This window comes from Natator depressus, chromosome 28 (assembly GCF_965152275.1).
Source record: "Natator depressus isolate rNatDep1 chromosome 28, rNatDep2.hap1, whole genome shotgun sequence".
NCBI classification, from domain to species: Eukaryota; Metazoa; Chordata; order Testudines; family Cheloniidae; genus Natator; species Natator depressus.
The window spans coordinates 12,983,814-13,252,443 of NC_134261.1; the positions used below are offsets into that span (position 1 = coordinate 12,983,814).

The 268,630-nt window shown below is 49.9% G+C and overlaps 5 protein-coding genes, 2 long non-coding RNA genes, 7 other non-coding genes and 1 pseudogene across 28 annotated transcripts; 7 read left to right on the forward strand and 8 right to left on the reverse strand.

Annotated features, from left to right (window-relative positions):
* Window positions 1-2,714: 2,714 nt before the first annotated feature.
* LOC141978937 (dynein light chain 1, cytoplasmic-like) lies at window positions 2,715-4,396 on the reverse strand (annotated as a pseudogene).
* Window positions 4,397-6,302: 1,906 nt separating this feature from the next.
* Window positions 6,303-50,122, reverse strand: LOC141978909 (uncharacterized). 4 transcript variants are annotated; one of them, XM_074941283.1, is made up of 5 exons: window positions 49,764-50,114; window positions 44,057-44,180; window positions 40,904-41,017; window positions 39,358-40,532; window positions 6,303-7,947 (listed from the first exon to the last, which is right to left on the reverse strand). In XM_074941283.1, the coding sequence occupies exons 2-5, from the start codon at window positions 44,085-44,087 to the stop codon at window positions 6,403-6,405; spliced, it is 2,865 nt and encodes a 954-aa protein (XP_074797384.1). In that variant the 5' UTR covers window positions 44,088-44,180; window positions 49,764-50,114; the 3' UTR covers window positions 6,303-6,402. The 4 variants fall into 4 exon arrangements, 3 of the variants coding, with proteins under 3 accessions (XP_074797384.1, XP_074797382.1, XP_074797383.1); XR_012636443.1 differs by lacking the exon at window positions 6,303-7,947 and adding an exon at window positions 33,321-34,237 and having other exon boundaries at window positions 34,866-40,532; window positions 49,764-50,122; XM_074941281.1 differs by lacking the exons at window positions 39,358-40,532; window positions 40,904-41,017; window positions 44,057-44,180; window positions 49,764-50,114 and adding exons at window positions 12,612-12,855; window positions 25,263-25,308 and having other exon boundaries at window positions 6,303-8,159.
* A 12,657-nt stretch (window positions 50,123-62,779) lies between these two features.
* On the forward strand, window positions 62,780-82,445 carry LOC141978942 (uncharacterized). Its single transcript, XR_012636445.1, has 3 exons — window positions 62,780-63,412; window positions 78,954-79,086; window positions 80,498-82,445. It is a non-coding gene; the product is annotated as an uncharacterized LOC141978942 (long non-coding RNA).
* TRNAG-UCC (transfer RNA glycine (anticodon UCC)) lies at window positions 63,850-63,921 on the forward strand. The gene has a single exon. It is a non-coding gene; the product is annotated as a tRNA-Gly (tRNA).
* On the forward strand, window positions 64,101-64,182 carry TRNAS-GCU (transfer RNA serine (anticodon GCU)). The gene has a single exon. It is a non-coding gene; the product is annotated as a tRNA-Ser (tRNA).
* LOC141978902 (uncharacterized) lies at window positions 69,211-161,670 on the reverse strand. Of its 8 annotated transcripts, XM_074941263.1 has the most exons (10): window positions 126,549-128,504; window positions 125,091-125,590; window positions 118,565-118,647; window positions 115,534-115,660; window positions 110,502-110,615; window positions 108,472-109,937; window positions 90,306-90,345; window positions 83,509-83,540; window positions 73,072-78,249; window positions 69,212-72,392 (listed from the first exon to the last, which is right to left on the reverse strand). In XM_074941263.1, the coding sequence occupies exons 3-9, from the start codon at window positions 118,634-118,636 to the stop codon at window positions 77,032-77,034; spliced, it is 3,069 nt and encodes a 1,022-aa protein (XP_074797364.1). In that variant the 5' UTR covers window positions 118,637-118,647; window positions 125,091-125,590; window positions 126,549-128,504; the 3' UTR covers window positions 69,212-72,392; window positions 73,072-77,031. The 8 variants fall into 8 exon arrangements, with proteins under 8 accessions (XP_074797361.1, XP_074797360.1, XP_074797364.1 ...); XM_074941260.1 differs by lacking the exons at window positions 83,509-83,540; window positions 90,306-90,345; window positions 108,472-109,937; ... (3 more) ...; window positions 125,091-125,590; window positions 126,549-128,504 and adding exons at window positions 78,946-79,059; window positions 84,300-84,426; window positions 85,457-85,539; window positions 99,763-99,825 and having other exon boundaries at window positions 69,211-72,392; window positions 73,072-78,452; XM_074941259.1 differs by lacking the exons at window positions 83,509-83,540; window positions 90,306-90,345; window positions 108,472-109,937; ... (3 more) ...; window positions 125,091-125,590; window positions 126,549-128,504 and adding exons at window positions 78,946-79,059; window positions 84,300-84,426; window positions 85,457-85,539; window positions 99,763-99,825 and having other exon boundaries at window positions 69,211-72,392; window positions 73,072-78,491.
* On the forward strand, window positions 100,496-116,792 carry LOC141978944 (uncharacterized). Its single transcript, XR_012636447.1, has 3 exons — window positions 100,496-100,700; window positions 112,539-112,638; window positions 115,493-116,792. It is a non-coding gene; the product is annotated as an uncharacterized LOC141978944 (long non-coding RNA).
* Window positions 148,648-189,996, reverse strand: LOC141978894 (uncharacterized). Of its 3 annotated transcripts, none has more exons than XM_074941240.1 (5): window positions 189,866-189,996; window positions 179,403-179,529; window positions 175,565-175,681; window positions 173,100-175,198; window positions 148,648-150,184 (listed from the first exon to the last, which is right to left on the reverse strand). In XM_074941240.1, exons 2-5 carry the CDS (start codon window positions 179,434-179,436, stop codon window positions 149,228-149,230), a joined length of 3,207 nt encoding a protein of 1,068 aa, XP_074797341.1. In that variant the 5' UTR covers window positions 179,437-179,529; window positions 189,866-189,996; the 3' UTR covers window positions 148,648-149,227. The 3 variants fall into 3 exon arrangements, 2 of the variants coding, with proteins under 2 accessions (XP_074797341.1, XP_074797340.1); XR_012636440.1 differs by lacking the exon at window positions 148,648-150,184 and adding an exon at window positions 167,458-169,682 and having other exon boundaries at window positions 170,375-175,198; XM_074941239.1 differs by lacking the exon at window positions 148,648-150,184 and having other exon boundaries at window positions 167,458-175,198; window positions 175,565-175,678.
* LOC141978924 (zinc finger protein 641-like) lies at window positions 188,577-201,122 on the forward strand. Of its 3 annotated transcripts, none has more exons than XM_074941315.1 (5): window positions 188,577-188,918; window positions 190,838-190,964; window positions 197,011-197,124; window positions 197,475-197,843; window positions 198,516-201,122. In XM_074941315.1, the coding sequence occupies exons 1-5, from the start codon at window positions 188,664-188,666 to the stop codon at window positions 198,563-198,565; spliced, it is 915 nt and encodes a 304-aa protein (XP_074797416.1). In that variant the 5' UTR covers window positions 188,577-188,663; the 3' UTR covers window positions 198,566-201,122. The 3 variants fall into 3 exon arrangements, 2 of the variants coding, with proteins under 2 accessions (XP_074797416.1, XP_074797417.1); XM_074941316.1 differs by having other exon boundaries at window positions 197,478-197,843; XR_012636444.1 differs by lacking the exons at window positions 188,577-188,918; window positions 190,838-190,964 and adding an exon at window positions 194,853-194,979 and having other exon boundaries at window positions 197,475-200,959.
* A 4,761-nt stretch (window positions 201,123-205,883) lies between these two features.
* On the reverse strand, window positions 205,884-205,965 carry TRNAS-GCU (transfer RNA serine (anticodon GCU)). The gene has a single exon. It is a non-coding gene; the product is annotated as a tRNA-Ser (tRNA).
* Window positions 205,966-212,702: 6,737 nt separating this feature from the next.
* On the reverse strand, window positions 212,703-212,774 carry TRNAG-UCC (transfer RNA glycine (anticodon UCC)). The gene has a single exon. It is a non-coding gene; the product is annotated as a tRNA-Gly (tRNA).
* Window positions 212,775-218,465: 5,691 nt separating this feature from the next.
* Window positions 218,466-241,183, reverse strand: LOC141978891 (uncharacterized). The gene is made up of 9 exons (XM_074941237.1): window positions 241,072-241,183; window positions 240,339-240,560; window positions 239,691-239,713; window positions 238,838-238,950; window positions 238,505-238,537; window positions 235,548-235,639; window positions 234,725-234,851; window positions 221,541-221,654; window positions 218,466-221,184 (listed from the first exon to the last, which is right to left on the reverse strand). The coding sequence occupies exons 2-9, from the start codon at window positions 240,531-240,533 to the stop codon at window positions 219,545-219,547; spliced, it is 2,337 nt and encodes a 778-aa protein (XP_074797338.1). The 5' UTR covers window positions 240,534-240,560; window positions 241,072-241,183; the 3' UTR covers window positions 218,466-219,544.
* An 8,895-nt stretch (window positions 241,184-250,078) lies between these two features.
* Window positions 250,079-250,150, forward strand: TRNAG-UCC (transfer RNA glycine (anticodon UCC)). Its single transcript has one exon. It is a non-coding gene; the product is annotated as a tRNA-Gly (tRNA).
* A 3,261-nt stretch (window positions 250,151-253,411) lies between these two features.
* TRNAS-AGA (transfer RNA serine (anticodon AGA)) lies at window positions 253,412-253,493 on the forward strand. The gene has a single exon. It is a non-coding gene; the product is annotated as a tRNA-Ser (tRNA).
* Window positions 253,494-258,137: 4,644 nt separating this feature from the next.
* TRNAC-GCA (transfer RNA cysteine (anticodon GCA)) lies at window positions 258,138-258,209 on the reverse strand. Its single transcript has one exon. It is a non-coding gene; the product is annotated as a tRNA-Cys (tRNA).
* Between the last annotated feature and the right edge of the window lie 10,421 nt (window positions 258,210-268,630).

The following is a 268,630-nucleotide window of genomic DNA, read 5'->3' on the forward strand; positions in this document are numbered from 1 at the left end:
CTCGCTGTTCAGCCACTCCTTCAACTCTTGTTTTTTGGCTGCGGAGTGCATCATGACATCATGCAGAAAGTTCTCTTTAGTTCTTCAGGGCTGCTTTCTAAATCGGTGTAGCCGTTCAGCTGGTGATAAGAAGGAGGCTGGGCTCCCAGGATCTTAACTGTGAAGCCAAAATGCAACATTTTGCAGAAGCAGTATTGTTTGCAACACACAGATGACTGATTCAGTGATTTAAAAACACAGCCACTATTCACATACTTATCAGTAACTGGCTGACCCCAAGCAAGCACACATGAGCCACAAGAACCCCAAAATGGTAACAGCAGGGGCAGGGGAAATCACTGTTCCAGGACCATACCGTACACTGGGTATGTGGCTCTTAGGGAGAGACAGCAATGGCGGGGGGAGGGGGGGTTCATAGTCATTCCTGTGCCCACATTTTCCATAGGCTGTGTTCATTATAGAAGATATCTCATTGAAGACGGCAAGCAGGAAATCAAGGGAGGGTCTTCTCCAAGACTGCGGCTTCCGCCCTGGCTTGTATGTCATATGCCTGTGTGCAGCAATGGTCTCCCATGACCCCCCCTGTGACAGCAGAGTGGCACAGGAAAGTTACCCTTAATGGGGCAAGAAACAAAGCAGAAGTGAGGGAGTCAATCAACACCCTGTTCTGCTGCTCAGACTGGGCATGTGGTGGTACACACATCATACAGACACAGGCCTGCTATCTGCAACCCTCCTGCCCCCAACAACTCGCTTCAGTGATTCCCAAAATCAAAGCCATTTACCAGGGCCTCCTCTCCTGTTTGCGCGTTGCCAAGCTCCGACAGCTGTGACTGGCTTGTCTCCTCTGGGGCAGAGAAGAACTCCTGGCTGCATGCATCTCTGGCCTCTGAGTCCTACTCTGCCTCTGGATCCTGCTCGGCCTCCATATCCTCATCCAAGATTTCCTCCTTTTGGCTCGGTCCACTCTCAACTGGCACACAAGTCACAGAAGTATTCACAGTAGCCTTCATAGTGGAGATGAGGTCACAACTGAGTATCGCATCCAACTCTTTGTAATACCAGCAGCTCATGAGTGCATCCCTGGAGTGGTGGTTTGCCTCCTGCTCCTTGTGGTAGGCATTTCACAGCTCCTTCACTTTGACCCTGCACTGCAGTGTGTCCCAGTCATGGCCCCTTTCTCTGATGAATTGTGAAATCTGTCCATAGGTATCATAATTCCTATGGCTGGAGCGCAGCTGGGACTGGACAGCCTCCTCTTCCCAAATGCCGATGAGGTTCAGCAGCTCATCATTGCTCCAAGTGGGGGACAGCCTGGGGCGTGGAGCAGGCGTGGTCACCTGGAAAGATGGGCTGAGGCCACTGCATGCATCACCAAGCAAACGGAAGGGGACTTTCAAATTTCCCAAGGAATTTCAGGGGTGGGGTTCACAGTTGGTCATCTGATGGCGGTGCAGTAGAGTTCAAACCAATGACCAGAGAGGCGAGAACAGGAATTGTGGGACCCCTCCCAGAGGCCAATAGCAGCGCTGTAGCCCCAGTGCAGAAAGCTCTACACCTCTCGTCGGGGTGGCTTTTTTACAGTGCTGCAACTGTGCAGTTTCTGTGCACTAAGTGGCTTGGTGGTGCGTACACCTCAGAAGTTACACCACAGAAAGCTCCTTTCCTGTGCAGAAACTTGCCAGCGTATACAAGGCCATAGATGGCTCACATAAGAATGCAAGACTGGTCATACCGGGTCAGACCAATGGTCTATCTAGACGAGTGTGCAGCCTAAGAGTGAATAGTGCCAGATGTGTCAGAGGGAATGAACAGAACAGGCTTGCTGACCTACAAGGTGAAGGTCTGTCACCCTTACCTTTAACATTATTGTGGTCAATTCCTACTTATCCTATCTTACCAGTCCTTCCCCCAAGGTCTCTGGACAAATCAGGTGTGAACCACTCCTTCGATACAGATGTGTCCCAATCCAGCTGAATTGAGGCAGACTTTGGGCCAATGTCAGTTTGTAAAAGGCCTGCTTCACCCAGCAGGTTTCTCAAAGTATTTGTTGCTGTGAACCGTATGTACTGTGGATGTGAACCCCAAAGATATCAACAATGAAAGAAAGACAAGGCTAGTTCTGAGGAGGTTTCCAAAGCCAGACCTGAGAGTTAAAACAGCTGTGCTCAAAAGGAACAGCGCCTCAACACCTATAAAAAGAACTGGTTGGAAAAACAAAACAAAACTTAAATGAAAAAAATGAAACCAAACCAAAAAGCAATCCAGAAAAGCTACCATCACATATCCATCACTGTCAAGGTTCCTTCCCCACTCTGAACTCTAGGGTACAGATGTGGGGACCTGCATGAAAGACCCCCTAAACTTATTCTTACCAGCTTAGGTTAAAAACTTCCCCAAGGTACAAACTTTGCCTTGTCCTTGAACCCTATGCTGCCACCACCAAGCGCGTTAAACAAAGAATAGGGAAAGAGCCCACTTGGAGACGTCTTCCCCCACAATATCCCCCCAAGCCCTACACCCCCTTTCCTGGGGAAGGCTTGATAAAAATCCTCACCAATTTGTACAGGTGAACACAGACCCAAATGCTTGGATCTTAAGAACAATGAAAAATCAATCAGGTTCTTAAAAGAAGAATTTTAATTAAAGAAAAGGTATAAGAATCACCTCTGTAAAATCAGGATGTTAAATACCTTACAGGGTAATCTGATTCAAAACATAGTGCGACAGGGTCGGGCCAGATGGCTATAGGAGAGTAATTTTTTGCTATTTTTTATAGCCACAATGAAAACAAACTGGTACAGAGGAGTCCCTGTCCATTACCACCACAACAAAAGGCTTGAAGAGCAAGGTGTGTTCCCTGGGGAAGGCTTAAGATTTCAGTCTCTATTTAGAGTTATTGTGCAGTCCTGGAACCCGATGAAGTTTGGATAGCACAGACTGTGCTCTAACCAGATTTGAAGAGGAGAATAGCAACTTGGAAATAGATGAAGTGCTTAGTCTCATGAGTCACATAGCTGCCAAAGTTCCTTCCCACAATGCAGTGCCAAGTGGGGTTGTACTTCTTGTCAAACTCCTTCTTTATATGAGCTGCAATATCCTTCTCAATGTTATATTTCTCCAGGGCCTAAGTGGCACACTCCACTGAATCTTGCTGCATCTCTTCAGACATATCCGCATTCTTGATCACAGCCTTTTGATCACACATGGTTACCGTGTGCTGGGCGGCTCCGAGCGCGGAGGGAAGGGATGGGGCGGGTGGGCAGGCAGCTTCTCAACCAGCGCTTGCTTGGCCAGCTCTAATAGAAGGCAGATATATTAGCCCCAGGCTAAGTAGGTCCCTTTTCCCTGGATAAGGTAACAGGGAAGGTTCCAGAACAATCAGGAACCTTCTGGAGATAATTAAGACAGGCTGATTAGAACACCTGCCGCCAATCAAGAAGCTGCTAGAATCAATTAAGGCAAGCTAATCAGGGCACCTGGGTTTTAAAAAGGAGCTCACTTCAGTTTGTGGTGTGCGTGTGAGGCGCTGGGAGCAAGAGGCAATAGGAACTGAGAGTGAGAACATGGACTGTTGGAGGACTGAGGTGTACAAGCATCATCAGACACGAGGAGGAAGGTCCTATGGTGAAGATAAAGAAGGTGTAGGGAGGAGGCCATGAGGAAGTAGCCCAGGGAGTTGTAGCTGTCACACAGCTGTTCCAGGAGGCACTCCAGACAGCTGCATTCCACAGGGCCCTGGGCTGGAACACGGAGTAGAGGGCGGGCCCGGGTTCCCCCCAAGCCTCCCAACTCCTGGTCAGACACAGGAGTCGTCGACCTGGACTGTGAATTCAGAAAAACGGCCAAGCTGAGGCCTGCCATGAAGCTCCAAGGCGAGCAAATCCGCCAATAAGCACAAGACCCACCAAGGTAGAGCAGGAACTTTGTCACAATAGAAAATCACTCTAGGTAAAAACTTAAGTTACAAAAAGATACAAAAACAGGAATATACATTCCATCCACCACAGCTTATTTTACCAGCCATTAAACAAAAGGAAATCTAACACATTTCTATCTAGATTACTTACTAATTTAAGGAGTTATGAGGCTGCATTCCTGATCTGTTCCCAGCAAAAGCATCACACAGACAGACAAACCCTTTGTTCCCCCCCTCCAGATTTGAAAGTATCTTGTCTCCTCATTGGTCATTGTGGTCAGGTGCCAGCAAGGTTATCTTAGCTTCTTAACCCTTTACAAGTGAAAGGGTTTTGCCTCTGGCCAGGAGGGATTTTATAGCACTGTATAGAGTCAGCAGTGTGCCCTTGTTTCCAAGAAGACTAATGGCATATTGGGCTGCATTAGTAGGAGCACTGCCGCAGACCGAGGGAATTGATTGTTCCCCTCTATTCGGCACTGATGAAGCCACATCGAGAGTATTGCATCCAGTTTTGGGTCCCCCACTACAGAAAGGATGTGGACAAATTGGAGAGAGTCCAGCAGAGGGCAACAAAAATGATCAGGGGGCTGGGGCACCTGACTTACGAGGAGTGGCTGAGGGAACTGGGCTTATTTAGTCTGCAGAAGAGTGAGGGGAGATTTGATAGCAGCCTTCAACTACCTGAAAGGGTGTTCCAGAGAGGATGGTGCTTGGATGTTCTTGTTCTGTCATATGCTATCACTGAGGACCAATGGTCTCAAGTTGCAGTGGGGGAGGTCTGGGTTGGATATTAGACTCTATTTCACTAGGAGGGTGGTGAAGCACTGGAATGGGTTCCCTAGGGAGGTGGTGAAATCTCCATCCTGAGAGGTTTTTAAGGCCCAGCTTGACAAAGCCCTGGCTGAGATGATTTAGGTGGTGTTGGGCCTGCTTTAAGCAGGGGGTTGGACTAGATGACCTCTTGAGGTCTCTTCCAACCCTAATCTTCTAGGATTCTAAGAGTCTCTCTAAGCTTCATGAAACTTTGGATCCAAATGGTAAAAGACAGTTGTGCCCAGTTTAATCATGGCATCCTTTAGGAGTGTGATCAGTGCCACTTAACGAGGTAGCAGCGTTCTAAAAATAGTTTACCTGGGCCACAGGTCACCATAGCTTCCATCTCTGGGGTGAAAATCAATCACTAGTACGTGCAATTTCTACCTGAGTTCTTGTCATATCTTTGACCTTCCTTGGAGTAATTTTACACTTCTCTGGAGTAGAATTCTTCACCTAGCATACAACATATCAGTAGCGATAGTGAGGTACAACTCCCCCAAATATGCCCTTTTATTTCTTTAATCTGGTGGCACAGATTTAAATTAGGGACTAAATTCAGGTGCTGCTTAGAATCCTTGTAAGACACCAAATGTCAGGTACCTATTAACAATAGGTACCTTTCTGCAGGTATATCCCATTCAACATGGATTTCATTTTCTACACATTTGCAGCATCTCCCAGGGGTGAGCTGAACAGAAATGTCACTTCCATTTTTCCCATCTCTACCTAGATAGGGATTGCATTTTCCAAATAATAGGCAACATGCACCTGATTAGGAAGGAGATATCTTCAGGAGCGAGGTCTTTCAGAGCCTGGACAGAACTGCTTTGGGAGCCAAATGCATGGGTATTTTGCTTAGTTACAAGTCATTTACTAAGGAATCCTCTTCCCAGCCCTTTAGACAAAATATTGACCTAACCAATTCAACAGCAGGAGGATTGGGATGGTGATGGGGAATAAGGGAATACCTCCACCTTAACCTATGTTCTTCTGTTGTTACAGAGCGTGAAATGACATTTTTCCTTTTCCCTGCTCTTTGTTATAGTCCAATATATTTTAAGTGAGGAAAATGGTAGTAAAATTACCTGCTCTCCAGCACAACCTGAAGTAACATCAGAGCAACTGGGAATGAAACCATTTGTTCCCCAAGGGGGAACTTGATGTCTAACAATTGCTTTGAAATGGGAGAACAGTATAACCGTGATGCTCAGGGTTTGTTTAGACTAGGAAAAGTGATGGAGTTTAGGTCAGGTCAAGGGGAAAGCCACTGACAACCACGGCACCTGAGCTGCATCTGCTCTACCACTATAATTGTCTTTTCACACCAAGATCACTCACTTGAGCAGCCAACGCCAAGTACAGCCCTAGTGGATGTAAGGCACGGGTACTTTGTTGCCTCAGTGTAGCTTGTTGGGATCAAACCTCTCTCCCCCACCTGGAGATGATGAACATTCCTGGCTGGAGGAACACACACTCCTATAATTCAAAAGCAAAGGAGTTGACAGAAAAGATCACAGGACTGACCCCAAAGAAGGGTGAGCTGAAAAGGCAGAAGCAGGCAACTCATCTGGTGAAACTGAGAAACCATGGTGAAGATGGTGCAAAGATCACTATGTGGGAATTAGCAAATGTGATTAAAAAAAAACAAAACACATCTTTAGCCAGCCCTAGTCAAGGCATTTATTACAATTCTCTCTCATATGGATTTTCTGATGTTTAATAAGGTTTGAGCTCTGACTGCAGCTTTTCCCACACTCAGAGCAGGTGTAGGGCATCTCTCCTGTGTGGATTCTCCTATGTGTCCTCAGGGTAGAGCTGTGATTGAAGCTTTTCCCACACTCAGAGCATCCATAAGGTTTCGCACCCATATGGACTCTCTGATGTGTGCTAAGGGTTGAGCTAAGATTGAAGCATTTCCCGCACTCAGAGCAGGTGTAGGGTTTCTCTCCTGTGTGGATTCTGCGATGCATGATAAGGTGGGAGCTCTGATTGAAGCTTTTCCCACACTCAGAGCATGTGTACGGCAAATCTCCTGTGTGGATTCTCTGATGTGTGATCAGGGAAGATCTGTGATTGAAGCTTTTCCCGCACTCAGAGCACGTGTACGGCAAATCTCCTGTGTGGATTCTCTGATGTGTGATCAGGGAAGATCTGTGATTGAAGCTTTTCCCACACTCAGAGCATGTGTAGGGCATCTCCCCTGTGTGGATTCGCTGATGTGTGATGAGGCTGGAGCTCCGATTGAAGCATTTCCCACACTCAGAGCATCCGTAAGGTTTCTCCCTTGTGTGGATTCTCCGATGTCTGATTACATGTGAGCTCGCATTGAAGCGTTTCCCACACTCAGCGCATCCATAAGGTTTCTCACCCGTGTGGATTCTCCAGTGAGTGATAAGGGAAGAGCTCCTATTGAAGCTCTTCCCGCACTTAGAGCACATGAATGGTCTCTGTCCACTGTGGAGTTTCTGATGTGTGAGAAGGTCAGAGGTCCCATTGAAGCTTTTTCCACACTCAGAGCAGGTGTAGGGCGTCCCTCCTGTGTGGATTCTCTGATGTGTGATGAGGGCAGACCTCTGATTGAAGCTTTTCCCACACTCAGAGCATGCATAAGGTTTCTCACCCGTGTGGATTCTCTGATGTGTGCTAAGGGATGAGCTATCACTGAAGCGTTTCCCGCACTCAGAGCATGTGTAGGGTTTCTCTCCTGTGTGGATTCTACGATGTATAATAAGGTGTGAGCTCTGATTGAAGCTTTTCCCGCACTCAGAGCATGCATAAGGTTTCTCACCCGTGTGGATTCTCTGATGTGTGCTAAGGGATGAGCTATCATTGAAGCGTTTCCCACACTCAGAGCATGTGTAGGGTCTCTCTCCTGTGTGGATTCGCTGATGTCGGATAAGGGTTGAGCTCCGATAGAAGCGTTTCCCGCACTCAGAGCAGGTGTAGGGCATATCTCCTGTGTGGATTCTCTGATGTGTGATGAGGGAAGAGCTGTGATTGAAGCTTTTCCCACACTCAGAGCATGTGTAGGGCATCTCTCCTGTGTGGATTTGCTGATGGCTGATGAGGCTGGAGCTCCGATTGAAGCTTTTCCCGCACTCAGAGCACATGAATGGTCTCTCTCCACTGTGGAGTTTCTGATGTTTGAGTAGGTCAGAGGTCCCATTGAAGCTTTTCCCACACTCATGGCATGTGTAGCGAGTCTCTTCCAAGTTGATTCTCTCACGTTTAATAAGGTCTGAGTGGCTACTCAAGTTTTCCTCTGGCCTCTGCTGAGTCTCACAGGCTTTTGCTTTTTCTGGGAGTGCACAACTCCTGGAACCATTCCCTTTGGATCCTCCTGATGACATCCGATGTGGTTCTACTTGATCAGCATATTCCTGCTGGGGTGTCTCCTCCTCATTCTCACTCACCATCTTGTCACCTGATGGGAGACAGAGAGAATTCTGAGATAGGTCACTCGCTGCACCGGAAAGAAAGGAAATCTCAGAGAGAGGAATGGAAAAAGGGATGAACAAGCCAAAATGCATGCGGAAGAGATCAAACCTATCAGGAGCTGATTTTCCCCAAACCCTTCCTCAGAGGAGAGAAAAGATGGGATCAGTTCTGGGTCCACATCTCCCCAGAATTCTAAGGGGAAAGCAAGACTGGGGAGGGACCTACTGCCAGTCGGCAGTCAGGATAGGTGAGAAGCCATGAGTGACATCTGCCTAATGATTCCACATCTGCAGGGAAACAATCCTGAACTTGGAAAGCTCACAAGGTCTTTGTAGGGCACATGTTAATGGAGTTCCACCCCCACCTTGCTTAGAGCAGCCAGGAGGCATCAGAGAGTAGAAAGAGAGAACCTTTGTGCCTCCCAACTGACAGACGGAGGCAGGGTCTTCACATCTATCACATATCTATTAGCCAGAGCTTGATATAGGAGATGGGGCTATCTCTGGGGCCTGCTGGTGGCTCCCTGGTAGGAATCCCAACACTCTCCAAATAAAATATATGGAAGAAAGGGGAAGTCAAGAGTAAAAGAATATAAGTTAGAAGATCAGAATTGTAGAAAATTGGTAAGGAAAGCTATCCAAAATCAATGACCAAGCAATGAAAATAAGAAGGAAGTTTTACATATATATTAAGTACAAAATTAATCCTAACAGTGGTAGTGGTAAATTACTAGAGGGAAATGGCAGAATTATCAAAAATAATGCAGAAGAGGTAAAAGTGTTCAGTAAATATTTCTCTCCTGGATTTGGAGAAAAGCAGATGATGTACTCATATCATAAGATCTTGATGACGACACTCTTTCCATTCCATCAGTAACTCACAAGGCCGTTAAACAACAGCTATTAAAGTTAGACATGTTTAAATCAGCCAGTCCAGATAACTTGTATCCAAGAGTCTGACATCGATACTGGGCAAGAGAATGGAGCAGCCGATACTGGATTTCATTAATAAAGAATTAAAGGAGGGTAATATAATTAGTACCCGTTAACAAAGGTTTAGACACAATAGATCCTATCAAACTAACTGGATTTCCTTATTGGATGAGATCAAAAGTTTGGTTGCAGCTAATAGTATTGCTGTAATGTACTCTTTTGTGTAAGGCATATGACTTGGTTCAGCACAATCTGTTGACTAGAAAACTAGAAAGATACAAAATACACACGGCATCCATTAAAAACTGTGATTGTAAATGGGGAACCATGGTCGAGTGGATTTCTTTCTAGGGGGTTCCCACAAGGATTGGTTCTTGGCTCTGTGCTATTTAACATTCTTATTCATGACCTGGAAGAGAAGACAAAATCGTCACTGATAAAGTTTGCAGCTGCCACAAAGATTGGGGGTGGCGGTAACTAATGAAGTCTCAGTAGATTCAGGCTCCAGCACTGGGAGTCTGGGAAGTTTTCCCAGCCCTGGCTGGGGGATTATTTCCTGTTCCATAAAGAAGGGATGTTCCATTCCCAACTCCTCTGCCTTGAAATTAGGCCCTGCCTGACACTACACCCACATTCAGCACAGTGGTGCGATTATAAAATGATTAGGACATCATGATGATGCATTTTGTGGAAGATGGGTCACGTGCGGTGTCTTTGGAAAAGTTATAATTTGCTGAATGTGATTATCCTATTTGTGTGCATAGATCATGTTTGTATCTGACTTTACGGACCACATGACATGGAACTGCATTTTGGTCCCAGTAGTTTTCCCACACACTGGACTAGGAACAAAGTTTGAGAAAAAAGGGTTTCCATCTTATGGAAAAGCTACATAAGGTGGGGTGTGACATCATCTCTTGGACTCATTCCCCACACAAGAGAACTCTGGGAAACACCTGAGGAACAAAGACTGAACTGGGAGAAGTGCTGGTCCCAGGGTCAAGGGATTTCTAGCTTGTGTATGGAAACTTGATGGACTGCTTGTATCATCAGTCAGGGTGAGAAATTGCTCATTCAAATTCTATCCATCATCTATCTTAGACTACGTTTGAGTTTTTGGTTATTTGCTAAGTAATCTGCTTTGATCTGTTTGCTATCACATATAATCACTTAAAACCTATCTATCTATCTTTCTGTAGTTAATACACTTCTTTTATGCTTTATCTTAACCAGCGTATTTTGAGTGAAGTGTCTGGGGAAAATCTCAGCTTGGTTAGCACAAGCTTGTTGTGCATACCTTTCCCATATCGAGGCCAAGGTGAACTATATTAATGAGCTTACATTATACAGATCCCTCTGCATTGGGGATTTTTAAGAGCAGTCTGGGCAAACACCCATCAGGGATCGTCTAGAGAATACTCAGTCCTGCCTTGAGTGCAGGGCACTGGACTAGATGACCTCTCAAGCTCCCTTCCAGTTGTATGGAAGGCCAAAGGCCAGAGAACAGCAGAATCAAAGGAGTCACTTTGGGAGATTCTCCCGGTCATTGTCCCCAAGGCAGCTCTCTCGGGTTTAAAAAGTTATTTGATGCTCCAGCCTTTATACAGTCTCTCCTGGGAGTTCCCCCTTTCATGGGATGGGCCTAGTTTTAGCTTTTGGCAAAAGTGACGTCAGGGACTCTGAGACTCGGCCTCCTTGCCTCAGCACACCTTGTTTTTTTCTGTGGCTCCCCAGTGAGTCTAAAGGAGTAGATCCTCATGACTGTGAACACAAGAACAGCCCACTGAGTCAGACCAATGGTCCATCTAGCTCAGTGCCCAATGCCAGGTGCTTCAGAGGGAATGAACAGAACAGGGAATCATCAAGTGATCCATCCCCTGTCACCCATTCCCAGCTTCTGGCAAACAGAGGCTAGAGACACCATCCCTGCCCATCCTGCCTGTGACACCAGCAAATGAGGTGTTGGGGGCTTTTGAAAGATTTAAGTCTTAACTGAACATGGAGAAACGCAGAGCAGGAATCAGTCTGGCTCACCTGTGTTACTATTGTTAAAACAGGTATGAGAATTATAAGAATGTGTTTAGTGTTTAGACTTTATTGAAGGCTTGTGAGTTGCTGCCTGGGTTAATATCTGACTTGCTGCATTGTGAGCCTCTGTGGCTCTGTAAATCACCAGACAGGAGAGAGACTTTACCTATGTGAAGTGCTGATTGGCAACAGGATGCATTACACCCCGCCTGGCAAGAAAGGTCCAGCAACACCAGACTATTATGGGATATTAAAGATGTGCTCTTGACTTCCCATTAGCTGAGTTCCCAGAAGCTCAGCGCACATGGCAGGAAGGGGATAAAAAAACCCCTACAGAAGGAACTGATGTGTATGCTGCTTGGACTCTGAGGGGCAAAGTTTCTAGGCATAAGCAAGAGATCCCCAGCTCCTTAGCCTGGGTTAGTCCTAAAGAATATGTAGAGCTTGCTTATTAGAGAAGCTTCTATTACCTTTTGAAATTTAAGACTGTAACACGTCTGCATCTGCTTTAACTTTGTAAACAACTCTCATTTCCTTTTAAACAAATCTTAATACACGTTATTACAGGACTGGCTACAAGCGTTGTCTTTGTTGTGAGATCTAAGATTCAGTTGACCTAAGGAAGTGACTGGTCCTTTGGGACCGGCAGTAACCTGAACATTGCTGTGATTCATGGCGTAAGGCAGTGGTTCTCAACCATGGGTCTGGGGCCCGCTGTGGGGCCGTGAGCAAGTTTCAGGGGGGCTGCCAAGCAAGGCCAGCATTAGACTCACCGATGCCCAGGGCAGAAAGCTGAAATCCCAGCGCATGGGGCTGAAGTCCAGTGCCCTGAGCCCCACCACAAGGGGCTGAAGCCAAAGCCTAAGCAATGTAGCTTTGTGGGGGCCCCTGTGGCATGGGACCCCAGGCAGTTGTCCTGCTTGCTACCCCCTAACGCCAGCCCTTGCTTTTGTATGCGGAAAACCAGTTACTGTGGCCCACATCGGCTGGGGAGTTTTTATACCATGTTGGGGGGGCCTCAGAAAGAAGAAGGTTGAGAACCCCTGGTGTAAGGGTGTGATGATGCTGCCCATGGGAGCCAGCTGAGGTCACTCAATTAGAGTGAACAGCAAACAGACTGGGGCAGACAAACCTCAAAAGCTGGTGGATATTCCAATACTTAGATAGACCCAGCCAGCACATGACAGCTTCCATAGTACCTCTCTGGTTACTCAGAAGTTCAAACATAGTTCCCTTAAAGTATCCAGCCTCAGGCCTCCATCCAGACACACGTGTCAAACATATGATGATGATTACTGAAAATCTTATTTCATCATATCAAAGAAAAGGTTCTTCCAACCCCAAAGGATCAGCCCCAGGTCCAATGATAACTTAGATCTTACCCAAAATACATGCTTATAGTCAATTCTTGTTAACTAAAACTAAAATGTATTAAAAAAGAAAAGAGAGAGTGTTGGTTAAAAGATCAATATACGTACAGACTTGAGCTCAACTTCTTGAGGTCCAGATACATAGCAGAGATGAGCTTGTATTTGCCAAACGTCCTTTTAGAAACAGTCCATCGGTTCTAGTCCGATGTCCATATTCAGGGTGATTCCAGTCAATGACTGGGGATCTCAATCCTTATGGCTTAAGGTTTCTCCCTCTTGAAAGCCAAAGCAGATCTGAGATGAAGAAGGATCGTGTCCCAAGGTTTTTATACATTTCCTGCAGCCTTTTGGCCTGAGAAAACAGTAGGATTAATTTGCCCTCTCCCAAACATCATGGCAAATAGCAAAGGGTCATTTATCCATTAAACAGTTCAGATACAGGTTACCACAACCTTCAAAGCGATATATAGACCATCACTCAAGTATTTTCCTAAATGTTAATACTTCTTTTTTGATCTTTGAATCAAAGCTATAGCAATAGACAAGACTTGTTTGCTGACATCACAAGACCTGAACAAACATCTACCCTTCTATCTCTAACAATGCAGGCTGCATTTCAAAGCTGTATTCATTTACAGATCTTCCTAACCAGTCTCTAAAGTTCGGCCATAGGTCATGTCAGTCTGTGAGCTAATTAACTCTTTCTGGCCCTGTCACCTTTCAATGAGACACTATATTACACTCATAACGTCAAAGGGACCATCCGTCACAAAGGTGAGTTCACCTGCGTGGTAAGATCTACGGGATGACCCAAGGGGACTGTCTGTGATTCCATGTTAATGCTGTTACAGTGCCTGAAGCCTTCACACTGGATACTTGGCGGGTGAAATCTACAAATCGACCTCACAATCAACTTGGGGTTTGTGCCCTGCTTCTTACCACTCTGCCTGAGGCTGGTGCTCATGCTCTCGGGTCACTGAAGACAGCGTTACAGGGACTTACGGGCACAACGCCTCCAGCAGCAATTGGCAGCCATGCAGAGCAGGCTTTACAGTGACACCGTGTGGGCCAAATGGTCCATGGACTCAGTCAAGCCCCAGTTCTCCTCCAGTGCACATCAGCATCCCGGCAACCTTCAAAGAGGGTCAGTGATGATGGCTCTCCAGAAGAGCATCACCCGCACCCAATGACCTGCCTTATCTCCTGAAACAAGGTGAGTGACAGAGGATGCACAACGGACCTTGGGGGAGGGGGAGAGAAAGGGATAACAAAAACACATTCTGGGGGTCACCGCTCAGGAAGTGAAGGTGACAGGCATTGTGGTGGCAGTAAAGGGGGAGGGGAGGGAGTGGGAGCACCTTCAAAGGCAATGCTGCCAGTGGGTCTCCCCACCACATCAGGGATGGGGCTGAGAGGGAGCCATTCCCTGGGCCTGGCCACAGAAGGTTTATTAGATGACAGGAACACAGTTCCAAGCAGGGCTTGTAAGTACAACCAGGACCCCTCAGCCAGGTCCCTTGGGGGGAGGGGGGGCCGGCAAAGGAGCTTTGACCCCAGACTTGGGGTTCCCTGCGTCTTACCAGCCAGCCCCAAAACTGAAAGCCCCCTCCCGCAGTCTCACTCCTCCAACCTTTGTCTAGTTTCCCGGGCAAAGGTGTCACCTGCGTCCAACCCTCTTCCAGCTCAGGTTACAGGCTCAGATAGCCTCACTCAAGTGGAGTCATCCCCTGCTCTCCCATCCCCCATGCACACAGTCCCAGCAGAACTAGACAACATTCCCCAGTCAATCCACCCAACTCCCTGCTGCATCCCATCTCTCCCCACTTTGAGATGGAACTGAGTGGGGTCACTCTGACCAGTGACCTGGGGAAGTTCAGGGTCCCCTCTCCAGGACAATGCACCCACTATCATGTTAGCGCTTCCCTTCACATGGGCCACGTCCATATCATAATCCTGCAGGAGCAGGCTCCACCTCAGGAGCTTGGCGTTGGCTCCTTTCACCTGGTGTAGCCAGGTCAGGTGAGGGTGGTCGGTGTACATGGTGAAGTGTTGCCCAAATAGATATGGCTCTAGTTTCTTGAGGGCCCGCACCATGGCCAGGCACTCCTTCTTGATGGCCGCGTAGTTTTGCTCCTGGCATAGCAACTTCTTGCTCAAGTACACGATGGGGAGTCTCTCCCTCCTTTCATCCTCCCGCATTAACACCGCACCCAGCCCCGTGTCTGAGGCATCGGTGAACACCATAAAGGGCTTGTCAAAGTCTGGGTTTGCCAGAACTGGGCCACTGACCAGAGCCTCTTTTAGTGCACAGAGAGCCCTCTGGCACTGCTCGGTCCAGACCACCTTGTCTGGCTTCCCCTTCCTGCATAGCCCAGTGATGGGGGCGGCTATGGTGCTAAAGTGGGACACAAATCTTCAATAGCACCCCGCCATCCCAATAAAGGCTTGGACCTGCTTTTTGGTTTGGGGAGTGGGCCAGTCTCTGATCATCTCCACTTTGGCTGGTTCCGGCTTTAGGCAGCCACCCCCCACCCAGTGGCCCAGGTAAGATACTTCTGCCATCCCCATCTTGCACTTCTCAGCTTTTACTGTTAGCCCCGCCTTCTGGAGTCAGTCCAGTACTTGTCTAACCTGGGACACATGGTCCTCTCAGGTCTGACTAAAGACACAGATATTGTCAATATACGCCCTGGCAAAACTCTCCATCCCCCTCAGTAGCTGATCCACCAGGCGCTGGAAGGTGGCCGGCGCTCCCTTGAGGCCAAGAGGCAGGGTCAGGAACTCACGGAGCCCCAGAGGGGCGATAAAGGCCGATTTCAGCCTGGCATCTGCATCCAGTGGCACTTGCCAGTAGACCTTTGTAAGGTCCATGGTGGTAAGGTACCGAGCTCCTCCCAGCTTGTCTAGGAGCTCATCAGGCCTGGGCATGGGGTAGGCATCAGATACAGTGATGGCATTGAGCCTCTGATAGTCCACACAGAATCAGATCGACCCGTCCTTTTTGGGGACCAGCACCACCGGTGGGGCCCAAGGGCTGGATCACCCCCAAAGCCAGCATGTCCCTGACCTCTCTTTCCAAGCCCTGAGCAGTTTTCCCTGTGACGCGGAAGGGGGAGCATCTTATAGGGGAATGCAATCCTGTCTGCACCTGGTGGACAGTCAGATTAGTGTGTCCAGGCTGGTTGGAAAACAGCTGTCGGTACAGATGCAGGACCCCTCTGATCTCAGCTTGCTGGGCAGGGGTTAGCCAATCAGAGAGGGGAATTGTTTCCAGGGGGAAACCAGCTTTTGTCCCAAGGAATAGATCTACTAAAGGGTCATCTCCCTGCTCCTCCCAATGTCCACACACGGCCAACACCCCATTCCCCTTGTCATAATATGGCTTCATCATATTTACATGGTACACCCGGCGGTGGTGCGCCCGGTTCGACAGCTCCACCACATAGTTTACCTCATTGAGCTGCTTGACAACCTTGAAGGGACCTTCCCAGGCAGCCTGTAGTTTGTTTTTCCTCACAGGGATGAGAACCATCACCTGATCCCCGGTGGCGTAGGCGCGGGCCCAGGCTGTGCGATCATACCAGGCCTTCTGCTTCTTCTGGGCTCTGGCCAGATTCTGGCCAGGCCCATGAACTCAGCAAGTCTCTCTCAGAAGGTCAGGACATACTCCACCACTGACTCTCCATTGGGAGCGGCCTTCCCAATGGTACGCGGAGGCCCAGTTGTGCCAGACTCCACATTTCTCCCACAAGCACCGGAGCAGGGCCGACATGAAGTTGGACCCTTGGTCTGTCAAGACTTCCTTGGGGAACCCCACTCGGCTGAAAATGGTCAGCAGCGCATCTGCCACAGTCTCTGCTTCAATGGAAGCTAAGGGCGCTGCCTCGGGGTAGCGGGTGGCGAAATCTACCACCATCAGAATGTATTTCTTCCCTGACCGGGTCGTCTTGCTGAAAGGTCCCACTATGTCCATGGCCACCTTCTGGAAAGGCTCCTCTCTGATTGGCAAGGGTCTCCAAGCCGCTTTCCCCTTGTCCCGGGCCTTCCCCACCCTCTGGCAGGGGTCACAGATCGGCAATATTGCTGGACAGTAGTAAAGACCCCGGGCCAGTAACAGTTCTGTAGCAGCCTCTGCCGGGTGCGCCGGATTCCCTGGTGCCCTGAGAGAGGGATGTCATGGGCCAGGGACAGTAACTTGTGGCGCAACTTCTGAGGGACCCCCAGCTGTCAGGATCAACCTGGTGCAGCTCGCAGGCCATCTCAAAGGCATCCAGGAAATCATCCATGTCCTCCCCCTCCTTATGCTGGGCCAGGAGGCACTTATCAAAGCTCCGTGGCACCCTGGGTCCCCCATCACTCACCGCAGATAGGGGCTCGCTGCTCCTCAACCTGGCCAACTCCAGCTCATGCTGTCGCCTCTTCTCCTTCTCCTCCAGCTCATGCTGACGCTGCCTTTCCTGCTCTTCCCGCTGCTCCTGCAGTTCCCGCTGCCTGAGCTCCAACTCTCAGTTTTAGCTCCTTCTCCCATTGCAGCCGCCTCAGGTCCAGCGATGGGGAGCTCTGCCAGGAGGATCCCTGCTGGCTGCAGGGGTCACAGTGCCCTCAGAATTCGCTGGGCTGCTCCTGGCCCTTCCCCTAGGCATAGGTAGGAGGGGTCTCGGGAAGCCCTCAGTAGCCTCCTGTTCACTCTCCGCTGGGACAGACACTGGTGCCTGCGCTGCATCTGCCAGGCTGCTTCCCTCCGAGACAGGGATCAGTTCATTCGAGTGATCTCCTGCCTCCAGCTGGGCAATCAGCTGTTCTTTGGTGAGCCCCCCAATGCGCAGCCTCCTCTGCTTGCACAGCTCCACCAGGTCGCTCTTAAGGCACCTGCTATACATCTCCTTGCTGGCCACTCACAGGCTTGTGTGCTCGCCACTCCCCACAGTTTCCAGGGAGAACCCCTAGGGTGCCAGCCCTTCTCGAGGTCACCTCCTCTTTGCTGGGGTCGAGCTGCAGACTCCTCCGCCCTGGGGACTGCTTGCTGCAATCCCCAGGGGGACCCTGTTACTGCAAAAGTCCTTCTAGCTGGTCACACACTCCCAAGGGTTAACCGCCCCGCCGAAACCGCTCCTCTCTGAGCCTTCAGCACACCTGGTCCTTGTCCATCCCCCTTCATTTTACTGCTCCTCAGTCACTTACTTCAGGAAGCGCTGTCCACGGGGTGCAGTAGATCCCACCACTGCCAGCAGTTGTCATGAAGTGTGTGGGAGTCAGGGCCCTGCATCCTCACTTCCTGTGATTCACCGTGACTCTCAGCCGGCCAGTAACACAGAAGGTTTATTAGATGACAGGAACACAGTTCCAAGCAGGGCTTGTAAGTACAACCAGGACCCCTCAGCCAGGTCCCTCGGGGTGGGGGGCAAGGAGCTTAGACCCCAGACCTGGGGTTCCCTGCATCTTACCAGCCAGCCCCAAAACTGAAAGCCCCCTTCTGCAGTCTCACTCCTCCTTCCCCCAGCTCCTCCTCCAGCCTTTGTCCAGTTTCCCGGGCAAAGGTGTCACCTGGGTCCAACCCCCTCCCAGCTCAGGTTAGAGGCTCAGGTATCCTCACTCAAGTGCAGTCATCCCCTGCTCTCCCATCCCCCATGCACACAGTCCCAGCAGAACTAGATGACATTCCCCAGTCAATCCTCCCTGCTCCCTGCTGCATCACACCTGGGAAGTTGGAAGCGAGGCAGCGTCCCAGACAGCACACCGGGAAGGGAAATGGAGAAGGGACGACGGGCACTGCAGTGAACTCAGCACCCGTCCCGAAGGCCATTGGCAGAAAGTTGTCCTCTCCTGGCCTACGGGAGTCAGACAGTGAGACAGAGATCCCTTGGCAAAGGGTCACTTCGTCTTTGCCAGCAGCTCTCACCTGAGACATGACAAACCCATCACACCAAACACATCTCTTAGAGGATGGTCATATGAGGTGTCTACAGAAAGTCTTAACTGGTCAAGACTCATAATGACTGAGAGATCAATGTATGAGTCATATGTACAGAACAAAGCATTTATGCTGAAAATCTATTTTATGGACTTGGAATGGAAAATCAATCACTGAGAGGTAACGGGTCCCGGGATTGGCCCATCCACCCAAGAGGGAGTTGTCACTTCTCACTAGTCAGCTGGCCAGGTAACAGTGCTCAAGTAACCAGCCTTGCTCCATCCCAAACTATCAATGGAAAACCATCGGGGCACCACCAAACAACTGAAACTGGGGTGGGGGGGGGAAGAGCTGAAGGTAACACAAATTTAATCATCCCAAATCCAAAATAGGAATAGTTTAAAGGTAGATGTTACACGTGTATGGTGTGGAGGGGCAGGCCAGAGTGCATATGGGATGGGGCCTGTTTGGAGGAGGGCTAGGGCATGACTGGAGCAGGAGCAGAAGGCCCAGCTGGAAGTAGCAGTGAGAGGCCCAGCTCAGTGTGCAGATCAGGTTACCTCAGGTCCAAGGTGACATGCACCAGACCATATGCAGCTGTTGCCTGTAATACGTGTGTGCAGCGCCTAGGACAGGAAACAGCTGCTGGCTTCTACAGTGCTAAGAGAGGGCTGGAGGGGATGAACAAGAAGGGGAGGTGGAGCTGGAAATGGTGGCAGAAGAAGAAGGTGGAGAAGGAGAGAGACATTTGAAAGCATGACCATCATTCCCATTCCACCATAAGAAAAAGTACAGGAGAGGGAAGCAGCACTTCAGAATCACCCAGCAACTACGTGGAGAGAGCACTGGACAGGGACTATTCCTGGCTCTGCCACGGGCCTGCTGGGTGACCTTGGGTAAGTCATTGCACTTCTCTGCTCCTCTGATTGCAAACTTCTGTGAGACCCGCAACTGCCTATAGGGCTGCTAACTCCTCCAGCCAACATGGCTCTGTGCAAAAAGCTAGGAAATTCACTTACAAAAAATGATAATTCAGGATTTAAGGTTGCCCGGAGCCCCCCCAGAAGAAAGATCAGCAGAACTCAAACTTGTAATAATCAGGAAATGCAGAGATAAGGTACACACCAGCATAATCCTAATTCTCACCCACGTGAGCAGTGACCCTTTCTTTACTCCTACAACACACCTATCTGCCTGTCACCAAAGTACTAGAGAAAATGACAACCATGGCACGCAATAAAGCACTTTATCTTTGCTAAGACGGAATTTGGTTTTAGGTGAGCTGCACTATACAGGAGCTACTGACACCTGTTCTACACTCAGACACTGAGCCTGCTCCCCAGAAACAGCCGCACGCTTGGTCAATTGAACACCTCTTCACCCCTTTTTACAACTCTTTCATCCTTACTCACACAAGTTCTAGCTAACAGTCTACATTCACTTACCCATCGTTAAGCACACAGACTGCTCTCAGGTCCCACCTCACAGCTGGCCATTCTCATGGCAAACACTCCCATTTCCTCCTGACAACATGCACAGCTCAGTGCAAAAAGAATACAGACTGGAAGCTCAAGGTACACATGCACCTCATTCCTTTCATCGCACACATGGGGGGGGGACTCAGACCCAGATCTTCTCATATCACAATCACACCTCCACCAAGTTGCTCTAACTAACACCTCTACCATTCAGTGCAGCCACACCTAACAGAGTGAGTGCAGCTGGAGTGCAGGCAGAGAACGCCCAGTGGCTGTTGCCAGCTCCAGGGAGCAGAGTTAAGGTTGCATTGACATGCACATTAGCTCTGTACTCCAAAACCTAGGAAGGTTTGACTTTTGCTGAACTTGACATTCTGGCAGGGCCCAACATACTGCGGGGCAACCTTACCTCTGCATTAATGAAGGCATCAGTGACTAGATGAATGTTCAGTAAATACCCAGAAAGTGATGGCTCCCCAACCCTACCTTCCATTCACACAGGCAGCAAAGCCCTGGGCAACGCAACTTTCAGAGGCCAAGAGAAGGGGATAGAGCTTAGAGTTTCTCTGCCAGTCAGGAAGGGGTAGCAGTGAGGGAAGACTGGCAGCAGATAGTTGGAGGGGTGAAGGGGTTTGGGGGTATGCTGGGAGACAGAAGCAGCTGGGACTGGACAGAATTAAGGTCCCTACAGGGTACAGGCAATAGGGCTATGAATAAGGCATTGCACTGTATAAATTTCCAGATTAGATTATACCGATTTGTAAAGACACATGAGATCTTTCCCTCATGGCATCACCTTCACTAGGTTCTTCCTTTCACTGGTAATTCACACAAGTCAATAGTTAAATAAGATTCTATCAGTTATGAAGTGGCCATTTCAGATTTCTGGGGAGTGTCTATTATTTTGCACTAGGGGCCAGGTCCTTGGAGCGACGGGACCTTGGTTTCATTTTAACTTGTGCATACTCAGCAGCTTCAGGAATTTGGTTCAAAGTATTTACATGTTTCCCTGGCCTGTTCTTAAAAGTACTGCTATAGAATGTGGGGAAGGGCAGAAACTCACTGCAGGATCAGTAGCTGAGTCCCTGTAAACTCCTGTGGCCAGTGTGGAACCTAAGGCGCAAGGATCTTTCAGCGTCTATCTCGAAGTCACCCACTTCACTGGATAAATCCCTAGTTGCTGGGCTCTGCAGAGGGGTGGGAAGGTTAATTCTGAAATACTGTGAGCCATGATGGTCTCCCGTGTTTAAGAAGGATGAATTCAAAGTGGAGCAGGTGCAGAGAAGGGCTAATAGGATGATCCGAGGAATGGAAAATCTGCCTTATGAGAGGAGACTCAAAGAGCTTGGATTGTTTAGCTGAACCAAAAGAAGGCTGAGGGGAGACAGGATTGCTCTCTATAAATACATCAGAAGGATTAATACCAGGGAAGGAGAGAAGTTATTTAGGTTAAGCACCAATGCTGGCACTAGAACAAATGGATATAGGCCGTCAATAAGTTTTGGCTTGAAATTAGGCGAAGGTTTCTAACCATCAGAATGAAGTTTTGGAACAGCCACCCATGGGGAGCAGTGGGGACAAAAAACCTAACTGGCTTCAAGACTGAGCTTGATACCTTTATGGAGGGATTGGTATAATGGGACTGCCTACAATGGCATGTAGTCAATCTGAAACTCCTAGCAGCAAATATCTCCAAAGGCCCGTGATGGGACATTAGATGGGGAGGGCTCTGAGTTACTACAGAGAATTCTTTCTCAGGTATCTGGCTGCTGGGTCTTTTCCACATGCTCAGGGTCTAACTGATTGCCATATTTGGGGATGGGAAGGAATTTTGCCCAGACTCAGATTTGCAGAGACCTTGGGGTTGGGTTGCATTCTTCTGCAGCATGGGGCATGGCACGGGTCATTTGGAGGTTTAAACTTGTGTAAATGGTGGATTTTTTTTGTAAGTTGAAGTCTGTAAATCATGATTTGAGGACTTCATTAACTCAGTCAGAGGTTAGGGGTCTACTACAGGGAGATTCTGTGGCCTGCGATGTGCAGGAGCTCAGACTAGATGATCAGGATGGTCCCTTCTGGCCTTAAAGTCCATGAGTCTATAAACTGTGCCTTGCGTTGCACAGACACTGATGGCGATCAGGGCCCCATTGTGCTGCACATGGCAGAGAACCTGACTGAGATCAGCACCCCCATTGTGCTGGGCACTGCACAGACAGAAAGGGACAGTCCTTGTCCCAAAGAGATCACAATCCAAGTAGACAATGGATAGGAGGAAAACAGAGAGGGCCTGGGACTTCCCCAAGGTCACCAAGCAGATCAGTGACAGAGACAGAAACGCACCCTGCAAACTCCAGAGCCCCAACACTCTCAGCTTGGAAAGGTCCCTGGATCACACTGTATTAGGCTGCGGGAAGAGGTGGTTTGTCCATGGATGCACAGGCATTTTGGCAGGGCAGCTCATCTGTAGTCTCTGCACACAGCTTGGGGTGGGTGTCCTGGGTCAGGAGAAGTCAGTGTCCAATCCTGTGGGGCTGTGCTCCTGTCTCGTACCTCCAGCAATCACTGCTGCCCCTCCGTTACCAGCTGCACTGTTCAGCCAGCCCCACACCTCAATGAGGTCACTTTCCCCCCCGCATCCCAAACCTTCAAATTGGGACACGGTGCACCAGTGCCGGACTGCACTAGTGTAAATTGTGTCTATACTAAGGATTTGCATCAGTGCCTAAAACACCAGTGTGGCAGAGACCTTCAATACCCAAAACAGCAGTCTCGTGGCACTAGAACTGGGATCTCTTTCTAGCTCTGTCACGAACAGCCTGGGTGACCTTGGACACGTCAATGTTTCTCCTCCCAACTTTAGTCTATTTACCCAGCTGCCCACTCACTGGGGTCTCCTCTCTCTCCAGAGCTGCTCACCACTAAAATCTGTGTGGGTGTCCCCAGGGCCAAGGTAGCTCAGCTCTGGAAGAGTCTTACAAGGATGGCTGTGGAGTCTCTGTCTCTGGAAGTTTTTAAGAAGAGGTAGGACAAAACTCTGCAACAGATAATCTACATATACTTGGTCCTGCCTCGGCAGAGAGTGCTGGACTTGATGACATCTTGAGGTCCTCTCCAGCCCTACATTTTTATGATGCTATGCAATATATATGTATAAAAACAGAACATAGAGAATAGAACCCACCACAACATAATGTCAGGTTATTCAGATGGAAAAGAAACAAACAAAAAAACACTACCCTTCACAGCATGAAATGACAATACAAAGGAAAAGAAAGCAACACAGTGCAAACTAACACACCCTAGGACAAAAGTACACAATGGAAAAGAGCTGAATTCAAACCAACACAACACAGGCACCACACAAGCTGAGGCAAAACAATGCACCATAAAACTCTGCAACACAACATGGGGCATCACAGGTCCGAATGGCCCCGTGCAGGACAGCCCAGCGTAGAACACGACACAGGACATAAGAGAATTATTACAATGTAGGCCTGGAAGGGATCTTGAGGGGTCGCCTACTCAAGCCTCCTGTAGTGAGGCAGGACCAAGTATCCCTAGACATTCCCAGACTGGTCTACCTCTAACCTGGTCTTCAAAACCTCCAGTGAAGGAAATGTCACAGCCTCCCTTGGAAGCCAATGCGATGCAAACACTCAGACCAAAACAAAGCTGTGCACGCGCGCACACACACACACACACACACAGAGGGCTTGTGTTTAAGGGGAGAGGCAAGAATTCAAAGAATCTGGATTCAGTTCCTAGTTTTGCCCCAAATTCTCCATGCAAACTTGAGCAAATTACTTCAGCTCTTTGAGCTTCAGTTTCCCCATCTGTAAAATGGAGAGTAGCCTCCCACCATTTCCCGATTTGGCCTTTGGGGTTTTTGTGGCAAGGACTCTCTGTCACTGTGGGCACGTCTACACTGCAGGTAGACATCGGCGGCTGCCCCTTGCCCACTGACATGGGCTCACAGGGCTCAGGCTGCGGGGCTGCTGAATGGGGGTGTCGATGGTCCGGCTTGGGCTGCAGCCCAAGGTCTGGCCCCCTCCCACCTCGCAGGGTCCTTCAGCCTGAGCCCAGACATCTACCCTGCCATTAAACAGCCCCTTTGCCTGAGCCCTGGGAGCCCGAGACAGCTGGCATGGGCCAGCGGCGGGTGCATAATGGCAGGGTGGAGATACCCTGGGTGTCTGTGCAGCACCTGTCCCAATGGGGCCCCTGATCTTGGTCAGTGTCTGTGCAGAGCCCGGCACGACAGGGGCCTGACCTCAGTCGGGGGCTCTGCCACTCCCGGCGTTACCGGATCTCGGATTTTGTTTGGGGTCCCTGCAGCACCTGGCAAAAAGTGGGGCCAGGATCTCTGTGAGGGTGTGTGCATTGCCCAGTACAGTGGTGGGGCGTGATGTTGGCTGAGATCAGTGCAGGGCCAGGCCCAGCGGGGACACAGATCTCAGTCGAAGTCTCTGAACTTCCCAGGACACTGGAGGCCGCAGTCTGGGCCGAGGTCGTGCGTTGCTTTGCACGAGGGGGGCTGTGATCTCAGTCCAGGTCTCAGTTTTCCTGGCACAATGGGGGGCCTGATGTCAGCTGGGGTCTCTTCAGGGGCCTGCACAATAGGGGCACAGATCTCCGTTGGGGTCTCCACAGCACCTGTCACAACAGTGGGGTCTGACCCGTGCTGGGGTCTCTGCAGGGCCTGGCAGAACAGGGGCCCGGAGCTCAGCCAGGGTCCCTGTAGCCCCCGGCCCGACAAGGTCCCCGCTCTCTCGGGGTGCGGGCAGTCCCTGGCGCAGCGAGGGCCCCAAACTCGGTCAGGGTCTGGGCAGGGCCCGGCACGCGGGGGGGACCTGATCTCAGTCCGACACCTGGGGGGAAAGCGGGAAGACTGCCAAGGATTCGCTGTCGGTATTTCAGGAGGGAGGAGAAAACGGGGCACGAAGGACACGTCCCTGCAGGGAAAATGGGGGGCAGGGGACACCCCAGACCGGAGACCTGAACCGGCCACGGGCAAAGGGGGGAGGAAACGGGGTACGGGGGGGGCAGAGCCCGTCTCAGGGAGGTGGGGGAAGGGGGGGGGTCACCCGGGCTGCCGCTCGCTGCTGCGGGGACAGAAAGGGGGCAGGGCGGGAGCGGGGGGGGGCCCGGGGAGGGGGCAGCGGTAAATCCGTGAGGATCTCAGCCCCCCCCATCGCTCCCCGGGGGGCCCCGGCTCCTCCCCCCCCGCCACGTCCAGACTGCGCCGAGATTTTCCCCCCCGCCCCCGCTCTCTCCCGGCCCGGCCCCCCCGGGGGCAGATCCCGGCGCTGCGGGAGGCCGGACACGGGGCAGAGTCACCGCCCGGCCCCGCCCCGGGGCTCGCTCCGGTACCTGGAGGCTGCAGCGCCGCAGCGGGGCGGGCGGAGCCCGGGGCGGCCCCAGGGCGGCTCCGGCGGGAGCGGGGCCCGGGCCGGGCACGGGGGGGTTAATGAAGGTCTCGCGCCCACCCCCGCGATCTGCGCATGCCCAGAGCTCCAACGGCTCCAACCGCTCCCCGGCCCCGTGCGAGCCCAGCCCGGCTCCGCCTCTCCGTCTGACGCCACTTCCGCTCCCGGGAGAGTCAGGCACTACATCTCCCAGCCTGCCCCGGGGGCCGCTTCCGCCTCCTCGTGCCCAGGGCAGGGCAGGGCGGGCCCCGGGGTCAGCCGGACCCCGCGCCTCAGGCGAACTCTCGTTTCCGCGCGTCCCGCCGGCTGGGGATCGAACCAACCGCCCCCCGGCCCCGCCCCCGCGTCCAACCGTCCCCCCGGCCCCGCCCCCTCCGCGTCCTGCCCCCCCCTGGGTCCAACCGTCCCCCCGGCCCCGCCCCCACTCTGCGCCCCCCCCCCCCAGGGTCCGACCGGCCCCCCACCCCGCAATTAGCACTGCAAAATTTTCAGTGTCTTCCCTGCAAGGAGCGAGGAGGCCTTGTGGCACCCCAGAGACTGACAGATTTACTGGCGCCTAAAAGCTTTCGGGAGCTCAAACCCACTTCCTCAGATGCTCTGGGCGGGGTGGCGGAGCGCAGCCGGCCGAGCCCCGCCCCCCAAGAGGACGCCATCCCCCTGGGCCTGGGAGTGCGATGGCAGGGCCCAGGACAGATGCTGCGTTGACACCGTCCCTTGTGAAACAAGCGGCGAACTTCCGGCACGCGGGGGCTGCCGAGGGGCGACTGTGGGGATGGGGCGGACTACGCTGCCCTTTGCTAGACACAGGGCGAGTGGGCCTTAGGAAGGAGACGCTTCGTTCATCTTCGCTACCTGCTCCTTGGCCCTCTCGCTCCAGTATTTGCTCTAGGCCTCCTGGAACATGTTTTTGCAGCAGATTTTGGCCTTCGGTGTGGAGCGTATGAGGCAAGAGCCCCCCATCTTCCGGTGGAGAGCGTAGGTCTCTTCTGGCGGAGGGACAAGCCGATGCTTCAGTCAAATGGCTCCTCAGACGCAAAAGCCTCTCCCAGGATGAGAACAGCTTCTAAGTGGGCATTCTCCATCTCCTTGACATCATAACCAGTAAGCAATTTCATTTCTATCGACTGTAGCTCACGAAAGCTTATGCTCAAATAAATTGGTTAGTCTCTAAGGTGCCACAAGTACTCCTTTTCTTTTTGCGGATACAGACTGACACGGCTGCTACTCTGAAAAGTATCTTACATGTATGTGTTCCTTTGAGGCACAAAACAAAACTTATTCATTTTCTTGACCTAGGAAACAAAATATTTTATCATTAGTATTGATGCATGAAAAGAAATAATTGTTACACTTTCTTTATGCTTGAAATTAAAAGATTATATCTCTTGGCTTGACACATGAAAAAAGTTTTTTTATCTAGTGTCTTTATGCAAAAATGTATATATATTCCCCTTTGTTGTGAGTTGTGACCCACAAAATTAAACATTATTTTGTTTTGACACATGAAAGAAATTACTTCATTTATTTTCTTGATTTAGGAAACCATTAATCATTGTCACTGGAAGGAGACCCCGAGCCAGTAGTTGGCAGGCTATAGGATGGGGCAGATACTTGCTGCTGATCATGTCTCTTTTGTCTCTCTATTTTTCTCTTTTGTCTTTACCACTCTTCCAGTGTTTATATATAGTGTCACGGTTGACTTCTCCACCACTTGAAGTGTGACATTGATCCTCATTAGCATATCCAGGTGATTTTCTTTCAATCTGTTTTGTGACTTAATTTTGATACTATTCATAAGGCTAAAGCCACGCTCACAATCAGCCCTGGAAGCCTGAAAGGTTGCACATATATCCACCAGTTGTGAAAGCACACTGTATCGTTCTGCATGTTGTTGACTGAAAGTCACCATTTCCTGGAAATTTGTCATCTTTGCTTCATGTTTCTCTGCAATTATGTATTTGTAATCATTGTAGGAGTTCACAATGAGGAGTTCACAATGAACTCCTTCTCCTCCATGGTGTTTTGGGGAGATTACTTCACTTGACTAAGGTCCAAATTTCTTCTGTATTTGTCAACTAGCTTACTAATGTTTTCTGTGCGAAATTCATAACTGATTTGTTGTGATGAAAGTGAGGCAAAGTCAAAAGCTGACCATTCATTTAGTTCCTTTTCTGGAAACCTTTTATGCAGATGATCACACAGTAGAGATATGAAACTTGGAATAGATGCACCGCTGAATTGTACATCTCTTGTGCTTCATGCAATTAGATTTTTCACACTGTTGCTCTAAAAGATTGTTTTTCCGAGATACTGCCCTCCACAACTGATTAATAATTTCTTTCAGTATCTTTCCAGGTCTGGAAGTAAGAGTTGACTGGCTTTTAATTTACAAAGTCCTTTTCATTCCTGCTTTTAAAGATAGATACTAAGTTTGTTCTTCACCAATCTTCTGGGACCTCATCCCTCCTCCACGAGTATTTAGAGAAAATTGCTAATGGTTCTGAGATTGCTTCAGCTAGTTTCTTAAGTATCCTGAGATGAATTTTATCAGGCTCTACTAACTTAAATATACTCAATTTATCTAAATATTCTTTAAGCTGTTCTTTCCCTGTTTTGGCTTGTCTTCCTTCTCCTTCATTATTAATATTAACTGTGTTAAGTATCTGGTCACCATTTACCTTTTTATTAAAGAATGAAGCAAAAAACCAGAGCTTTTCTTGAACTCTACAGAGTTAGATATAACCCACCAGCGCAAGTCTGGGAGGATCTGTTCCAGAGGCTGTGTAGACATACCCATAACGTGCTACTTCCTAGGCTTTGCTTTCTGCATAGTGATCCCCCCACAGCTCCATTACTCTGAGATAGGCCTTGCTGGAGGCAGAACCCCTTTGTGTCATGATGGCACTTCAGTGAGTCCAAATAATTTCAGGCTCCGTGTAGACACCATCTCTTCTGCGGTGCCGCAGCCAGGAGGTATTTGCAGCAATACAAGACAGCCTTTTCAGAACAAGACTGCATTGCTTAGGCAACTGGAAAACAGGATTTCCAGATCCCTTGTAAATCTGGAAAAACAAAACTGAACTCTACATTCATTTTGGCAGAGTCATCTCCCAGCTTTTCCAAAGCGTCGATTTCATCTCTCTCACTCTGTGTGTGTCTGTGTCTATGTTTTTCCTAGTCTCTTTCTGCTGTGGATAGCAGCAAACCTAAAACCCAGTCGGTTTGTACCCTGTGTCCCAAAGTGCCGTGCAATTATATTCTGCTTCCCTTGGATCCCAGTCATTACATGTTAATGTGCAGCCTTTGAGATTTCCATTGTGCTTCATGCATATGTGGAGAGTTCTGGATAATGTATCCATCAAAATGGAGACAGGCCTATGTTACTTCAAGAGCAATTACATCCCTATCCCAGAAGAGGACTTAATGCCTTCACAGTCAGTGGTTAACAAAGCAAATTAAGAGGGAAGCTGACCACATGCATATTTTTCATTAAAATACCTACTAAATAAGTTCCCCATTCTTTAGAGGGAGACAAGGTCAAAGCAAAGGGCGAAGATACTGAATCATCAAATCAAAGAAACTAATCAGTAAAAGGTTTCAGAGTAGCAGCCGTGTTAGTCTGTATCCGCAAAAAGAACAGGAGGACTTGTCCCTGGACCAGCCCCACTGGGGCCGCAGGAACAGCCTGGAGCTCAGCCCGGGCTCCCAGCTCACACCGGAGGCAGCAGCACCATAGAATCATAGAATATCAGAGTTGGAAGGACCCTCAGGAGGTATCTAGTCCAACCCCCTGCTCAAAGCAGGACCAATCCACAACTAAATCATCCCAGCCAGGGCTTTGTCAAACGGGGCCTTAAAAACTTCTAAGGAAGGAGATTCCACCACCTCCCTAGGTAACGCATTCCAGTGCTTCATCACCCTCCTAGTGAAAAAGTTTTTCCTGATATCCAACCTAAATCTCCCCCACTGCAACTTGAGACCATTACTCCTTGTTCTGTCATCGGCTACCACTCAGAACAGCCTAGATCCATCCTCTTTGGAACCCCCTTTCAGGTAGTTGAAAGCAGCTATCAAATCCCCCCTCATTCTTCTCTTCCGTAGACTAAACGTCCCCAGTTCCCTCAGCCTCTCCTCATAAGTCATGTGTTCCAGTCCCCTCATCATTTTTCTTGCCCTCCGCTGGACTCTTTCCAATTTTTCCACATCCTTCTTGTAGTGTGGGGCCCAAAACTGGACACAGTACTCCAGATGAGGCCTCACCAGTGTCGAATAGAGGGGAACGATCACGTCCCTCGATCTGCTGGCAATGCCCCTACTTATACAGCCCAAAATGCCATTGGCCTTCTTGGCTACAAGGGCACACTGTTGACTCATATCCAGCTTCTCGTCCACTGTAACCCCTAGGTCCTTCTCTGCAGAACTGCTGCCTAGCCATTCGGTCCCTAGTCTGTAGCGGTGCATGGGATTCTTCCGTCCTAAGTGCAGGACTCCGCACTTGTCCTTGTTGAACCTCATCAGATTTCTTTTGGCCCAATCCTCCAATCTGTCTAGGTCCCTCTGTATCCTATCCCTACCCTCCACCGTATCTATCTCTCCTCCCAGTTTAGTGTCATCTGCAAACTTGCTGAGAGTGCAATCCACACCATCCTCCAGATCATTTATGAAGATATTGAACAAAACTGGCCCCAGGACCGACCCTTGGGGCACTCCACTTGATACCGGCTGCCAACTAGACATGGAGCCATTGATCGCTGCCCGTTGAGCCCGACAGTCTAGCCAGCTTTGTCTCGTACCGTACAGAGCCCCACTTCTGGGATCTGCCCCACGGCTCTTTTCCTGCCTTCCTTCCTACCAGCCCCCCGCTCCCCGGGCCCCTTCCTGGCTCCTTCAAGCCCAACCCGGGCTGCAGCTGCCGCACTCACCAGGCCAGGGACTTTCTGAGGTGGGAACTAGCCCCATCTCTGCTCCTCCTCCTGCCTCTGTGTTTTCCAGAGCTACTGCAGGGACTGACCCACAACCTGGCTCTCACTCCTATTAGCACTTGCAGGGGCCGATCCAGCTACGGGAGAATGAGCGCCCCTGGGAGCCGGGAAGTGACCAAGTCTCCGTGCCAGAGGGCGGGGGGAGGGGGAAGAAAGGGAAAGAGGAGAGAGAGACCAAAAGGGGATAAGGAGAAATAAGTAGGGAAAGCAGTACCCAGCTCTTTTCTGCTGCATCACCCCTGAGTAGATTGTTCCTGAGCTTGTTCCTGAGCTCTGGCATTCCAGCCCCGGTTGCTTATTAAAGAAATGACTCGATATCCCAGTTACATGGTTTATTAACATGAACAAATAAATCCAAGAGCTCCCATCACTAAGGCTAAATGACTATTCACCTCTCAGCTAAGGGTTAAAAAATGCAGTGATAAAATTCAGGTCAGATCGGTAAATTAATGAGTTAACAAGGATATTATGTTGGAATCAAGTTATCAATTTAATCAAACCATCAGATTAATACAGCAGAAAATCAATGCTTATAAATCCTAAAAGAGCAACCCAAGAAGACAGGTGCATACTTAGTGATGCCAAAACCCCAATCAGAGATTTTTACCCAGGCAGTGCAACCCAGATTTAGCTGAATATTTCAGTATCAAAACCAAATTATTGCTTATATTTAGCCTACAACCTCAAAGCTAATTACAGTTTCCTACTTAGATTTCACTATTGTGTAGCTAATACTTCAACTCACCCTCTCATCCCAAAACACATACAGACCTTAGAGAGACATTAGTAAAAGAAGTTCAAACAGCTCTCGCTGAACTATACATATCTGACAGCTCAATTCCTTGCAATGCTTCCGCAGGTGAGGAGCATGCATTCAGTCATTTCATCGCGCAGAGTTTGAAGCCTGTTAAGATTTGGGGAACTACTCTTCCTAGCATCTTCCCTTTGTAGATTTCAGAGGTGTTCACACGCTCACACTCTGTTACACCCCAATCTAATAGAAGGGCTGGGAGGTCTCCACATTCATAAAAAGAAACAGATACAAAATAGAAAAAGAAACAAAATGTTTCTAAGATTGTAATGGGTTGGATCTCTGCACCTCTCGGTCTTTGGAGTCACCTGGAGCAGGAACTGTAGCTGCAGTTTAGGAACCAGGTAATGCAATAGATGGTCCAGCACGTTGGGCTAGCAGGCTTGTCAGGTACAGGGAGACTAGTGAAGGCTGCATAGCCTGTCGACGTTGTGATTCATTCCCCAGAGGGGATCAGTGCTGGGATCCTGGCACTCAGTCTCTCTGAGGCTACGTCTACACAGGCAGAGTTACAGCGCTGGCAGTTACAAGTGCCGCTCAGAGAGCGCTGAAGGGTAACTGCTATTGTGTGTTCACACTGTCAGCTGCCTGCGCAATAGCGTGTTCACACTTGTGGCACTTGCAGAGGTGTTCAGAGCGGTGCACTCTGGGCAGCTATCCCACTGAGCATCGCTTCCTTTTCTGCCGCTAAGAGCTGTGGGAAGGCAGAGGGGGTTGCGGGGCATCCTGGGTCCTGTCCCAATGCCCCATGATGCATTGCTTCGCATCACAGTAATCCCTGTGCTTCCATCTGCATTTGGTACCATCTTTCAACGGTTTGTGTACTGCATGCCCTGCCTCTTTCAGGCTGCAGGAATGGATCCCGCACTGTTGACCAAGATGATGCTCACTCTCACTAACACGTCACGAGTGGCAGTGGTGTTATTCCTTAAGCTACAAAGGCAAGAGGAGTTCGACATTGATCTCTCCACTCAAATAGCTACACATGAGATTGCTTGCGGCATTCACAGAGGTGCTGACCACAGTGGAGTGCCGCTTTTGGGCTTGGTAAACAAGCAGTGAGTGGTGGGATCACGTCGTCATGCACATGTGGGATGACGAGCAGTGGCTGCAGAGCTTTTGGATGAGGAAAGCCATATTCATGGGACTGTGTGATGAGCTCACCCCAACTCTGGAGCACAAGGACAAGAGAACGAGAGCTGCCCTGTCATTGGAGAAGAGCATGGCAATTGCACTGTGGAAGCTGGCTACTCCAGACTGCGAGCAGTCGCTAACCAGTTTGGAGTGGGAAAGTCGACCATTGGACATGCGTTGATGGAAGTGTGCAGGGCCATTAATTGCATCATGCTCCGAAAGACACTGACCCTGGGCAACGTGCGTGACATTGCAGATGGCTTTGCACAAATGGGCTTCCCTAACTGCAGAGGAGTGACATATTCCAATTCTGGCACCAGACCACCTAGCCACCGAGTACATTGTTAGGAACGGGTATTTCTCTATGGTTCTCCAGGTGCTTGTGGATCACCGTGGGCATTTCAGAGAGCTGAAGCCATTCTGTACAGTTTCAGGTTTTTTTTCTACTTAAGTAGATCCTTCTTAAGTAAGGCTGGTCCAGAAAGGTGCATGCATCTTTTGGAACACTGGCCCGTTCAGGAAGCTGCAAGAAGGGACTTTCTTCTGGTATCAGAAGATCACTGTAGGGGAATTCGAAATGGCCATTGTGATCCTGGGAAACCCCACCTACCCCTTAATGCTGTGGCTTATGAAGCCATACACGGGGCACCTTGACAAATGGGGGGAGGGACAGCTTAGTGGTTTAAGCATTGGCCTGCTAAACCCAGGGTTGTGAGTTCAATCCTCGAGGGGACCATTTAGGGATTTGGGGCAAAAATTGGGGCTTGGCCCTGCTTTGAGCAGAGGGTTGGACTAAATGACCCCCTGAGGTCCCTTCCAACCCTGATATTCTGTGATTCTATGAACAGCAAGGAATTGTTCAACAGGCTGAGCAAGTGCAGAATGACTGTTGAGTGTGCTTTCAGCTGTTTAAAGGCCCTCTAGTGCTGCCTATACGGGAGGCGGGACCTGGCCGATGACAACATTCCTATGCTTATAGCCACATGCTGTACGCACCATAATATTTGTGAAGGGAAGGGTGAAAGCTTCACTCAGGGCTGGACCGCTGAGGCTCAGTGCCTGGAGGCTGAATTTGAACAGCCAGAGACCAGGGCTATTAGAGGGGCACAGCGTGGTTCCAAAAGGATCAGGGATGGCTTGAGGCAGGAATTTGAAGCTGAAAGCCACTAACATTTGTTGCTATGCACGGGTGTGCAATGCTAGGAGGTGACTGTGATTGGTGCAGACGATGCACCATGAAGGCTTAAGAAAATTGCCCGTTGCTTTGCAGGGCTCTGTTTGCTTTTAATTAATGGAATAAAGGTTGCTTTCAAAGCAAAACTATTCTTTTATTAAAAAACAACAACCGGAGGAGAGACACAAACAAACAAACAAACAACAGAAATAAGGACTGTGGGGAGTGGGAGAAGGGAGGGTCCCATGAGGAAGAGGGGTCCTGGGACAGTTAAAAATTTGTGTATGTCCAGGTATCATATGCAACCTTACCCTTTGGAGTAAAGTGCAGTGGGCACTGTACTTCAGCAGGAATAAACTGCAGAAGGACGGGTGTTGAGTGCACTGGGTACGGGGCGCCTGCAGGGCTGGACTGTGATGGGGAAGGAGTGGAATGCAGTGGGTACAGACTGGAGCCAGGATGTTGATAAGAGTGTGTTGGCATTATCGGGGGGAGGGGGGGTGCATGGGAAAGTGGCTGCAGGGGAGGGCGGGCGGGCGCAGAGCTGCTCAGTTTTCAGTGCTCGTAGCACTTGGAGAATGTCCGCTTGGCACTCCATAAAGACTAAGAGCTGCTCCATGGCTTCATTCTGGTGCACCCCGTTCTCCTTTCGGTCCCTTTTCTTGCTGTTCGGCCACGCCTTCAACTCTTGTTTTTTGGCTGCGGAGTGCATCATGACATCATGCAGAAAGTTCTCTTTAGTTCTTCAGGGCTGCTTTCTAAATCTCTGTAGCCGTTCAGCTGGTGATAAGAAGGAGGCTGGGCTCCCAAGGTCTTATCTGTGAAGCCAAAATGCAACATTTTGCAGAAACAGTATTGTTTGCAACACACAGATGACTGATTCAGTGATTTAAAAACACAGCCACTATTCACATACTTATCAGTAACTGGCTGACCCCAAGCAAGCACACATGAGCCACAAGAACCCCAAAATGGTAACAGCAGGGGCAGGGCAAATCACTGTTCCAGGACCATACCGTACACTGGGTATGTGGCTCTTAGGGAGAGACAGCAATGGTGGGGGGCGGGGGGGCTCATAGTCATTCCTGTGCCCACATTTTCCATAGGCTGTGTTCATTATAGAAGATATCTCATTGAAGACGGCAAGCAGGAAATCAAGGGAGGGTCTTCTCCAAGACTGCGGCTTCCGCCCTGGCTTGTATGTCATATGCCTGTGTGCAGCAATGGTCTCCCATGACCCCCCCTGTGACAGCAGAGTGGCACAGGAAAGTTACCCTTAATGGGGCAAGAAACAAAGCAGAAGTGAGGGAGTCAATCAACACCCTGTTCTGCTGCTCAGACTGGGCATGTGGTGGTACACACATCATACAGACACAGGCCTGCTATCTGCAACCCTCCTGCCCCCAACAACTCACTTCAGCAATTCCCAAAATCAAAGCCATTTACCAGGGGCCTCCTCTCCTGTTTGCGCGTTGCCAAGCTCCGACAGCTGAGACTGGCTAGCCTCCTCTGGGGCAGAGAAGAACTCCTTGCTTCATGCATCTCTGGCCTCTGAGTCCTACTCTGCCTCTGGATCCTGCTCGGCCTCCATATCCTCATCCAAGATTTCCTCCTTTTGGCTCGGTCCACTCTCAACTGGCACACAAGTCACAGAAGTATTCACAGTAGCCTTCATAGTGGAGATGAGGTCACAACTGAGTATCGCATCCAATTCTTTGTAATACCAGCAGCTCATGGGTGCATCATTGGAGTGGTGGTTTGCCTCCTGCTCCTTGTGGTAGGCATTTCACAGCTCCTTCACTTTGACCCTGCACTGCAGTGTGTCCCAGTCATGGTCCCTTTCTCTGATGAATTGTGAAATCTATCCATAGGTATCATAATTCCTATGGCTGGAGCGCAGCTGGGACTGGACAGCCTCCTCTCCCCAAATGCCGATGAGGTTCAGCAGCTCATCATTGCTCCAAGCGGGGGACAGCCTGGGGCGTGGAACAGGCCTGGTGACCTGGAAAGATGGGCTGAGGCCACTGCATGTGTCACCAAGCAAACGGAAGGGGACTTTCAAATTTCCCAAGGAATTTCAGGGGTGGAGTTCACAGTTGGTCACTGATGGCAGTGCAGTAGAGTTCAAACAGATGACCAGAGAGGCAAGAACAGGGATTGTGGGACCCCTCCCAAAGGCCAATAGCAGCGCTGTAATCAACCAGGGTGTCTGCACCGGCACCATGGCGCTGTAGCCCCAGCCCAGAAAGCTCTACGCCTCTCATCGGGGTGGCTTTTTTACAGTGCTGCAACTGTGCAGTTTCTGTGCACTAAGTGGCTTGGCGGTGCGTACACCTCAGAAGTTACACCACAGAAAGCTCCTTTCCTGTGCAGAAACTTGCCAGTGTATACAAGGCCATAGATGGCTTACATAAGAACGCAAGACTGGTCACACTAGGTCAGACCAATGGTCCATCTAGACCAGTGTGCTGTCTGAGAATGACTAGTGCCAGGTGTGTCAGAGGGAATGAACAGAACAGGCTTGTTGACCTACAAGATGAAGGTCTGTCACCCTTACCTTTAATATTATTGTGGTCAATTCCTACTTATCCTATCTTACCAGCCCTTCCCCCGAGGTTACTGGGCAAATCAGGTGTGAACCACTGCTCTGATACAGACCTGTCTCAATCCAGCTGAATTGAGGCAGTCTTTGGGCCAATGTCAGTTTGTAAAAGGCCTGCTTCACCCAGCAGGTTTCTCAAAGTATCTGTTGCTGTGAATCGCATGTACTGTGGAAGTGAACCCCAAAGATATCAACAATGAAAGAAACACAAGGCCAGTTCTGAGTAGGTTTCCAAAGCCAGGCCTGAGGGTTAAATAGCTGTACTCAAAAGGAAAAGAGCCTCAACACCTATAAAAAGAATTGGTTGGTTCCACATCTTCGCTCAAGTAATTTTCCTCTTAACAGAAGATTTATTTTAAAATTTATCAAGGTTTTAATCAGGAAAAGTCAACATGGATTCACCAATGGCAAGTCATGCCTGACCAACCTATTGCCTTCTAAGAGGTGATAACTGGCTCTGTAGATATGGAGAAAGAAGTGGATGTGATATATCTTGACTTTAGCAAAGGTTTTGGTACCGTCTCTCACAGTATTCTTGCCAGCAAGTTAAAGAAGTTTGGATTGGATGAATGGACTATAAAGTGGATAATAAGCTAGCTATATTGTCGGGCTCAATGGGTAAGGATGAATGGCTCAAGTCTAGCTGGCAGACAGGAATGCCCCAGGAGTCGGTCCTGAGGCTGGTTTTGTTCAACATCTTTATTAATGATCTGGATGATGGGATAGATTAGACCCTCAGCAAGTTCGCAGATGACACTAAGCTGGGGGAATAGGGAGATATGCTGGAGGGTAAGGACAGGGTCCAGAATGACCTAGACAAATTGGAAGATTGAGCCAAAAGAAATCCGATTAAATTCTACGAGGACAAGTGTGGGGAGGGGGAGGTATAGCACAGTGGTTTGAGCATTGGCCTGCTAAACCCAGGGTTTTGAGTTCAATCCTTGAGGGGGCCGTTCAGCAATCTTGGGCAAAAATTGGGGATTGGTCCTGCTTTGAGGAGGGGGTTGGACTAGATGACCTCCTGAAGTCCCTTCCAATCCTGCTATTCTATGATTGTAAGTGCAGAGTGCTGCACTTCGGACGGAAGAATCCTATGAACAGCTACAGGCTGGGAACTGACTGGCTAAGTAGCAGTTCTGCAGAAAATGACCTTAGGGAATATAGTGGATCAGAAGCTGGATATGAGTCAGCAGTGTGCCCTTGTTTCCAAGAAGACTAATGGCGTATTGGGCTGCATTAGTAGGACCACTGCCAGCAGACCGAGGGAATTGATTATTCCCCTCTATTTGGCACTGGTGAAGCCACATCAAGAGTATTGCGTCCAGTTTTGGGTCCCCCACTACAGAAAGGATGTGGACAAATTGGAGAGAGTCCAGCAGAGGGCAACAAAAATGATCAGGGGCTGGGGCACCTGACTTATGAGGAGTGGCTGAGGGAACTGGGCTTATTTAGTCTGCAGAAGAATGAGGGGGGATTTGATAGCAACTACTTGAAGGGGTGTTCCAGAGAGGATGGTGCTTGGATATTCTTGTTCTGTCATATGCTACCACTGAGGACCAGTGGTCTCAAGTTGCAGAGGGGGAGGTCTGGGTTGGATATTAGCAAACACTATTTCACTAGGAGGGTGGTGAAGCACTGGAATGGGTTCCCTAGGGAGGTGGTGGAATCTCCATTCTGAGAGGTTTTTAAGGCCCAGCTTGACAAAGCCCTGGCTCGGATGATTAAGTTGGTGTTGGGCCTGCTTTAAGCAGGGGGTTGGACTAGATGACCTCTTGAGGTCTCTTCCAACCCTAATCTTCTATGATTCTAAGAGTCTCTCTATGCTTCATGAAACTTTGGATCCAAATGGTAAAAGACAGTTGTGCCCAGTTTAATCATGGCATCCTTTAGGAGTGTGATCAATGCCACTTAACTAGGGAGCAGGGTTCTCAACATAGTTTACCTGGGCCACAGGTCACCATAGCGTCCATCTCTGGGGTGAAAATCAACCACTAGTACGTGCAATTTCTACCTGAGTTCTTGTCATATCTTTGACCTTCCTTGGAGTAATTTACACTTCTCTGGCGCAGAATTCTTCACCTAGCGTACAACATATCAGTAGCGATAGTGAGGTATAACTCCCCCAAATATGCCCTTTTTTTTCTTTAATCTGGTGGCACAGATTTAAATTAGGGACTAAATACAGGTGCTGCTTAGAATCCCTGTAAGACACCAAATGTCAGGTATCTATTAAAAATAGGTACCTTTCTGCAGGTTATCACATTCAACATGGATTTCATTTTCTACACGTTTGCAGGATCTCCCAGGGGTGAGGTGAACAGAAATGTCACTTCCATTTTTCCCACCTCTACCTAGATAGGGATTGCATTTCCCAAATAATAGGCAACATGCACCTGATTAGGAAGGAGATATCTTCAGGAGCGAGGTCCTTCAGAGCCTGGACAGAACTGCTTTGGGAGCCAAATGCATGGGTATTTTGCTTAGTTACAAGTCATTTACTAAGGAATCCTCTTCCCAGCCCTTTAGACGAAATACTGACCTAACCAATTCAACAGCAGGAGGACTGGGATGGTGATGGGGAATAAGGGGATCCCTCCACCTTAACCTATGTTCTTCTGTTGTTACAGAGAATGAAATGACATTTTTCCTTATCCCTGCCCTTTGTTATAGTTCAATATATTTTAAGTGAGGAAAATGGTAGTAAAGATATCTGCTCTCCAGCACAACCTGAAGTAACATCAGAGCAACTGGGAATGAAACCATTTGTTCCCCAAGGGGGAACTTGATGTCTAACATTTGCTTTGAAATGGGGCAACAGTATAACCATGATGCTCAGGGTTTGTTTAGACTAGGAAAAGTGATGGAGTTTAGGTCAGGTCAAGGGGAAAGCCAATGACAACCAGGGCACCTGAGCTGCATCTGCACTACATCTAATATTGCCTTTTCACACCAAGATCCCTAACTTGAGCAGCCAACGCCATGTACAGTCCTAGTGGATGTAAGGCACGGGTACTTTGTTGCCTCAGTGTAGCTTGTTGGGATCAAACCTCTCTCTCCCACCTGGAGATGATGAACATTCCTGGTGGGAGGGACACACACTCCTATGATTCAAAAGGAAAGGAGCTGACAGAAAAGATCACAGGACTGACCCCAAAGAAGGGTGAGCTGCAAAGGCAGAAGCAGGCAACTGATCTGGTGGAGCTGAGAAACCACAGTGAAGATGGTGCAAAAAATCACTATGTGGGAACTAGCAAATGTGATTGAAGAAAAAAAATAAAATAAAAAAAAAATCTATGGCCAGCCCTAGTCAAGGCATTTATTACAGTTCTCTCTCATGTGGATTTTCTGATGTTTAATAAGGGTTGAGCTCTGATTGAAGTTTTTCCCACACTCAGAGCATCCATAAGGTTTCTCACCCGTGTGGATTCTCTGATGTGTGGTAAGGGCTGAGCTATCACTGAAGCGTTTCCCGCACTCAGAGCATGTGTAGGGTTTCTCTCCTGTGTGAATTCTGCGATGTATGATAAGGTGTGAGTGCTGACTAAAGCTTTTCCCACAGTCAGAGCATGTGTAGGGCGTCTCTCCGGTGTGGATTTGCTGATGTCTGATAAGGGTTGAGCTAAGATTGAAGCGTTTCCCACACTCAGAGCACGCATAGGGTTTCTCACCCGTGTGGATTCTTTGATGTGTGGTAAGGGCTGAGCTATCATTGAAGCTTTTCCCGCACTCAGAGCATGCGTAGGGTGTCTCTCCTGTGTGGATTCGCTGATGTCGGATAAGGTTTGAGCTCTGATTGAAGCTTTTCCCGCACTCCGAGCAGGTGTAGGGCATCTCTCCTGTGTGGATTCTCTGATGTGTGATCAGGGATGAGCTCTGATTGAAGCTTTTCCCGCACTCCGAGCATGTGTAGAGCGTCTCCCCTGTGTGGATTTGCCGATGTCTGATGAGGTTTGAGCTCCGATTGAAGCGTTTCCCACACTCAGAGCATCCATAAGGTTTCTCCCCTGTGTGGATTCTCCGATGTCTGATTACATGTGAGCTCCAATTGAAGCATTTCCCACACTCAGAGCATCCATAAGGTTTCTCACCCGTGTGGATTCTCCAGTGAGTGATAAGGGAAGAGCTCCTATTGAAGCTTTTCCCGCACTCAGAGCACATGAACGGTCTCTCTCCACTGTGGAGTTTCTGATGTTTGAGTAGGTCAGAGGTCCCACTGAAGCTTTTCCCACACTCATGGCATGTGTAGCGTGTCTCTTCCAAGTTGATTCTCTCACGTGTAATAAGGTCTGAGTGGCTACTGAAGTTTTCCTCTGGCCTCTGCTCAGTCTCACAGGCTTTTGCTTTTTCTGGGAGTGCACAACTCCTGGAATCATTCCCTTTGGATCCTCCTGATAACGTTCCATGTGGTTCTACTTGCTCGGCATATTCCTGCTGGGGTGCCTCCTCCTCATTCTCACTCACCATCTTGTCACCTGATGGAAGACAGAGAGAATCCAGACACAGGTCATTCCCTGTGCCAGAAAGAAAGGAAATGTCAGAGAGAGGAATGGAAAAAGGGATGAATAAGCCAAAATGTGTGCGGGAGAGATCAAACCTCTCAGGAGCTGATTTTCCCCAAACCCTTTCTCAGAGGAGAGAAAAGATGGGATCAGTTCTGGGTCCACATCTCCCGAGAACACTCAGGGGAAAGCGAGATTGGGGAGGGACCTGCTGCCAGTTGTCAGTCAGGATAGGTGAGAAGCCATGAGTGACATCTGCCTAATGATTCCACATCTGCAGGGAACAATCCTGAACTTGGAAAGCTCACAAGGTCTTTGTAGGGCATCCCAAATATTTCCTGCATTCCCAAACAGTTTTTGAGTTGGTTTAACCAATTCCTCACCTGTGCAGAAAGCTCTCGGGAGCACTTCTTTCTCAGAGCCCTGGAGGTCTGGGACCCACAGCTCTTCCCCTCCTTCCAGCTGCGAGATCACATCAGGTTTGGAAACTGGAAACCCTACCGAAGGCAAAGAAAACAAAGGAGGTCAATGGAATTTGTGTGATACTTGTTACAAAGAATATACCATGGTTTTAACCCAAGCTAGTTTTTAAGCAGTAAAATCCCAAGTCCAGCTTTCTTGGCTCAAAGTGGCAGGAGAGTTATTATTCTAAATCATTACCTTAGTGCCTAAGGAGCAACTAACAGTGGGTCCCCATTGTGCTAGGCAAAGTACAAACAGAGAATAGTAGATGGCCCATGCCCTGAAGAATTTACAATCTAAACAGACAAGACAGACACAGGAGGAGGAAGGGGTAGAATCCACTGTTAGAAGACAGATATTCAGGCCTCCCTGTAAAGCCTACACTTTAAGAATTTAGGTGTATTTTTATCACTTAGCTACTTACAGGGGTATAAAAACAAAGAATCAAAATCACAGTCACCCTGTTTATGGGCCTTCTCTCACTAGGATAGTCCGAGGCCTTGTTCTTAGGCTAGGGCCTTTGGCTTAGCAGTAGGGGCAGCCATAAGTCTGGAAGTGTATGGTCACATTGTCACATCCCAAACCAGTCACATTGAAATAAGATGGTATTGGGCTGTTACGAAGATGATCCTGTCCGGATAGTGCCCATCACCACCAGATAAAGAAATGGATCTTAAGATGGTTAAAGAAAACTTAGCTTGATAGCATCCTGTCTGGCAAGAAATCACTTCATTATCAATGGTTGTGAAACCTTCATTTCTTTATGTTTTATTTTTATGGCCCCCACTTTTCTATTGTTAATCTGCCTGGTTCACTAATTGTTTCTGTCTGCTGTATAATTAATTTTGCGAGGTGGAAGTTAATTAGGGTAGTCGCAAAAAGAAAAGGAAGGAGGGCATTCCTTGAGCAGATCATGGAGGCAGGTCAAAGGCTTAGCTACCCCAGAACTGTGACATCGCAAAAGCACATTTTGAGGAATTAGGAAATCTACTGACTCAGGTGTAATGGGAGGGAGAGTATGTGGAGTAGGCTGGGGAATTAAACACAAAATTTTGGGAGCAACAGCCTCTAATTCTTCCAGAAAAGGAGAACATAAGAAACAAGAACTGGGCCACGCAACCTCAGGAGGGCCAGGCTCAAAGATCCAAGGAGCCTGGAGGGAAGACAGCTTGTGGCTGCTGCAGATGGGGAGAGGGGGGACAAGACTCTCCACACTCTCACTCCTATTGACCCCTACTCCACCCCTTCCCCAGAGCCCCCGCCCTTGCTTTTCACCTTCTCCATCCCCACTCCACCCCTTCCCCTGAGGGCTGCAGTAGGGGTTGGGTGCTCTGCACTCACCAAGCGGTGCTAAGTGGAGCAACCCAACCCTAGCCCACTCCATGCCGCCGGTGAGTGCTTGGGGGTGGTTCCCCCTACCCTTTGGCTGGGAGCCAGGGGAGCAGAGCGGTGCGGGCTGGGGCCAGGTCACTCCACTTCCCACCGCCCCATGACTGCGGGCTTGGACCTACCCTGTACTCACCGGGTGGCAGGAAGTGGAGTGACACAGCCCCAACCCACTCCGCACTGCTGGCTCCTGCTGCAGGGCATTTCCCCCCTGTCCCCCAAGGCTCCTTCTGCCCTCCTAGGGAGTCCTGGTCCAGCACCACCACCCCCTGCCCTGTGCGGGGGCTGCGTAGGGCACCAAAATGGCCAGGGACAGCCCTGATGCTTGATGCTTAATTATGGACTCCCAAAGGCCGCATATCAGTTTGGGCAGCTATTGACATTATTGCAATCAGAGTAAAGGAGCAGATACGGTATATAGTCATTCCATTACCTTAAGGAAGTGGATAAATTCCCTCTCCCAGTTACCATTTTTTCCATTTTGTCAGGTCCCTGAGACAGTGAAAACTGAAGCAGGGCCTCCCTTCTGATGGTCTCCCTTGCCCCTTGATCTTTGTTTCCAATGGTGTCCATAACTTGTAAGTATGCACAGTGCAGGACCCTCTTTACTACACTTATCTTAGTTTAATTGCTATGTGCATTGATCCTTGCCTATGATATCAATTCAAAGTCAAGTTTCTGTGTGTTTCACCAAATTTCAGTTTCTCAAGTAGCCATGGACAAGGGCAAGTTGTACCCAAATACGTAATCTTATAGGTGTAAAAATTTCCCAGCCTAAACTATCACCGTGACATCATCAACAAAGTGCCCATTTGTGCCTGGGTCCCTGTGCATAGAGATGGGGAGGTAAAATGGGGAGGGAGTAATGATGGGGAGAGGGAGGTCAAGAGATAAAATAATATTTGGGGAGAAAATGTATAATGAAGTGAAACTGAACAGAAATAAAACTGGAGTGGAGGCTCTAAAGCAACAAGACTTGGGTGGGGATTCGGGGTTAAAGGTCTGGATCCCCCACAGCTCCAGATCCCGAAACCTCTCCTCCCTTCCACTGACCCACCCAGCCTGCTTCCTAGGTGCCCTTCATCCACACTCCAATCCCCTTATTCCCAGCCATCCCCACCTCCCAGCACCTTGCGAGCTTCTTGTGTTCTCTCCTCATCTCTCACTACCTCATCCCTCCCTGCTGCTTCTTAGCTCTAACCATGCACACACCCTGTTCTGGTACTCCAGAATTATCTACTCTCCCCCCACATCTCCTTCTCTACCATGGCTCTGTACTCCTTCACACATGCGGTCCTGAATGACAACATTATACGCTGTCCTATCAAAAGAGGAGCTCATCTGATGGTCACACAAGCCACGCATGAGTCATACACCTATTTACTTAATTTAGAATTCTACAGGGGGCATATTTTCCTCTTAAAATGAGGAAAAGTCATGAAAGCTAGTTATGAATGTAGATATTAATGTATCCAATAAGGATACTTAAATGCAATTTTAAAATGACTGATGGCACCAAAAAAGCACATATCCAAAAATTATACTAGTGTGTGGGAGACAAGGCAAAAAAAGGGGGGTCAAAGAAACTTGTCAAAACTTGTGTGATGAATAAACATATAAGGTTATTACTACTCAGGTTCTTTAGAGACCCCACAGCTTCTACTAACCGAGGGGACAGGACTCCTTACCCAGCAAGACCACCGTCTCATAGTTCTGCATGACATCCCTGTCGAGGGATCTCTCAGTTGGGTCCAGTAGAGCCCCCTATTCCCTGGTGAAATATAGAGCCACCTCCTTGAAGGTCACCTGCCCCTGAAAGAGTAAGAGCCCAACACTCAGGACCTGCTGCCCCAGTCACAACCCCACTATTCACAGAACAGCAGCACCAGGTAAATGGAAGGTCCAGGAGGCACATGTTAACAGAGTCCCACCCCGACCTTGCTTAGAGCAGCCAGGAGGCATCAGAGAGTAGAAAGAGAGAACCTTTGTGCCTCCCAACTGACAGACGGAGGCAGGGTCTTCACATCTATCACATATCTATTAGCCAGAGCTTGATATAGGAGATGGGGCTATCTCTGGGGCCTGCTGGTGGCTCCCTGGTAGGAATCCCAACACTCTCCAAATAAAATATATGGAAGAAAGGGGAAGTCAAGAGTAAAATAATATAGGTTAGAAGATCAGAATTGTAGAAAATTAGTAAGGAAAACTATCCAAAATCAATGACCAAGCAATGAAAATAAGAAGGAAGTTTTACATGTATATTAAGTACAAAATTAATCCTAACAATGGTAGTGGTAAATTACTAGAGGGAAATGGCGGAATTATCAAAAATAATGCAGAAGAGGTAAAAGTGTTCAGTAAATATTTCTCTCCTGGATTTGGAGAAAAGCAGATGATGTACTCATATCATAAGATCTTGATGACGACACTCTTTCCATTCCATCAGTAACTCACAAGCCTGTTAAACAGCAGCTATTAAAGTTAGACATGTTTAAATCAGCCAGTCCAGATAACTTGTATCCAAGAGTCTGACATCGATACTGGGCAAGAGAATGGAGCAGCCGATACTGGATTTCATTAATAAAGAATTAAAGGAGCGTAATATAATTAGTACCCATGAACAAAGGTTTAGACACAATAGATCCTATCAAACTAACTGGATTTCCTTATTGGATGAGATCAAAAGTTTGGTTGCAGCTAACAGTATTGCTGTAATGTACTCCCTTGTGTAAGGCATATGACTTGGTTCAGCACAATCTGTTGACTAGAAAACTAGAAAGATACAAAATACACACGGCATCCATTAAAAACTGTGATTGTAAATGGGGAACCATGGTCGAGTGGATTTCTTTCTAGGGGGTTCCCACAAGGATTGGTTCTTGGCTCTGTGCTATTTAACATTCTTATTCATGACCTGGAAGAGAAGATAAAATAGTCACTGATAAAGTTTGCAGTTGCCACAAAGATTGGGGGGGGGGGGGGGGGTAACTAATGAAGTCTCAGTAGATTCAGGCTCCAGCACTGGGAGTCTGGGAAGTTTTCCCAGCCCTGGCTGGGGGATTATTTCCTGTTCCATAAAGAAGGGATGTTCCATTCCCAACTCCTCTGCCTTGAAATTAGGCCCTGCCTGACACTACACCCACATTCAGCATAGCGGTAAGATTATAAAATGATTAGGATATCATGATGATGCATTTTGTGCAAGATGGGTCACGTGCGGTGCCTTTGGAAAAGTTATAATTTGCTGAATGTGATTATCCTATTTGTGTGCATGGATCATGTTTGTATCTGACGTTATGGACCACATGACACGGAACTGCATTTTGGTCCCAGTAGTTTTCCACACACTGGACTAGGAACAGAGTTTGGGAAAAAAGAATTCCCATCTGATGGAAAATCTACATAAGGTGGGGTGTGACATCATCTCTTGGCCTCATTCCCCTGGGACTCTGGGAAACACCTGAGGAACAAAGACTGAACTGGGAGAAGTGCTGGTCCCAGGGTCAAGGGATTTCTAGTTTCTGTATGGAAACTTGATGGACTGCTTGTATCATCAGTCAGGGTGAGAAACTGCTAATTCAAATTCTATCCATCTACTATCTTAGGCTGGGTTAGCACAAGCTTGTTGTGCATACCTTTCCCATATCGAGGCCAAGGCAAACTATATTAATGAGCTTACATTATACAGATCCCTTTGCACGATAAGATGGTATAATTCTGGATTTATACTACAGCAGGTGTGCAAGGCTGGGGAGCTGGGAAATTGGCTGATGTCTTCTATCGGTTCTTGAGTGGGTTAGGTAAAGCACTCAGGTAGCTTAATTGGGTGTATGCTGCCCCCTGCTGTCGTGTTGGGTGATAACAGGCCCTGGAGAGGCTGGCTGAATCTGCAGCAAAGCAGTATGAGAAGGGCCAGCCCGGCTTGAGGGTTAGAGGGCACAGCAGTTCCCAGAAGCCCCCCAGACTGCACCCCAGGGATGACAACTCATCACACCCTAGATTACACAAGTCTTAGCAAGTTTGTCACATCCTGTCCCCTCCCTTTCTCCACCCTAGATATTTCCTGCCTCCCACTACCTCTAGCAGCTCCCACCCTCCTATGCCTGTACTGCTCCTTTCCCTCCAAGCAGAACCCACCACCAGCTCCCTGATAATCCCTTATCTGAGCCAGCTCCACTAGAGCTATTTCCTTCCCCCTGGGAGGATGGGATGATCTGCAGTGAAACCTGGATGTTATTCTGTAGCCTGCCAGGGTGAGAAGGATAATGTGACAGAATTCAGACAGGGGTTTTGTCCATTCCACAAGACAATTCCCCCCAGGATTTGTCCCTGCTAATGGACATTTCTAGGTTCTGCCACACTGTGAAGCACAGAGTGACCTTATTCCAGTAGAAGCGTAGCCACCTACCACAAGGGTGTAACCCTCTGAGACATGGTGAAATCCTCCCAGTTACAGAGTCTCTGTTACACTTATCAAGTTTGTGGGCATTACCAAGGTGGGAGGGGTTGAAAGTGTTTTGGAGGATAGGATTAAAATTCAAATTGATCTGGACAAACTGGAGATATGGTCTGAAGTCAACTGGATGAAAATCAATAAGGACAAATGCACAGTATTCCACTTAGGAAGGAACAATCAGTTGCACATATTCAAAATGAGAAATGACTGCCTAGGAAGGAGTACTGAGGAAAGGAATCTGGGGATCATAGTGGAGCTAAATATGAGTCAACAGTGTAACACTGGTTCAAAAAAAAGCAAACAACATTCTGGAAAGTATTAGCAGGAGTATTGTAAGCAAGACACGTGAAGTAATCCTTCCTCTCTACTCTGCACTGATTATGCCTCAGCTGGAGTACTCTGTCCTGTTCTGGGTGCCACATTTCAGGAAAGATGCGGAAAAATTGGAGAAAGTGCAGAGAAGAGCAACAAAAATGATTAAAGGTCTAGAAAACATGACCCATGAGGGCAGATTGAAAAAATTGGGGGTTTTTTGGTCTGTAGAAGACAAGACTGAGAAGGGACATGATCACAGTTTTGAAGTACATAAAAGCTTGTTAAAAGGAGGAGGGAGAAGAATTGTTCCTCCTAACTTCTGTGGAGAGGACAAGAAGCAATGGGCTTAAATTGCAAAAAGGGCGGTTTAGGTTGGACATTGGAAAAACTTCCTAACTGTCAGAGTGGTTAAGCACCAAAATAAATGGCCTAGGAAGGTTGTGAAATCTCCATCACTGGGGATTTTTAAGAGCAGTCTGGACAAACACCCATGAGGGATCGTCTAGATAATACTTAGTCCTGCCTTGAGTGCAGGGCACTGGACTAGATGACCTCTCAAGCTCCCTTCCAGTTCTATGATTCTATGAACCAAAGGCCAGAGAACAGCAGAATCAAAGGAGTCACTTTGGGAGATTCTCCCTGTCATTGTCCCCAAGGCAGCTCTCTCGGGTTTACAAAGTTATTTGATGCTCCAGCCTTTATACAGTCTGTCCTGGGAGTGCCCCCTTTCATGGGATGGGCCTAGTTTTAGCTCTTGGCAAGAGTGACACCGGGGACTTTGAGACTTGGCCTTCTTGCCTCAGCACACCTTGTTTCTTTCTGTGGCTCCCCAGTGAGTCCAAAGGAGTAGATCCTCCTGACTGTGAACATAAGAACAGCCCACTGAGTCAGACCAATGGTCCATCTAGCTCAGTGCCCAATGCCAGGTGCTTCAGAGGGAATGAACAGAGCAGGGAATCATCAAGTGATCCATCGCCTGTCACCCATTCCCAGTTTCTGGCAAACAGAGGCTAGAGACACCAACCCTGCCCCATTCTGCCTGTGACACCAGCAAATGAGGTGTTGGGGGCTTTTGAAAGATCTAAGTCTTAATTTAACATGGACAAACGCAGAGCTGGAATCAGTCTGGCTCACCTGTGTAGTTATTGGGGATGAGAATTATAACAGGGATGAGAATTATAACAATGTGTTTAGTGTTTAGACTTTATTGAATGCTTGTGAGTTGCTGCCTGGGTTAATATCTGACTTGCTGCATTGTGAGCCTCTGTGGCTCTGTAAATCACCAGACAGGAGAGAGACTTTACCTATGTGAAGTGCTGATTGCCAACAGAGTGCATTACACTCCGCCTGGCAGGAAAGGTCCAGCAACACCAGACTATTATGGGATATTAAAGATGTGCTCTTGACTTCCCATTAGCTGAGTTCCCAGAAGCTCAGCGCACATGGCAGGAAGGGGATAAAAAAACCCCTACAGAAGGAACTGATGTGTATGCTGCTTGGACTCTGAGGGGCAAAGTTTCTAGGCATAAGCAAGAGATCCCCAGCTCCTTAGCCTGGGTTAGTCCTAAAGAATATGTAGAGCTTGCTTATTAGAGAAGCTTCTATTACCTTTTGAAATTTAAGACTGTAACACGTCTGCATCTGCTTTAACTTTGTAAACAACTCTCATTTCCTTTTAAATAAATCTTAATACAGGTTATTACAGGACTGGCTACAAGCATTGTCTTTGTTGTGAGATCTAAGATTCTGTTCACCAAAGGAAGTGACTGGTCCTTTGGGACCGGCAGTAACCTGAACATTTCTGTGATTCATGGCGTAAGGCAGTAGTTCTCAACCATGGGTCTGGGGCCCGCTGTGGGGCCGTGAGCAAGTTTCAGGGGGGCTGCCAAGCAAGGCCAGCATTAGACTCGCCGATGCCCAGGGCAGAAAGCTGAAGTCCCAACGCATGGGGCTGAAGTCCAGTGCCCTGAGCCCCACCACAAGGGGCTGAAGCCAAAGGCTAAGCAATGTAGCTTTGTGGGGCTCCCTGTGGCATGGGGCCCCAGGCAGTTGTCCTGCTTGCTATCCCCTAACGCCAGCCCTCACTTTTGTATGCGGAAAACCAGTTATTGTGGCCCACGTGGGCTGGGGAGTTTTTATACCATGTTGGGGGGGCCTCAGAAAGAAGAAGGTTGAGAACCCCTGGCGTTAGGGTGTGATGATGCTGCCCATGGGAGCCAGCTGAGATCACTCAATTAGGGTGAACTGCAAACAGACTGGGGCAGACAAACCCCAAAAGCTGGTGGATATTCCAATACTTAGATAGACCCAGCCAGCACATGACAGCTTCCATAGTACCTCCCTGGTTACTCAGAAGTTCAAACAACGCAGTTCCCTTAAAGTATCCAGCCTCAGGCCTCCATCCAGACACACATGTCAAATATGTGATGATGGTTACTGAAAATCTTATTTCATCATATCAAAGAAAAGGTTCTTCGAACCCTAAAGGATCAGCCACATACCCAGGTCCAATGATAACTTAGATCTTACCCAAAATATACGCTGATAGTCAATTCTTGTTAACTAAACTAAAATGTATTAAAAAAGAAAAGAGAGAGTGTTGGTTAAAAGATCAATATACGTACAGACTTGAGCTCAACTTCTTGAGGTCCAGATACATAGCAGAGATGAGCTTGTATTTGCCAAACGTCCTTTTAGAAACAGTCCATCAGTTCTAGTCCGATGTCCATATTCAGGGTGACTCCAGGCAATGACTGGGGATCTCAATCCTTATGGCTTAAGGTTTCCCCCTCTTGAAAGCCAAAGCAGATCTGAGATGAAGAAGGATCCTGTCCCAAGGTTTTTATACATTTCCTGCAGCCTTTTCGCCTGAGAAAACATTAGGATTAGTTTTCCTTCTCCCAAATATCATGGCAAGTAGCAAAGGGTTGGGCTGTAGCCCACGGAAGCTTACACTCTAATAAATTTGTTAGTCTCTAAGGTGCCACAAGTCCTCCTGTTCTTTTTGCAGATACAGACTAACACGGCTGCTCCTCTGAAACCATCCATTAAACAGTTCGGATACGGGTTAGTGATGGGCCCGGAGCTCAGCCAGGGTCCCTGTAGCCCCCGGCCCGACAAGGTCCCCGCTCTCTCGGGGTGCGGGCAGTCCCTGGCGCAGCGAGGGCCCCAAACTCGGTCAGGGTCTGGGCAGGGCCCGGCACGCGGGGGGGACCTGATCTCAGTCCGACACCTGGGGGGAAAGCGGGAAGACTGCCAAGGATTCGCTGTCGGTATTTCAGGAGGGAGGAGAAAACGGGGCACGAAGGACACGTCCCTGCAGGGAAAATGGGGGGCAGGGGACACCCCAGACCGGAGACCTGAACCGGCCACGGGCGAAGGGGGGAGGAAACGGGGTACGGGGGGGGGCAGAGCCCGTCTCAGGGAGGTGGGGGAAGGGGGGGGTCACCCGGGCTGCTGCTCGCTGCTGTGCGGAGAGAAAGGGGGCAGGGCGGGAGCGGGGGGGGCCCCGGGGGGGGCAGCGGTAAATCCGAGGGGATCTCAGCCCCCCCCCTTTCCCTCCCCGCTCCCCGGGGGGGCCCGGCTCCTCCCCCCCCGCCACGTCCGGGCTGCGCCGAGATTTCCCCCTCCGCCCCCGGTCTCCCCCCACCCCCGTTTTCCTGGCCCCCCGGTCTCCCCCCGGCCCGGCCCCCCCGGGGGGCAGATCCCGGCGCTGCGGGAGGCCGGGTCCCCCCCCCGGACACGGGGCAGAGTCACCGCCCGGCCCCGCCCCCGGGGCTCGCTCCGGTACCTGGACGCTGCAGCGCCGCAGCGGGGGGGGGCGGGCGGGCCCCAGGGCGGCTCCGGGGGGAGCGGGGCCCGGGCCGGGCACGGGGGGGTTAACGAAGGTCTCGCGCCCACCCCCGCCGCGATCTGCGCATGCCCAGAGCTCCAACGGCTCCCCGGCCCCGCGGCAGCCCAGCCCGGCTCCGCCTCCCCCATCCGACGTCACGTCCGGTCCCGGGAGAGTCAGGCACTACATCTCCCAGCCTGCCCCGGGGCCCGCTTCCGCCTCCTGCGGCCCAGGGCAGGGCGGGCCCCGGCGTCAGCCTGACCCCGCCCCCCGGCCCCGCCCCCCGCCGGCGCCTTCCCGCGCCTCAGGCGAACTCTCGTGTCCCCGCGTCCCGCCCGCTGGGGATCGAACCAACCGCCCCCCGGCCCCGCCCCGCGTCCAACCGTCCGGCCCCCCCCCGGGTCCAACCGTCCGGCCCCGCCCCCGGGTCCAACCGCTCCCCCGGCCCCGCCCCCGGGTCCAACCGTCCTCTCGGCCCCGCCCCCCGCCCGGCCCGGCGTGTTTGGCGGCTGAACCTGTGTCCACACCCGGCAGCTTTTGCCAGCGAGCTCCCCGGTCGCGGCGGGGGAGACGCGGTCCGGCGGCCGAGAGTCCCCGTCCTGAGCGCGGGTCCGGGGGCGGGGCTCGAGCCGGGCGGCTCCGCGCCCCGAGGGGGGCGACGGACAAAGCCCGGTGTCCTGTGGCTTCACCCGCGCCGTGTGGGGCGCCCCACCGACACCCTGCCGGGGGCCGGGGGCCAGAGCCCTGTCCTTGCCCCCGGGGCTGCGGAGGACAGCGGGCCGCTTTCGGGGCCAGCCCTTCCCCCGGGGGCTTCTGTGATGAGATGTCCATATACATTTATCAGAAAGATGATGGACACATGAGGCCATTGCTAGGTTTTTTGTTTTTGTTAAAAACATCTGCAACCAGTTATTTTTATGGGTAGTCAGACCGCTTTCCTTTTGAGAAGGCCAGATATTAAAGCATAGCCATTGAACCATTAGGCCAGGCTGTGGAGACGTCCTCAAAACTGGCCTTAGTTTTCTTTCATTTTTATCTTTGGGGTTCACACATCTACCCTGAATGTGGTTTTCATGAACAGATACTTTAAGAAAACTGCTGGATTAGGGAAGAATTTTTCAAAATGATGTTAGCCCAAAGTTTGCCTCATTCCAACTGCATTGGCTCATGTTGTTGGTATCCCAGGCATACTTCACCCTGATTTGCCCAGAGATCCAGGGGACGCACCATAAGGTGGAGTAAGCTGGAATTGTCAACCATAAAGACCATGATACAGGCTGAACTCTTTCACCTTTCCAGTCAACAAGTTCTCTAAGAAAGATTGATCCTCTCTGGGGAAGGAAGTCATGTCATCAGTGACAGGCTTTGCAGCCTTTTCCATCTCCCTGTACTTGAGAAAACCCAGCAGTGGGGAGTGCTGGCCCAGCTGCCCAATCACTTGGTTTCTTGACTACAGCTGCTGCCCCTACTGTACGTGAGTACGAACAAGCCGAGAGCTGGAGACTTCCAACCCCTCGTCATTTCAGTGTTCCTTGTCCCATTTTCTATCTTTCCTTTTATGGACTGGTAGATGTCCTGGCTTTCCTTTCATAGTAGGGTGTGACTGTGGCTCAGTGTGTGCGCACCAGTGTTGTTCACCTGTGGAATGCACACAGGGAACGCACCAGATAGAATACTTCTCCAAATCTAAATGTCCCTCAAACTCTGCCCTCTGAAATGCTTGAATGTGTCCTCCCCATTCTGTGAAGTCTGAAGAAACTAAACTGTTAACTGTAAACTATTCAGTGACAAGCTGTTAAATTTCTGCTTATTAAAGCCCCAGTGAGGTCTCTATCTGGGTAGGAGGGGGAAGGAGAAGGGTTTAGCAATCATGAAATCTAAGGAGGAAGATTTAATTGGCTTCGGGGTTGTAGCTTAAACATGAAAAATGTTTTGGTTTCAATGTTGAAATATCCAACTGCCTTAGTGTGGATTGCACTGCCTGTGGGTGATGGGGTCCCCAGGGTGAAACCTGAACTGCGGGGACTTCTGAGCCCTCCAAACCTACCCACCTGGGCTGCCTCACACTCTGATGCTGATGTCAAGCCTCAAGCCTTTGACAGGCACTGGACGTACACAGCCATCCACAGACAGGGACACACCCAGTTGTGTTACACGAATGATCTCCCAGCCACTCATGAACCATCAATGGGTTCCAGACAATTCTCCCCAGCCTTGCACCCCAGAACTGTCCCATTTTGCACTGGTCAGAAGCCTGGCTACTGTAAGTTCATTACCTAGTTTGCCACTTTGTCAAAGGAAAGTGGACATGACCCAGCCTTTGTAACCTGAGCAGATTTCTCAAGCACTTTAGACTTTAGGGGTGGGCAAACTTTTTGGCCTGAGGGCCACATCGGGGTTGTGAAATGGTATGGAGGGCCCGGTAGGGAAGCCTGGCCCTCGCCACCCTCCAGAGTTCCTTCCCCACTCTGAACTCTGGGGTACAGGTGTGGGGACCCACATGAAAGACCCCCTAAGCTTATTCTTACCAGCTTAGGTTAAAACTTTCCGAAGGCACAGATTCCTTTCTTGCCTTGGGATCGCTGCCACCACCAAGTGGTTTAATAGACTTTCAGGGAAAGGACCACTTGTAGGAGTCCTATTCCCCAAAAATATTCCCCCAAGTCTACACCCCCTTTCCTGGGGAAGGCTTGAGCATATATCCTCACCAATTGGTTACAAAGGGACTACAGACCCAAACCCCTGGGTCTTAGAACAATGGAAAAATCAGTCAGGTTCTTAAAAAGAAGGATTTTATTTAAAAAGAAAAAGGTAAAAGAACCACCTCTGTAAACTTAGGCTGGTAGTTAACCTTACAGAGTAGCAGAAAATTCGAAGAGCACAGAGGAAGCCCCTCTAGCCTTAGTTTCAAAGTTACAACAAAACAGGGATAAACCTCCCTCTAGCAAAGGGAAAAATTCACAAATTGAGAAAACTAAGGTAAACTAATACGCCTTGTCTGGCTGTTACTTACAAGTTTGAAATATGAGAGGCTTGTTCAGAAAGATTTGGAGAACATGGATTGATGTCCGGTCCCAATTAGTCCCAAGAGTGAACAGCCACAGAAACAAAGAACCCAAAACAAAACCTCTCCCCCCCACCACATTTGAAAGTACTTTTTGTCCCCATTGGTTCCTTTGGTCAGGTGCCAACCAGTTTACTTGAGCTTCTTAAACCATTACAGGTAAGGAGAAATTTAGGCTACCCCTATGCTTATGACACCCCCGACACACTTCCTGCCCCCTGACTGCCCCCCTCAGAAACCCCAACCCATCCAGCGCCCCTGCTCCTTGTCCCCTGACTGCCCCCTCCTGGGACCCCACCCCCATCCAACTCCTCCCCCCCCCACATTCCCTGTCCCCTAGCTGCCCTGACCCCTATCCACACCCCGACAGGCCCCCCGGGACTCCCACGCCTACCCAACCCCATTCCCCATCCACTAGACTGCCCCCACAGAACCTCCATCAATTCAACCACCCCCTGCTCCCTTTCCCCTGACCAACCCTCAGGACCTCCCTCCCCAAACCGCCCCTTGGGACCTCACCCCTTATCCAACCGCCCAATGCTCCCTGTCCCCTGACTGCCCCCCAATACCCTCTGCCCCTTATCCCAATCCCCCTGCTCCCCACCCCTTTACCATGCTGCTCAGAGTGGCAGGACAGGCTTATTAGAAAGTCTGGGTGGGCGCAAGCCGTGCTGCTGGCAGGAGCGGCGGGCCAGAGCGCTCCCCACACAGCGGTGGCGTCGCTGCGTGGGAGGGGCCGGGCATGAACCTCAGTAGCCGGGAGCTCAGGGGCTGGGCAGGACAGTCCTGTGGGCCGGATGTGGCCTGCGGGCCATATTTTGCCCACCTTTGCTTAAGACAAACTCCTGGTAAGGATAAAACATTAAAATAAGTTTGTTAACTATAGAAAGATAGATTTTAAGTGATTATAATTGGTAAGCATAAAGGTCAAAGTTAGTTATCCTAAGAAATAAAAATAGAAACACCCATTGTAAATCTAAACTTTTATTCTAAGCAAGAGTTGGCTCAAACAGCTTTTCTCACCCTGACAGCTGGTGCGAGCAGGTAACAGTTCCTCAGTACACAGACTGGCCCCTTTTTCAGCCTGGAACCAAACTCCCCAGTTCAGTCTTTGTCTTCCAGACGTCCCTCCAGATGTTGAGATGGGAGGGAGGCGAGAGCCCAAGCGACGATGTCTCTCCCTCTCTCTTTATACCTTCTTCCAGCTTGCTAGAAAGATCCTTCTTGTGACCTGTGTTAATCCACCCCCGTGGCATACATGCCTTCTCCAAGTGTTCTCTGCGCTAGTGGATGGTTGGTTGATGAGCCATTGGTGCCCTCTGGCTGTAGATGGCGGCTACTTTGTCGTAACTGAAAGGCTTGTTGTGGGTGTTCCCAACAGCTTAACATTTCTCAGTAACACATGTAGCAATGCTTCAAACAACCCAACAAGACATTAATGTTGAACAGATTAGGGCTTTCAAAATGATACCTCCCAAGGCATACTTTGTACAAAGCATATCGCAATCCTATCCCCACGGTAACTATGGGGGTGCCAGGGTGTTGCTTTTGGATCCAGAGTGCCACACCTCCCCCTTAGTTTACCACAGGAGTGTTAGTCACTGTCTGATGCGGAGGCAGTGTGACCAAGGTTCTTATTAGGTTTTCACCATAGAACTCCCAGTGTTGCTAAACCTGGTAGTGTTTCCCACATGTGCTCTTGCAAAGTTCTGTGTATCTTTTAACACTTTCTGGATCAGTCTGATGATCTCAAAATTAGCCAGTATGCCATCTCTGGCTTGCTAGAAAGTCTCTCTTTGTATCTGTGCAGCGTTGTTAATCCTTCTGCTTTTCCAACTGGTACTAGCTCAATACAGATATTCAGGTTTTCTAGAGTGTAGGTATCTTGGCATTTAGCCATCAATGCAATGAGGTTGTGTGCCTCAGTTTCCCCTTTATCTCAGCAGACCAAGTTTATTATGGTTTCTGCAGAGGGTAATCTCACAAAACCAAGACGATAAGTGTCCAGCGCCTGTGTTGAGGACAGCAGAATTAACACGGGCTAGTTGTTGTCTGCTTTCTCTCAGAACAGGGCATTTATTCCTCAGGTGAATTACAGTGATAGCATCTTTTCGGCTCTTCTGTTTTCACAGGAGGTTTGGGATGGGGATTAGAGGAATGGTTTGGGGGATGAGTGCCCAGCTTCCCAATCACCCTCCTTTGTCCCAGGGGTAAAACGGGAACCCTGCTTCCCACCAGGTTTAAACTTCCCTTTCTGTGGTTTACACTCAATAGACAGAATCATAGAATATCAGGGTTGGAAGGGACCTCAGGAGGTCATCTAGTCCAACCCCCTGCTCAAAGCAGGACCAATCCCCAACTAAATCATCCCAGCCAGGGCTTTGTTAAGCCTGGGTCTGCTTGAAGGCATCAGCTAGAGACACCATCTCATCCAAAAAGAAAAGGAGTACTTGTGGCACCTTAGAGACTAACCAATTTATTTGAGCATAAGCTTTCGTGAGCTACAGCTCACTTCATCAGATGCATACAGTGGAAGTGAGCTGTAGCTCACGAAAGCTTATGCTCAAATAAATTGGTTAGTCTCTAAGGTGCCATTAGTACTCCTTTTCTTTTTGCGAATACAGACTAAGACGGCTGCTACTCTGAAACATGCTGTCATAAATATAAAGGGAAGGGTAAACCCCTTTAAAATCCCTCCTGGCCAGAGGAAAACTCCTCTCACCTGTAAAGGGTTAAGAAGCTAAAGGTAACCTTGCTGGCACCTGACCAAAATGACCAATGAGGAGACAAGATACTTTCAAAAGCTGGGAGGAGGGAGAGAAACAAAGGGTCTGTGTCTGTTGGTATGCTGCTTTTGCTGGGGATAGAACAGGAATGGAGTCTTAGAACTTTTAGTAAGTAATCTAGCTAGGTACGTGTTAGATTATGATTTCTTTAAATGGCTGAGAAAAGAACTGTGCTGAATAGAATGACTATTCCTGTCTGTGTGTCTTTTTTGTAACTTAAGGTTTTGCCTAGAGGGATTCTCTATGTTTTGAATCTAATTACCCTGTAAGGTATCTACCATCCTGATTTTACAGAGGTGATTCCTTTACTTCTATTTACTTCTACTTCTATTAAAAGTCTTCTCGTAAGAAAACTGAATGTTTTTTCATTGTTCTCAGATCCAAGGGTTTGGGTCTGTGGTCACCTATGCAAATTGGTGAGGATTTTTACCAAACCTTTCCCAGGAAGTGGGGTGCAAGGGTTGGGAGGATTTTGGGTGGAAAGACGTGTCCAAACTACGTTTCCCAGTAAACCCAGTTAGTTTGGTGGTGGCAGTGGAGCTCCAGGGACAAAGCATAAAATTAATTTGTACCTTGGGGAAGTTTTAACCTAAGCTGGTGAAAGTAAGCTTAGGAGGTTTTCATGCAGGTCCGCACATTTGTACCCTAGAGTTCAGAGTGGGGGAGGAACCTTGACACATGCCATGTAACAAATCTCTGTGAAGGTTATGCTCTACTGAATCTATTCATCCTATTTGTATGCATGTATCATTTTTGTATTTGAAATTATGAATATTGGCTATGTACTTGCTTGATTTTTAAGTAGCCTTTGTAAAGGCTTCTTGAGAAAGGAGTGTGCAAATTAAGTGCCCAATGAAGAACCACTTAAGCCAACAATGAACTTGAAGACTGTCTGGTTTGGCCAATGTACATGGCAGAGGGGCATTGCTGGCACATGAGGTCATATATCACATTGGTAGATACCAAACCGGACAGTCTCTATGCAAAAGAATAAAAGGACACAAATCTGACATCAGGAATCAAAACATTCAAAAACTGATAGGAGAACACTTCAATCTCTTTGGCCACTTGGTAAAAGTTCTAAGGGTGGCAATTTTGCAACAGAAAAGCTTCAGAGAAACTGCTGAGCTTGAATTAATATGTGAACTAGATACTATTAACTTGGGTTTGAATAGAGACTGGGAGTGGCTGGGTCATTACACATATTGAATCTATTTCCCTATGTTAAGTATCCTCACACCTGCTTGTCAACTATCTAATTGGGCCATCTTGATTATCACTACAAAAGTTTTTTTTCTCCTGCTGATAATAGCTCATCTTAATTAATTAGCCTCTTACAATTTGTATGGCAACTTCCTCATTCTGTGTGTGTGTGTGTGTGTGTGTGTATAGCTTCTTACTATATGTTCCATTCTATGCATCCGATGAAGTGGGCTGTAGCCCACGAAAGCTTATGCTCCAATAAATGTTAGTCTCGAAGGTGCCACAAGTCCTCCTGTTCTTTTTACGAGAATGAGAGCTGCCCTGTCATTGGAGAAGTGCGTGGCAATTGCACTGTGGAAACTGGCTTCTCCAGACTGCTACCAATTGGTCGCTAACCAGTTCGGAGTGGGAAAGTTGACCACTGGAGGCATGTTGACAAGTGTGCAGGGCCATTAATTGCATCCTGCTCTGAAAGACTGAGACTCTGCGCAACGTGTGTGACATTGTGGATGGCTTTCCCTACCTGTGGAGGGGGATAGATAGCACACACATTCCAATTCTGGCACCTGACTACCTAGCCACCAAGTACATTAATCACAAGGGGTATTTTTCTATAGTTCTCCAGGCACTTGTGGATGACCGTGGGCGTTTCACGGACATTAACGCAGACTGATCTGGAAAGGGGCAAGACACACGTATCTTTCAGGACACTGGCCTATTCAGGAAGCTGAAAGCAGGGACTTTCTTCCCACACCAGAAGATCACTGTAGGGGAAGTCAAAATGCCCATTGTGATCCTGGGAGACCCTGCTTACCCCTTAATGCCGTGGCTTATGAAGCCGTACACAGAGCATCTTGACAGCAGCAAGGAGCGGTTCAACAACAGGCTGAGCAAGTGCAGAATGACTGTTGAGTGTGCGTTCGGCCGTTTAAACGCCCACTGGCGCTGCCTATATGGCAGGCTGGACCTGACCAATGATAATATTCCTATGCTTATAGCTGCGTGCTGTACACCCCATAATATTTGTGAAGGAAAGGGTGAAAGCTTCACTCAGGCTGGACCTCTGAGGCTCAGCACCTGGAGGCTGAATTTGAATAGCCACACACCAGGGCTATTAGAGGGGCACAACGTGGGGCCATCAGGGATGCCTCGAGGCAGCAATTTGAAGCTGAAAACCACTAAAATATGTTGCTATGCACGGGAGTTCAGTGCTTGTAATGCTAAGAGGTGATTGGTGCAGACGATGCACTACAAAGATTTAAGAAAATTGCGTGTTTCTTTGCAAGGCTCTGTTTGGTTTCCAAGAATGAAATAAAGATTGCTTTCAAACCCAAACTATTCTTTTATTAAAAAGCAACCACCGGAGGAGAGGGAAAAACACCACCACATCAGCACTGTGGGGGATGGGAAAAGAGAGGGTCCCATGAGGAGGTGGGGTCCAGGGACGGTTAAAGATTTGTGTATGCCCAGGTATCATATGCAGCCTTACCCTTTGGAGTACAGTGCAGGGGGTACTGTACTTCATCAGGAATAAACTACAGAGGGAGAGGTGTTGAGTGCACTGGGTACTGAGCATCCGCAGGGGTGGACTGTGATGAGGCAGGAGTGGAATGCAGCAGGTATAGACTGGAGCCAGGAGGCTGCTAAGCGTGTGTTGGCGTTGTCTGGGGGATGCATGGGAAAGAGTTTTGCAACAGCGGATGCAGGGCAGGGCAATCATGGAGCTGTTCGGTTTGCAGTGCTGGTAGCACCAGGAGCGAGTCTGCTTGGCGCTACTTAACGTTTAAGAGCCACTCCATGGCTTCGTTCTGGCGCACCGCATTCTCCTTTCAGTCCCTCTTCTCGCTGTCCGGCCACTCCTTTTAATTCTTGTTTTTCAGCCACAGGGTGCATCATGACCTCATGCAGAAAGTTCTCTTTAGTTCTTCATAGCCACATTCACCTATGTGCAGCAATGGTCGCCCCCCCACCCCTCCCGTGATGGCAGAGTAGTGCAGGAAAGTTACCCTTAATGGGGCAAGAAATGAAGCAGCTCTGCCAAAGATCCTGCAGCAGCGGATTGCCCTGTATCTCCTTGAGAGTTTCATGGAGATCTCTGGCACAGATTCCCATAAAGTGAGGGAATCAATTATCACCCTGTTCCACCACTCAGACTGGGCATGTGGTGGTATGCACATCATACAGACACAAGCCTGCTTTCTGCAACCCTCCTGCTCCCAAGAACTCACTTCAGTGATTCCCAAAATCAAAGCCACTTACCAGGGGCCTCCTCTCCTGTTTGCGCTTTGCCAAGCTCCGACAGCTGTGACTGGCTAACGTCCTCCGGGGTAGAGAAGAACTCCTGGCTGCATACAGCTCTGACCTCCAACTCATCCTCTGCCTCTGGGTCCCCCTCCGCCTCCACATCCTCGTCCAATATTTCCTCCTCCTGGCTTGGTCCACTCTCGACTGGCAAGTGAGCCACCGAAGTATCCATAGTGGCCTTCACAGTGGCGGTGGTGTCACCACTGATTATCACATCCAGCTCTTTGTAGAACCAGGAGCTCATGGGTGCAGCACCGGAGCGGCGGTTTGCCTCCCATGCCATGGAGTAGGCGTTCCACAACTCCTTCACTTTGACCCTACATTGCAGTGTGTCCTGGTCATGGTCCCTTTCTCTCATGCATTGTGAAATCTGTCCATCAGAATAATTCCTACAAGTGGAGCACAGCTGGGAGTGGACAGCCTCTTCTCCCAAATGCTGATGAGGTTCAGTGGCTCAGCATTGCTCCAAGCGGGGGATCGCCTGGGGCATGGAGCAGGCGTGGTCACCTGGAAAGATGCACTGAGGCCACTGCATGCGTCACCAAGGAAATGGAAGGGGACTTTCAAATTTCCCAAGGAAATTCAGGGGTGGAGTTCACAGTTGGTCACCTGCAGTCAGTGCAGTAGAGTTCCAACCGATGACCAGAGAGGCGAGAACAGGAATTGTGGGACGCCTCCTGGAGGCCAATCGCAGCACTGCAATCGACCAGGGTGTCTACACTTGCATCGCGGCACTGTAGTCCCAGCACAGAAAGCTCTACGCTTCTCGTTGGGGTGGTTTTTTTACAGTGCTTTACTGTGCAGAAACTTGCCAGTGTAGACAAGGCCCTACATAAGAACGCAAGACTGGTCATACTGGGTCAGACCAATGGTCCATCTAGCCCAGCGTGCTGCCTGACAGTGACCAGTGCCAGATGCGTCAGAGGGAATAAAAAGAACAGGCTTGTTGATCTGCAAGGTGAAGGTCTTTCACCCTTACATTTAACTTTTTTGGTGTCGATTCCTACTTACCGTATCTTACCACACCTCCCCCAAGGTCAAATCAGGTGTGCACCGGTCCTTTGATACAGACGTGTCCCAGTCCAGCTGAATTGAGGCAGACTTTGGGCCAATGTCGTTTTGGAAAAGGCCTGCTTCACCCAGCAGGTTTCTCAAAGTATCCGTTGCTGTGAACCACACTTAGTGTGGATGTGTGAACCCCAAAGATATCAAACATAAAAGACACACAAGGCCAGCTTTGGGGAGGTTTCCAGAGCCAGGCCTGATGGTTAAATAGCTGTTCTCAAAAGGAAAAGGGTCTTCAGCACCTATAAAAGTAACTGGTTGCAAAATTAAAATTAAATTAAAAAACCAAACCAAGAAAATAACCCAGAAAATCTCCCATCACACGCCCATCACCAGTTTAGATTTCGACATCTCCTGCCTGATGTGACATCTTTGCTTTGCAAACGAGAGCCCCGGGGAACGAAGGACACGTCACTGCAGGGAAAAGGGGGGGGACTCCCCAGACCGGAGACCTGAACTGGCCACGGGCGAAGGGGGGAGGAAACGTCTCAGGCCGGTGGGGGAGGCCGGGTCCCCCCCGGACACGGGGCAGAGTCACCGCCCGGCCCCGCCCCGGGGCTCGCTCCGGTACCTGGAGGCTGCAGCGCCGCAGCGGGGCGGGCGGAGCCCGGGGCGGCCCCAGGGCGGCTGCGGCGGGAGCGGGGCCCGGGCCGGGCACGGGGGGAGCTAAGGAAAGTCTCGCGCCCCCCCCACGCCACGATCTGCGCATGCCCAGAGCTCCAACGGCCCCAACCGCTCCCCGGCCCCGCGCGAGCCCAGCCCGGCTCCGCCTCCCCCTCTGACGTCACTTCCGCTCCCGAGGGAGTCAGGCACTACATCTCCCAGCCTGCCCCGGGGGCCGCTTCCGCCTCCTCCGGCCCAGGGCAGGGCGGGCCCCGGGGTCAGCCTGACCCCGCCCCCCGGCCCCGGCCCCCGCCGGCGCCTTCCCGCGCCTCAGGCGAACTCTGGTGTCCCCGCGTCCCGCCCGCTGGGGATCGAACCAACCGCCCCCCGGCCCCGCCCCCGCGTCCAACCGGCCCCGCCCCCTCCGCGTCCTGCCCCCCCCCGGGTCCAACCGTCCCCCCGGCCCCGCCCCCGCGTCCAACCGTCCTCCCGGCTCCGCCCCCGGGTCCACCCGCCCCCTCGGCCCCGGGTCCAACCATCCTCCTAGCCCCGCTCCCTGCGCGTCCCGCGCCCCCCCCCCCGTCCAACTGCCCCCCCAGGCCCCGCCCCCTCCGCATCCCACCCCCCCTGGGTCCGACCCCCCCCTCCGGGTCCGCCCCGCCTGGCGTGCCGTGCCGCCCCCCCCCCCCGGGTCCGACCAGCCCCACCGCCCGGCGTCGCGCCCCCCCTCCCCCCGACCGCACCCCGGGTCCCACCGGCCCCCCTCTCCGTCCCCCCCCCCGCCGGAAGGGCAGGCGGCGGCAGTGCGGGGCTGTGGCTCCCCTGTAGCTTGCGGCCGTTTAACGGCCTGGATTTCTTTCCAACGGCCCTTTTTGGCCCCTGCGACCACGTCTCCATTTCAGCGCTTGCCAGCGCGCTGCCTCAGGCAGGGAGGCGATTTCTGTCTTTCCCGCAAGGCTCTGCAGGCCCCGCACTGGCGACCCGTCCACCATCTCCCTGCGCTTCCGAGAGCCCTTGGAAATCGGCTACGGACTAACACGGCTGCCACCCTGAACCCTCTGTCTACACTGGAGCTGTTGCCAGCGACCTCCGTCAGGCAGGGAAGTGGTTTTTTTTCACACCTGTCCTCGACAGAGCAATGCTCTCAAAACCCTCAAGTAGCGACCCGTCCAATATCTCCATGTAAATCTGAGGGCCCTTGAAAACCGTGTTGCGACGACAAAGGTTGGTGTCAAGGCAAGACTTCGAAGAGAAACGCCTGCAGAGGGTAAGAAAAATCCACGACGCACGTTGTCAGAAAGTTGTCAGTGACAGGGCTCAGACTCAAATGCGGGATACAGCTCAGGTTTAATGGCCATGGCATGTCCTCTTGAACCAACCCGTTCCTGGGACGGCGGATGGCTGGACGCTGCACAGGTGAGTGTCAATCTCTTTGGCTCATCATTTGATGATGGTGGAGGGAGGAGGGTTTTAGGTTTATTAGGAACTGGGGAGCCTCTTGGGAAAGGAGGAACCTATACAGGAAGGATGGGGTCCGCCTAAACCAAAATGGAACCAGACTTCTGGCATGTAAAATTAAAAAGTTCATAAAGGGGCTATTAAACTAAGGGCTGAGGGAACGACAATAGGTGTGAAGGAACACATGGTTTGGACAGAGCCATCGCTTAGGGGAGGATCGCTGAATGGGGATTCTGAATATCCTACTAAAGAGGAGAGGACAGAAGTTCATAAAGTAGAGGTAGTAGCTGAAGAGAAACTGTCAAATGACAAAGAGTCCTATTCAATTCCATCGCATGAAGGCAGACAACTAAATATTGACAAATGTGACAGGTTGTTCTGTACAAATGCAAGAGGCATTGGTGGTATAGTGGTGAGCATAGCTGCCTTCCAAGCAGTTGACCCGGGTTCGATTCCCGGCCAATGCAGGGATGTGCTCTTTTCTTGGCCGGGAATTGGTTTAATTTCAGTCACGCTGTATCAGTTTATCAATGGAATGAGAGAATTAATGTCCCAAATCCCAGCAGGTCATTCAACACCCAGTGGAGGAAGAAAGGTGCTGTTGGAGTCATTCTTGTAGTACAATGTTTGGTTTATTTTTAGCTCAGATGAGGTGGCCGAGTGGTTAAGGCGATGGACTGCTAATCCATTGTGCTCTGCACGCGTGGGTTCGAATCCCATCCTCATCGGATGCATTTAGTCTTCTCCCCTCCTTAACAAACAACCATCCCCCTGTGGTTCAATGACAGACCAAACCAAGTTGCTTCCTGCAAACAAAAACTGTTTCAGGAACTCAGACCCTGCCCTCTCCCCCCCCCCCCTTGGGTTTAAATAAAATGTCTAAATACCAGATTTCTAAAAGAATTCTCTAATCCTGTATTTTTTAGTTTTTGGGGGGAGGGATAGCTCAGTGGTTTGAGCATTGGCCTGCTAAACCCAGGGTTGTGAGTTCAATCCTGGAGGGGGCCATTTAGGGATCTGGGGCAAAAATTGGGGATTGGTCCTGCTTTGAGCAGGGGGTTGGACTAGATGACCTCCTGAGGTCCCTTCCAACCCTGATATTCTATGATTCTAAGGCTAAATTCTCACATGAGTATCCTTGAATGCCTGGTTTTAAATGGGGAGATGGATAAACACAGGTATGACTGAACTTGGTGGGATGAGGATACTCAATGGGACATGTTTCAGAGTAGCAGCCGTGTTAGTCTGTGTTCGCAAAAAGAAAAGGAGGACTTGTGGCACCTTAGAGACGAACCAATTTATTTGAGCATAAGCTTTCATGAGCTACAGCTCACTTCATCGGCTGCATTCGGTGGAAAATACAGTGGGGAGATTTATATACACACAGAACATGAAAAAATGGGTGTTATCCTACACACTGTAAGGAGAGTGATCACTTAAGATGAGCTATTACCAGCAGGAGAGTGGGGGGGAGGGGGGGCGGGAAAAGAAAACCTTGTGTAGTGATAATCAAGGTGGGCCATTTCCAGCAGTTAACAAGAACGTCTGAGGAACAGTGGGGGGTGGGGGTGGGGGGGAATAAACATGGGGAAATAGTTTTACTTTGTGTAATGACTCATCCGCTCCCAGTCTCTATTCAAGCCTAAGTTAATTGTATCCAGTTTCCAAATTAATTCCAATTCAGCAGTCTCTCGTTGGAGTCTGGTTTTGAAGTCTTTTTGTTGTAATATTGCGACTTTTAGGTCAGAGATCGAGTGACCAGAGAGATTGAAGTGTTCTCCGACTGGTTTATGAATGTTATAATTCTTGACATCTGATTTGTGTCCATTTATTCTTTTACGTAGAGACTGTTCGGTTTGACCAATGTACATGGCAGAGGGGCATTGCTGGCACATGATGGCATATAGCACATTGGTGGATGTGCAGGTGAACGAGCCTCTGATAGTGTGGCTGATGTGATTAGGCCCTATGATGGTGTCCCCTGAATAGATATGTGGATATAAGGAGATTAGAGAGGCTATAAAATAGAGAATTCAATAATTGGGGATTTCAACTGTCCCCACATTTACTGGGTACATGTCCCCTCAGGACGGGATGCAGAGATGAAGTTTTTAGGAACCATTAATGGCTACATAAGCTAGCCCTGGAACCAATAAGGGGAGAGGCAAGTCTTGATTTAGTCCTAAATGGCACACGGGATCGGGTCCAAGAGGGGAATGCAGCTGAACCACTTGGTAATAGAGACCATAATGTAATTAAATGGAATGTCCTTGTGAGGGGGGAGATACCAAAGAAGCCCACTGTGGTAGCATTTAACTTCAGAAAGGGGAACTATACCAAATTGAGAGAGCTGGTTACAGGGAAATTAAAAGAAACCCTCACAAAAGTGAAATACCTGCAAGCTGCATGGGGAAACTTTTAAAAAACTCCATAATAGAGGCTCAAAATGAATGTGTATCCTGAAAGGGGGAAAAAACAGTAACAGGATTAAAAAATACCACCACGGCTAAGGCAGTTAAAGGCAAAAAAGGCATCCTTAAAAAATTGGAAGTCAAACCCTACTTAGGAATATAGAAAGGAGCGTAAACTCGGCCAATCAAGTGTAAAAGTATACTTGGGCAGGCCAAAAAAAGAATGAGAGCAACTAGCAAAAGTCACTGAAACTAACACCAATTTTTTGAAGTACGTGAGCATCAGGAAGCCTGCCAGACAGTCAGTGGGCCCGCTGGATGATTGAGGTGCTGAACAAGCTCACAATGAAGCCAAGGCTATTGCAGGGTAGCTGAATGAATCATTTGCATCAATCTTCACTGCAGAGGAGGTGGGGGACTTTCCTACACCTAAGCTGTTCTTTGTAGCTGGCAAATCTGAGGAAAACTCCCAGAGTGAGGTGCTGATAGAGGAGGTTTTGGAACAAATTGATAATTTAAACATTAATTAGTCACCAGGACTAGATGGTATTGACCTAATAATACTGAAGGGACTCGTCTATGAAAAGTGCATATGAGACAGGAAAGTTTCCTACAGTGGGGGAAGGAACAAAGCTGCTCTGCCACAGAACCTTTGGCACAGGATTGCCGATTACCTCCGGGAAACTTTCCTGGAGATCTCTCTGGAGGATTCCCGTGAGATCTCGGTGTGCATCAACACCCTGTTGCACCGTACCGATTAGCTACACGGAAACGTCCAGCTCACAGACACACAGCCAGCCTCTCACATTTCTAAACCCTGAACCCACCTCCGCACTACACAGGCCACAGCCACTTACCAGGCGTTTCCTCTTCTGCTTCTTGCTCCCCGGAGAGCAACTGCTGAGACTGGCTAGACACCTCTGGAGTGGAGAACAGTTCCAGGCTTCCTGCCCCACCGGGCGACTCCGCTAGGAGCTGCACATCCTCATCTAACTCCACCTCTTCATCCAAGACTTCATCGTCTGGGTTAAGTCCCCTTTCTACCGCTTCTGTGCCCTCCGAAGTATCCACAGGCCTCTTCATGATGGAGGTGGGTTCGCCACTGAGGACAGCATCCAGCTCCTTATAGAACCGGCAGGTCTTAGGTGCAGCACCTGAAGGATGGTTTGACTCCCTCGCCTTATGGTACGTCTGCTTCAGCTCCTTTATCTTCACTCTGCACTGCAGTGTGTCCTTATCATAACCCTTTTCACACAAGCCTAGAGAAATCTGCCAGTAGGTATCCCAATCCCTATGGCTCAAGCGCAGCTGGAACTGCACAGCCTCCTCTCCCCATACACTGAGCAGATCCAACAGCTCCGCAGTGGTCCAGGCGGGGCAGCGTTTGCTGCAATAATCCGCCATGGTCACCTGGGAAGAAGTGATGAGACCTCTCCACACCGAGCGAACAGGAAACGGAAGTTCAAAAATTCCTGGGGCTTCTAAGAGGGAGGGACAGATGGTTGTTTACCTGGCTACAGGGCAGTGGAGTTCAAACCACTGACCAGAGCGGTCAGGATGGGCATTGTGGGACACCTCCTGAAAGTCAACTAAAGCGATGAAACAAAGCGTGGTGTCTACACTTGCAGTTTGTTGACATTGGGCAGTTTTGGCGACAAAACTTGGGAGAGTAGACAAGGCCTAAGCAAACCATGCATAAACATGAGACTTGCCCACGTGACTCCAAACCCCACCTTCTTACTTGTAATTTTCCTCAAACTAGAACAATGGGTTTCCTTTCATTTGGCAGAAGCTATAAAAGACCCTGGAAACATCTCCATTTTGCCTCTTTCCTGCTCAAACCTCTGGACTATGAATTTATACTAATTGGAGCTGGAATTACTGTGGCTCCTTAACCCATTACACGTAAGGAGAAATTTAGGCTACTCCTATGCTTATGACACCCCCTCCTTAGATCCTGGCCACCCCCTCTTCTGATTTGCCCCCTTTGCCCTTTTTAAATCCCTGTAAATAGGAGTCCACAGACTCTGATGCCAAGTCAGGGCAGGGTGAAGGGAAGTGGCTTCAGCAGATGTTACTGTGCTCAGTGCACCCTAAGTACCAAATTCCTACAGAGGGCAGTTTCTCACACGACACCTGAGGCCGCGTGCGGGCAGTGGCTCCATCACTGTCCAGGCCCCGCCCAGGCACGTTCCCCGCCCAGGAACAGATCCAAAGGGGCTCTGAGACCGGCTGCTCCCGGAGCCTTTGTGTGGAGTCTCTGTCCTGCCCGCCCAGTGCTGGCCCTGGGGTCTCTCTGGCCCCCGGTGCCTGCAGCTCCCGGCCAGGGGCGGCAGAGCCTGGGACTGGGTCCAGCTGGAGAAAGTCCACACCTCAGATGGGCACAGAAAGTGCTTCAGTGAAAGTCTGTCCCTGCCGCAGCAGCACCCCAGAGCTCAGCCCGGGCTCCCAGCTCACACCGGAGGTAGCAGTACCTTCAGTGTCTCGCACCTTAAAAAGAGCCCCGCTTCTGGGATCTGCCCCACGGCTCTTTTCCTTGTTTTTCTTGCTTCCTACCTATCAGCCCTCCACTCCTTTGGCCCCTTCCTGGCTCCTTCAAGCCCAACCCAGGCTGCAGCTGCTGCCCTCACCAGGCCAGGGACTTTCTGAGGTGGGAACTAGCCCCATCTCTGCTCCTCCTCTTGCCTTTGTGTGTCCCAGAGCCGCTGCAGGGACTGACTGGGACCAAGGCTCTCGCTCCTATTAGCACTTGCAGGGGCCAATCCAGCTATGGGAGAGTGAGCACCCCTGGTAGCAGGGAAATGACCAAGTCTCCCTGCCAGAGGGTGGGGGGGAACGGGAAGAAGGGGAAAGAGGAGAGAGAGACCGAAAGGGGATAAGGAGAAATAAGTGGGGAAAGCAGTGCCCAGCTCTTTTCTACTGCATCACCACTGAGTAGATTGCGCTTGCGCTCTGGGTAAATATCCCCCAGTATCCAAGGTCTCCCAGATCCCCCTGCCTCCCAAGGGAATGCACATAGGTGTCTCCTTCCTGCCAGTCATGATTACAAGCAGCTGTAGGTGTCACCCTTATGCCACGATTTGAGAAAGACAGCAAACCTTGGGAACATGCATCTGTATTTACAGTCCAGTGTTACAATCCTTTCTCCAGGAGATGTTTCTTCTATACTCCTGCTGGATGGGCACAGAATGGGGCAGCAACAGGTTTGCGTCCATTTTGGTTGCTGCACATTCCTTAACTTAGAAGAGTATAAAATGAAGAAAATGGAGAGTGAATTAAAGGGAAATATACAAATACAAGTTCCAGCCCTGGTTGCTTATTGAAAGAAATGACTCGATATCCCAGTTACATGCTTTATTAACATGAACAAATAAATCCAAGAGCTCCCATCACGAAGGCTAAATGACTGTGGACACCACTCAGCTAAGAGTTAAAAAATGCTGTGATAAAGTTCAGGTCAAATCAGTAAATCAATGAGTCAACAAGGATATTATGTTGGAATCAAGTCATCAATTTAATCAAACCACCAGATTAATACAGCAGAAAATCAACCCTTATAAATCCTAAAAGAGCAACCCAAGGAGGCAGGTGCATATTTAGTGATGCCAAAACCCCAATCAGAGATTTTTACCCAGGCAATGCAACCCAGATTTAGCCAGCTGAATATTTCAATACCAAAACCAAATTATTGCTTATATTTAGCCTACAACCTCAAAGCTAATTAGTTTTCTCCTTAGATTTCACTATTGCGTAGCTAATACTTCAACTCGCCCTCTCACCCCAAAACACATACAGACCTTAGAGAGACATTAGTTAGTCTCTCTCTCACACACACGCACACCACCCTCCCCCCAATCTAATAGATAGGCTGGGAGGTCTCCAAGTTCATAAAAAGAATCAGACAAAAAATAGAAAAAAGAACAAAATGTTTCTGAGATTATAAGGGGTTGGATCTCTGCACCTCTCGGTCTTTGGAGTCTCCTGGAGCAGGAACCGTAGCTGCAGTTTAGGAACCAGGTAATGGCATAGATGGTGCGGCACGTTGGGCTAGCAGGCTTGTCAGGTACAGGGAGACTAGTGAAGGCTGCATAGCCTGTCGACGTTGTGATTCATTCCCCAGAGGGGAACAGTGCTGGGATCCTGGCACTCAGTCTCTCTGAGGCTGTGTCTACACGGGCAGAGCTATAGCGCTGGGAGTTACAGTGCTGCTCAGAGAGCACTGAAGGGAAACCGCTATTGTGTGTTCACACTGTCAGCTGCCTGCGCAATAGTGTGTTCACACTTGCGGCACTATAGCGGTACGTGGAGCGGTGCACTCTCTTCTGCCGCTAAGAGTTGTGGGAAGGTGGGAGGGAGGTGTTTTCTGAGCCCAAAAGCGGCATTCCGCTGTGGTCAGCACCTCCGTGAATGCCCCGTGATGCACTGCTTCCCATCTCGGCAATCCCTGTACTTCTGTCCATATTTGGCGCCACCTTTCAATGATTTGTGTACTGCGTGCTTTGCCTATTTGGTCTGTAGGAATGGATTCCACACTTACTACCACATCACAAGCGGCAGTGGAGTTATTCCTAAAACTACAAAGGTAAGAAGAGTTCGACATTGATTTTGCCATGTGTAGTAGCTATGAGATGAGATTGCTTGTGGCATTCATGGAGGTGCTGACCACAGTGGAGTGCCACTTTCGGGCTTGGGAAACAAGCAGTGAGTGGTGGGATCACATTGTCATGCACATCTGGGATGACGAGCAGTGGCTGCAGAGCTTTTGGATGAGGAAAGCCATATTCATGGGACTGTGTGATGAGCTCGCCCCAGCCCTTCAGCGCAAGGACACGAGAATGAGAGCTGCCCTGTCACTGGAGAAGAGCATGGTAATTGCACTGTGGAAGCTGGCTACTCCAGACTGCTACCAATCAGTCGCTAACCAGTTTGGAGTGGGAAAGTTGGCCATTAGACGTGTATTGACAAGTGTGCAGGGCCATAAATTTCATCCTGCTCTGAAAGACAGACTATGGGGAACATGTGTGACATTGTGGATGGCTTCCCAAACTGCGGAGGGGGATAGATAGCACACACATTCCAATTCTGGCACCTGACTACCTAGCCACTAAGTCCATTAATCACGAGCGGTATTTTTCTATGGTTCTCCAGGCACTGGTGGATGACCACGGGTATTTCAGGGACATTAACGCAGACTGATCTGGAAAGGGGCATGACACATGCATCTTTCCGAACATTGGCCTATTCAGGAAGCTGAAAGCAGGAACTTTCTTCCCGGACCAGAAGATCACTGTAGGGGAAGTCAAAATTCCCATTGTGATGCTGGGAGATCCTGCTTACCCTTTAATGCCGTGGCTTATGAAGCCGTACACGGGGCATCTTGACAGCAGCAAGGAGCGGTTCAACAACAGGCTGAGCAAGTGCAGAATGACTGTTGAGTGTGCTTTTGACCATTTAAAGGCCTGCTGGCGCTGCCTATATGGAAGGCTATACCTGGCTGATGATAATCCTATGCTTATAGCTGCGTGCTGTAAGCCACATAATATTTGTGAAGGGAAGGGTGAAAGCTTCACTCAGGGCTGGACTGCTGAGGCTCAGAACCTGGAGGTTGAGTTTGAACAGCCAGAGACCAGGGCTATTACAGGGGCACAGCGTGGGGCCATAAGGTTCAGGGATGCCTTGAGGCAGCAATTTGAAGCTGAAAGCCACTAACATTTGTTGATATGCACGGGAGTGCAGTGCTTGTAATGCTAAGAAGTGATTGTGATAGATGCACTATAAAGGTTTAAGAAAATTGCGTGTTTCTTTGCAAGGCTCTGTTTGCTTTCCATTAATGGAATAAAGATTCCTTTCAAACCAAAACTATTCTTTTATTAAAAAGCAACCACCGGAGGAGAGGGAAAAACAACACCACCACATCAGCACTGTGGGGGATGGGGAAAGAGAGGGTCCCATGAGGAGGTGGGGTCCAGGGACGGTTAAAGATTTGTGTATGCCCAGGTATCATATGCAACCTTATCCTTTGGAGTACAGTGCAGCGGGTACCGTACTTCATCAGGAATAAACTACAGAGGGAGAGGTGTTGAGTGCACTGGGTACTGAGCATCCGCAGGGCTGGACTGTGATGAGGCAGGAGTGGAATGCAGCAGGTACAGACTGGAGCCAGAAGGTTAATAAGAGTGTGTTGGCGTTGTCTGGGGGATGCATGGGAAAGAGTTTTGCAACAGCGGATGCAGGCGAGGGCGGTCACAGAGCTCCTCGGTTTCCAGTGCTGGTAGTGCCTGGAGCATGACCGCTTGGGACTCCATAAGATTTAAGAGCCGCTTCATGGCTTCGTTCTGGCGCACCATTCTCCTTTACGTCCCTCTTCTCGCTGTCCGGTCACTCCTTTAATTCTTGTTTTTCAGCCGCGGAGTGCATCATGACCTCATGCACAAAGTTCTCTTTAGTTCTTCATGGCCGCTTTCTAATTCTCAGCAGCCATCCAGCCGGTGATAACAAAGAGGGAGGTTGGGCTCCCAAGGGCATATCTGTGAAGCCAAAATGCACATTTTACAGAAGCAGTATTGTTTGCAACACACAGACCACTGACGCAGTGATTTAAAACACAGCCACTATTCACATACCTGTCCCTAACTGGCTAACCCAGGCAAGCACCCATGAGCCACAAGACCCCCAAAGTGGTAACAGCAGGGGCCGTACTGTACACTGGGCACGTGGGTCTTGGGGAGAGACAGCACTGGGGGGGGGGGGGGCCTTACAATCATTCCTGTGCCCACATTTTCCACAGGCTGTGTTCATTATGGAAGATATCTCGCTGCTGAGGGTGAGCAGAGAATCAAGAGTCTTCTCCAAGACTGTGGCGTACACCCTGTTCCTTATGTAGCTCACCTATGTGCAGCAAGGGTCGCCCCTCCACCCCTCCCGTGGTGGCAGAGTAGTGCAGGAAAGTTACCCTTAATGGGGCAAGAAACAAAGCAGCTCTGCCAAAGATCCTGCAGCAGCGGATTGCCCTGTATCTCTTTGAGAGTTTCATGGAGATCTCTGGCACAGATTCCCATAAAGTGAGGGAATCAATTATCACCCTGTTCCGCCACTCAGACTGGGCATGTGGTGGTACACACATCATACAGACACAAGCCTGCTTTCTGCAACCCTCCTGCTCCCAAGAACTCACTTCAAGTGATTCCCAAGATCAAAGCCACTTACCAGGGGCCTCCTCTCCTGTTTGCGCTTCACCAAGTTCTGACAGCTGTGGCTGGCTATCCTTCTCCGGGGTAGAGAAGAGCTCCTGGCTGCATGCATATCTGACCTCTGGTTCATCCTCTGCCTCTGGGGATCCCTCCGCCTCCACATCCTTATCCAGGATTTCCTCCTCCTGGCTTGGTCCACTCTCGACTGGCATGTGAGCCACTGAAGTATCCACAGTGGCCTTCACAGTGGAAGTGGGGTCACCACTGATTACCACAGCCAGCTCTTTGTAGAACCAGGAGCTCGTGGGTGCAGCACCGGAGCGGCGGTTTGCCTCCCATGCCATGGAGTAGGCGTTCCACAGCTCCTTCACTTTGACCCTGCATTGCAGTGTGTCCTGGTCATGGCCCCTTTCTCTCATGCATCGTGAAATCTGTCCATCGGTATCATTCCTACAACTAGAGCACAGCTGGAAGGGGACAGCCTCCTCTCCCCAAATGCTGATGAGGCCCAGCAGCTCAGCATTGCTCCAAGAAGGTCACCTGGAAAGATGCGCTGAGACCACTGCATGTGTCACCAAGCAAACAGGAAGGGGACTTTCAAAATTCCCAAGGAATTTAAGGGGTGGGGTTCACAGTTGGTAGCCTGCGGTCAGTGCAGTAGAGATCAAACCGATGACCAGAGAGGCGAGAACAGGGATTGTGGGACACCTTCCGGAGGCCAATCGCAGCACTGTAATCAACCAGAGCGTCTACACTTGCACCGCGGCGCTATAGTCCTGGCACAGAAAGCTCTACACCTCTCATCGGGGTGGCTTTTTTTTTTTTTTTTTTTACAGAGCTGCAATTGCAGTTTCTGCGCACTAAGTGGCTTGGCAGTGTGTACACCTTGGGAGTTACACTGCAGAAAGCTACTTTACTGCGCAGAAACTTGCCAGTGTAGACAAGGCCCTAGATGGCTTACACAAGAATGCAAGACTGGTCATACTGGGTCAGACCAATGGTCCATCTAGCCCAGTGTGTTACCTGAGAGTGACCAGTGCCAGATGCATCAGAGGGAATGAAAAGAACAGGCTTGTTGATCTGCAAGGTGAAGTTCTTTCACCCTTACATTTAACTTTTTTGGTGTCTATTCCTATTTCCCCTATCTTACCACACCTCCCCCAAGGTCTCTGGGCAAATCAGGTGTGAACCACTCCTTTGATACAGACCTGTTCCAATCCAGCTGAATTGAGGCAGACTTTGGGCCAATGTCGTTTTGGAAAAGGCCTGCTTCACCCAGCAGGTTTCTCAAAGTATCCGTTGCTGTGAACCGCACTTAGTGTGGATGTGTGAACCCCAAAGATATCAAACATAAAAGACACACAAGGCCAGCTTTGGGGAGGTTTCCAGAGCCAGGCCTGATGGTTAAATAGCTGTTCTCAAAAGGAAAAGGGTCTTCAGCACCTATAAAAGTAACTGGTTGCAAAATTAAAATTAAATTAAAAAACCAAACCAAAAAAATAACCCAGAAAATCTCCCATCACACGCCCATCACCAGTTTAGATCTTGACATCTCCTGCCTGATGTGACATCTTTGCTTTGCAAACAAGAGCCCTGGGGAACTCTGTGGCTGTTACCCTCTAACTGGGTAAAAGGCTACACATCTTGTCTCAAGTAAGTTTCCTCTTCAGGAAAGATTTATTTTAAAATTTATTATAATAAATTCCATTTTAAATAGAAATAATTACAGTCTATACTGGGTCTCTATTCTCATACATACTATTTCTCTCACATATTCCCCCACTCTAATTCCTTTGGAGTGAGGTTTTAACTTCAGGATTAGCCACCATTTCCTATGTAGTAGGAGGGGGCAGGGATAGAACTAGAAGAAAACCTGAATTCTATTGTAACACTGCAAGTTATCACATGATCAGCCTCTTACATTACACTGATTAATTTCATGTTAAATTTCATTGTTGCTGGTAACAACTTATTCAAAGATTACAAAATATAAACCTATAGGGCAGCTTTCTCTTGATTCCCATTTCCACCCAGTGAGCTTTGTGTGAAGTCACGCTCTACAGTTACCTAGGAGCCTTCCATTTCTGAGAGTTCATTTCTCCCTGGATCTTCTCCCATAAGTGTGGGTGGAAGGGGTCTCACATTACGTGGGAAGGCTGCATCATGAGGAAAAACCACCTGTGCTCTATTTTCACACTTTCTAATCTTTCAAAGTAGCAGCAGGAGAAGAAGTGATACAACTGCATTAGACTTAATAGCAAAACTAAGAGACCAAACTACAGACTCTGGATTTAGCATTCATATATCCTACAATTTGAATTTGGAATTTGATATATTCCCTCATTGGCTACCATCATTTGCCCAGCATAGAAGTGCTTCTTGTCCAACAAGGCAGCCAGATTGGGACCCATAGGCATGGAATGGCTCTGAAGGAATCAGCTCTCTCTCTCTCTGCTTCATGAAACTTTGGATCCAAATGGTAAAAGAGAGTTGTGCCCAATGTAATCATGGCATTGTTTAGGAGTGTGATCAATGCCACTTAACAAGGGAGCAGGGACCTAAAAATAGTTTACCTGGGCCACAGGTCACCTAGCTTCCAACTCTGGGGTGAAAATCAACCCCTAGTACCTGCAATTTCTACGTGAGTTCTTGTGAAATCCTTGACCTTACTTGGAGTAATTTTACACTTCTCTGGCATAGAATTCATCACCAACCACACAACATATCAGTAGCAATAGTGAGGTATAACTCCCCCAAATATGCCCTTTTATTCCTTTAATCTGGTGACACAGATTTAAATTAGGGACTAAATTCAGGTGCTGCTTAGAATCCCTGTAAGACATCAAATGTCAGGTATCTATTAAAAATAGGTGTCTTTCTGCAGCTCTATCACATTCCACATGGATTTCATTTTCTACACGTTTGCAGCATGTCCCAGGGGTGAGCAGAACAGGAATGTCACTTCCATTTTTCCCATCTCTACCTAGATAGGTATTCGGTTTCCCAAATAATAGGCAACATGCACCTGATTAGGAAGCAGGTATCTTCAGGAGCGACCTCCTTCACAGCCTGGACAGAACTGCTTTGGGAGCCAAATGCATGGGTATTTTGCTTAGTTCCAAATCATTTAGTCCTGCTTTAAGCAGGGGGTTGGACTAGATGACCTCCTGAGGTCCCTTCCAACCCTGATATTCTATGATTTACTAGGGAATCCGCTTCCCAGCCCTTTAGAAAAAATATTGACATAACCAATTAAACAACAGGGGTGATTGGGATGGTGATGGGGAATAAGGGAATCCCTCTGATTTACCCTATCTTCTTCTGCTGTTACAGAGGGCAAATGACATTTTCCCCTATCCCTGCTCTTTTTTATAGTTCAATATATTTTAAGGGAGGAAAATGGTAGTAAAAATATCTGCTCTCTATCAACCTGAAGCAACATCAGAGCAACTGGGAATGAAACCATTTGTTACCGAAGGGGGAACTTGATGAGTAACAATTGCTTTGAAATGGGGGAACAGTATAACCATGATGCTCAGGGTTTGTTTAGACTAGAAAAAGTGACAGAGTTTAGGTCAGGTCAAGGGGAAAGCTAATGCCAACCACTGCACCTGGGCTGCCTCTGCTCTACCACTATAATTGTCTTTCCACACCAAGATCACTCACTTGAGCAGCCAACGCCATGTACAGTCCTAGTGGATGTAAGGCACAGTGTACATTATCTCAGGTACATTGTTGTGAATGAAACCTCTCTCTCCTTCCGGGAGCTGATGAATATTCCTGGTTGGAGGGATACACACTGCTACAACTCAAAAGGAAAGGAGTTGATAGAAAAGATCACAGGACTGATCCCAAAGAAGGGTGAGCTGCAAAAGGCAGAAGCAGGCAACTGATCTGGGCGAGCTGAGAGACCATGGTGCACAGATCACTATGAGAAATAGAAAATGTGATTTAAAAAAATAATCTTTGCCCAGCCCTAATCAAGGCATTTGTAAAAGTTCTGTCTCATGTGTATTTTCTGATGTCTAATAAGGTGTGAGCTATTTTTGAAGCTTTTCCTACACTCAGAGCATGTGTAAGGCTTCTCTCCTGTATGGATTCTCTGATGTGAGATAAGGTTTGAGCTCTGATTGAAGCTTTTCCCACACTCAGAGCATGTGTAGGGCCTCTCTCCTGTGTGGAGTCGCTGATGTGTGATCAGGGCAGAGCTGCGATTGAAGCTTTTCCCACACTCAGAGCATGTGTAGGGCATCTCTCCTGTGTGGATTCTCTGATGTGTGATCAGGGCAGACCTCTGATTGAAGCTTTTCCCGCACTCAGAGCATGTGTAGGGCATCTCCCCTGTGTGGATTCTACGATGTGTGATAAGGGTCGAGCTCTGATTGAAACTTTTCCCACACTCAGAGCATGTGTAGGGAGTCTCTCCTGTGTGGATTCTACGATGTATGATAAGGGTCGAGCTCTGATTGAAGCTTTTCCCACACTCAGAGCATGTGTAGGGCTTCTCTCCTGTATGGATTCTCTTATGTGAGATAAGGTTAGAGCTCCGATTGAAGGTTTTCCCACACTCAGAGCATGTGTAGGGCCTCTCTCCTGTGTGGATTCGCTGATGTGTGATCAGGGCAGAGCTGTAATTGAAGTCTTTCCCACACACAGAGCACGTGTAGGGCATCTCTCCTCTGTGGATTCTCTGATGTGTGATCAGGGCAGACAACTGACTGAATCTTTTCCCGCACTCATAGCACATGTAGCGTGTCTCTCCTGTGTGGATTCTACGATGTGTGATCAGGGTCGAGCTCTGATTGAAACTTTTCCCGCACTCAGAGCACGTGTAGGGCGTCTCGCCGGTGTGGATTCTCTGATGTGTGATAAGGTGTGAATGCCGACTAAAGCTTTTCCCACACTCAGAGCATATGTGGCGTCTCTCTCCTGTGTGGATTCTACGATGTGAGATGAGGGTTGAACTGTCAACGAAGTGTTTCCCGCACTCAGAGCATCCATAAGGTTTCTCTCCTGTGTGGGTTCTCTGATGCGTGATAAAGTTTGAGCTCTGATCGAAGCTTTTCCCACACTCAGAGCACATGTAGGGTTTCTCTCCAGTGTGGGTTCTCTGATGTGTGAGAAGGTCTGAGCTCCGATTAAAGCTTTTCCCACTCTCATGGCATGCGTAGCTTGTCTCTTCCAAGTTGATTCTCTCAAATATAATAAGGTCTGAGTGGCTACTGAAGTTTTCCTCTGGCCTCTGCTCAGTCTCACAGGCTTTTGCTTTTTCTGGGAGTGCACAACTCCTGGAATCATTCCCTTTGGATCCTCCTGATAACGTTCCATGTGGTTCTACTTGCTCAGCATATTCCTGCTGGGGTTTCTCCTCCTCATTCTCACTCACCCTCCCATCACCTGATGGGAGACAGAGAGAATCCAGACATAGGTCACTCCCTGTACCGGAAAGAAAGGAAATCTCAGACAGAGGAATGGAAAAAGGGATGAACAAACCAAAATATGTGTGGGAGAGATCAAACCTATCAGGAGCTGATTTTCCCCAAACCCTTCCTCACAGGAGAGAGGAAGGGATCAGTTTTGGTCTGCATCTCACCAGAACCCTCAGGGGAAAGTGAGATTGGAGAGGGACCTTCTGCCAATTGTCAGTCAGAAGAGGTGGGAAGCCATGAGTGACATAGAATCATAGAATATCAGGGTTGGAAGGGACCTCAGGAGGTATCTAGTCCAACCCCCTGCTCAAAGCAGGACCAATCCCCAATTAAATCTCCCAGAATGATTCCATTCTGCAGGGAACAATCCTGAACTTGGAGAGCTCAAGGTCTTTGTAAGGCATCCCAAACGTTTCCTGCATTCCCAAACAGTTTTTGAGTTGGTTTAAGTAATTCCTCACCTGTGCAGGAAGCTCTTGGGAGCACTTCTGTCTCAGAGCCCTGGAGGTCCGGGACCCACAGCTCTTCCCCTCGTTCCAGCTGCGAGATCACATCAGGTTTGGAAATTGGAAACCCTACTCCAGGCAAAGAAAACAATGGAGGTCAGTGGAATTTGTGGGATACTTGTCACAAAGAACAGTCCATGGTTGTAATCCCAGCTCATTTTTTAAGCACTAACATCCCAAGGCCATCTTCTTTGGCTCAAAGTGGCAGGATAGTTATTATTATTATATAAATAATATTCATTACCTTAGTGCCTAAGGAGCAACTAACAGTGGGTCACCATTATACTAGGGAAAGTACAGAGAATAGTAGATGGCCCATGCCCTGAAGAATTTACAATCTAAATAGACAAGACAGGCACAGATTGGGGGAAGGTGTAGAACCCACTGTTAGAATATAGATATTCAAGCCTGCCTGTAAAGTCTACACATTAAGAACTTAGGTGTATTTTTATCACTTAGCTACTTACAGGGGTGTAAAAGCAAAGAATCAAACTCACAGTACGCCTGTGTATGGGCCTTCTCTCACTAGGATAGCCTAAGAACAAGGCCACAGACGAAGGCCCTTGGCTAAGCAGATGGGGCAGCCAAAAGCTGGGAAGCATACGGTCACATCCTCATATCCCAAACGAGTCACGTTGAAATAAGGTGGTATTGGGCTGTTAGGAAGACGATCCTGTCCAGATGGTGCCCATCACCATCAGATAAAGAAACAGATCTTAAGATGGTTAAAGAAAACGTAGTTTGATAGCATCCTGTCTGGCAAGAAATCACTTACCAATGGTTGTGAAACCCTCATTTCTGTATTGTTTTATCTTTATGGCCACCATTTTTACCTTGTTAATCAGTCTAGTTCTCTAAGTGTTTCTGTCTGTTGTGTAATTAATTTTGCTAGGTGTAAGTTAATTAGGGTAGTGGGATATAATTGGTTAGAGAATTATGTTACAATATGTTGGAATTGGTTAGTTAAATTTCAGTACGATTGGTTAAGGTATAGCTGAGCATATTACTATATGGGGGTCAAACAGGAGGGGGAAGGGAAACTGGAATCATGTTGGTTAAGAGGGGTGAAATGGGAACAGGGACACAGGCGAGGCTCTGCGGCATCAGAGCTGGGAAGGGAGACAGGGAAAATGCTCTGCGGTGTCAGAGCTGGGAAGGGAACATGGGGAAACAGGCTTTGTCGGCGTACAGAGATAAGCGCAACTGGTGTGAAGGACTTTGCAATATGCCTGCTTGGAAACTAACCCCAATAAGCATCGCATTATCTGTGCTTCGGACTTCTGGTCTTTTGCTGCTTGCTGTCTGCGTGACAAGAACCAGAGAAGTGGAAGGGTGAATGGAAAGCCTTGTAACAAAACTGACATGACCTGATAACCAAGAGGTAAGCCTTTAAGGAAGGTTTTAATACACTTTGGAACGGATCAGGGATTCCCATGAGGACTGATGAGGGGGCGATGGTAAATACACTTTTAGATCCTTTTCTTGTTTTATATCTTTTCCCCATCAGGCACACGGTCATGGATCCATAGGATCTCTGCAATGCCCTGGCTTTTAAACAGTCCTTGGGAGCTGCCCATTCAGTGCACGAGACCCCCAAGAGGTCCCACTCTTCCACAAGGATGGGCCATGGAGCTTCAACATCTGAGACTGAGCCTCTGGCTTCAACACTCCTATTCCAACCTGTGAGCTCTGCCCAGCAAGTCCAGCTGAACAACACTCCTCTTCAGAGACTGTTCCTCAGTCAATGCACAGAGCAAGTTTTTCCTGTGACACTGGGCAGACTTTTAAAACACAGCAGGGTTTATTAGTCAACTGAAACACAGCATTGGAAAGCCCTTAGATTAGGACAGGGAAGCGAAGAAGACAATACAGTCCATGCTGGCCAATGCCCCTGAGCCATCCTGCTGTAGAAAACAGTTTGGTTTCCTTTCACTGTGCCTGTCCATTTGTCTTTGCTCCGGTAGGGCTCTCTGTATCTGCAAGCCCAGTTCTTACTGCTCCCAAAAACATAACAAGTCCATGTATGCTTCACTCAGCGAAGTGGAGATCCTCCCATAGAGAGGTGAGAATTATTCCCTTGTCTCTGTCGGGTATTCCACTGATGTAGGTTGGTCCCAGCCAGTCCTTAATGACCCATTCATATCACCCCACGACAGCTACATGACAAAACACCTCATGTCTCCTGCTCTTTATAATCATAGCAATACCAATCACAGAGGGAAACTGAGGTGTATATTGGCATCATACAAGTACCACCAAAATTCCTAGCTCAGTCACACACACACACACACACACACTGCTCACAGCCCTTGGAGAGAAAGCAAAGTACAGGAACTGGAGGTTAGTCCAGTGAACACAGTGGAGGAGAAGCTGCAATCCTCAAACTCTAGTCAAAAAGGAGAGGTATGTGGTTTCCTACCCATAGAGAGGGGCTGGATAGAGGCCTGATACCCGAGAGGGCATTCCTTGAGCCGACCATGGAAGCAGGTCAAAGGCTTAGCTACCCCAGAACTTTGACATCGCAGAAGCACATTTTGGGGAATTAGGAAATCTAGTGACTCAGGTGTAATGGAGGGAGAATGAAACTCTCCCAGTGTGTAGAGAAGGCTGGGGAATTAAACACTAAAATTCAGGAGCAAAAGCCTCTAATTCTTCCGGAAAAGGAGAATGTAAGAAATAAGAATTGGGCCACGCAAACTCAGGAGGGCCAGGCTCAAAGATCCGAGGAGCCTGGAGGGAAGACAGCTTGTGGCTGCTGCAGATGGAGAGAAGGGGGAAAAGACTCTTTCCAAACTCTCACTCCTGTTGACCCCGACCTGATTTTATGATCTATGACCTAGTCTCATGTCTTGTGGTCAATTTTATACTCGCTAGAGGTAAAATGTCATGATCAGAGTATTGCTCATCAGCTTGGAACATGCATGGAGGAGCAAGGAGGTAAACATAAATAAATGGGCTATTAAGGGCAGGGACTACACTACAGCCGGGATCAAAGCTCTGAGATCGATCCACCGGTGGTCGATGTAGCAGGTCTAGTGGACCCCTGTACTCTACCCCTGATGAGAAGAGTAAGGTAAGTAGACCCTGCGGTAACTCGACCTAAGATGCATCGACTCCAGCTAAGTTATTCACATAGCTGGAATTGCGCAATGTAGGTCGACTTACCGTGGAAGTGTAGACATAGCCTAAGCCTGCTACAGGTGAGGGCCTTATATTAGGTGGAGGCTTTGTGGGAGTAGTTATGCTGAAGTCTGGGATTTACCTAAATAGGCCTAAGGAGAGGATCCCAGGTCAGATATTTTGCACCCTCATCTTGAGAGACTAATGAGTAACCACAAACAGGTGCAACACACCACAGGATTCTGAAAGAAGGAAGTTTGGGGCATCTTTAGCAATTAGACAGGTTTCAGAGTAACAGCCGTGTTAGTCTGTATTCGCAAAAAGAAAAGGGGGACTTGTGGCACCTTAGAGACTAACAAACTTATTAGAGCATAAGCTTTCGGAGCTACAGCTCACTTCCACAGTATGCATCCGATGAAGTGAGCTGTAGCTCACGAAAGCTTATGCTCAAATAAATTGGTTAGTCTCTAAGGTGCCACAAGTCCTCCTTTTTTTTTTTTTTAGTTATTAGGTTGCTATGAAGTATCTTAGCAGTTGGACTGCATTCATATATTAGAATTATTAAGAAATAAGTGACGTAAATCATGAGTATTAATGCTTGATGCCTAATTATGGACTTCCCAAAGGCCACATATGGGTTGGGGCAGCTATTGACATTATTGTAATCAGAGTAAAGGAGCAGATATGGTATATAGCCGTACTATTTCCATAAAGAAGGGGATAAAATACCTCTCCTAGTTACCATTTTCTCATTTTGTCGGGTCCCTGAGACAGTGTAAACTAAAGCAGGGCCTAGCTTCTGATGGTCTCCCTTGCCCCTCCATCTTTGTTTCCAACGGTGTCCACAACTGGTAAATATGCACCATGCAAGACCCTCTTTACTATACTTATCTTAGTCTAATCGTTAGGCGTATTGATTTTTGCCCATGTTTTCAATTATAACTGTCTGTATTAAATCAAGTTTCTGTGTGTTTCACCCTATTTCATCTCCTCCATTAAATCTGAGTCGCCATGGACAAGGGCAAGTTGTACCCCAATACGTAACCTTAGAGGTGAAAAGATGGTACAGGCTACACTACCACCCTGTGACATCATCAACAAAGTGCCCATTTGTGCCTGGCTAGCGGCCCTGCCATGGGAGGGAGGAATGCAGCAAGGATTCAGGATTGGTGGCCAACGTTGCTGTGCATAGAGATGGGGAGGGTATATGGGGAGGGAGGTCAAGAGTTAAAATAATATATTTGGGGAAAAAAATGTATAATGAAGTAAAACTGAACAGAAATAAAACTGGAGTGTAGGCTCTAAAGCCACAAGGCTTGGGTAGGGATTCGGGGTTAAAGGTCTGGGATCCCCCACAGCTCAAGATCCCTAAAAATCTCCTCCCTCCCACTGACCCACCCAGCCCACTGCCTGGGTGCTATTCCTCCACACTGCCCTCCCCTTCGTCCCATTACTCTCAGCCAGCACCACCTCCCGGAACCTTGGGAACTTCTTGTGTTCCCTCCTTGTCTCTCACTACCTCATCCCTCCCTGCTGCTTCTTAGCTCTAACCCTGCACACACCCTCCCCATGTCCTGGCACCCAGAATTATCTACTCCTCCCCTTCTGCTCCCCTCCCACAGCTCTGTTCTCCCTTCACCTGTGGGGTCCTGAATGGCAATGTTATACACTCTCATATCAAAAGAGGAGCTCGTCTGACTGTCACACAAGCCATGCATGAGTCATACACCTATTTACCTAATTTAGAATTCTACAGGCAGCATATTTTCCTCTTAAAATGAGGAAAAGGCATAAAAGCTACAGTTATTAATGTAAAAAGAAAAGGAATATTTGTGGCACCTTGGAGACTAACAAATTTATTTGAGCATAAGCTTTCGTGAGCTACAGCCCACTTCATTGGATGCAAGTACTCCTTTTCTTTTTGTGGATACAGACTAACACGGCTGCGACTCTGAGACCAGTTATTAATGTAGCCAATAAGGATATATTAAATGCAATTTTAAAATGACTGACAGCACCAAAAAGGCACATGTCCAAAAATTATACTAATGTGTGGGAGATCAGGCAAAAAAAGGTGGGCAAGGAAACTTGCCAAAACTTATATGATGAATAAAGGTATAAAGTTATTACTTCTCAGGTTCTTTAGAGACCCCACAGCTTCTACTAACCGACGGGACAGGACTCCTTACCCAGCAAGACCACCGTCTCATAGTTCTCCTGCATGACATCCCTGTAGAGGGCTCTCTGAGTGGGATCCAGGAGAGCCCATTCCCCCTTGGTGAAATACACAGCCACCTCCTCAAAAGTCACCAGCCCCTAAAAGAGAAAGAGTCCAACACTCAGGACCTGCTGCCCCAGTCAAAACCCCACTATTCACTGAACAGCAGCACCAGGTAAATTGAAGGTCCGGGAGGCACATGTTAACAGAGTCCCACCATACCTTGCTTAGAGAGGCCAGGAGGCATCAGAGGGTAGAAAGACAGAACCTTTGTGTCCCCCAGCTGATAAATGTGAAGACCCTGCCTCCTTCTATCACATACCATCTACTAGCCAGAGCTTGATATAGGAGATGGGGCTGTCTCTGGACCCTGCTGGTGGCTCCCTGGTAGGAATCCCAACACACTCCAAATAAAATATACGGAAGAAAGGGGAAGTCAATAGTAAAGAATATAAGTTAGAAGGTCAGAATTGTAGAAAATTGGTAATGATCAATCAATGAAAATAAGAAGGAAGTTTTTTTAAAGTATATTAAGTACAAAATTAATCCTAACAATGGTAGTGGTAAATTATTAGCTGGAAATGGCAGAATTATAAAAAATAATGCAGAAGAGGTAAAAGTGTTCAATAACAATTTCTCTCCTGGATTTGGAGAAAAACAGATGATGTACTCATATCATAAGATGTTGATGCTGACAGTCTTTCTATTCCAAGAAGAACTCACGAGGATGTTAAACAGCAGCTATTAAAGTTAGACATGTTTAAATCAGCGGGTCCAGATAACAAGAGTTTTGAAAGACCTGGCAGAGGAGTGTGGTGGACTGTTAATGTGGTTTTAATTAGGACTGGCTGAATCTCAAGCAAAGCAGTGTGAGAAGGGCCAGGCCAGCTTGAGGGTTAGAGGGCACAGCGGTTCCCAGAAGCCCCCCAGACTACACCCCGGGGTGACAACCCATCACACCCTAGAGTACACAGTTCTCAGCAGGTTTGTCACATCCTGTCCCCTCCCTTTCTCCACACTAGATAGTTCCTGGCTCCCACAACTTGTAGCAGCTCCCACCCTCCTATGCATTTACTGCTCCTCTCCCTCCAAGCAGAACCCACCACCAGCTCCCTGATACTCCCTTACCTGAGCCGGCTCCATTGCAGCCATTTCCTTCCCCCTGGGAGGATGGGATGATCTGGAGCAAAATGTGGACGTTATTCTGTAGCCTGCCAGGGCGAGAAGAGCAACGTGAGAGAAATCAGACAGGGTTTTTGTCCATTCCACAAGTCAATTCCCCCCAGGATTATTCCCTGCTAATGGACATTCTAGGTTCTGCCACACTGTGAAGCAAAGAGCGACCTTATTCCAGTACAGGCTTAGCCCACTCCCACCAGGGTGTAACCCTCTGAGACATGGTGAAACCCTCCCAGTATCAGAGTCTCTCTGTTACACTTATCAAGTTTGCAGATGATACCAAGGTGGGAGGAGTTGCAAGTGCTTTGGAGGATAGAATTAAAATTCAAAATGATCTGGACAAACTGGAGAAATGGTCTGAAGTCAATAGAATGAAATTCAATAAGGACAAATCCAAAGTACTTCACTTAGGAACAAATCACTTAGGAACAAAACACATACAAAATGGGAAATGACTGCCTAGGCAGGAGTACTGCAGAAAGAGATCTGGGGGTCATAGTGGATTACAAGCTAAATGAGAGTCAACAGCGTTAAACTAAAAAAGCAAGTATCATTCTGGGATGTATTAGCAAGTGTATTGTAAGCAAGACACGAGAAGTAATTCTTCCGCTCTACTCTGCGCGGATTAGGCCTCAACTGGAGTAGTGTGTCCAGTTCTGGGCACCACATTTCAGGAAAGATGTGGAGAAATTGGAGAAAGTCCAGAGAAGAGCAACAAAAAATGATTAAAGGTCTAGAAAGGGAAGATTGAAAAAAATTGGGTTTGTTTAGTCTGGAAAAGAGAAGACTGAGAGGGGACATGATCACAGTTTTCAAGTACATATAAAGTTGTTACAAGGAGGAGAGAGAAAATTTGTTCTTAACCTCTGAGGATAGGACAAGAAGCAATGGGCTTAAATTGTAAGAAGGGAGGTTTAGCTTGGACATTAGGAAAAACTTCCTAACCGTCTGAGTGGTTTAGCACTGGAATAAATTGCCAAGGGAGGTTGTGGAATCTCCATCATTGGGGATTTTTAAGTGCAGGCTGCAGAAACACCTCTCAGGGATGGTAAGATAATACTTAGTCCTGCCTTGAGTGAAGGGGACTGGACTTGAGTGACTTCTTGAGGTCCCTTCCAGTTCTATTACTCTGTAAACCAAAGGCCAGAGAACAGCAGAATTAAAGGAGTCACTTTGGGAGATTCTCCCTGTCATAGTCCCCAAGGCAGCTGTCTTAGAGGGGCTGCCAAACAAGGCCAGCACTAGACTCACCGAGGCCCAGGGCAGAAAGCTGAAGTCTCAGTGCATGGGGCTGAAGTTCAGGGCCCTGAGCCCCACCTCCCAGGGCTGAAGCCAAAGCCTAAGCAATGTCGCTTTGTGGGGGCCCCAGGCAGTTGCCCTCCTTGCTACCCTCTAACACCAGCCCTGGCTTTTATATGTAGAAAACCAGTTATTGTGGCCCACGTGGGCCGTGGAGTTTTTATAGCATGTTAGAGGGGCCTCAGAAAGAAAAAATTGGAGAACCCCCGGTGTAAGGGACCATCTGTCACAAAGGTGAGCTCCCCTATGTGGTGAGATCTACGGGATGACCCAAGGGGACTGTCTGTGATTCCATGTTAATGCTGTTACAGCGTCTGAAGCCTTCACACTGGATACTTGGCTGGTGAAATCTACATATCGACCTCACAATCAATTTGGGGTTTGTTCTCTGCTTCTTACCGGTGTGAAAGTGGAAAAAGGGATAAAGGGAATTTGAACGCAGACATCTTAATTTTCTTAGGAATAGAGCAAGAGTCAGGCTAACTCTAACTCTAAGAACACAAGACTTTAAGGTAGGGCCTGGACGAGTGGGAAAACTGTGAGAGATGCTGTTTTGACCTTGTGTTGGATAAGAATGGAACAAAGACTGTAGGAGGAACTGCTGAGAAAAAGTAAGATATCAGGAAGGAATACATATAAACAAGACGCAGCAGTTGATCATTATTGCATGTAACAAAAGGTATAAGTGCTTGCCCTAATTGTTTATCATGCGGAGACCCGCAAAGGAAGGGGGAATCCCTGTCTGTGCGCACCCTCCCCCTTGCAATTGCTTGAGAATAAATGGTCTCTGACTTGTTGCAAACAACCTAAGAGTGAAGACTGCGTTTTTCTTCCACACCACTCTGCCTGAGGCTGGTGCTCATGCTCTCGAGTCACTGAAGACAGCGTTACAGGGACTTACGGGTGCAACGCCTCCAGCAGCAATTGGCAGCCATGCAGAGCAGGCTTTACAGTGACACCGTGTGGGCCAAATGGTCCATGGACTCAGTCAAGCCCCAGTTCTCCTCCAGTGCACATCAGCATCCTGGCAACCTTCAAGGAGGATCAAGGCTGCCACTCCCTCAGTGATGATGGATCTCCAGCAGAGCATCATAGAATCATAGAATATCAGGGTTGGAAGGGACCCCAGAAGGTCATCTAGTCCAACCCCCTGCTCGAAGCAGGACCAATTCCCAGTTAAATCATCCCAGCCAGGGCTTTGTCAAGCCTGACCTTAAAAACCTCTAAGGAAGGAGATTCTACCACCTCCCTAGGTAACGCATTCCAGTGTTTCACCACCCTCTTAGTGAAAAAGTTTTTCCTAATATCCAATCTAAACCTCCCCCATTGCAACTTGAGACCATTACTCCTCGTTCTGTCATCTGCTACCATTGAGAACAGTCTAGAGCCATCCTCTTTGGAACCCCCTTTCAGGGAGTTGAAAGCAGCTATCAAATCCCCCCTCATTCTTCTCTTCCGCAGACTAAACAATCCCAGCTCCCCCAGCCTCTCCTCATAAGTCATGTGCTCTAGACCCCTAATCATTTTTGTTGCCCTTCGCTGGACTCTCTCCAATTTATCCACATCCTTCTTGTAGTGTGGGGCCCAAAACTGGACACAGTACTCCAGATGAGGCCTCACCAGTGTCGAATAGAGGGGAACGATCACATCCCTCGATCTGCTGGCTATGCCCCTACTTATACATCCCAAAATGCCATTGGCCTTCTTGGCAACAAGGGCACACTGTTGACTCATATCCAGCTTCTCGTCCACTGTCACCCCTAGGTCCTTTTCCGCAGAACTGCTGCCTAGCCATTCGGTCCCTAGTCTGTAGCGGTGCATTGGATTCTTCCATCCTAAGTGCAGGACCCTGCACTTATCCTTATTGAACCTCATCAGATTTCTTTTGGCCCAATCCTCCAATTTGTCTAGGTCCTTCTGTATCCTATCCCTCCCCTCCAGCGTATCTACCACTCCTCCCAGTTTAGTATCATCTGCAAATTTGCTGAGAGTGCAATCCACACCATCCTCCAGATCATTTATGAAGATATTGAACAAAACCGGCCCCAGGACCGACCCCTGGGGCACTCCACTTGACACCGGCTGCCAGCTAGACATGGAGCCATTTATCACTACCCGTTGAGCCCGACAATCTAGCCAGCTTTCTACCCACCTTATAGTGCATCACCCGCACCCTATGACCCGCCTTGTCTCCTGAGACAGAGGTGAGGGAGGGAGGGTGCACAACGGATCCTGGGGAGTAGGGAAAGGGATAACAAAACACACCTTCTTTGGGTCACTCCTCAGGAAGTGAAGGTGACAGGCATTGTGGTGGCAGTAAAGGGGGAGGGGAGAGATTGGGAGCAGTACCCCCTCAAAGGTAATGCTGCCAGTGGGTCTCCCCACCACATCAGGCATAGGGCTGATAAGGGGCCATTCCCTGGGCCTGGGTGCCTGTGAAGGGCTATATAAACCCCACGCTGGCACAGAAGGGGCTAAACTGCTGCTTTAGTCTGGACTGGCCCAAATCCTCCCCACCTGCAAATGATTCCAGGACTGGAGCAGGAGTTAACAGGAGAGACCTACTCTACTCACAGGGGGAGAACCCTGGGAAGGGAAGAGTCTGTGGAGCAATTCCAGCCCCAGAGAGAGGGCTGGCAGCATTCGGGGCTCTGGCCTTCACCAAGGGAGGGTGGGAATCCCTGGAGCTCAAAAGGGGAGCAGGCTGAAACTTGCGCTGGAGCCCCAGTAACCTCTGAAGGGGACTGAGACGCTCCCACAGCCCCCAGAATAAGAGGGGCCCATATCCTGATGGGATCTGTAAACAGCGTTTTCCCCTCCGTTTCTTTTTTTTCATTCCTTTATTTACCCTTGTTTGTCACCAGTCGGCTCTTTTGCTGTTTCACCTGGTTCCCCGAGAGAGGAAGAAAGTGCTCCGAGGCCTCAGACAGAGGGTTGAGCCATGACACACCAGAAGGGCATGCCCCATAGCACCCCTGGGGCAGGGGTCAATTGGACTCACAGAGGTGCACCCCAGAAGGCCTGAGGCCCAGCAGTTTGGCACCAGTTTGATGGGCTGGAAGGCCTCTCACTACGGGCTGCCAGAAGCCTGGCACATGGAGTAGATACGGGGTGGCTTGGGGAGAAGGAAGCAGAGCAGCGTCCCAGAGAGCACACCGAGAACGGAAATGTAGAGGGGACGAGGGGCACTGCAGTGAACTCAGCACCCGTCCTGAAGGCCATTGGCAGAAAGTTGTCCTCTCCCTGGCCTACGGGCGTCAGACAGTGACACAGAGATCCTGTGGCAAAGGGTCACTTGGTCTTTGCCAGCAGCTCTCACCTGAGACCTGACAAACCCATCACATCAAACACATCTCTTGGAGGGTATTTATCCATAGGGGAGATCACGTGAGGCTGTGACCAAGTGGGGGTTTATTCATCTTGTTAGGCTGCATGTGCGTCTTACTCCCCTATACGAACACCGTGTGTACCTCAGTTTCCCAGTCTACTGCAACAATACTTCGGTGGTGGGAATTGGGTGTGTGATTTTTGCCGAGGCCCTTGGGACAGGTGAAGCTTCCCAGCAGCCTACATTTATGTAACCTGAGACCCAGGAGAGGGGTGCAACCAGGTGATACCTTTTGCCTGGGAAGAGAGATAAAGAGACAGAGGAGGAGCAACAGGGGGGTGTCAGAGGTCGGGTCGCTGGAAGCGGGCAGTTTGCATGGGGGGGACTCAAAGAGGGAGAGTCCAGGACATCTGGCCCAGGACTCCCAAGATGGACTTGGCTGAAAGTCACTGATTTCTGTGATAGCAAGCTCTGTTCTATGCTGTATTCCTGTCGCCTAATAAACCTTCTGTTTTACTGGCTGGCTGAGAGTAATGTCTGATTGCGGAGTTGGGGTGCAGGGCCCTCTGGCTTCCCCAGGAGCCCCGTCCCAGCAGAGTCGCTGCAGGAAGCACCCAGTGTGGAAGGGGATGCTGAATGCTCCGAGATCAGACCCAGGAAGGTCAAAGCTGCATAAGCTTCTGCCCTGGAGACAGTCTGCTCAGAGAGAGGAGGCTCCCGCAGAGTCCTGACTGGCTTCCTACAGAGTAGTTCCAGAGCATTGACCTGGTGACTCCGTGACAGAGGCACCTACAAAAAGCTCATAACTGGTCAAGACTCATAATGACTGAGACATCAACGTATGTGTCGTACGTAAGGAACAAAGCATTTATATTGAAAATCTACTTTATGGACTTGGAATGGAAAATCAATCACCGAGCAGTAATGGGCACCAGGATTGGCCCATCCACCCAAGAGGGAGTCGTCACCCATGTTCCCTCTAATTATTTCCATCCATGTGCAGAATGAATTTTGTTATGTGGTCCACCAATATTGAGGTAATGTGTGGATGTGTGCTACCGGTACGAACAAAAACCCTAGATATAATATATATATTGTAAACAGTTCATAGGTATGGAAGAAGAAGAAAGAATATTAAAACAAGGGATAATTAATAAGGTGCACTGCTTAAGATGTGCATTTAATATGAAATCAAATAAAAAGAAAATGGACACTGCCGTTGGAGTAGATGTATTTTATCATCCTTTCTAACAACACAAGCTAGTAAACACACCAAAATGTGGCATAGTGAAAACAGCTATAGAAATAAAACAAAGTCATGGGCATTAAGTAAAAGCATTAAAAATATGCACCAGAGGCCCAATTTAATAACCTCCTCCTCCCATAGACCACTAAATCTTCAGGGAAAGCTGCTCTCAAAAAATGAAGCATCTGCCAAAACACTAGCATGCTACGGACTTTTGCAGTTCACAAAACTATCCCTCTTGCATGCACACAGCTCAGCTTTAAGATGCTAAACAAATCTAGGAGTCAACTAGAAATAGTCAAGCTCTCAGAGCAAATATTAATATAATACTTTCTGATACTGGAAAGGAGAGTAAAAGGTATTCACTCAGGCTTATACCATTTCTATGGGATGTCAATTCTTAATTTGATGAAATACTTCACACACATAGAACAGGAAAAATAAGGAATAAAGCAACACAGACAGCAAACAAAACCACAGACAAACAAGTGAGAACACTGAAAATAGGAAGGGAAGTAAAACATCAACTGGTTGGTGATGGGTATTTTAAATGAGTGTTTTGGACCCACACTGTGCAAGTGCAACAGAGCCCTGTAGAAACAGGCAAAGTTCTCCTGTTGTCACATTGTGTGTGTGTCTCACCAACTCAAAAACTCAGAGTAGAAGCCCTGGAGCACACTGATACATGGTTTTGGAGTTTGCACACAGAGCCCTGCTTCAAAGACTTTGCAAATAAGCTCTTCATCCTACAAAAAACCTAACACCACACCTAGTCCTTGCTACTTCTGAGTCAATGGGAGTACTCTGAAGAGCCGTAACTGTACCAGATAGCAAAGATCTGGCCTTAATGGTTTGCAATACCTCTCCCCAAACAAATTCTAAAACTTAATGGAAATCACTTGTCTGGAATCCAACTCCAATTGAAAGGCCAAACAAATAAACAGAATCCATGGTAAAGTTCTTCCAGTTTTAACTATTTACCATCTATTGATTAGTAACACAGGAGATTTTTTAAAAAAATCATTAAGATCACAGTTTTCAGATACCTACAATACTCCAAAAGAATTATGTTGTTAATAGAATCCTTGTGTTTCTTACTTTAATCCATTAACACCTATGGAAACTTTGTTTGAAATGTAACAATGCCAATGTCATGAGCTAGGCCTAGCCACCTGGTTTTGCTCCAGCATTCATTCAGTAAAGCCCCAATCCTGCAAATGCCTATGAATGGATGCCCTCCAGAGGCATAACTATTTGCAGGATCAGAATCTAAGAGAGAGTAAATAGCATAAAGCAGTTTCTTTAAGCCACACCAATCAAAATGAAATCACAGATCTATTTCTTTTAACCTTGGTTTGCTGTAATTTACCCATAAGATCACTAAAACAGAAAAGTCAAAGTGTTTTTTCAGTTTGTTCACTGTGTGGACTTGACAGCAGTTTAGAGCCTGATCCTGCGCTTATGAAGACCTCACTGCAACCTAATCTGCCATCTGCACTCTTTAAAAATACTCACATAAACTCCTCAGAACTCTAGGAAGAGGACAGATGATTAACACCTATCTATAAAAGCAGCCTAAATGCTTTACAATTAAAAAAAACCCACCAACACAAATCAGATTGTGCATTAAGATCTGCTAATGCAGAATCCCTCAGCCCTCTTTACCTCTCTGCTCTGGATCTGTCTCCCTCCAATCAAACTAAATCTTAGCCCAGTCTTTCTAACACCTGCGGCAGATGTCCACCAGCTGTCTACTGAAACGCAACATGGCCAAAAGCAAGCTCCTCATCTTTCCCTGCTGATACTAGGGGGAAAATATTTTGGTCTAGAACTGCAGAGGATTCACTGTTTTGTGTTTGCACTATAATTCTAACAGTGGAAAATAGCGGGAGTGCCACATTATACCTTCCCCATCAGATTTTTCCTGGCATATTTCACTGGCTCTGTTACCAACTGCCCATGACAAACACTTGAAAGAAGGGGAGACGGAGCTGGAAATGGTGGCAGAAGAAGAAGGTGGAGAAGGAGAGAGACATTTGAAAGCATGACCATTATTCCCATTCCACCATAACAAATAAAAGTGCAGAAGGGAGCTGCACTTCAGAATCACCCAGCAGCTACGTGGAGAGAGCACTGGATGGGGAATATTCCTGGCTCTGCCATGGGCCTGCTGGGTGACCTTGGGTAAGTCACTGAACTTCTCTGTGCCTCCGATTGAAAACTTGTGCGAGACCCACAACTCCCTATAGGGCTGCTAACTCCTCCTGCCAACATCGCTCTGTGCAAAGAGCTAGGAAATTCACTTACAAAAAACTTTATGAACGCAGGATTTAAGGTTCCCCGGAGCTGTCTTTGCCCCTCCAAAAGAGAGCTCTGACCCACATGACCCTTTCTTTACTCCTACAACACACCTATGTGCACCCGGCCTTTTGAAATAGTGCCTATCACCAAAATACTAGGGAAAACGACAACCAGGGCACACAATAAAGCACTTTATCTTTGCTAAGACGGAATTTGGTTTTAGATGAGCTACACTGTACAGGAGCTACTGACATCTGTTCTACACTCAGACACTGAGCCTGCTCCCCAGAAACAGCCGCACACTTGGTCAATTGAACACCTCTTCACCCCTTTTTACAACTCTCATCCTTACTCACAGAAGTTCCAGCTGACATTCTAATTCACTCACCCATGGTTAAGCACACAGAGTGCTCTCAGATCCCACCTCACTGCTGACCATTCCCATGGCAAACAGTCCCGTTTCCTGCAACATGCCCAGCTCAGTGCAGACTGGATACAGACTGGAAGCTCAAGGTACACATGCACCTCTTTCCTTTCATCGCACACATGGGGGGGACTCAGACCCAGATCTCCTCATATCACAATCTCACTTCCACCAAGTTGCTCTAACTAGTGCCTCTACCATTCAGTGCAGCCACACCTAACACTGTGAGTGGAGCTGGAGTGCAGGCAGAGAACGCCCAGTGGCTGTTGGCAGCTCCAGGGGGCAGAGTTAAGGTTGCATTGGCATGCACATTAGCTCTGTATTTCCTAGTTTTTGGAGGTTTGACTTTTGCTGAACTTGACATTCTGGCAGGGCCCAACATACTGCGGGGCAACCTTACCTCTGCATTAATGAAGGCATCAGTGACTAGATGAATGTTCAGTAAATACCCAGAAAGTGATGGTTCCCCATCCCTACCTGCCATTCACACAGGCAGCAAAGCCCTGGGCAAGGCAACTTTCAGAGGCCAAGAGAAGGGGATAGAGTTTAGAGTTTCTCTGCCAGTCAGGAAGGGGTAGCAGCACGGGAAGACTGGCAGCTGATAGTTGGAGGGGTGAAGAGGTTTGGGGTAGGGTGGGGGCAGAAGCAGCTGGGGCTGGGCAGTCTCCATGGGGGACATTTGCTCCTCCTGTGCCCCTTCCACACCCTCTTGCGAGTAGAGAATGACCACCCTCTCTCCACCCCCAGGGGCAGCCGTGTCTCAGGACTCTCCCAAGTTGCACCCACTAACTCTCTTCCCATTTGGGGTGTAGCTCAGGGCAACAATTTCCCACCAAGATGAACCCAGCTGGCCGCAGCCGTTCTGGTGCCACAGGGGCCTCTGGTGGGTGAAAGGCAGAACTGCAGCACTTCGCGGGCAGAATGGATCTTCTGCATGCCAAAAAAAAAAAAAAAAAGAAATTTTGACTTTGCACCAAATTCCAGAAGCTGCTGAGTATGCACAAGTTAAAATGAAACCAAGGCTCCGTCTCCCCAAGGACCTGGCCCCTCGTGCAAAATTATAGACACTCCCCAGAAATCTGAAATGGGCACTTCATAACCGATAGAATGTTATTTATCTATTCACTTCTGGGAATTACCAATAAAAGAAACAACCCAGTAAAGCGGACACCCTTAGGGAAAGATCTCATGTGTCTTAACAAATCGGTATAATCTAATCTGGCACTTTATACAGTAAAATGCCTTATTCCTAGCCCTATGGAGATTACCTGGTGTCACTACAGGGCAGAATTAAGGTTGGGTACCTGAGTAGCATATCGCGATTGCTGTTAAGTGGGTTTGGCAAAATTCATTCTGTTTATTTCTTTCTTTTAAATTCAACAGATGATATCGATATTTATTTTTAAGCTTTTTTTAATGTTTACAATTTCAATGTTCAGAGCTGTGGGAAGTTATAGGGGTCATCAGCCAACAATTTTTATAACCGTTCAAACACAAATTGTCAATCTCACATGCAAAATATATAGTGTAAATATCCATAAATCAAACTCAACTTTCTCCAGAAGCATTTCTATATTTTACCTGTACAGTGAAATGAACACTTACTGCAATTTATTCATAAAAATCCAATCCTTTCAAGAGTACTTTTAAGTAATAAAGTACTTTAATTCTTTCAATTCCTGTATTGTAATGGTTGCTTTGAGGATAATTACACCCTCCCTGGGATGTATTTTACTCTCAGTACTGTAACCCCATCATGATGTAGCTCCTGTCTGGGAGCTCTGCTGAGGCCAGTGGCATTATGATCAGAAGGGGACACTCTGACACATGAGCAGAGACACATGGGGGAGGGTGGAGGATGAGGTAACATGGAGACTACCAGGGTTGAACATGGCCCTGCCGAGTGCGGGGAGCAAACTCCCTCAGTCTCTCCTCTCTCCCACCTCCCAGAGTCAGTAACTCTGATAAATTGTTCCCTGAAATCTAAATCCCCCCAGTATGTGAGAGAGTGATTAACGCAGGTGCCTTAGTGGCTGCAGCGCCAACCCCCTGCCTGGACGAGGGGGACGAAGAACTGCAGTAGAAACGGGTTAGGCTAGGAGAGGGCACAGCTGATGTGGGACTGGGAGCTCAGTTGACCAATAGGCCAGAACTCATGGGGGGTTGGGACAAGAAGTCAACAGGACTGGGTAGAGGCACTTCTGTGTATTTTCTCCCTGTTTACCATCCTGCCATGTATTTAATTTAGAAATTTTTAATTCAGATTTAAACACATTGGAGCTAAGATGTGTTGAGGTGTTTCCACTTACAGTGGTACAGTTTTAATTAGGTGCTTAATCAGATGCGAATGCAACACAAAGCATGCAATAATTGGTGTGCTTTCCTTCATTAACTTGACTGTGTGCAGTGCATAGCTTTTAAAAAAAAGATGGTGAGAGCAAACACCTGACAAGCCCTTTTGCCCTAAAAAGCACTTTTGGCTCTTTGACATTGCTTTATCCACCCCACCAGAAAATGCTACAGGTAACCAGGTAATTACAGTGTACCCTCACGAGGTGTACTTCTACCACGTCTGTGCCACAATTCAAATGGTTCTGTTTGGTTTATCTTTCATTCAGCTTTGCAATTCTTCAATCCCATTTAAAAACTGGAACTGAAATAACCAAAGCAAGTTAAGAAGAGAGCGGTCTCGGGCACAGGCAGGGGTAAAACAATAAAGGGAAAGAACTGACTATGCAAAATGGAACATCCCAAACTATCAGAGCCCCAGACCCCCGTCCAACTGAATCTACCCAAGCCAGGCATATCAAGGTGGGCCCCTGAAAAATCGCCCATCCCGTCTGGCAGCGAATGCCGCGTGTTCCAGATGGAGCTATGGTGTGTGCGTCTGCTCTGCTGACATGCTGCTTTGGTACGGAAGGCACCACCGCCACAGGGAGCAGAGACATGGACTCCTACAAAACAAAATCCAACACTGCATCCCCTCCCACACCTCCACATGGCCACTCTCAGCCAAATGCTAACAGTTCCTTCCAGCCTTCAGCTCTATAAATAAATAAAACACGGTGTTACAAAAGGTAGATCCTGCCAGAGCAACCTGATCTCCTTCTGTGAGAAGATAACTAATGTCTTGGACAAAGGAAATGCAGTAGCTCTCATCTATCTGGATGTCAGTAAGGCATTTGATAGAGTTCCACATGGGAAACTATTTGTTAAATTGGAGAAGATGGGGATTAATGTGAGAACTGAAAAGTCAGTAAGGAATTGGTTACAGGGGAGACTACAAGGGGTCATACTGAATGGCGAGTTGTCAGGCTGAAGGAAAGTTACTAGTGGAGTTCCTCAGCGATCAGTCTTGGGACCAATCTTATTCCACATTTTTATTAGTGACCTTGGCACAGAAAGTGGGAGTGTGACACAAAGCTGGGAGGGATTGCCAACATGGAGGAGGACAGGAATATCATCCAAGAAGATCTGCATGACCTTGAAAGCGGGAGTAATAGAAATTGGATGAAAATTAATAGTGCAAAATTATGCATTTAGGAACTAACAACAAGAACTTTTGCAATAAGCTGGGGAGTAATCAGTTGGAAGTAACAGAGGAGGAGAAAGACCTCGGTGTATTGGTTGATCAGAGGCTAACTATGAGCTGCCTTATGAGTGGAGACTCAAAGAGCTTGTCTCGTTTAGCCTAACCAAAAGAAGGCTGAGGGGAGATATGATCACTCTCTGTAAATATACCAGAAGGATAAATACCAGGGAAGGAGAGGAGTTATTTAGGTTAAGCACCAATGCTGGCACTAGAACAAATGGATATTGGCCGTCAATAAGTTTTTGCTTCAAATTATGCGAAGGTTTCTAACCATCAGCGTGAAGTTTTGGAACAGCCTTCCAAGGGGAGCAGTAGGGGCAAAATACCTAACTGGCTTCAAGACTGAACTTGATAAGTTTATGGATGGGGTGGTAGGATGGGACTGCCTACAATGGCATGTAGTCAGTCTGCAACTCCTAGCAGCAAAAAATTCGGGGAAGGGGTTGGAAGAGGTGGGGCAGGGGTGGGGCCACATGGAAGGGGTGGAATGGGGGCGGGGCCAGGAGCAGTGAGGGGGGTGTCAGTGATGTAGCCCTCGGGCCAATGCACTAGTCCTCCTGTGGCCCTCGTGGTCATTTGAGTTTGAGACCCCTGCCCTAGACACTCCCAGACTGGTGTACCTCTAAACCTGGTCTTAAAAACCTCCAATGAAGGAATTTCCAACCTCCCTTGGAAGCCAATGCAATGCAAAGACAGACCAAAACAACACTGTACACACACACACTGGGCTTGCGGATAAGGGGAGAGGCAAGAATTCAAACAATCTGGATTCAGTTCCCACTTTTGCCCCAAATGCTCTAAGAAAAATTGAGCAAATTACTTCAGCTCTCTGAGCATCAGTTTCCCCATCTGTAAAATGGAGAGTAGCCGCCCACCATTTCCCGATTTAGCCTTTGGGGTTTTGTGGCAAGGCCCCTCGGTCGCTGTGGGCACGTCTACACTGCAGGTGGGCACCGGCGGCTGCCCCGTGCCCGTGGACAGGGGCTCGCAGGGCTCAGGCTGCGGGGCTGTGGAATGGGGGTGTCGATGGTCCGGCTTGGGCTGCAGCCCAAGGCCCGGCCCCCTCCCACCGCGCAGGGGCCTCCAGCCCGAGCCCGGACCCCTACCCTGCCACGAACCAGCCCCTTCGCCCGAGCCCTGGGCGCCCGAGCCGGCGGCATGGGCCAGCGGCGGGTGTCGAATGGCAGGTGGGGAGACCCGGGGTGTCTGCGCGGCCCCTGTCCCAAGGGGGCCCCGATCTCGGTCAGGGTCTGCGCAGAGCCCGGCCTGACAGGATCCCTGATTTTCTTTGGGGTCCCTGCAGCGCCTGGCAAGATGCGGGGAAGGATCTTTGTCAGGGTCAGTGCAGGGCCAGGCCCAGGGGGACACAGATCTCCGCGGAGGTCTCTGAAGCGCCCGGGACCCCGGCGGCCGCAGTGGTGCGCTGCCTGGCACGAGGGGGGCCGTGGTCTCGGTCCGGGTCTCAGTTTTACCTGGCACAAGGGGGGGCCTGATGTCAGCTGGGGAGAAGAGGGGAAATTGGAGGGGATCACAGAGCGATATTCCATCAACACCCCAGTGGGCCGGCAGGGAGCCCTGGGCGGGGAACGCCGGGGGGCTGGGGTCAGAAGGTCACTGGCTGGGGGGGGGGTCTGGGAATGTGACCAGCAGGGAAAATGGGGGGCAGGGGACACCCCAGACCGGAGACCTGAACCGGCCACGGGCGAAGGAAACGGGGTACGGGGGGGGGCAGAGCCCGTCTCAGGGAGGTGGGGGAAGGGGGGGGCCACCCGGGCTGCTGCTCACTGCTGTGGGGAGAGAAAGGGGGCAGGGCGGGAGCGGGGGGGGGCCGGGGAGGGGGCAGCGGTAAATCCGAAGGGATCTCAGCCCCCCCTCTTTCCCTCCCCGCTCCCCGGGGGGCCCGGCTCCTCCCCCCCCGCCACGTCCGGGCTGCGCCGAGATTTTCCCCGGTCTCCCCCCGCCCGGCCCCCCGGGGGCAGATCCCGGCGCTGCGGGAGGCCGGGTCCCCCCCCCGGACACGGGGCAGAGTCACCGCCCGGCCCCGCCCCGGGGCTCGCTCCGGTACCTGGAGGCTGCAGCGCCGCAGCGGGGCGGGCGGAGCCCGGGGCGGCCCCAGGGCGGCTCCGGCGGGAGCGGGGCCCGGGCCGGGCACGGGGGGGTTAACGAAGGTCTCGCGCCCACCCCCGCGATCTGCGCATGCCCAGAGCTCCAACGGCTCCAACCGTTCCCCGGCCCCGCGCGAGCCCAGCCCGTCTCCGCCTCTCCGTCCGACGTCACTTCCGCTCCCGGGAAAGTCAGGCACTACATCTCCCAGCCTGCCCCGGAGGCCGCTTCCGCCTCCTCGTGCCCAGGGCAGGGCAGGGCAGGGCGGGCCCCGGGGTCAGCCTGACCCCGCCCCCCCGGCCCCGCCGGCGCCTTCCCGCGCCTCAGGCGAACTCTCGTGTCCCCGCGTCCCGCCCGCTGGGGATCGAACCAACCGTCCGACCGGCCCCGCCCCCGCGTCCAACCGTCCCCCCCGCCCTGCCCCTTGTCCAACCGCCCCCCCGGCCCCGCCCCGCGTCCAACCGTCCTCTCGGCCCCGCCCCCCCCGCGTCCCGGCCCCGTGTGAGCGCCCGTCTCCTCTGGTCTCCCCGGGGGCTCCACCGGCCGCTGGGGGGGGGGGGTATTACCCCCCACCGCAGTCCCTATTTTGGGGTCTTTCTCTTATGTCCTATTACCCCCCCGCCCCCAATTTTGGGGTCTTTCTCTTATATAGGGTCCTATTACCCCCACCCCCAGTCCCGATTTTGGGTCAGCACGGGTCACCCGGGTTCCGCCAGTTCCCGCGGTCGTGAGCTGAATGCTTCGCGCTTCGATGAAAAGACCCTCCAGCAAAGGCACCCCACCCCGCTCAGCAGACTGCAGCAGATGGGAAATCTGCTGGTTCCCCGGCTGGATGGTTCGCCTTGGCACCACCTTTACTGACCTCGCCCTCGTGACATTCGCCAGCTGCAGGGTGCGGGGGTAAGGGCAGAATTAAGGTTGCATTGCAGGGGCGGCGTGTTGGTTTACTTCTCCGTTTCCTGGTTTTCAGAGGGTTTTACTTTCCCCACGATACACATGCTGGAAGGGCATGAGGCAGCAGTGGGGAGCTGTAACTCTGCTCTCATGTAGTTTGTGGGCATTTAACTTCCTTGATTTCTTCTTAATGGACTTTTTTTGCCACTTTTCAGAGTAGCAGCTGTGTTAGTCTGTATTCGCAAAAAGAAAAGGAGGACTTGTGGCACCTTAGAGACTAACAAATTTATTTGAGCATCAGCTTTCGTGAGCTACAGCCCACTTCATCGGATGCATGCAGTGGAAAATACAGTGGGGAGATTTATATACACAGAGAACATGAAACAATGGGGGTTACCATACACACTGTAACCAGAGTGATCAGGTAAGGTGAAAAGAACAGGAGGACTTGTGGCACCTTAGAGACTAACAGATTTCTTTGAGCCTAAGCTTTCGTGAGCTAAAACCCACTTCATCGGATGCATGCAGTGGAAAATACAGGGGGGAGATTTCATGTAAACCTTAGAGACTAACAGATTTATTCAAGCATAAGCTTTCACAGGCTACAGTTCACTTCATCGGATGCATGCAGTGCAAAATACAGGGGGGAGATTTCATGTTCTCTGTGTATATAAATCTCCCCACTGTATTTTCCACTGCATGCATCCGATGAAGTGAGCTGTAGCTCACAAAAGCTTATGCTCAAATAAATCTGTTAGTCTCTAAGGTGCCACAAGTCCTCCTTTTCTTTTTGCGGATACAGACTAACACGGCTGCTACTCTGAAACCTATGTCTACATTAGTGCTTTTGCCAGCAAGCTATGTCAGGCAGGGAAGTGATTTTTTTTCACACCAATTATCGACAGAGCAATGCTCTCAAAAGTCTGAATTAGCTACCCGTCCAATATCTCCGTGTAAATTTTAGAGCACTTGAAAATCGTTTTCTGAAGACAAATGTTGCTATCAAGGCAAGATTTTGAAGAGGAACTCCTGCAGAATGTAAGAAAAATCCACAATGCACATTGTCAGAAAGTTGTCAGTGATAGGGCTCAGACTCAAATGCGTGATACAGCTTAGGTTTAATGGCCATGGCATGTCCTCTTGAACCAACCCATTACTGTGACAGCAGATGGCTGGAGGCCCTCTAGCTTTAAAAGACCTTGATCTTGCTGCACATGTGAATCTCAGTCTCTTGACTCATCATTTGATGATGTTGTAGGGAGGAGGGTTTTAGGTTTATTAGGAACTGGGGAGCCTCTTGGGAAAGGAGGAACCTATACAGGAAGGATGGGGTCCACCTAAACCAAAATGGAACCAGACTTCTGGCATGTAAAATTAAAAAGTTCATAAAGGGGCTATTAAACTAAGGGCTGAGGGAACGACAATAGGTGTGAAGGAACACATGGTTTGGACAGAGCCATCCCTTAGGGGAGGATCGCTGAATGGGGATTCTGAATATCCTACTAAAGAGGAGAGGACAGAAGTTCATAAAGTAGAGGTAGTAGCTGAAGAGAAACTGTCAAATGACAAAGAGTCCTATTCAATTCCATCGCATGAAGGCAGACAACTAAATATTGACAGATGTGATACGTTGTTGTGTACAAATGCAAGAAGGCTAAATTCTCAGCTGAGTGTCCTTGAATACCTGGTTTTAAATGGGGAGATTGATTATTATCATTCCACCAAGCTCAGTACTACCTATTTTTATCAATGGGACATGGTAATATCACAATACAAAATATATAGGAATGACAGAATAGGTTGTGCTTGGGGTTTTACCGACACAATGTAGGGCACCCACCACTCCTCTGCCGAGGGCTGGGGGTGTGAGACACCTATCCTTACTCAGGGGGCTCCGGAAGAAACCTGGTCAATTTAAGTACCAGCCCTTTCCCATGGGGCTCAGTGCCCTACAGGTCTACAGAACATTTTCCCAGTGAAAGAGCCTTACCCAGCTGTGCTCTAAACATCTGTTTATTAGCAACACACAGAGAACACAAATACCAAGCAAATTTCTTACGCTCACCACTCCCAATATACAGACAGATTTCTGCCAATGGCCAGTCAGGATCCACTCATCTGGGGGTTCCCAGCGCCCATGCACATCATGGTCGTGTTGTGGGTTTTCCAGCTTGTTTTAACAGATAGCTGCAAGCACGGACTTACTTTCCCAGCCACGACATTACAGTGAGGGGTGTTGAAATGCCCATAGTGATTCTGGGAGACCCAGCGTACCCCTTACAGCCATGGCTCATGAAACCTTACACGGGACACCAGGAAAGCAGTAAGGAGTGGTTCAACAACAGCTGAATATGTCCTGGATGACAGTGGAATGTGCCTTTGGCAGATTAAAGGCGTGCTGGCGATGCCTTTATGGAAGGTTAGACCTCAATGTGGATAATATTCCAATGGTCATTGCCGTGTGCTGTATGTTGCATAATCTCTGTGACGCTATGGGTGAAAGGTTTGCTCGTGGGTGGAGTGCTGAGGCAGACCGCTTGGGCACTGATTTTGAGCAGCCAGATACCAGGGCTGTCAGAGGAGCCCAGAGGGGAGCTATTCGAATTAGGGAGGCTTTGAGGCAGCACTTTGACAATGACCTCCAGTAACATATATCTCTTTCTGAGTTGATTCAATGTTACATGCCATTTTGTTTTCCTCGGGGGCAATGGTGACATCTGGGGCCTTCAATTCCTGTAATAAAGTGATTAAAATGCCTGTGAATGTATTGGCACTTCCTGCTATCTCACCGTATAGGAAAAAAAAATAAAGAGGATTTACCATTATAAAAGTTTGCTTTCATTGCACAAGAAACAGCACACACATGTGGCCACCGCCAGAGCCAGTGTCCGACCTGTGGCATCCCTGCACCACAGCCAGGACCTGGAAAGGAGGCCTGGGACATGTGAGGGAGAGACTGTGAATTTCCCTTATGTTCCAGAGACTCGCTGTATGGGGAGACGAATCCATGCTATCAGAACTCCGTTTCAAAAGACAAAATGCCAAAATATTTGCAAAATTCTCCAAGGACATGATGGAGAGACCACAACAGGGATCTGCAGCAGTGCCACGTGAAAATTGAGCTCAAACAAGCCTACCAAAAAACCAAAGAGGCAAATGGCTGCTCTGGGTCAGAGCCCCAGACATGCCGCTTCTATGATAAACTGCATACAATTCGGGGGGGGAGGGGGCTACCACTACCCCACCCCTGTCCTTGTACACCTGCAAGCAGGGAGTCTTATGCAACAGGGATGAGGATTTTGGGGATGAAGAAGAGGAGGAGGATAGTGCAGAGCATGCAAGTGGAGAAACTGTTCTCCCTGACAGCCAGGAACTGTTTATCACCCCGGAGCCAATACCCTCCCAACCCTCCCAAGGCGGGCTCCCGGACCATGAAGCTGGAGGAGGCACCTCTGGTGAGTGTACCTTTGTAAATATAATACATGGTTTAAAAGCAAGCGTGTTTAATGATTAATTTGCCCTGAAGACTTGGGATGCATTCGCGGCCAGTACAGCAACTGGAAAAGTCTGTTAATGTGTCTGGGGATGGAGTGGAAATCCTCCAGGGACATTATTAAGGGGACACTCAGAGATGGCTATTCCTACTGGGCTGTTTTCCGGTGGCTGAAAAGAAATCATCCCCGCTGTTAGCCATGTTGCCGGGGGGGGGGGGGGGGGCGTTCATGTTTGGCTGGCAGGGATCTTCCCTGATACTAGTCATGCAGTAGGGGGAGGGGTGAAGTGATCATCTCAGAGAATTGGCGGGGGGGTAGTTGGGTTTGTGCTGCACATTAAGCCAAAAACCGCAGCCCCTCCTTTTAAATGGCCAACCCAACGGGTGCTTGGTATGCGAAAGGGGGGCACTGCTGTTTGAAACCGTTCCCACATGTTATGAAGGTTGAAGAAGCCAAAAGACTGTGGCTTACCATGGCTGCTTGCAAGCCGAATTCTGTTGCCCGGCCCTGCATGTGTGATCTCTCACACCAAACCAGCAGGCCCTCAATATAAGAGGAAAAATGCAACCTTTTATCGAAAGCACATCTGCTCTGTCATGTTAACAGCTTGGTTCACCATGAAAGTGTCTACCCATTGTTCTCTAAAATGTGTCTTTTTAAATACCACTCTCCCTTTTTTTCCTCCCGCAGCTGCAGATGTTTCAATGCTCCCCTTATCATCTCCGTCCCAGAGGCTAGCGCAGATAAGGAGAAAAAAATGTACTCACGTTGAAATGTTCTCTGAGCTCATGCAGTCCTCCCGCACTGAAAGAGCTCAGCAGAATGCATGGAGGCAAACAACGTCAGAGTCCAGAAAAGCAGAAAATGAACACGAGGATAGGAGGGAGGACCGAGATGAGAGGTGGCAGGAGCGAGATGAGAGGAGGCAGGATGCCATGCAGAGGCTACTGGGGGATCAAACTGATATGCTCTGGCATCTGGTGGTGCTGCAGGAAAGGCAGCAGGAGCACAGACCGCCGCTGCAGCCCCTGTGTAACCGCCCACCCTCCTCCCCAAGTTCCATAGCCTCCTCACCCAGACGCTTAAGAATGCGGTGGCGGGGGAGCCCTCTGGGTACCCAACCACTCGACCCCAGAGGACTGCCCAAGCAACAGACGGCTGGCATTCAATAAGTTTTGAAGTGCAGTGTGGCCTTGTCCTTCCCTCCTCCACCAACCCACCCGGTGCTTCTCTCCTCCCCCACCCCTCCCGGGCTACCTTGGCAGTTATCCCGCTATTTGTGTGATGAATTAATAAAGAATTCATGATTTTGAAACAACAATGACTTTATTGCCTTTGCAAGCGGTAATCGAAGGGGAGAAGGTGGTTGGCTTACAGGGAAGTAGAGTGAACCAAGGGGGTGGGTTTTCATCAAGGAGAAACAAACAAGAAGTGTCACACAGTACCCTGGCCAGTCATGAAACTGGTTTTCAAAGCTTCTCTGATGCGCAGTGCGCCCTGCTGTGCTTTTCTAATCGCCCTGGTGTCTGGCTATGTGTAATCAGTGGCCAAGCGATTTGCCTCAACCTCCCACCTCACCATAAACATCTCCCCCTTACTCTCACAGAGATTGTGGAGCACACAGCAAGCAGCAATAACAATGGGAATATTGGTTGTGTTGAGGTCTAACAGAGTCAGTAAACTGCACCAGCGTGCTTTTAAACGTCCAAATGCACATTCTAAAACCATTCTGCACTTGCTCAGCCTAGCTGAACAGCTCCTGATGACTGTCCAGGCTGCCTGTGTACGGCTTCATGAGCCAGGGCATTAAGGGGTAGGTTGGGTCCTCAAAGATAACTATAGGCATTTCAACATCTCCAACAGTTATTTTCTGGTCTAGGAAGTAAATCCCTTGCTGCAGGTGTTTAAACAGACCAGATTTCCTGAAGATGCGAGAGTCCTGTACCTTTCCCGGCCATCCCACATTGATGTCGGTGAAACGTCCCTTGTGATCCACCAGTGCTTGCAGCACCACTGAAAAGTACCCCTTGCGGTTTATGTACTGGCTGCCAAGGTGATCCGGTCCCAAGATAGGGATATGGGTTCTGTCTATGGCCCCACCACAGTTAGGGAATCCCATTGCAGCAAAGCCATCTAGTATGACCTGCACATTTCCCAGAGCCATTACCCTTGATAGCAGCAGCTCAATGATTGCGTTGGCTACTTGCATCACAGCAACCCCCACAGTAGATTTGCCCACTCCAAATTTATTGCCGATTGACCGGTAGCTGTCTGGCATTGCAAGCTTCCACAGGGCTATCGCCACTCGCTTCTCAACTGTGAGGGCTGCTCTCATCTTGGTATTCTTGCGCTTCAGGGCAGGGGAAAGCAAGTCACAAAGTTCCATGAAAGTGCCCTTACGCATGCGAAAGTTTCGCAGCCACTGGGAATCATCCCAGACCTGCAACGCTATGCGGTCCCACCACTCTGTGCTTGTTTCCCGAGCCCAGAATCGGCATTCCACAGCATGAGCCTGCCCCATTGCCACCAGGATGTCCAAATTGCCAGGGCCCGTGCTTTGAGAGAAGTCTGTGTCCATGTCCTCATCACTCTTGTCACCGCGCTGCCGTCGCCTCCTCGCCTGCTTTTGCAGGTTCTGGTTCTGCACATACTGCAGGATAATGCGCAAGGTGTTTACAATGCTCATAACGGCCACGGTGATCTGGCGACTGACGACATGTACCCAAAACCACCCGTGACGATGTTTTTGCCCCATCAGGAATTGGGAGCTTAACCCAGAATTCCAATGGGCGGCAGAGACTGTGGGAACTGCGGGATAGCTACCCACAGTGCACCACTCCATAAATCAATGCTAGCCATGGTAGTGAGGACACACAACGCCGACTTAATGCGCTTAATGTGGACATATGCAATCGACTGTATAAAATGGATTTCTAAAAATTGACTTATATAATATCAACCTAATTTCATACTGTAGACATACACTTGGAGTAATTTTACACTTCTCTGGAGTAGAATTCTTCACCAACCACACAACATATCAGTAGCAATAGTGAGGTATAACGTCCCCAAATATGCCCTTTTATTCCTTTAATCTGGTGGCACAGATTTAAATTAGGGAATAAATTCAGGTGCTGCTTAGATTCCATGTAAGACACCAAATGTCAGGTATCTATTAACAATAGGTGTCTTTCTGCAAGTATATCACATTCCACATGGATTTCATTTTCTACACGTTTGCAGCATCTCCCAGGGGTGAGCTGAACAGCAATGTCACTTCCATTTTTCCCATCCCTACCTAGATAGGGATTGCATTTCCCAAATAATAGGCAAAATGCACCTGATTAGGAAGGAGATATCTTCAGGAGCAACCTCCTGCGGGCCTGGGCCACAACTGCTTTGGGAGGCAAATGGATGGGTATTTTGCTTAGCTACAAGTCATTTACTAGGGAATCCTCTTCCCAGCCCTTTAGAAAAAATACTGACCTAACCAATTGAACAACAGTGGGGATTGGGATGGTGATGGGGAGTAAGTGAATCCCTCTGACTGACCCTATCTTCTTCTGTTGTTACAGACAGTGAATTGACATTTTTCCTTATCCCTGCCCCATTCCTACTCTTTATTATAGGTGAATATATTTTAAGGGAGAAAAATGGTAGTAAAAATATCTGCTCTCCAGCACAACCTGATGCAACATCAGAGCAACTGGGAATGAAACCATTTGCTCCGCAAGGGGGAACTTGATGACTAACAATTGCTTTGAAATGGGGGAACAGTATAACCGGGATGCTCAGGGTTTGTTTAGACTAGGAAAAGTGATGGAGTTTAGGTCAGGTCAAGGGGAAAGCCAATGACAACCACTGCACCTGGGCTGCATCTGCACTACCACTATAATTGTCTTTTTACATCAAGATCTCTCACGTGAGGAGCCAAAGCCATGTACAGCCCTAGTGGATGTAAGGCACGGGTAGTTTTTGACTCAGTGTAGCTTCTTAGGGTCAAACCTCTCTCTCCCACCTGGAGATGATGAACATTACTGGCTGGAGGGACACACACTCCTACGACTCAAAAGGAAAGCAGTTGATAGGAAAGATCACAGGACTGACCCCAAAGAAGGGTGAGCTGCAAAAGGCAGAAGCAGGCAACTGATCTGGGGGAGCTGAGAGACCACGGTGAAGATGGTGCACAGATCACTATGTGGGAATTAGCAAATGTGATTTAAAAAAAAATAATAAATCTTTGGTCAGCCCTGGTCAAGGCATTTGTTACAGTTCTCTCTCACGTGGATTTTCTGATGTCTAATAAGGCTGGAACTTTCACTGAAGCGTTTCCCGCACTCAGAGCATGTGTAGGGCATCTCCCCCGTGTGGATTCGCTGATGTCTGATGAGGTGTGAGCTCCGACTGAAGCTTTTCCCACACTCAGAGCATCCATAAGGTTTCTCACCTGTGTGGATTCTTCTATGTGTGAGAAGGTGTGAGCTGCGATTGAAGCTTTTCCCGCACTCAGAGCATGTGTAGGGCTTCTCTCCTGTGTGCATTCTCTGATGTAAGATGAGGGATGAACTATGAATGAAGCATTTCCCACACTCAGAGCATCCATAAGGTTTCTCACCTGTGTGGATTCTTCTATGTGTGATAAGGTGTGACCTCTGATTGAAGCTTTTCCCGCACTCAGAGCATGTGTAGAGTTTTTCTCCTGTGTGGATTCTACGATGTGTGATAAGGGCTGAGTGCCCACTAAAGCTTTTCCCACACTCAGAGCATGTGTAGGGCATCTCTCCTGTGTGGATTCGCTGATGTGAGATGAGGGCTGAACTACGAATGAAGCATTTCCCACACTCAGAGCATCCATAAGGTTTCTCACCCGTGTGGATTCTTCTATGTGTGATAAGGTGTGAGCTCTGATTGAAGCTTTTCCCGCACTGAGAGCATGTGTAGAGTTTCTCCCCTGTGTGGATTCGCTGATGTCTGATAAGGCTCCCACTCTGACTGAAGCTTTTCCCACACTCAGAGCATGTGTGGGGTGTCTCTCGTGTGTGAATTCTCTGATGTGTGGTCAGGGCAGACCTCTGATTGAAGCTTTTCCCGCACTCCGAGCATGTGTAGGGCGTCTCTCCTGTGTGGATTCTTTGATGTGTGATCAGGGAAGAGCTGTGATTGAAGCTTTTCCCGCACTCAGAGCATGTGTAGGGCGTCTCTCCTGTGTGGGTTCTACGATGTGTGCTCAGCAGAGAGATCTGACTGAAGCTTTTCCCGCACTCAGAGCACATGTAGGGCGTCTCTCCTGTGTGGGTTCTACGATGTGTGATAAGGTGTGAGCTCCGACTGAAGCTTTTCCCGCACTCCAAGCAGGTGTAGGGCTTCTCTCCCGTGTGGATTCTCCAATGTGTGATAAGGGCAGAGCTATGACTAAAGCTTTTCCCGCACTCAGAGCACATGTAAGGTCTCTCTTCTCTTTTCCCACTCTCATGGCATGTGTAGCGTGTCTCTTGCAAGTTGATTCTCTCGCATGTAACAAGGTCTGAGTGGCTACTCAAGTTTTCCTCTGGCCTCTGCTGACTCTCACAGGCTTTTGCTTTTTCTGGGAGTGCACAACTCCTGGAACCATTCCCTTTGGATCTTCCTGATGACATCCGATGTGGTTCTACTTGCTCAGCATCTTCCTGCTGGGGTTTCTCCTCCTCATTCTCAGTCACCCTCCCATCACCTGATGGGAGACAGAGAGAATCCAGACATAGGTCATTCCCTGCACCAGAAAGAAAGGAAATCTCAGATAGATGAATGGAAAAAAGAGCCAACAAACCAAAATATGTGCGGAAGAGATCAAACCTCTGAGGAGCTTGATTTTCCCCAAACCCTTCCACAGAGGAAGGGATCAGTTTTGGTCCCCATCTCACCAGAACACTCATGGGAAAGCGAGATCGGAGAGGGACCTGCTGCCAGTTGTCAGTCAGAAGAGGTGGGAAGCCATGAGTGACATAGAAAAACGGATGAACAAACCAAAATATGTGTGGGAGAGATCAAACCTATCAGGAGCTAATTTTCCCCAAACCCTTTCCCAGAGGAGAGAGGAAGGGGTCAGTTTTGGCCTGCATCTCACCAGAACCCTCAGGGGAAAGCGAGATCGGGGAGGGACCTGCTGCCAGTTGTCAGTCAGAATAGGAGGGAAGCCATGAGTGACATCTGCCTAATGATTCCACATCTGCAGGGAACAATCCTGAACTTGGAGAGCTCACAGGTCTTTGTAGGGCATCCCAAATGTTTCCTGCATTCCCAAACAGTTTTGGCGTTGGTTTAACTAATTCCTCACCTGTGCAGGCAGGTATCGGGAGCACTTCTTTCTCAGAGTCCTGGAGGTCTGGGACCCATGGCTCTTCACCTCGTTCCAACTGCGAGATCACATCAGGTTTGGAAACTGGAAACCCTACTCCAGGCAAAGAAAACAAGGGAGGTCAGTGGAATTTGTGGGATACTGTTCACAAAGAATATTCCATGGTTTTAATCCCAGCTCATTTTTAAGCAGTAACATTCCAAGGCCATCTTCGTGGGCTCAAAATGGCAGGAGAGTTATTATTATTATAAATCATATTCATTACCTTAGTGCCTAAGGACCAACTAATAGTGAGTCCCCATTGTGCTAGACAAAGTACAAAACACAGAATAGTAGATGGCCCATGCCCTGAAGAATTTACAATCTAAATAGACAAGACAGACACAGAAGGGGGAAGGGGTAGAACCCACTGTTAGAAGATAGATATTCAGGCCTCCCTGTAAAGTCTACACTTTAAGAACTTAGGTGTATTTTTATCACTTAGCTACTTACAGGGGTATAAAAACAAAGAATCAAAATCACAGTCCGCCTGTGTATGGGCCTTCTCTCACGAGGATAGTCTGAGGTCTTGTTCTTAGGCTAAGGCTTTTGGCCAAGCAGCAGGGGCAGCGATAAGCTGGGAAGCATAGGGTCACATCCTCACTTCCCAAACCAGTCACACTGACATAAGGTGGTTTTGGGCTGCTTAGGAAGATGATCCTGTCCGGATAGTGCCCATCATCACCAGATAAAGAAACAGATCTTAAGATGCTTAAAGAAAACTTAGTTTGATAGCATCCTGTCTGGCAAGAAATCACTTATCAATGGTTGTGTCAATCACTTATCAATCATTTCTGTATTGTTTTATCTTTATGGCCACCACTTTTACCTTGTTAATCAGTCTGGTTCTCTAATTGTTTCTGTCTGCTGTATAATTAATTTTGCTAGTTGTTAGTCAATTAGGGTGGTGCGGTATAATTGGTTAGAGAATTATGTTACAATATGCTAGAATTGCTTAGTTAAATTTCAGTACAATGCTGGTTAAGGTATAGCTGAGAATATTACTATATAGCCAGGGTCAAACAGGAAAGGGAAGGGAAACTGGAATCATATTTGTTAAAGGGGGGAACGGGAACAGGGAATAGGGACACAGGCAAGGCTCTGTGGCCTCAGAGCTGTGAAGGGGGACACGGGATAAATGCTCTGTGGTGTCGGGGCTGGGAACAGAACACTGGGGAACAGACTCTATGGACATATAGAGATAAGCCCAACTGGTGTGAAGGGCTTTGCAATATGCTTGCTTGGAAACTAACCCCAATAAACATCGCATTAGCTGCACTTCGGACTTCTGGTCTTTTGCTGCTTTCTGTCTGCATGACAAGAACCAGGGAAATGGGAGGGTGAAGAGAAAGCCCTCTAACAAAACTGACATGACCTGATAACCAAGAGGTAAGCCTTTAAGGAAGGTTTTAATACACTTTGGAACGGATCAGGGATTCCCATGAGGACTGAGGAGGGGGCGATGGCAAATACACATTTAGATCCTTTTCTTCTTTTATATCTTTTCCCCATAAGGCACACGGGCACACTGTCATGGATCCATAGGATCTGTGCAATGCCCTGGCTTTTAAACAGCCCTTGGGAGCTGCCCATTCAGTGCACGAGATCCCCAAGAGGTCCCGCTCTTCCACAAGGATGGGCCATGGAGCTTCAACACCAGAGACTGAGCCTCTGGCTTCAACACTCCTATTCCAACCTGTGAGCTCTGCCCAGCAAGTCCAGCTGAACGACACTCCTCTTCAGAGTCTGTTCCTCAGTCAATGCACAGAGCAAGTTTTTCCTTTGACATTGGGCAGACTTTTAAAACACAGCAGGGTTTATTAGTCAAGTTGAACACAGCATTGGAAAGTCCTCAGATTAGGAGAGAGAAGCGAAGAAGACAATACAGTCCATACTGGCCAATGCCCTTGAACCATGCTGCTGTAGAAAACAGTTTGTTTTCCTTTCACTGTGCCTGTCCATTTGTCTTCGCTCCAGCAGAGCTGCCTGCATCTGCGATCCCAGTTCTTCCTGCTCCTAAAAACATAACGAGTCCATGTATGCTTCACTCAGCCAAGCGGAGATCCTCCATGGACAGGTAACAATTATTCTCTTTTCTCTGTTGGGTTTTCCATTGATGTAGGATGGTCCCAGCCAGTCCTTAATGACCCATTCATATCACCCCACGACAGCTACATGACAAAACACCTCATGTCTCCTGCTCTTTATAATCATAGCAATACCAATCACAGAGGGAAACTGAGGTGTGTATTGGCATCATACAACTAGCACCAAAATTCCCACCTCTATCACACACACACGCTGCTCAGAGCCCTGGGAGAGAAAGCAAAGAAAAGGAGCTGGAGCTTAGTCCAGTGAAAACAGTGGAGGACAAGCTGCAATCCTCAAACCCTGGTCAAAAAGGAGAGGCATGTGGGTCCCCACCCATAGAGAGGGGCTGGCTAGAGGCCTGATACCTGAGAGGGCATTGCTTGAGCAGACCATGGGGGCAGGTCAAAGGCTTAGCTACCCCAGAACTGTGACATCACAAAAGCACATTTTGGGGAATTAGGAAATCTAGTGACTCAGGTGTAATGGGAGGGAGAATGAAACTCTCCCAGTGTGTGGAGAAGGCTGGGGAATTAAACACTAAAATTCAGGAGCAACAGCCTCTAATTCTTCCAGAAAAGGAGAATGTAAGAAACAAGAACTGGGACACGCAAACTCAGGAGGGCCAGGCTCAAAGATCCAAGGAGCCCGGAGGGAAGACAGCTTGTGGCTGGCTGCAGATGGGGAGAGGGGGGAAAAGACTCTCTCCAAACTCTCACTCCTGTTGACCCCGACCTGATTTTCTGATCTATGACCTAGTCTCATGTGTTGTGGGCAAGTTTATACTCACTAAAGGTAAAATGTCATGATCAGAGTATTGCTTATTAGCTTGGAACATGGGTGGAGGGGCAAGGAGGTGAACGGAAATAATTGGGTTATTAAGGGCAGGGATTACACTACAGCCGGGATCAAAGCTGTGAGATCGATCCACCGGTGGTCGATGTAGCAGGTCAAGTAAAGACCTGCCGAATCGACTGTAGATCACTCTCCAGTTGACCCCTGTACTCTACCCCGATGAGAAGAGTAAGGTAAGTAGACCCTGCGGTAACTCGACCTAAGGTACATCGACTCCAGCTATGTTATTCACGTAGCTGGAGTTGCGCAGCATAGGTCGACTTACCGTGGAAGTGTAGACATAGCCTAAGCCTGCTACAGTTAAGGGCCTTATATTAGGTTGAGGCTTTGTGGGAGTAGTTATGCTGAAGTCTGGGATTAACCTGAGCAGGCCTAAGGAGCGAATCCTAGGTCAGATATTTTGCACCCTCATTTTGAGAGACTAACGAGTAACCACAAACAGGTGCAATATGCCACAGGATTCTGAGAGAAGGAAGTTTGGGGTGGGCTTTCGCAATTAGGTTGCTATGAAGTATCTCAGCAGTTGGACTGCATTCATATATTGGAATTATTAATAAATAAGTAAATCATGAGTATTAATGCTTGATGCCTAATTATGGACTTCCCAAAGGCCACATATGGGTTGGGGGCAGCTATTGACATTATCGTAATCAGAGTAAAGGAGCAGACAAAGTATATAGTCATCCTATTAACATAAGAAAGCAGATAAAATACCTCTCCTAGGTACCATTTTTTCATTTTGTTGGGTCCCTGAGATAGTGTAAACTGAAGCAGGGCCTCCCTTCTGATGGGCTCCCTTGCCCCTCAATCTTTGTTTCCAATGGTGTCAATAACTTGTAAGTATGCACCCTGAAAGACCCTCTTTACTATATTAATCTCAGTCTAATCATTATGTGTATTGATCCTTGCCTATGATTTTAATTATAACTGTCTGTATTATATCAAGTTTCTCTGTGTTTCACCAAATTTCATCTCCTCCATTAACTTTGAGTCGCCATGGACAAGGGCAAGTTGTACCCCAATACGTAATCTTATAGATGTAAAAATTGTACAGGCTACAATACCACCCTGTGACATCATCAACAAAGTCCCCATTAGTGCCTGGGTAGTGCCCTTCTATGGGAGGGAGAAATGCAGCAAGGACTGGGGATGGTTGGCCAGGGTCCCTGTGCATAGAGATGGGGAGATTATATGGGGAGGGGGGGTAATGAGTGGGAGAGGGAGGTCAAGAGTTAAAATAATAATATTTGGGGGGAAAATGTATCATGAAGCGAAAATGAACAGAAATAAAATTGGAGTGTAGGCTCTAAACCAACAAGGCTTAGGTAGGGATTTGGGGTTAAAGGTCTGGGACCCCCCCACAGCTCTTCATCCCCAAACCTCTCCTCTCTGCTACTGACCCATCCAGCCCACTTCCTGGGTGCCCTTCTTCTCATTACTCTCAGCCAGCACCACCTCCCGGAACCTTGGGAACTTCTTGTGTTCCCTCCTCGTCTCTCATACCTCATCCCTCCCTGCTGCTTTTTAGCTCTAACCCTCACACACCCTCCGCCTGTCCTGGTACCCCAGAATTATCTACTCCCCCCCTTCTCCTCCCCTCCCACAGCTCTGTTCTCCTTTCACCCGCGGGGTCCTGAATGGCAACATTATACGCTCTCCTATCAAAAGAGGAGCTCATCTGACTGTCACACAAGCCATGCATGAATCATACACCTATTTACTGAATTTAGAATTCTACAGACAGCATATTTTCCTCTTAAAATGAGGAAAAGGCATGAAAGCTACAGTTATATGATGTAGTTATTAATGTAGCCAATAAGGATACAATAAATGCAATTTTAAAATGACTGATGGCACCAAAAAGGCACATGTCCAAAAATTATACTAGTGGGTGGGAGGTAAGGCAAAAGAGGGGGGAGCAAGCAAACTTGTCAAAATTTGTATGACGAATAAAGGTATAAATTTATTTCTACTGATGTTCTTTACAGACCCCACAGCTTCTCAAAACCAAGGGGACAGGACTGCTTACCCAGCAAGACCACTGTCTCATAGTTCTTCTGCATGACATCCCTGTAGAGGGCTTTCTGAGTGGGGTCCAGCAGAACCCCCTCTTCCTTGGTGAAATACACAGCCACCTCCTCGAAAGTCACCACAACCTAAAATAGAAAGAGTCCAACACTCAGGACCTGCTGCCCCAGTCACAACCCCGCTATTCACAAAACAGCAGCAACAGGTAAATGGAAGCTCCGGGAGGCACATGTTAACGGAGTCCCACCCCACCTTGCTTAGAGCAGCCAGAAGGCATCAGAGGGTAGAAAGAGAGAACCTGTGTGTCTCCCAGGTGACAGACAGAGGCAAGATCTTCACATTTATCACACACCTACTAGCCAGAGCTTGATACAGGAGATGAGGCTGTCTCTGAACCCTGCCAGCGACTCCCTGGTAGGAATCCCAACAAAATCCTTGCAATGGTAGTGGTAAATTAATAGATGGAAATGGCAGAATTATCAAAAGTAATGCAGAAGAGGTAAAAGCATTCAAGAAATATTTATCTCCTGGATTTGGAGAAAAACAGATAATATACTCAAATCACAAGCTATTGATGATTACACTCTTTCCATTCCAACAATAACTCACGAGGACGTTAAACAGCAGGTATTACAGTTAGACGTGTTTAAATCAGCGGGTCCAGATAACAAGAGTTTTGAAAGATGTAGGTGTGGAGCGTGGTGGACTGTTAATGTTGATTTTAATTAGGACTGGAATAAAGCTAATGCTGTGCCAATATTTAAAAAGTGTAAAAGAGATGACCCAGCTAATTACAAGAGTGTGAGTCTGAAATCGATACTGGGCAAGATAATGGAGCAGCCGATACTGGATTTAATTAATAAAGAATTAAAGGAGGGTAATATAATCAGTACCCATGAACAAAGGTGTAGACACAATAGACCCTATCAAACTAACTGGATATCCTTATTTAATGAGATGAAAAATTTAGTTGCAGCTAATAGTGGTGATGTAATATACCTAGAATTCTGTAAGGCATATGACCTGGTTCAGCACAATATTTTGACTAGAAAACTGGAAAGATACAAAATATACACGGCATACATTAATAGATTAAAAACTGGGATTGTAAATGGGGAACCATGGTCGAGTGGATTTATTTCTAGTGGGTTCCCGCAAGGATAGGTTCTTGGCCCTGTGCTATTTCATATTCTTATCAATGACCTGGAAAAGAATATAAAATCGTCACTGATGAAGTTTGCAGTTGCAGTTAAAGATGGGGGTGGTGGTGGTAATTAATGGAGTCTCAGTAGATTCAGGCTCCAGCACTGGGAGTCTGGGAAGTTTTCCCAGCCCTGGCTGGAGGGTTATTTCCTGTTCCACAAAGAGGGGGAAGTTCCAATCCCAACTCCTGTGCCTTGAAATTAGGCCCTATCTGACACTACACCCCATATTCAGCACAGTGGTATGATTATAATATGATTAGAACATAATTATGAGGCATTTTGTGCAAGATGGGTCACATGCGGTGTCATTGGAAAAGTTATGATTTGCTGAGTATGATTATCCTATTTGTGTGCATGGATCATGTTTGTATCTGAAGTTATGGATATTGACTATGTATCTGTATTTCAAATATGCTTACTCTGGGTAACACCCACAACTAGCCTTTCAGGTATAACAATGAAGAAGCCAGACAGTGCTGATGGCTCATCAAGAAAGACAATGGACCATGGAAGAGCTTAGCCTTCCTGTGAATGTTTCAGCCAGCCTATGAGTCATGGCTACAATGACTCAGCAGGGCATGCTAGGGCATGTGACCTGACCACATGACACTGAACTCCATTTTGGTACCTGTATTTTTCCACAAACTGGACTGGGAACTGAGTTTGGAACAAAGGGTTCACCCCTATATGGGAAAGCTACATAAGGTGGGTGTGACATCATCTCTTGGCCTCATTCCCCACAAAAGAGAACTCCTGGGGCATAAGAACAGAAGAATGGCCATACTGGGTCAGACCAAAGGTCCATCCAACCCAGTATCTTGTCTACCAACAGTGACCAATGCCAGGTGCCCCAGAGGGAGTGAACCTAACAGGTAATGATCAAGTGATCTCTCTCCTGCCATCCATCTTCACCCTCTGACAAACAGAAGCTAGGGAGACCATTCCTTACCCATCCTGGCTACTAGCCATTAATGGACTTCACCTCCATGAATTTATCTAGTTCTCTTTTAAATCCTGTTATAGTCCTAGCCCTCACAACCTCCTCAGGCAAATAGTTCCACAGGCTGACTGTGCGCTGTGTGAAGAAGAATGTCCTTTTATTTGTTTTAAACCTGCTGCCCATTAATTTCATTTGGTGGCCCCTAGTTCTTATATTATGGGAATAAGTAAATAACTTTTCCTTGTTCATTTTCTCCACCTGAGGAAGCACCTGAGGAACAAAGACTGAACAAGGGGAAGTGTTGGTCCCAGGGTAATGGGATTTCAAGCTTGTGTATGGAAACTTGGTGGACTGCTTCTATCATCAGTCAGGGTGAGAAATTGCTAATTCAAATTCTATCCACCGAGTTATGTTAGCAAATAACCAAAAACTCAAACTAAGCCTAAGTAATCTGCTTTGATCTGTTTGCTATCACTTATCGCTGGGAAACTGATTGTTGTCTTCTATCTGTCCTTGAGTGGCTTAGGTAAAGCACTCAGGTAGCTTAGTTGGATGCATGGCGCCACCTGCTGTCGTGTTGGGTGATAACACGGCCTGGAGAGGCTGGCTGAATCTCCAGCAAAGCAGTGTGAAAACGGCCAGCCCAGCTTGAGGGTTAGAGGGCACAGTGGTTCCCAGAAGCCCCCCAGACTGCACCCCGGGGTGACAACCCATCACACCCTAGATTACACAAGTCTCAGCAGGTTTGTCACATCCTGTCCCCTCCCTTTCTCCACACTAGATAGTTCCTGCCTCCCACCACCTCTAGCAGCTCCCACCCTCCTATGCATTTACTGCTCCTCTCCCTCCAAGAAGAACCCACCACCAGCTCCCTAATAATCCCTTACCTGAGCCAGCTCCATTGCAGCCATTTCCTTCCCCCTGGGAGGACAGGATGATCTGGAGTGAAATGTGGACATTATTCTGTAGCCTGTCAGGGTGAGAAGGGCAATGTGAGAGAATTCAGATGGGGTTTTTGTCCATTCCGCATGCCGATTCCCCCCAGGATTATTCCCTGCTAATGGACATTCTAGGTTCTGCCACACTGTGAAGCACAGAGTGACCTTATTCCAGTACAGGCCTAGCCCCCTCCTACCAGGGTTCAACCCTCTGAGACATGGTGAAACCCTCCCAGTATCAGAGTCTCTCTGTTACACTTATCAAGTTTGCGGACGATACCAAGCTGGGAGGGGTCACAAGTGCTTTGAAGGATACTATTAACATTCAAAATGATCTGGACAAACTGGAGAAACGGTCTGAAGTCAATAGAATGAAATTCAATAAGGACAAATCCAAAGTACTTCACTTAGGAACGAACAATCAGTTGCACACATACAAAATGGGAAATGATGCCTAGGAAGGAGTACTGCGGAAAGGGATCTGGGGGTCATAGTGGATCACAAGCTAAATATGAGTCAACAGTGTTACACTGTTGCAAAAAAAGCAAACATCATTCTGGGATGTATTAGCAGGAGTATATAAGCAAGACACAAGAAGTAATTCTTTCTCTCTACTCCACACTGATTTGGCCTCAACTGGAGTAGTATGTCCAGTTCTCGGCACCACATTTCAGGAAAGATGTGGAGAAATTGGAGAAAGTCCATAGAAAAGCAACAAAAATGATTAAAGGTCTAGAAACTATGACCTATGAGGGAAGATTGAAAAAATTGCATTTGTTTAGTCTGGAGAAAAGAAGACTGAGAGGGGACATGATCACAGTTTTCAGGTACATAAAAGGTTGTTACAAGGAGGAGGGAGAAAAATTGTTCTTCTTAACCTCTGAGGATAGGACAAGAAGCAATGGGCTTAAATTGCAGGAAGGGCAGTTTAGGTTGGACATTAGGAAAAACTTCCTAACTGTCAGAGTGGCTAAGCACTGGAATAAATTGCCAAGGGAGGTTGTGGAATCTCAATCATTGGGTATTTTTAAGAGCAGGCTGGAAAAACACCTCTCAGGGATGGTCTAAATAATACTTAGTCCTGCCTTGAGTGCAGGGCACTGGACTAGATGACCTCTCAAGGTCCCTTCCAGTTCTATTATTCTGTAAACCAAAGACCAGAGAAGAGCAGAATCAAATGATTCACTTTGGGGGATTCTCCCTGTCATTGTCCCCAAGGCAGCTGTCTCAGGTTTACAAAGCCGTTTGATACTCCAGCCTTTATGCAGTCTCTCCTGGGAGTGCCCCCTTTCATGGGCTGGGCCTAGTTTTAGCTTTAGGAAAGCATGACCCCATGGGCTGTAAGACTGGGCCTTTTTGCCTCAGCACACCTTGTTTCTTTCTGTGGCTCCCCAGTGACTCCATAGGAGTAGATCCTCCTGATTGAGACTGTGAACATAAGAATGGCCCACTGAGTCAGACCAATGGTCCATCTAGCTCTATGGCCAATGCCAGATGCATCAGAGGAAATGAACAGAACAGGGAATCATCAAGTGATCCATCCCATCACCCATTCCCAGCTTCTGGCAAAGAGAGGCTAGAGACACCATCCCTGCCCATCCTGCCTGTGACACTGGCAGATGAGGTGTTAGCTCTTGCAAAAGCTCCCAAGTCTTAATTTAACATGGACAAACGCAGAGCTGGAATCAGTCTGGCTCACCTGTGTTAGTATTGTTAAAACAGGTATTAGAATTATAAGAATGTGTTTCGTGTTTAGATTTTATTGAATGCTTTATTGAGTTGCTGCCTGAGTTAATATCTGACTAGTTGCATTGTGAGCCTCTGTGGCTCTGTAAATCACTGGACAGGAGAGAGACTTTACCTCGGAGAAGTGCTGTTTGGCAATAGAATGAATTACATCCTGCCTGGCAGCAAAGGTCCATCAACACCAGACAGACTATTATGGAATGTTAAAGAAGACAAAAGAGTGTTGGTGTGCTCTTGACTTCCCATTAGCTGAGCTTGTAGCTCAGAGCACATGGCAGAAAAAGGATAAAACCCCCCTACAGAAGGAACTGATTATCTGTATGCTGCTTGGACTCTGGGGGGCGAAGTTTCTAGGCATAAGCAAGAGATCCCCTGCTCCTTAGCCTGGGTTAGTCCTAAAGAATATGTAGAGCTTGCTTATTAGAGAAGCTTCTATTATCTTTTGAAAATTAAGACTGTAACTCATCTGCATGTGCTTTAACCTGCTTTAACTTTGTAAACAACTCTCATTTCCTTTTAAATAAATCTAAATACAGGTTATTACAGGACTGGCTACAAATGTTGTCTTTGTTGTGAGATCTAAGATTCAATTGACCTAAGTAAGTGACTGGTCCTTTTGGGACTGGCAGTAACCTTAACACTGCTGTGATTCGTCGTGTAAGGCAGTGGTTCTCAACCAGGGGCCGGGGGCCCCCTGGGGGACACAAGCAGTTATCAGGGGGGCTGCCAAGCAAGGCCAGCATTAGACTCACTGAGGCCCAGGGCAGAAAGCTAAAATTGCTTCAGCGCATGAGCCCGAAGTCCAGGGCTCTGAGCCCCACCACCAGGGGCTGAAGCAAAAGCCTAAGCAATGTAGTTTTGTGGGAGCCCTCTGACATGGGGCCCCAGGCAGTTGCCCTGCTTGCTACCCCATAATGCCAGCCCTGGCTTTTCTATGCAGAAAACCAGTTATTGTGGCCCACATGGGCCGTGGAGCTTTTATAGCATGTGGGGGGGGGGGGGGAAGGGACTCAGAAAGAAAAAGGTCGAGAACCCCTGGTGTAAGGGACCATCCGTCACAAAGGTGAGTTCACCTGCGTGGTAAGATCTACGGGATGACCCAAGGGGACTGTCTGTGATTCCATGTTAATGCTGTTACAGTGCCTGAAGCCTTCACACTGGATACTTGATGGGTGAAATCTACATATCGACCTCACAATCAACTTGGGGTTTGTGCCCTGCTTCTTACCACTCTGCCTGAGGCTGGTGCTCATGCTCTCGAGTCACTGAAGACAGCGTTACAGAGACTTACGGGCACAACGCCTCCAGCAGCAATTGGCAGCCATGCAGAGCAGGCTTTACAGTGACAGGGTGTGGGCCAAATGGTCCATGGACTCAGTCAAGCCCCAGTTCTCCTCCAGTGCACGTCAGGATCCCGGCAACCTTCAAGGAGGATCAAGGCTGCCACTCCCTCAGTGATGATGGATCTCCAGCAGAGCATCACCCGCACCCTATGACCCACCTTGTCTCCTGAGACAGAGGTGAGGGAGGGAGGGTGCACAACGGATCCTGGGGAGTAGGGAAAGGGATAACAAAACACACCTTCTTTGGGTCACCCCTCAGGAAGTGAAGGTGAGAGGCATTGTGGTGGCTGTAAAGGGGGAGGGGAGGGAGTGGGAGCAGGAGGGAGCAGCACCCTCCAAGGCAATGTTGCCAGTGGGTCGCCCCACCACATCAGGCATGGGGCTGATAGGGAGCCATTCCCTGGGTCTGGGTGCCTGTGAAGGGCTATATAAACCCCACACTGGCACAGAAGGGGTTAAAATGCTGCCATAGTCTGGACTGGCCCAGCTCCTCCACACCTGCAAACCATGCCAGGACTGAAGCAGGAGTTAACAAGAGAGACCTTCTCTACTCAGAGGGGGACAACCCTGGGAAGGGAACAGTCTGCAGAGGATCTCCAGCCCCAAAGAGAGGGCTGGCAGCATTCAGGGCTCTGGCCTTCACTGAGGGAGGCCCAGCAGTTTGGCACTAGTTTGATGGGCTGGACAGTCTCTCACTGGGGGCTGCCAGCAGCCTGGCACATGGAGTGGCCTGGGGAGCAGGAAGAGGGGCAGCATCCCAGACACCCCACCAAGAAGGAAAATGGAGAGGGGATGAGGGGCACTGCAGTGAACTCAGCACCCGTCCTGAAAGCCACTGGCAGAAAGTTGTCCTCTCCCTGGCCTACAGGGGTTAGACAGTGACACAGAGATCCCTTGGCAAAGGGTCACTTGGGCCTTGTCTACACCGTGAAATTAAGTTGAATTTATAGAAGTCGGTTTTGTAGAAAGTGTTTTTATACAGTCGATTATGTGTGTCCCCACACAAATGCTCTAAGTGCATGTAGTCGGCAGAGTGTGTCCACAGTACCGAGGCAACTGTCGTCTTCTGGAGCATTGCACTGTGTGTAGCTATCCCACAGTTCCCGCAGTCTCCGCCACCCATTTGAATTCTGGGTAGAAATCCCAGTGCCTGATGGGGCTAAAACATTGTCGCGGGTGGTTGTGGGTACATATCATCAGGCCCCCATTCCCTCCCTCCCTCCCTCCGTGAAAGCAAGGGCAGACAATTGTTTTGCACCTTTTTTCTTGAGTTATTTGTGCAGACGCCATACCACGGCAAGCATGGAGCCCGCTCAGCTAACCGTCACCATATGTCTCCTGGGTGCTGGCAGACGCGGTAATGCATTGCTACACAGCAGCAGTTTATTGCCTTTTGGCAGCAGACAGTACAGTATGACTGGTAGCCGTCATCGACGTAGTCCAGGGTGCTCTTTTAACTGACCTCGATGAACTCAGGGGCGCCTGGGCAAACATGGGAGTGACTCAGCCAGGTCATTTCCCTTTTAAGTTTTGTCTTATGGTGATTCAGTCCTACAGGCAGTGCACTTTTTAATCAGCAGCCAGGAGATGACGATGGCCAGCAGTCATACTGCACCGTATTCTGCCAAGCACCCAGGAGATGACGATGGCGAGCCGTCGTATTGCACAGTCTTCTGCCAGCAAGATGTATAAAGATAGATGAAGTGGATCAAAACAAGAAATAGACCAGATTTGTTTTGTATTCATTTTCTCCTCCCTCCCTCTGTGAAATCAACAGCCTGCTAAACCTAGTTTTGAGTTCTATCCTTGAGGGGGCCATTCTGTTTCTCGCAAAGCCACCCCGTCAGCCATGTTGTCAGTCGCCCCTCTCTCCGCCAGAGCAACGGCAAACAATCATTTTGTGGCTTTTTCCCTGGATTGCCCAAGCAGGAGCAGATGCCATAGCACAGCAAGCATGGAGCCCGTTCAGCTCACCACCGGAGTTATGAACATTGTAATCACCTCCCGCATTATCGTGCAGTGTATGCAGAACCAGCACCTGAAAAACCAGGCGAGGCGGTGATGGCAGCGCGGTGATGAGGACATGAACACACTTCTCTAAAACCACGTTCCCCCGCAATTTGGAGATCATGGTGTTAATGGGGCAGGCTCATGCTGTGGAACACCAATTCTGGGCCAGGGAAACAAGCACAGAGTGGTGGGACCGCATAGCATTGCAGGTCTGGGATGATTCCCAGTGGCTCCGAAACTTTCGCATGCATAAGGACACTTTCATGGAACTTTGTGACTTGCTTTCCCCTGCCCTGAAGTGCAAGAATACCAAGATGAGAGCAGCCCTCACAGTTCACAAGCGAGTGGCAATAGTCCTGTAGAAGCTTGCAACACCAGACAGCTACCTGTCAGTCAGTAATCAATTTGGAGTGGGCAAATCTACTGTGGGGGCTGCTGTGATCCAAGTAGCCAACGCAATCACTGAGCTGCTGCTATCAAGGGTAGTGATCCTGGGAAATGTGCAGGTCATACTAGATGGCTTTGCCGCAATGGGATTCCCTAACTGTGGTGGGGCTGTAGACGGAACCCATATCCCTATCTTGGGACCGGACCACCAGGCAGCCAGTACATAAACCGCAAGGGGTACTTTTCAATGGTGCTGCAAGCACTGGTGGATCACAAGGGACATTTCACCAACATCAACGTGGGATGGCCGGGAAAGGTTCTTGACGCTCGTGTCTTCAGGAACTCTGGTCTGTTTAAACACCTGCAGGAAGAGATTTACTTCCCAGACCAGAAAATAACTGTTGGGGATGTTGAAATGCCTATAGTTATCCTTGGGGACCCAGCCAATCCCTTAATGCCCTGGCTCATGAAGCCATACACAGGCACCCTGGACAGTAGTCAGGAGCTGTTCAACTATAGGCTGTGCAAGTGCAGAATGGTGGTAGAGTGTGCATTTGGACGTTTAAAGGGTCGATGGCACAGTTTACTGACTCGCTCAGACCTCAGTGAAACCAATATTCCCATTGTTATTGCTGCTTGTTGTGTTGTCCACAATCTCTGTGAGAGTAAGGTGGAGACGTTTATGGCGGGGTGGGAGGTTGATGCAAATCGCCTGGTCATTGAATATGCGCAGCCAGACACCAGGGCAGGAAGCGGTGCGCATCAGAGAAGCTTTGAAAACCAGTTTCATGACTGGACAGGGTACTGTATGACACTTCTGTTTGTTTCTCTTTGATGAGAGCCCACCTCCTTAGTTGACTCTAATTCCGTGTAAGCCACCCACCCTCCTGCCTTCGATCACAGCTTGCTTGCAAAGGAAATAAAGTCACTATCATTTAAAAAACATGTATTCTTTATTAATTGATTATAAAAATAGGGAGATAACTCACAAGGTAGCCCGGGTGCGGTGTGGGAGGAGGGAAGGAAAAGGCCACTTTAAAACTTGTTGAATGCCAGCCTTCTGTTGCTTGGGCTGTCCACTGGGGTGGAGTGATTGGGTGCCCAGAGCCTCCACCCCACATTCTTAGGCATCTGGGTGAGGAGGCTATGGAACTTGGAGAGGATGGAGGGCGGTTAAGCAGGGGCTGCAGTGGCAGTCTGTGATCCTGCTGCCGTTCCTGAACCTCCACCAGATGCCAGAGCATGTCCATTTGATCCCACAGGAGCCCCAGCATTTCCTCATGCATCCTCTGATCTTCCTGCCGCCACCTCTCCTCACGTTCATTGGCCACCATCCTGTACTCTCCTATTGTGTCCCTCCACACAGCTCTGTCAGTGCCGGATGACTGCATGAGCTCAGAGAACATTTCATCGCATGTGCGTTTTTTTTGCCGCCTCATCTGAGATAGCCTTTGGGATGGAGAAGGGAGGCTTGAAACATTTGCAGCTGCTGGAGGGAAAAAAAGGGAGTGAAGATACATTTTACAGAGCAAAGGCTATACTCTTTCACGGTGAACAACACTATTCACATTACATAGCACATGTGATTTTGGTACAAGGCCGCATTTTGCATCTTATATTGAGTGCCTGCGGCTCTGGTGTTAGAGATCACACATGCAGGGCCAGGCAACAGAATTCGGCTTGCAGGCAGCCATGGTAAGCCATAGTCTTTCGGCTTCTGCAACCTTCATAACAGCAGCCCCGTCCTTTCCCATACCAAGCAAAGCCCGCTGAGTTGGCCATTTAGTGCTGCAGTTTTCCTGTTAACGTGCAGCAGCAGAAACCAAACCCCCTCCCCCCATCTAATTCTCTGGGATGATTGCTTTTCCCCTCCCCCCACTGCCTGGCTGGTATCAGGGAAGATCCCTGCTAGCCAAACACAAACAGCTCAGCGCCAATGCCCCCCCGCATGGGTAACTGTGGGGAGGATTTCTTTTCAGCCACAGGCAAACAGCCCAGAAGGAACAGGCACCTCTGAACGTCCCCTTAATCAAATTCCCCTATTTCAACCAGGTTACCATGAACGATATCACTCTCCTGAGGATAACAGAGAGATAAAGAACGGATGTTGCTTGAATGCCAGCAAACACCGGGACCATACGCTGCCAGGCTTTGTCATGCAATGATACCAGATTACTTGCTATTAGCACGGCATGGTTAAGTGTCCTACCATGGAGGACGAACTAAGGCAGCTCTCCCCAGAAACCTTCTGCAAAGGCTTTTAGAGTACCTCCAGGAGAGCTTCATGGAGATGTCCCTGGAGGATTTGCACTCCATCCACAGACACGTTAACAGACTTTTCCAGTAGCAGTACTGCCCACGAATGCATCCCAAGTCCTCAGGGCTACTTAATCATTAAAAAACGCTTGCTTTTATAACATGTATTATATTTAAAAAAGTACACTCACCAGAAGTCCTCTCTGGCTTCGTTGGGTTGGGAGGGTATTTCAGTCAGAGTGATAAAAAGATCCTGGCTGTCGGGGAGAATGGTGTGCTGTGTGCTCTCCCCAAGCTTGTCCTCCTACTGCTCATCTTCCCCATCTGCAAAATCCTGAGGCATGGCGGAGAGTACCCCATCATCGGAGTCCACAGACAGGGGTGGGGTAGTGGTGGCAGCCCCCCCTAAAATTGCTTGCAGCTCAACGTAGAAGCAGCATGTCTGGGGCTCTGTCCCAGAGTGTCCATTTGATTTTTTGGTTTTCTGGTATGCTTGTCTGAGCTCCTTAAGTTTCACATGGCACTGTGTTGTGTCCCTGCTGTAGCCTCTGTCCCTCGCGGCCTCGGAGATATTTTGAAATGTTTTGGCATTTCGTCTTTTGGAACGTAGTTCTGATAACACGGATTCCTCTCCCCATACAGCGATCAGATCCAGTACCTCCCGTTCGGTCCACGCTGGAGCTCTTTTTCGATTCTGGGACTGCATGGTCATCTGTGCTGATGAGCTCGCCTGGCCAAACAGGAAATGAGATTCAAAAGTTCCCGGGGCTTTTCCTGTACACCTGGCCAGTGCATCCGAGTTCAGAGTGCTGTCCAGAGCGGTCACAATGGTGCACTGTGGGATACCTCCCGGAGGCCAATAACTTCGAATTGCATCCACACTAACCCTAATTCGAAATGGCGATATCGATTTCAGCACTAATCCCCTCGTTGGGGAGGAGTACAGAAATCGGTTTTAAGAGCCCTTTATGTTGAAAAAATGGCTTTGTTGTGTGGACGGGTGCAGGGTTAATTCAGATTTAATGCTGCTATATTCGACATAAACTCGTAGTGTAGACCAGGCCTCGGTCTTTGCCAGCAACTCTCACCTGAGACCTGACAAAACCATCACACCAAACCCATCTCTCAGAGGATGGTCATGTGACGTGTCTACAGAAAGCTCATAACTGGTCAAGACTCATAATTACTGAGAGATCAATGTATGGGACACATGTAAAGAAAGAAGCATTTATATTGAAAATCTACTTTATGGACTTGGAATAGAAAAATCAATCACCGAGAGGTAACGGGCTCTAGGATTGGCCTATCCACCCAAGAGGGAGTCGTCACTCCTCACTAGTCAGCTGGCAAGGTAACGCAAAGCTCAAGTGACCAGCCTTGCTCCCTCCCAAACTATCAATGGAAAACCATTGGGGCACCACCAAAAAACTGAAACTGGGGTGGGGGTGGTTAGCTGAAGATAACACAAATTTAATCATCTGAAATCCAAAATATGAATAGTTTAAAAAGCACATGTTACCCGTGTATGGTGTGGAGGGGAAGCCCAGAGCGTATAGGGGAGGGGGAATGTTTGGAGGAGGGGCAGACTGGGCAGAGCTAGGGCATGGCTGGAGCAGGGGCAGGAGGCCCAGCTGGAAGTAGCAGAGAGGCCCAGCTCAGTGTTCAGATCAGGCTACATCAGGCCCAAGCTGGCATGTGCCATACAGTATGCTACTGCCTGTAATACGTGTGTGCAGCAGCCTAGTACATCTGACAGCTACTGGGTCCTACAATGCTAAGAGAGGGCTGGATAGGATAGACAAGAAATGCTGGCAGGAAGAGGAGGAGGAGGAGAAAGAGAGAGAGAGACAAACACCAGTCTTCTCTCATGTACTTAGTTACTGTAACCACCATGTAATTAAACTGTCAAGCTCTTGGGGCACAGACCATGTCGGAGATTGCTCTCACTGGCTGGGTTACCAACTGCTCATGACAAACACTTGAAAGAAGGGGAGACAGAGCTGGAAATGGTGGCAGGAGGAGGAGGTGGAGAAGGAGAGAGACATTTGAAAGTATAACCATTATTCCCATTCCACCATAACAAAAAGTACAGGAGCGGGGAGCTGCACTTTAGAATCACCCAGCAACTACATGGAAAGAGCACTGGACAGGGACAATTCCTTGGCTCTGCCACAGGCCTCCCGGGTGACCTTGGGTAAGTCATTGTACTGCTCTCTGCCTCTGATTGCAAACTTCTTTGAGACCCGCAACTACCTATAGCATTGCTAACTCCTCCAGCCAACATTGCTCTGTGCAAAAAGCTAGGAAATTCACTTTCAAAAAAATGATAATTCAGGATTTAAGGTTGCCTGGAAATGTCTGGTACCCCTCCAGAAGAGAGATCAGCAAAACTCAAACTTGTAATAAGTAGGAAATGCAGAGATATGGTACTTATGAATGTAACCCTAAATCTGACCGACGTGAGCAACGAGCCTTCCTTTACTCCAACACCACACCTATGTGCAACCGGCCATTTGAGATAGTGCCTGTCAGGGTTCCCTCCCCACTCTGAACTCTAGGGTACAGATGTGGGGACCCGCATGAAAGACCCTCTAACCTTATTTCTACTAGCTTAGGTTAAAAACTTCCCCAAGGTACAAATTCCTTTTGTCCTTGGACAGTATGCTGCCACCACCAAGTGATTTAAACAAACATTCAGGGAGGGCCACTTGGAGCCCTATCTCCCCCCAAATATCCTCCCAAGCCCTTACACCCCCTTTCCTGGGGAGGCTTGAGAATAATATCCTAACCAATTGGTTACAAAGTGAGCACAAACCGAACCCCTTGGGTCTATAGGACACTGAAAAATCAATCTGGTACTTAAAAGAAGAATTTTATTTAAAGAAAAGATGAAAGAATCACCTCTGTAAAATCAGGATGAAAGATAACTTTACAGGGTAACAAAAGATTCACAAACACAGAGGAGCTCCCTCTAGGCTTAGTTTCAAAGTTACAGAAAACAGGAATAAACCTCCCTCTAGCAAAGGGAAAATTGACAAGCTAAAAACAAAAGATAATCTAACATGCCTTGCCTTATTTACTTACTCTTTCTGCAATACTGAGACTCATTTTAGGAGGAGGAGTTTTCTGACCTGATGATTCTCTGCTTCCCCAGAGAACACACAAACAAAGAGCACATACAAAGCCTTCCCCCCCTCTGCCCCAGATCTGAAAGTATCTTCTTTCCCCATTGGTCCTTTTGGTCAGGTGCCAACCAGGTTATTTGAGCTTCTTAACCCCTTACAGGTTAGAAGGAATTCTAGGCTACCCTTAGCTGTATGGTTACGACAGTGCCTATCACTAAAGTACTAGGGAAAATGACAACCAGGGCACACAATAAAGCACTTTATCTTTGCTAAGACGGAATTTGGTTTTAGGTGAGCTACACTGTACAGGAGCTGCTGAAACCTGTTCTACACTCAGATACTTTGAGCCTGCTCCCCAGAAACAGCCACACAATTGGTCAACTGAACACCTCTTCACCCCTTTTTACAACTCTTTCATCCTTTCCATCACAAGTTCCAGCTAACATTCTACATTCACTTACCCATCGTTAAGCACACACACTGCTCTCAGATCCCATCTCACTGCTGACCATTCCCATGGCAAGCAGTCCCCTGTTTCCTCCTGACAACATGCACAGCTCAGTGCAGAAAAAAGATACAGACTGGAAGCTCAAGGTACACATGCACCTCATTCCTTTCATCGCACACATGGGGGGGGGGACTCAGACTCAGGTGTTCTCATATCACAATCACACCTCCACTAAGTTGCTCTAATTAATGCCATTACCTTTCAGTGCAGTTACACCTATCACCGTGTGCGCAGCTGGAGTGCAGGCAGAGAATACCCAGTGGCTGTTGCCAGCTCCAGGGGGCAGAGTTAAGGTTGCACTGGCATGCACATTAGCTCTGTATTTCCAAGTTTTTGGAGGTTTGACTTTTGCTGAACTTGACATTGTGGCAGGGCCCAACATACTACTGGGCAACCTTACCTCTACATTAATGAAGAGGTCAGTGACTAGATGACTGTTCAGTAAATACGCAGAAAGTGATGGCTCCCCAACCCTACCTTCCATTCACACAGGCAGCAAAGCCCTGGGCAAGGCAACTTTCAGAGGCCAAGAGAAGGGAATAGAGCTTAGAGTTTCTCTGCCAGTGAGGAAGCGGTAACAGCGCGGGAAGACTGGCAGCGGATAGTTGGAGGGTGAAGAGGTTTGGAGTATGGTGGGGGGCTGAAGCAGCTGGGACTGGGTAACCGGGGGCAGGGCAGACTAACAACAAGAGTTTTTGCAATAAGATGGGGATTGATCAGTTGGAAGTGACAGAGGAGGAGAAAGACCTAGGTGTATTGGTTGATCACAGGATAATTATGAGCTGCCAATGGGATGCGGACGTGAAATAGGTTAATGCAGTCCTAGGATGCATCAGGCGAAGTATTTCCAGGAGACAGAGGGAAGGGTTAGTACTGTTATACAAGGCACTGATGAGACCTCATCTGAAATACTGTGGGCCATTCTGGTCTCCCATGTTTAAAAAGGATGAATTCAAAGTGGAAAAGGTACAGAGAAGGGCTACTAGGATGATCTGAGGAATGGAAAATCTGCCTTATGAGAGGAGACTCAAAGAGCTCTTCTTGTGTAGCCGAACCAAAAGGAAGCTGAGGGGAGATATGATTGCTGTCTATAAATATACCAGAAGGATAAATACCAGGGAAGGAGAGGAGTTATTTAGGTTAAGCACCAATGCTGACACTAGAACAAATGGATACTGGCCATCAAATAAGTTTTGGCTTGAAATTAGGCAAAGGTTTCTAACCATCAGAGCAAAGTTTTGGAACAGCCTCCCAAGGGAAGCAGTAGGGGCAAAAAATCTAACTGTCTTCAAGACTGAGCTGGATACCTTTATGGAGGGGATGGTAGGATGGGACTGCCTACAATGGCAGGTAGCCGATCTGCGACTGCTAGCAGCAAATATCTCCAAAGGCCGGTGATGGGACACTAGATGGGGAGGTCTCTGAGTTACTAGAGAATTCTTTCCCAGGTGTCTGGCTGCTGGGTCTTCCCCACATGCTCAGGGTCTAATTGATTGCCATATTTGGGGATGGGAAGGAATTTTGCCCAGACTCAGACTGGCAGAGACCCTGAGGTGTGGTTTTTTCGGTTGTTTGTTTGTTTTTCTGCCTTCCTCTGCAGCATGGGGCATGGCATGGGTCAAAAAAAGCTAATGTACTCAATGCTTTTTTTGCCTCTGTTTTCACTAACAAGGTCAGCTCCCAGACTGCTGCGCTGGGCATCACAGAATGGGGAAGAGATGGCCAGCCCTCTGTGGAGATAGAGGTGGTTAGGGACTATTTAGAAAAGCTGGACGTGCACAAGTCCATGGGGCCGGACGAGTTACATCCGAGAGTGCTGAAGGAATTGGCGGCTGTGATTGCAGAGCCCTTGGCCATTATCTTTGAAAACTCGTGGCGAACAGGGGAAGTCCCGGATGACTGGAAAAAGGCTAATGTAGTGCCAATCTTTAAAAAAGGGAAGAAGGAGGATCCTGGGAACTACAGGCCAGTCAGCCTCACCTCAGTCCCTGGAAAAATCATGGAGCAGGTCCTCAAAGAATCAATCCTGAAACACTTACATGAGAGGAAAGTGATCAGGAACAGTCAGCATGGATTCACCAAGGGAAGGTCATGCCTGACTAATCTAATCGCCTTTTATGATGAGATTACTGGTTCTGTGGATGAAGGGAAAGCAGTGGATGTATTGTTTCTTGACTTTAGCAAAGCTTTTGACACGGTCTCCCACAGTATTCTTGTCAGCAAGTTAAGGAAGTATGGGCTAGATGAATGCACTATAAGGTGGGTAGAAAGCTGGCTAGATTGTCGGGCTCAATGGGTAGTGATCAATGGCTCCATGTCTAGTTGGCAGCCGGTGTCAAGTGGAGTGCCCCAGGGGTCGGTCCTGGGGCCGGTTTTGTTCAATATCTTCATAAATGATCTGGAGGATGGTGTGGATTGCACTCTCAGCAAATTTGCAGATGATACTAAACTGGGAGGAGTGGTAGATACGCTGGAGGGGAGGGATAGGATACAGAAGGACCTAGACAAATTGGAGGATTGGGCCAAAAGAAATCTGATGAGGTTCAATAAGGATAAGTGCAGGGTCCTGCACTTAGGATGGAAGAATCCAATGCACCGCTACAGACTAGGGACCGAATGGCTAGGCAGCAGTTCTGCGGAAAAGGACCTAGGGGTGACAGTGGACGAGAAGCTGGATATGAGTCAACAGTGTGCCCTTGTTGCCAAGAAGGCCAATGGCATTTTGGGATGTATAAGTAGGGGCATAGCCAGCAGATCGAGGGATGTGATCGTTCCCCTCTATTCGACACTGGTGAGGCCTCATCTGGAGTACTGTGTCCAGTTTTGGGCCCCACACTACAAGAAGGATGTGGATAAATTGGAGAGAGTCCAGCGAAGGGCAACAAAAATGATTAGGGGTCTAGAGCACATGACTTATGAAGAGAGGCTGAGGGAGCTGGGATTGTTTAGTCTGCAGAAGAGAAGAATGAGGGGGGATTTGATAGCTGCTTTCAACTACCTGAAAGGGGGTTCCAAAGAGGATGGCTCTAGACTGTTCTCAATGGTAGCAGATGACAGAACGAGGAGTAATGGTCTCAAGTTGCAATGGGGGAGGTTTAGATTGGATATTAGGAAAAACTTTTTCACTAAGAGGGTGGTGAAACACTGGAATGCGTTACCTAGGGAGGTGGTAGAATCTCCTTCCTTAGAGGTTTTTAAGGTCAGGCTTGACAAAGCCCTGGCTGGGATGATTTAACTGGGAATTGGTCCTGCTTCGAGCAGGGGGTTGGACTAGATGACCTTCTGGGGTCCCTTCCAACCCTGATATTCTATGATTCTATGATTTGCAGGTTTAAACTGGTGTAAATGTTGGGTTTTTTGGTAACTTGAAGTCTTTAAATAACGATTTGAGGACTTCATTAACTCAGCCAGAGTTTAGGGGTCTATTACTGGAGTGGGCAAGGGAAGTTCTGTGGCCTGTCATGTGCAGGAGCTCAGACTAGATGATCATGATGGTCCTTTCTGGCCTTAAAGTCTGTGAGTCTATAAACTGTGCCTTGCATTGCACAGACACTTGCCCCAAAGAGATCACAATCCAAGTAGACAATGGGTAGGAGGAAAACAGAGAGGGGCTAGGACTTCCCTAAGCAGGTCAGTGACAGATCCAGGAACAGACCCCACTAACTCCAGAGCCCCATCACCTGCAGCTTGGAAAGGTCCCCAGACCCCACTGTATTAGGCTACAGGAAGAGGTGGTTTGTCCATGGACGCACAAGCTGTCTTGGCAGGGCAGCTCAGCTGCAGTCCCTGCACACAGCTGTGGGGGTGTCCCCTGGGTCAGGAGAAGTCAGTGTCCAGTCCTGTGGGGCTGTGCTCCTGGCTCGTACCTCCAGCACTCACTGCTGCCCCTCCGTTACCAGCTGCACTGTTCAGCCAGCCCCACGCCTCAGTGAAGTCACTGTCCCCCTCCCCACCCCAAACCGTCCAACTGGGACATGGTGCACCCGTGCCAATCAGACTGCACTAGTGTAAATTGTGTCTATACTAAAAGTTTGCACCAGTGCCTAAAACACCAGTGTGGCAGAGACCTTTAGTGCCCAAAACAGCACTAGAACTGGGATCTCTTTCTAGCTCTGTCACGGACAGCCTGGGTGACCTTGGACACGTCAAAGTTTCTCCTCCCAACTTTCGTCTATTTATGCAGCTGCCCACTGACTGGGGTCTCCTCTCTCTCTCCAGAGCTGCTCACCCCTAAAGTCTGTGTGGGTGTCCCCTGGGCCAAGGTAGCTCAGCTCTGGAAGAGTCTTACAAGGGCGGCTGTGGAGTCTCTTTCCTGGAAGTTTTTAAGAACAGGTAGGACAAAACTCTGCAACAGCTAATCTACATATACTTGGTCCTGCCTCGGCAGAGAGAGCTGGACTTGATGGCATCATGAGGTCCTTTTCAGCCCTACATTTCTATGATGCTAAGCAATATATATGTAGAAAAACAACATACAGAATAAAACCCACCACAACATAATGTCAGGAAATTCAGAGAAAAAACAACTAGAAAAAACTATACTCCACAGCATAAAAATGACAATACAAAGAAAAAGAAAGCAACACAGTGCAAACTAACACACCCTAGGACAAAAGTACACAATGGAAAAGAGCTCAACTCAAACCAACACAACACAGGCACCAAACAAGCTGAGGCAAAACAATGCACAATAAATCTGCAACACAACATGGTGTATCACAGTTCTAAACGGCACCATGCAAAACAGCTCAGCGTGGAACACGACACACCACAAGTCAGAATTATTTCAATGTAGGCCTGGAAGGGATCTTGAGAGGTCATCTACTCAAGACATTCCCAGACTGGTCTACCTCTAACCTGGTCTTAAAAACCTCCCATGAAGGAAATGTCACAGCCTCCCTTGGAAGCCAATGCAAGGCAAACACAGACCAGAACAACACTGTGCACACACACGCTGGGCTTGGGGTTAAGGGGAGAGGCAAGAATTCAAACAATCTGGATTCAGTTCCCAGTTTTGCCCCAAATGCTCTAAGAAAAATTGAGCAAATTACTTCAGCTCTCTGAGCATCAGTTTCCCCTTTTGTAAAATGGGGAGTAGCCTCCCACCATTTCCCGATGTAGCCTTTGGGGTTTTGTGGCAAGGCCCCTCGGTCGCTGTGGGCACGTCTACACTGCAGGTGGGCACCGGCGGCTGCCCCGTGCCCACGGACAGGGGCTCGCAGGGCTCAGGCTGCGGGGCTGTGGAATGGGGGTGTCGATGGTCCGGCTTGGGCTGCAGCCCAAGGCCCGGCCCCCTCCCACCGCGCACGGTCCTCCAGCCCGAGCCCAGACCCCTACCCTGCCACGAACCAGCCCCTTCGCCCGAGCCCTGGGCGCCCGAGCCGGCGGCATGGGCCAGCGGCGGGTGTCGAATGGCAGGTGGGGAGAGCCGGGGTGTCTGCGCGGCCCCTGTCCCAAGGGGGCCCCGATCTCGGTCAGGGTCTGCGCAGAGCCCGGCACGACAGGGGCCCGACCTCAGCCGGGGGCTCCGCGTTACCGGGTCTTGTTGGGGGCCCTGCAGCCCCTGGGGGGGGGGGTCAACCGGGCTGCTGCTCGCTGCTGTGGAGAAAGGGGGCAGGGCGGGAGCGGGGGGGGGGGTCCCAGGGGAGGGGGCAGCAGTAAATCCGAAGGGATCTCAGCCCCCCCCTTTCCCTCCCCGTTCCCCGGGGGGCCCCGGCTCCTCCCCCCCGCCACGTCCGGGCTGCGCCGACAATTTTCCCTCCCCCCCTTTTCCTGCCCCCCCCGGTCTCCCCCCTTCTCCTGCCCCCTTTTCCTGCCCCCCCCGGTCTCCCCCCTTCTCCTGCCCCCTTTTCCTGCCCCCCCCGGTCTCCCCCCTTCTCCTGCCCCCTTTTCCTGCCCCCCCCGGTCTCCCCCCTTCTCCTGCCCCCCCCGGTCTCCCCCCTTCTCCTGCCCCCCCCGGGGGCAGATCCCGGCGCTGCGGGAGGCTACAGCGCCGCAGCGGGGCGGGCGGAGCCCGGGGCGGCCCCAGGGCGGCTGCGGCGGGAGCGGGGCCCGGGCCGGGCACGGGGGGGAGCTAAGGAAAGTCTCGCCCCCCGCCGCGATCTGCGCATGCCCAGAGCTCCAACGGCCCCAACCGCTCCCCGGCCCCGCGCGAGCCCAGCCCGGCTCCGCCTCCCCCTTCCAACGTCACTTCCGCTCCCGGGGGAGTCAGGCACTACATCTCCCAGCCTGCCCCGGGGGCCGCTTCCGCCTCCTCCGGCCCAGGGAAGGGCGGGCCCCGGGGTCAGCCTGACCCCGCCCCCCGGCCCCGCCCCCCGCCGGCGCCTTCCCGCGCCTCAGGCGAACTCTGGTGTCCCCGCGTCCCGCCCGCTGGGGATCGAACCAACCGCCCCCCGGCCCCGCCCCCGCGTCCAACCGTCCGACCGGCCCCGCCCCCGGGTCCAACTGCCCCCCCCGGCCCCGCCCCCGCGTGCAACCGTCCCCCGGCCCCGCCCCCCCCGCGTCCCGCCACCCCGTGTCCAACCGCCCCCCCGGCCCCGCCCCCGCGTCCAACCGTCCGACCGGCCCCGCCCCCGCGTCCAACTGCCCCCCCGGCCCCGCCCCCGCGTGCAACCGTCCCCCGGCCCCGCCCCCCCCGCGTCCCGCCCCCCCGTGTCCAACCGCCCCCCCGGCCCCGCCCCCGCGTCCAACCGTCCTATTACCCCCCCACCCCCACCCTCCGTCCTGATTTTTCACAGTTTGATGCCTGGTCACCCTGCCCTGCCCCCTCTCTCTGCGGGGATGGGGGGGGTGGGACTGTGCCGACCACCTGCCTCCCCCGTGACCGGCCCCCCTCCCCTGGGAGCGACGGGCCGTCAGCAGGCCGTTGCTCTTCCAGGGGCTGGTGACCGTCGAGGCGGCGGCTGTGAAGGTCGCTGCGTCGGGGGGGCCGAGCTGGAGCCCGCGCAGCCCTCCGCAGCGACGTCCTGCAGGAGAGCTACGAGACCGTGACCTCGCCGGGTAAGGGCTTCCCGGCCCCTCCGTTCTTATCAGGGGACGTGCAGCGTCAAGCTTCACCTCGCCCCCACAATGCAACCTTAACTCTGCCCCTGGACAAGAACGCACCCGTGTGCGCCTTTATTGACACAACCTACAACACTCGGCACGGCCCTGAGGAATCCCTGTTCCTTCAAGTTGGACGTGCACCTCTCTCTGTGTCACAGTCCCAGCTCTGCCCAGCTGCTCCAACAATTCCCCCCTCCGTTCCGTGAAAGCTACAGCTGACTCGGTGCCCATAGCGGGAGGGTGTGCAGATAAATGGTGATATTCAAATCTGTACAACACAAACAATGGCATGTTCTTTTTCTCATTCCTCCTGTTGATTAGTCCCCAATACATATTAAGGCCAAGAGATACTATTAGGTCATCTAGTCTGATCTTTTCTATGATACGGGTCAAACAGTTTCATCTAATTACCATTCTAGTGAGCTGAACACTTCCTGTTTTGATGAAAACATCTTCCAGAAAGGCATCCAGTCCTGCTTTGAAGACTTGAGGAGATGGAAAATTTGCTAATTCCCTGGGTAGATGGTTAACCTTTGCACCACCTTTACTGACCTATTCCTCGTGACATTTGCCAGCTCCAGGGTTAGGGGGTAGGGGCAGTATTAAGGTTGCATTGACGGGGCAGCATGTTAGTTTAGTTCTTCATTTCCTGGTTTTCAGAGGTTTTTACTTTCACCACTATACACATGCTGGAAGGGCATGAGGTAGCACTGGGAAACTTTAACTCTGCTCTAATGTAATTTGTGGGCATCTAATTTCCTTGATTTCTTTTTAATGGACCTTTTTTGCCACTGTAACTGTGTCTACATTTCAGCTTTTGCCAGCAAACTATGTCAGGTAGGGATGTTATTTTTTTTCACACCAACAGTTGACAGAGCAATGCTCTCAAAACTCTGAATTAGCTACCTGTCCAATATCTCCATGTAAATTTGAAAGCACTTGAAAATGGTGTTCAAAAGACAAATGTTGGTATCAAGGCAAGACTTCGAAGAGAAACTCCTGCAGAGGGTAAGAAAAATCTGCAACGCACATTGTCAGAAAGTTGTCAGTGATAGGGCTCAGACTCAAATGCATGATACAGCTCAGGTTAAATGGCCATGGCATGTCCTCTTGAACCAACCCGTTCCTGGGACAGCAGATGGCTGGATCCCTTTTAGCTTTAAAAGACATTCCTCTTGTTGCACAGCTGAATGTCAATCTCTTTGGCTCATCATTTGATGATGGTGTAGAGAGGAGGGTTTTAGGTTTATTAGGAACTGGGGAGCCTCTTGGGAAAGGAGGAACCTATACAGGAAGGATGGGGTCCGCCTAAACCAAAATGGAACCAGACTTCTGGTATGTAAAATTAAAAAGTTCATAAAGGGGCTATTAAACTAAGGGCTGAGGGAACGACAATAGGTGTGAAGGAACACATGGTTTGGACAGAGCCATCGCTTAGGGGAGGATCGCTGAATGGGGATTCTGAATATCCTACTAAAGAGGAGAGGACAGAAGTTCATAAAGTAGAGGTAGTAGCTGAAGAGAAACTGTCAAATGACAAAGAGTCCTATTCAATTCCATCGCATGAAGGCAGACAACTAAATATTGACAGATGTGATAGGTTGTTGTGTACAAATGCAAGAAGGCTAAATTCTCAACTGAGTGTCCTTGAATACCTGGTTTTAAATGGGGAGATTGATTATTATCATTCCACCAAGCTCAGTACTACCTATTTTTATCAATAGGACATGGTAATATCACAATACAAAATATATAGGAATGACAGAATAGGTTGTGCTTGCGGTTTTACCCGCGCAGTGTAGGGCACCCCTCTGCTTCTCGCCAGCTGGGGAAAAGCCTCTTGGGGAAAAATCTCCTGCCCCACTGCAAACGTGAGCACCTGGAGTGGGAACAGTCAGAGGCCCCATCAGGGAGGTGGCCCTGCTTTCCCACAACATTCTGATGTTGGCCACAGAGCATCAGCAGCCACCCCACATGCTGGTCTGCGGGTGGTGTTTAGTGCCTGTTTGGCATTGCCAAGGAGCAGGCTGGCTGGGTGTCTTCGTGGCTCTCAGCTAGCCATGAATAGGCATGGTTCTCCTCACCCTTGGTTACTGTGTAGCTTTTAAGCCTTCCCTTGGAGCTGTCAGCACCAGCCACCTGTCCTCTATGTGCCCAGAGGAGGAGAGGTGCGCTGGGCTCCAGCCTGGGACTCTTCCTCCCTCCTGCCTAGCCCTGACTAGGAAGCCTAGCCCTGGCACTCCTTTCTTTAAGCACCATGTGGGCAAGAGAAAAAGTGTGGCAGCAAGCAAAAGGGCCAAACTTTTGGGCGTCAGATGAAGCAGCGAGAATCCCAACCATCAGGTCAAACTGCAGGATTGTAGGCATCGGTAGTGTTGCGAATTATACCCGATAGGTCACGCACAAGGACTGCTGCGAATTATACCCGATAGGTCACGCACAGTTTGAGTCTACGCTAAGGCACACGAACAAAGTCCACAACTGCAGAGTTCCCAAAGATACTAAGTTTATTACGCTCGAGCGTGGTGCCCCCCTGCTAGTCAGAGGGAGACCCCAAATGCAGGTTATACAAAGATTATATACCCTTCAGCAAAGCATGTTGCCCTCGTGCATCGGAAACCTTAGCCAATAGACAAACCCTTTCCTCATCTACCACCTATCCCTGCTAGGTACATTCCCCGTGCTTAAACTGTTACTTCAACTCCCCACCATGGCCCTGAAGCAACGCATCAGTAACTTTTCTTATCAGGATGGGAGGCCCACATCAAAAGGCCAGGAGGCAGGGAGTTAGGAACAAACAAAGAACAGAAACCGGGAATCGAGACAGGCTGGAGACAGGGGTCGTTTTCACCGGAATGCAGTATCTAAGAAACACTCCTTCTGGTACATGATGTGTTTGCTTTTAGACAATGGTGGGCCCCAAACCAAAATGGAGTCACATATGCAAACTTGTCCTTAACAGTAGCCAGGGTGGCAAGTTCTAGAGGCCCAACTCACTGCGACCATCCCGTCACGCCATCCCGACTGAAGACCTGGCTCTGGTGGGCGAGAGTCACCCAGCAGGAGGGAAAAGACTCACTCTTTCACAACTGGAGACAGGGAAGGTGAGCACTTCAAGCGCCAGGGCTTTGCCGCAAGCAAAGAGGAAGTCCCACTGAGATTTGAATTCGGATTGCAGGATTCAGAGTCCTGACCGTTACACCATGGAACCAGCTTGTGCTGTTTTCTCTGGACATCTGTGACCCTCATGGGGCTGGCTTGCATGAGGGGATTGTTGGCCCCTTACTAAAGCTCAGTGGGGTTTTTTGGTTGGCTAGTTCCCGGTACAAAAGGAAAGGAGAAGGGTCAATGGGAAATCAGGACTCTGAGACTGACAGTCCCCAGGAGCAGTGGGGAGAGGCCAAAGCTCCAAGTTAGCCTGACTTTGTGCGGAGTCTCTGTCCTGCCCACTCAGCACTGGCCCTGGGGTCTCTCTGGCCCCTGGTGCCTGCAGCTCCTGGCCAGGGGCAGCAGAGTCTGGGACTGGGTCCAGCTGGAGAAAGTCCCCACCTCAGATGGGCACAGAAAGTGCTTCAGTGAAAGTCTGTCCCTGGACAGCCCCACTGGGGCCGCAGGAACAGCCTGGAGCTCAGCCCGGGCTCCCAGCTCACACCGGAGGCGGCAGCACCAGCAGTGTCTCGTACCGTACAGAGCCCCGCCTCCGGGATCTGCCCCATGGCTCTTTTCCTGCCCTCCTTCCTACCAGCCCTCAGTTCCCAACCTGGGCTGCAGCTGCCGCACTCACCACGCCAGGGACTCTCTGAGGTGGGAACTAGCCCCATCTCTGCTCCTCCTCCTGCCTCTGTGTGTCCCAGAGCTGCTGCAGGGACTGACCCACACCCAGGCTCTCGCTCCTATTAGCACTCGCAGGGGCCGATCCAGCTACGGGAGAGTGAGCGCCCCTGGGAGCAGGGACGTGACCAAGTCTCCCTGCCAGAGGGTGGGGGGAGGGGAAAGAAAGGGAAAGTGAAGAGACTGAAAGGGGATAAGGAGAAATAAGTGGGGAAAGCAGTGCCCAGCTCTTTTCTCCTGCATCGCCCCTGAGTAGATTACTCCTGTGCTCTGGGTAAATATCCCCCAGTGTCCAGGGTCTCCCAGATCCCCCTGCCTCCCAAGGGAATGCACGTAGGTGTCTCCTTCCTGCCAGTAGTGATTACAAGCAGCTGCAGGTGTCACCCTTATGCCACGATTTGAGAAAGACAGCAAACCTTGGGAACATGCCTCTGTATTTACAGTCCAGTGTTACAATCCTTTCTCCAGGAGATGTTTCTTCTATACTCCTGCTGGATGGGCACAGAATGGGGCAGCAACAGGTTTGTGTCCGTTTTGGTTGCTGCACATTCCTTAACTTAGAAGAGTATGAAATGAAGAAAATGGGAGATTCAATTAAAGGGAAATATACAAATACAAGTTTCAGCCCCGGTTGCTTATTGAAAGAAATGACTCGATATCCCAGTTAAATGCTTTATTAACATGAACAAATAAATCCAAGAGCTCCCATCACGAAGGCTAAATGACTGTGGACACCACTCAGCTAAGGGTTAAACAATGCAGTGATAAAGTTCAGGTCAAATCAGTAAATCAATGAGTTAATGAGGATATTGCATTGGAATCAAGTCGTCAATTTAGTCAAACCATCAGATTAATACAGCAGAAAATCAACACTTATAAACCCTAAAACGGCAACCCGAAGAAGGCAGGTGCATATTTAGTGATGCTAAAACCCCAATCAGAGATTTTTACCCAGACAGTGCAACCCAGATTTAGCCAGCTGAATATTTCAATACCGAAACCAAATTATTGCTTACATTTAGCCTACAACCTCAAAGCTAATTAGTTTTCTCCTTAGATTTCACTATTGTGTAGCTAATACTTCTCCTTGCCCTCTCGCCCCAAAACACATACAGACCTTAGAGAGACATTAGTAAAAGAAGTTCAAACAGCTCTCGCTGAACTATACATATCTGACAGCTCAATTCCTTGCAATGCTTCCGCAGGTGAGGAGCATGCATTCAGTCATTTCATCGCGCAGAGTTTGAAGGCTATTAAGATTTGGGGAACTACTCTTCCTAGCATCTTCCCTTTGTAGATTTCAGAGGTGTTCACACACACACACACACACACCCCCCTCACCCCCTAATAGAAAGGCCGGGAGGTCTCCAAGTTCACAAAAAGAAAGACAAAAAGAAACAAAACGTTACTAAGATTATAAGGGGTTGGATCTCTGCACCTCTCGGTCTTTGGAGTCACCTGGAGCAGGAACCGTAGCTGCAGTTTAGGAACCAGGTAATGCAATAGATGGTGCGGCACGTTGGGCTAGCAGGCTTGTCAGGTACAGGGAGACTAGTGAAGGTTGCATAGCCTGTCAACGTTGTGCTTCATTCCCCAGAGGGGGATCCCTCCTGGGATCAGTCCTGGGATACTGGCAGTCAGTCTCGCTTAGGCTGCGTCTACACTGGCAGAGTTACAGTGCTGGGAGTTACAGTGCCACTGAGCGAGCGCTGAAGGGAAACCACTATTGTGTGTTCACACTGTCAGCTGCCTGCGCAATAGTGTGTTCACACTTGCGGCACTTATAGCGGTACGTGGAGCGGTGCACTCTGGGCGGCTATCCCACTGAGCACCTCTTTCTCTTCTGCCGCTAAGAGTTGTGGGAAGGTGGGATGGAGGTGTTTCCTGAGCCCAAAAGCGGCATTGGTGAAACACTGGAATGCGTTACCTAGGGAGGTGGTAGAATCTCCTTCCTTGGAAGTTTTTAAGGTCAGGCTTGACAAAGCCCTGGCTGGGATGATTAGTTGGGGATCGGTCCTGCTTTGAGCAGGGGGTTGGACTAGATACCTCCTGAGGTCCCTTCCAACCCTGATATTCTATGATTCTACTGTGCTCAGCACCTCCGTGAATGTCCCGTGATGCACTGCTTCCCATCTCAGCAATCCCTGTGCTTCCGTCCGCATTTGGCGCCACCTTTCAATGATTTGTGTACTGCGCGCTCTGCAGGAATGGATCCCGAACTTACTAACACGTCACGACTGGCAGTGGAGATATTCCTTAAACTACAAAGGTAGAGGAGTTAGACATTGATATCGCCATCCGTAGTAGCTACGATAACAGATTCATTGGGGCATTCACAGAGGTGCTGACCACAGTGGAACGCCGCTTTTGGGCTCGGGAAACAAGCACTGAGTGGTGGGATCACATCGTGATGCACGTCTGGGATGACGAGCAGTGGCTGCAGAGATTTCGGATGAGGAAAGCCACTTTCATGGGACTGTGTGATGAGCCTGCCCCAGCCCTGCAGTGCAAGGACATGAGAATGAGAGCTGCCCTGTCATTGGAGAAGCGCGTGGCAATTGCACCATGGAAGCTGGCTACTCCAAACTCCCACCAATTGGTTGCTGTCAGGGTTCCTTCCCCACTCTGAACTCTAGGGTACAGATGTGGGGACCCACATGAAAGACCCCCTAAACTTATTTTTACCAGCTTAGGTTAAAAACTTCCCCAAGGTACAAACTTTGCCTTGTCCTTGAACAGTATGCTGCCACGACCAAGCATTTTAAACAAAGAACAGGGAAAGAGACCACTGGGAGACGTCTTCCCCCAATATATCCCCACAAGCCCTACACCCCCTTTCCTGGGGAGGCTTGAGAATAATATCCTAACCAATTTGGTTACAAAATCATCAAAGACCCAAACCCTTGGATCTTGGAACAATGGAAAAATCAGTCAGGTTCTTAAAAGAAGGATTTTATTTAAAAAAAGAAAAAAGAAAAAAAAGAAAGGTAAAAATCATCTCTGTAAAATCAGGATGTAAAATACTTTTACAGGGTATTCAGATTCAAAACACAGAGGATCCCCCTCTGGGCAAAACCTGAAAGTTACAGAAAACAGGAATAAATCTCCCTCTTAACACAGCAAAAATTCACATAAAACAAAAGAAACTAATCGCTTTGCCTGGCTTACCTATACTGGTTGCAATACTGGAGACTTGGATTACGATGGGTTGGAGAAGAGGGATTTCTGTCTGGCCTCTCTCAGTCCCGAGTGAGAACAAAATGTAAACAAAGAGCACAAAACAAAAGCCTCCCCACCCTCCCACCTCCAAGATTTGAAAGTATCTTCTCCCCTTATTGGTCCTTTGGGTCAAGTGCCAGCCAGCTTAGCTGAGCTTCTTAACCCTTTACAGGTAACAGGATGTTGCCTCGGCCAGGAGGGATTTTATAGCACTGTATACAGAAAGGTGGTTACCTTTCCCTTTATATTTATGACAGTTGCTAACCAGTTTGGAGTCAGAAAGTCGACCATTGGATGCATATTGACAAGTGTGCAGGGCCATTAATTGCATCCTGCTCTGAAAGACTGAGACTCTGGGCAACGTGTGACATTGTGGATGGCTTTGCACAAATGGGCTTCCCTAACTGCGGAGGGGGATAGATGGTACACACATTCCAATTCTGGCACCTGACTACCTAGCCACCAAGTACATTAATCACAAGGGGTATTTTTCTATAGTTCTCCAGGCACTTGTGGATGACCGTGAGCGTTTCACGGACATTAACACAGACTGATCTGGAAAGGGGCAAGACACATGTAACTTTCAGGACACTGGCCTATTCAGGAAGCTGAAAGCAGGGACTTTCTTCCCAGACCAGAAGATCACTGTAGCGGAAGTTGAAATACCCATTGTGATCCTGGGAGACCCTGCTTACCCCTTAATGCTGTGGGGAGAGACAGCACTATAGGGAGGGCCTTATAATCATTCCTGTGCCCACATTCTGCACAGGCTGTGTTCATTACGGAAGATATCTCACTGCTGAGGGTGAGCAGGGAATCAAGGGAGGATCTTCTCCAAGACTGCGGCGTCCACCCTGGCCCTTAAGTGGCTCGCCTGTGTGAAGCAATTGTCTCCCCCACTCCTCCCCAGTGACGGCAGAGTGGCACGGGAAAGTTACCCTGAATGGGGGAAGAGACAAAGCAGTTCTGCCAAAAAAGCTGTGGCAATGGGTTGCCCAGTATCTTCAGGAGAGATTCATGAAGATCTCTGGGGCAGATTCCAGTGAAGCGAGGGAGTCAATCATCACCCTGTTCCGCCGCTCAGACTGGGCATGTGGTGGTACGCACATCATACAGACACAAGCCTGCTTTCTGCAACCCTCCTGCCCCGAAGAACTCACTTCAATGGATTCCCAAAATCAAACCCACTTACCAGGGGCCTCCTCTCCTGTTAGCTGTTGGAGCTTGGTGAAGTGCAGTGACTGGCTAGCTTCCTCCGGGATAGAGAACTCCTTTCTGCATGCATCTCTGACCTCTGACTCATCATCTGCCTCTGGGTCTCCCTCCACCTCCTCATCCAAGATTTCCTCCTCCTGGCTCAGTCCACTCTCAACTGGCAAGTGAGCCACCGAAGTATCCACACTGGACTTCGCATTGGAGGTGGGGTCACCACCAACTATCACATCCAGCTCTTTGTAGAACTGGGAGGTCATGGGTGCAGCACCAGAGTGGTGGTTTGCCTCCCGCGCCATGGAGTAGGCCTTCTACAGCTCCTTCACTTTCACCCTGGATTGCAGTGTGTCCCAGTGATGGCCCCTTTCTCTCATGCATCGTGAAATCTGTCCATACGTACCATAATTCCTATGGCTGGAGCACAGCTGGAAGGGGACAGCCTCCTCTCCCCAAATGCTGATGAGGTCCAGCAGCTCAACATTGCTCCAAGATGGGGATCGCCTGATGCATGGAGCAGGCGTGGTCATCTGGAAAGATGCGCTGAGACCACTGCATGCGTCACTGAGCCAACAGGAAGGGGACTTGCAAAATTCCCAAGGAATTTAAGGTGTGGGGTTCACAGTTGGTCACCTGCGGGCGGTGCAGTAGAGTTCAAACCGATGACCAGAGAGGCGAGAACAGGGATTGTGGGACACCTCCTGGAGGCCAATCGCAGCGCTGTAATCGACCAGGGTGTCTACACTGGCACCACGATGCTGTAGCCTTTGCACAGAAAGCTCTAGGCCTCTCGTTGGGGTGGTATTTTTACAGCACTGCAACTTCACAGTTTCTGCTCACTAAGTGGCTTGGCCGTGTGTACACCTCGGGACTTACACCGCAGAAAGCTGCTTTACTGCGCAGAAACTTGCCAGTGTAGACCAGGTGTAGATGGCTTACATAAGAACGCAAGGCTGGCCATACTGGGTCAGACCAATTATCCATCTAGCCCAGCATGCGGCATGAGAGTGACCAGTGCCAGATGCGTCGGAGGGAACGAACAGAACAGGCTTGTTGACCTACAAGGTGAAGGTCTTTCACCCTTACATTTAACTTTTCTGGTGTCGATTCCTACTTACCCTATCTTACCACACCTCCCCCAAGGTCTCTGGGCAAATCAGGAGTGAACCACTCCTTTGATACAGACTTGTCCCAATCCAGCTGAATTGAGGCAGACTTTCGGCCAATGTCAGTTTGGAAAAGGCCTGCTTCACCCAGCAGGTTTCTCAAAGTATCCGTTGCTGTGAACCGCATGTAGTGTGGATGTGTGAACCCCAAAGATATCAAACATAAAAGACACACAAGGCCAGCTTTGGGGAGATGTCCAAAGTCAGGCCTGAGGGTTTAACAGTTGTGCTCAGCACCTATAAAAATAACTCGTTGAAAAATTTAAATTAAATTAAAAAATGAAACAAACAAAAAAAAAATCCACCCCCCAGAAAAGCTCCCATCACACGCCCATCACCATTGTAGATTTTGACATCTCCTGCCTGATGTGACATCTTTGCTTTGCAAACAAGAGCCCTGGGGAACTCTGTGGCTGTTACCCTCTAACTGGGTAAAAGGCTCCACATCTTGTCTCAAGTAATTTTCTTCTTCAGGGAAGATTTATTTTAAAATTTATCATAATAAATTCCATTTTAAATAGAAATAATTACAGTCTATACTGGGTCTCTATTCTCATACATACTATTTCTCTCACATATTCCCCCACTCTAATTCCTTTGGAGTGAGGTTTTAATTTCAGGATTAGCCACCATTTCCTATGTAGTAGAAGGGGGCAGGGAGAGAACAAGAAGGAAACTTGAATTATATTGTAACTCTGAAAGTTATCACATGATCAGCTTCTTCCATTACACTAAATTACTTCATGTTAAATCTCATTGTCGCTGATAACAACTTACTCAACGATTACAAAATATAAACAGATAGGGCAGTGTTCTCTTAATTCCCATTTCCACCAGTGAGGTTTGTGTGAAGTCACATTCTACAATAACCTAGGAGCCTTCCATTTCTGTGAGTTCATTTCTCCCTGGGTCTTCTCCCATGAGTGTGGGTGGAAGGGGTCTCAGACTATGCAGGAAGATCGCATCATGAGAAAAACCACCTGTGCTCTATTTTCACACTTTCTAATCTTTCAAAGTAGCAGCAGCAGGAGAAGTGATACAAATGCATTAGACTTAATAGCAAAACTAAGAGACCAAACCACAGATTCTGGACTTAGCATTCATGTATCCTGCAGTCTGAACTGGGAATACGGTACATTCCCTCATTGGCTACCATCATTTGCCCAGCATGGAAATGCTTCTTGTCCAACAAGGCAGCCAGATTGGGACCAGTAAGCATGGAATGGCTCTGAAGAAATCAGCTGTTTCTTTCTGTGCTTCATGAAACTTCGGCTCCAAATGGTAAAAGACAGCTGTGCCCAGTGTAATCATGGCATCCTTTAGGAGTGTGATCAGTGCCACTTAACTAGGTAGCAGCGTTCTAAAAACAGTTTACCTGGGCCACAGGTCACCATAGCGTCCATCTCTGGGGTGAAAATCAACCACCAGTACCTGCAATTTCTACCTGAGTTCCTGTCAAATCTTTGACCTTCCTTGGAGTAATTTTACACTTCTCTGGGGTAGAATTCTTCACCAACCACACAACATATCAGTAGTGATAGTGAGGTATAACTCCCCCAAATATGCCCTTTTATTCCTTTAATCTGGTGGCACAGATTTAAATTAGGGACTAAATTCAGGTGCTGCTTAGAATCCCTGTAAGACACCAAATGTCAGGTATCTATTAACAATAGGTGTCTTTCTACAGGTATATCACATTCCACATGGATTTCATTTTCTACACATTTGCAGCATCTCCCAGGGGTGAGCTGAACAGAAACGTCACTTCCATTTTTCCCATCCCGACCTAGATAGGGATTGCATTTCCCAAATAATAGGCAACATGCATCTGATTAGGAAGGAGAGATCTTCAGGAGCAACCTCCTGCAGGGCCTGGGCCACAACTGCTTTAGGAGCCAAGTGTATGGGTATTTTGCTTAGTTACAAGTCATTTTACTAGGGAATCCTCTTCCCAGCCCTTTAGAAAAAATATTGACTTAAGCAATTGAACAACAAGGGGGATTGGGATGGTGATGGGGAATAAGGGAATCCCTCTGACTGACCCTATCTTCTTCTGTTGTTACAGAGGGGAAATGATATTTTCCCCTATCCCTGCCCTGTTCCTTTTTTATTATATTATATATATAATATATTTATATATATTATATTTTCTTTATTATAGTTCAATATATTTTAAGGGAGGAAAAAAATATCTGCTCTCCAACACAACCTGAAGTAACATCAGAGCAACTGGGAATGAAACCATTTGTTCCCGAAGGGGGAACTTGATGACTAACAATTGCTTTGAAATGGGGGAACAGTATAACCGTGATGCTCAGGGTTTGTTTAGACTAGGAAAAGTGATGGAGTTTAGGTCAGGTCAAGGGGAAAGCTAATGCCAACCACTGCACCTGAGCTGCATCTGCTCTACCACTAGAATTGTCCTTTTACACCAAGATCACTCACTTGAGGAGCCAAAGCCATGTACAGCCCTAGTGGATGTAAGGCACGGGTAGTTTTTGACTCAGTGAAGCTTGCTGGGATCAAACCTCTCTCCCCATCCGGGAGCTGTTGAACGTTCCTGGCTGGAGGGACACACATTCGTACGACTCAAAAGGAAAGCAGTTGATAGAAAAGGTCACAGGACTGACCCCAAAGAAGGGTGAGCTGCAAAAGGCAGACGCAGGCAACTGATCTCAGGGAGCTGATAGACCACGGTGAAGATGGTGCACAGATCACTATGTGAGAATTAGCAAATGTGATTTAAAAAAAAAAATCTTTGCCCAGCCCTAATCAAGGCATTTGTTACAGTTCTCTCTCACGTGGATTTTCTGATGTCTAATAAGGTATGAGCTGTTTTTGAAGCTTTTCCCGCACTCAGAGCATACGTAGGGCCTCTCTCCTGTGTGGATTCGCTGATGTGTGATGAGCGTTGAGCTCTGAATGAAGCGTTTCCCACACTCAGAGCATCCATAAGGTTTCTCACGCATGTGGATTCTCCGATGTGTAATCAGGTCAGAGCTCCGATTGAAGCTTTTCCCACACTCAGAGCATATGTAGGGCCTCTCTCTTGTGTGGATTCGCTGATGTATGATGAGGGTTGAGCTCTGAATGAAGCGTTTCCCACACTCAGAGCATCCATAAGGTTTCTCACCCGTGTGAATTCTCCGATGTATAATCAGCTTAGAGCTCCGACTGAAGGTTTTCCCACACTCAGAGCATGTGTAGGGCGTCTCTCCTGTTTGGATTCTACGATGTCTGCTAAGCTGTGGTTGCTGACTAAAGCTTTTCCCACACTCAGAGTATGTGAAGGGCGTCTCTCCTGTGTGCTTTTTAAAATGTAAGATAAGGTGTGAGTGCTGACTAAAGCTTTTCCCACAATCAGAGCATGTGTAGGGCTTCTCTCCTGTGTGGATTCTACGATGTCTGATAAGGTTTGAGCTCTGATTGAAGCTTTTCCCGCAGTCAGAGCACGTGTAGGGCGTCTCTCCTGTGTGGATTCTCTCATGTGTGATAAGGTTTGAGCTCCGATTGAAGCTTTTCCCACACTCAGAGCATGTGTAGGGTTTCTCTCCAGTGTGGGTTCTCCAATGTGTGATAAGGGTTGAGCGCTGACTAAAGCTTTTCCCACACTCAGAGCATGTGTAGGGTTTCTCTCCAGAGTGGGTTCTCCAATGTGTGAGAAGGTCTGAGCTCCGGTTTAAGCTTTTCCCACACTCATGGCAAGTGTAGCGTGTCTCTTCCAAGTTGATTCTCTCACATGTAACAAGGTCTGAGTGGCTACTCAAGTTTTCCTCTGGCCTCTGCCGAGCCTCACAGGCTTTTGCTTTTTCTGGGAGTGCACAACTCCTGGAAACATTCCCTCTGGATCCTCCTGATAACGTTCCATGTGGTTCTCCTTGCTCAGCATCTTCCTGCTGGGGTTTCTCCTCCTCATTCTCAGTCACCATCCCATCACTTGATAGGAGACAGAGAGAATTCAGAGATAGGTCACTCCCTGCAGCGGAAAGAAAGGAAATCTCAGAGAGAGGAATGGAAAAAGGGATGTACAAACCAAAATATGCGTGGGAGATATCAAACCTATCAGGAGCTGATTTTCCCCAAACCCTTTCCTAGAGGAGAGAGGAAGGGATCAGTTTTGGTCTGCATCTCACCAGAACACTCAGGGGAAAGCGAGATCAGGGAGGGACCTGCTGCCAGTCGGCAGTCAGAATAGGTGGGAAGCCATGAGTGACATCTGCCATAATGATTCCATTCTGCAGGGAACTATCCTGAAGCTGGAGAGCTCACAAGGTCTTTGTAGGGGATCCCATATGTTTCCTGCATCCCCAAACATTTTTTGAGTTGGTTTAACCAATTCCTCACCTGTGCAGGCAGCTCTCAGGAGCACTTCTTTCTCAGAGCCCTGGAGGACTGGGACCCATGGCTCTTCCCCTCCTTCCAGCTGCGAGATCACATCAGGTTTGGGAACTGGAAACCCTACTCCAGGCAAAGAAAACAAGGGAGGTCAGTGGAATTTGTGGGATACCTGTCACAAAGAATATTCCACAGTTTTAATCCCAACTTATTTTGAAGCAGTAACATTCCAACGCCATCTTCTTTGGCTCAAAGTGGCAGGATAGTTATTATTATTCTAAATCCTTAGTGCCTAAGGAGCGACTAACAGTGGGTCCCCATTGTTCTAGGCAAAGTACAAATAGAGAATAGTAGATGGCCCATGGCCTGAAGAATTTACCATCTAAATAGACAAGACAGACACAGAAGGGGGAAGGGGTAGAACCTACTGTTAGAATATAGGTATTCAGGACTGCCTGTAAAGCTTATACTTTAAGAACTTAGGTGTATTTTTATCACTTAGTTACCTACAGGGGTATAAAAACAAAGAATCAAAATCACGGTCCGCCTGTGTATGGGCCTTCTCTCACTAGAATAGTCTGAAGCCTTGTTCTTAGGCTAAAGCCTTTGCCTAAGCAGCAGGGGCAGCCATAAACTGGGAAGCGTAGGGTCACATCCTCATATCCCAAACCAGTCACATTGACATAAGGTGGTATTGGGCTGTTAGGAAGACGATCTTGTCCGGATAGTGCCCATCACCACCAGATAAAGAAACAGATCTTAAGATGGTTAAAGAAAACTTAGTTTGATAGCATCCTGTCTGGCAAGAAATCACTTCATTATCAATGGCTGTGAAACCCTCATTTCTGTATTGTTTTATCTTTATGGCCCCCACTTTTACCTTGTTAATCAGTCTGGTTCTCAAACTGTTTCTGTCTCCTATATAATTAATTTTGCCAGGTGTACGTTAATTAGGGTAATGGGATATAATTGGTTAGAGATTTGTGTTACAACATGTTCAGATTGGTTAGTTAAATTTCAGTGCAATGCCTGGTTAAGGTATAGCTGAGAATATTACTGTATAAACCTGTGAGCTCTGCCAGCAGGTCCAGCTGAACGACACTCCTCTTCAGAGACTGCTCCTCATTCATGCTTCAATGCACCGCATAAGGCCCACTGTCATGGATCTGTGCAATGCCTGGGCTTTTAAACAGCCCTTGGGAAGCCTCTGGCTTCAACACTCCTATTTCAACCTGTGAGCTCTCCCAGCAGGTCCAGCTGAACGACACTCCTCTTCAGAGACTGTTCCTTAGTCAATGCACAGAGCAAGTTTGTGCTGTGACACTGGGCAGACTTTTAAAACACAGCAGGGTTTATTAGTCAACTGAAACACAGCATTGGAAAGTCCTTAGATTAGAACAGGGAAGCGAAGAAGACAATACAATCCATACTGGCCAATGCCCTTGAGCCATGCTGCTGAAGAAAACAGTTTGGTTTCTTTTCACTGTGCCTGTCCATTAGTCTTCGCTCCGGCAGAGCTCCCTGCGTCTGCGAGTCCAGTTCCTCCTGCTCCCAAAAACATAACGAGTCCATGTATGCTTCACTCAGCCAAGAACAGATTCCCCTATGGCCAGGTGACAATTATTCCCTTGTCTCTGTCAGGTATTCCATTGATGTAGGTTGGTCCCAGCCAGTCCTTAATGACCCATTCATATCACCCCATGACAGCTACGTGACAACACACCTCATGTCTCCTGCTCTTTATAATCATAGCAATACCAATCACAGAGGGAAACTGAGGTGTGTATCGGCATCATACATGTATCACCAAAATTCCTACCTCTATCACACACACACACACTGCTCAGAGCCCTTGGAGAGAAAGCAAAGCACAGGAGCTGGAGCTTAGTCCAGTGAACATAGTGAAAGACAAGCTGCAATCCCCAAACCCTGGTCAAAAAGGAGAGGCATGTGGGTCCCGACCCATAGAGACGGGCTGGCTAGAGGCCTGATACCTGAGAGGGCATTCCTTGAGCAGACCATGGAGGCAAGTCAAAGGCTTAGCTACCCCAGAACTGTGACATCGCAAAAGCACATTCTGGGAAATGAGGAAATCTACTGACTCAGGTGTAATGGGAGGGAGAATGAAACTCCCCCAGTGTGTGGAGAAGGCTGGGGAATTAAACACAAAATTTTGGGAGCAACAGCCTCTAATTCTTCCAGAAAAGGAGAATGTAAGAAACAAGAACTGGGCCGTGCAACCTCAGGAGGGCCAGGCTCAAAAATCCAAGGAGCCTGGAGGGAAGACAGCTTGTGGCTGCTGCAGATGGGGAGAGGGGGGAAAAGACTCTCTCCAAACTCTCACTCCTGTTGACCCCGACCTGATTTTATGATCTATGATGTAGTCTCATGTGTTGTGGGCAATTTTATACTCGCCAGAGTTAAAATGTCATGATCAGAGTGTTGCTTATTAGCTTGGAACATGGGTGGAGGGGAAAGGAGGTGAACAGAAATAAATGGGTTATTAAGGGCAGGGACTACACTATAGCTGGGATCAAAGTTCGGAGATCGATACACCGATGGTCGATGTAGAGGGTCTAGTAAAGACCCTCCAAAACATCTGCAGAACGCTCTCCAGTTGACCCCTGTACTCTACCCCTGACGAGAAGAGTAAGGTAAGTAGACCCTACGGCAACTTGACCTAAGGTTCATCGACTCAAACTACATTATTCAGGGAGCTGGAGTTGCACCGTGTAGGTCGACTTACCGTGGAAGTGTAGACATAACCTAAGGTTGCTACAGGTGAGGGCCTTATGTTAGGCTGAGGCTTTGTGGGAGTAGTTATGCTGAAGTCTGGGATTTACCTCAATAGGTGTAAGGAGAGAATCCTAGGTTAGATATTTTGTACCCTCATTTTGAGAAACTAACGAGTAACCACAAACAGGTGCAATACGCCACAGGATTCTGAAAGAAGGAAGTTTGGGGCGGGCTTTCACAATTAGGTTGCTATGCAGTATCTCAGCAGTTGTACCGCATTCATATAAATAACTGTGAGTAGCCATGTACAACGGCAAGTTGTACCCCCATACGTAATCTTATAGGTGTAAAAATTGTACAGGCTACACTACCACCCTGTGACATCATCAACAAAGTGCCCATTTGTGCCTGGGTAGGGGCCCTGCTATGGGAGGGAGGAGTGCAGCAAGGACTGAGGATCGGTGACCAGGGTCACTGTGCATAGACATGGGGAGGGGGTAATGAGTGGGAGAGGGAGGTCAAGAGTTAAAATAATAGTATTTGGGGGGGAAAATGTATAATGAAGTGAAACTCAACAGAAATAAAACTGGAGTGTAGGCTCTAAAGCAACAAGACTTGGGTAGGGATTCGGGGTTAAAGGTCTGGGATCCCCCACACCTCTAGATCTCCAAACCTCTCCTCCCTCCCACTGACTCACCCAGCCCACTTCCTGGGTGCCCTTCCTCCACACTCCCCTCCCCTTCTTCCCATTACTCTCAGCCGGCACCACCTCCTGGCACCGTGGGAACTTCTTGTGATCTCTCCTCATCTCTCACTACCTCATCCCTCCCTGCTGCTTCCGAGCTCTTACCCTGCACACACCCTCCCCATGTCCTGGAACCCCAGAGTTATCTACTCCCCTGCTTCTCCTCCCCTCCCACAGCTCTGTTCTCCCTTCACCCGTGGGGTCCTGAATGGCAACATTATTCACTCGCCTATCAAAAGAGGAGCTCATCTGACAGTCACACAAGCCATGCATGAGTCATACACCTATTTACTCAATTTAGAATTCTACAGGTGACATATTTTCCTCTTAAAATGAGGAAAATGCATGAAAGCTACAGTTATTAATGTAGTTATTAATGTAGCCAATAAGGATACATTAAATGCAATTTTAAAATGACTAACAGCACCAAAAAGCACATGTCCAAAAATTATACTAGTGTGTGGGAGATAAGGCAAAAAAAAAAAGGGGGGCAAGGAAACTTGTCAAAATATCTATGATGAATAAACATATAAAGTTATCATGACTCAGGTTCTTTAGAGACCCCACAGCTTCTAATAACCGAAGGCACAGGACTCCTTACCCAGCAAGACCACCATCTCATAGTTCTCCTGCATGACATCCCTGTAGAAGGCTCTCTGAGTGGGGTCCAGCAGAGCCCATTCCCCCTTGGTGAAATACACAGCTACCTCCTCGAAACTCACCGGCCCCTGAAAGAGAAAGAGTCCAACACTCAGTACCTGCTGCCCCAGTCACAACCCCACTAGTCACAGAACAGCACCACCGGGTAAATGGAAGCTACGGGAGGCACATGTTAAGAGTCCCAGCCCACCTTGCTTAGAGCAGCCAGGAGGCACCAGAGGGTAGAAAGAGAGAATCTTTGTGTTTCCCAGCTGGCAGACAGAGGCAGGGTCTTCACATTTATTACATAGCTACTAGCCAGAGCTTGATAGAGGAGATGGGGCTGTCTCTGGACCCTGCTGGTGACTCCCTGGTGGGAATCCCAACACTCTCCAAATAAAATATATGGAAGAAAGGGGAAGTCAAGAGTAAAGAATATAAGTTAGAAGGTCAGAATTGTAGAAAATTGGTAAGTGAAGCTATCAGAAATCAATGATCAATCAATGAAAATAAGAAGGAAGTTTTTAAAAGTATATTAAGTACAAAATTAATCCTAACAATAGTAGTGGTAAATGACTAGTCAGAAATGGCAGAATTATCAAAAATAATGCAGAAGAGGTAGAAGCGTTCAATAAATATTTCTGTCCTGGATTTGGAGAAAAACAGATGATCTACTAATATCATAAGATGTTGATACAAACATGACACATGCACACAAATAGGAAAATCATATTCAGCAAATCATAACAATTTCCCCATAGGATTTTTCCCTGCTAATGGACATTTTAGGTTCTGCCACACTGTGAAGCACAGAGTGAGCTTATTCCAGTACAGGCCTAGCCCCCTCCCACCAGGGTGTAACCCTCTGATACTGGGAGGGTTTCACCCTGTAACAGAATCTTTCGAGGTTACAAGTGCTTTGGAGAATAGAATTAAAATTCAAATTGATCTGGACAAACTGGAGAAATCGTCTGAAGTATACAGGATGAAATTCAATAAGGAAAAATCCAAAGTACTTCACTTAGGAAGGAACAATCAGTTGCACACATACAAAATGGGAGATGACTGCCTAGGAAGGAGTACTGTGGAAAGAGATCTGGGGGTCATAGTGGATCACAAGCTAAATTGTTCTTCTTAACCTCTGAGGATAAGACAAGAAGCAATGGGCTTAAATTGCAGAAAGGACTGTTTTGGTTGGACATTAGGAAAAACTTCCTAACTGTCAGAGTGGTTAAGCACTGGAATAAATTGCTTTGGGAAGTTGTGGAATCTCCATCATTGGGGATTTTTAAGAGCAGGCTGCACAAACACCTCTCAGGGACGGTGAGATAATACTTAGTCCTTCCTTGGGTGAAGGGGACTGGACGTGAGCGACCTATGGAGATCCCTTCCAGTTTTATGATTCTGTAAACCAAAGGCCAGAGAAAAGCAGAATCAAAGGAGTCACTTTGGGGGAGTCTCCCTGTCATTGTCCCCAAGGCAGCTGTCTCAGGTTTACAAAGTTGTTTGATGCTCAAGCCTTTATCCAGTCTCTCCTGGGAGTGCCCCCTTTCATGGGCTGGGCTTAGTTTTAAAGCTTTTGGAAAGCGTGACCCCAGGGGCTGTGAGACAGGACCTTCTTGCCTCAGCACACCTTGTTTCTTTCTGTGGTTCCCCAGTGAGTCCAAATGAGTAGATCCTCCTGATAGAGACTGTAAACATCAGAATGGCCCACCAAGTGAGACCAGTGGTCCATCTAGCTCTGTGGCCAATGCCAGGTTCATCAGAGGGAATGAACAGAACAGGGAATCATCAAGTGATCCATCCCCTGTCACCCATTCCCAGCTTCTGGCAAAGAGAGGCTAGAGACACTATCCCTGCCCATCCTGCCTGTGACACTGGCAGATGAGGTGTTAGCTTTTGAAAAAGCTCCCAAGTCTTAATTGAACATGGACAAACGCAGAGCTGGAATCAGTCTGGCTCACCTGTGTTACTATTGTTAAAACAGGGATGAGAATTATAAGAATGTGTTTCGTGTTTAGACTTTATTGAATGCTTCTGAGTTGCGCCTGGGTTAATATCTGACTAGCTGCACTGTGAGCCTCTGTGGCTCTGTAAATCACCAGACAGGAGAGAGACTTTACCTCAGTGAAGGGCTGATTGGCAACAGGATGCATTACACCCCGCCTGGCAGGAAAGGTCCTTCAACACCAGACTATTATGGGATATTAAAGACGACAAAAGACTGTTGTTGTGCTCTTGACTTCCCATTAGCCGAGTTCCCAGAAGCTCAGCGCACATGGCAGGAAGGGGATAAAAAAACCCCTACAGAAGGAACCGATGTGTATGCTGCTTGGACTCTGAAGGGCAAAGTTTCTAGGCATAAGCAAGAGATCCCCAGCTCCTTAGCCTGGGTTAGTCCTAAAGAATATGTAGAGCTTGCTTATTAGAGAAGCTTCTATTACCTTTTGAAATTTAAGACTAACTCACCTGCTTTAACATGCTTTAACTTTGTAAACAACTCTCGTTTTCTTTTAAATAAATCTAAATACAGGTTATTACAGGACTGGCTACAAATGTTGTCTTTGTTGTGAGTTCGAAGATTCTGTTCACCAAAGGAAGTGACTGATCCTTTGGGACTGGCAGTAACATGAACATTGCTATGATTCGTGGCGTAAGGTAGTGGTTCTCAACCGGGGTCGGGGGCCCACTGGGGGGCCACTAGCAGGTTTCAGGGGGCCGTCAAGCAAGGCCTGTATTAGACTCGCCGATGCCCAGGGCAGAAAGCTGAAATCCCAACGCATGGGGCTGAAGTCCAGGACCCTGAGCCTCACCACCAGGGGCTGAAGCAAAAGCCTAAGAAATGTAGCTTTGTGGGGACCCCTGTGGCATGGGGCCCCAGGCAGTTGCCCTGCTTGCTACCCCATAATGCCAGCCCTGGCTTTTCTATGCAGAAAACCAGTTATTGTGGCCCACGTGGGCCGTGAAGTTTTTATAGCATGTTGGGGGGGCCTCAGAAAGAAAAAGGGACCATCCGTCACAAAGGTGAGTTCACCTGCATGGTGAGATCTACGGGATGACCCAAGGGGACTGTCTGTGATTCCATGTTAATGCTGTTACAGTGCCTGAAGCCTTCACACTGGATACTTGGCTGGTGAAATCTACAAGTCGACCTCACAACCAATTTGGGGTTTGTGCCCTGCTTCTTACCAGTCTGCCTGAGGCTGGTGCTCATGCTCTCGAGTCACTGAAGACAGCGTTACAGGGACTTATGGGCACAACGCCACGAAGGGCAAGATGCAGCAATGCAGAGCAGGCTTTACAGTGGCACCGTGTGGGCCAAATGGTCCACGGACTCAGTCAAGCCCCAGTTCTCCTCCAGTGCACATCAGCATCCCGGCAACCTTCGAGGAGGGTCAAGGCTGCCACTCGTTCAGTGATGATGGATCTCCAGCAGAGCATCACCCACGCCCTATGACCCGCCTTGTCTCCTGAGACAGAAGTGAGGGAGGGAGGGTGCACAACGGATCCTTGGGGGGGGGGGGTAGGGAAAGATAACAAAACACACCTTCCGGGGGTCACCCCTCAGGCCTTCAGGAAGTGAAGGTGAGAGGCATTGTGGTGGCTGTAAAGGGGGAGGGGAGGGAGTGGGAGCAGGAGGGAGCAGCACCCTCCAAGGCAATGTTGCCAGTGGGTCTCCCCACCACATCAGGCATGGGGCTGATAGGGAGTCTTTCCCTCAGCCTGGGTGCCTGTGAAGGGCTATATAAACCCCACACTGTCACAGAAGGGGTTAAACTGCAGGTGTGGAGGATATGGCCAGTCCAGATTACGGCAGCAAACCATGCCAGGACTGGAGCAGGAGTTAACAGGAGAGACCTTCTCTACTCAGAGGGGGACAACCCTGGGAAGGGAACAGTCTGTAGAGGATCTCCACCCCAAAGAGAGGGCTGGCAGCATTCAGGGCTCTGGCCTTCACTGAGGGAGGCCCAGCAGTTTGGCACCAGTTTGATGGGCTGGACAGTCTCTTATTGAGGGATGCCAGCAGCCTGGCACATGGAGTAGATACGGGGTGGCCTGGGGAGCAGGAAGCGGGGCAGCATCCCAGAGAGCACACCGAGAAGGGAAAATGGAGAGGGGACGAGAGGCACTGCAGTGAACTCAGCACCCGTCCTGAAGGCCATTGGCAGAAAGTTGTCCTCTCCCTGGCCTACAGGGGTTAGACGGTGACACAGAGATCCCTTGGCAAAGGGTCACTTGGTCTTTGCCAGCAGTTCTCACCTGAGACCTGACAAACCTATCACACCAAACACATCTCTCTGAGGATGGTCATGTGAGGTGTCTCCAGAAAGCTCACAACTGCTCAAGACTCATAACGACTGAGAGATCAATGTATGGTCCAAGTAGACAATGGGTAGGAGGAAAACAGAGAGGGGCTGGGACTTCCCCAATCTTACCAAGCAGAGCAGTGACAGAGCCAGGAACAGACCGTGCAAACTCCAGAGCCCCAACACTCTCAGCTTGGAAAGGTCCCCAGACCCCACTGTATTAGGCTGCGGGAAGAGGTGGTTTGTCCATGGATGCACAAGCTGTCCTGGCAGGGCAGCTCAGCTGCAGTCCCTGCACACAGCTGGGGGGGTGTCCCCTGGGTCAGGAGAAGTCGGTGTCCAGTCCTGTGGGGCTGTGCGCCTGGCTCGTACCTCCAGCACTCACTGCTGCCCCTCCGTTACCAGCTGCACTGTTCAGCCAGCCCCAGGCCTCAGTGAGGTCACTGTCCCCCTCCCCACCCCAAACCGTCCAACTGGGACATGGTGCACCCGTGCCAATCAGACTGCACTAGTGTAAATTGTGTCTGTACGAAGGGTTTGCACCAGTGCCTAAAACACCAGTGTGGCAGAGACCTTCAGTACCCAAAACAGCGCTAGAACTGGGATCTCTTTCTAGCTCTGTCACGGACAGCCTGGGTGACCTTGGACACGTCAATGTTTCTCCTCCCATCTTTCGTCTATTTACCCAGCTGCCCACTCACTGGGGTCTCCTCTCTCTCCAGAGCTGCTCACCCCTAAAGTCTGTGTGGGTGTCCCCAGGGCCAAGGTAGCTCAGCTCTGGAAGAGTCTTACAAGGGCGGCTGTGGAGTCTCTGTCTCTGGAAGTTTTTAAGAAGAGGTAGGACAAAACTCTGCAACAGATAATCTATATATACTTGGTCCTGCCTCGGCAGAGAGTGCTGGACTTGATGACATCTTGAGGTCCTCTCCAGCCCTACATTTCTACGATGCTATGCAATATAAATGTATAAAAACAGAACATAGAGAATAGAACCCACCACAACATAATGTCAGGTTATTCAGATGGAAAAGAAATAAACAAAAAAACACTACCCTTCACAGCATGAAATGACAATACAAAGGAAAAGAAAGCAACACAGTGCAAACTAACACACCCTAGGACAAAAGTACACAATGGAAAAGAGCTGAATTCAAACCAACACAACACAGGCACCACACAAGCTGAGGCAAAACAATGCACCATAAAACTCTGCAACACAACATGGGGCATCACAGGTCCGAATGGCCCCGTGCAGGACAGCCCAGCGTAGAACACGACACAGGACATAAGAGAATTATTACAATGTAGGCCTGGAAGGGATCTTGAGGGGTCGCCTACTCAAGCCTCCTGTAGTGAGGCAGGACCAAGTATCCCTAGACATTCCCAGACTGGTCTACCTCTAACCTGGTCTTCAAAACCTCCAGTGAAGGAAATGTCACAGCCTCCCTTGGAAGCCAATGCAAGGCAAACACAGACCAGAACAACACTGTGCACACACACACTGGGCTTGGGGTTAAGGGGAGAGGCAAGAATTCAAACAATCTGGATTCAGTTCCCAGTTTTGCCCCAAATGCTCTAAGAAAAATTGAGCAAATTACTTCAGCTCTCTGAGCATCAGTTTCCCCATCTGTAAAAGGGAGAGTAGCCGCCCACCATTTCCCGATGTAGCCTTTGGGGTTTTGTGGCAAGGCCCCTCGGTCGCTGTGGGCACGTCTACACTGCAGGTGGGCACCGCGGCCGGCCCGTGCCCGCGGACAGGGGCTCGCAGGGCTCAGGCTGCGGGGCTGTGGAATGGGGGTGTCGATGGTCCGGCTTGGGCTGCAGCCCAAGGCCCGGCCCCCTCCCACCGCGCAGGGGCCTCCAGCCCGAGCCCGGACCCCTACCCTGCCACGAACCAGCCCCTTCGCCCGGGGCGCCCGAGCCGGCGGCATGGGCCAGCGGCGGGTGTCGAATGGCAGGTGGGGAGACCCGGGGTGTCTGCGCAGCCCCTGTCCCAAGGGGGCCCCGATCTCGGTCAGGGTCTGCGCAGAGCTCGGCACGACAGGGGCCCGACCTCAGCCGGGGGCTCCGCGTTACCGGGTCTTGTTGGGGGCCCTGCAGCCCCTGGGGGGGGGGGGGTCACCCGGGCTGCTGCTCGCTGCTGTGGGGAGAGAAAGGGGGCAGGGCGGGAGCGGGGGGGGGTCCCGAGGAGGGGGCAGCGGTAAATCCGAGGGGATCTCAGCGCCCCCCTTTCCCTCCCCGCTCCCCGGGGGCCCCGGCTCCCCCCCCGGCCACGTCCGGGCTGCGCCGACAATTTCTCTCCCCCGGTCTCCCCCCGCCCGGCCCCCCCGCGGGCAGATCCCGGCGCTGCGGGAGGCCGGGTCCCCCCCCCCCGGACACGGGGGGCAGAGTCACGGCCCGGCCCCGCCCCGGGGCTCGCTCCGGTACCTGGAGGCTGCAGCGCCGCAGCGGGGCGGGCGGGGCCCGGGGCGGCCCCAGGGCGGCTCCGGCGGGAGCGGGGCCCGCGCCGGGCACGGGGGGGTTAACGAAGGTCTCGCGCCCACCCCCGCCGCGGTCTGCGCATGCCCAGAGCTCCAACGGCCCCAACCGCTCCCCGGCCCCGCGCGAGCCGAGCCCGGCTCCGCCTCCCCGTCTGACGTCACTTCCGCTCCCGGGAGACTCAGGAACTACATGTCCCAGCCTGCCCCGGGGCCGCTTCCGCCTCAGTCCCCAGTTTCAATGCCCGTCTCCTCCCAGAGTCTCTGTTACCGCCCCCCCACCCCTGATTTTGGGGTCTTTCTCTTCTATAGGGTCCTATTACCCCCCCACCCCCACCCCTGATTTTGGGGTCTTTCTCTTCTATAGGGTCCTATTACCCCCCCGCCCCCACCCCTGATTTTGGGGTCTTTCTCTTATATAGGGTCCTATAACCCCCCCACTCCCCACCCCTGATTTTGGGGTCTTTCTCTTATATAGGGTCCTCTTACCCCCCCACCCCCACCCCCCCGTCCCGATTTTTCACAGTTTGATGCCTGGTCACCCTGCCCTGCCCCCTGGCTGCGGGGATGGGGGGGGTGGGACTGTGCCGACCACCTGCCTCCCCCGTGACCGGCCCCCCTCCCCTGGGAGCGACGGGCCGTCAGCAGGCCGTTGCTCTTCCAGGGGCTGGTGACCGTCGAGGCGGCGGCTGTGAAGGTCGCTGCGTCGGGGGGGCCGAGCTGGAGCCCGCGCAGCCCTCCGCAGCGACGTCCTGCAGGAGAGCTACGAGACCGTGACCTCGCCGGGTAAGGGCTTCCCGGCCCCTCCGTTCTTATCAGGGGACGTGCAGCGTCAAGGTTCACCTCGCCCCCCCAATGCAACCTTAACTCTGCCCTGTTTCAGCATCACCCCGACATGCCAACGACCAACATTACCCTGCCCGCCACAGAACACTTTGTGCTACTCCACACTTGTGCTCGCTTCCCAACGTCTTACACCTTCTCTTTGCTAAGGCAAATCTTGGGGTTCGGTCCAGTGCCGTGTTAAAGGGGGAGAGGACTGAAAGGCAAAGGAGGCGTGTGCGTGTGTGGTAAGACGAGACCCTTGGGCTTTCTGTCTCCCTAGGTTCGGCCTCCCTGTCCAGCGTCTGTCATCAGGTAGGATCCCTTCTCCTGCAAAGAGGACCCCTCCCACCCTAAGTAATCAGGAATCAATCAGTAAAGGTAAAATCAAATCAAGTTTATTTACAGTTTATAACAAAGAGTCCCTAGATGTTCCTTCGGGACCACGGGAAGCAGAACAGAGGGTATGCTCAGGAGACCAGCAACGGATGGTGACAAAGGTAAGGGTTGTTTCTTCTCCTTCTCTCTTCTCTTTACAGGTGAGGAAGCTGTTGGAGGAAAATCCCTTGCCCTTCTATCATTAGGATGCATAGATATCTGCAAGTAAGACCCGTGACCGTCCCTGGCTGCCACTCAGATGGACAGCCCTGAGGCCACGTTCAGGGCAGCTTTTTATACACTTCCTCACGAAACCCCTTAGAAAACGCAGGAAGCCCCTTCTGGGTTCTGACTGGAAGTTGTTTACAACTCCAGGAGAAATAAAAGAGCAGGAAAATGGACCTATATTTCACGTGGGCATAAAATTCCGTTTTGAAACCAACATGGATTCCTGTAGTCACAAAACAAATAGGAAAATGAACCCAACCTAACAAGAGGGAACAGAAGTTACCTACCCCTGGCCTGCACTCAAACACTGAGCCCACTGCTCACAATCTAGCTCAGACTTTTACGATGGTACCACCCATGAGCCTTGCACTGAGGATTCCTTCTGCGTCGTTGCCTTCACTTACCCCTCACTGAGTCCTGGAGACCACTAGCATGCATGGCACCAGCCTGCTGACAGTTCTCGTGGCAAGAACGCACCAATGTGCGCCTTTATTGACACAACCTACAACACTCGGCACGGCCCTGAGGAATCCCTGTTCCTTCAAGTTGGACGTGCACCTCTCTTTGTGTCACAGTCCCAGCTCTGCCCAGCTGCTCCAACAATTCCCCCCACCGTTCCGTGAAAGCTACAGCTGACTCGGTGCCCATAGCGGGAGGGTGTGCAGATAAATGGTGATATTCAAATCTGTACAACACAAACAATGGCATGTTCTTTTTCTCATTCCTCCTGTTGATTATTCCCCAATTCATTTTAAGGCCAAGAGATACTATTAGGTCATCTAGTCTGATCTCTTCTATGATACGGGTCAAACAGTTTCATCTAGTTACCATTCTAGTGAACTGAATATTTCCTGTTTTGATGAAAACATCTTCCAGAAAGGCATCCAGTCCTGCTTTGAAGACTTCAGGAGATGGAAAATTTGCTAATTCCCTGGGTAGATGCCCCAAGAAACGCGGTTTCTGCCGTTTCTAAAGAAGTGCTTGGAGAGGGTTTTCTCATGTGACTGAGTGGCCTACCGGCTAAGGCACCTGACTTCGGATCAGGTGATTGAGGGTTCGAGTCCCTTCGAGGTTCTGCTTGTGCAGTTCTCCCTTTGGGCTGGAAGTGCTGCTCTCTTCAGGGCCGGAACCTCTTCTTGGCCACTCAGGCCAATGCTCTGGTTCCGCTAGAGCCCCGGGAAGGAGTTGCGGGTAGGTCTTCCAGTCTAGCCTTTGTTATTCCTGACTTGCCGAAGACAATGGGTGGATGCCCAGGCTAGTGTGTAGAGCAGTTTCCCTCTTCCCAGTGTGCACCCGTCCCTGTGCTTGAGGGGGCTAAATAGCACCTTTGGAACCTGGATTTTTTGCTGCTTCTCACCAGCTGGGGAAAAGCCTCTTGGGGAAAAATCTCCTGCCCCACCGCAAACGTGAGCACCTGGAGTGGGAACAGTCAGAGGCCCCATCAGGGAGGTGGCCCTGCTTTCCTACTGTCTTCTGATGTTGGCCACAGAGCATCAGCAGCCACCCCACATGCTGGTCTGCGGGTGGTGTTCAGTGGGTGTTTGGCATTGCCAAGGAGCAGGCTGGCTGGGTGTCTTTGTGGCTCTCAGCTAGCCATGCATAGGCATGGTTCTCCTTGCCCTTGGTCACTTTGTAGCTTTTAAGCCTTCCCTTGGAGCTGTCAGCACCAGCCACCTGTGCTCTAGGTGCCCAGAGGAGGAGAGGTGCACTGGGCTCCAGCCTGGGACTCTTCCTCCCTCCTGCCTAGCCTTGACTAGGAAGCCTAGCCCTGGCACTCCTTTCTTTAAGCACCATGTGGGCAAGAGGAAAAGTGTGGCAGCAAGCAAAAGGGCCGAACTTGTGGGCATCAGGTGAAGCAGCGAGAATCCCAACTATCAGGTCAAACCGCAGGATTGCAGGCATCGGTAGCCAGGATGGCAAGTTCTAGAGGCCCAACCCACCGCGACCATCCCATCACGCCATCCCGACCGAAGACCTGGCTCTGGTGGGCGAGAGTCACCCAGCAGGAGGGAAAAGACTCACTCTTTCACAGCTGGAGACAGGGAAGGTGAGCACTTCAAGTGCCAGGGCTTTGCCGCAAGCAAAGAGGAAGTCCCACTGAGATTTGAATTCGGATTGCAGGATTCAGAGTCCTGACCGTTACACCATGGAACCAGCTTGTGCTGTTTTCTCTGGACATCTGTGACCCTCATGGGGCTGGCTTGCATGAGGGGATTGTTGGCCCCTTACTAAAGCTCAGTGGGGTTTTTTGGTTGGCTAGTTCCTGGTACAAAAGGAAAGGAGAAGGGTCAATGGGAAATCGGGACCCTGAGACTGACAGTCCCAGGAGCAGTGGGGAGAGGCCAAAGCTCCAAGTTAGCCTGACTTTGTGCGGAGTCTCTGTCCTGCCCACTCAGCACTGGCCCTGGGGTCTCTCTGGCCCCTGGTGCCTGCAGCTCCTGGCCAGGGACTGGGTCCAGCTGGAGAAAGTCCCCACTTTGGATAGGCACAGAGTGTGCTTCTGTGAAAGTCTGTCCCTGGACCAGACCAGAATTAGTTTTCTCCTTAGATTTCACTATTCTGTAGCTAATACTTCAACTCGCCCTCTCGCCCCAAAACACATACAGACCTCAGAGAGACATTAGTAAAAGAAGTTCAAACAGCTCTCGCTGAACAATATCTATCTCACAGCTCAATTCCTTGCAATGCTTCCGCAGGTGAGGAGCATGCATTCAGTCATTTCATCGCGCAGAGTTTGAAGGCTATTAAGATTTGGGGAACTACTCTTCCTAGCATCTTCCCTTTGTAGATTTCAGAGGTGTTCACACGCTCACACTCTGTTACACCCCAATCTAATAGAAGGGCTGGGAGGTCTCCATGTTCATAAAAAGAAACAGACACAAAATAGAAAAAGAAACAAAATGTTACTAAGATTATAAGGGGTTGGATCTCTGCACCTCTCAGTCTTTGGATTCACCTGGAGTAGGAACCGTAGCTGCAGTTTAGGAACCAGGTAATGGCATAGATGGTCCAGCACGTTGGGCTAGCAGGCTTGTCAGGTACAGGGAGACTAGTGAAGGCTGCATAGCCTGTCGACGTTGTGATTCATTCCCCAGAGGGGAACAGTGCTGGGATCCTGGCACTCAGTCTCTCTGAGGCTGTGTCTACACTGGCAGAGTTACACTGCTGGGAGTTACAGTGCTGCTCAGAGAGCACTGAAGGGAAACCGCTATTGTGTGTTCACACTGTCAGCTGCCTGCGCAATAGTGTGTTCACACTTGCGGCACTATAGCGGTACGTGGAGCGGTGCACTCTGGGCGGCTATCCCACTGAGCACCTCTTTCTCTTCTGCCGCTAAGAGTTGTGGGAAGGTGGAGGGAGGTGTTTCCTGAGCCCAAATGCGGCATTCCAGTGTGCTCAGCACCTCCGTGAATGTCCCGTGATGCACTGCTTCCCATCTCAGCAATCCCTGTGCTTCCGTCCGCATTTGACGCCACCTTTCCATGATTTGTGTACTGCGCGCTCTGCAGGAATGGATCCCGAAGTTACTAACACGTCATGACTGGCAGTGGAGATATTCCTTAAACTACAAAGGTAGAGGAGTTAGACATTGATATCGCCATCCGTAGTAGCTACGATAACAGATTCATTGGGGCATTCACAGAGGTGCTGACCACAGTGGAACGCCGCTTTTGGGCTCGGGAAACAAGCACAGAGTGGTGGGATCACATCGTGATGCACGTCTGGGATGACGAGCAGTGGCTGCAGAGCTTTCGGATGAGGAAAGCCACATTCACGGGACTGTGTGATGAGCCTGCCCCAGCCCTGCAGCGCAAGGACATGAGAATGAGAGCTGCCCTGTCATTGGAGAAGCGCATGGCAATTGCACCGTGGAAGCTGGCTACTCCAGACTCCCACCAATTGGTTGCTGTCAGGGTTCCTTCCCCACTCTGAACTCTAGGGTACAGATGTGGGGACCTGCATAAAAGACCCCCTAAACTTACTTTTACCAGCTTAGGTTAAAAACTTCCCCAAGGTACAAACTTTGCCTTGTCCTTGAACAGTATGCTGCCACCACCAAGCATTTTAAACAAAGAACAGGGAAAGAGACCACTGGGAGACGTCTTCCCCCAAAATATCCCCACAAGCCCTACACACTCCCTTTCCTGGGGAGGCTTGAGAATAATATCCTAACCAATTGGTTACAAAATCATCAAAGACCCAAACCCCTGGATCTTGGAACAATGGAAAAATCAGTCAGGTTCTTAAAAGAAGGATTTTATTTAAAAAAAAAATAGGTAAAAATCATCTCTGTAAAATCAGGATGTAAAATACTTTTACAGGGTATTCAGATTCAAAACACAGAGGATCCCCCTCTCGGCAAAACCTGAAAGTTACAGAAAACAGGAATAAACCTCCCTCTTAACACAGGGAAAATTCACATAAAACAAAAGATAAACTAATCGCCTTGCCTGGCTTACCTATACTGGTTGCAATATTGGAGACTTGGATTAGGATGGTTTGGAGAAGACGGATTTCTGTCTGGCCTCTCTCAGTCCCAAGAGAGAACAACCATGTAAACAAAGAGCACAAACAAAAGCCTCCCCCCTCCCAAAATCTGAAAGTATCTTCTCCCCTCACTCAGACTCTGGGCAACGTGCGTGACATTGTGGATGGCTTTGCACAAATGGGCTTCCCTAACTGCGGAGGTGGATAGATGGCACGCACTTTCCAATTCTGGCACCTGACTACCTAGCCACTGAGTACATTAATCACAAGGGGTGTTTTTCTATGGTTCTCCAGGCACTTGTGGATGACCGTGGGCGTTTATTGGACATTAACGCAGACTGATCTGGAAAGGGGCAAGACACACGTATCTTTCAGGACACTGGCCTATTCAGGAAGCTGAAAGCAGGGACTTTCTTCCCGGACCAGAAGATCACTGTAGGGGAAGTCAAAATACCCATTGTGATCCTGGGAGACCCTGCTTACCCCTTAATGCTGTGCCTTATGAAGCCATATATGGGGCATTTTGACAGCAGCAAGGAGTGGTTCAAACCAAAACTATTCTTTTATTAAAAATCAACCACCGGAGGAGAGAGGGAAAAAACACCACCACCACATCTGCTCTGCGGGGGATGGGGGAAGGGAAAGTCCCATGAGGAGGTGGGGTCCCAGGACCGTTAAAGATTTGTGTATGTCTGCAGAAAAGGACCTAGGGGTTACAGTGGACGAGAAGCTGGATATGAGTCAGCAGGGTGCCCTTGTTGCCAAGAAGGCCAATGGCGTTTTGGGATGTATAAGTAGGGGCATTGCCAGCAGATTGAGGGACGTGATCGTTTCCCTCTATTCGACATGGGTGAGGCCTCATCTGGAGTACTGTGTCCAGTTTTGGGCCCCACACTACAAGAAGGATGAGGAAAAATTGGAAAGAGTCCAGCGAAGGGCAACAAAAATGATTAGGGGACTGGAACACATGATTTATGAGGAGAGGCTGAGGGAACTGGGGATGTTTAGTCAACGGAAGAGAAGAATGAGGGGGGATTTGATAGCTGCTTTCAACTACCTGAAAGGGGGTTTCAGAGAGGATGGTTCTAGACTGTTCTCAGTGGTAGAAGAGGACAGGACAAGGAGTAATGGTCTCAAGTTGCAGTGGGGGAGATTTAGGTTGGATATTAGGAAAAACTTTTTCACTAGGAGGGTGGTGAAACACTGGAATGCGTTACCTAGGGAGGTGGTGGAATCTCCTTCCCTAGAAGTTTTTAAGGTCAGGCTTGACAAAGCCCTGGCTGGGATGATTTAATTGGGGATCGGTCCTGCTTTGAGCAGGGGGTTGGACTAGATGACCTCCTGAGGTCCCTTCCAACCCTGATATTCAATGATATTCTATGTCCAGGTATCATATGCAGCCTTCTTCTTTGGAGTACAGTGCAGCGGGTATGGTACTTCAGCAGGGCTGAACTGCAGAGGGAGAGGTGTTGAGTGCACTGGGTACTGAGCATCCGCAGGGCTGGACTGTGATTTTTTTTTTTTTTTTAAGGTCAGGCTTGACAAAGCCCTGGCTGGGATGATTTAACTGGGAATTGGTCCTGCTTCGAGCAGGGGGTTGGACTAGATGACCTTCTGGGGTCCCTTCCAACCCTGATATTCTATGATTCTATGATTCTATGATGGGGCAGGAGTGGAATGCAGCGGGTACAGACTGGAGCCAGGAGGTTGCTAAGCGTGTGTTGGTGGTGTCAGGGGGGTGCACGGGAAAGAGTTTTCCGACAGAGGCTGCAGGTGAGGGCAGGCGCGGATCTGCTCGGTTTGCAGTGCTAGTAGCGCCCGGAGCGTGTCCGCTTGGCGCTCCATAATGTTTAAAAGCTGCTCCATGGCTTCGTTCTGGTGTACCGTTTCTCCTTTCGGTCCTTCTTCTCACTGTCCAGCCACTCTTTCAATTCTTGTTTTTCGGCCGCAGAGTGCATCATGACCTCATGCAGAAAGTTCTCTTTAGTTCTTGATGGCCACTTTCTAATTCTGTGTAGCCATTCGGCCGGCGATAAGAAAGAGGAAGCCTGGGCTCCCAAGGGCATATCTGTGAAGCCAAAATGCAGCATTTTACAGAAGCAGTATTGTTTGCAACACAGAGACCACTGATGCAGTGATTTGAAACACAGCCACTATTCACATACGTGTCACTAACTGGATGAACCCAGGCAAGCACACATGAGCCAGCAGACCCCCAAAATGGTGACAGGGGAAATCACTGTCCCAGGACAATACTGTACACTGGGCATGTTGCTCTTGGGGAGAGACAGCACTGTAGGAAGGGCCTTATAATCATTCCTGTGCCCACGTTTTCCACAGGCTGTGTTCATTATGGAAGATATCTCGCTGCTGAGGGTGAGCAGGGAATCAAGGGAGGGTCTTCTCCAAGACTGCGGCGTCCACCCTGGCCCTTAAGTGGCTCGCCTGTGTGAAGCAATTGTCTCCCCCACTCCTCCCCAGTGAAGGCAGACTGGCACGGGAAAGTTACCCTTAATGGGGCAAGAGACTAAGCAGTTCTGCCAAAAAAGCTGTGGCAATGGGTTGCCCAGTATCTTCAGGAGAGATTCATGGAGATCTCGGGTAGATTCCAGTGAAGTGAGGGAGTCAATCATCACCCTGTTCCGCCGCTCAGACTGGGCACGTGGTGGTACACACATCATACAGACACAAGCCTGCTTTCTACAACCCTCCTGACCCCAACAACTCACTTCAGTGATTCCCAAAATCAAAGCCATTTACCAGGGGCCTCCTCTCCTGTTTGCGCGTTGCCAAGCTCCGACAGCTGTGACTGGCTATCCTTCTTCGGGGTAGAGAAGAACTCCTGGCTACATGCATCTCTGACCTTTGACTCTTCATCTGCCTCTGGGTCTCCCTCCCTCCAGTCACACAAATGAGGGTCATTCTTGTCAGTTGCCAGCCTCATCCAAGATTTCCTCCTCCTGGCTCGGTCCACTCTCGACTGGCAAGTGAGCCACCGAAGTATCCACAATGGACTTCACAGTGGAGGTGGGGTCACCACTGAGTATCACATCCAGCTCTTTGTAGAACCGGGAGGTCGTAGGTGCAGCACCAGAGCGGTGGTTTGCCTCCCGCGCCATGGAGTAGGCGTTCCACAGGTCCTTCACTTTGACCCTGCATTGCAGTGTGTCCTGGTCATGGCCCCTTTCTCTCATGCATCGTGAAATCTGTCCATACGTATCCTACGGCTGGAGAACAGCTGGGACTGGACAGCCTCCTCTCCCAAAATGCTGATGAGGTCCAGCAGCTCAGCATTGCTCCAAGCGGGGGATCGCCAGATGCGTGGAGCAGGTGGGTCACCTGGAAAGATGTGCTGAGACCACTGCATGTGTCATCGAGCACACAGGAAGGGGACTTTCAAAATTCCCAAGGAATTTAAGGGGTGGGCTTCACAGTAGGTCACCTGCGGGCGGTGCAGTACACCTCAGGAGTTACACTGCAGAAAGCTGCTTTACTGAGCAGAAACTTGCCAGTGTAGACAAGGCTCTAGATGGCTTACATAAGAACACAAGGCTGGCCATACTGGGTCAGACCAATGGTCCTTCTAGCCCAGTGTGCTGCCTGAGAGTGACTAGTGCCAGATGCGTCAGAGGGAATGAACAGAACAGGCTTGTTGACCTGCAAGGTGAAGGTCTGTCACCCTTACCTTTAACATTATTGTTGTTGATTCCTACTTATCCTATCTTACCACACCTCCCCTGAGGTCTCTGGACAAATCAGGTGTGAACCACTCCTTTGATACAGACCTGTCCCAATCCAGCTGAATTGAGGCAGACTTTGGGCCAATGTCATTTTGGAAAAGGCCTGCTTCACCCAGCAGGTTTCTCAAAGTATCTGTTGCTGTGAACCACACTTAGTGTGGATATGTGAACCCCAAAGATATCAAACATAAAAGAAACAGAAGTCCAGCTTTGGGGAGGTTTCCAGAGCCAGGCCTCAGGGTTTAACAGCTGTACTCAAAAGGCAAAAGGTCCTCAGCACCTATAAAAATAACTGGTTGAAAAATTTAAATTAAATAAAAAAACCAAACCAAAAAAAAACAAAACAAAACAAAACAAAAAAACAAAAACCAACCCAGAAAAGCTCCCATCACACGTCCATCACCATTGTAGATTTTGACATCTCCTGCCTAATGTGACATGTTTGCTTTGCGAACAAGAGACCTGGGGAACTTCTCTGGAGTAGAATTCTTCACCAACCACACAAGATATCAGTAGCGATAGTGAGGTATAACTCCCCCAAATATGCCCTTTTATTTCTTTAATCTGGTGGCACAGACTTAAATTAGGGACTAAATTCAGGTGCTGCTTAGAATCCCTGTAAGACACCAAATGTCAGGTATCTATTAACAATAGGTGTCTTTCTGCAGGTATATCCCATTCAACATGGATTTCATTTTCTACACGTTTGCAGCATCTCCCAGGGGTGAGCTGAACAGAAACGTCACTTCCATTTTTCCCATCTCTACCTAGATAGGGATTGCATTTCCCAAATAATAGGCAACATGCATCTGATTAGGAAGGAGATATCTTCAGGAGCGACCTCCTGCGGGCCTGGGCCACAACTGCTTTAGGAGCCAAGTGCATGGGTATTTTGCTTAGTTACAAGTCATTTTACTAGGGAATCCTCTTCCCAGCCCTTTAGAAAAAATATTGACTTAACCAATTGAACAACAAGGGGGATTGGGATGGTGATGGGGAATAAGGGAAGCCCTCTGACTGACCCTATCTTCTTCTGTTGTTACAGAGGGCAAATGACATTTTCCCCTATCCCTGCCCTGTTCCTGCTCTTTATTATAGTTCAATATATTTTACGTAAGGAAAATGGTAGTAAAAATATCTGCTCTCCAGCACAACCTGAAGCAACATCAGAGCAACTGGGAATGAAACCATTTGTTCCCGAAGGGGGAACTTGATGACTAACAATTGCTTTGAAATGGGGGAACAGTATAACCGTGATGCTCAGGGTTTGTTTAGACTAGTAAAAGTGATGGAGTTTAGGTCAGGTCAAGGGGAAAGCCAATGACAACCACGGCACCTGAGCTGCATCTGCACTACATCTAAAATTGCCTTTTCACACCAAGATCCCTAACTTGAGCAGCAACTGCCATGTACAGTCCTAGTGGATGTAAAGCAGATTTTGCCTCAGTGAAGCTTGTTGGGATCAAACCTCTCTCCCCATCCGGGAGCTGTTGAACGTTCCTGGCTGGAGGGACACACATTCGTACGACTCAAAAGGAAAGCAGTTGATAGAAAAGATCACAGGACTGACTCCCAAAAAGGGTGAGCTGCAAAAGGCAGACGCAGGCAACTGATCTCGGGGAGCTGACAGACCACAGTGAAGATGGTGCACAGATCACTGTGTGAGAATTAGCAAATGTGATTTAAAAAAAAATAAAAATCTTTGCCCAGCACTAATCAAGGCATTTGTTGCAGTTCTCTCTCATGTGGATTTTCTGATGTCTAATAAGGTGTGAGCTGCTTTTGAAGCTTTTCCCGCACTCAGAGCATGTGTAGGGCCTCTCTCCTGTGTGGATTCGCTGATGTGTGATGAGGGTTGAGCTCTGAATGAAGCGTTTCCCACACTCAGAGCATCCATAAGGTTTCTCACCCGTGTGGATTCTCCGATGTATAATCAGGTCAGAGCTCCGATTGAAGCTTTTCCCACACTCAGAGCATGTGTAGGGCCTCTCTCCTGTGTGGATTCGCTGATGTGTGATGAGGGTTGAGCTCTGAATGAAGCGTTTCCCACACTCAGAGCATCCATAAGGTTTCTCACCCGTGTGGATTCTCCGATGTATAATCAGGTCAGAGCTTCGACTGAAGGTTTTCCCGCACTCAGAACACGTGTAGGGCGTCTCTCCTGTTTGGATTCTACGATGTCTGCTAAGCTGTGGTTGCTGACTAAAGCTTTTCCCACACTCAGAGCATGTGAAGGGCGTCTCTCCTGTGTGGTTTCTACAATGTGAGATAAGTTCTGAGTGCCAACTAAAGCTTTTCCCACACTCAGAGCATGTGTAGGGCTTCTCTCCTGTGTGGATTTTAAAATGTATGATAAGGTGTGAGTGCTGACTAAAGCTTTTCCCGCACTCAGAGCAGGTGTAGGGCTTTTCTCCTGTATGGATTCTCTGATGCCTGATAAGGTTTGAGCTCTGATTGAAGCTTTTCCCGCACTCAGAGCACGTGTAAGGCTTCTCTCCAGTGTGGACTCTCTCATGTGTGATAAGGTTTGAGCGATCATTGAAGCTTTTCCCGCACTCAGAGCATGTGTAGGGCTTCTCTCCTGTGTGGATTCTACCATGTGTGATAAGGGTTGAGTGCTGACTAAAGCTTTTCCCACACTCAGAGCACGTGTAAGGCTTCTCTCCTGTGTGGATTCTCTGATGTGTGACAAGGTTTGAACTCTCATTGAAGCTTTTCCCACATTCCGAGCACGTGTAGGGCGTCTCTCCTGTGTGGATTCTACAATGTGAGATAAGTTGTGAGTGCTGACTAAAGCTTTTCCCACAATCCAAGCATGTATAGGGCTTCTCTCCTGTGTGGATTTTAGAATGTATGATAAGGGTTGAGTGCCGACTAAAGCTTTTCCCACATTCGGAGCAGGTGTAGGGCTTCTCTCCTGTGTGGATTCTCTTATGTGTGATAAGGGTTGAGTGCTGACTAAAGCTTTTCCCACATTCGGAGCAGGTGTAGGGCTTCTCTCCTGTGTGGATTCTACGATGTGCAATAAGGTTTGAGCTCTCCTTGAAGCTTTTCCCACACTCCGAGCACGTGTAGGGCGTCTCCCCTGTGTGGATTCTCTGATGTGTGATGAGGTTTGAGCTCTCGTTGAAGCGTTTCCCGCAGTCAGCGCACGTGTAGGGTTTCTCTCCTGTGTGGATTCTACCATGTGTGATAAGGTGTGACTGCTGACTAAAGCTTTTCCCACACTCGGAGCATGTGTAGGGCTTCTCTCCTGTGTGGATTCTCTGATGTGAGATGAGCGCTGAACTACGAATGAAGTGTGTCCCACACTCAGAGCATCCAAAAGGTTTCTCACCCGTGTGGATTCTCCTGTGTGCGCTCAGGGTAGAGCTGTGATTAAAGCTTTTCCCACACTCAAAGCATGTGTACGGTCTCTCTCCTGTGTGGATTCGCTGATGTGAGATGAGGGTTGAATGATCAATGAAGCTTTTCCCACACTCAGAGCACGTGTAGGGTTTCTCTCCCGTGTGGGTTCTCCAATGTGTGAGAAGGTCTGAGCTCCGATTGAAGCTTTTCCCACACTCATGGCATGTGTAGCGTGTTTCTTCCAAGTTGATTCTGTCACGTGTAATAAGGTCTGAGTGGCTACTCAAGTTTTCCTCTGGCCTCTGCCAAGCCTCACAGGCTTTTGCTTTTTCTGGGAGTGCACAACTCCTGGAAACATTCCCTTTGGATCCTCCTGATAACATTCCATGTGGTTCTCCTTGCTCAGCATCTTCCTGCTGGGGTTTCTCCTCCTCATTCTCACTCACCATCCCATCACTTGATAGGAGACAGAGAGAATTCAGAGATAGGTCACTCCCTGCACCGGAAAGAAAGGAAATCTCAGACAGAGGAATGGAAAAAGGGATGAACAAACCAAAATATGCGTGGGAGATATCAAACCTATCAGGAGCTGATTTTCCCCAAACCCTTTCCTAGAGGAGAGAGGAAGGGATCAGTTTTGGCCTGCATCTCACTAGAACACTCGGGAAAGTGAGATCGGGGAGGGACCTTCTGCCAGTTGTCAGTCAGAATAGGAGGGAAGCCATGAGTGACATCTGCCATAATGATTCCACATCTGCAGGGAAAAATCCTGAAGTTGGAGAGCTCACAGGTCTTTGTAGGGCATCCCATATGTTTCCTGCATTTCCAAACAGTTTTTGAGTTGGTTTAACCAATTCCTCACCTGCGCAGGCAGCTCTCAGGAGCACTTCTTTCTCAGAGCCCTGGAGGTCTGGGACCCATGGCTCTTCCCCTCCTTCCAGCTGCGAGATCACATCAGGTTTGGGAACTGGAAACCCTACTCCAGGCAAAGAAAACAAGGGAGGTCAGTGGAATTTGTGGGATACTTGTCACAAAGAACATTCCATGGTTTTAATCACAACTTATTTTGAAGCAGTAACATTCCAAGGCCATCTTCTTTGGCTCAAAGTGGCAGGATAGTTATTATTATTCTAAATCACAGTCATTACCTTAGTGCTCAAGGAGCAACTAACAGTGGGTCCCCATTGTTCTAGGCAAAGTACAAAGAGAGAATAATAGATGGCCCATGGCCTGAAGAATTTACCATCTAAATAGACAAGACAGACACAGAAGAGGGAAGGGGCAGAACCTACTGTTAGAATATAGGTATTCAGGCCTGCCTGTAAAGCTTATACTTTAAGGACTTAGGTGTATTTTTATCACTTAGCTACTGAAAAGGGGTATAAAAACAAAGAATCAAAATCACAGTCCGCTGTGTGTGGGCATTCTCTCACTAGGATAGCCTCAGACTTATTCTTAGGCTAAGGCCGTTTGCTAAGCAGCAGGGGCAGCCATAACCTGGGAAGCACAGGTTCACATCCTCACATCCCAAACCAGTCACATGGACATAAAGTGGTATTGGGCTGTTAGGAAGACGATCCTGTCCGGACAGTGCCCATCACCACCAGATAAAGAAACAGATCTTAAGATGCTTAAAGAAAACTTAGTTTGATAGCATCCTGTCTGGCAAGAAATCACTTTTCCATGCTTGTGAAACCCTCATTTCCATATTGTTTTATCTTCATGTCCACCACTTTTACCTTGTTAATCAGTCCGGTTCTCTAATTGTTTCTGTCTGCTATATAATTAATTTTGCTAGGTGTATGTTAATTAGGGTAGTGGGACATAATTGGTTAGAGAATTATGTTACAATATGTTAAAATTGGTTAGTTAAATTTCAGTACAATCATTGGTTAAGGTATAGCTGAGAATATTACTATATAAACCTGTGAGCTCTGCCTGTTCAGAGACTGTTCCTCGTTCAATGCACAGAGCAAGTTTTTTTGCTGGGACATTGGGCAGACTTTTTAAAACACAGCAGGGTTTATTAGTCAACTGAAACACAGCATTGGAAAGCCCATAGATTAGCACCGGGAAGCAAAGAAGACAATACAGTCCATGCTGGCCAATGCCCTTGAGCCATGCTGCTGTAGAAAACAGTTTGGTTTCCTTTCACTATGCCTGTCCATTAGTCTTCACTCCGGTAGAGCTCCCTGCATCTGTGAGCCCAGTTCTTCCTGCTCCCAAAAACATAACGAGTCCATGTATGCTTCACTCAGCCAAGCAGAGATCCTCCCATGGACAGGTGAGAATTATTCCCTTGTCTCTGTCAGGTATTCCATTGATGTAGGTTGGTCCCAGCCAGTCCTTAATGACCCATTCATATCACCCCATGACAGCTACGTGACAAAACACCTCGTGTCTCCTTCTCTTTATAATCATAGCAATACCAATCACAGAGGGAAACTGAGGTGTGTATCGGCATCATACAAGTATCACCAAAATTCCTACCTCTATCACACACACACACTGCTCACAGCCCTTGGAGAGAAAGCAAAGCACTGGAGCTGGAGCTTAGTCCAGTGAACACAGTGGAGGACAAGCTGCAATCCTCAAACCCTGGTCAAAAAGGAGAGGCATGTGGGTCCCCACCCATAGAGAGGGGCTGGCTGGAGGCCTGATACCTGAGAGGGCATTCCTTGAGCCGACCATGGAGGCATGTCAAACTGTGACATCGCAGAAGCACATTTTGGGGAATTAGGAAATCTAGCGACTCAGGTATAATGGAAGGGAGAATGAAACTCCCCCCAGTGTGTAGAGAAGGCTGGGGAATTAACCACTAAAATTCAGGAGCAACAGCCTCTAATTCTTCCGGAAAAGGAGAATGTAAGAAACAAGAACTGGGCCACGCAACCTCAGGAGGGCCAGGCTCAAAGATCCAAGGAGCCTGGAGGGAAGACAGCTTGTGGCTGCTGCAGATGGGGAGAGCGGGGAAAAGACACTTTCCAAACTCTCACTCCTGTTGACCCCGACCTGATTTTCTGATCTATGACCTAGTCTCATGTCTTGTGGGCAATTTTATACTCGCTAGAGGTAAAATGTCATGTTCAGAGTATTGCTTATTAGCTTGGAACATGGGTGGAGGGGCAAGGAGGTGAACGGAAATAAATGGGTTATTAAGGGCAGGGACTACACTACAGCCGAGATCAAAGCTCTGAGATGGATCCACTGATGGTCGATGTAGCAGGTCGAGTAAAGACCCGCCAACTCAACTGCAGATCTCTCTCTCCAGTGGACCCCTGTACTCCACCCCTGACGAGAAGAGTAAGGTAAGTAGACCCTGTGGCAACTTGACCTAAGGTACATCGACTCCAGCTACATTATTCAGGGAGCTGGAATTGCACAGCGTAGGTCGACTTACCGCGGTAGTGTAGACATAACCTAAGCTTGCAACAGTTAAGGGCCTTATATTACGTTCAGGCTTTGTGGGAGAAGTTATGCTGAAGTCTGGCCTAAGGAGAGAACCCCAGGTCAGATATTTTGTACCCTCATTTTGAGAGACTAACGAGTAACCACAAACAGGTGCAATACCCCACAGGATTCTGAAAGAAGGAAGTTTGGGGCGGGCTTTCACAATTAGGTTGCTATGCAGTATCTCAGCAGTTATACTGCATTCATATAAATAACTGTGAGTAGCCATGGACAAGGGCAAGTTGTACCCCAATACGTAATCTTATAGGTGTAAAAATTGTACAGGCTACACTACCACCCTGTGCCATCATCAACAAAGTGCCCATTTGTGCCTGGGTAGCGGCCCTGCTATGGGAGGGAGGAATGTAGCAAGAAGTGAAGATCGGTGGCCAGGGTCTCTGTGCACAGACATGGGGAGGTTATATGGGGAAGGGGGTAATAAGTTGAAATAATATTTGGCTGGAAAAATGTTTAATGAAGTGAGACTGAACAAAAATAAAACTGGAGTGGAGGCTCTAAAGCAACAAGGCTTGGGTAGGGATTCGGGGTTAAAGGTCTGGGATCCCCCACAGCTCTAGATCCCGAAACCTTTCGTCCCTCCCACTGACCCCCCCGGGCCACTTCCTGGGTGCCCTTCCTCCACCCTCCCCTACCCTTCTTCCCATTACTCTCAGCCGGCACCTCTTCCTGGCACCATGGGAACTTCTTGTGATCTCTCCTTATCTCTCATTACCTCATCCCTCCCTGGTGCTTCTGAACTCTAACCCTGCACACACCCTCCCCATGTCCTGGCACCTCAGAATTATCTACTCCCCCTTCTCCTCCCCTCCTACGGCTCTGTTCTCCCTTCACCCATGGGGTCATGAAGGGGAAAATTATTCGCTCTCCTATTAATAGAGGAGCTCATCTGACTGTCACACAAGCCATGCATAAGTCATACACCTATTTACTCAATTTAGAATTCTACAGGCGACATATTTTCCTCTTAAAATGAGCAAAAGGCATGAAAAGCTACAGTTATTAATGTAGCCAATAAGGATACATTAAATGCAATTTTAAAATGACTGACAGCACCAAAAAGGCACATGTCCAAAAATTATACTAGTGTGTGGGAGATAAGGCAAAAAAGGGGGGGGGGGGCAAGGAAACTTCTCAAAACTTCTATGATGAATAAATGTGTAAAGTTATTACAACTCAGGTTCTTTAGGGACCCCACAGCTTCTAATAACCGAGGGGGCAGGACTCCTTACCCAGAAAGGCCACCGTCTCATAGTTCTCCTGCATGACATCCCTGTAGAGGGTTCTCTGAATGGGGTCCAGCAGAGCCCCCTCTTCCCTGGTGAAATACACAGCCACCTCCTCGAAAGTCAATGGCCCCTGAAAGAGAAAGAGTCCAACACTCAGTACCTGCTGCCCCAGTCACAACCCCACTAGTCACAGAACAGCACCACCAGGTACATGGAAGCTACGGGAGGCACATGTTAAGAGTCCCAGCCCACCTTGCTTAGAGCAGCCAGGAGGCACCAGAGGGTAGAAAGAAAGACATTTCTGTTTCCCAGCTGGCAGACAGAGGCAGGGTCTTCACATTTATCACATAGCTACTAGCCAGAGCTTGATAGAGGAGATGGGGCTGTCTCTGGACCCTGCTGGTGACTCCCTGGTGGGAATCCCAACACTCTCCAAATAAAATATATGGAAGAAAGGGGAAGTCAAGAGTAAAGAATATAAGTTAGAAGGTCAGAATTGTAGAAAATTGGTAAGGGAAGCTATCAGAAATCAATGATCAATCAATGAAAATAAGAAGGAAGTTTTTAAAAGTATATTAAGTACAAAATTAATCCTAACAATAGTAGTGGTAAATGACTAGACAGAAATGGCAGAATTATCCAAAATAATGCAGAAGAGGTAGAAGCATTCAATAAATATTTCTGTTCTGGATTTGGAGAAAAACAGATGATCTACTAATATCATAAGATGTTGATACAAACATGACACATGCACACAAATAGGAAAATCATATTCAGCAAATCATAACAATTTCCCCATAAGATTTTTCCCTGCTAATGGACATTTTAGGTTCTGCCACACTGTGAAGCACAGAGTGAGCTTATTCCAGTACAGGCCTTGCCCCCTCCCACCAGTGTGTAACCGTCTGAGACAGGGTGAAACCCTCCCAGTAACAGAATCTCTATATGACACTTATAAAGTCTGCGGACGATGCAAGCTGGGAGGGGTTGCAAGTGCTTTGGAGGATAGGATTAAAATTTAAAATGATCTGGACAAACTGGAGAAATGGTCTGAAGTATATAGGATGGCATTCAATAAGGAAAAATCCAAAGTACTTCACATAGGAAGGAAGAGTCAGTTGCACACATACAACATGGGAAATGACTGCCTTGGAAGGAGTACTACTGGGGATCATAGTGGATCAAAAGCTAAATATGAGCAACAGCGTTACACTACTGCAATGGAAAATCAATCACCGAGAGGTAACGGGCCCCGGGATTGGCCCATCCACCCAAGACGGAGTCATCACTTCTCAAGAGTCAGCTGGCACACTAACGCAAGGCTCAAGTGACCAGCCTTGCTCCCTCCCAAACTATCAGTGGAAAACTATTGGGGCACCACCAAACAACTGAAACTGGGGTTGGGGGGAGCTGACGGTAACACAAATTTAATCATCCGAAATCCCAGATATGAATGGTTTAAAGATACATGTTACACATGTATGGGGTGGAAGGGCAGGCCAGAGTGTATAGGGGAGGGGGCTTGTTTGGAGGAGGCGCAGACTGGGCAGAGCTAGGGCATGGCTGGACTAGGAGCAGAAGGCCCAGCTGGGGCATGACCATGTCAGAGATTTCTCTCATTGGCTCTGTTACAAACTGCCCATGACAAACACTTGAAAGAAGGGGAGACGGAGCTGGAAATGGTGGCAGAAGAAGAAGGTGGAGAAGGAGAGAGACATTTGAAAGCATGACCATTATTCCCATTCCACCATAACAAATAAAAGTACAAGAGAAGGGAGCTGCACTTCAGAATCACCCAGCAGCTACGTGGAAAGAGCACTGGACAGGGACTATTCCTGGCTCTGGCACAGGCCTGCTGGGTGACCTTGGGTAAGTCATTGCACTTCTCTGTGCCTCTGATTGCAAACTTGTGTGAGACCCAAAACTGCCTATAGGGCTGCTAAATCCTCCAGCCAACATCGCTCTGTGCAAAAAGCTAGAAAATTCACTTACAAAAAACATTATGAACGCAGGATTTGAGGTTGCCTGGAGCTGTCTGCCCCTCCAGAAGAGAGATCAGCAAAACTCAAACTTGTAATAATCAGGAAATGCAGAGATAAGGTACACACCAGCGTAATCCTAATTCTCACCCATGGGAGCAATGACCCTTTCTTTACTCCTACAACACACCTATGTGCACCCGGCCATTTGAGATAGTGCCTGTCACTAAAGTACGAGGGAAAACAACAATCAGGGCACACAATAAAGCACTTTATCTTTGCTAAGACAGAATTTGGTTTTAGGTGAGTTGCACTATACAGGAGCTGCTGACACCTGTTCTACACTCAGACACTGAGCCTGCTCCCCAGAAACAACCGCACACTTGGTCAATTGAACACGTCTTCACCCCTTTTTACAACTCTTTCATCCTTTCTCACACAAGTTCCAGCTGACATTCTACATTCACTTACCCATCGTTAAGCACACAGACTGCTCTCAGATCCCACCTCACTGCTGATCATTTCCATGGTAAACAGTCCCCTGTTTCCTCCTGACAACATGCCCAGCTCAGTGCAGAAATGATACAGACTGGAAGCTCAAAGTACACCTACACCTCTTTCATCGCACACATGGGGGGGACTCAGACCCAGATCGTCTCATATCACAATCTCACCTCCACCAAGCTGTTCTAACTAATGTCTCTACCTTTCAGTGCAGCTACACCTAACACAGTGGTGAGTGCAGGCAGCTACCTCCCAGTGGCTGTTGCCAGCTCCAGGGGGCAGAGTTAAGGTTGCACTGGCATGCACATTAGCTCTGTATTTCCAAGTTTTTGGAGGTTTGACTTTTGCTGAACTTGACATTCTGGCAGGGCCCAACATACTGCTGGGCAACCTTAACTCTGCATTAATGAAGGTGTCAGTGATTCACACAGGCAGAAAAGCCCTGGGCAAGGCAAGCCACTGTGGGGAAAGAGAAGGGGATAGAGCTTAGAGTTTCTCTGCCAGTCAGGAAGGGGTAGCAGCGCGGGAAGACTGGCAGCTGATAGTTGGAGGGGTGAAGAGGTTTGGGGTAGGGTGGGGGCAGAAGCAGCTGGGGCTGGGCAGTCTCCATGGGGGACATTTGCTCCTCCTGTGCCCCTTCCACACCCCCTTGCGAGTAGAGAATGACCACCCTCTCCCCACCCCCAGGGGCTGCCGTGTCTCAGGACTCTCCCAAGTTGCACCCACTAACTCTTTTCCCATTTGGGGTGTAGCTCAGGGCAACAATTTCCCACCAAGATGAACCCAGCTGGCCGCAGCGGTTCTGGTGCCACAGGGGCCTCTGGTGGGTGAAAGGCAGAACTGCAGCACTTCGCGGGCAGAATGTATTTTCTTCAGGGAAAAAAAGAAATTCCCTGCTGGACGTGAATTCTGTGCGTACGCAGTGGCGCAGAATTCCCGCATGAGTAACTCACACCCTGCACAAACATCACCTGCTCACTCCCATCTCTTCTCCCTATGTCTCCGAGTCCCAGAGCTGCTGCTGTCATTAATGCACACAGGCTTTCTCTCCCGTTAGTGCTGGCAAGACCCAATCCAGTGACAGGACTGAACCCTTATTTTCCCATCACATGGGACAGTCTCAGCTGAGGGGGAGGTGAGAGTGGAAGGGGGTACAAAGGGAAAAGAGTTGTTGTAGCCATGTTGGTCCCAGGATATCAAAGAGAGGGATTTTTAATTGGTTCTAAAAGAAATTACCTCCAAGAGATCTGAAAGTGGCAGAAGGAGACATAAACAGGAAGAGAGAGCTCAGGATGCTAAACCAAACATTTTCAAGCCCCTGGAAGAAATTACATTTCCCATCTGCCCTTCTGTGTGTTTGTGTCTTATATGAGGGAGCACTCCATTCCTCTCACAGCAGCAAGGGGAGACTGCAGCCAGCCCCTGAGGGTCCTTCCCCATCCTGGGATGTGAAGGATCCTTGTCCCTTAGGTTCCACAGTGGCCAAAGGAGTTTACTAGTACTCCCTCCCCAGATTCCACAGGGCAGCAAGGGATAATTAGTGGGTTATGAGAATTAGAAGACAAAAATTCATTAAGAACAATGATATTTGTGTGTTTATTATTAAATCCCCAGACATCCATGAATCCCCATCCTTCTTCCGATGAGATATAAATATCTAAGGGATTCAGCTACTGATCCTACAGTGAGTTTCTGCCCCTCCCCACATTCTATAGCAGTACTTTTAAGAATAGGCCAGGGAAACGTAAATACTTTGAACCAAATTCCAGAAGCTCCTGAGCATGCACAAATTAAAATGACACCAAGGCTCCATTTCTCCAAGGACCTGGCTCCTAGTGCAAAAGTATAGACATTCCCCAGAAATATGAAATGGCCACTTCATAACTGATAGAATGTTATCTATTGACTTCTGGGAATTACCAATAAAAGAAAGAACCCAGTGAAGGTGATACCATGAGGGAAAGATCTCATGTGTCTTTACAAATCAGAATAACCTAATCTGGGACTTTATACACTAAAATGCCTTATTCGTAGCCCTATGACCATTGCCTGGTGTCACTATGGGGCAGAATTAAGGTTGGGTGCCTTAGCTGTGAATTTCCATCCCCTAGCACATTGCGATTGCTGTTAAGTGGGTTTGGCAAAATTCATTTTGTCTATTTCTTTTTTTAATTTCAATAGATGATATCGATAGTTATTTTTAAGCCCTTTTTTCAATGTTTACAATTTCAACGTTCAGATCTGTGGGAAGTTATGGGGGTGGTCAGACAACAATTATTTAATTACAGTAAATGTTGAGATTCAAAAAGCCAAATCTTTATAACTGTTCAAACACAAATTGTCAATGTCACATGCAAAACATACAGTGTAAATATCCGTAAATCAAACTCTACTTTCTCCAGAAGCATTTCTATATTTTACCTATATAAACATTTTTTCATCTCTGTGTGTACAGTGAAATCAACATTTACTGCAATTTATTCATAAAAATCCAATCCTTTCAAGCGTACTTTTAAGTAATGAAGTATTTTAATTCTTTCACTTCCTAGACTGTAATTACATCCTCCGTGGGATGTATTTTACTCTCAGTAGCGTAACCCCATCGTGATGTAGCTCCTGTCTGGGAGCTCTGCTGAGGCCAGTGGCATTATGATCAGAAGGGGACACTCTGACACATGAGGAGAGACACATGGGGGAGGGTGGAGGATGAGGTAACATGGAGACTACCAAGGTTGAACATGGCCCAGCAGAGTGTGGGGAGCAAACTCCCTCTCAGTCTCTCCTCTCTCCCACCTCCCAGAGTCAGTAACTCTGATAAATCGTTCCCTGAAATCTAAATAGCCCCAGTATGTGAGAGAGTGATTAACGCAGGTGCCTTAGGGGCTGCAGCGCCAACCCCCTGCCTGGACGAGGGGGATGAAGAACTGCAGTAGAAATGGGTTAGGCTAGGAGAGGGCACAGCTGATGTGGGACTGGGAGCTGAGTTGACCAATAGGCCAGAACTCATGGTGGGTTGGGACAAGAAGTTAACAGGACTGGGTAGAGGCACTTCTGTGTATTTTCCCCGTTTACCATCCTGACGTATTTAATTTTGAAACTTTTCATTCAGATTTAAACACATTGGAGCGAAGCTCTGTTGAGGCATTTCCACTTACAGTGGTACAGTTTTAATTAGGTGCTTAATCAGATGCAAATGCAACACAAAGCAGGCAATAATTGGTGTGCTTTCCTTCATTAACTTGACTGTGTGCGGTGCATAGCTTTTAAAAAGAAAAGATGGTATGAGAGAGTGTCAAAATTTCAGGCATTAAGACATGGAAATTAGGTGTCAGTTCAGTTCTCATGCGTTTATCTCATAATTTTAATTTCGGTTTTGAATCGGTATTAATACTACATTGTTTTCATATTATTAGAGTCTATTTGTATAATCGTTTGGAAGATTTCATTGGATATTGCGAACCAACCATCTTAACCTTTTATTTTGAGATTACTAAATACAATCCAGCGCCGCACTCCTGAAAGTCTGCAACCCCTGGCTGGTGACATGCTCCCTAGAGAGCAAACACCTGACAAGCCCTATTACCCTAAAAAGTGCTTTTGGCTCTTTGACATTGTTTTGACGCCATCAGAAAATGCTATAGGTAACCAGGTAATTACAGGTTTCAGAGTAGCAGCCGTGTTAGTCTGTATCTGCAAAAAGAAAAGGAGGACTTGTGGCACCTTAGAGACTTGTTAGTCTCTAAGGTGCCACAAGTCCTCCTCCTCTTTTTGCAGGTAATTACAGCATACCTTCAATAGGTATAGGTCTACTAGCTATGTGCCAAAATTCAAATGGTTCTGTTTGGTTTATCTTTCATTCAGCTTTGCAATTATTAGATCCCATTTAACAACTGGAACTGAAATAACCAAAGCAAGTTAAGAAGAGAGTGACATCGGGCACAGGCGGAGGTAAAACAATAAAGAGAAAGAATTGACTATGCAAAAAGGAACATCCCAGACTATCAGAGCCCCAGACTCCCGTCCAACTGAATCTACCCAACCCAGGCATATCAAGCTGGGCCCCTGAAAAATCGCCCATCCCGTCTGGCAGTGAATGCCGCGTGTTCCAGATGGAGCTATGGTGCGTGCGTCTGCTCTGCTGACATGCTGCTTTGGTACGGAAGGCACCACCGCCACAGGGAGCAGAGACATGGACTCCTACAAAACAAAATCCAACACCGCATCCCCTCCCACACCTCCACATGGCCACTCTCAGCCTAATGCTAACAGTTCCTTCCAGCCTTCAGCAGTGTAAATAAATAAAACATGATGTTACAACAGGTAGATCGTGCCAGAGCAACTTGATCTCCTTCTGTGAGAAGGTCACTTTTTTTTGGACAAAGGAAATGCAGTAGCTGTAATCTATGTGGATGTCAGTAGGTATTTGATACAGTTCCATATGGGAAACTATTCGTTAAATTGGAGAAGATGGGGATTAAGATGAGCACTGAGGGGTCGATAAGGAATTGGTTACAGGGGAGATTACAAGGGGTCATGGTGAACGGTGAGTTGTCAGGCTGGAGGGAGGTTACTAGTGGAGTTCCTCAGAGATCAGTCTTGGGAACGATCTTATTCCACATTTTTATTAGTAACCTTGGCACAAAAAGTGGGGGTGTGACACAAAGCTGGGAGGGATTGCCAACATGGAGGAGGCCAGGAATATCATCCAAGATCTGCATGACCTTGAAAGCTGCAGTAATAGAAAACGGGATGAAAATCAGTAGTGCAAAATTATGCACTTAGGGACTAACAACAAGAATTTTGCAAATAAACTGAGGACTTATCAGTTGGAAGTCACGGAGGAAGAGAAAGACCTAGGTGTATTGGTTGATCACAAGATAATTATAAGCTGCCAATGGGATGCGGCCGTGAAATAGGTTAATGCAGTCCTAGGATGCATCAGGCGAGGTATTTCCAGTAGACACAGGGAAGGGTTGGTCCTGTTATACAAGGTACCGATGAGACCTCATCTGAAATACTGTGGGCCATTCTGGTCTCCCATGTTTAAGAAGGATGAATTCAAAGTGGAACTGGTACAGAGAAGGGCTACTAGGATGACCCAAGGAATGGAAAATCTACCTTATGAGAAGAGACTCAAAGAGCTTGGCTTGTTTAGCCTAACCAAAAGAAGGCTGAGGGGAGATATGATTGCTCTCTATAAATACATCACAAGGATAAATACCAGGGAAGGAGAGGAGTTATTTAGGTTAAGCACCAATGTTGACACTAGAACAAATGGATACTGGCCATCAGTAAGTTTTGGCTTGAAATTAGGCAAAGGTTTCTAACCATCGAAGTGAAGTTTTGGAACAGCCTTCCAAGGGGAGCAGTGGGGGCAAAAGAACCAACTGGTTTCAAGACTGAGCTGGATACCTTTATGGAGGGGATGGTATGATGGGACTGCCTACAATGCCATGTAGCTGATCTGTGACTGCTAGCAGCAAATATCTCCAAAGGCAGGTGATAGGAAACTAGATGGGGAGGGCTCTGAGTTACTACAGAGACTTCTTTTCCCAGGTGTCTGGCTGCTGGCTCTTGCCCATATGCTCAGGGTCTAACTGATTGCCATATTTGGGGATGGGAAGGAATTTTGCACAGACTTAGATTGGCAGAGACCCAGAGGGTTGGGGTTTTTTCCCTTCCTCTTCAGCATGGGGCATGGCATGGGTCATTTGCAGGTTTAAACTAGGGTAAATGGTGGATTTTTTTGTAATTTAAGGTCTTTAAATAATGATTTGAGGATACACTGATGGCGATCAGGGCCCCATTGTGCTGCGCTTTGCAGAGAGCCTGACTGAGATCAGCACCCCCATTGTGCTGGGCACTGCACAGACAGAGAGGGACAGTCCTTCCCCCAAAGAGATCACAAGCCAAGTAGACAATGGGTAGGAGGAAAACAGAGAGGGGCTGGGACTTCCCCAAGGTCACCAAGCAGGTCAGTGACAGAACCAGAAACAGAGCCCAGTAACTCCAGAGCCCCGTCACCCACAGCTTGGAAAGGTCCCCAGACCCCACTGTATTAGGCTGCGGGAAGAGGTGGTTTGTCCATGGATGCACAAGGTGTCCTGGCAGGGCAGCTCAGCTGCAGTCCCTGCAGACAGCTGGGGGGGTGTCCCCAGGGTCAGGAGAAGTCAGTGTCCAGTCCTGTGGGGCTGTGCGCCTGGCTCGTACCTCCTGCACTCACCGCTGCCCCTCCGTTACCAGCTGCACTGTTCAGCCAGCTCCACGCCTCAGTGAGGTCACTGTCCCCCTCCCCACCCCAAACCGTCCAATTGGGACATGGTGCACCCGTGCCAATCAGACTGCACTAGTGTAAATTGTGTCTGTACGAAGGGTTTGCACCAGTGCCTAAAACACCAGTGTGGCAGAGACCTTCAGTACCCAAAACAGCACTAGAACTGGGATCTCTTTCTAGCTCTGTCACGGACAGCCTGGGTGACCTTGGACACGTCAATGTTTCTCCCCCCAACTTTCGTCTATTTACCCAGCTGCCCGCTCACTGGGGTCTCCTCTCTCTCCAGAGCTGCTCACCCCTAAAGTCTGTGTGGGTGTCCCCAGGGCCAAGGTAGCTCAGCTCTGGAAGAGTCTTACAAGGGCGGCTGTGGAGTCTCTGTCTCTGGAAGTTTTTAAGAGCAGGGAGGACAAAACTCTGCCGGAGATAATCTACCTGCACTTGGTCCTGCCTCGGCAGAGAGAGCTGGACTTGATGACACCTTGAGGTCCTGGCCAGCCCTACCTTGCTATGGTGCTATGCAATCTATACGTAGAAAAACACAACCTACAGAATCAAACCCACCGCCGCCAGGCCAGGCAATTGAGGGAAAAAACCCCAAACCCCCTCTCGGCTGCACGGGCCAGTTGCGGGTCAGCGGTGAAACCCGAGTGTGTTTCCCGTCGCCGTGGGACCGACGGACAGAGCGAGACAAGGCAGCGTTTGCAGGGAAACGCACCCTCCGGCCGGCGGATCGGGGGAAGGGCAAAGTCGGAGACAGGGGCCGTACGTTACCGCGGCGGGACGGGGCCCAACGCTCGGGGCCCAGCCCGGTCGAACGGACGAGGAGAGAGCAAGTGGGGGGGGGGTTGGGGGAACATTTTCTATCCATCAGTTGCGGGGGGGGGGATTTGGGGGATATTTTCTATCCGTCAGTTGTGGAGGGGGGGGGGATTTGGGGGATATTTTCTATCCGTCGGTTGTGGAGGGGGGGGGATTTGGGGGATATTTTCTATCCGTCGGTTGCGGGGGGGGGGGATTTGGGGGATATTTTCTATCCGTCGGTTGTGGAGGGAGGGGGATTTGGGGGATATTTTCTATCCGTCGGTTGCGGGGGGGGGGGATTTGGGGGATATTTTCTATCCGTCGGTTGTGGGGGGGGGGATTTGGGGGATATTTTCTATCCGTCGGTTGCGGGGGGGGGATTTGGGGGATATTTTCTATCCGTCGGTTGCGGGGGGGGGGATTTGGGGGATATTTTCTATCCGTCAGTTGTGGGGGGGGGGACGGGTCACAGACTCCCCCTTTGAGGAGAGGAGAGACACCCCCCCGGAGCGGGCGGGGGGGGATTTCATGGAGCCACGGAAGGGGGGGAGGGGGGGCCGTTTGAAGGGGTTTTATGGGACTGCCCAGCACAGACAGACACAAAGTGGGCCCCCCCCTTCACACGGGCCGCGGGGGGGGGGGGGGAGTTTGAACGGGCCCGGGGGGGGCGGTCCCTGGACCAGGGAAGGGGGCAGCAGTGGGGGATGGGCGGATGCCCCCCCGCTTCTCCCAGGGACACTTCAACGCCCCCCCCGCCCACTACGGAGGCCGAACCGGGACCAACCAGCGCAGGCCCCGCCCCAGCTTCCGGCCTGGCCCAGGCGCGGGGGGGCTCGGCCCAGTCCCCCCCCCGAGGCGCGGCTCGGACCCAGGCCGGGCGCCCCGCCCCCCTCCCGCCCGGCTCTTACCGGCTCTGCCCCGCGCTTCCCCCCCCCTCCGCTGCAGCGAGCCCCGGAAGTGACGCACACAGCGGTGCGGGCGGGGCGGGGAAAGGGGAGGAGGAGGCACGTGACGGTTGCGGCCGTTAGGGCCGTTGGAGCGCGGCGCGCGCGCGCGCGCGCGGGGCTGTGAGGCGGGGCTGCCCCCCCCGCTCCGTTGGGCGCGGGGTTCTCCACAGCCCCGCCCCTTGCCCCGCCCCGAGCCCCGGCTGCCGCTCCCGGCCCCGCCCCGCTCCGGCCGCGGGGAGCTCGGGGGACCCCCCCCCCACCGGGGCAGGGGGCGAACCGGGCCCGGCCCCTCCCCCCCCCGGGCAGGAGCCTGTCCCCGCCCCCCCCTCGCGGCTCCTGCCCCTCCCCCCGCGGGGCCGGCGTTAACCCCTCCCTGCCGGGGGGGGGAGGGGCAGCCCCTGGGCCGGAGCCCCCCCAGCCCGAGGGGGGGGATGGGATTGGGGGGGGAATTCCCAGACCCAGTTTCCTGGGACGAAGGGGAGGAGAAGCCAGTTCCCACCTCTCCCTATTCCCGCCCTGTGGTGGGGGTGGGCTGCCCCCCCCCGCCCGGGGACCAGCTCTGGGGGACCCCCCCCCATGACTCCTTCGGCTGGGCTCCGCCGTCTGGGTCCGCGTCGGCCGCCCCGGGCCTGGTGCCGCTGGGAGCCCGGGGCCCAAAGGGGGACCCGGCCTGGCCCCTGGGCGGGACGGGGGGACTCAACCCTGCGCCGCTTGCCCCCCTTTCCCCCCTCGCAGGCTGCCGAGCCCTGGCCATGGCTTGCTCCCCGGGGGCGGGGACGGGGGCCACGGAGCCCGCTCAGGAAGGGATCCTGGTCGCGAGAGAGGAGCAGAAACTGCCCAGGAGGGAGGAACTTGGGGGGAGCTTGGTCGGGAGGTGGGGGAGGGCGGGAAAGAGCCAGGCTGGATAAAAGGAGGGGGCTTTTGTGCTTTCAGGGGCTGGTGGCTTTCCAGGCGGTGGCGGTGTATTTCACCAAGGAAGAGGGGGCTCTGCTGGACCCCGCTCAGAGAGCCCTCTGCAGAGACGTCATGCAGGAGACCTGTGAGACTGTGACCTCGCTGGGTAAGGGTTCCCGTCCCCGTGGTTCTTGGAAGGCGGAAATGAGGAGTTCAGGTTCACGTCACCCCCACAGTGAACCTTAACTCTGCCCTGTCTCAGCAACACCCCAACATGCCAGTGACGCACACCCCAGCCCTGTGCCCTGCCCTGCCCCACAGCACTGGGAACAGAGCCAGGAGCCGAATAGCACAAAGTCTCACACCTTCTTGTTGCTGAGGTAACATCTGGGTGCGTGTGTGACGTGGGGAACAGAAGCAGCTTTCACTCAAACACGGAGCCTGTTCCACACAAACTATCGCAGACGTGCAAAATATTCCTGTATTCGAGAGAGCTTGGAGCCCTGGGCCTGGTGCAAGACCGGAGGCCTGCATCAAAGTTAGCAAAAGCCCGTGCTATGAACCAAAGTCAGGCCCCGTCACAAAGCAGGTGCTTGCTTATGAGTTCACTGTCCGGTACGTGAACTTGGCCAAGGCATGGCTAGCGTTGCAAAAACACAGGCATTCCTAAGTAGTATTAGGTACTGGCTATTCATGTGGACACGTTCCTGGGAGATGGGTCAGGAACACACCGACCCCGAGTAAGAGAAGGGTGTGGGGACAGAATGACGGGTGCGGATGTTTTGCGCGAACCAGCAGGTGCAAGGTGCAGGGTTGGTGGCTAACCACATCAGGAGTGTAATATGTAACTTGTTTGTATCAATGTGTAAAAGAGAACTCCTAGGAGGGGCACCTTTGTCCAGCCCAGGGGGCAGCTGACAGTCCCACTGATGACTGAGCTGGTCCGTTGTCACAGGCGTATGTGTGTTAGTGTACCTGAAGCTCCTCTAGGGCACTAGCAAATATACCCCCAGATGGCTGACATCCCAGTGGTGAGAACACACCCTTCGTATCCTTGTCACAGCTCTGCCAAGCTGCTGCAAGCTGTCACTCCCCCCTTCAATTCCAGTGCAGCTGACACAGGGCACGCAGACAAATGCTGGTATTCGTGTCTGTGGAACACAACACACACAATAGCACCTTCACCACGGACCCCCCTGCAGTGCCTCACATCCAGGCCGTGTCTAGATCTTGTGTTTTCTTTCTGCATAATGTCGCTAAAATAGGGCTTTTGCTACCCATCCACACAGCTAAAGCTCTTGTGCAGGAGATCGTCCCCATTTCAAATACCGCAACATCGTGTTCTCTCACCTTGACCAACGCAGTCTGGCCCTGCTCATATCCATTCAGAAGTAAACAGCCACAAAGCTGCCTCCTTCTCCTCAGACATGCCCAGTTCTTTCAACCTTTCCACATAGGTCATGTTTAGTCATGGGAAAAGAAGGCCGAGAGGGAACCTGATATTAGTCTTCCTAGATGTTAAGAGCTGTTACAAAGAGGACGGTGATCAATTGCTGTCCATGTTCACAGGGGGAGGACAAGAAGTAATTGGCTTAATCTGCAGCCAGGGAGATTTAGGTTGAATATTAGGGAACAAAATTCTAACAAAGAGAAGTACTGGAATAGGTTACCAAGTAAACTGTGGGATCCCCATCATTGAAGATGTTTTAGAACAGGTTAGGCCAAATTGTCAGGGATGGTCTAGGTATAATGGTCCTGCCTCAGCACAGAGGGATGGACTAGATGGCCTCTCAAGGTCCTTTCCAGCACCACGTTTCTATGATTCGTAATCCTAGCCCTTCGCTTGGAACATGTCACCCTGTGGAGAATCTGGGAATTTTTTTAGTAATACTGTTTTCTTAATAATATGCACAACTCAGCTTCCCATCTCCCTTTGCTTTGTTACCTATAGTGCAGATGTTGTCTGGAGTTAGGTGCCATGCAGGGCTAGCAGTAATGAGAAGGAGTTGGATCAAGAGCTCAAGGAGCTGGACAAGTTGTTGGTGAAAGTAAAGGAAGGGTGGGTGCAGGGTAGTGGGTGCTCCAGGAAATTGGGATGGTTGCAATGGAAGGGAGGCAAGGGACTCTTTTTTTTTGGCAGGGGCTCCTAGGAGTTAGGAGCAAGTTACACTTGGCATAGTTGCAGGGTGGGGTGCAAAGTGGTTGGGGAACAGGAAATTTGGGGAAACTGGTAATGAGGAGGGATTTGGGCAAGGGGCAGGAAGGAACGAACACAAGGAACGGGTACTCCTGACATCGCGTAAGGTGGGAAGAGCTGAGATTGGTGGGAAGGAGGAGGACTGGGTATCATAGCTACACCTCTGTCCCCTCCCAGGTCTCTCTAAATGCCTCCACCACCACCCCCTAAGCTGTCAGGCCTCGTGCATCTCCTCTCCTGGAGTGGAATTCTGGAATACTCTTGCTCCGAGACAGGGCCCTGGGAGGCAATAACCCATGTGTGAACTGTGCTTACCCAGCAGGCCAAGTTGAGTGCAAACACCTTCAGGAGTCTGGGATCAGGAGTGCACAGTGACAAAACAGCCTCCTTCAAATGGCAGTCATGTTTGTTTTGCATAGGGAAAAAGCAAAAGAGAAACAAGGATTTTAAAAATTAGTTTTCACACATGCTTGTCTTACCTAAAGGCCCGCCATCCCCAGTGATCATCTAGGCAGACCATACTTCTTCACACACCCCTGCTCAGTCCACGAGTCTCTGTCTCACTTCTCCAACTAATTATCTGAGCAGCCATCCCTCTTTGTAGCGGGAGTCCCTTTTTAAACTGCCCCAATCCTTTTGATTTTCTTGGTCCCAGGCCTTGGGCTGGCTCGTCAAACCCCGTTCTGTAAGTGGCTTGGAGACAGGAGCTAGAATATTCAAAGCTAATAGTTCAGGCCTTGTCTCTTAACAAGGGACCACCAAGGTGTATCTCATCATGAACCATTTGCCTTCCCTTTCTGCTTGTTTTCCTTACAGCCCCCGCATTAAACTAAACTGAATTATTTACACAGTAAATATCCCAATATCCAGATGAACATAAAATATTCACCAACACTGCAGAGCAGCTCCAACTCTGTCATGGGAGGGGTTGGAGAAATTGGACCCAGGGACACCTGGGAAGCATGTGGAATGGGTCAGTGGGACATAGGGGAGGGGAGGTTTAGGGGATGTGGAGCTATGGGGGATCCCAGACCATGAAAACAGAATCCCTGTTCAGGACATATTGATATAAAGCCTGCAGCCCCTTCTTACAACAGTCCAGTGTCACTTTATTTTACATATTTTTCATATTTTATTATTTTCACTCTTCTCCTCTCTCTATTGCTCAGTGCCTTCCCCCTGGCTACTACGCATACGTCTCTTCCCTAAGCCCTGTGAGCCAGCCACTTTTGATGAAATCTTATGTTCCTTGCACCGAAAATACGCTCCATCCCTGCCACAAATGTGTGCTTCCCTGTGATGTCCTCGCTTGGTAGGGAAATTTCTGGGTACTAAAAGCATCTCACTTTTTCCACTCTCCATCTGCAGCATCCACAATCTGTCTTCCCTGCAGGTTCCTGGGATCTTTGACTTGGTCCCTCCTGAAGTCCCAGGGCCTGAGTCTTCTTTTTCACATTCTCCTTTCCCAGAGGAATTAAAGGCTGTTGAGCCTTGTCGCAGGGCAAGCACTCCCTGTCCCCATTTGGGGTGGGATAAGGGCCACTATAGGCTGAGTTTGCCTGACCACCCTTAGCCTCAGGGCATTGCGGCCTAGAAGTCAAGGTAACACGTCTCCTTGCTGGTGCCTCCCCGACTATCGTTGGTCTAGGTTGGAAGCTCGGACACCCTGGCTCGTGTCTGCAGGTAACTGGCTCCAGCAGTCAGCCCAGGTCCTTGAGGATCTCGGTCCCTGAGGATCTGAGTCCTTCGGCCTCGTACCTCCAACTCATCGTTGGCCATGAGGGGAGTCCTCCATGAGGGAGATGGCTTCCGTGAGCGAGGTCAGGTGATGATGTTTTACCCACTCCCTCCCCCCAGTGGGGAGGATTTGTGCAATTTTTTCCAGCACCACCACCTTCACCACCTGGGCCCCTGCATGGCTCCAGCCAGCACCAGCAGTAATCCTGGAGCTTCCGGGCCACAGCCCTGGGCTGTGCCCTGGTGGGTAAGTCTTGGGGGAAATGCCTGGTCTGGTTGAGGATGGCTGCCTTGATCTTATGGTAGTCTAATGCGTCCTGTGGGTCCAGATTGCGGTAGACTGTCTGGGCCATGCAGTCAAATATGGTGCCAACATGGTGGCCCAGTGCTCTCCTGGCCACTGAGTAACGGTGGCAACCCTCTCAAAGGTTACCAAAAAGGTCTCGTGATCATAACCAGGACCCATCTTGGTCAGTTGTACAAGAAGTCCCATCAGGCCAGCCACAGCTCCCATCGTGCCGGCATGGGTGTCTGGCAGGGGAACGGGCCTCAATAGTGCCACCATTTGTTGTACCATGAGCTCCTGTTGTGTCTGGTGTAGGGCAGACACCTCCCGCAGTAATTCTTGTTGCTGGGCCAGGTGCTGCTGGACCACCTGTTGCAGAAGCTGCGCCTGATGCAGCTGATGCTGAGCCATCTGTTGTTGGCTTTCCAGCAGCCGTTTCAGGACTTTCTTGACTTCTGTCTCACTCAGTCATGAGAGGACAATTGCAGCCAAAAAAAGGAACAGCAAAAAGAAAAAAAAAGGGAGGGGGCAGTCCCCGCCCCTCCAGTGGACTTCTTAGCAGGTCCCAGGTCTTGCCTGCATTCTCCACCACATGATCGCAGGGCAAGTGCACCCCATCCCCATTTGGGGTGGGGTGAGGGCCACTGTAATTCCGTGACTGAGTCTGCCCGACCACCCTTAGGCTCAGGGTAGTGCAGCCTAGTGGTCAAAGTCAGTATGGCTACCCACTCCTCAGGGTGGTGTGGCCTAATGGCCAGAGTCAATATTAGTGGCCCTCTCATGTAGGGGTAAAGCACCAAATGGGTCTCAGCTCAGGCCCTCAGGCAGGGCAGAGCATCCAAACAGTCTAGGGTCTCAGGCCCTCAGATGGGGCAGAGCAACAAACATACTGTCCTGACTCAGGCCAATGGTAGACCAGTGCAGGCCTCTGAGCCTAAGATGGGGAAGTTGCCACCCCGTGGCCTACCCTACTCCATCAGGTCCTAGCCCAGGACCCTGACAGTGGCAGAGTGTTCAGTGACTGGGTCAGCGGGGATCCGATCGAAACACTGACAGCGCCCATCCCAATGGGTCACTCCCTTGGGCCACTTCCTACCCCATCTGTGCGTCCCTGGCATCTCTGGGTTCCTTGGCTTGGGCAGCTCCTGGTGGTTCCAAGTTGTCTTGGGCATCCTCTGGCATTTTAGTACTCGCCTGGGTCTCCGTGTGTTTGGCTTCCACTGTCTGGAGACTCAGCGGCTTAGGGGCTGAAGCCGGCAACCTGTGTCCTCCCTCTTCCGCGGCAAGCCCCAGTTGAGCTGAGAAGCTCCCTTTTATATGTGGGTTCCAGCCAGAGTATGCCCAACAAGGTCAAGGGGGCGTGGCCTCCTCGGCCAACAGAGTGGAGTTGACCCTGCTAGACCAGCGCGGGACAAGTGCATCCTGTCACATGCATCAATTATAGAATCTAAGTCACTGGAGTTATCCACACATTGGGGGATATTCATATACTCCCTTCCATTACCCCTGACTTACTAGAGTCCTTATTTCCTCAAAATGTGCTTTCCTGACATACAATATCTCTGACATATGGCATTCTGGGGCCTCTGCGCTCCCTCTTCTTCCTCACTGTGCTGAACCCCACCAGCCAATGTTCACTTCTTCCAGCTCTCCTATGCCTCATAGTCTCTGGTCCTCTGTCTGTCAGAAAGAAACACTTCCAGGGGGACTTCCCCTCTGTCTGGAGCCTTCACTTTCTGGGACATGGAATTACCTCCTCTGTGTTTTAGGAGCCTCTTCGATGATGAGTGTCTGGCTCTTTGTGTTCACAGGAGGGATGGGGACTGTTAAATCCCCCCAAAAGCAGAGTGTCCAGCACCTTTGAACAACTTGGGAGCTGGTCCTGGTTTTTTACTGCCTTAAAATGGGCTGGGGTTAAAATAATAGAACATTTTTTTCTGACATGTGTTCCATGAATTCAACTGATGTACCTTGTTTTCTTCCCCTGAGCAGGGTTTCCAGTTTCCAAACCTGATGTGATCTCCCAGCTGGAAAAAGGGGAAGAGCCGTGGGTCTCAGAAATCCAGGACTCAGAAGAACAAGGGACCCTGAGAGGTGGCTGTATAGGTGAGGGATCATTAAACCAACTCAAAAACGGTCAGTGCCTGAACGAAAGAGCTGGATTCCCTACAAAGACCTTGTGAACTCTCTGAATTCAGGATTTTCCCCAGCATGTGTCATATCCTCAGGGCAGATATCACTCATATCCTAACCATCCTGACTGACACCTGGCAGTAGCTCCTTCCCTGACCTCCTGTCATCCTGAGTGTTTGGATAGGATGTGGAAGGAGAATTGATCCCCTTTTCTCTTCCCTATGGGGAGCGCTTTGGGGAATTCAGTTCCTGATTGTTTCCATCTCCCCAACACTTACATGGGTTGTCCTTTCCTGTTCCTGAGGTTTCTCTCTCTATCCCAGCAGGTGGTGGGATGGTGAGTGAGAACGGGGAGTGGAGTCTTCAGCAGACAGATGCTGAGCAAGTGGAACCACACAGGATGTTATTGCGAAGGTCCGAAGGGAATGTGTCCATAAGTCTTGAGCAAGGAAACTCTTGTGAGAGTCAGCACAGGCCAGAGAGGCAGCAGACAAAGCAGCCAGCAGAGAAAGTGGATGAATACATTAATTGTCAGGCAACTCACAAAGACCTCAAAGGAACCACAGGCCAGCACAGAATCCTCACAGGAGTGAGAGAAAAAACATGCACTGAGTGTGGGAAAAGCTTCTGTAGGTGCTCATACCTTATTAATCATGAGAGAATCCTCACAGGAGAGAGACCCCATCAATGCAGTGAGTGTGGGAAAACCGTCACTTAGCGCTCAGTCCTGATTGAACATCAGAGAGTCCACACAGGGGAGAGATCCTACCAATGCAGAGAGTGTGGGAAAAGTTTCTCTTGGCGCTCATACCTTAGTGATCATGAGAAAATCCACACAGGGGAGAGACCCCATGAATGCTGTGAGTGTGGGAAAACCTTCATAGAATATCAGGGTTGGAAGGGACCTCAGGAGGTCATCTAATCCAACCCATGCTCAAAGCAGGACCAATCCCCAATTTTTGGCCCAGATCCCTAAATGGCCCCCTCAAGGATTGAGCTTACAACCTTGGGTTTAGCAGGCCAATGCTCAAACCAGTGGCGCTCAGCCCTGATTCAACATCAGAGAATCCACACGGGCGAGATCTTATCAATGCAGCGAGTGTGGGAAAAGCTTCTCTCGGTACTCACACCTTATTTATCATGAGAGAGTCCACAAAGGGGAGAGCCTCTGTGAATGCTGAGAGTGGGAAAAGCTTCTCTCGTTGCTCAAACGTTATTAGACTTCAGAAAATCCACAGGGGAAATAATAAGCCATAAAAATCTTATCTCGGAATGATAAATGATTTTCTTCTTTAATACTTTTCCTAATTCTGACATCTGGTTATTCAGCTCCTCATGTGCTTGCCCACTTTTGTCTTTTCCAGGTAGCCCTTGGGTCATCTCAACGGGTAGTGATCAATGGCTCCATGTCTAGTTGGCAGCCGGTATCAAGTGGAGTGCCCCAAGGGTCGGTCCTCAGGCCGATTTTGTTCAATATCTTCATAAATGATCTGGAGGATGGTGTGGATTGCACCCTCAACAAGTTTGCAGATGACACTAAACTGGGAGGAGAAGTAGATACGCTGGAGGGTAGGGATAGGATACAGAGGGCCCTACACAAATGAGAGGATTGGGCCAAAAGAAATCTGATGAGGTTCAACAAGGACAAGTGCAGAGTCCTGCCCTTAGGACGGAAGAATCCCATGCACCGCTACAGGTTGGGGACCGAATGGCTCGGCAGCAGTTCTGCAGAAAAGGACCTAGGGGTGACAGTGGATGAGAAGCTGGATATGAGTCAACAGTGTGCCCTTGTTGCCAAAAAGGCCAATGGCATTTTGGGATGTATAAGTAGGGGCATTGCCAGCAGATCGAGGGACGTGATCGTTCCCCTCTATTCGACATTGGTGAGGCCTCATCTGGAGTACTGTGTCCAGTTTTGGGCCCCACACTACAAGAAGGATGTGGATAAATTGGAGAGAGTCCAGCGGAGGGCAACAAAAATGATGAGGGGACTGGAACACATGAGTTATGAGGAGAGGCTGAGGGAACTGGGATTGTTTAGTCTGCGGAAGAGAAGAATGAGGGGGGATTTGATAGCTGCTCTCAGCTACCTGAAAGGGGGTTCCAAAGAGGATGGAGCTCAGCTGTTCTCAGTGGTAGTGGATGACAGAACAAGGAGTAATGGTCTCAAGTTGCAGTGTGGGAGGTTTAGGTTGGATATTAGGAAAAACTTTTTCACTAGGAGGGTGGTGAAACACTGGAATGCGTTACCTAGGGAGATGGTGGAATCTCCTTCCTTAGAAGTTTTTAAGGTCAGGCTTCACAAAGCCCTGGCTGGGATGATTTAGTTTGGGTTGGTCCTGCTTTGAGCAGGGGGTTGGACTAGATGACCTCCTGAGGTCCCTTCCATCCCTGATATTCTATGATTCTATGAATCTAGGGTGACCAGATGTCCCGATTTTATAGGGACAGTCCTGATATTTGGGGCTTTGTCTTTTATAGGCACCTGTTTCCCTCCCCCACCCCCCATCTTGATTCTTCACACTTTCTATCTGGTTACCCTAGGTGAATCCCATGTTCCTTTCTGTAAACTCTGTAGTCCTATGACTCATGGGAATGTGTGTCCCTCGTACCGGGAGTGTCAGTCAGCTCAAGGTGTGGGAGATACGGGTGACCTCAGCTAACTATATCAGCGTAAAATCTACCCGGGCCTCATCCCCAGTAGGATTTTCTATGGAGTTAGGTAGCTCGCGTTAGCAATCCGGATGTAAAAGCCCAACTATTCTTACAGTAACGACATTTCCCATGTCTAGTGTCCGGGGTTATCGAGCACATTTCCTTATGCCCTAACTCAGCCTCCATCTCCTAGTCAAAGCCAATCTGGAGCATCACATTTATATTCTTCCTCCCACTGCAAAGTGATTGTTAGAGCCGCGGAGTTCACCCTCTGGAACACATCGCCTCATTCCCAGTTGCTCACGCGTTGCCCTGGGGTGTGCTGAGGATGTTTTGTACCTTTTTCCTCATTTAAAATATATTTAAATAAAAAGCAGGAGCAAGGTGGGGAAAAGTGTCGCTTCAGCCTCTGTGAAACCCGAAGGCGATGGGGTGATTCACAGGTATTCCCTCCTGCAGCATTGCCCCAGCAGCGTTCCCTTCTGTCTGACCCACGCAGAGTTTATCTTTTCCACATTCTGCCTCTCCACCTCCCAAACTGTCCCATGATGCAGTGTCCTCAGCTCTCAGAGGCTAATAGACTTAAAGTCCAGAAAGGACCATCATGATCATCTCGTTAGCCTCCTGCCCATTGCAGGCCACAGAACCTCCCCTACCCACTCCTGTATGCAACCTCTGGCTGAGCTCCTGAAGTCCTCAACCCATGATTTAAAGATTTCAAGTTACAGAGACTCCACAGTTAGCTCTCATCCAAACCAGAACGTTACCTATGCCCCATGCTACAGATGAAGGCAACTCCACACCCCTAACCAGGGTCTCCACCACAAACATGATGATCAGTTAGACCATGGACATGTGAGCAAGACCCACCAGCCAGAGAGCTGGGGAAAAATTCTCCATAGGAACTCAGAGTCCTCTCACTGTGGATACGACCGCCCTGCATGTGGACATGCTATGCTGACAGAGGAAGACAGTGTGAACACTGCAACAACGATTTTCTTGTAATGCTTTTTGATCATTGACCAGTATAGACATAGCCTAAGTTTACCTAAGAGCTGCATTTTAGTGTAGACATTTACAAAGTTGGGTTGATGTAAGCTGCCTTAAGTCGACCTAACTCTGTAATCTAGACCAGGGCTAAGAGCAAAAGCTTGTCTATCTGACCAACAGAAGTTGGTCCAATAGAAAATATTACTCAGCCACCTTGTCTCTCTTTCAGCAAATGGTCGTTCATCTCAAAGTCTCCAGTGTATCTCAGCTACATTCTGAGCTGAGAAAATCATTGTTGCAGTGTTCACACTGTCTTCCTCTGTCAGCATAGCATGTCCACATGCAGGGCGGTCGTATCCACAGTGAGAGCAATGCACTGTGGGTAGCTGTCCCATAGTTCAGCTCTCCACCTTCTGCTGCTAGGTCCTGTGGGACGGTGGAGTGGATCGCAGCACATTATGGGTCCAGGCTCAGTGTCCCATGGTGCATTGCTTTTCAGCCCAGCTGTCCATGTGCTTCTGTCTTTGGTTTGGGGCATTTTTCAATGTCCCTTGTTTTCTGCTCACCATGCCATCTCTGTCTGAAGGAATAGGTCCTGCACTGCTCTCCAGTGCTCTCCTAGCTGTCAGTTGCATATCGCGAATGGCAGTGGAGTTAATCTTGAAGCTCTGAAGTCAATGGGAATCCCAGTTGCCGGACGTGCTGTCTGACATGGATAGGATCAACATTAGATTACTTTTGGCATTCACAGAACAGCTGAACACGGTGGAACATCGCTTTTGAGCTCGGGAAACTAGCACTGAGTGGTGGGATTGCATCATTTTGCAAGTCTGGGATGACGAGCAATGGCTGCAGAATTTTCAGATGAGGAAAGCCACCTTCCTGTGCTGAGCTCACCCCAGCCCTGCTGTGCAGTGAAGCCTAAATGAGAGCTGCCCTCTCCGTGGAGAAGTGCATGGCAATCGCAGCGTGGAAGCTGACCACTCCAGACTGCTACCAGTCGGTCGTGAATCAGTTTGGAGTCAGGAAGTCGACCATTGGGGCTGTGTTAACACAAGTATGCAGGGCCATTAATCACATCCTGCTGCAAAGGAATGTGACTCTGTCAACTACAGAAGGGTTAGAGCTCTGGTTGCTCCGCTTTTATTGACTGAGCATCCTTGGTGCCAACCAGAGCCACGTCTGGTCTCTCTCTTAGGCTAAGTCTACACTTAAAACACTACAATGGCACCAGACTTCAGAACAGACACACAGCACAGAGATGGGAGGGGTGATCTTGTCACTGTAGTTAATCCACCTCTCCGAGAGGTGGTAGTGAGGTAACAGAAGAACTCTTCCATTGATCTAACGCTGTCTACACAATTGCATAGGTTGGCTTATCTATGTTGCTGCGGGGGGTGTGTGTGTGTGGGGTGTGTGTGGATTTTTCACATCCTGAGAGACATAGCTATGCCAGAGTAAATTCCCAGTGTAGACCAGCCCGTCTATCTCTCTTAGCATTTCAATGTGTTCAGGAAACTGTGAGGGTAAAACACTGAATCCCAAATACAGAGACTGAATTCCACAAAGTTAATCTCTGCGTGCTTTCCAGAAGACCACAACATTCAGTTCACTGTCGCAAGAGAGGGAGAATAAAGGCAACACTATGTTTATGATTGATTAAATAAAGTTTTAGAGATTAATTGTTTACATTAAAATTAATTACGGATTCCTCTAAAGAACGGCATACCATGAAATAAGAAGAGAGGCAAATCTTGTCAGTAAAGGCCAATTTCCAAAATGATTTCTAAAAACATTAATTTTCAACCTACCCTCGTACGACGTCTAGGCCTCTGCAGTGTACCTGCTCTGTATCCACCTTCCCACTGGAAATGTTGTTCTTGGACATTCCCAGGCTCGGAAATCTGTGAAATTCAGACTGTGAGCAGCAAACCTGGCTCCCCGCACCAGGAGGGATTTGGGAGTTTTCTTCCTTTCACTTTACAGTCACACGGAGACAGTTTTACTAAAAGCCAAACCCTCCCCTCCTCAGCCAGCCAAGGAGCTGGGGGAGATGTTACAGGCAGTAGAGATCTTGGAAACAAATAACATCAGAGATAACTTGTGCCTCCCCTTACGGTGGGGGCATAGTCTAAAGGGGACGACAAGTGACCACCCCGTGTCTCCCCTGACCAGTGACCTCCCCCCACCCTGTGATGCCGAGCTGTCCTCACCCCATGTTACCTGTGTGTGTGGCAGGGGGCCCTGTCCTCTCGCTGTGTCTCACACACACACACACACACACACGTTTGGCCTCTTGCTGGCAGCTGGATGGGAAGCATGATGGAGCCGCTTCTGCCTGAGACCTGAGAGCCTGGCTGGGAGGGCGGCAGCAACCTGTTCCCTGCCCGGGCTCAGCTCCCAAGCACAGGGGCCGAGTATGCTGTGGGGGGGGGGCTGGTTCTCTTGGCCCCTGTTCTTGGCAGCTGGGCCCAGGTGGAGGGCAGCCCGCTGCCGTCCCAGCTGCTGGGGATAGGGACAGAGCGAACCAGAGCCGCCCTTCCCCTCGGCATGTTTCTGGCTCACTCGGCCCCTGACAGCTGGGATGGTGGTGGTGGGCCACCCCCGCCTGGGCCCTGCTGCCGGGACAAGGGCCAAGCCAGCCACAGGCCCACAATCTCCCACAGCGTGCTCATCCCCTGTCCCTGGCAGCCGAGCCCAGAAAGGGAGCAGGCTGCCACTGACTCTCAGGCAGACGTGGCTCTGTCCCGTTCCCTGCCTGGCAGCTCGGGAGAGCTGCTGCCCACGCCAGATGGGAGGCTCAGGGAGAGGACAGAGCCCTGCTCCCTCTCTGTCCCTGGAAAGCCAATCTGGGTGGGACGGGCACTTGACCGTCTAGACCGCTCCCGCACGCATCGCCTCTGAATAACCCGTCCGCAATGTAGCCAAGTGGTTGAAGCGATGATCTGCTAATTTAGTGCCATGCTGGCTGGCCACGTTTCTTCTCCCATCTCTCCCCAGCAACCATCTCCCTGCTTTAGTTCAGTGACAGCCCCCCACTCGTTGCTTCCCTCACACAAAGGGCAGGCCTACATATAAGCACCTCACCAATGCAGCCACGCCACTGCAGTGCTTCTGTGAAAGCTTTACCTGCATTGATGGGAGGGCTTCTCCCGCCAGCTTAGCTTCTCCACCTCCCCAAGCTATGTTGATGGGAGAGGCCCACCTGCTGGCACAGCGCTATCTACACCAGGGGGGAGGTCAGTCTCGCTGCATTGCCCAGGAGGGGGTAAATTTTTCACACCCCTCAGCAAGGTAGTTACACCGACCTAATTTTGTAGCGTAGACCAGTCCAAAGATTCACACACACCCCTTGGGAGTAAAACGTCACCTGCTTCTCGGCGTTCCAGAATTCAAACGCAAGGAAAGTGGCTCTTTTGTTTACACTGGGGTTTGAGTCCTCCTTTGTTCTCCATGTCTGAGAACGAAAATCGTAAACCAGCCTTTGAAATAACAAATGCAGCAGGGCCTGTTATTGCCACTGCTCCAGAGCAGACAGAGAAATGGTAAAAATGCAGTGAAGTATTCCCCTGGACTCAGTGGCATTTCTCCATTTCCACTTACTAACCTTCCTCCCCAGCTTGCGGGGTCCCAGAGTCCAGTACTGAGCCTGAGCCGAGACAAATACCCTGTAACTTTACAGCCCAAGCCGCATGACCCTGATTCATCTGACACGGGCCAGCCGCGGGTGTTTCATTGCAGTGTAGACGTACCCTAACATTATGTCTACGCTGCGATTAAAACACCCAGGGCACCTGTCTCAGAGCCCGGGGCAGCTGACTCAGGCTTATGGGGCTGGGGCTGCAGGGCTATAAAATTACTGTGCAGACGTATGGGCTTGAGCCCAACCTCTGAGACCCCACGAGGGGTGAGGGTTTCCGAACCCAGGCTTCAGCAGGAACACCGATATCTGCACCCCAGTTTTGAGCCCCACAGCTTGAGCTCCAGGAGCCCACATCAGATGATCCAGGCCAGCCCTGCTGCCATCTTTATCCCGGGAGAGAGGGACTCTACGGGGACGTCTCCATTGCAGTGTCAGCCCAGGGGTGCTCAAAGCAGCACCCTGGAAGCCCCCTATTCACCACTGTCGTATAAGGGTGACATGGTTTGTACGAAGTTGGCCTGGTGAGGTATTAGTTCAAAAGTTGTGATCTGTTGAACGTTAATACCTGGTTGGATGGTGTGTGCTAGCCTTGTCTGGGAAGTGATGAAGTTTTGCTCTGGATGTGTTACTGAAATAAGTTATGAGGTTGGGAAATGCCCACCACCAGTCTTTCACGTGCAACAGTGGAGAAGCCAGACTCACTGCTGGCCCATCCAAGGTATCCACGCTCCCAAGGACTCTCCCAGGAACCGTATACAATGCAGACTTCTCCGAGATAGCCCGGAGACAATGGACACTGCTTGACTCCCATCATAGCAAAGAAGCTTCCTAGCAAGTTGGAAGAAACTATGAAAGAGGGGAAGAGACATCATGACTTGGCCTCTCTCCCCCACAACTCAACACTTGCAAACATACCTGGAGGACAAAGACTGAACTGAAAGAATTCAGAAATCAGAAGAGAATAATAATAATACATTCAAATCAAAGTCCCCAAACAGACTAGTATTGGTTTTCCAGCAGAAAATTTTCCATCTGGGGAATTCTGTTTTCCCGGTCAGACCTTGCCAAGGGAAGCGGAGAGAAAATGTTTGACTTGCCTCCTTCAGAACAGCTTGGCCTAGACACTCTAGCTGTGGGTCACTGTCGTGGCCTTGCTGAGGATGGGGGCATTTTAATAATTTGAGGAGGCCTCAAGGTGTTTGGGGGAGATTATGAGGATGTTACCTTTTGAGATAAAAACTAAGAAATACAGGACTAGAGAATTCTTTTAGAAGTCTGGTATTTAGACATTTTATTTAAACCTGGGGGGGGGGGGGGGCACAGAAGAGGGCAGGGTCTGAGTTCCTGAAACAGTTTTTGTTTGCAGGAAGCAACTTGGTTTGGTCTGTCATTGAACCAAAGGGGGATGTTTGTTTGTTAAGGAGGGGAGAAGACTAAATGCATCCGATGAGGGTGGGATTCGAACACACGCGTGCAGAGCACAATGGATTAGCAGTCCATCGCCTTAACCACTCGGCCACCTCATCTGAGCTGAGGAAGGGACAGGAGGAGAAATCGAAGGCCAGCAGAGTTTTTAAATACTAAGCGGAAGCAGGGTTTGAATGAGCTCCCCCCTCACATCTAGTGAGGAGCTGGGGGAAAGACTTCAGGAACAGACTGTGTTTGCATAGACCCACCTACTCCGCCTAGGCACACAGCATGATGGGGCGGCTTTGCCAAAAGGACCAGTTTTGGCTGGGGCTGGGTTACAAATCACATGAGTGCAATGAAATGTTATGATCCTTCCTGGATGAGTAAAGGGCGGCAGAACACACCTAGTCCGTCCTGATGGAAGGGCTAGGTGGGTGAGGAATACCTTTTATTGGACTGCATTGGAGTGATTGAGGGCGTCACCCTAAACCAGTGGCCCCCAAACTTTTCTCATTGTGCCCTCTTATCCGTGTCAGCAGCCACGGTCGAGAACCAGGGCTGGGAGCGGGGCCGTGGCTTCCTGCAGAGAGGGGTGTGGACAGGGGTAAGGGGGTCGAGGCTGGGCCAGGAGACAGGGGGCAGGGTTTGGGCAGAGCTTGGGGCAGAGTGGGGCTGCTCTCCACTCTCCATGGGGGCTGGCTGGTGCTCAGAGGTGCCCCCATGAACGTTCCTCTGTGCCCCCCTAAGGAGGCATGCCCCATATTTTGGGGACCACTGCCCTAAACTGAACCCTACTTGCTAAGCAGGGGCTAATGATGCTGAAGCCACACCCCTTCTGCCTGCGGCCTGCCCCCTTCCACGTCTTCCACCCACGGCCCCATCCACTGTGTGATAATGTGGCAGCTCTTGAAGCCCCCAAACCACTTCTGCCACCGAGATCAGGCATGGAGACCATTTCCCCCCGCAATGCCTTATGGCATTAGCTGTATGGGTGGGGAGGTAGCTCACTGGTAGGGCACACGCTTTGCACATATGCTTTAGTGTAATAATTCTGCAGATGAACTGTCTAAGATTATCACTATTTTTGGGCAGGGCTCCCTGACATTTATGGGATGGGATCTTATCTAGCTAGGGAAATCTAAGATGTTTATACCACAATCAGCTACATGGTCAGTGGACGTTCATCGCCTGATACACGGGACATCAAGAGCCCTGTGATGCTCTTGGGAAAGGAGTTTTATGAATATTTTTAACAGGTTTCCCCCACCCAAATATTGCAGTAGGCTCTCCAGTAAGGGCATATTGAAAATGGTTATTAATCTGGGGCCTCTAAAGTGAGTGTCAGACTCATGCTACCGCAATAGCTGAACCGTGGTACGCAGGGGAGTGGTGTGGAGGGTCCCTGGGGACAGAGAGGAGCTGAAGTCCCTCAGAGTTAGGGGAACTAGGCAATGCGGAGTGACAGGGTTCACACCCTGCACAGATGGGGCTGCGGGAATCAGCATCTACCGGGGGCTGAGGGCTGGGATGGGGCTGCATGGGCAGTAGAGCGAGAGGCAGGTTGGGACCAAGGAACCCAGGGAACATTTCAATCCTTAACAACACAAAAGAGAGAAACGCTCCCGAGTCTCTCCCGGGGAATTAACATTTCTTTGCAGAATGCTCAAGGTTTTAACAGAAATGAGTGAACCCAAAGGGCCACACGATGGCGCCAGAAGCTAAATATCATAGAATCATAGAATATCAGGGTTGGAAGGGACCCCAGAAGGTCATCTAGTCCAACCCCCTGCTCGAAGCAGGACCAATTCCCAGTTAAATCATCCCAGCCAGGGCTTTGTCAAGCCTGACCTTAAAAACCTCTAAGGAAGGAGATTCTACCACCTCCCTAGGTAACGCATTCCAGTGTTTCACCACCCTCTTAGTGAAAAAGTTTTTCCTAATATCCAATCTAAACCTCCCCCATTGCAACTTGAGACCATTACTCCTCGTTCTGTCATCTGCTACCATTGAGAACAGTCTAGAGCCATCCTCTCTGGAACCCCCTTTCAGGTAGTTGAAAGCAGCTAACAAATCCCCCCTCATTCTTCTCTTCCGCAGACTAAACAATCCCAGTTCCCTCAGCCTCTCCTCGTAAGTCATGTGTTCCAGTCCCCTAATCATTTTTGTTGCCCTTCGCTGGACTCTCTCCAATTTATCCACATCCTTCTTGTCGTGTGGGGCCCAAAACTGGACACAGTACTCCAGATGAGGCCTCACCCATGTCGAATAGAGGGGGACGATCACGTCCCTCGATCTGCTCGCTATGCCCCTACTTATACAGCCCAAAATGCCATTGGCCTTCTTGGCAACAAGGGCACCCTGCTGACTCATATCCAGCTTCTCGTCCACTGTAACCCCTAGGTCCTTTTCCGCAGAACTGCTGCCTAGCCATTCGGTCCCTAGTCTGTAGCGGTGCATTGGATTCTTCCATCCTAAGTGTAGGACCCTGCACTTATCCTTATTGAACCTCATCAGATTTCTTTTGGCCCAATCCTCCAATTTGTCTAGGTCCTTCTGTATCCTATCCCTCCCCTCCAGCGTATCTACCACTCCTCCCAGTTTAGTATCATCCGCAAATTTGCTGAGAGTGCAATCCACACCATCCTCCAGATCATTTATGAAGATATTGAACAAAACCGGCCCCAGGACCAACCCCTGGGGCACTCCACTTGACACCGGCTGCCAACTAGACATGGAGCCATTGATCACTACCCGTTGAGCCCGACAATCTAGCCAGCTTTCTACCCACCTTATAGTGCATTCATCCAGCCCATACTTCCTTATCTTGCTGACAAGAATACTGTGGGAGACCGTGTCAAAAGCTTTGCTAAAGTCAAGAAACAACACATCCACTGCTTTCCCTTCATCCACAGAACCAGTAATCTCATCATAAAAGGCGATTAGATTAGTCAGGCATGACCTTCCCTTGGTGAATCCATGCTGACTGTTCCTGATCACTTTCCTCTCATGTAAGTGCTTCAGAATTGATTCCTCGAGGACCTGCTCCATGATTTTTCCGGGGACTGAGATGAGGCTGACTGTCCTGTAGTTCCCAGGATCCTCCTTCTTCCCTTTTTTAAAGATTGGCACTACATTAGCCTTTTCCCAGTCATCCGGGACTTCCCCCGTTCGCCACGAGTTTTCAAAGATAATGGCCAAGGGCTCTGCAATCACAGCCGCCAATTCCTTCAGCACTCTCGGATGCAACTCGTCCGGCCCCATGGACTTGTGCACGTCCAGCTTTTCTAAATAGTCCCTAACCACCTCTATCTCCACAGAGGGCTGGCCATCTCTTCCCCATTTTGTGATGCCCAGCGCAGCAGTCTGGGAGCTGACCTTGTTAGTGAAAACAGAGGCAAAAAAAGCATTCAGTACATTAGCTTTTTCCACATCCTCTGTCACTAGGTTGCCTCCCTCATTCAGTAAGGGACCCACACTTTCCTTGGCTTTCTTCTTGTTGCCAACATACCTGAAGAAACCCTTCTTGTTACTCTTGACATCTCTTGCTAGCTGCAGCTCCAGGTGCGATTTGGCCCTCCTGATATCTTTCCTACATGCCCGAGCAATATTTTTATACTCTTCCCTGGTCATATGTCCAACCTTCCACTTCTTGTAAGCTTCTTTTTTGTGTTTAAGATCCGCTAGGATTTCACCGTTAAGCCAAGCTGGTCGCCTGCCATATTTACTATTCTTTCGACTCATCGGGATGGTTTGTCCCTGTAACCTCAACAGGGATTCCTTGAAATACAGCCAGCTCTCCTGGACTCCTTTCCCCTTCATGTTAGTCCCCCAGGGGATCCTGGCCATCCGTTCCCTGAGGGAGTCAAAGTCTGCTTTCCTGAAGTCCAGGGTCCGTATCCTGCTGCTTACCTTTCTTCCCTGCGTCAGGATCCTGAACTCAACCAACTCATGGTCACTGCCTCCCAGATTCCCATCCACTTTTGCTTCCCCCACTAATTCTACCCGGTTTGTGAGCAGCAGGTCAAGAAAAGCGCCCCCCCTAGTTGGCTCCCCTAGCACTTGCGCCAGGAAATTGTCCCCTACGCTTTCCAAAAACTTCCTGGATTGTCTGTGCACCGCTGTATTGCTCTCCCAGCAGATATCAGGAAAATTAAAGTCACCCATGAGAACCAGGGCATGCGATCTAGTAGCTTCTGCGAGTTGCCGGAAGAAAGCCTCAACCACCTCATCCCCCTGGTCCGGTGGTCTATAGCAGACTCCCACCACGGCATCACTCTTGTTGCTCACACTTCTAAACTTAATCCAGAGACACTCAGGTTTTACCACAGTTTCGTACCGGAGCTCTGAGCAGTCATACTGCTCCCTTACATACAGTGCTACTCCCCCACCTTTTCTGCCCTGCCTGTCCTTCCTGAACAGTTTATATCCATCCATGACAGTACTCCAGTCATGTGAGTTATCCCACCAAGTCTCTGTTATTCCAATCACGTCATAGTTCCTTGACATCACCAGGACCTCCAGTTCTCCCTGCTTGTTTCCAAGGCTTTGTGCATTTGTATATAGGCACTTGAGAGAACCTGCTGATCGCCCCTCATTCCCAGTATGAGGCAGGAGCCCTCCCCTCACAGACATTCCTGCCTGTGCTTCCTCCCGGTATCCCGCTTTCCCACTTACCTCAGGGCTTTGGTCTCCTTCCCCCGGTGAACCTAGTTTAAAGCCCTCCTCACTAGGTTAGCCAGCCTGCTGGCAAAGATGCTCTTCCCTCTCTTCGTAAGATGGAGCCCGTCTCTGCCCAGCACTCCTCCTTCATGGAACACCATCCCATGGTCAAAGAATCCAAAGCCTTCTCTCCGACACCACCTGCGTAGCCATTCGTTGACTTCCACGATTCGACGGTCTCTACCCCGGCCTTTTCCTTCAACGGGGAGCATGGACGAGAACACCACTTGCGCCTCCAACTCCTTTATCCTTCTTCCCAGAGCCACGTAGTCCGCAGTGATCCGCTCAAGGTCATTCTTGGCAGTATCATTGGTGCCCACGTGGAGAAGCAGGAAGGGGTAGCGATCCGAGGGCTTGATGAGTCTCGGCAGTCTCTCCGTCACATCGCGAATCTTAGCCCCTGGCAAGCAGCAGACTTCTCGGTTTTCCCGGTCAGGGCGGCAGATAGATGACTCAGTCCCCCGGAGGAGAGAGTCCCCGACCACCACCACCCGCCTTCTCCTCTTGGGAGTGGTGGTCGTGGAACCCCCAACCTCAGGACATCGCATCTCATGCCTTCCAACCAGCGGAGTCTCCTTCTGCTTTCTCCCCCTAGACATATCATCTGGTCCACTCTCCGCAATGGTACCTGTGGAGAGAACATGAAAGCGGTTGGTTACCTGTGTCTGTGTTACTGGAACCCGGACATTCCACTTACCTCTTCTGGAGGTCACATGTTGCCAAGCTTCTTCACTGGCCTCTTGGCTCCTCTGTGCAACCTGCCCTATATCTTTAGAGCTTTGTGCCCCTAGAAGCCTATCCTGAGTTTTGTCCAGAAAATCCTCAGTTTCTCGTATACAACGCAGGGTCATTATCTGTTGCTCCAGACCTTCAATCTTCTCTTCCAATATGTGTAATGACCCAGCCACTCCCAGTCTCATTACACATATTGACTCTATTTCCCTAAGTATCCTCACACCTTCTTGTCAACTGTCTAAATGGAACATCTTGATTATCACGACAAAAGTTTTTTTCTCCTGCTGATAATAGCTCATCTTAATTAATTCGCCTCTTACAGTTTGTATGGCAACTTCCTCCTTCTCTGTATGTGTATATGTATCTCTCTTCTTACTCCATGTTCCATTCTATGCATCTGATGAAGTGGGTTTTAGCCCACAAAAGCTGATGCTCACATAAATTTGTTAGTCTCTAAGGTGCCACAAGTCCTCCTGTTCTTTTTGCGGATACAGACTAACACGGCTGCTACTCTGAAACATGCCCCCACTGTCAATGAACTAATGGATATAAACTGGCCAGCAACCAGTTTAACCTTGAAATGAGATGAAGGTTTCTAACCACCAGAGGAGTGAAGTTCTGGAACAGCCTCCCAAGGGGAGCAGTGGTGGCAAAAAACCTAACTGGCTTCAAGCCTGAGCTTGGTAAGTTTATGGAGGGGATGGTATGAGGGGACTGCCTACAACAGTGTGTGGCTGATCTGTGATTGCTAGCAGCAAATATCTCCAAAGGCCGGTGATGGGACAATAGGTGGGGAGGGCTCAGAGTTACTGCAGAGACGTCTTTCCCAGGTGCCTTCCCCGTGCGTCTTGTCTGCGTGCTCAGGGTCTAACTGATCACCATATTTGGGGCTGGGAAGGAGTTTTCCCCAAGGGTAGATTGGCAGAGACTCTGGGGGGGGGGGGGTTCGCCTTCCTCTGCAGCTTGGGGCATGGGTCACTTGCACATTTAAACCAGTTTAAATGGTGGATTCTCTGTAACTTCATGTCTTTAAGCCATGATTTGAGGACGTCAGTAACTCAAGCAGAGGTTAAGGGTCTGTTAGAGGAGTGGGTGGGTGGGGTCCTTTGGCCTGCAAGGTGCAGGAGGTCGGACTAGGTGATCATGCTGGTCCGTTCTGACCTTAAAGGCTGAGTCTAAAATGGAGAGGTAAGTAAAGGAAACATTTAAAAAAATAAACCAAACATTGTAATACAAGGATGACTCCAACAGCTCGCTGTATAGTCCCGCCCCTTTCTTCCTCCACCGGGGGTTGAATGACCTGCTGGGATTTGGGACATTAATTCTCTCATTCCATTGATAAACTGATACAGCGTGACTGAAATTAAACCAATTCCCGGCCAAGAAAAGAGCACATCCCTGCATTGGCCGGGAATCGAACCCGGGTCAACTGCTTGGAAGGCAGCTATGCTCACCACTATACCACCAATGCCTCTGGGAGAGTGTCTCCTACGTGCCACTTACACCAAATGACTCACCCCCGCAACGCTCAGGAGCTGGCCGGACAGGCTGGAGGCGGCCTGTCAGCTGGGAGCGGAGACGGGCTCCCAGCGTGACGGACAGATGGGGACACGGGGGCCACATCCCAACCACTGATGAGGGAGAGGAGCCCTTCCCCAGCCTGGCCCAGCCCCGCGGGAGCTCCCACACGCCAGAAGAATCATAGACTATCAGGGTGGGAAGGGCCCTCAGGAGACCATCTAGTCCCACCCCCTGCTCAAAGCAGGGCCAATCCCCAATTTTTGCCCCAGATCCCTAAATGGCCCCCTCGAGGATTGAACTCACAACCCTGGGTTTAGCAGGCCAATGCAGGCGCCTCTCCCCTGGCCCCGAGCTGCTGGAGTGAGAGATGGCTGTTGGCGGGGGGGGGCGGGGGGAGGAGAGTCCGCAGCCTGCATCCCAAACCCCTCATCCCTAGCCCCACCCCAGAGCCCACCACCCCAGCCCAACCCTCTGCCCCCTCCTGCACCCTGAACCTCTCATCCCTGGTTCCACCCCAGAGCCCACCCCCCAAACCAGAGCCCTCACATCCCTGCACGCCAACCCTCTGCCCCAGCCCTGAGCCCCCTCCCACACTGCGAAGCCCTCGGCCCCAGCTCCGCCCTATGGCTTTTGTTAGGTGCACCACTATGATGCTCGTCTGTCACACATCCCCTCCACACCGGTGCACCTAACAAAAAGTCATGGAGGTAAAAAATTAGCAGGAACGCTGGTCCTGGCCCACTTTGGGGTCCTGACCCACCGTGTGAGAACCGCTGCTCTGTGTTGATGGGAGAGAGCTTTCCTGCCGTGTAGTTCATCCACTTCCCCGAGAGACGGTAGCTATGTCGGTGGGTGTGGAAGTGGTGGTGTTTACCAACTTTTATGAAGTTTACTCAAACCCCATTTTTAAAACCACCTGTGGCCTGGGAATGGCAAAGGGGCTCGCTGAAGCAGGGTCTGTCCTTCAAACTCCTGGAGCCCACTGACTCTAGCTCCGTGGTAAGGTGTTTGATGGCAGATCAAGTGGTCCTTGATTCAAATCCAAGTGCCCTTTGATAAGCCTTAACAAAAGTTCTGGGGTGGGCAAGCCGTCCATCTTTTCCTTTGGCTTGTACCTATAGCGCCGTTTCCAAATGTCCACCTGCCGGGGATCCTGTCCTTTTCCCCCTTTGGTCCTTGACTTCCTTTACAATCTTACCTGGGAGAGCGGTTGCTTTAAATGGGGTTGTTTCACGCGGAGCCACAGATCCCCTTATGGCCACAAAAATGAATGGCAATTTTTTAGCCCCCCCCCGCTTTTTTTAATTGACTCTATTTAAACCTGTTCTTCCAGCAGTCATTAGGATCAGCAGCAGAGTCAACATTCCTACTGCTTGTCAACCAGATCTTTAAGGACAGTAGAAATACTTTCAGCTCCGGCATTAACCCTTAACTTATAAAACAAAACAAAAAACACACAAAAGAAAAAAAGAACTGGAGGGGGTGGGGGAAGTTAGGGGAACGTGGAGAAAGAAGTGGAAGGAGAACATCAGAGTGGCCACACTGGGTCAGACCAAAGGTCCATCGCGCCCGGCCTCCTGTCTTCCGACAGCGACCAATGCTAGGTGCCCCAGAGGGAATGAACAGAGAGTGGGAGAGAGGTTGGGGGTGTGGAGAAAGAAGAAGCGGAAGGAAGGGAAACCTAGGCCAATTTCCCTGCTGCCCTAGCCTGGGGTGAAGAGTCTGACCTCTACCCGTTCTTCCCCTCCTTGATTACCCCCTCGGGGACCAATCTTCCTCACCCTGGTGTTTATTATGGGGGTTTCTGCAACTCTTCCAGTGTGCCAAGCAAGGGACCATTTGGGGACTGCCCGGAAGAGCCCGTGATAAAAGGAAGCTCATGGGGATAATTCCTTTCAGAATGATAACAAGGATACGAGTCGGGATCCTCCTCTGATGCATCCCCCCCTTCCCAGTTTATGACTTTCTCTAATCACTGCCACTATTCCCTTCTGACCTCCTAACGCGGCTTTGAAAGCACAATTTGGTCTTTTACATCTCCTGTGCTCTTTCCTGGGAATCCTTCCGTCAGGCTCCATCCGCTGTTTCGCCCTCAACTCTCTGCTGTTTCAATGCAGATACTTCCTGTTCCAACCGATTTACTTTCTCGCTCCCTGTTACACACTTGCTTCTGCACGGCCAGAATCTGCACTGTCTTTAGGGTAGACGGGGTGGGGGTGGGACTGATTTTATTCTTTTAAATTTATTTTTATTTAGGTTTTTATTCTTGCCTTGAGTTGATCTTTTTATTTACTACCGTTACTACCATCTGGTTACAGTGCTGCAGGAATGTCTTGGGGCCGGTAAAGTTTCCAGGCTTCCAAAAGACCATTACCATGTTCCTGTCCAAAATCACTCAAGCTGTTTCCCAAAACCATTTCCAGCTGTTCTTTCTTTCCAGATGTTCCCTTTCCTCCCGACATAATTTCTTACCCAACCAGGCTACCCGACCTGGGCCCTGTCTCCCAGTAATGGAATGTATCCATACACTGACTTGTGGACTCTGAAACGGGGAAATTACAGGTTGCAACCCTGCCCCACCAGCCTCCCTTCTTGCACAGCAAACCAATAAACAGTTGGTACCAATCGTCCCCTCCTCTCCACCACTCCTGGCAACTGGCTTGCCAAATCTGTTACCCAGGTTTTCCAGAACCCAAAGCAATGGTAACTTACCTGTTTCTCTTCAGGTGATGTCGGAAATAAACCAGTGGGGACACATCTCCTCCATTTGATAAGTGCTTTTATTTAAAACTGCTTGTTATTAGGTTTGAAGCACACACACACATATACATGCTGTAGCAGCAGAGTTCGAGCATTCAACACATTTATATTTACCTAAAGTTTGAAATGCTTTTGAGGAATCCACAACCAGCCTTCCAGGGGCCCTCCTTCTGTCCAGTTGCTGAGCACTTTAGGTGCCAGGCCCTTGCCCAAAGAAAAGCTCCTTGGACTGCTTCCATGCACACTTTCTCACTAAACTTCTTATAGATTTTCTTTTGACAAAACACAAACTTATAATAGCCGCTAACAGGCTATTGATTTTTCTAGCAACAATTCATTATTCTCCTTAACAGCAAAGCAGGTTTAGCAAAAGAACTTACCAACACAGACAACCAGATTCAAGGTCAGTTTTTTACATTTCCTCCCTTCTTATGAATTTGTCCCTTCACTTTATTATTTTTACTTAGTAAAACTGCAGCTTGCCACTGTTTGTGTTCTGTCTGCCTAAGCAAGGCCAAATTATTCCTATGTGGTGTTCTTGCTTCCAGCTTATGGGGGGCTAAGTGCACAAGATGGCTGCGAATTATGTCAAATCCAATCCCTTTACGCCAAAGGCACCAGCTTCTCTGTAAGCCTCATGAAACTTGGGATCCAAGTGGTAGAGGATACTTGTTTCCGTTTTAATCATGGCATCCTTTGGGACCACAATACATTCCACTGAACTAGGGAGCTGTGTTATAAAAGCAGTTTTATCAGGGCCTATATCAGCCTGGTGTCCTTCTCTGGGGTGAAAACCACCCACGGTGTACCTGCTATTAATATTGGAGTTGTTGCCAAATCCTTGGCCTTTGTGAAGGAAAGTGTACACTTCGCTGATGTAAACTCCTTTACCAAACCAGGCACTTTTCAGTAGCCATGAGGAATATTCCCCAAACATGCCCAATTTGTTTCTTTAATGTGGTGGCACGGGCCTTAATTAGGGACTAGAAACAGACCTGGGTCTGAATCCCTGTAAGCCACCAAAGGTGGGGCATCTATTCAAAAACAGACGTTCTGCAGCTATCTCACATCCAACCCTGATTTCATTTTACACACATTTGAAGCATCTCCAAAAGATGTGTTCAGCAAGAATGCCATTTCTACGTCCTCCCCGTCTACGTAGATGGGGACAACATTATCCATATCATAGGTTTAACTAGGAGATATATTGAGACCTAAACCGTAACTACTTTGGGAATCAAATACAAGGGTATTTTGCCAACTTCCAAATCCCTTACCGAGGAATTCTCTCCTTGGGCCATCTGAGACAACATTTACCTAAAGACCCGAACAACACTGTAATCATAGGCAGTTTCCTTTTGTTAGTTGCACAATTTGGGGTGTGCTGTTCACCATTTCAGAATGGAGACTTCCTTGGTAGCATGCCCAATAGCATGCCGTATTCTCTCCTGTTGACTGAACGGCACTTGACTTTCCTCCATGTCATCATGGAGGTGCAGGAGAAGAGCAAAAATAACATCAGAAATTGTTATTTTAGTAAACGGTTATTGGTTAAAGTCCCTAATAAATCTGAGCTTCACTCAGTCAAACAAAACTAATATCCAATTATGTGAGCAAACAGACTTCAGAAAAAAAGAGGAAAACCCACATCACAGAGAGGTATAAGACACTTTCAGTTTCATATAAAATGAAGTTCCGGAGCAGGTTATATATATGGCTCAGAATCAGGAACACATTCTCCCATAGCATTCTCCTCTGATCCATTCAAAACTACTTCTCTCAGCACTTACTGAATCATCTTATTTACAAAAGTTCGCAGCATTGGAGTGGAGAAAAAACTCCCGACCTGCCCATCTGCAACCTTCCTGTCAGCAGTAAAAAGCCCAGAAGTGGCTTTGTCAGTAGATAGACAGAGGGATTTATACTCTGCATGATCACTGAGATTGGGATCCATTCAAATTTGTCTCCCAGGTCTGCGACACCTTCATCTCCCGCCTTAATGAGCCCAAGGTCTGGTCTACAGTAGGAAATTAGGTCAGTATAACTCCATCACTCAGGGGTGTGGATTTTTCCACACCCTTGAGCGAAGCAGTTCAACCAATCTGACTCCTAGTGTAGATCGCACTAGGTCAATGGAAGAATTTCCCTGTCAACCTACCTGTCCCCTCTTAGGGCTTGCCTACACTGGCAAGTTTCTGCACAGTAAAGCAGCTTTTTACGCTCAAACTGCCAACGGGTGCACACTGCCAAAGCGACTTTGTGTGCGGAAACGCCGCAAAAACCCCACCTCCAGGAGAGTCGCCCGGCTGTCGGCACAGGGGCTCCAGCGCTCTGTTGCCAGTGTAGACACGTGATTGCTCTCCGTGCTGTAACCGGCCTCCAGAGCGGCCCTGTAATGCCTCAAGGGACCGCTCTGCCCCTCCCGGTTTTGAACTCAGCTGCCCTGGAGACGTGTGCCCCTTCCCCGGCAGGGCACCGCTTCTGACAGCTGTTGCGTGCTGATCTGCTCCGGGACACAAAGCAAACCACTCATGTGGAAGGCTCGCGCCGTTGAACACAGAGGCAGGTGTGTGTGTGAGAGAGCGCGAAAGAGACCGCGGTGCAGAGAGCCCAGGGAGGGAGGCGGGGGCTGATGTCGGGGTTTCCCCCTCCCCCTGCTCAGGACTGGCTGCTTCCTGCCACTGTCTGAACTTACAAGACAGCATGCTGGCACACACTCTGTCCCCCAAAACACACGGTCTCTCCCCCCCCTGCCCACGCACACACTCCCCCCGCCCCCACTTCAGCTGAAAAGCAGCTGGCAATGTAGTCGGAGGCCCAAGCGTGGGATAGCGACCACAATGCACTCCTGCCTTTGCTGTGGCAAGAGCTGCTAACCTGGATGTGACGGGGTGGACACGCAACGGCTGTTCAATCCCAGCGTTTTCATGAAAGGGGTGTCACTCGCGGCGCGGAAACCCGCCAGTGTAGACGTACCCTAAGGGCGGTGAAGAGCTACGTCAGTGTTTTAAGTGTACGCAAGCCCTCATTTAGTAGCAAAGCGCAACGGCCGAGCAGCGAGAGCTGAGAACGCTGCTTCATGTCACACTTAGGGAGATGGCTGGGTCGGACGTGAAAAAGATAAACTCAACACGGCCCAGAAAGAAGGTAACGCTTCTGGGGTGTTAGGGAAGGAGGTAATCTCTAGGAGCCACCACATCTCTTTCTTGTGTCACAGAGGCAGAAACAACCCTTTCTTTCCTGCTCCTCTTCTTTCTTATGTTTAAATAAGAAAAGCAACACACCCCTCCCCCCATTCAGCACAACCCAAGGCACCGTGAGAACAACTGGGAATGAGACAATCTGTCCCCAAAGGGGGAATGAGGCGACTAACAATTCCTTTGCAGTGAGAGGAACAGTATAAACATGCCTGCATCATGAGGCATGGCAAACCCTTTCCAAAGCACCCTGCGACCAGGTGCAGCTGAAGAAGTGGGCTTTTTACCCACGAAAGCTCAGGCCCAAATAAATCCGTTAGTCCCTAAGGTGCCACCGGACTCCTCGTTGTTTTACTATAAATGTGATGCTCCAGGATTGGTTAGAGGAGGAGAACTGATCGAGGTTAGGTCAGGCCATGAGGAAATGTGCTAGATAATCGCAGCCAGTATACACAGGCTTTGTTTTTACTGAAAGAAGAGTTATGTTTTTACATGGCAAGATCAGGGAGCTTTGATGTGAGTGTAGTTCACTTCTGTCAGCTTTACCACCCCAACCTGGGGCTGTGGGACATTCCTGGCAGGAGGGGGACACACTCCCATGACTCACTACACAAAGGAGTTGATAAAGCAACAGGACTCACCCCAAAGAACGGCCAGTTTTAAAAGGCTCAAGAGGGCAACTGACTGGTAGATTTGAGAGACCGCGGCGATGCAAATGATTCAAAGAGCCTGAAAGGCCGCTGTGTGGGAATTAGCCAAAGTATTAAAGAAAAGCAATGTTTTGTCGGCTCCAGACAAGAGGTTTGTAATGTTGATCTCCCTTAGCCATTCTCTGATGATAAACAAGGGCTGAGCGCGGACGGAAGCTTTTCTCCCAAGAAGCGTCTCTGGGGTCTCTCTCCTGTGTGGACCCTCCGATGTGCAGCAAGGGCTGAGTGCTGAGAGAAGCTTCCCCTGCACTAGGAGCATTGATAGGGGCACTCACCTGTATGGATTCTCTGATGTGTAATAGGCCACGTGAAGGTGTTCCCACGCCCACAGCGCTCATAGGGTCTCTCTCCTGCGTGGACCCTCTCGTGCCCAATAAGCCTTGAGCTCCGAGTGAAGCTTTTCCCACGCTCACAGCGGTCATAGGGTCTCTCTCCTGTGTGGACCCTCTCGTGCCTAATAAGCGTTGAGCTCCGAGTGAAGCTTTTCCCACGCTCACAGCGGTCATAGGATCACTCCCCTGTGTGGATTCTCTGACGCGGGGTAATAAGGGATGAACTCGGACTGAAGGTTTCCCCGTACTCGTCACATTCATAAGGTCGCTCTCCCATGTGGATTCTCTGATGCGTAATAAGGGGTGAGCACCGAGTGAAGGTTTTCCAGCATTCATAAGGTCGCTCTCCCATGTGGACTCTCTCATGTTTAATAAGGGTTGAGTTCCGAGTGAAGCGTTTCCCACACTCACAGCACTCCTAAGGGGGTGCTCTCCCGCATGCGTGCTTTGATGTGTAACAAGAGCGGAGATTCGAGCGAAGCTTTTCCTGCACTCGTGGCATTCGTAGGGTCTCTCCCCCGTATGGATTCTCTGGTGTGTAATAAGGGATGAGCTCTGAGTGAAGCTTTTCCCGCACTCGCAGCATTCATAGGGTCTCTCTCCCGTGTGGGTTCTCTTATGTCTGATCAGGACTGAGAGCTGAGAGAAGTTTTTCCCGCACTCACGGCATTCATAGGGGCGCTCTCCCGTGTGGATTCGCTGATGTGTAACCAGGTGTGAGCGCCGAGTGAAGGTTTTCCCACATTCCCAGCATTCATAGGGTCTTTCCCCGCTGTGGCTTCTCTTATGGTCAAAAAGGCCCGATCGGCTACTGAAGGTTTTCCCACACTCACGGCATTCATAGGGTCTCTCCCCCGTGTGGATCCTCTGATGGGCAATAAGGGACGAACTCCGAGTGAAGGTTTTCCCGCATGCGCAGCATTCAGAGGGTCTCTCCCCTGTGGGGAGCCTCTGACGGGCAGTAAGCCGTGAGCTCAGTGGGAAGGTTTTCCTGCACTCATAGGGTCTCTCCGCTGTGTGAATTCTCTGGTGTTCTTTAAGGTGTGGGTGGCTACTGAAGGTTTTCCCACACTCAGGGCATGTGTTGTTTCTCTCTCCTGTCGGGATTCTCTTCTGGGCTGTGGTTTCCTTCTGGTCCTTGGGAGTTTCCCAGTAATTAATGGACATACTCACATTCTCTCTTGTCTGGTTTCCCTGCTCTCTCTCTGGCCTGTGCTCACTCTCACCGTCTTTTCCCTGCTCGTGACTCCTGGACACATTCCCTTTGGAGCTTTGGGATAACCCCACGTAGGGTCCCACTTGCTCAGCATCTTCCTCCTGCGGATTCTGCTCCTCGTTCTTACTCACCGTCCCATCACCTGCTGAGAAAGAGAGAGAAACCTCAGAAACAGGGATGAAAAAGGCGAGGGCAAACCAAAATAAGTGCTAGTGAGACAGAAAAAAAGCAGGATCTGAATTCCACCAAACTCTTTCCCACACAGCAAAGAAAAGGGCATAAAATCTTACTTCTACAGCCCATGGGAGGGGAGGTCAAGGCAGGAGCCACTACCAGGGGTCAATCAGGATGGGTAGGAAGCCATGAGCGATATCTGCCATGAGGCTATGACAGCTGCTTGGAACAATCCTGAACTCAGAGAGCTCACAAGGTCCTTGTAGGGAATCCCAGCTGTTTCCTTGAGGCATTCCCAGCTTTTGAACTGGTTTAATGATTCCTCACCTGGGCAGGCATCCCTCCAGATCTTTCTTTCCTCTGAGCCCTGGACATCTGGGACCTCTGGCTTTACCTCTCCTTCCAGCTGGGAGATCACAGCAGATTTGGGAACTGGAAACTCTGCTTAGAGAAAAGATCAGGGGAGTTCATGGGACATTTGTCACAATAAAATGTTCCATTCTTTTAACTCCAGACCATTTTAAAGAAGTAATATGCTGGGGCCACCTCCCAGGTGCACAAATCATAGAAGATCAGGGTTGGAAGAGACCTCAGGAGGTCATCTAGTCCAACCCCCTGCTCAAAGCAGGACCAATCCCCAATTAAATCATCCCAGCCAGGGCTTTGTCAAGCCTGACCTTAAAAACTTCTAAGGAAGGAGATTCCACCACCTCCCTAGGGAACCCATTCCAGTGTTTCACCACCCTCCTAGTGAAATAGTGTTTCCTAATATCCAACCTAGACCTCCCCCACTGCAACTTGAGACCATTACTCCTCGTTCTGTCATCTGCTACCACTGAGAACAGTCTAGAGCCATCCTCTCTGGAACCACCTCTCAGGTAGTTGAAAGCAGCTATCAAATCCCCCCTCATTCTTCTCTTCCGCAGACTAAACAATCCCAGTTCCCTCAGCCTCTCCTCATAAGTCATGTGCCCCAGCCCCCTGATCATTTTTGTTGCCCTCCGCTGGACTCTCTCCAATTTGTCCACAATCCCTTCTGTAGTGGGGGACCCAAAACTGGACACAATACTCCAGGTGTGGCCTCACCAGTGCTGAATAGAGGGGAATAATCAAGTCCCTCGATCTGCTGGCAATGGTCTTACTAATACATCTGCTTAATGAGGGATTTAACTATCCCCATTTCTGCTGTGAACACACACAGCCAGACAATCATCATTAAACGGTCCCATAGGACAGAGAAGGTAACTCCGCATCCGAGAAAGTGAAGGTTGCAGCCAGTGGGAAACCACTTGGAACTGCTTCTTACTGACAAAGAGAGGCCCAGAGACAATGAGTGAGTCCCAGGGAAGCTGGGAGACATCAGTATGGGATGGTGGGGTTCAGTGAAGAAAGGAACAGGAGGGAGTGAGGATGTCCCTGAACACAGTATCTTAGCGGTGGTAGATGTAAGGAAAGCACATTCTGAGGAATTAGGAAATATTGCAACTCTGGTGTAATAGGCGGGAGTATGAAAATCCCGCAGCGTGTAGAGAAGGCTGGGGAATCAGACGCTATAATTTAGGAGCAACAGACTCTAATTCCTCTGGAAAAAGAGAATATGAAGAACAGGAATTGGGCCACGTGACCTCAGGAGGGACTGACTCAAAGATCCCAAAGAGCTTGCAGTGAAGAAAGGCTGCAGCTGGCATAGATGGGGAGGGAAATCAAGACCTTCCGAGTCCCCAGAAGTTGCATTACCACAGTGACAGAATGCACCCCTGTGTTCATATCCTGCACATTATTGTAATAATCTTAGCACAAAATATGCCTTGTAAGGTATAATTTGAAAACTAATAACTTGGTCAACAATAGCAGGGCAAAATGTATGTAACAACATCATATGTAAAGTTATGAACATAAGATGAAATGATGAAACACGCTAAAGTGTGTTTACCAGACAAGTCTGTGGAGAAGGTAAACATGTTTCTCCAAGACAAATTAATGCCCGGCCAGATGTCATCAAAGCCGACGGGCCATCAACTATCAAGGGGCCTTTCTTTGGAAACAAACAGAACTGCACCTTAGCAAACAACTTCGCAAACCTCCCCCGCTACCAGACTCCACGTCTCCTAGCTCTCAGCTAGAGAGAATGTTATCTAGGGGTCATTTCCAGGAAGATGCATTTCAAAGGGTGACCAGTATAAAAATGAGGGCAAACACCAGAAGGGGTCTCTCACCCTGTCTGCCTCCTCCCACCGGAGATGTCAAAAGAAACAGCTGCTGGACTTTGGGGGAGGGATCCTGCCCGGAAAAGTTTCTTCAGTAATGCTGTCAGAAGCATGAGGTAAGGTCATCACTTTTTGGGGGGGCAGGGCCAGCCTTACAGATGGGCACTGTGCGTGACCACCCAGGACACTGCAGTCAGGGGGGCACTGGGGTCACCCCCCCACCCACACACACAAACAGCGAGCCCAAGACCTCTTTAACCCCCGCAAGCACTGGGCCCAGAGCCGGGGAGTGGCAGGGCTGTGGATGCCCCAGCTCGGGGGGGGTCCTACCATGCGCCGAGCTCTAACTGCCCCTCCAGGCTTCTTCTTCCCCTGCACGGGCCACTCCCTGAGCTGGGTGAGACCCACCTTTGGGAACCTCGCCCGGCTGCAAAAAACTCCGTGCGGCTGCTGCTGGAAACCCAAGTCTCAAGGCACTGCCGTGGCCAGCAGCAGCATAGAAGTGAGGGTGGCTTGGTATGGTATCGCCCCCCTTACTTCTGTGCTGCCCTCAGACCTGGGCTCCCCGCCAGCAGGGCAGAAGAAAGGGTGGCAATACCATGACCCCCCCTACAATAACTTTGCGATTCTCCCATGGCCCCCTTTTCGATCAGGACACCCCTGATTACACCACCATGAAAGTCCAGATTTAAATATCTGAATCTAGGACATGGAAGATGTTTAAAATCCTACGACCACGAAATTGACCAAAGCGGATCATGAATTTGGCAGGGCCCTAATTATTGATGTTGACTTGGTTATTGGGATATTTGCTGGATGAATTATTTGTTTTCGTTTAAAAGGAAGGCTGTAAGGAAAATGTATAGGAAGGGAAGGTGTTGTTAAGAGACAAGGTCCACACTATTAGCTTTGAACCTCTCTACCTGCTGGGTCAAGCCAGTTTACAGAACTGGGTTAAATGCCGAGGGCCAAAGCCCTGGGACCTAGGAGATGAAAAGGTCTGGAGCAGTTTGAAAAGGGATTCTCTCTCAAAAGGAGCCTGGCTGTTCAGATGGTTATTTGGGAGAAAGAAACAGAAATACATGGAACCTACCAGGGTGTCTGAAGAAGACAGATCTGCCTGGCTGAGCATTTAGAGAAGGCAGGCATGTGTCAAGAGTGGTTGTTATGTCAAAATCCCTTTTTTCTGTCTTCCTTTTTTCCTACTGCAAAAAACCACTGACCCCAGACCTTCCCAAGGTACAGGGTATTGCAGCCCTGGGCCCGGTCTAAGAGTAGAAGAATTAAAGTATCCCACTACAGGAGAGGGAAAGGCCCCAGGTAGGGCACTTATATAGACCGTGAAAGGGACACAGGAACGGCTAATCCTCTCACTCACTATGACACCCACTTCTCTTCCACCCACTGCTCTCCGCTCTCCCCACCTCCTGGGACTCCAGCACCCACTTCTTGTGTTCTCGCCTTCCCTCCTGTTGCCCACAGCTCTCCTTGATCGCTGTTTCCCCAAAATTCCTGCTCCCCTGAACACTTTCCACCATGCCCTCCCACTGTCCCAAGTGTTCCCTGGAGGCTGGATACCTGTGTAATTAATAAGACTGGGACTTTTCAGCTTGGAGAAGAGACGGCTAAGGGGAGATATGATTGAGGTCTATAAAATCATGACTGGTGTAGAGAAAGTAGATAAGGAAGTGTTGTTTACTACTTCTCATAACATAAGAACTAGGGGTCACCCAATGAAATTAATAGGCAGCAGGTTTAAAACAAATAAAAGGAAGTATTTCTTCACACAAGGCACAGTCAACCTGGGGAACTCCTTGCCAGAGGATGTTGTGAAGGCCAATACCATAACAGGGTTCACAAAAGAACTAGATAAATTCATGGACGGATAGGTCCATCGATGGCTATTAGCCAGGATGAGCAGGGACGGTGTCCCTCACCTCTGTTTGCCAGAAGCTGGGAATGGGTGACAGGGGATGGGTCACTTGATGATTCCCTGTTCTGTTCATTCCCTCTGGGGAACCTGCCATTGGCCACTATCAGAGGACAGGACACTGGGCTAGATGGACCTTTGGTCTGACCCAGTCTGGCCGTTCTTATGTTCTTGTGCGTCTCTGGGGTGGCTTAGACACAACAAATCCTGCATCTTCGCGGGAGTGGGGAGGGGAAAGGGAGGGGTAGATGAGATGACCCTTGTGGTCCCTTTTAGCTCTCTGGCTCTAGAATTCCTTGCTTCTAACTCCCAGAAGCTCCTCCCAAAAAAATTATCCCTTCCCTCCCTCCCATTACTCGCACCCCCATTTCCCAGAGCACCCACCCTTCCCTTTACTCCCACCAACATCAACCCTCCCAGCCCCGTGCAGTATTGATCCAATGCCCTCCCATTGCTTCCAACCCTGCATGGCACCCCCAAACTCCCTAGGGCATCTGCACACCCCCTCTGCCCCGCATTGCTCCTGTGAGCCAGGAGGGCTCAGGACAGTAGGACTTTGCCCCCAACCATACCCTCCCCGGTCCACTACCCCCAGCCCCTTCCCACCTCTCCGACACCCTCCTTTCCGCTCCTTGGTGCCTCTGCATTATTCTTATTTCTATTATTAATTATTATTATTATTATTAATTACTGTTATGCCTAGCAACCCCAGCCAGGGACCAGGACCACCACGTGTGGGTCGTTCTACAGACACAGAACAAACAAACAGTCCCTGCCCCAAGGCGCTGACAATCGACGAATCAGACAAGAGACAGATGTCCTGATGGCAGCAGTCTCAGCATCTTAGCCATTACCATGTAGGAGAGGATACGTAAGGGGGAGACAGGCCGTGAAAGGTCTTGAAAGCGAAGAGAGGCGGGTGATGTTTGACGCAATAGAGACGGGGAGCCAGTGGAGGGATTCAAAGACTGGGCAGCGTCACAGATTTACAGGCCGTTCGACGAGCCAGCCTTTGATATCGTCTCCCTCTTGGAACTGCCTTCTTTCGGGTACGACCGCAGCCGGGAGAGAGAGGCCTTCTAGCCTGGGTCTACAGACCCCGTGCAAGCGGGTCTCACACTAGTGTGTTAAAAATAGCTGTGGGAACACTGCTTTGATGCGGCCGCTCGGCCTGGAGCCCAGGGATCTCGAGCCCACCCACCCCACAGCCTGAGAACCCCAAGCTACAATCCAGTTTCTCGCTGTGGTTCTTCAGGGAAGTCACACGAGTTCAGGCTCCCGGCAGAGACGCTCGCTCTTGAGGCGTGATGCAATCAGTCGGTATTTGCAGCCAGGCAAGACAGCCATTCCAAAACAAGCCACCATTTACGAGGCATGGGATTCAAACGCCCTTAGGCCAAGCTGGTAAAGCAAAACTTAACTCAAGGTTCATGTTGTCGGAATCATCTGCTCAGGTTTTCCCAAAGCTGCTCCATTTCATCTCGGTCTCAGTCTGCCTCAGGCGGTCTGCCCAGTCCAGTCTGTCTCAGCCTACTCCCTTTGTCCCATGTAGCAACCCTGGTGTGTTCCCATGTTCTGAGTCCCTCGGCTCCCACTCATACAAGCCATTGAGTCTTCCAATGTCTCTGCAGGGGCTCCATTCAGTTCTGAACGGCGTATCCCTGCCAACCCAGACAGGCCCATGTTACGCCATCAGCCAGTACGTTCCCTGTCCCAGAAGAGGAATCCACACCCACTGGGCAACACAGGAAAGTGAGAGGGGAGATTTAGTCATGCATGTTTTTCATTTTAAAAAACACAACAAAAACCCTACAGAAATGCCCATATTCTCTGCAGGGAGACGTGGTCAATGTGAAGGGCTAGGATAATGAATCATCAAAATGATAGAAATGTACGGCTGGAAAAGACCTCAGGATGGCATCTAATCCACCCCACCCCCAATCTCAGGCAAGATAAAGTACACCTAGACCATCCCTTACAGGTGTTCGCCAAACTTGTTTTTAAAAACCTCCAGTGACAGGAATTCCACAACCCCCATTGGTAACCTATTCCAATATTTATTTATCTTTATAGTTGGGAAACTTTTCCTAGTATCGGACCCAAATGTCCCTTGCTTCAGATCAAGCCAACTACTTCTTGTCTCACCCAGGTGGACATGGAAACCAATTGATCCCCATCGTCTTTAAAATGACTCTGAACACACTGGAAAATGATTATCCCGTCTCTCCTCCGTCTTCTTTTCTAAGAAACATCCCCAATTCTTTCATCCTTTCCTCCTCGGTGTTTGAGGGGAACAAGGCAGCTTTGCGGAGGTTTCCTCCTGAACGAATACGAGCAGGGCAAGACTGCATTTGTCAAGATCAGAGGAAAGGATGCTGCAGTATTTGAGAGAGGAGAGGTGAACCTGGGCAAAAGTTCCTTAGGGACCATATGCAGAATGAAAATGCAAGTTGTAGACAGAGCCTGGATGTGAGGACCTATAGCGACGTCCACGTCAAGGGTGTTTCCCAGTTTAGGGGCCGGAGTGACAAGGATGGTGGTGCTGTCTGCTGGGATAGAGAGAGGAGCGTCACGATGGCTTGGGGAACATTTTAAGATCTCTGTTTCAGTCTTTAGCTGTTCTGCTGACCTTGATGGTTAGACACCTGCAAGGAGATGTCACAGAGACAGGCTGAGATTTTAACGTGGACAGAAGGAGGCGGGTCGGGAGCAGAGAGGGAGATCTGTGTGTCATCGGCATGGAGGTGGCAGTAGAATTTGTGTTTGTGGAGGAGATTGCCCAGAGATTAGGTGTAGCAGGAGGAAGAGGAGAAGGGACCAAGGATGTGGAACACACACAGCAAGCTGGAGTGGGGATGAAGGGGATCCTCCAGAGGACACGATGAAGGAGAGATGAGAGAGGTAGGAAGAGAATCAGGGGACCACAGGAGAAGACAAGATTTCAAGAAGAACAGCATGGCCGGTGGTGTCAAAGGCAGCTGACAGGCCAAGGAAGGGGAGGATGGAGCACTGGTTCTCAGCTTTGCCTAGGGCAAAGTCATTAGAGACTTTGGCAACAAAAGTGCCTCAGTGAAGTGCTCTAAATCTCTGCTTCCCTGAAGCTTTCCCTTCCCACCAGACCCTCCCCACTGCAACCCCTTCCCTCTCCTCCCATTGCCCCAGTCTTTCTCACTCCCTAATAGCCATTGATAGACCTATCTTCCATGAATCTATCTAGCTCCCTTTTGAACCCCGTTATAGTCTTGGTCTTCACAACACCCTCTGGCAAGGAGTTCCAGAGGTTGACAGTGCGTTGCATGAAAAAAATACTTTCTTGTGTTTGTTTTAAACCCACTACCTATTGATTTCATTTGGTGGCCCCTCGTTCTTGTGTTATGAGAAGGAGTAAATAACAACACTTCCTTCTTTACTTTCTCTATACCACTCATGAGTTTATAGACCTCACTCGACGCTCCTAGCAAGTTCCCGGCATACAGGAGGAGGAGCAATACCTGTGAAGATGTAGAGGCTGTTGACATGGGTGGGGTTGGGGATGAGGAGTTTGGGGTGTAGGAGGGTGCTCTGGGCTGGGACCGAGGGGTTCGGAGGGGGATCAGGGCTGGGGCAGGGGTGCAGGAAGGGGTGCAGATTCCGGCGGGCGGTGCGGGCTCTGGGGTGGGGCTGAGGGTGAGAGGTTTGGGGTGCAGGAGGGTGCTCCAGGCTGGGATCGAGGGGTTTGGAGAGCAGGAGGGGGATCCGGGCTGGGGCAGGGGCATGGGGTGCAGGCTCCGAGCGGCGCTTACCTCAAGCGGCTCCCGAAAGCAGTGGCATGTCCCTTCTCCGGCTCCCACGCATGGAACGGCCCCCGACCCTCGGAGCGGGGCCATGCCACGGCTTCTGTGAGCCGTGTGGTGCAGCCCCCGACCCATCGCCCCAGCGGGAGCTCACGGGCTGGCTTAAAATGGCTCCGGCCCGTGGGCCGTAGTTTGCCCACCCCTGCTGTAAAGGAAAGTCTGTGGTCAAGCATAACACAATGCCTCTGATGCCGAGTTTGCATTTGGCCTCTCCATTTTTGAGACACAATGCACTGATTTGCTGAATTTTGCATGCAGTTGGCTGGCTGCATAGTGAATTCATCAGAGTACTCCCTAATATACCAAAGTCCTTGTGCGGTGTGGTTAATCACAGACCATCTGAGTAGATAAAGCAGTTTGTGGTGGGGTAACTTGGCTCATGGTTTGTGTAGAGTTTGAATAATGGAGAGGCCAAGACACTACCTGGTGGAAGGCCATTTTCCTGTCAATGCCACCGGCTCTGTTTGCCACAAAAGTTTATGAAGAATCTTTCGTTCTCCAGCATGGTCTGTATTAGCTTCATGAAGGGGTGGTTCTTAGTTACCATTAGTACATTGAGAAGGAGCCACTGACGACTGACTGTATCATAGGCAGATGAGACATCAACAAACATCACTACCATAATCGACCCCATTTCAGATCCATCTTTGCTAAGTTATGTCAAATTCAGAAGCTGTCCAGTACCCGACAGACCTAGGGGAAAGCCAGCCTGTTCGTTGATAAGAAGTGGAGTGGTAAAGTTGTGTAAAGGCAAGTATAAAAGCAGCTGCTCAAACAATTTTAAAATATTGGACAGGTGTGTGACAGGTCAAATGTTTTTTGGGTCTGATGGTTCCTTAACAAGGTCTACTCTCTTGGCTTGCTGACAGGTTTTCAATATCTTGAGCTGGATGCCACAGATATTGAACTTACTCAGGAGCCAATTCTGCAGGTGCAGCCCGAAAGTTCGGAGGTCATCGAGGCCTGCTGATTTCCCTGTTTTCATGGCACTGAGGCCAGACCGTGATGACTGCCCTGTTCTGTTCATTCCCTCTGGGGCGCCTGGCCCTGGCCACTGTCGGAAGACAGGATACTGGGCTAGATGGACCTTCGGTCTGACCCAGTGTGGCCGTTCTTATGTTCATCCAAGATGGATGTATCCGGGGATATTTGCCAAAGTGATGACCCGTTGGTATAGTGGCCCCCTTAACCCTCCTATTGCGTAGCAATCGGATCAGCCAAGATGTTGAAACGTCCACCCACCTTTGCACTGTCAGAAGGTCGACGTACGATCGACCATGCTGTTTGGCTGTGTGGATCACATCCATGAATTCTAACAAGTTCTGCCAAGATTTTAGGCATTCTTGAGCAGTTGCTGTGACGAAGTGGGAATGTTCTTAATCATAGAATCATAGAATCATAGAATATCAGGGTTGGAAGGGACCCCAGAAGGTCATCTAGTCCAACCCCCTGCTCGAAGCAGGACCAATTCCCAGTTAAATCATCCCAGCCAGGGCTTTGTCAAGCCTGACCTTAAAAACCTCTAAGGAAGGAGATTCTACCACCTCCCTAGGTAACGCATTCCAGTGTTTCACCACCCTCTTAGTGAAAAAGTTTTTCCTAATATCCAATCTAAACCTCCCGCATTGCAACTTGAGACCATTACTCCTCGTTCTGTCATCTGCTACCATTGAGAACAGTCTAGAGCCATCCTCTTTGGAACCCCCTTTCAGGTAGTTGAAAGCAGCTATCAAATCCCCCCTCATTCTTCTCTTCTGCAGACTAAACAATCCCAGCTCCCTCAGCCTCTCCTCATAAGTCATGTGCTCTAGACCCCTAATCATTTTTGTTGCCCTTCGCTGGACTCTCTCCAATTTATCCACATCCTTCTTGTCGTGTGGGGCCCAAAACTGGACACAGTACTCCAGATGAGGCCTCACCAGTGTCGAATAGAGGGGAACGATCACATCCCTCGATCTGCTCGCTATGCCCCTACTTATACATCCCAAAATGCCATTGGCCTTCTTGGCAACAAGGGCACACTGTTGACTCATATCCAGCTTCTCGTCCACTGTCACCCCTAGGTCCTTTTCCGCAGAACTGCTGCCTAGCCATTCGGTCCCTAGTCTGTAGCGGTGCATTGGATTCTTCCATCCTAAGTGCAGGACCCTGCACTTATCCTTATTGAACCTCATCAGATTTCTTTTGGCCCAATCCTCCAATTTGTCTAGGTCCTTCTGTATCCTATCCCTCCCCTCCAGCGTATCTACCACTCCTCCCAGTTTAGTATCATCTGCAAATTTGCTGAGAGTGCAATCCACACCATCCTCCAGATCATTTATGAAGATATTGAACAAAACCGGCCCCATTCAATGTTTTCTCTGAATACTGTGTGGGTTCCTCAGTTTCCCCTGTGCCTTTCTTAAGTATCTAGGTGGTGGGATAAGGGGGTGTGATTGTTGCAGAGCCCTAGAGGGAAGGTGTGATGTGGTCTGCACAGAGAATGGCCGACACCCTGTCTCCTGGCATCTTATGGCCTGAGACCCTCCCCTGCAAGGTGCCAGCTGAAGGGGTTGGAGAACAAAGAGATCTGGTGGCCTCCTGGCTCGGGGAAACAGACAAAGGCCAGAGGAGGGACTGGAGGGGGCTTCAGTTTGGAGCCGGCCAGGGAAATGGAGGGAGGCCCAGAACTGAGGTCTGGGCTCCCTGGCCCCCAAAATGAGCCTGTCTGAGGGGTCCTGTTTCCTGTACCTACGAGCTATGTTTTGGACTGTGCTCCTGTCGTCTAATAAACCCTCTGTGTTACAGGCTGGCTGAGAGACACAGTGAATCGCAGGAAGTTGAGGGTTCAGGGCCCTGACTCCCCCACACCCTGTGACAGTTGCCAACAGCAGATGTTGACCAGCGGCGATCGTGTAATCTCCAAATGGCTCGTCTTGGACTTTTTGCCTGTATAGCTCAGACAGCATGGCTGAGCAGGATGCTAGGCCCTGGGTACACTCTCTCCAAAATCCGCGACGAGACTTTAGCCTAGCAGACAGACAGACAGAGACCGAACTGAAAAAGCAGCCACAGTTCCTGGGTATCCGTGCCCCAGGTCCGAAAGCTAGGTCAAAAAAATCTCCGGAGAACGCTGGCAGGTTTGCTCTCTGGAAGCTGAAGCAACGTCGGAATGGAACAATGGAAACAACCGAGCCGTTTACCTCCACTCAGATAGGGTGGCGGTGTGATCTCAGAACTGGGTCTCACTCCAATTTCCTACCTGGATGAGCTGGAGGAGTGCTACCAAGAGCTCGGTCAGGGTTATACCCACCCTGCCAACGGCCACCGCGAAAAGGACTTGGTAGCTTTGGGTCATGAATTGGGCTCTTAAGCCTATGTCTTGAGCAAGGTTCCATCATCCTTGTTCTCTGTATTGCCCCACGAACTGCTATGGCTGCTGAAATCCCCAGTATGTACTTCATTGTACGGGTGGGTTGATGGAATTGAAAAGCATCTCTGGTGGGTTGTAGATGGAGGGCATGGAGGTCTTGTTGAGCTCAATGGTGAGAAGGTCAATAGGATTCTCTTCTGTTTTATAGATGGAGGCAATCCTGATGCCTGGCTTCACAAATTATTAATGGTGTTGCCAGATTGGCTGTGTGTTCTCTCCAGCCAACATAAATCCTAGTGACCTGGTCGGTCTTGTAACTCTCAGTGAATCTCCTGGAGGCAGAGAACACGGCCCCAGTGTTTTGTGCAAATATCTACAATCGTTTCCTGTTTAGGAGCTGGCAGTCCATCTTTTAGGCAGAGACAAGAAAGACTCTTGTGTCCGGACTTGGATGAAAGTTCTGGTCGCTGAGGTCTCCCTCCGTTTTATAGCATCATCGTAATAAGAAGTGGAAAAGCGATAGTCGGAGGGGACAGGGATTGCCACAGCAAAGCTCCAGCTGTGTCCCCTGTTCCAAAGCTTAACACACTGCCACGGGAAGTGGCAGATTCTCCATCACTTCAAACTGGAGGATGATTTAGTCATACACAAGCTATTCATCTCGATACCACAGTAACTGCATGAAATTCTACGGCTTGTTACACATGAGGTCAGACTTGATGATTTTATAGTCCCTTCTTGCCATAAAACCTATGAATTTATCATCAGTATGAGGAAGGACTAAGGGAACATGCTACTGATTGTGTTGTGTTGTGTTCCAGAGACGGGAATCCCAGCATTTATCCGCATGCCCTCCAGCTGTGTGCACTGGGTCAGGTGTAGCTGTAATCGGACAGTGGAGGGATTAGTTGGAGCAGCTTGGCAGAGCTGTGACAGTGATATGAAGAGAGGTGCATGTGAACATAGAGCAGTGGTTCCCAAACTGGGGTTCATGAAATGTTACAGGGGGTTCTCGGGAAAAAATTCCCTAATGGCGGACAGAGCTGTCCCGAGGGACCCCGGGCAGCACGGGGCCAGCAGCCCGGAGCCCCTGGACTTCCAAGAGCTGAGCAGATCAAAGCAAGCATCTCTATCCCACTGAGGAGATTTAAATTTCAAGACTCCTCATAAGAAATGGAAAGGGAGGTGGATATTTTTTGCTGTTTTTAAAATTAAATAGGCAGCTAGTGTTGTTTTTAAAATGATGAAGAACAAGTTTAAGCTTTGTTGTAACGTGTGTTGTTTGCCTGGACTGCTCAAGACCTGAATGTTTGTGTCGGAGGAACTCTTTGAGCTGGCTTCTTAAAGCCCTTCAGGCTGGTTCACATCCGATACTCCTGGAGGAAACCTAGGAGCCTTGTCTTATAACAGGCTTATTCAAAGTGATACAAGCCACGAAAGGGAGATCTTGGAAGAGTGTTGCCATTTTCATAATGTATTTATTATCATTACAGTATTTTTATTGGTGTGTAATAAGCATGTCATGAAAACAAATGTTATATTTCCAAGATCACTGCTTTATAATTTTTGCTCAGGTAAAGGAGAAAATCCCTGGAAATATCCATTTTTAGGGTCGCGAGACTTGACATTTTAGTGAAAGGGGTTCACGGGTTGTTAACGTTTGGGAACCACTGACCTAGCAGGACCAAGCGTGCCTCATTTCAGTGCCGAGTGTTGGGGGTTGCGTCACGAAAGGTGCACAAGGGTGCGCTCCAGCCACGGGTTTGTCAGTAGTCTGGTGGCCTTCGTGTTACTGGTCCCCGGGGCTCAGTGAGGGGTAAGCCAAGGCGACGACTCAGAAGGAACCCTCGGGGTGACGGTAAAGAGAGGGTAACATTTTACAAGTCTGAGACGGTTGGTGCGAAGTAGGCTCCGTGTTTGAGTATGAGCAACTTCTGTTTGCAAGGATGGAACTAAACCCAAGTTTTGCCTTCGCGAAGAGACGACGTCAGACTTTGGGGTATACTGCCCCTGGGCCCTGTTCCCAGAGCGCTGTGTAGCAGGGCAGGGCACAGCGCTGGTGTGTGTGTGTGTCCCTGGCATGCCGGGGTGTTGCTGAAACAGGGCAGAGTTAAGGTTACATTGTGGGGTGACATGAACCTTAACTCTTCACTTCCCCTTCTAGTAACCGCGGGGACGGGAATCCTTACCCAGCGAGGTCACGTTCTCATAGGTCTCCTGCATGACGTCTCTGTAGAGGGCTCTCTGAGCGGGGTCCAGCAGAGCCCACTCTTCCTCGGTGAAATACACGGCCACCTCCTCGAAGGTCACCGGCCCCTGAAAGAGCAAGAGCCCCCCGCTCAGGACCTGCTGCCCCAGTCACAGCCCCACTCTTCGTGATGCAGCAAGGCCCGCTCATGAGAAGCTCTGGGAGGCCCAGAGGCCCACCCTGTTCAGAGCACCCAGGAAGCATCAGGGTGAGGGGAGAAAGAGAGAGACCCTCACCCCTCCCAGCAGAGAGAGGGGGTAGGGGTCCTCACACTCATCACCCCCCTACTAGCCAGAGACAGATACAGGAGATGGAGCCCCCCAGCAGGAACCAGGGGCAACTCCCTGGTGGGAATGAGAACACTCTCCCCATGGATGGGAGCGGATGGGGTGTCTTCCCTGAGTCCCTTTCACTGGTGCCTCCTCCTTATCTCCGCTTACTAGGTTCGTGCTCCAGCACTGAGAATCTGGTCATTTTTCCCAGCCCAGGTCGGCGGGGGTGGGGTGGGGGGGGGTTGTCTCCTGTTCCACAAATAAGGATTTTCCACCATAACCCCCAAGGGGTCTGTTCCTAGAATCTAGTCCCCAAGTAAAACAAGTCCCAGCAGGTTTGTCACCCCCTGCCCCCCTCCCTTGCTCCAGCCTGTGGATTTCCTGCCCCCCCCCACCTCCAGACTTAACTTTGCAGAAGCCCCAAACGCCTCGGTGTTTGCTGCCCCTCTCCCTCCAGCAGGAAAACACCAACAACTCCCTTGTGATCCCTACCTGAGCCTGCTCTTCCCCCTCAGCCATGTCCCTTCCCCCTCGCCTGGGAGGATGAAGCAACCTGGCCCTAAACGTAGACGTTATTCTAGAGCCTGTCGGGGTGAGAGGGAGAACAGGTGAGAGTTCAGAAGGGACCTCAGTGCATTTCACGTCTTGATTCCCCCTAGCTCTTTTCCTGGGAAAATAAAGAGCCATTCTATTATTTTATTACAGAACATACACAACCCTTCCCACCAGGGCTAAACCCACTGAGACCTTTTACAACCATGACCTGGTCCCCGAGTTAATCACCTGACTTAACTGCAATTAATCGACAGCCCTACTTAATATTCATTTAAAACATTCACCTCTTAAATTCTAAGGAGGGCAATGCTTTTGTTATAGGGCATCCTCCATTGTAAATGTCCTGCACAATTTAACGGATACAGTGTTTCCTTCCACATGGAAATGACAAAACTTTGTCCCATCAGTCACCACAATTGGCATAATCCCAAAACTAAACCCTGAAAATTTTATTAGAGAGGCTATGTGTTATCTTGAACCTTACCTTCAGTTTGACTGCTTCAAAAAAATTACAAAAATTCTCCCCAGGCCTTGCTAATTAAACAGCAAAAATTAATTTTAAATTAAAAAAAAAAATAAAATAAATCCTATTTAATTTTCTTACAATACCAGTTCAACAATCAAAAAAATCCTCCCTCAAAAGTGGCCCATAATTTCTCACACGTGAAAAAATTAACAAAATTGCTAATCGTGAAACCTTACAAAAGGAATTAAAAAATATTCATAAGTAATTGTTTTTGAAAACCAGCCTGAATTGCGTGTGTGAAAGAGAGAGAGCGAAAAAGGCATAACTACTTATGTAAATACTGTTTTAATGCTTAGTACAACCTTACGAAAGCACGTAGAAACCAACAAATGTCTGCTAAAATACCTAAAAATCCTCAGGCAAAAGTCAATGATCCAAAGAAGGGTAACTATTCTGGCTTTAAAATTTGCTAAGGGTCTAAGACCCCAGAACACAAAGTGCAAACTCTAATTAATTTAACCCCCTCCCGCGCAATGTGTGAGAAATCTGTAGTTTTCTGGGAATCTATGGTTACTGCAGGGATTTCATCCCAACATATGCCAAAATTACCAGACCCCTGAGTAAATTACTACACGGACATCGGGACTGGGACTGGGTACCTGCACAAAATCAGGCCATACAAAAGTTAAAAACAATTCGAACCCCTTGCTTACTTTACCCTCAAAAAGGAAAAAATGTGTGCTTAAAAATTGCATGGATAGAACACAGTGTAAGTCCTGAGTGGCATGAAAAAATAAACTCAACCCCCCCAAGCTACTGCTTATGTAAACAACCAAGTACTGCCAAAACACCCCTCAAACTACGAAAAGGTACGAGTAACAGTGTAAGATCTACGACACTTCAGTTACATCATTAATTAAATGTCATTCTTCAAGTCAACCACCGTTCTTTCAAAATCTAAACAAAACACATTAAAAAAAAATCGAAACCTATAATCTAAACCAAAAATCTAAACAAATAAAGAAAGAGTAAAGTGCCAAGTGCCAAATGAACCTCCTAAATTCCAACGATGAAATAAAAAAAGTAAAAAGTAAGTTTGTTAAAACTAAACAGTTTTTAAAAGCAAAAACAATTAACCCAACTGCATCAGTGTCAGGACACTAATCTTAAGGCAATAATTAATGGAAAAGTCATCAGTATTTGTCCACAAAAATTGCAATAACTGTCTTATAAAGGAAATGTTTGTGCCAATTTTCCCCTGGCGTATATAAATAGCGAATCCTTCCTTCCTTCAAAACAGGAGCCAGCATTCTGATGCAAATATATGTATCTATGAATAAGAGAAAAAAAATCTGAAAAATTAAACTAAATTCTGTCGCCAGCTGGTATCCTGACGTGGTTGCTGAACTGTTAGCCTTAAAATCAGCTATAAAAACAAATGTGTCAACTTTCGTATCATGTACAAATTCGACCGGTGTGAGGCCTAGTTGCCGGTTTTATTTTCGTACCTGGCCTAACAATAAATTCTAAAATGCCACAAGAAAACAAAGCAGACACGTTAAACTAACTCAATTTGTTCAAAAAATAAATGAACCATCTCTTTAAAAAATAGGGAAAAAAAACCCCCAAAACCCACACGTGCAAATAAACCAAATTGTCTAAACAGTTATAAAACTCACACACCTGCCAAAACCAGTGCACGAAACAGCCTGGCAAGTGAAAATATTAACTCACGCTCAGTCATGACCATTTCAACTAAAATAAATGTTTTTTAAGAGTTTACCAAAAGAAAAGTAAAAGCAAAGCCTCTGTGAAAGAAAGAAAGAAAGAAAAGGTTTTCTTTCTATCACTGTCTTAATATTAAACAGTACAAAAGTTTATAAACACATTTAACCCGTTAAGCTTTGAAAAATCAATACAACAGCTCACCGCCGGGAAAAGTGTGAGAAACACAGATATACACTATAGGACCTTCCTTCTCATTCAAAATTAGACCACACGCTCTCTTCCCCTTCACAGCACATCTGTACACCTGGTAGCAGCCCCATTTCTCATTCGAAGTCAGTCTATACAGCTGGGTTCCACCTAAGACTTCCCTGCCCCGCACCTTCCTGGGTCCATCTTCAGTCAGTCGTTAAAAGCTGCCGGACTGCTCAGCATATGGATGGTTCGTCCTGCCTTACCCTTTCTCGTACCTTTCAGGTGGTTGTTCCTTGCTGCCCCTAAGGGAAACACCCCCTTGAGATCCGGATTCGCTCTGAATCCCCATCGGACGTCACAGCAGGAGCGAACCAGTCACGGGGCTCACCCGGCGTCACCTCGTTCCACCTTTCCAGGGGCACATGGGGGCTGGAGGCGGCGCCCCCCTGCCGCGAACATGGTTATTGGTGTGAAATCTCCCCCCGGCCCGTCAGAGACGGACACGTACCTGCGTCGCTCCCCAGCTCCCGTCGCAGCGTCTCTAGGGGAAGGAGAGGACGGGAGAGGTGAGGATTCAGGCCCTCGCGATCCTGGGGAGGTTCCCCTCGGTTACGAATGGAACCGCTGTTAACTACGGGACGGTGACACAGACCGAGGCCCACAACGCAGCCGCTGCGGACAGAGCCAGCCCCACAGGGCGACTCCATGGGGAAGGGCGACTCGCGGAGCTGGGGCTGCGAGATGGAGCCCGGGGTCAGTGACATCCCGAGAGTCCCCGACTCCTCCCCAGGGCCAGGGTCGCTCTAACCAGAGGAGACGCCACCCCCAGACTCCATCTCACCTTTGAATCCCCGCAGGACCTGCTGCAGGACAGCACTTGTCAGAGAGAAATCGCTGAGTCTCCTCTCCAGCTCCGCAAACCCCAGCTCCAGCTCCCGAAACGCCCTGTCCTCCCTGCCGGGGAAAGGAGGAGGGGAAAGAAATGGGCCTGGATCCCCACACCAACAATTCGTTACTGTTATTTATTAAGTCCTCGATTGTCACGATCAGCATCACGCAGTGGGAAAATAGCCCCCTCCTGCAGCTGCTACGGCTCCTGCTATTTCCACCTCTTGTTCCCTTCCCTTTCCCATCCTCCTTTCTGCATTTCTCGCTCTTCACGGTCTTTGTGTCTCTCCTCCCTACAGGAACTCCCTATTCCCACCCCTCCAGGGCTTCACTCCCGCCCTCTCCCCGTTCCACCCGCGACCAGCCAAGGAACATTGACTGCTGACATTAAAGTGTCATCATCTCAGCTGACCCTCCAACGAGATGAACGGAGGACAGGGGAGTTCACACCCGTCCGAGCCATGGCGTTGGCTGACTCCGAGAGGCGACGGTGTCTCCGTCTGCGTTTGGGAGGGTTTCTTTGTAACCAGGAGGGATAGAAACTTCCTTTAAAAAAAAAAAAATGGAAAGCCGAGATTCTGCACACTGTGAATACGTGATGCTGCCACAAAAATACGACAGACAGGCCAGGTCTGGCCCACGGGCCATATGTCAGACAGCCCTGGCGGGACCTCATTAGCTGCCAGAGACAGCTGCTAGGGGAGACGGCTCGTCTCACGTTGCAAGGGCGGGGGAAAGGCAATATTAAGTGCAGTTTCCAAGCGTAAGGGAGCACGAGGTGGAGTGAAATGGAGCCGGGGACTTACCTGCTCCCAGGGTTTCCAGCATCCTGAGAGGGAGAGAAAGGAGAAGCCGTCAGGGGGGCGCCGCAGGCTGGGGAGGCCTCCTGCTCGGCAGGGCAGCCACCCTGGGCGTCTCGGGTGTTTGGGGCATTACAGACTCTCAGGTTCCCGTTCAGAGAGCAGCTGCCGCCCCCCGCCCCGGCCCCCCAGCAGGGATGTTTGTTCTCAGCAGCCCCAGGAAGCCTGGCTGGGAGGACACCACTGGAGAAAGTTTCTCCCCAGGCACTTTACAGGAAGAAAATATTTCTCCGCCTTGAGAGTGAAAGTCCCGCTAGGGCTGAGAGCCCCACAAGCCCCCTGGCCCCATTAAACCCGTTCACCTGGGGTGAGAGGGGCCTTAGGCCTGGCTCGGGGCCTCGGCATGGGGGAGGGGATTTCACCCTGCAAGTGCAAATGTAGACACACATTGACAGGGCAGGAGAGAAGGTTTTGGGGTTGCAGCAGGCTCTGCCACAGACTCAGTGTGTGGCCCTGGGCAGGGCTCTGCCCCGCTTTCCCCCTTTGTCCCATAGGGATAATTGCCCCAACCCTCCTTTGTAAAGTGCTTTGGGGTCTGGGGCGGAGACGCTCCTACAGGAATGCTGCGTGTGGTCATTGCAACGACAGCCTGACCTGCAGGGGTTGGCTCAGCGGCGGCTGCCCCTTCTCTCCTCCCCGCTCCCCGAGCAGGGAAATCTCCCGGGACCCGCGGCAGACGCCCGCATCCCTTCTCTGGACAATGGCTCTCTCTAGCTCTTCCAGCCGGGACAGCAGCCGCTGCTCCTGCTCCGCCAGAAACCCTCGCAGCTCCCGCCACTCCCAGACCATCTTCTGCCTCTCGGCTGCCGTCCGGCTCTGCAGCCACAGGGAGAGGGCGGGTGGGTACCGGGGGAGAACCATAAATGCCCCTCCCGGCGGGTGGGGGACTTATTTCCCAGAGCGCGGGATCTCTTGCGCTGGGGGATGGGAAGGTTATTTACCCCAGGAAGGGTGGAGGGACCAGGGCAGGGGTGAGCTGTACATCGCTCACGGGGGGGACTGTTCTCCCCAAAACCTCATCCGATTGCCCTGGGCCAAACTCTCCATCTCCGCAGCCCACATTTCCTCCCCATCCCCCCAGGTGCGGGAAAGGCTCCCCGGTCACTGTGACACGCAGACAGCCCGTGGGCAGGGGCTCTGGGCTCACACAGACTGACCCGCTCCTGCCCAGCAGCCTCCTGCACCCTGCGAGCACCATGCCACCCCCGTGTCGGACCCTGGGCTCCGGTGGGGACGGGTCCCTGGCTGAGGCTGGCGGGCTGGGCCCTGCATTCGCCGTCACTCGGGGCACCGGGATCCCTGGCGAACCTGGGCCCTGGGCACCTACCAGCAGCTCCTTGCTTTGAGGCTGCTCCTCGGCTTTGGCGGCTTCTCTCTCTTTCCCCAGAGGGGCCCGACGCTCTCGGGGGGGCTCCTGGAAGAAGCGGGGGGGGGGGTTACAAACCGCTGCAAACGGCCTCCCATCCGGCCCTGCAGATGTCCGTGCAGAGTCCCTGGGACTCAGACTTTTAACCAGGTCTTCTTTAGCCTCAGCAAGGAAGACCCGAGAGGGGGCAATGAAAGGGGGCCCAGGTTTCCCAGAGAAATCCCAGGACCCCGTGGTGAAGTGACGGGGGTGCAGCCCAAGCCCCCAGCTCCCAACATCCCCTGGCCCCACGCGCCTCCCAAGCAACCAACTTCAGACATTGCCCCAGTCTCCCCAGCTCTACCCCCGGCATCCCCCAAACTCCCGGCTCTGTCCCCCCGACATCCCTCAAACTCCCCATTCTGCCCCCACACTGACACCCCCCAAACTCCCCATTCTGCCCCCACAGACACCCTAAACTCCCCGCTCTGCCCCCCTCACACCCCAAACTCCCAGCTCTGCCCCCCAACATCCCTCAAACTCCCCGCTCTGCCCCCCACACTGACACCCCCCAAACTCCCCATTCTGCCCCCCCCACACCCCAAACTCCCAGCTCTCCTCCCTGCCACTGACTCCCCCCAACCCCCAGCTCTGCCCCCCACACTGACACCCCCCAAACTCCCAGCTCTCCTCCCTGCCACTGACTCCCCCCAACCCCCAGCTCTGCCCCCCACACTGACACCCCCCAAACTCCCAACTCTGCCCCCCACACTGACACCCCCCAAACTCCCAGCTCTCCTCCCTGCCACTGACTCCCCCCAACCCCCAGCGCTGCCCCCCACAGACACCTCAAACTCCCCGCTCTGCCCCCCACACTGACACCCCTCAAACTCCCCGCTCTGCCCCCCACACTGACACCCCCCAAACTCCCCATTCTGCCCCCCCCTCACACCCCAAACTCCCAGCTCTCCTCCCTGCCACTGACTCCCCCAACCCCCAGCTCTGCCCCCCCCACTGACACCCCCAAACTCCCCATTCTGCCCCCCCTCACACCCCAAACTCCCAGCTCTCCTCCCTGCCACTGACTCCCCCAACCCCCAGCTCTGCCCCCCCCACTGACACCCCCAAACTCCCCGCTCTGCACCCTGCCACTGACACCCCCCAAACCCCCAGCGCTGCCCCCCACTGACACCCCCAAACTCCCCGCTCTGCCCCCCACACTGACACCCCCCAAACCCCCAGCGCTGCCCCCCCGGGACACCCCCAAGCCCCCAGCTCCAAACAGCCCCCAACCCCCAGCCCCAGCCGTTCCCCCCAGCCCAGCTCTGACCCCCAGATACCCCCCCGCGCCCCGCCGCCGAGCCGGGCTCCGCGCCCCGCGTGTCCGCCCCACGCGTGTCCCCGCCCGGCCCCACCGCGCGGCGCCCGGCCCCGGCCATGGCCCCGCCGCCGCCGCCGCGGACGCACGAAGGCTCCCGGCCCGGGGGGGCAGGAAGGGGCGGCTCCTGCCCGGGCCTGGCCCTGCCCCTCCGGGCCCCACGCAGGGTGTTTGCGAGGCTCCGGGAATGGGGCGGGAGGAAGGGGGGCACAGGAGACCCCCGAGAGGGGCAGGCACCCACTGGGGTGGGGTGCGGGGGGGGGTTACAGTTTGGTGCCTGGCTGGGGGCCGGGGGGGGGTAACTGTGAAAGCCAAAGCCCCAGATATCGGGCCACGGCTCCCGGGGGGTGGCCCACGGGAGCTGATGCCCACAGAAACGTGGGTTCGCCCGGGAGGCCTCCTGTTCCCACGGCTGCTCCCCCGAAAGCCTCCCGCCAAAGGCCCAGGTCCTGCCTCCCGCCAGTTCCCCCCCAGCCAGGATCCTTCCCCAGAGGAGCGGGACCATCCCCCTGCTTCCGTAATGCTGGGATTTAGGTGCCCAAGTCGCTTCTACATCGGGGGGGGGGTCTCAAATGGGGAACAGGTACCCCCCCCCACATGGGGGATGCACAGAGATCTTCCCCGGGGCCACGTTCGCCTTGATTTATATCAGGCTGCATAAGCCGCACGAGCAAAGTAAAAGGTCAAACAGTGACTTGCGGACACGGCCCTCTGTGCTACACGCCGGGGGTTCCCACGCTGGGGGGTCACGAGGTTCTTACAGGGGGGGGTCGCGAGCTGTCAGCCTCCAGCATTTATAATGACGTTAAAGATATTAAAAAGTGTTCATTGATAAAAGGGGGAGGGGGGGGTCCCGCATTCAGAGGCTTTCTGTGTGAAAGGGGTCGCCAGGAGAAAAGTTTGAGAGCCCCTGCTACACACGGACATGGAATATTTCATATTTATGCAGGAGGTTTGCACGCCCTTTCTTTTTGTGGTTTCTGTGTCTGATTTTGTAAGCCAGCTGTTTTTAAGCGAGGTGAGACTTGGGGGGGTACGTGAGACCAATCCGCCTCCTGAACGGGGCCCAGCCGTCTGGCAAGGGGGGGACCCACGGCCCTACAATGGGGCCATAATACGCAGTGTACACGTCACGGGGCAGAATTCAGTTATTTTTTCCTAATGGTGACAGTTAATAGCCATGGTTATTTTTCAGATTTTTTTTTTCTCTTTTTCACTTTTTATTTTCGAAGGGGGGAGGCAGGGAAGGCTGCATGCTTACCTGTTACCCACGGTGGTGTTTTTCATTAATTTCAGTACACCAGCTGACGTCATCATTTACTGCCATCTATTGTAAATCCTGCCACGCCTAGCGTCACAGACTCACTCTTGGCCCCGTGCGGTCCCTGGGGGGAACCCCCTTCAGGGCGACAGCCCTTCTCGGGGGTCCACTCTCTCCCGGGGGTTCAGCCCCTCCGCCTCCTGGAACCGCACCGCTCCGAGCCTTAGCCCACCTGTCTCAGCCGTGGGCCCCCTCAGGGAGTCCCCTCGCTCTGGACCCCTGGGGCCTCCACTCCCAGAGGGAATAATGCCCCCTGCTCTCTAGACCAGAGCGACTCTCGGCCAGCGTAAAACAAGAGGGTTTATTGAGCATTTGAACACGGCATAGGAAACCCACAGGACCGGCCTCCCTCAGCCCAGCACATCCAAGTCTCCCCTGCATGCAGGGGGGCTCTGCCTGCTCCCTCTGTCCAGCCCCCACTTCCCAGCTGGGCACCCGATCTCACCGGCGCCAAGCCCCACCTCTGTCCATTGTCTTCTGTCCAGGTAAACAGAGTCACCGGGGCCTCCTCTCCCCTCTCCTGTCCTCTGGCCCCCTTTGGCTGGAACTGGCTGGTCTGGTCACCGGGGTCCTCTCTCCGCAGCCCATTGTCCTCCCACTGGCCAGACCCGGCTGGGACTCCTGAGCCGGGCCTCTTGGTCGCCAGGTCACCAGTCGCTGGGGTCTCCAGTCTCCAGGCCATTGGCCGGGGTCCCAAGTTCCCTCGCCAGTCCTGTGTAACAACAAACTCCCTCTTCCATGATCTCATTAAACCAGTAACACCCAGGGAAACTGAGTCCCACCCCCTCTGCGTGCAAACCATTGGAAAACCCAAGAACCCCCCCCCCCACTTCGTCACACCTAGTTATAACATTTCCCCCCTTGCTCTCTGATTTACTTCGTGATCAGGTGAGTCAAGAGATCAGTGCCCCTGCCTGCAATGAAAACATCTTATACAGCTTCAGGAGCAAACGCCGAGCATGCCTCGTAAGCCTCGCGGCCTCTTTCGGGGTCTTTCTGGGCCAGGGGACCAGCCCCGCCCCCTGCGCCAGAGCTGAAAGAGCATCAGGTTGCTCAAAATATTTTTGTTGCAGCCTGCCAAGCGGTGTCCTCCCCCCTTTGTGGATACGGCAGTCACAGACCCAGCGACATTACCCCCGGCCTGCTACGGGGCAGTGCTGTGTGGGTAAGCTGCAAGGTCCTGCGCGCACAGGGAGGGAACGCTAAGGTTTGCTAGTCCAGCCCCCTGCACTCAACGCAAGACTAAATACTACCTAGACCATCCCTGACAGGTGATTGTCCGACTTGCTTTTAAAAATCCCCAATGATCGACATTACACAACCTCCGTGGGAAATTTATCCTTAACCACCCTGAGAGTTGGGAAGTTTTTCCTCATGTCCAACCTAAACCGCCCTGGCTGCAATTGAAGCCCATTGCTTCTTGTCCTCTCCTCAGAGGTTAAGAAGGACAATTCTTCTCCCTCCTCCTTGTAACCACCTTTTAGGTCCTTGAAAACTGTGATCATGTCCCCTCTCGGCCTTCTCTTCTCCAGACTAAACAAACCCAGTTCTTTCAATCTTCCCTCATAGGTCATGTTTTCTAGACCTTTCATCATTTTTCTTGCTCTCTTCTGGAGTGTCTCTAATTTGTCCACATCTTTCCTGAAATGTGGAGCCCGGAACTGGACAGAGTACTCCAGTTGAGGCCTAATCAGCAGGGAGTAGAGCGGAAGAATTACTCCTTGTGCCTTGCTTACAACACTCCTGCTAATACATCCCAGAATGATGTTTGCTTTTTTTGCAATAGTGTTACAGTGTTGACTCATATTTAGCTTGTGATCCATTGTGACCCCCAGTTCCCTTCCCGCAGGGCTCCTTCCTAGGCAGTCATTGCCCATTTTGTACGTGTGCACCTGATCGTTCCTTCCTAAGTGGAGAACTTTGCATTTGTCCTTGTTGAATTTCATCCTACTGACTTCAGACCATTTCTCCAGTTTGTCCAGAGCATTTTGAATTTTAATCCTCTCCTCCAAAGCACTTGCCCCCCCCTCACATTTTAACCTTGAACCATCTGCAGTGTTAATGAAGGTAAATGAAGACGTGCTAAAAGTAAGAAAAATAACAGTTTAAAAAGTAAATAATGTAATGGGGTGGGACTGTCTTCACAGGGGATTACCAGGAAAAGGCCGAGTTCAGTTCAGGGAATCAGAGCGGCAGATAAGACAAATTTGGGACCTGCGAGGAGGCTTTATGCAGACAGCCAAACTGATGAGATTCTTTTAAAAACTAAAAACATGTCTGACCATTGTAGCTCTTTGGGAGGGGGGATAAAGTAAAATATTCCACTGCATCATGTCTCCTGCATCGGGGCACACGGTACCCTTAATAGCACCGCCCCGGGAATCCAGCTGTACTGTCCTGGCAAGAGGAAGGAGGGGAAAGCCCCTCTGCTTCCCCACCCTGTTGGGGGTTTGGTTTTTTTTTTTTTTCAAACTGCAGTTGGTGCCCCCCCCCCCCGCATTTGTGGGAACTGTGATCCCCCCCTCCCTATTCCGGGTCTCTCCTCAGCCACTGTCTGGCAGCGCATCGCCCCCCAACCCTGGCTCCTACACCTTGATGCTGCCCCTCGGGCTCGCTCCTTCCCTGCCTCGAACTCTTTGAACCCCCCCGCCCCCCCTGCAGTCAGCGTGGCCCCTGCCTCCCCCTGCTCTAACCTCCTGAGAAGCAGGGAGCACAGTCCCCGCCCCAGCCCCGGCCCCCCCAAGGGATGTTACTTGAGCATCTTGCCCCCTGCACGAGCAGGTTCGGACCCAGGCAGGCAGCGCCTCCCACTGCTCTCTGCCTTAAATTGCTAATCTCTTCTCGGATGCTACTTCGGTTGGACTGAGCGTGCTCACATGGACTGAGCATGCTCAGTCACATCGGCTGAAGCCACTGCCCTTCACCCTGCCCTTCCTTGGCACCAGATTCTGCAGACTGCTATTTACAGGGGCTAAAAAGGGGCAAAGGGGGCAAATCGGAGCATGGCCAGGGTCTGAGCAGGGGGTGGAAGTTGGCTGGTCAGGGGGGTCCAGCAGCTGGAGACAGGGTTAAGATAGGGGCTGAGGGGCAAAATCAGGGATGGGGGGAGGAGCTGGGGTTAAGTCCAAGGGGGAGGCCCTGGCAGAGGGTGACAGAGGGAAAAACCCCGGCACAGGCCGGGGCAGAGAGGGTAACAGTTACCCCGGTGGCCTGAGACACCTGTGTTTGCAATAACAGATTGGGGGTGTGTGTGTGCAGGGGGGCTTTTTTCTTTCCTCACCCAGAGGACAGTACTATACCTGAGCAGAGGCTTCCCAGGGCAGGGTTCTTAAAGGTGTAGTAGACAGAGGACCTGAGACTTAGGGCCTTGTCTCAGAGGCACGGTGTGAGGCTGTGGCCTGGACTAAAGTGGTGGTCAAAACTTTGCTGATACAAAGCAAAGTTAAGTTCTGAGCCAGAGGCAGGTCCTGCTCCCAGAATCTGGCAAGAACAGGGCTGATATTGCAGAAATTCACATCCCTAAGTAGTGCTAGGCACAAGAAAACACGCGTCAATACATTCCAGACAGGTGGTACCAGACCACCCCGATACCAGCACGTTCCCCAAAGAGAACAGGAACACGCCGACCCATCTTAAGGATAAGGTCAGGATGACAGCATGATGGATAGAGAGGTTTTGATCAAACCAAACAGGTGCAAGGTACTGGGTGGGGGTTAGCTCCGTCAGAGGGGGGGCAGTAACTAACCACACCAGAGGGTGGCACCTAACTACGTCGGAGGGGCAGTACATAATTTGTTTGTATCGGAGTATAAAGATGTATCTCAGAAGATGTGTCTTTGTCTATCCTAGGGAGGAACGAAAAGTCCTGCCGTTCACTGAGCTGTTCCATTGTTACGGGGATACATGTATTAACGGTCCGGTAGAGTCTGCGGGTTACTAGTACCGTGCTTCGTCGACAATAAACCTGGCTGGGTGCCTTTGTACCTTAACAGATCCTGTGGTCATTGGGCAGTTCGCTTGAGCTCTGCCCTGCCAGCTGTCTGCGCAGAGCTGGGATGGCACACAGAAGGAACACACACACGCAGCCAAACATCTAACCACAAAAGGCACAGGCCCAATGCCTAGTTACCACAGCTCCTCTCTATCTGATATAACCTACTAAGGTGCGGCAGGAGACTTGATTCAGTGAAATATTTTACATACACCCCCGCAGAAACAAAGAATCCCTGATCAGTGCATCTGACTGTATAGAGTCTCCTAGCAGTTCACCAATTTGTCTTAGCTGCGGCTGGGATTCCCTGAATTACATTCCCTTCCTTGGAATCCAGTTTTAACATACTTTTGCTCCTTTTAATGTATTACTTTTTAAAATGTTATTTTCATGACTCTTAGCACTTCATCATTGACCTTTGTTCTTGTGCTATCGAATTTATATTTTAATAACACATACTCGTCGAAAATCTGTACAAGTAAGTACTAGTTTTGGCAACGACAGCCGTGTTTCTTGTATTGCACTGGCGATGGTTTTTACTGTGATTCCCGATTTGGACTTTTTCATTCTGACTTTCTCATCTTATTTTTCAAGCACAAGTTTATTCTGTTGGATCATGTTGGAAAGTTGAGAGGAGAAAACTGGAGGCCCAGAAGGTGCCGTGACTTGCCCAAAGTTACGCAGCAAGTCAGTGGAAATCCTGGCTCTCAGTTCCCTGTAGTTTTCTGCAGAATCCCAACTCATAAACTTTCTGGATTCCCCTTGTAAATTCTCCAAAGGCCCGGTGAGTTTAATCTGTCTGGTATAGTCCCTGCTATATTTCCAGCAACAGCAGCAGCTCTTAACTGGCAGGTTCATCAGCTGAAACGCTCATCTTTCCAAGTTTCAAAGTAACAGCCGTGTTAGTCTGTATTTGCAAAAAGAAAAGGAGGACTTGTGGCACCTTAGAGACTAACCAATTTATTTGAGCATAAGCTTTCGTGAGCTACAGCTCACTTCATCGGATGCATACTGTGGAAAGTACAGAAGATCTTTTTATACACACAAACCATGAAAAAATGGGTGTTTACCACTACAAAAGGTTTTCTCATACACATTGTAAGGAGAGTGATCACTTTAGATAAGCTATTACCAGCAGGAGAGTGGGGTGGGGGGAGAGAAAACCTTTTGTAGTGGTAAACACCCATTTTTTCATGGTTTGTGTGTATAAAGAGATCTTCTGTACTTTCCACAGTATGCATCCGATGAAGTGAGCTGTAGCTCACGAAAGCTTATGCTCAAATAAATTGGTTAGTCTCTAAGGTGCCACAAGTCCTCCTCATCTTTCCAAGTGTCATCTTGAGTGCCTTTGGTTTTGTGCTGAGTGAGGGAAGCCAGATGAAAGGAGCGGGGTGTGACCAGGCTGGGCCTGTGCAGACCTGAGCCGAAAGCTCGGGACCTAGAGAGAGATCTGTGTGATACTTGCTCATATCAGATTCTGTCAGCGGCAGGATTCAGCATCAGTCCTCCTCCTCATGTAAACAGCAGGATAGGTTTGTTCCTTTCGCTAGGCTGCTTCGCTGGCTCCTGTGTTGGTCCGTGGGTGAACCCTGAACCTCTAAAGAGCTATTCACTGCGCCTCAGTTTCCCACTAGAACTCTCCGCCTCCCCACTAAGCTTGGTCTGAGTTTGAGAGTCTCCATCGCAACAGTTATAACCCTCCTGTGTCGTGTTTCCTAGAGGTCATGGAACACTTTACCAGCTGCAGGCTCAGTTACGGTGCTCAAGCTTGAGCCATGGGGTGGAGGAGGAGAAGGTGGTACGTCTTCAAGCCGCGGTGGTAGGAGCGGTGTTTGTGCTGGTGGAAGTCCAGGGAATCCCTGGGGACACCGGGAGCCCTGGGGAGTGAGGGTTGCCCTCACCAGTACAGGACAGATGAAGGAGCACCCAGGCCACACCGTGCCTGGCTCCTCTGGGGTGCTCAGGACAGGTGCCTTCTGCCCCTCCCCGTTTGCCATCAGGGTATTTAGGCTGCAGCAATCTTATGGCTTCCATGTGCCCGGGTGCGTTTGGGGGAGGGAAAGGACTTCTTGGCCCTCTTCTCACCTCAGCCACCACTAATGCCTCTGTGTGATGGCAGCCACATTTTGACCCTGTAATAAACAGATTGGAACTGCTTCTGCCAGGAAAAATGTCAGGTGAGCCTAGATGGCCCTCAGGCGGGGAAATAGGAAATCCAAAATACTTTGCTCTCATTTCTACCTACCAGAGACTAAAATACACCTGCCTGGAGACAAACCCATCTGGCTCATCTTTAGAGGCATTGGTGGTATAGCAGTGAGCACAGCTGCCTTCCAAGCAGTTGACCCGGGTTCGATTCCCGGCCAATGCAGGGATATGATGTTTTACTTCCCTGGTGGTCTAGTGGTTAGGATTTGGTGCTCTCAGTGCTGCAGCCTGTGTTCAGTTCCCAGTCAGGGGAAGATGTTTCTCTTCAACGCATATGGAACCAATCAAACTTTTCTAGAGCCTCAGAGCAGAAATTAGGCATGTTCCCACCATGGACTGTTTATACAAATAGAGCTGTGCGAATCATTTGTTGTTTCGCAGCGGGAGGGATAGCTCAGTGGTTTGAGCATTGGCCTGCTCAACCCAGGGTTGTGAGTTCCATCCTTGAGGGGGCCATTTGGGGCAAAAATTGGGGCTTGGTCCTGCTTTGAGCAGGGGGTTGGACTAGATGACCTCCTGAGGTCCCTTCCAGCCCTGATAGTCTATGATTCTATATTCTGTGATACCCTACAGATGTCAAAATCTCTTTATGAACAAGCCCTTCCATCTCCAATGAGATATTACCCCAGGAGCTGGCTGGCATCTACCCTCCCTTTGATCAGAAACCTCTCTCGGTCAAGGCCAGAGGACAAGTGCCTTGCTGTCCGCGCCTGCCTGCCGAGTTGATGAACTGTAATGGTCAGAGATCGCTCCAGCATCCAAGTATATTGAAGGCGAACCCTAAGGAAATGAAGAGTTTAAATGATCCCCTGTCCCACGACAATGAATCCGACGCACAGGTCACTTGGGTGGACTTATCGGCGTCAGGATGCCCCATGGTGAGCACAGTAAAGGAAGCTGCAAAATACGTCATGTTTCAATGACCTCACTGGTCGTTTAAAGGTTGTGATTGATACAGATGTACCCCAGGCAGTAGCAAATTAAGACAGAGCTGGTTTTCACACCACAGCTTGGAGATTACGGATTGCAACCCCTGGGCTCTGCAGAGATAAGACAAGATCCAGGATGGGTCCCTTAACGGAAGAAGGAAGAGGATTTTTGAGAGGGACGGAGGCCTCATCGGATGGGTAATTTTCTGTCACTTGCTAGTGATTGCTCAGTACATGAATGCAGCCTTCACACACACACCCTGCCGAGGAAATATTGTTACAGTGCAAAACACCGGCGCTTTGCACGGAAAAGAGGGGAAGGAAATGGCCACACGACGGCACCAGAACCTAAGAAATGAAAGGCAACAGGCCGCTTCGGCGCACAGGGACTCTGAACAGCGAACGAACCTGGCTCCTGTATCACGAAAAGCCAAAAAGCCGTTTCTTTCTACGGCCGGGAACGTTACGAGAAAAGAGTCCCGATAATTACTTCTGAATTCTTTTATATTATAAATAAAATTGTAACAAAATTAGTCTGCACGTGAGCTGCCTGTCATTAAAAGCTTGTTCCCCAATTCAGTTCCAAGTGCTCTGCAAGAAACACCCCCAGGTCCCTGATATCTCAGGGGTGGGGGGGAATTGGTTGTTTGCAGCTGAGGAGGGAGCCAGGCCAGGCCTCTGGTGCTTTGCTCCTCGCATCTGCCCATCACAGGCTGTCTGCTGGCCTCACCTCCTGCCCCCGCCACGCTCTCGAGTCAAACACGCAGGGCCCCCAGGGGAACAGAGGCTGGGGCAGGGCAGCAGGCTGGGTTGGGCTGGGAAGATGCTGGGAGTTCTCGGTCCCTGAGAACTGGCCTGGCTCCCTTCTCAACAGCAAACAAGTCGATTCCACGTCCCCTCCCCGGATAAATCAGCCTGGAGCCAAGGGCAGCACGGGACGACTCCCTTTAGTTCCCACCGAGGCGTGAGGGAACCCAGGGCATCTCTAGAAGAACTTTTGGCGCGGACCTGGGGAAACCAGCCTTTAAGAACAGCAGCTCAAGTTTAAGCTAAGTGTTTTTTAACGTTTTTTGCAAACAAAATAACCCTTGAATCTTAGTGTCACCATCCATAAAATTGCTTCAGCCTTGTAGTTTCCCAAGTGCCAAACTCAACATCTCTTCAAACCCAAGGGCGTGGAGATCAGCCAGTGTTCAGAGTCATCCCACATAAAAGAACCAGGTTGTGGTTCATACTGGCCCCATCATGTGGCCATCGCCTTTCCCTCCTCTCTGTTAAAAGTTTTGGTATTTTGCACTGCAATTTTCTTCCCTCAGGAGAGACCTGGGAACCAGGGCTGCCAGCCAGACAAACACCTTTAAGAGGAGGCCTCCCTCTCCCTGTCAAAAAATGATCTCCCTCCTTCAGTTCAGAGACAGCCTGAATTGTTCCTTATCCCGGCAGAGCCAGAGGATTGAAAGCAGCAACCTCAAACCCGTGTAGCTTGCAGGAATGAGAACAAACAGTCCCTGGTATCTGAAGAGATGTTTAGTTTCACCCTTGGTCAACTACAAGGCTAAAGGGAAGGGCGGAGGTGACAGATCTAAGGAATGAAACGCGACACAATCATAATTGTTATGCCCATCGTGACTGCAAAATCCTTTTCCGATTATCACCAGCGTATTATTTTCTCTGGCGTCTAGACCTTGATGAGACCTTGGCCAAGAAATTTGGATCTGCATAAAAAGAATCGACTACCCCAGGTTAATGCCATGGAGTTGACACCCACCGGGGTGCCCCTACACAGGTACCAACAACAATGGCGGCCTTTTAGCCGTAACTTTTACTCAGGCCAATAAATTGATGCAGACCCCCGTTAAATAATTTCTCAGCCCCAGTCCTTCACCCACACTCTTTAGGGCATTTGGTCACCATGTGGATGTTTCATTTGCTGTTTCAATTTCACACAGAGACACAATATCCTTTGCACGGATCCATGAACAGCAAAACCTCCCTGGTCATTCAATACCATCGAACCCTTCTCTCCTGCAAGGGCAATGGTCAGACAGAGGGGACGGGGCCACCTGCGTCCCTGACAGTGAGACACTGGCTCGGCTCTTTCCTTATGCGGCTGTGGTTAGTCCGCGAAACACCACGGATGGAACGCAAGGCTGAGTTCACTCACCAGCCCCCTGAAAAGTTTCCGTGCCCCAGAGAAATCCTGACCCCGGCTGTTGGAATGATATGCTGGAGATCTGCATAGGAAAGGGACCGTCTGAACGGTCGACGACGTGGGGAATGAATAACCATCCACAGCCAGGTCATTAGCACAAACACACGCTCACCACGCTGCAGCCGGAAGGGAAACGGGGCAGGAATTCTCGCTGTTCAAGCACAGACACGCTTACACGAATGCCCAGCCACGCGGGTGCTGGGGAAGCCGGTCCGAGCAAACATTTTGAAGGGCCAATTCAGGGAGAACAGAATCATCGTGTCGCGAAACAAACCGTCGTCAGGTAGTGGTGGCCGAGTGGTTAAGGCGATGGACTAGAAATCCGTTGGGGTCTCCCCGCGCAGGTTCGAATCCTGCCGACTACGGACGCACTAGGGCGTCATTAGCATCCCAGCAGTCGCAGCGTGAACGGGAGCTGAGGCTGCTACGGAGTGGACAGGAGGGGTTTCCCCTTTGCTGTAATAGCTACATGGACACCCGAGTTCTTCCAGTGGCCTAGGACTATCTAACCAGACCCGGACGTTGACCAGCTACAGAAGGTGAAGAGTAATCCTGGCTCCCCGCACCAGGAGGGATTTGGGAGCCTTGTTCCTGACACTTAGCCTTTTTCAGTAGACCAGACCCTCCCGTGCCTAGCAGTCAGTGAACGGGGGAAAGGTTACAGGGTGCAGAGACCTTAGAAACAGTAAAACGACAGCAGGGACATCAGTCAGGGTGGCCTAGTAGTTAAAGCAAAGGTCTGATAATCCGAGGGCATTCGCGTTGCTCCTCTTATTCTTCTCCCATCTCCAGTGGTGCAAGTAGAAATCATTTCTTGCCCGTACTGCACTCATGGGAGGGACACAAGGGGGAGGAAACGTGACCTCCCCACCCTGCCCCCAGCCTGGGTCCCCCCCACGCTCTCCCCATCCCCTCCGACAGCCCCCTTACCTGTCTAAAATTTTACAACTGCATTGTTAAATCCCCTTTCCCGCTTCTCCACCTCCTCCCCCGCTCAGCCCCCTGCCCGCCGCGTCCCTCCCCTCCTCGGCCCCCTCCCCTGCTCAGCCCCCCCGCCCACCCTGTCCGTCCTCTCATCCACCCCCACTCCCTTGCAAGGCCCCCCACCGCTCGCTGTGTCCCTGGGGGCTGCAGGGGCTGTGCGGGGGAGGAGAGGAGGGACATGGTGAGCGGCAGCTGGTGGGGGGGGGCCTCGTGCGGGAGCGGGGAAGGAGACGAGGGATGCATTGAGTGATGTTTGGGGGGGGGGGACGAGTCCCGAGCAGGAACAGGGGCGGAGCCTGGGGTGGAGTGGGGGCGGAGCCTGGTTGGAGCAGGTGTGGAGAATGGGCGGGGCCCTGGGCGGAGGCGGTGGGGAGGAGGCAGGAGAGGGAGCGAGCCTCCCGCAGGCGAAGCGTAACCCGCTCCCCATGAGTGGAAGCCTGAACGTCTGTTCCAGCCGCTGGAGGCAGCCATCTGGGTATGCTACGGAGATATTTCGGCACCTAGGGACTGAGCCGAACGTCGCCCAGAAGAGAACTGACCTGTTACAGGGCCAGGCCTGGTGCGTATGCTCTGCCCCCAGGCATGCTGGACGTGAGACGTTCATCACCAGCCAGCAACGGGGAAATTCATGGGAAAACCGATGAGCTGCTGAGTTGGCCTGCAGACGCGGTGCAGCCTCATTCCCTACAGCCTGTGTCCATGCCCAGACCCGACTTACTGCCAGCCATGGGGGCTCCTAACACAGACACAAACCCCCCTCCCCTGACATTAGGACTCCGCTATTCCAGCCCGCTATGGCCCCAATGCACCCTCCTGTTTTGTTCGGACTCATAATGGTTTTTTTCCACTCTGTTTACAGCTGGTCCGGGACAGGGTGGGGGGTGGCTGATTTATAAGGTGCGCTGTATTACGGAGGAGGGATACGTGAGGTGGTTAATTGTGGAGTCCCAGCTCATACTTCTAACAGTCAGCAAATAACTAGCAAAAATGTCATGGGAACGACTTCAACTCTTGTCACCGTGGCCGCCTGGACTCCCGCATGGCATCAGAGGCTAAGGAGGGACGCGACTGGAAGGGTCTGGGTTTCACCCTGAATGGAAGCACACACAAAAAAACCTCGGCTAGTACCAGCAGAGCCATAAGCCAGAAATGCCTCCTATCGAGATACTGATCACAACAAACCCCGAACCGCCCCCTACCTGGCCACGCCGGCCGGCCGGCCCGCCCGCCCCAGCCACTCCGGACCTGCCCGCACACAGTAGAGTTCCCTTGGTATTCTACTGTTGAGAAGAGCCCACTTCCACTTTAATTGAATTGTCTCGTTAGCACTGACCCCCGACTTGGTAAGGCAACTCCCTTCTTTTCATGTGCGGTGTATTTATACCTGCCTGCTGTACTTTCCACTCCATGCATCTGATGAAGTGGGTTCTAGCCCACGAAAGCTTATGCCCAGATAAATTTGTTAGTCTCTAAGGTGCCACAAGGACTTGTTGGGAGGTGGATGTTCAGGCCTCTCTGTAAGGGCCTATGCTCTAAGAGTTTGGGTGTGTTCTTGTCACTTAGCTAGTTATAGAGGTGTAGAGGAGAGAATCAAAATCACTGTCTGACTGTATAGGGCCTTTGGCTGGGCAGCGGAGGCAGCCGTGGGCTGGGGGGTGGTCGGTCACCTCCTCACGTTCCAGGCTGGTCGCATTGAAAGAAGGTGCTATTGGGCTGTTAGGAATACAATCCTGTCCTGATAATGCCTATCACCTCCAGAGAAAGGGAAGTGCCTAGAAGATGTAAAAGGAAACTTAGTTTGATAGCATCCTGTCTGGCAAGAACTCACCTATCCATAGCTGGGATGTGAAATCCTCACTTCTGTGTTGTTTTGTCATTATAGTTCCCACTTTGCTATTGTTTGTCTGTATAATCTCTGTCTGGCTCTGCGATTGTTTCTGTCTGCTGTATAATTAATTTTGCTGGGTGTAAACTAATTAAGGTGGTGGGATATAATTGGTTAAATAATCATGTTGCAATATGTGAGGCTTGGTTAGTTAAATTTCAGGAAAATGATTGATTAAGGTGTAGCTAAGCAGAACTCAAGTTTTACTATGTAGTCTGCAGTCAATCAGGAAGTAATGGGTGGGGATGGGAACAGGGAATGGGAGTAAGGAAATTGGAATCATGTTTGGCTAAGGGCAGGAATGGGACCAGGGACACAGGTAAGGCTCTGTGGTGTCAGAGCTGGGAAGGGGGACACTAAGGAAGGAAACTGGAATCATGCTTGCTGGAAGTTCACCCCAATAAACATCAAATTGTTTGCACCTTTGGACTTCGGGGATTGTTGCTCTCTGGTCATGCGAGAAGGACCGGGGAAGTGAGTGGGTGAAGGAATAAGCCCCCTAACTCCTCGTTGTTTTTGCCGATACAGACTAACACGGCTGCCCCGTCTGAAACCAGAGCTGGAATTGTATTTTCCATGGGGCAAGATAAATGGCAGAAGCCATAAAACCATTTGTTTAAAATCTAGCACTCCAGGTGAAGCTTGAACTCACCCCCGCTCCCCCCAGCACTGCTCTATAAGTCCTGTGTGCTGACCAATTGCATAACTGGCACCCACATTTAGGTGGTGTTGCCTTGTGGTGGTGGAAGGGGGTTGACTGAGTCACAAAAAACCCATGTTCAAGTCCCCAGGAAGACAGCAACTGTGGGAAGGCAGGTGGTTTGAGCCCACCCAGTGCTGGAACTTTTCAAGGGTGAGATTAAGGTGTCTTTTAAGAAGCGGAAGGAGGAAGTGTCTCTTCCATTCCTGTCTAGCCCCGCCTGTCTCCTGTGGTCCTTCAGCCTCTCTCCTTCCCGGCTGGGGAGATGCAGAGACAAGCCCCCATCTGGGGGAGTCACCGAGAGGCTGCATCCAGTGGAGTGTGTGTGAGAGAGGGAGAGGGGGTATGACTCTGTGTGTGGAGGGTCTGTTAGGGAATGGGTGATGGAAAATGAAGGGGAAGTGAAAGTGAGACCCCGTGCCTGAGTATGAGTGGGAATGCCGTTCATCTTCCCCCCTGTGGTCTCATCTTTCAGCCTTTTCTAACCTATCACCCTCACAGAGGTATCGCACATGCCTCAAATAGCGAGTGTCCCTCTTCGGCAGAAGAAGCAGATCACAAACTCACGTAGGAGTTATGGGCAGCTACCTCGTCAGTGTTTCACTCATCTGGAAGGTGCTTCACAAAACACAGCACCTCCCCTCTGGGAGAGAAACACCCCGTTGCCACCAACTTGCTTTACTCTCCGGGGGGTGGCTTGTCCTGGGGACCTGGCTCTCTCTGGGAGGCCCATGGTGAGTCTTAAAAGAGCCGATGGGAAGCAGGAGTTATCCCCATGGGAATCTCTTCCCTTCTTTCTCAGGGACACCTTCTTAGCCCTGGCTTTGGGGTTGGCTTAAGCCTGGCTCTCTCCTGACTTGGTTTTAGGTGGGATGTTGACCACCTTCTGGGTTTGGCAGCTTAGACCTTTTCTCTGCCGTTCTGGTCCTTGCTGCAGCCACCACTTTCTTAGGGCTATTCCTGGCCTGGGGCATGGTGGCCTTTCTGGGGATCCTGGCAGCTCTGACCAGCTTCTTGGTGGCTATTTCCCTGCTCAGAGCCACTGGCTTCTTCTCATGCCTTGTCCTGGGGGCCCAGGTGCTGCTGAATGAATGTGAAGGAGCCAGGGTGCTGGTGACTTCAGCCTGCACCAAGGTGCACCAATCAGACTCCTAGCCGCAACCGGATGTGGGTCTTATTTTTCTGCACAGCATAGCCCCTGGAGAACAAGGACCTGCCAGCGTGCATCATGTTATACCTTTGTTCAACTGGTGAAAACACAAACTAGAGCCACAGGGGACTGGAATTGATTTCAGCGGCTGGACAGGTTTGCTAAGTTTTGATACATTTGCATAGGAAAATGTTAAGTGTTTAAATTCATTTCAAGCACCCCCCTTCAGTGGAATTCCTGAAGATACTGGAGATGGCCATGAAAATATATTTCCATTAAAACAACTACCCAGGGAGCACCTGGATTTGAACCAGGGACCTCTTGATCTGCAGTCAAATGCTCTACCACTGAGCTATACTCCCTGTGATTGAGTACTGTTGGAGCAAGTTTCTTGAGGATTATGAAGGACACACCCTAGTTCAAAGAGCTCCTGTTACGTTCCCAGCCATGGGTGGTTTTGAAAATGGGGTTTCATTAAATTTTATAGATGCACGTAAAAACCACACCTCGCACAATCCCCACACCTGCTCGGTCTCACCAGAGCAAAGCACCTTTTGAGGGACCACACCCAGCTCCCCAGCTCTGCGTCCTTTCACCTCTTCACCATTACTCCAATCCCTTAAAGCCACAGGGCACATGTAACTTGAACCCATTCATCACTATGTCATTAATGACTTAATTTTCCAAAGAATTCCAGTCGGACCAGAAGCGGAGAGCTCCCGGGAGTGGCGGCCACACCCCTGTGCCCAGAGAGGGGCTCTGGCAGTGGGTAGCAGGTCGCTTTTTCCATTTCACACACTTGTGGTTCAGTGGGAGGATTCTTGTCTCCCATCCCGCAGGTCTGGGCTTAATTCATGGCCAGGGCAGACCTGAGTTTTATGCTAATGTAAGGGGACTGTTGCCCCCTTACTGACACTCAGCGGGGGTGTTTTGGTTGCTAGCTCCCAGTACTCAAAGGGGAAGGGTCGGTGGGGAATCAGGACCCTGAGACTGACAGCCCCCAGGAACAAAGGGGAGAGGCCAATGCTCCAGGTCAGCCTGAATGACGGGGGGGCAGGCTAATGAGGGAGTCAGGAGGCCAGGGAGGTCCCGTCCTCCCCGTGAGCTGGATTTGCCTGGGTCAGACAGAGTGGGGCCGAGCTAAGGAGAAAGCAGGGGCCCGAGCTGAGCTGGGGAGCAGAGCTGGGCCAGATCCAGAGGGACTAGAAAAGCAGCCCAGAGAGAGCAGCCCCTGTCCGGGGAGCAGAGCTGCAGCCCCAAAGCCAGAGGCACGGCCCAGAGAGAGCAGACTTGCCCTGGGAGCGGAGCCAGAGAAGCAGCCCAGGGAGCTGGAGGCTGGAGCAGTCCTGGGCCGGGTGTCGTGAGCAGCTGGGCAGAGCCGGGGGGACCCTGGGCAGTGGGCCCAGCACCGGGGGACTCCTCAGCCAGGAGGCTCTGCAGGCCAGACTCGAAGGGGGATTGGTAACCCTGACAGGGCGGGGGCAAAGCTGGGAAGAAGGGAATGCTAATTAATTTTGTTAAACAATCTATTCCACCTCGCATTTAGCTGTAACACTCGGAATACATTTCCCAGACCCGATGAAGAGCTCTGTGTGAGGGAAAGTCTACACTACCAAATTAAATTGACTTAAATTACGTCGACTTCGGCCTTATCTACACTGTGCAGCTTTGGTCGACGAAACCGTGGAGGGGTACGCGCTGCAATGCTCCCTCTCACTGATTTCACTCTCCTGCTTTGCCGAGAAAATAAAACCACCTCAGCAAGAGGCAGGGAGCTTTTTGCAGCATCGGCTGCTGTCTGAACAAGTGGTCAGGCTGGTGAGTGCTATACTTAGAGACAGTAGAATCATAGAAGATCAGGCTTGGAAGGGACCTCAGGAGGTATCTAGTCCAACCCCCTGCTCACAGCAGGACCAATCCCCAATTAAATCATCCCAGCCAGGGCTTTGTCAAGCCTGACCTTAAAAACTTCTAAGGAAGGAGATTCCACCACCTCCCTAGGGAACCCATTCCAGTGCTTCACCACCCTCCTAGTGAAAAAGTTTTTCCTAATATCCAACCTAGACCTCCCCCACTGCAACTTGAGACCATTACTCCTCGTTCTGTTGTAACCCTTCTGCCTGTCAGAGTCGGCAGCAACAAGGGCCGGGTTCAGTATCTCGGGGATCCATTCCAATAACACAATGGAAAACCGGCTCGAGCCCCCACCCAGTGACCTGGGACAAATATATACCACCCCCGCTGGGCGCCTCCAAGAGGCAATACTTCCCCTCTCGCAAGCACAGAGTCTGAGTGTGGCAAAAAGCCTTTTAATAACAGAGAGAAACAATGTGGCATTACGTTGGGGAAACACCCCCAACAGGATTCGTAACACAACCCATGAGCAAAAACCCACCCCAAGCAAATTGGGGCATGTCCTTTCCCTTTGGTTCTTGAGTCCAGCAACCCGAAATCACCCAAAGTCCCAAAAGTCCAATGACCCAAAAGTCTCTGTCCCTGGTCAGGGCAGCCCCAGAGTTCGAAAGTTCATCTGCAGAGTTTTACCTCCCACCCTGGGTGGAGATCGGGGGGAGAGGGGAGAGAGAAGTAAGGGGCACCTTACATGATCCGAAGCTGACTGCCCCGCAGCTCCATAGGGCTCTGCTCCACTCCACCAGTCCACATCCCACAAGCAGCTCCCGCCGTCCCACGAACTGCTCCGCCAGCCTGTCCACAAGGCACTCCAGCCGTCCCGCAAACTGCTCCACGATATATCTTCAGGCTCCCCCGCTACTTAACACAACGCTCAGTGATTTCAGCTCTTAGTCAGCTCAGCTCTTTGGTGAATTCACCTTGTAGTAGGGGAGCCTCAGTCCTGGTGCACCATTAGCCCAAAGGGAGCTCAGCAGCCTGTAACTAGACTCCTAACAGAATCAAAATTAGCTCTGATATTCCACAGTGGAGAGAGGAGAAAGTGCAATTAGCATGTAAGGCCCTCACCAAGGGGCCCATCCCACCAAGTCTTAATACTTGCCCCCAGTCTCTCTCCATTCACAGAGTTTTGGAACCCATGACCCTTGCCTAGCGAGTGCTACTTAGTTGATGGTGAGTCCCTCCATCATAACAAAAGGCCCAGTACAGTTCCAAGCACAGTTCCCGTAATCAGGGTAATAACAATTTATTCTTCCTTCCCCAATAACAGAGACACTGGGGAATCCCACAGCAGCCAAAGTGACCATTTGGGCATTCTAGGCGGGGTGGGTGTGCCTATGCAAATGAGATTGGCCCCTGAAGTTCTTTTCCACAACTTGCCACACCTCACCACCAGGTGTCAGGGTGGAGCTCATCCTGACTCTGCTTACACTGTCATCTGCTACCACTGAGAACAGTCTAGATCCATTCTCTTTGGAACCCCCTTTCAGGGAGTTGAAAGCAGCTATCAAATCCCCCCTCATTCTTCTCTTCTGCAGACTAAACGTCCCCAGTTCCCTCAGCCTCTCCTCATAAGTCATGTGTTCCAGTCCCCTCATCATTTTTGTTGCCCTCCGCTGGACGCTTTCCAATTTTTCCACATCCTTCTTGTCGTGTGGGGCCCAAAACTGGACACAGTACTCCAGATGAGGCCTCACCAATGTCGAATAGAGGGGAACGATCACGTCCCTCGATCTGCTGGCAATGCCCCTATTTATACATCCCAAAATGCCATTGGCCTTCTTGGCAACAAGGGCACACTGCTGACTCATATCCAGCTTCTCGTCCACTGTCACCCCTAGGTCCTTTTCTGCAGAACTGCTGTCGAGCCATTCGGTCCCTAGTCTGTAGCGGTGCATGGGATTCTTCCGTCCTAAGTGCAGGACTCACTCTTGCCTAACACACACACACACACTCCACTGTGGACACACGCTCACCCAAAATACACTCTGTCTGTCTGTCACACACACTCCTCGCCCCCAACAACTTCTGTGGGCTTCTTGTATTAGGGTTCAGCAATGTCAGTTTGGTCATGTCACCGTGTGCTACTTTAAAAAGTTATTTAAAATGCGTTACTTTTCAGACACACACACAGAGCAATCATTACAAGGTTCATAGCACGGTGCAAGCAAACAATGCCAGGCTCCGCACATTACAGCAGCCCACGTTCCTGTGGCTCGGTGTCAATGGGCTCCTCCAAAGCGTCCCCCAGCTGAATATCCCCCTGTTGGGCTCCTCGTATTGCCTTGTGTTCATAACGCACAGCACAATACTGGACAGCGGAGCGGGATCCAGGCTTTCTGACAGAGATGGATGGGTTGCAGGTTACCGGGGCAGTTGAAAAGCATCTGGCAGTCTCGTAGGATGCCCATGGAAGGATGGGATTGAGAAACCATCATCGTGTGACACTCTACCTGCCCCGTGAGGCATGGCAAACCCTTCCCAAAGCGCCCTGCGGCCAGTTTCACGATGGGATAGAGACCCACGGCACACTGCTCTCTGGGTCAGTGCAAGAGCTGCTCGTGTGGATGCCGACACCAGGAGCATGGTGTGGGCACGCAACAGTGGTTTAATTACAGCAGTGGCTGAATATCGACGCATCTGAAAAAGAACAGGAGAACTTGTGGCCCCTTAGAGACTAACCCATTTATCTGAGCATAAGCTTTTGTGAGCCACAGCTCACTTCCACTGTATGCATCCGATGAAGTGAGCTGTAGCTCACGAAAGCTTATGCTCAAATAAATTGGTTAGTCTCTAAGGGGCCACAAGTCCTCCTTTTTACGGACACAGACTAACACGGCTGCTACTCCGAGACGTAGCTTAAGTCGACTTACCTTTGTAGTGTGGACATAAGCCTTACATCCATCGCCGTAATTAAACCGCTTTTGCATGTCCACACTATGTCCCTTGTGTTGACTGTGCGTGTCCTCAGCAGGCAAGCTTGCCTTGATTTAGCTGTCAGCATGGGGCGTTGTGGGATGGCTTCTGAAAGGCAGCAACAGTCAATGTAAGCAACTCAGTGTCTACACTGACACTGTCAACCTAACTACACTGACTTACACGCTAGGCCTCTTGCAGAGTTGTTATGCCAATGGGACGGCTCTCTCCCCTATCAGCGTAGACCAGTGGTTCTCAACCAGGGGTGCATGTACCCCTGGGGGTACACAGAGGTCTTCTAGGGGTACATCAACTCATTGAGATATTTGCCTAGTTTTACAACAGGCGACATAAAAAGCACGAGTGACGTCAGTCCAAACTCAAACGTCATACAATGACTTGCGTATGCTGCTCTATATACTAAACACTGAACGGAAGTACAATATTTATTATGTATCGGGGGGTAGCTGTGTTAGTCTGTATCCACAAAAATAACGAGGAGTCTGGTGGCACATAAGAACATAAGAGCGGCCATACTGGGTCAGACCAAAGGTCCATCCAGCCCAGTATCCTGTCTGCCGACAGTGGCCAATGCCAGGTGCCCCAGAGGGAGTGAACCTAACAGGTAATGATCAGTGATCTCTCTCCTCCGGCCATCCATCCATCTTCACCCTCTGACAAACAGAAGCTAGGGAGACCATTCCTTACCCATCCTGGCTAATAGCCATCAATGGACTTAACCTCCATGGATTTATCCAGTTCTCTTTTAAACCCTGTTATAGTCCTAGCCCTCACAACCTCCTCAGGCAAGGAGTTCCACAGGTTGACTTTGCGCTGTGTGAAGAACTTCCTTTTATTTGTTTTAAACCTGCTGCCTATTAATTTCAGTTGGTGGCCCCTAGTTCTTATATTATGGGAACAAGTAAATCACTTTTCCTTATTCCCTTTCTCCACATCACTCATGACTTTATAGACCTCCATCATATCCCCCCTTAGTCTCCTCTTTTCCAAGCTGAAAAGTCCTAGCCTCTTTAATCTCTCCTCATATGGGGCCCGTTCCAAACCCCTAAATATTTTAGTTGCCCCTCTCTGAACCTTTTCTAATGCCACTATATCTTTTTTGCGATGAGGGGACCCCATCTGTACGCAGTATTCAGGATGTGGGCGTACCATGGATTTATAGACGGGCAATAAGATATTCTCCGTCTTACTCTCTATCCCTTTTCAAATGACTCCTAACATCCCGTTTGCTTTTTTTGACTGCCGCTGCACGCTGCATGGACGTCTGTCACGCGGGGCTGCATCTTGCCAGAGCCCACGGCCTCCCACAGCCCTCTGGCCACTCCTGGCTCACGGGGCACCGTTTCCGATTTTGGAGCGTGGGGGGCGACTTTAACTGTGATTCCAGGGGCTACTTAGGCACCTGAAAACTCTAGGGTTTTGTTGCAGATAACTACTTAGGAATTAGCTGACAGAAGCACTGTATCTAATTGTTATATAAAGAAAGAACAATCTATACAAACTCCAGTTAAAGCCACATTTTAAATTTCTATGTCAATTTAGAGCAATCAGGAGCTAATACAGCAAGATATTCCCAATCCCAAACCTTGAAGTATCAGTCCTGGAGCTTTACCGTAGATCTCAGAAACACACGTTTGATACTTTGTACACTGTCTTTCGTAGAGATAAATAAAAATAAATAAAATCTGCTTACTTTCTCTAACAGGCACATTATCTCCTCTGTTATAGTCAATTGTTTTTCACTCCACTAAAAATGCATTTACTTAATTTTAACATATGTGGTTAAGGTGTTTTTTTCTCTCTTGTATTAAGAACAGGAATTTATTTGTCTAATTATTCCGGCGTTTATGTTTATCGAACACAACCATGTACGTGACTCACTGACGTTAGACTCCATCGTTGCTGTTAATATATTTGGAGCTGCCTTTGTTTTCACAGGAATTTTAAGTTACTTTACAGCTGTAACTAAAAATACAATTTGAAAATAAGCGACCTTCATCTGCAGAGTGTCTACAGTTATGGGCTGAGCTAATGTTTTTTAAACCAGCACTGTTAAGGGGATACAAGCTAAATTTACACTCTAGGAGGATACTGTTATTTGATTGTACCGTTTTAAATAATGAATGACAAAGCACAACACGGTAATCACAGTAATCACGATAATTACTCCAGCCAGGACAGGTTGGGCATTTTAGCTCTCACCCCTCAAAGAATTAAATTTAAGCATAAGAGAGAAATAAAATGATGAAACGCACAGACCGGTCGAAAATCGAAAATAACAGCCCTGCAATCCTTCGCGAACGTTAAAAGAATCAAAATGACAAGAAGAGAACGTTTGTGCCTTGAGCATTTCGAGAGGAACTGCCCAGAATAACAACAACAACACAAGTGCGTGTGGTGGGGGAGTGAGAGAGAGAGAGAGATGGAGTGTGTGTGTGTGTGTGTGTGTGTGTGTGTGTGTGTGTGTGTAAGAGAGAGCGAGTGCAGCTTGGCCAGGGGCAGCTCCAAGTCGGGGGAGGAGGCAGGAGCAGGGGGGCCAGACTGGGGGAGCCAGGGGGGCCAGACTGGGGGAGCCAGGGGGGCCAGAGCACCATCACTTTTTACTGGCTGTAAGGGTGAGCAAAGAGGGAAAGAGGGTGGAGAGGAGCGAGTGGGGGGGTCTTTGGGGGGAAGAGGAGGTGCGAGGGTGGGGACTTGGGGTGAAGGGGCGGGGCAAGGGTGGGGGCCATGGTTCGGATGTTGGTGGGCCCCCCCCACACTTTTAGGGAGCTTCCGTCACTCCCGGGCATTTGCAGCCGTGGTTTCAGGTGGCCGAAGAGCCTCAGGGGGAGGAGGGGGAGGACACCCCTGCTCCGGAGGCGCCCGGCCCTGCTCCTCACTCCCGAGAGCCACCCCCCTGAAAACCCTCCCCGCAAGCGTTCCGCGTGCCCGGCTACCCCTTGATTATTTGATCAAGTCATGGAGGCATAGCCTCCCCCCCCGCCCCCAACACAACCTTAACTCTGCCCCCAACTGCAGAGCTGACAATAGCGCCGGGGAATCGTTCGCTCCGGGTGACGCAAAGGGTCACAAACTGCCACGGGAAGCAGAGGAATCACCCAGGCCGGGCGCCTTTCTGGGAGATGATGTCGTCCCACACAAGGCTTTCATCTCAGTCCAGCAGGAACCTGCCCCTCCGGGCCTTAAAAATCTCTGAATCTAGGAATTATCCTGGGACGGAGTGCTCCCCTGCACTCAAACCCTGCACACCACTGCGATAATCTGTGTGCAACTTACACCAGGTGAGGGATCGTTTGAGAACTCTTAACAGGCTGGTCAGTGTTCTCGTAATTAAATATATGTAGCAACGTCGTGTGTAAAGTTATGAAATTCCCCCGTACGACGTTAGCCCATGTTCAAAACCCCACAGCCCTGCCCCGGACAGAAGTTGGTAAATAGGTCTGACCCAAAGAAAAGCAATGTGTGTTTGACTTAATCTGCATATAAGCAGTAAACAGGGTCATCCAACAGCAAAAGGGAGAAGGCAGACAGGCAGGAAAATCTCAACAGACACAGACGAGAAGAAAGAGCATGACCCTTCTTTGACCAGCGGACTTCATGTCCCCTCTCTCTCAGCTGAGAAGAACTTTTACCAAGGGGTCACTCTGAGGAAAATGCCAGTCCGAGGGCGATGGAACGAGGGCTGTCAATCCCACTGAACTCAAGCGATTAACTCAACTCCAAAAAGTTAATCCCAAGTAATCGCAGCGTTACACAATGACAGCATACCAATTTAAATTTATTGTAAATATTTTTGGATGTTTTTCAAATATATCGTTTTGAGTTACAACACAGAATACAAAGCCTGCCCCCCAGCTCTGTGCCCTGTGCCAGTGACGCTTGGCAGAGTTGTGACGAGGAGATGCAGAGAGGTCCCTGGATGCTTGCTGGCCCTCGTCTGCCTCGTGTCACTGCTGAGCGTTGCAGGTTGTGCCCGTGGAGGAGCACAGGGGTGTGGTCTCACCAGGGGGACGGTCAGCCGTCGGGTGGCAGACATGCTCGGGGGCTCCAGGGCTCAGCGAGGGGGAGTGAAGGAATGACTCAGAAGGAATCCTTAGGGAGCGGGTGAAGGGCTGGTAACCGTTGTCCGCTGGCGTGTGCGTGTGTCTCTCTCTCCATACGCTGCACCAGCCCCGCACAGATCGCTGGCCCAGCAGAGCCCAGTAGCACTACCCAGAAAGACCACAGGCTCCGTTCAGAGACGAAGGCGCTCGGAGAGGTTCACTGCTGCTGAAGCACGGTACAAGCGCCCCACAGGAGCTATAATTATACTAACACACGCACGCCCGTGACAACGGACCAGCTCAGCAGCAGCCGGACTTTCTGCTGCCCCCTGGGCTGGACAAAGGTGCCCCTCTCCTCTGACGTCTCTTTTACACATTGATACGAACAAGTTACGCTTTACACTCCTGACATGGCTAGTTACCAACCCTGCACCTTGCACCTGCTGGTTCGCGCAAAACATCCCCTTCTGCCATCTGTCCCCACACCCTTCTCTTACTCGGGGTCGGTGTGTTCCTGACCCATCTCCCAGGAACGTGTCCACATGAATAGCCAGTACCTAATACTACTTAGGAATGCCTGTGTTTTTGCAACGCTAGCCATGCCTTGGCCAAGTTCACGTACCGGACAGTGAACTCATAAGCAAGCACCTGCTTTGTGACGGGGCCTGACTTTGGTTCATAGCACGGGCTTTTGCTAACTTTGATGCAGGCCTCCGGTCTTGCACCAGGCCCAGGGCTCCAAGCTCTCTCGAATACAGGAATATTTTGCACGTCTGCGATAGTTTGTGTGGAACAGGCTCCGTGTTTGAGTGAAAGCTGCTTCTGTTCCCCACGTCACACACGCACCCAGATGTTACCTCAGCAACAAGAAGGTGTGAGACTTTGTGCTATTCGGCTCCTGGCTCTGTTCCCAGTGCTGTGGGGCAGGGCAGGGCACAGGGCTGGGGTGTGCGTCACTGGCATGTTGGGGTGTTGCTGAGACAGGGCAGAGTTAAGGTTCACTGTGGGGGTGACGTGAACCTGAACTCCTCATTTCCGCCTTCCAAGAACCACGGGGACGGGAACCCTTACCCAGCGAGGTCACATTCTCATAGGTCTCCTGCATGACGTCTCTGTAGAGGGCTCTCTGAGCGGGGTCCAGCAGAGCCCACTCCCCCTCGGTGAAATACACCGCCACCTCCTCGAAGGTCACCGGCCCCTGAAAGAGCAAGAGCCCCCCACTCAGGACCTGCTGCCCCAGTGACAACCCCACTAGTCACCGGGGAGCAGGGCCAACTCAATGCAAACTCTGGGAGGCTCACAGTCAGCAAAGTCCCACCCCCAGCCTGCTCAAAGTAGCCAGGAGGCATCGGGGTGAGGGGAGAAAGAGAGAGAAAGGGAAAGAGGGGTCTTCACATTTGCCACACTCCTACTAGCCAGAGGCCAATACAGGAGATGGAGCCCCCAGCAACGTCCAAGGACGTTCTCCCCGTAGGAATCCCCGTGGCCAGCAGCTGGAAGGGAGGGAAGGGGGCAGCTCCCTTATCCTCACTGGTGGGTGCCCCCTTCATAGCAGTCTCTCTGTGATGGGGTGTCCACCCCACACATGCCCTGTGGGGGTTACTGTGGGCCAGAAGGGGCCAACTCACCATATGGGCTGCACCTGGAGGCAAGCCAGGGATGATAAAGCCTAACCGCAGCTGGGAGAGGGGCTGGCAGGGAGTCTAAGCCAGGAAGAGGTCTGCAGTCCCTCCCTGGAGGGAGAGGGAGTTGGCCAGGGACAAGTAAGAGAGCCAGGGGAAGGGTGAAGCCTGGGGTCCTGGCCGGCACTGGGGAGTCCAACAGGAGACTGCGAAGGGTGAAGGAGCTGGGGGGGAAGAGAGGAAGCTCTGGAGGGAAACCAGGGCTAGACA

Excerpts from the sequence above, each read along its gene's own strand:
- LOC141978909 (XM_074941283.1), bottom strand. The coding sequence starts at position 44,087 with ATGCAGAACTATGAGACGGTGGTCTTGCTGG. Across the intron at positions 41,018-44,056 it reads TGAGACGGTGGTCTTGCTGG|GGTTTCCAGTTTCCAAACCT; the intron begins GTAAGGAGTCCT and ends TGCCTTCGGTAG. Across the intron at positions 7,948-39,357 it reads TTAAACATCAGAAAATCCAC|TTGGAAGAGACTCGCTACAC; the intron begins ATGAGAGAGAAC and ends GAGAGAATCAAC.
- LOC141978902 (XM_074941263.1), bottom strand. The coding sequence starts at position 118,636 with ATGTCCACATTTCACTCCAGATCATCCTGTCCTCCCAGGGGGAAGGAA. Across the intron at positions 90,346-108,471 it reads TTAGACATCAGAAAATCCAC|GGCCTCGGCAAAAATCACAC; the intron begins GTGAGAGAGAAC and ends ACCTGTCCCAAG. Across the intron at positions 83,541-90,305 it reads ACCCAATTCCCACCACCGAA|TGTGGAGGAATAGCACCCAG; the intron begins GTATTGTTGCAG and ends AGGGGAGGGCAG.
- LOC141978894 (XM_074941240.1), bottom strand. The coding sequence starts at position 179,436 with ATGCAGGAGAACTATGAGACGGTGGCCTTTCTGG. Across the intron at positions 175,199-175,564 it reads CCTGAGAGCTGCCTGCGCAG|GGAGTGACCTATCTCTGAAT; the intron begins GTGAGGAATTGG and ends TTTCCGGTGCAG. Across the intron at positions 150,185-173,099 it reads TTAGACATCAGAAAATCCAC|TTGGAAGAGACACGCTACAC; the intron begins ATGAGAGAGAAC and ends GAGAGAATCAAC.
- LOC141978924 (XM_074941315.1), top strand. The coding sequence starts at position 188,664 with ATGGTGCTATGCAATCTATACGTAGAAAAACACAACCTACAGAATCAA. Across the intron at positions 190,965-197,010 it reads TGAGACTGTGACCTCGCTGG|GGTTTCCAGTTTCCAAACCT; the intron begins GTAAGGGTTCCC and ends TCCCCTGAGCAG. Across the intron at positions 197,125-197,474 it reads CCTGAGAGGTGGCTGTATAG|CAGGTGGTGGGATGGTGAGT; the intron begins GTGAGGGATCAT and ends TCTCTATCCCAG.
- LOC141978891 (XM_074941237.1), bottom strand. The coding sequence starts at position 240,533 with ATGGTCTGGGAGTGGCGGGAGCTGCGAGGGTTTCTGGCGGAGCAGGAG. Across the intron at positions 239,714-240,338 it reads CGCTGAGCCAACCCCTGCAG|GATGCTGGAAACCCTGGGAG; the intron begins GTCAGGCTGTCG and ends TCTCCCTCTCAG. Across the intron at positions 221,655-234,724 it reads TGAGAACGTGACCTCGCTGG|AGTTTCCAGTTCCCAAATCT; the intron begins GTAAGGATTCCC and ends TTCTCTAAGCAG.